The following is a 273,230-nucleotide window of genomic DNA, read 5'->3' on the forward strand; positions in this document are numbered from 1 at the left end:
CCACCACCGTCCAGGTCAGTACACCCTCTCCCAACACCAGGTCTGCCAGCCCAGGACCTACGAGAAGCGGCAGTCAGTAATAGTATTAGTATTGTGTTGTACATATTATTAGTATTAGTTTTTAGTCCGCCTAGCTTTTAAGACCTATTATTAAATAGAATAAGTTACAATTAATTAAATAGATATGAAAATGTATATATTCATCTAGCAAAATAAACGTGAGTTTCAAAGTAAGACTAACTAGATGGTGTTCTAGATTTTCAAATCTATTATCGGAAACATAAGATTTAGGACTTAATAATGGTAAACGAATTAGGGTGGATTCGTTCCCTAAAACTGCCTTTACACCGTTCTTGAGATGGAAAATGTCAAGAGCAGTCAAAAAAAAACAGGAACTTGCAAATTTTTAAAAGATTTAACGCATACATGTAGTCAGTATTCCAAATCATCAATTTTTTTCAAGCAATTTGCGCGGGCTTTAGCTCTGAGGAAGTGCATTTTAGAATACATGTTTATAGGAAAGAAAAGTCCTATTTTCACTCCAACAATTCGCTCTTAAAATATTTGCACCGAATTTTGTAACACCCTGTATATAACTAAAAACTAATATGCCCATCTTGAATATCAATGTTGTATAAAGCTGGCATCGTCGGCTTATCTGTCAACTTTGCCGTGTTTGACAACAAACCTAACCCAAGTTTTTTTATTTATTTTATTATATTTTTACTTTATTGTCAACATTCTCAATAATTAAAAAGACCTGTTGGCCAACAACTTGATAATATGCACTAATATTGGCTGCTACATCGCCACTTTTACCATTGCCATGATTGTCAATTGGCTGCTATTTAAAATAAAAGCTTTATTTTTAATAATACCTAACCTGTTTAGGAGAGCCCTATGTTGTATACGAAAAAGACGGCACAGTTACAGCGATATTGAGCCTTTAACGCACGTAACATCAGGTGTAGAGGGTCAAAGTGAGGCCCCAGCTTGGACCGAATGGTCTGAGGATAGTTTTAGAGATAACAAGCCTAGAACTGTGCAAGACTACATTGAGCTGTATCGCGAGCAAACTATGAAAGCTAGAATGACTGAAAATGTTGAGGAAAATCCTGAAGAACAGTTAAATTTCTTTGAGGATATGACACCCCAAATCACTACACAAACTAAAGTTTTGATTAAATCTAAAAATGATAGTTTTAATAAGAGGAATGTTAGTAGCCGACTGAATGTTGTTGAGGACACTGACAATATTATTATTGTAAGTATTTTTAATTTTTCATTAGCAATTTAAAGTATGAAGACTTTTGCAAAAAAGGAAATTATAATTTAAAGAAAAAAAAGTGAATATCTATGTGAATAAAAAGTTATAATTGTAATAACAATGACAATTGTGGATATTAAGGGAATATTTAAGCACTATATCCTCGAAATGTCTATTTTGATGACATGTATTTTTACTAAAAAATGGGAGAACTTTTATGAACAGAATATTTATGAGATATTCTTGGAATGTCTTTGTGTTATAGAGGTTTTTAATGTGACTTAGTAGGCTTTAATTAATTTTCTTAGTTTATGCCAAATTATGAGTATTGCATATTAAATATTGCTATCTTTACTAATATCAGATGTGTAGATGAAAGCATCAGATATTTAACTTTTAAACTTTTAATCTGGTGGAGAATAGTCTTTGGTAACCCTTAAAAAACTTGACTGAAAAATATTGTTAGCTTTTGATGGGATGCTACTAATGCAGTTATTTTGCATTATTCTCCGTAACAAATAGGAGGTATAGGCCAGGGTAACAATTCTTTATTTTCTGAAATGTAAACTACAACACTATAGTTCAGATTTGCTTAGATCTGCATATTCTTATATCTGCATTGTAAGCTAAATATTTTAAATATCTGAGCAGAGTGACCCCAATGAAAGAAACAGTAAAAATATGCAGCCCTCAGCATGCAAGCTGAAACTGAGGTTGATAAATTGCTTATAAGGTATATACATCTTTATATCCTGGATAAGAGTTCTTCAGTGTGAGACTTCCAGGACAATCCCAAATCCAGAGTGACACCTTATTGAGGTTACCTAGAACTTCATCCAGCGACTGTTGACCATGACTACAATCTCTAAAGGAAAATATTATCTTTTTGGTTCTGTTCTGATTTAAGCTTAATTGATTAGCTGTAATATCCAAGCTGGATAGGCTGCTGTGAGAAATCTAAGATGTTGTATCATCAGCATAAAGATGATATAGACCCAAAATGACAGCTGGGAAGATTATTGCCAAACATGAGAAAGAGAATGGGATCAAGAGTAGAGGCCTTCAGCATGTTATGTGGGACTACCACTCTCTAGGACCTATCACTTTCAAAATGAACATATTGACTCCTGTCTGTTAAGAGATATAACAGATGAGCTTTTAAAAAAGTATACTATGCTCAACAGAATCAAAAGAATTTGACAAATCATAAAATATTGCCTGAGAGTGGACACTGCACTCAAAAGCCTCCAGTATCTTGACACGTAGATTCCTGACTGCTGTGTCCGTTGAGTATTCCGTCCATGGCCGCCGAGAGAAAAATCGGGCCAGGTATAAAAATTTACGGGCTCCTACACAAACATCCATAATTTCTTCAAGTGAATAGAACTATAATCATGAAATATATGTGTTAATTATGTATGCAGGATGGCCCATATTTCGTCCACACAGAGCAATGGCATATTCTTCTCTCAAAAATATTACAATTTAATCAAATTCTAGTCTGAAAAACGATAATAACCAAGATACAGGGTGTTGAAGTTTTAATTTTATCTTCATTATTTTTTAATAAGTTTATTAATAAGTTTAATTATTTTTCAAAAGTACCTTATCACCACAAAATTTGGTAGTAAGGGTTTTTTGGGGGCGAGAAATTCAAATTCAATGGTAATTTTTGTGTACATCCCAGAGGGCACAAAATCTCAGCTTTTCAATTACTATTACTCTAAAAAGTTATATCTTTGTGGAGTTGCTCAAAGCGATTGAAACTGTGCCTTTGGATACACGTAAAGTTTTCAATATTTTTATAGCAGACTTTGATAGAAACAAATTAATGTAGAGACCGCGTTATGGCGATATCAAATATTATTTCTGTCAAACGTTTGGTGCCTAATAACAACCAGTTAAAAAATAGAAAATTTCTTAGCCAAAAATTTCTTTTGAAAGGCGATAATGCCTCGATACAATGTTTTTTCTAACATAGAAATGCGAGGCATCATATATGCGTATGTGCCCAAGAAAATTTAAGCGCACGAAGAGCACGCCGATATGTGGATATGTTTCCAAATAGAAAGCATCCTAATGTCAACACTTTCAAAAACAAAATAAATATTTGTCGTGCTACTATTGGTAATTAGTTTCCGAGACCGATAGAGTTACCACCGAATTTAAACGGCGAACTCTTTTTAGATCTTTTACGAAATAAGCTGATCGAGCTTTTGGAACATCTCCCCTTGCAATTACAGAGATACATGAAATCAGGTATTTATCAAGACACAATCAATACTCGGAGGAGACATGGGAAAAAAAGCAGAATGCAGCAGAATTACTTCAAAACAACATATTCTTTAATATCAAGGAGTCAGTCTTTCGATAAACGGATAGCTATATTATAGAAGTTAACGAAGACCAACTTCAGCGCTTATTGTAAGATAAAAACATTATAATTTCCATTGCTGTTGATATTAGCGTTTTGTTCTTGTTCCATATTCTTCTATGTAATCATATTATAATTAATTTATTTTATTTTTTTTATTTATTTATTTACGGGCATTACCCATTTTTACAGAAATAGCATAATTTACAATAACAATAATTTATAACCTCAAACAATTTATACTTAGTATTATTTTATATAATTATCATTTGATATTCACAACCCATCACTATCACAGTCATAGAATAAAACAGGATTAATAAATAATGGCAACAGGAGAACTTAAAAAATATACAACAAAAGAACACAATAAAATTAATTAAATTCAATTTTCACTCCCTTGAACCCAATTATCACCTCCAAAATTGGTTTAAACCAGCACACAATAGTATGAAGTATGAATAGTATGTACACACAATTAAACAGAATAGCAAAAACCCCACAACAATATACAAAGTCACACATGAAAATCCTCAACAAACTTAGCAAAGCGCCTTGGACTTATGTTGAAATCTATGTTCAGAGATGTACTATTATTTGCAAGCCTGGCTGATCTAGCAATAAAGCTATTGTACTTGATGTTTGTTCTACAGAAAGGTTGGTAGAAAAGGCTGTTTGACCTTGTATTTCTCGTAGGTATTGCTAGAACTATTGAATATAGCAGGTCTGGTGAATCTACAGAAGCAGTCAGAAGGTTATACAAATTTTTTAAATCCCGTTGTTCCCGACGAACAACAAGAGGAGGAAGACAAAACAGCTCATACAGAACCCTGTAATCATAATGGTAGTTGTCAACAGGATCAATTTTGGATTTAAATGCCAGGTATTTCAGCATTCTCCGTTGCACCTGTTCCACCTGTGAATATAGCAGGCATAATGAGGACTCCAGACTGAGGAGGCATACTCCAACAAAGGTCTGATCAATGTACAGTAGAGCATGCGGATAGCAGGGGTATTTGTAAATTGTAACTTTAATAATATTATTTATTTTGTAAAAAATTGTATGCAACACATACTTGACAATTAAAGAAAGTATCATGTCTTTACAAAATACATGACTATAGCTATAACACCTTATTTCCATACTATTCATTAATTGAATAAAATCAAAAATGGAAACATTCAAAATTATTATCTCAAAAAACGGTTGCTCTCGACTGGATTAGGGTATTCCTTCCTTGAGTAATATTGATTGAAATTTTAAGATGTCTATGAAAAATCCAAGGCACAAAAAAGTGGTAGGCGTTTTTATCTAATCGAGAGTGTCTCCGAGAGCGCCCTCTAGGACTTACACATAAATTAAAATTGAATTTGAATTTCTCGACACTAAAAACCCTCTATTACCAAATTTTGGGCTGATGTTTTTTTTTGCATGAATTACTAATAAATAATGATAATAAAAGTAAAACTTAAACATCCTGTATCTCGGTTATTATAATTTTCAGACTAGACAAATTTGGTTAAATCGTAATTTTTTCAACCACAGAATATGCTGTTAGGCTATGTCTACTAAGTTATGGGACACTTTGTATTTAATGATGTTGAATATTACATTTCAATAATTCTTATAAATAACTATTAATCCGCAAATAATGAACTTCAATGAATCGAAGCGAACATGTTTTTAAGTGTAGGTGGAAGCCAAGAAATTGTGGAAGTGAGAGCTAAAAATAAGAGACTGCACTGCAAATTAACAGTTTTAATGTATCTTAACTTACTGTATACTGTAGTAACTTATTGTATTTAAACTTACAAACAAAATTCTATATAAGTCATTCAAAGTCAATCTTACATTTGACTTTTCAGTAAAGTCTCAAAGATTTTACCAAAAATTTGGACAAAAAAAATTGGCAGATAATCGGAGTCCGTCTTAGATCCTTTTTATATGTATCGGTATGACTTTTACAACTTTAAGATAAACAGGAAAAATACCCTTTGTGATAGATAAGTTAATCAATTTTGATACGGAAGAAATATTCAAGTTTTTATGAAATCAAATGGGTCCCCTACACAAATTCTTGTTCACCTAAGTATAAGTCACTGCAGAAAAGGCAAAGCCAGAACTATAATTACAAGACAAATAGGCCAAAGATTTTCTGGAAGACGGAAGCAGTGTTTTCAAGATGGTCAGAGCCTTAACAAATAATGTACAAATAAAATGACAAGCATTTATTAAAAAAGGAAAAAAACGTAGGACCTTTATTTTGCAATTAAATTTTATTTTATGCAAATTAGAATTAATATATTAGCCTTAAGTTTGATTTTATTACTGAGCCTACTAAGTACCATTTGAGTTCAATAGTTTCTGACAAAAGGAGGATATGCCGTCAGAGGCTATATCTAGATCACACAGTAGTAGAGAATTGAGCCAAAGCTTATACTGTGACCCTACCTATGATACAAGATTTACTATTAATATAATTATTTTAATTATGACAATATTTGTATAACAAAACTTTAAAAGTACGCTATTAAAACTTCATTGTTTATTTAGCCTTCAAGTGAATTAGAAGAATGGTCGGAAAGCAGCGGCTGGGAGGGAGAAAATCTCTTAGACCAAGAAGCTCAAAAAGTACTTAGAGAGCAAAAGAGACTGGAACGAGAGAAAAAAGCCTGGGAGCAGCACCAGAAGCGTCTAGAAAAAATGTCGCGAACTCTGGGATCGAAGCTTAGTACATAACATTTGTGAAACTTGTGTAATTTATTAAGTTTTTACGATTGAGGTAAAGACTTTATTTTTTTTATGTATATGAACGATTTTATTCTTTTTACCAAATTAAATTATTAAATTTGTTTTTTTTTTGGTAAAAATATACATATGAAATTGTATAGCCAAAATATGATAATCTAGAGACTAAGTACTTATATGTTACTTAATATTATTGATTCATAACATTTTGAAATAAGGTAAAAGATGCAAAATGGTCTTTATTAAAGATAAGCTTATAATATAAAACATTTTTTTAATTCTATTGACGTACACACTTTGATCTTTTAGAAGCTCTGTCAAACTCACACTTTTCAAATGAACTACATTTTACGTTTCCACAGTAGGTACCCGTGGCAGTTTCTAAAAATGATATACATGGTTATTTTTTCATCATTAAAGGAACAAAAAATCTATAATATTTCTTTCTATAAAACTTACTAGAATTTTGCTTATATCCATCACCACCCGCAGTGGCATACTTTAAATGATCCGGGACACATGATCTAGCATTACAAATATTTGGACAACATTTCTTGCCGTGGCATTCGGAATCATCTTTGCATTTGGGTGAACAAGATGTCATTTTGTTGGATAATGGGCAATCAGCTAAAAAATAATTTTTTTTGGTAAAAATAATAAGAATATAAATATTATAATTCAAGCTCAGGCGATATTAAGTTCACCTGTTATATCTAGAAAATACAGTTACAAATACTAGACTGGCTCGTTCTGGTTATTCTTTAAATCAAAGTCGCGCCCCGAAATAAGCTTTATTAAATCAGATGCCTGGTTTTTAGCAACGGGAACTGGATTATTTAATAAAGTTATTAATTTTGATGATTTGTGAGTGCCACATTATTTAAAGAGAAAAGAGGTGACAACGTTTCTTATGGCTTTTATTTGTAACAAAGTTTTTAAGCTATAGATGCGAATAGGTAAAGGGAAATAAGTAGAAATACCTGGTGTATTTTAGCTTATGTTTTAGAATTTATTAGGGTAACAATTAACCCCTAATATGACATAGATAATACATTCTCTATTCTCTTACCATCAGCTGATATGACGCCAGAAATGCATATTAGTCCAATGAACAGTAGAGCGTAGAAATTCTCTATAAAAAAGAAGATTTTATTTATTAAATTACATTTAAATGCTTATAAGTTCTTTTAATAAGTAGTGAATTTATTTCTTATTTTAAATGTTTTTCATCATGTATTACCTAAAACTACATTATTTATATGTAAGAACTATATTCATAACAACAAACAACATCATCAGTTACATAATATTGTATTATTTTTGCGGTTATTGCAATTGATCTTACTTAAGCGTTCTTGGTAACAAACCAGCTTGCAGGTATTAAATGTGGGATTTACCAGTTATTAGTTAATAAGTTAAATAAAATATACCTTTCCATTATTTTTATTAATTACTTGATATAATTATACAACAGAACATTATAGGTCAAATAAAAAATAGGCGAAGCAGGTGGCAATAAAAATAAAATAATATTATGTTATATACAGTACAAACTGTTTATATTAGATTAGTGTTAAAAAATACTTTTAGAAAAGAAATATGGTCCTCAAGACATGAGAGATTTAACTTTTATTTAAATTTTATGAGAGATTGAGATAATTAACATAAAAAATTGCTTTTTCCATTCACCCTATATTATATAAAAAAGCAGCAAGCATAAATTAGGACATATAAATTATTATTTTGCTAATCGTAATGCTATAAATCTGATAAGATCACCCTTGCAAAATAACATAATAATTGTTTTTATACCTTGACCAATATGCAGTTTATTTATGCAGGGTCGGACACATCAATAGCGACAGAATTTCTAAGACAACTGGTGGGATTCAAAAAAATCCTTTTGCTAGACATAACAAGTTAGAAATTGTTGAATTTATACAGTGTGATAAAAAAGAGGCTTATACTTTTTTGTTTTTGGATGTCTAGTAAACTCTATAACCATATAGAAGTATTACTGGGACAAACCACCAATCTCTCAAGAAAAGTTTTGAATATTTGTTTTTTGTCCGTGTGACGGATATTTTCTTTTCAGACAAAATCACTTAACACTTATTTGTGTTTACAAATGACAATTTATAATTATTTTTCTAAATTTACATACAAAAATCCTACAACATAAAATATTTAAATATCGCTTCAACTTTGAAAATATCAGGACCTCTTTATTTAAAATTAAGTTGCTAGACGAGTTAAAAATCATATTAACTACTTCGATTCATAGACGTCATATCTTTCTAAGAAATAATGAGGCTTGATAAATGTTTTCTACGTAAAGTTTGCTGTCTAGCAATATTTCTTATAGTACCATCGACTTCTTCAAAGATTCTTCGAGAACTTTCTGTTTATTCGACCATAACATTTTCAACATTTTCTTTAAACAAATATTCACTTCTTTAGGGTATAAGAGCATACTTACCCATCCTCAGCTTTTACTTTCAAAAAAAAAACACGAAATAATTCGACCTTAAACGTAATAACCTTGATTCCGTGCAGCAGCTTGATTGGAACTAAAATGAATACCGTGAACAAATTGCGATTTTAAAACTTAATCAAGTTAAATGTGTTTTTCTGGGGGGCACATAATGTTTCGCCTCTTTCTATTTGTAAAATTACGTTTCCTCGTGTAAAAATTACCATTCTAGCGTTTTACGGATACGCATATTTTTATGTTTACACTATAAGTGCGCCTACATTATAGTGCGCTATAATGCCCATTAACCAAATTTTAATGAAACGCATATTTTAATCTTAAATTTTCTAAAATTATTGTAAAATTCTTAATTTAAATTAATTTCAAACAATTCAATAAAAATCTGATATAGTTTTTTTATTAAAAAATATTAATACCTAGAGATATTCGAGAACACTATATTTTTTAATTTATTTTAAATTCTAGAACAAAAACATAGTAAATATTTAAATATATTCTTCTGCAAAACCCAAATAAACAAATAATACTTCTATAACAAAACTTAAAACACACACAAAATAAAATAAATCCAAGAACAACCATAACTAAAAAAATTCAATTAGAAATTACTACCGCCTATTCAGAAAATGCACGACTTATTTTTTTTATATTTCCAAAAATTAAAAAAAGATCCGGTCAAATTAATTTTTCTTTTGCGAAATAGAATTTTTTGAAAAAAATGAGTTATTATAGTTATTTAGGTAATGATATGAAATGATGTATTTTATCATGCAGATTAAGAAATATGTAATTAATATAATAAAAGATAAGAAATATATATTATTATTTTATTTTTGTACGTGGGGTTAAATTTATCTCACAAAAACTTCTAAATATCATTTAGTATGGCTATGAGACAAAGCAGATGCAAAAAATAAAGTCACATTTCTGACATCATTTGTCTGAACGAACATTTAACTCTTTGGCAGGAACTAAAGTAATTTCTTGTAACTACCTAACTTTAGAAAGGACACGTGTGCTCAGACGTATTCACCATGAGGTTTTGGTGTATGGCACACCACATTTCTTCAGGTATACATGAACAATTAGTTGTTATTTTTCTTATACCTTGAGTTTCATATAGCAACATCTATCATCCAGGTAAAAAGTGACCAATACTATTTTCTTCCTCCAATTCCTACTCAATATGTAAACAATGACTTTATCTATGAGATTGCCCAGACGGCATCCAATATCCATGGAATATGTCACTTATATTTCATCTGACGAATTATATTGCAATATGTCTAATACCGATTACAAATATGCCAAATACTGAATACTTAAAAGCTTTATTCCTGACAGATGTTTAGCAAATTTTAAAATAAATAAAACTTCGCTGCAGAACTTTTGGTCCGCCACTGCCATTTTATCTTAGGAATGCACATAAATTCCTAAGTACCGATGCTGTAAAATCTTTATTGTTGTGACGAATTCATAATGAATTACTTATTTTATTGAGTATTACGTCACTTATAGCAAAAATCAAAATAGAAATTTTTATCTCACACGCTCAAAAATTGAAAAGAAGAAGGAAAAGACTTATTTACGTATTTAAAAGAAATATAAACTCAAATCTGTAAATATACCGTTCGATATACTTAATTTAATTTAAGTTCAATAAGTTTTAAATACAATAATTTACTTAAGGTATAATAGATTTTTTATATACCTAGGAGCTGAGGTTTAATCTATCAATCTCTGAGCTCGTTTCTTCTTTTCAATATTGTACCTAACTTTATTATGAATATTAAAATAGAAAAATGTTAAAAATAACTACCTATACTATGTTAAAAAGACTTACTTTTTAAAAAATACTTAATTTGAACCAATGTTTCTGTTAGTTTAAGTTATATCTACTACCGTTATCAAAGTAATTAAAGTAAAATTAAATTAAATTAAAAATAAGTAAATAAATATAACATAATAACCTAAGTAAATTATTGTATTTAAAAGTTATTGAACTTAAAAGAAATTAAGTATATCGAACGGTAGCATTACAGATTTCAGTTCATTTTATTTCTTTTAAATACATGAATAAGTCTATTTTCTTCTTCTTTTCAATTTTTGAGCGTGTGAGATAAAAATTTCTAAATTGATTTTTGCTATAAGTGACGTAATACCCAATAAAATAAGTAACTCATTACCGATGCTGTATTTTAATGATACCTCGATAAACCGATGTTTCCGATACTTGAATTTGTATTATTCAGTACTTTATTAATTTCATGTTGTATTCAATATATGGGAATGAGCCAAAAAGAAAAATGACACGATTATGTTCCAATACATCTAAATAAAAGAATAGACATTCCAAATATTACATCTGAGATACATTCTGCCAATACTATATACGTTATTCTTATTTATATACATATGCGTGTTTTTTACTTTTTCTTTAAAAGTTTTCTTTCGTTGTACTTTCAAGTTATAAAAATGCCCGTTACTTAAAAGCTTGTGAGTGAAATATTTAAACATCTATTTAAGGCTTCGTAATCTAAAAACATATTCGCAAGAGCTGTGACTACCTAATCTAATTTCTTTTTATCTTATATTGTTTATAAGAATGAAAATAATTTATCCAGGAAGTAAAAAAACATAGCAACATTAATTTTTGCTGTTGGAGTGATAATAGTTATTTTCTAGAGACCATTACATAATAAAGATATTCAAGCTTAGCAAACCTCCAAAAATTATCGAAGACTAGGTTCTAAAATAAAAGTCTACATTCATTTTAAAATGATAATACTCGTAATAGGTTTTTTTAGATTCTGCAAGCAAAACCAAAACTTAAGATAAGCATTGAAAATCAGTTGAAGATGTGGTGGCCATTTATTTAGCTAAAGTCTGCCTTCATTATGACTTTATCATACTTCAAGGATTAACTCTGCAAGAACTTATCTGGTTCACTGTTTTTACTATTTATTTGTAAATTGTATCTTCTGATTTAATTAGTTACCTATATTGATGTTTTTTATTTTTTAAATAATGATACTGTCAAAAGATATATTATAGAAGATAAAAAGGTGTTGCTGACACAGTTTATGATGACCTTGGATATCCTTTGAATATGCCAAATGAGATATGAGATATTCTTGGCAGATGTGAAAATGCCAATAAGATTTTCATCTGGACCTATGCATACAATGTGTTTGTGCCATCTGGGATAGGTTTCTCGTATATTTTTATATAAAAAAAAAGCAACTTGGAAGACAATCGATCATCCATTTATGTAACAAATAAAAGTCCATATGCCTCGTGTACCTTCAAATTTCCCAAAGTCATCTTCATTTAATACATCTAATGCGATAATGAAAAATCCCGATCTAAAAATGGTGTCAATAAAAATCCTTATATTTTTGACAAAAACATTTTTTAACCATATACGGTTTTCCCTTAACGGTATAAAACAAAAATATGCCCATTAAATTATTCTGAAGTCGTTAGAGATACAGATCACAAGCATTTATACCCATTGAATTATTATGCCCCACATCCATTACTTCATGAGCGTAAAAACAAAGTGCAAAACAAACTCAAATTATATGACGTGCCAGATGCTTAAAATAACTTTTGCAAGTTTAAGTATATCGAATAACTACTATATTAATAACTATAATATTAACTATAATAGAGTTAAGTACTAGTAAGTTGGAATATGCGTTCGTGATGGACGCGCATGTTGAATTTAAGCATTGCGAACTTTGAATGGGTAGAAACAGGTGGTAAAGTCCAGTTCAGAGATCTATTAGAATCTTTGATGTGTCGCAGATGCCGCACTAACTAGTCAGTGCGCCTATGTCGTATTTATTGTCGCATGATATACATGTTTAAATGGCAAAATTTTATATTGTTTATCTATGAAATCATTATACGTAAAACCCCATGTTTTATACTATTTTTAATTTTTCTTTCCAAAATGTCCATTTTTAGAAAAAAATAATATAAAAAAATTGACCGCGGACTAAAATCCAAGGATCTTACAAAATATCTTAAACACTTCCAGCACTCACAGACTTGTCAGTTCTTTTTAACCAGTCTATTAAACAAAGATAAAACACCTGCGTTCTGGCGATTCCTACTTTAGGCTGTGCAAGTGATTGTGTATCTCTCTCTATCCCACTGATTTTGAGAATTGCGGGGCCGTACCCAAATAAATTTTTGGGCTGCTTTTGTATTATTTTCGACGTGTTTTTAAAGAGATCTTTAAGGATACTTTAAGGATGGATCTATCACCTTTAAAATAGTTGTTGGATGGGTCTACCACCTTTAATAGTTGGGAGGGGGGCCATGTGAGGTTATTATTATTTGATGGGTTTTGCCGGTTTTGCTTTTTACACGTTTATGAAAGTAAAGAATTTAGAATTTGGCCTGTATTCGTCTAATTTTTTTGCAGTTTTTACTGTGAGGAAGTGTGTTATTTATTTGTGTTTGTGGATTTGTTTTAGCATTATACCTAAAGACCTTAAATGTTTCGAAACATTTAAGCCATTTTAACACATTTTAACAATTTAAGCCAGTTTATGGAGGCTTATGGAGACCGTGAGTGCACAAGAAAGACAATAACATTTGTGATGAAAACAATAAGAGTGATCTGGACAGTGATTTAGACTTACATAGTTCTGATAGTTCATTTTCTAGTGTTGAGAAAGCAAAAAGAAGCAAAGGAAGTAAAAGCTACAGGGGAAATCAAGCAGTTTTAAAACGTAATTGTTTAAGTACAGACGCCAAACAAATTTATCTAAATGTCTATAACAATCTAAGGAATGATCCTCAGTTCACAAACGATTGTATTGCGGATATTCACAACGGATATTGCCAAATTGCCAAGGCAAGGTGTGTATTCTAAATACAAAAACAATGAGGTCCTGACCATATAGATGGTTAAGGACACCTTATCGGCAAGGGACAAACATTTCTCTTTTTAAGCTTAAGAGCTGCTGTAATGGAATTATCAGGTTATATAACCATATTTTTATCAATTAAACAAGTTTAAAATTTTGTTTTTTACAGCTTACTGCCCCTGTTGTCCTTCAGCGATACAATAAAGACTGCTGCTTCATCCATACTCTGGAAAAAAGTCCCTTTTTTGCCATAGTAAGAAAACCATATTTTTATTAATTAAACAAGTTTAAAATTTTGTTTTTTACAGCTTACTGCCCCTGTTGTCCTTCAGCGATACAATAAAGACTGCTTCTTCATCCATTCTCTGGGAAAAACCCTTTTTTGCTATGGTAAGAAAAACATTGTTTTTATTAAGAAAACAAGTCTAAAATTTTGTTTTTTACAGCTTGCTGCCCCTGTTGTCCTTTAGCGATACAATAAAGACTGCTTCTTCATCCATACTCTGGAAAAAAGTCCATTTTTTGCCATAGTAAGAAAACCATATTTTTATTAATTAAACAAGTTTAAAATGTTGTTTTTTACAGCTTACTGCCTTTGTTGTCCTTCAGCGATACAATAAAGACTGCTTCTTCCTCCATTCTCTGGAAAAATGTCCCTTTTTTGCCATAGTAAGAAAACCCTATTTTTATTAATGAAACTAGTTTAAAGTTTGTTTTTTTCAGCTTACTGCTCCTGTTTGTCCTTCAGCCACACAATAAAGTATACATAATATAATGCTTTAGTATCCATATGCTGATGTGCGAAATGAAGTTGGAATCCATAGAGGCAATAGAGAAAACGTTTCCTTCCTTAATGGAAGAAACTGCTAAAGAACAAAGGCAAAAAAACAGAATTTAGAAAATTGTATTAACTCTTTGGGCTAGATTCGAAAGAGTGGTTAAATTTATAAAAGTATTTAGTATCCTCACTGTAGTTTTAGGATCCAGTATACTTAAAATGTAGTGTTATCATAAATGTAGTGGTATTATAAATCTTATGCATAAGATTTTTAGTTTTTAGTATAAGCATTTATTTTTGTTAATTTTCATCTAATCTCTCCTAATATGCACAATAACTAAATATGAGGCAAACAAATTAATAAATATTACATTCAGGATCTAAAGTGTGTATTTTAATAAGTAAAACTTGTGTCTTTTACATGCATAAAATATAGACAGCTAGATGATTTTTAAGGTAAAAGTTTATTTTAAAAAATATACTTTCACTTTTCTGACTACATAATTACTTCCTATCAAAAGAAGCTGGTACTAAATATAGAGATGGGGGTTTTCATGTAATATTAATAGGTAAAATAAAAATACTAAAATTTCACAATAATAAAGGACCTTGAATATGGTAACCAAAATCCCTATTACTAATCACAACCAAGTAAAAATAAATCTCAATACCCAAAAAAATGAAATATATAAAATTTGAAGACAAACCAAAACATTTTACCCTTTTGTGTCAAAAAGTAAATATTGTATGCCTTAATCCACAGAATAAATGGGCCTAAGTAATTCTTACCACCTATTCTCTCATCACTTATTATAAACTAATTTGATGGCGCTAAAAACTAAACTTATTAAATTAAAATTTTTGGTTAAACTCATCTTACGTACTTAAATCTTATAGTTAAATTAAATATTATCTTGCTATCAACTATCCTGAATTTCTAACTTAATAAAACTAAACCCAAAAATCCCTAATAATAAAGTTTTAAATCCAAATAAATTTTAAGGCCGGACCTGTGCAACTTTTCACGCTTGAGTGGCTGTGACTGAGGTCAGACGTCTAACAAAATAGTACGTGGGCGCATGTAGTCAAATTTTACGAATCAAATGTATAAATTCTTAAAAAATGCTTAAAACATTTATTTATTTAATGGAATGATTAAATATCGTTTAAAATATTACTTTATGAGTCTTTCCACATAAAATTTTGCGATTTAAACATGCATGTCATGTGACAATATTAACAACATCGGCACACGGACTATTCGCGGCACATCAAAGATTCTAATAGATCTCTGAACTGAACTATAATGGTAATCGTATCCGTGAGCTCTAATGGGTTCATTTTCCCGTGAAGATGTAAAGGTCAGTAACGAAATACGTGCGTTTACGCATTTTTTAAATATTAATGTCTTATTCGTATCTGCAATAGTTGCCGAAATCCCTGTACTAAATATAAAAAAACTTAACCCGTATAATACAACTTTATTTTATTTCAATAAAATGTACAAAATATATAAAACTATATACCTAATATAATTAAAAAAAAGTATTCGTGCATTAGATAGACATGGATTATTTAATAAATCAAAAATAAATAAAATAAGACATAGTCCATAATGCTTGCTAAATATGTCTTATATAAAACTCAAAACATCGATATATGCTCGATAAAATTTTTTAATTACCGTTTAGCAAATATTAATAATAAAAATTTATCAAATATGGTCAACAGCACAAATCCAATCATACGTTCAACAAACAATTCGTTTCATACATACTATGGTACTGAAACATAACAAATACTGGAACTATTAGGCTTTTTTTCGGTTTTAAACATTTTAACTACAAAAACTATTTACATTATGTGGGCGGCCTTATGTTCATGTAATCATGTTGACTTGTGTTCCTCGTGGGTGGATTAGGAATGTTCATGTATTCATTGTGCTGTGAGGAAGATGAATCTAATGTAGTTTTTGAGTCTGTGAACCCTAAAAACATAAAAAACCATTCAAAAAACATATATTCACAACAAACAACAAAGGAATGTTTATTATTTCTTACCTTCAACGGGTTGCCCATTAGGTGGGAATTGAATATACTGTTGGGCATTATACTGGTCCGTTCTGGATGGTTTGTTTTCCTCGATAGTTTCAAAATGAGCGGGGAACTTTACAGGTTTCGGTATGGGTACAGGAGTATAGTTCCAATCTGATATTGATTTGTTAAGTGTCTCATCTTTAAAGTCTTGATGAAAGTTGTGGTCAGGGTAACCAAAGTTAATCTGAAACATAATAAATTTTCTTTTACTTTTTGTTAAGGTTTTAACGAATTTTAATATTTCGTACAATTGCCGAGGATCTTTGTTAAATAAATAAATTATTTTCGTTCCAAAAAGGAACTCCAAATGTTACTAATTAAGTAATTAGTTAACCCTTTTAAAAGAAAAATATTTCTCAAAAACCTGCGTTATACAGATTTTGAAGAACTTTAAAATTTGTATATTTTTTTTAAATGATGTACTATTATTTAAACTTAAAAAAATTATCGCAAATTTAATTTAAAAAAAAGGGTTGATTTATGGGAATGAAAAGTTTTGAGTTTTTGGTAGGTTTTACAAAAATCTGCTTATCTACATATCTACAACCCTTAGGGAACTGACATAATTTGTGAATAATGTCAATTTGGATGATTTAGCTAACATTTTAAAGGATAATTTATATATATTCCTGAATTTTATATATTTTCCTTATGGTTTTTCTTAAGGGTACATGCTTCAATTTTATACAAAAGCGTTGAAACAACTTAATAACGCAAAATCATCCGTTCTATGTAAATATTTCGACTCTTAAATAAGTTTTTCAGTTATTTAATGTTGATCTGGCTATCCGCGTTCGTATTTCTCTTACTTGGTTGACCGATTGTTTTGACTACCCGATTGCTTCACCCCTATTCAGGTTCCTAGATATTTATGTCATGGTGTTTGCCACTACATTCATAATTTCTTTTTTTCAACAGTTGTATATCTTTAAGATCCCCTGTTAACAAGACGGTATTATGAGCATACCTCATATTTTATAACTATTCCCACTAGGGTTAGTAACTCATCCACTAGGGATTCCCTAAAAATAGCTTTGCTAGAGAGGTTAAATAGCAGCGGTGATAGGATGCAACCTTGTCATAACCTTATATTTCTTCTGTTAGTTAAGTTATATTACTGTATCAGCTTTTTCGCCCTAATGTAGATTAGTAAGTATTCTGACGTCGTCGAAATACAGGGTTGGAAAAATACGTTAATCCCAAAAAGCGCCTCTCGTGTTCCAGTCCTTTGATTTAAATTGTGTATTGCTTATTGCTAATTGTGTCTTCCTCAAGTCTTCTCTACTTTTTTTTGTACATCATCTTTAAGAAAAAATTCAAGGTGTGGCTCATAATTGCGATTGTTTGGTAATCTGAGTATTTTCTTAGATTCGGTTTTTTGGATATAAGCACAAAGTGGATGATCACCATTGTCATCATAAATCGTTTTAAAAAGGTTCAGAAGAATAGCAATTTTTTGATAGTCTCTATGGGTATCTGATCAGGTTTATCGTATTTCATAATCTCCAAGGCAAAAGCTTGCTTCTAGGATCCGTTTTGAAGGTTTTTCATTATCGAACAATTTCGACAGGTATGCTTTTCACCCTCTAAGCTTTTCTCTTTTGATAATATTACTAGTGCCTTGATCCTGTTACATCCAGCCATTTTCTTCATCTTCTTGTGCATGTGAAAGCTGTCAAATTTGTTTTCCTATAAGTACTCCCTGTAAGTATTCCTATTTCCTCAAATTCAACCTTTAGATATTCTTCCTTTGCTTTCTCAATTTTTCTTTGTTCCGTTGTATCTATGTTGCCATTATTCATGGTCATTCATTCTATCCTATATTCATCTTTGTTGCCATTATTCTTTCTGCTTTCTTCCATAAAATTAAGAATTTTTGATGATCTGAGGGCTTTTTCTTGTTTTTTTGCCTTCTAGATGCTTAGATGATTTTTTCACCAAAATCAATTTTTGATGGAATCATAAGGCACAAATTTGATTACACTTATATCAATAGGCGATTTAGGAATAGTATTACAAGCGCCAAAACCTATACAAGTGAAATTGACACCGACCACGAAATGTTCGCAACTAATGTAAAAGTGAGACTAAGGAAGCTACAAGAGTAACAAAACCAAAAATAAGAAAGGCCGATAAGCTCCAAGAACAGCAATGTCAAACACACTTTTATAACTCAATTGCAAATTATTTTTCCAAACCATCAGAAAAGCTGATGACCCAGAATAAAATTAAATACACGATTCTGAATACAGCAGAACAGGTTGTGGGCAGAAGGGAGCAAAATGCGAAGAAACCATGAGTGACATAGGAAATTATAAACTTTATAAAAGAGAAGCGTAACTGTAAGAACATTAACCTGTAAAAATACAAACATCTGAAACAGCAAGTAGAATACCACATAAAAAAGCCAAAAAAGCATGGCTTTTTTTACTCTTCTTAGAAACAGCTGCTCTTATTCACAAAATTCCCAAACTACCCTCTGACACTGGCCATTTGACTCGTCGTGTAAATGATGTTCCCCTACCTATTCCTACGTCTTCCCTTACCAAAAACTCATTAATTTACATAAGTAAAAAAATTTACAATCATGTTCCTCTATGTGTTAGACATATATCGGATGTTAAGAAATTTAAAAGAGAATTAAAGACGCTTTTATTGGCTAAGGCATATTATAACCTGGATGACTTTTTTAATGATAGGTTTTAACCTTGGACATGTTGGAAAGTTTTTTTCTCTAGTTTTGTCAACAAGTTTACCTTTATTTGGTAATTGATTGTTTTATTTAGTTATCTTTAGTTCAAGTATGTTCAAAAAGTTTTGTCCTCTGGTGTTTAATTTTCTTTATTGTTTTGTCAATTTTTGAAATTGTATTTTTGTTTTGTTTTCTTAGCTTGTAGGATGCTTGTACACAAGATTATTCTTACGTAATATAGCACATTTTCTTTCTTTCTTCTTTCTTTAAAGAAAATAACCAGTGAAGAAATATCCAGGGAGATATCCAGTTGACAAACAATGACAAAAAGCATACTTGAGAAAACTGTATCAAGCATCTGCTGCAAGCAGATGCTATAACGTAACTAGATGACGTAATAGAAGAAAACAGACATTCAGAACAGTTGAGCTTTCTGAAATCAGAAGTAGAGTATGCCAAAATGTTGATAAACGGAACAGTGGACAATCGTCCACATATAGTTTTTAAAGCTCCTTTGCAATTAAAGTCTGACTAGCCTTACAAAAGTATTCAACAAAATCTATGAAACAGGAGAAATTCCAAAGAATGGGCTAAATCAGTCTTTATTCCCTTACCAAAAAAGAACAACCTTAAGTCTTGTCATGAATATCGGGTAATCCGTTTTGATGAGTCACACACTAAAGGTACTTTTAAAAATAATCTAATAGAGAATACACCGGAAATCTAAATGTTAAGTGATTCAGTAATTTTAGTTCGTTTTTAGTTGACATGTATTATAAGCGCGACAAAGTCTGGTTGGATGGAACTGCGGTGTTTTTTTGAGGGCGCGTGCAAACCATTTTGTAAACTGCTACGATAGAGCAAATAAAGGGTTGAATTATTATTGCCTTTTTATTTTCTTCAAACCGTCGTTAGTACGTTAAGATGGGTAGTCTTATCAGAAGGCGAGACAACTGTGAAGAACAGCTAGATGAAAGCCCAGTTTGGCTTTAAAGCAGGATTGGGAACTAGAGAGGTATTATTTGCTATCACACTGCTGCTACAGAAATACGAGAGAATACTACAAAAGTGTATACGTCTATTTCATTCACTTCCAGAAAGGCTTCAATAAAGTCCAACACGATATGCTCACAGAGAACTTAAAGAGTATCAGCTTGGATTGAAGTGATATTTAATTTTAAAAAAAACTCTCCTTAACGGATATACTATAACCAAATGTCAGTAGCGCGTGTTGAGGATATCGAGACAGATGAAATCGAGATTCAAAAGGAAGTTCGCCAGGGTTGTGTTCTCCACATTTATTTAATCTATATTCGCATTTTGTATTTCGGAAAGCGCTAGAAGAGAGGCTTGAGGGAGTAAACATTGGAGGAACAATAATAGGCAAACTGAGATTTGCCAATGATACTGGTATATTAGCTGAGCATGCAGAAGATCCCCAAACTCTATTAGACAGAGTCAAACGAGAATGTGAAGAAGTAGGACTTACTATAAACACCAAAAAACTAAATTTCTGGTTATAAATAAAAACTCAAACACTAACTTTAACTCACATTAAACGGAAAACGAATAGAAAGGATGTAATAATACAAACATCTCGGTGCAGTCATAAATGCTCAAATGGATCCAGACGAAGAAATTAAGATCAAAATAGCCATGGCTCTGACGTTACTTGTCAATTACTCCTCAATGCTACCAAATCAGGAATCTACATATCAGAATAAGGTTTACGGAATGCTATGTGTGATCTGTGTTGTTGTATGGAGTGAAAACTTGGACCTTGAAAACTCGAATGGCCAAAAAACTTAAAGCGTTTGAGATGTGACTCTATAGACGCATCCTGAAAATACCATGGACCGACTTAATCGTCAACGACGAATTATTAAGACGCATCGGACACAAAAGAAAGCTGCTAACACTCATCAAGATAAGAAAAACATCTTATATAGGACTTGTGCAACGATAAAATACTTACTGTAAATAAATACAAAATATAATGCAGGATAGAGTAGAGGGCCAGAAAGGTACAGACAGGGAGAAAAAATCAAGGCTTCGAAACGTAAGGAAATTGACAAATCAAAGCGTCGAAGAACTGTTGCAAGAGACAGAAGAGACGCATTTAAGAACATGATCACTATTTATCTTCAATAAGAAGATGGCATAAAAAGAGGGGATTCTATGAAGGAGGCACAATCATTAGTGAAAAACAGAAAAATGTATTTTTCAATGAGAGATTTGGAAGGTTTAAATAATTCTGAATGTGTTCGTTTTCTTCTTAGAACATTGAAAGGCCTCTCAATGTTCTACAGATAGGAGGCTAACCTGGACCAATCGCATAGAAAAGCTAGCTGGCCTCATTTGTGTATCATAGTATCATAGGGGTATTCTCCACATATGAAATTGTTTTCATATACAATATATCAATATACAACAAGAAGCTGTAAGAGTGATGAGTCGATGGTATTACAGGGAAGATTGCATAAACGTGTACATAAAACTTAAAATTTTAAATGTACCTAGTATTTATTATTATTTATTGTATACTACATATTTTGGTACACATTAAACAATTACACATTAGTGACTACACACGAAAATGTACATGATTTTACCAGAAATAGAGAACATATTTACAGGGTGTTCCAACTCTATTACACATGATTTTTTTTCGCCTGTGTATATGATACAAAAAAAAATTGGAAATACTAATTTTGTTGACAGTATTGATAAATGTACAATTAGTACTGTACATTCCTCCTTCCATCGACTCCGTGCAATTAGAACCCTTTCTCGAAACCTTTTCCATGGTTAATGCAATCTATTCTGAACATATGATTATCCTGGGAGACTTTAATGTCCCTATTTATATTGAACACTCGGTATCTCCCAATAGTAAACATCAACTTCTAAGTAATTTTTTTGATTTCCTGAACTATAAGCAATTCAGTAACGTGGTAAATAACAATCTTCGCTGTTTGGATTTAATCTTTGCAAGCTTTGATATCTCTGTACTTAACAGCGGTGCAGCTCTGCATGTGATGTTTCTTATGATATACTGAACAACACTTTCTCTAGAGCGGTACCCCTCAAGGCAAAACGTAAAAGACGTTTCTCTCCCTGGTTTTCAGGGGACATTATTTGTAATATATATAAAAAGGAAAGAGCATCTCGTGATTTTAAGATTTCCAAGTCTAATCATCATCTAGAGATATTTAGATCTCTATGCAAGACAATTAAAGCTTTAACTGCGCAAGCCTATAAAATGTACATCCATAGTATTAGGAACAAAATAACCTCCGATCCTAGTGAATTTTGGTCTTTTATTTGAAGCAAACGTAATGAGCCTCAAATCCCTGGCTTAATGAAGCTTTCTACTGACATTATAACGGCGAGCGTCTCAAAACCGTGAAGTGTCTCAAAAACAAAATGACCTCTGGCCCAGATCTATTTCCTAGTTTTTTAGCTAAGGACTGCTCTGTTGCTCTTACAGACCCTCTGACCCACATTTTTAATCTGATTTCTAACACTGGTATTTTCCCAATATCTGGAAGCAAGCCAAAGTTTCCCTATCTTGAAAAAGGGCGATGCTGGAACAATAATGAATTGCCGCCCTGTTTCCATTCTGTGCAATTTCTCAAAGTTATTCGAGTTGGCTCTATATAAATTAATTTTTTCCCAACGTTAACTCCATGCTGGCCAACGATCAACGATCATCAACTTCGTTTCTGGTCGATCATGTACTACGAACCTAGCATCCTTTTCTCAGTTTGTATGTGAAAAACTTAACGATAGAGGTCAAATCGATCTATCTACACAGACTTTCAAAAGAAATTTGGCGAGATGGACCACTTTATCCTATTAAGTAAGCTTGAACGCTTGAATGTTTGGATTCTCCAGATGCTCTTTAACTCCTATTTAGCTGACCGCTCTTAGTTGTAATGGTCGAAGGCTTTAGATCTGCTTGTTTTTCACCTACCTCTGGAGTTCCTCAATGATCTAACTTGGGCTCCCTTCTCTTTAACGTTTTCGCTAATGACTTGATCTCTACCCTCAGTTGCTCCCGGTTAGCACATGCTGATGACCTAAAGCTTTTCCATAGGGTGGACTCTATAGCTGAATGTGGTCAACTGCAAGAGAATAGGCTTAACCTTAATGGTGCACTTTGAACAGGCTTAACCTTAATGTTTCCAAGTGTAATGTGGCCAGCTACTTTCGAATGAAAAGTCCAATTTTCTTTAATTACTCAGTCAGTGGAAAGCCTCCAGCAAGGTCTACCTGTTTTAAGGATCTTGGAGTCACCTTTGACCAAAAATTAAATCTCTTACATCGAAGATACTGTATCTAGAGCTACTCGGATGTTGGGCTTTATTATTAGAAATTGCAAACTTTTTTCGAACACTGCCACTGCCAAAACTCCCTACTATGCACTTGTTAGATCCAGGCTGGACTACAACTCCCTCATTTGGTCTCCCATTTGTAACCAGCACATTCATCTATTGGAGTCAGTCCAACAGCGATTCCTTAAATGTTTGGCATTTAAGGATGATGAAGTCTATCCTCCAAGGGGTTTTGACCATAACCTGCTGCTCTCTTGATACACTGAGTGGTCACTTGCGAAGAGGAGAGAAATGCATTCGGTGAAATTCTTGTTTCATTTACTTAACCTAAAATTGACTGATGCCCATCCCTTTTGCAAAGGTTTTGCTTTCATATACCACGCCCAGGATCTAGACAGTATCCAGCATTTAACTTGGACACAGCACAGCCAAAATTCTGTACCAGACTTTTATTCACTTTATGTGTAAAAACTTTAACACTATCGCTGATTCTTGTGATATTCACCATGACAATCTGGCACTTATTTTAAGTCACCTGCATATGGTCGGTGGGGGAGGCTAGGTTATTTAGTTCTTAGTTTGAATACATTTATTTACTCTTTTTTTCTGCTCTTTTGATTTTGGCTAATTCTTGATTCTTATCCTAAATTAGTGTTGATTTTTTATTATTTTCTCATACTCACTATTTTTTTAAATAGCAATTCTTTTATAGTTTAGTTGCATGGATCTAATACAGTTCATGCATTTGTACTTGTACATTTATATATTTAATTAATTTTCCTGTAACTGGGTATCTGTAACCCGTTGAAAATAAATAAATAAATAAATTATAAAAATTGTATAATATTGGTGACGTTAAAAATTGATAGTTTTAGATATAAGTTAGTGAATAAGTATCCATGTATGTAAATAAAATAACTAAAATAGCTTATCTACCTATTTAAGTAGTTATGGCACTTCTTACCTTAATTTTTTTTTTATTTTATTAAAATATCACTTGGACAGTGTCAAAATTACTTAGAATAATTAATAATTAGAATGCTTACGGTATTTTCGTATTAAAATGCGTTCACTTTTTACCGCTAATGATTATGTCGACCTTGCTGTTGATATACGGTGAATGTCAACAAAATTCTGAAGATGCAACGTTAAATCGGGTGACCTAGGAGGCCAAGAAGCTGCTCCCTGGTAATCCAACGATGCCCAAACCGCTGAGCCAAATACTCGCGTACTTGTACAGCAAAGTGAGCCGGCGCTCCATCATGTTGAAACCACATTTGCTGTCTAACGTTTAGTGAAACATTTTCAAGGAGTTCTGGGAGAACTTCAAGAACCTCCAAGACACGCAGATAAATAGGTCCTGTTAATCGTTCCGGTAGAAGGTATGGCCCAATTAAATAATCATCAACAATGCCTGCCCATACGTTGACAGACCAACGATTCTGATGTTTTCTTGAAAAAATTGCATAAGGATTTTCTTTGTCCCAAACATGGCTATTCCTACTATTAAAAATACGTTCTCTTGAGAAAGAGGCTTCATCGGTCCACAAAACATATCGTAAAAAATTTGGTTGTGCAATGATGTGATCCAGAAGCCATCCACAAAATTGAACTCTAGGATGATAATCGGCTGCAGTCATACCTTGAACTTTCTGGAAGTGGTAAGGAGTTGTTGCTCGTGTAGTACCCGCCAGACAGAAGCGTTACTCGTATTCATATTCTTAGAGACGTCACGTGTGCTATTTGATGGTTCATCGGCAACTCGCTGAAGCACCTCTTCTTCAAATTCGACCGTTCTTACGGTTCGAGCAACACCAGTATCATGCATCTTGGTCTTAAACATGCCTGTCTCAGCGAGCCGCCGATGAACCGCAATAAACTTTTTGTATCCAGGATGCTGTCGTTCGGGATAACGTTCATGATACAACCGCGATGCTGCTCGTGCATTGCAGTTTGTTGCTCCGTATGCCAAATGCATAACCGCCAATTCTTGATTGGTAAAGTTTTCCATTAGCAATAAATGTTTAAAAATTGTAAGCTATAAAATTTTTAAACATGACATTGAGAATTGATATTGATAAGCATTGATTTTAGACAATTGTTGTTATGGTATCATGTGCAAAAGGTAAAAATAAATGCAGCAGATCCTATTTCGGTAATTAATGTTTTTTATAAATTTTAACGCGTCTTAGGATCGTAGTGGCGTAGTGACGCATTTACGGACATGGGTTCCTATACTCAAATGGATTCTTCTGTTGCACTGAACAACCCCTAGAAGTTTGATCCCATAGTTCTGAAACACCCTGTATAAATAGTTCTGATCGCGACATCTAGTGTGAAGTCTGTTAATGATCTTAAAAATAAGACCTCCTAGATGGCGCTAGCTGTTACTCATTTAATAGCTCTACAGCCGACTTTACTCAAGCCGCGAAATGATAACATCGGCAACATTGCTTTCAGATCCATTTTCATTTCAGTTCTCATGGGACTTGACTCTCATGGGGATCGTTTGAATTCCTCTTTTAAATTTGAGTTTTTTAGTGAAATTTCGGAAAGGAAAGTAAATGTAGTTATTATTAAGAACTTACTAAGTCTTAGTAACATCTCCCAGCCAGTGTCGGTGTCTATATACTATAAAAATAGTGATAAATGGTAATAAACACCTTGTTTGTAAACAGAAAATATTTTCAAGTTTATTTTACATATCACTTTTAAGATTTTTGTGTTGTGTGATTTGGGATTTTTTGTGAATATCTTGTGTTCCACTAAAACTTGAAACTTATGCCTAAGAGCCAAAGTTAATGCTTTATCCACATTAAAAAATGTTGGTTTTGTTTTATTTATAAACATATTTGGAGGAAATCTGGTAAGGAATACCCATAGTATTAGTAACTATAGGTAAATCTATTAGCTTTATTTATATATAGGAATTCATTGAAGAATTTTTTTGCCTTTTGAAATATGCCAAGTCCCTGCTGTGTTCCCGGATGTAAATCTAATTACAAAAGTAGTTTAAGAGCAGAGGAGGCAAGTATTTCTGTTTTTGGCTTCGCCAAAGATGAACAACTTATTAAATGGCTAAAAGCTATACCTAGAGATAATTGGGATCCTACTCAATATTCTGTGGTTTGTGCCAAGCATTTTGACCCGAATGATATTATCCGTCAAGATGATTATCTTTTACCTGATGGCACACTCACTAAGATTAGAGTTAAAGCAAGATTAGTTTGCCCAGCAGTGCCTCAAATTTTTCCAAATTTACCTGCATATTTAACAAAAACAGTGCCTCCTCCTAGAAAAAGTCCAGACGAAAGAAATAGTGAACAACAAAAACATAAAGAACTTGCCATTGAAGCCTCTGAGCAACTTGATTTCATAACAAATTTTTAAGATCTTATGAGTAATTATTGCCAAAAAATTCTAATATCTAACCTGTGGAATGTAAAAATTCAATGAATGTGAATGTATCAATAGATAGCAACTTACATGTTAAAGTCTTTTTAAAAAACAATGAGTTATCCCAAAATGACCTAAAATGGATTTTACCTTTCGAATTAAGATTAAGTAGGTGATCTATTAACTAGGTATAGATGATCTATTAACTAGGTCTTCTGATTATTGTGAGCTTAATAAACCATACTTTTCATGTCTAGAGAAGTTTCATGACTTCATTAACCAAAATTCAGATTTCTTAAAGGCGTTAAATTTATTGGAAAATTCTGATTCACACAACTTAGAACATGAAAAAGATAGTGACATTTGTAATTGATTAATACTTTTAATAGACCAAATAGCTTTTACTTATTTTAAAGCAAAAACGTTATTGCCTATCAACTATAGTAATGTCTTTTATGGTATATATTATATCCCCTTGCGCATATGAATTGCTAAGGGATTATTTTAATCTAACCACCAAGAGGTACCTACAGTATCTTTCTTCTAGCTTTCATGTGTCACCAAATTCTGACTTAAATAAAACTAACGACACCACTAATTATTTAAACATTGTATCCACTTCTTTAGCACCGACTGAGAAAGTTGTTAATTTAATAATTGATGAAATTTATATAACTAAAAGACTAGACTATAGGGGAAAAAGTCTAATAATGCATTTATATAATTATTAATGGCGCCTATACATATTTGAAACAATATATCAATCACATACATAAAATATTCTCATTTGTAAATAAAGCAAAATCAAAATTGAACGTCCATCTCGGCAGAGCCGCGCTTTCAAAGCGTAAATGGATCCACCAAAACGGATCCGAATCTCTCATGTGGTGCGACGTTGCCAAATGTTATTTCGCGGCTTGAGTAAAGTCGGCTGTGATAGCTCCTTATTTATTAATTGTTGTCTAGTGTCTAAAGTTCTTTCTTGGCAATTTGCACTCTAACGAAAATTGTATATCTACTGAAATAATATTTTACTTAATCCCTTTTAATTTTACTATCCTGATTTTCATACAGTATTATATGTGAGCAACCACATTGAAAGGTATATTAATTTTATTTGATTTAGTTACATGTTGTACCATGTACTGTGCGGTAGGTTACTGACTTTGGCCAAAGCGCAGCTACATACTAGCGGGTTATTGATTTTTTTAATGTTTTATAACTTTGGTGCATAGAGTTTTGATTTCAGGTGTTGTACTTTTAATAAAAAACTATCTTATAATTTTAACAACAATGATTTGCTTAAGTGAAAGGTTAAAAAATTAACATTGACCAGTATTTGCTATAATATAGTGTTTATAATTGAAGCTTATTTTGTGTTTTACTATGTGTTATATTTCTTTACATCCTTTTGTTTATGTTAGAACCAATTTGCCAGTTAAAAGTTCTTACAACTGCACTTTATTTAAAAACACGCCAATCTAGATGGCGCCCACAATATAAAAGTTAATCTCTAGAATAATTCATGCCAACCCACCACCAATTAGTGTTCTCCAGACTGATAAGCTGCCGTTAGAAATCTAATAAAAAGTGGACACAATGTGTCGTCTCCACCTCATAACTCGCAGATTGTATAAATAAACTCGACAATAGGCTTGGAAGATACTAAATCGGAAACAGAAGTCCTGCAGCCTGGTCACCTGACTTAACACCGCTAAATTTTTTCTTGTGGGGATATTTAAAAGGACAAGCTTACACCGAAGAGCTAAAAAATTTGGAGGATTTAGAAAACAAAATTACACGTGCTTGTAGAGCAATTCCGGAAGAAGTATTAAGAAGTGCCCGTACCACTGAGCTAATTAAAACTTACGAAGTCTTTATGTAGAATTAAATGAACAGCAAAAATTTGGTAAAATATATAGGGCCTTGCATTTAAAAAAAAACTTACTTGACAATAAAAACTTTGTTTTTGAGACACTCTGTACATTTACCAATACTGTCAACAAAATTACTATTTCCAAACAAACACTTTCTATCTTAACTTTTTTCATATTATATAGAGTCAAAAAAAATCGGCTGTAAATAGAGTCGGGATACCCTGTATACAGATTTTTATAGGATACATAAAGTTGGGGTTTCTTTCTATCATTCCTAACTCTATAATGCTCTATCTGCTGTTATTAAACTGCTAACTACCAAGCAATATAAATTTAATATAAAATATATCTATTAAGAAAATGTTTTTACTCAATAGAAGAATTTTTAAATGATGTTTTATCAGATATGTAATGGTAATGTAACATTCTTAGACTTTAAATTCTTTGGCTAATAATAACATTAAGATGTGTAAAGATTTTCTCTGTGACGCGTATGAGCGCATTGTGTTTATGGCCTGAATAAATTATGTTTATGTTTAATATTCTTTTAAAGGTGTATTTTTCATCTATAATATAAAAAAAAATCTTTAAAAGTAAATGTGTTTTTTATTATTTTTTTACCTTTCTGTCCTCCATATCTGAATGAGTTCCACTATCCCCAATACTGCATCCACTAATCGTGCTCATTCTAGCACTGGATCCACTAGAAGATGTACTAAGACTACTAATAGGCCGAGCGCTTTGGTTCAACTGTAACGCGGGTATAAAAATAAATTGATCCATGGTAGACTCTTCATTGGACTTCTGTTGCGTTAAGTTCTTTTTACTGTTACTTCTGGAAAATACTTTCCAGAAGATATTCTCCACGATCGAGGGACGTCGTTTTTTGCACTTCTGGTTTTGCTCTAATAGTTTTTGCGCGTTTTCATATTCCCTACGTAGGACTTTCAGGTGTTCTTGTTTTTCTTTGAATGATTTCTGGACGTCATTTCGTTTGGACCACGCGTTTACTAATTTTTCAACCTGAAATAAAAGAAAAAATTATGTAAGATAGAAATCTATGTTTAAATATCAAAGGAGTTTATTAATATGGGTATTGTCAACGGTCACTGAAGGTTAGCAATACTAGAGATTAACAATGATTAGAGTGCTTATCAGTTATTAGAGTAAAAAACTAGCTTCAGGATCTCTTTAGTTATTAAGGCAGCTGTTATTCTATTAGCACTACGGACTGATGTTTTATAGCAGCAGACATTTTAATTTTTTTTTAAACTCTTGTTATTTAGAAATGTCTGTTCAATATAAAATACATTTAACAGAAAGGAACGAAAAATCTCTATTTTCAAGAAAAGTAAGTTTTTTATTACACTTATCTGGAAATTTCCACGCGGAAAATCTCATTAAACATTTTTTTTATTTCTAAAAAATACTGGATCGCAAGGATCATAAAGACCGGAACTTTCCAGATAATAATAGGCGGAAATTACTACAGATAAACCTACCTCTGATAGAGAATGCACTTTATTCTTAAAATCGTTAATAATTTCAGCCAGTTCTTGAGTCTTATCTTCAATCATATGTTTAGTTCTTGAATTCGGAGACGGAGATCGGGTATTTCTGTTTTGGGGATCCGCTTTGGCCACTAAATCGTCAAGGCGTAGATCCTCCCTTAAAAATGCTTGAGCTAAAAGTAAATCGGCTTTTTTACTAACATTTTCTTTATTATATAAACTTTGTTTAAATATTATAAGAGCTTTCTCAAACACTAGGCCATATGGATTCAAATGGAGTCGATTCGTGGCTAAATAATAATAAGCATTGTTGCCATATAATAAGAAAAATAGTGGCGAACTTTATTCTTAATTCTCTCTGTTAGGAAAATAAATGAATGAAACTTACTATTTTGACCAGTGGCCAGATTAGCGGACAAACTAGCTTTACTAGAAGGCAATACCGCAGCTGAAAGAGCCATGGGACAACTGCTGCTTATTTCTGGATTCACCGGCCGCGGAGCTGGACACATCTTGTAAACGTTCTCCACAATCTCATTGGGGGTCATATATCCACTGGAATCCATCTCATTCGAATGCTTCGATATCATTTCTTTTAACTTGATATACGTGGAAGTAACTTCATTCATGTTTAAGCTAATTTTTAACATGTTCGACAATTTATAATGTCCGTTATTGTCTGCGATGTCCGTTGGCGTCATGTCATAACAATTTCGAAGTTCAAAAGCGATATTGGCGCCCGGACAATCCATTAGGACTGTGGCGAGTTTCTCTAGTCCGAATTTCGCAGCGAAGTGGAGGAGGGTTGGGTATTCTTCGTAGCCTATATAAAAAACATGGTTTCATACGGGCGAATTGTAATTTTTTCCCATTTATAGTATTTATGACAATTTCTAGATAATAATCACGAGAAATGTAGTTAGAAGTCAAAAAACTTACTGTGTTTATGTGCTGATACACTGGCCGCAAACAGTGTACTACAATTACCAATCAAATTAAAATGTGGCGGCAAGTTTTTTTGAAATTCTTGTATTAACCAGTTGTCTAACTGTTCCCGGTCGGCTGGGCCAAATCCAATAGTCTAAAACATAAAAAAATAACAATTAATGGTTAATTACACCAGTGAACATCCTTTATACCTGACACATAAATTCAATCGGATTAATCATGCCTCTCAATATCTTACCCAACTCCATCATTTTACTCTCACATCTCATGGATCGACTTCCTAGCTTACTTCCGTTTTTCTCCACTAGTATATGCACTACTGCTGTCATATCTGTCATATTATCGGGTAAAGAAATTTTCACTATATAAGGGTTTCGTCGTTTGACAGATTCAATTTCTTGCAGATCATCATTGCATTCTACAGATATTTTTATTATATCTTCGTTTTGCAGGGGGTGGTTGAGTAGAATGAAAACAGTTGTTTGTCCCTAAAAAACATTTACAATCACAAAAAATTCCAATAACATCTCTAGAACATTACCGGTCTAACTTTCTTCGGCGTAACAGAAAAGAAAGATTTATCTTGCCCTATATCCGCATTCTGTTTCTTCCATATCTTGGACAGTATTGCTATTGAATCGCCCAAAAACTCCTTTGTGAAGGTCTGGTCTTGGTCCTGGCCAACTAAAAGCCTTTTCCACTGAAAATACGTAGGTAGAGCATTCTTATGTTTTTCAAAATCCGAATCGTTCACTCCCAGCAGCAGAACCAAAGTTCGATCAGGTAGTAAGAGTCTTGTAAGTTTTTGTGATTCTTCTGGATATTGAGAGATGAATTCCAAAAATGTTGGGCATAGTACAACGATTTGGAGTTTTACACCGGTGGCACTTTCTTGAAATGTTTTGTCTTTTACCTTTGGTGTGAGTGAGTCCTCCAAGTACACATTTTGCAACCTAAAAGATAAATTTGTAATGATTGTAGTTTTCATTTGGTTTTAAGGTTTTATGATCAAATGAAACTCTATGCTATAAATGAAAACTACATTTAAAAGTAAAACTTTGGATCATCTGAAAGAGTCATGTGAAAAATAAAGTGATTGCGATACTTTGGTTCAGGTGATTAACATCCTAAAGAAGTACCACAGATCAAAGAACATCATTTAGACACTGTCTTGCCTTAACAGAAGAGATAGCTGCTCTGACTACTGACTGTTGCGACTGTATAAGTACATCTAAAGTTAAGTTTTGAAAACCATCCTTCCATGCAGTTAATAAATGGGAGGAACCTTCTTTCACATTAAAACGAGACTAAAATTTTCCATATCGAATGTTCTTTAAAGACCGATGTACTAAAATACTACAATATGAGTCTAAGCTATACTGTGCTAGATTAGATCGGTCTCACAAATTTAGAGGAGATTATTTAGATTATGGTTTGATATAGTCTATCAATTATAGAAGATAGTTAAGATGGAGAACCAGTCATCTTTTCAGAATTAGTTGATGATTTTGCTTGATTTCGGTTTCATATTTATACTCAAAATATAATATCAAAGGTTATAATTGCTAATGTTTAATTATGGAAAATTTATTTGCTATAATACAAAATGTTGACTTTTATTAAGGTACTTATTTTATTGTTTAAGCATTTTGACATTAAAAAACATGTTACATTTATTTTAAAAGTATTCATGAAACACTTATTAGATGAATTTGAAATGTAATAGTTTCAGATTGGATCATTAACTATAAACCAATAATTCCATTTCTTTTTCTAATTTAAAGCTTGAATAAAGAGTTTAAAGACTTGTACAGATTCACTGTTAAACGAGAAGTTACTATGGCTTAAAATTTTCTTTTCTCCTTGATAACTCTGTAGAGATACACATCGTCTTGCCTTACAATTTTAACACATTTTACGTCAAAATGTCCAATATAATTAGGTTAATCAATACAATGTTAATCCTATGTGGTCGGGGAAGAATCAAGAAAAAGAAATAAAGGTGATTTACGTCAAGAACTGTTATCGAGTCGTTATCTGTTTGTTCTTATCTGGAGAAATTCATTAAGCGGTTTTATTAAATAGGTATTTTCTTTAAGGACAATTCCGTATTCACCACGCCTGAACGTCAGCATTCAACCACCAGCTTATCACGACTAAATGTTAAAAAACTGGGAATTTCCCACAACTGATTGTCAAGATTTAATTATCAAAATTCAATTATCAATTGACTTATCTATTTCCAAAATTCATTTAGTAAATTTTTTTGATTCTATTTTTCGTCTAGACTCAAAGAGTTGTAAATAAAGACTCAAAGTTGTAAACACTTCGCTTTGAAGTAGACTGGAAGGAAGATTACATGCTAAATATTACGTTAAGGCTATACAGGATAAAATAACTTAGGTGAACTGTTAGATGTGTGGAATTAACGCAAAACGAAGTAGATGAAGATGAAGCATCTACTGAAATACCTGAAGAGGAATAATTGCTACTATAATTGGACGTTTTCCTAAGTCAAACAAAATTTTTTTATTATTTTGTTAATAATTCTATCCTCTTTCGTAATATAGAACTATTTTACAAGCAAAATATGGTTAACTTTGTAATGACTTATTTGTAAAAACACAGTTCCAATATTTTTTTAATTGATTTGCTACATTTCCAAAACTTGTTTTATTCATACTACAGTTTCAAAACAAGTTTTTTGTTTTTCGAAATATAATTTTCTTGGAACTTTTTTAACTTTTGACCCATATAATACCCAAATTAAATAGTAGATTTATAAACATTTAGTAAATAATTCAAAAAATTAGGTAAACAACAAATAAAACTAACGATTTTCTTTTCGAACGGAAAACATCTTAAAATTAAGCAAGAGTGACATAACGACTTCTAGAAATAGCTATAACTCAATTCAACACAAGTGAGTGTTGAAAATTTAGGGGTAAACAGCTGTAAAATCTATGTGCCTAAAACATATTCAATATATTGGATATTATCTAATTGTATATGGTAAAATCTCAATTGATCACTTTGAATATCACGGTATGTTATGTAAGTCCTATATGCTAAAAGGCCAGGGTCCAACTATTAACTCACTAGCACATATACAGTGACCGCCTAAAGTTCCGCATAAATTCGATAAAAACTAGAGACATGATTTTTTGAGAAAACGCACGGACCCGTCGATTTTTATTTTAAGTTGCGCATTATTTCACATAAATTTTTGTATACAGGGTGGAACAAAAAAAAGATATGACGTCATCGGTATTTTTTTTAAACGGAATGCTATATTTTTTATTGCATTTATGAAATATAGGCGAAATCCCAAGCAAGTTTCGTATAACACACCTTATCTCAAAACTCAACTGTTTCCGAAATATTTACATTTAAATAACAAGAAAACAAATAAGTACGTCTATTTACAAATTAAGGTAAAGTCGAGGATAAAAATAATGTTATAAACACTGCCAATTGTTTCTATTTCCATGGTTGTACTTGTAAAGAATCTCCATTTTCGAATGTCACTGTCAGTTCGAAAATTAATAGTTTTTATCAGAATAAATTATGATGCTAGGGTCCCGTACCCTACAGTAGATGTGATCGGGTGCGCACGCAAAAAGAAGTAAGTGAACTGTTTAATGCCAAATACCCAAACCATCCTATTTCTCAGTCAACAGTTAGTAGAATAGAGCACAAATTCATAACTTCAGGTCATGTTAGGGATTTGCCAAGATCAGGTCGTCCAAAAATTTCTGAAGAAACAAAATTAAACGTTCTACTCTTCGTCAAAGAAAATCCAAACAATGCAACTTCACAAATTTCAGTTGATAATAATAGCCGGAACGTCAGTACGACACATCTTAAAAGCAAATGAATACCACCCTTATAAAATTAGACTAATACACGAATTAAATGAGGACGATCCTGATCAGAGAAACCAATTTTGCGAGCAAATGATGAACATTTGTAATAATAACCGTCAGTTTGTGTTACGAGTTTTGTTTTCAGATGAAGCAACTTTTTGTTTAAACGGTGTCGTAAATCGGCAAAATTGTCGGTACTGGTCAGTGTCAAATCCACACTGGGCAACCGAGGCTCATACACATAACCGTAAATCTATTAATGTTTGGGCTGGTATTGTGAAAAATAAAGTAATAGGGCTATATTTTTTTGAAGAAAACTTAACAGGACATCGCTATTTGATTTTTTTTCAAGAAGATCTTATCCCTGCTTTGGCTGCCCTATACCCAGACGAACAAGACCCTGCTGTCTCGACAAATAATTTGTGGTTTCAACAAGACGGCGCACCGCCACATTTCTTACGAGATGTCCGTAATTACTTGGATACAGTGTTCCCAGGAAGATGAATAGGACGAAGAGGCCCAATAGAGTGGCCGGCCAGGACACCAGACCTAAATCCCTGCGACTATTTTCTATCGGGGTAACTTAAAAGTAAAGTTTATATTGAGAAGCCAAACAACGTAGAATATTTGAAAATTAGAATTAGATATGAAATTAGACGTATATCATCCGAAATAATTGATAGTGTTTTACATGAGTTTGTAAACCGTCTTGCTTTCTGCCAAGAAGTAAATGGGGATCAGTTTGAACATTTGATACATTAATAAGAGTTTTCGCAGTTTATAACATTTTATCTTAATTTGTAAATAGACGTACTTACTTGCTGTCTTGTTGAGTAAATGTAAATATTTCTGAAACAGTTGAGTTTTGAGATAAGGTGTGTTATACGAAACTTGCTTGGAATTTCGCCTATATTTCATAAATGCAATAAACAAAATATCGCATTCCATTAAAAAAAAATGACCGATGACGTCATATCTTTTTTTTGTTCCACCCTGTATACAAAAATTTATGTGAAATAATGCACAACTTAAAATAAAAATCGACGGGTCCGAGCGTTTTCTCAAAAAATCATGTCTCTAATTTTTATCGAATTTATGCGAAACTTTAGGCGGTCACTGTATATTGGAAATATCTGGATTTACCATATTGAATGTCAGAATATGCACTGCTGTGAAAGCTATGTGTTATTATACCCTATGTTTTAGATATTACCTAACTGGATAATAATAATTTCTGAATTTATAACGTTGAATATCAGGATATATCATCTGGATATCTTATATCATAAAAGACTAGAGTTTAACTGTGAACTCAGTAGTATCTACATAGGTATTGCAAATTTCTAAAATGCTAATTGTGCTAAAGAGCTGAAGATATTAAGAGTAAACAAATATCAATTCATCGAGACCTAATTTAAACATCCTTTGGAATTTTAGTATTTGCTGAAGCACTGCTTTATTCTTTTATTTTTAAAAAATTTTTATAATTCATATTTTTTTCATTATAAGTTAATAAATATCCTAAGAAGTTGAATATCAGGACTGAACCGTCAATTTATATGAAGAAAATTATTAAGTGTAGAACATTTCTGGACATATCTCAATAAATATCAGGAGTCAACTTGTTTTAAATAGTTTACCAGCGACATGGAGGAAAGATAGATCTAAGCAGAAAATAAACCTGTGGATGTTTTTGAAAAATTTGACACTCTATTTAATATTGCCAACCAAAATTTGTGTGTAAAAGAATCCATTTGAGATCAACCGTTTTAATGAAGTAATGTAATAAGTTATTTTAAATTAAAAGAAATTAGATGAATATCATGATGAGATACTCGTAGCAGACGTGGCAACAGTTTTAAAACCTTATTAGCATTAAGCTAAATTACCATAATCGTGAAATCATGTTTTGCAACATGCAACAGCAAACAATCTGTAGTCAGCCAACCTGATCGTATCTGATTTCACTCCTTCAGATTCTTATTTAAATAGACATTTCCAACAAAAGTACCTAATGTTGTCAACAATGATTACCAGTTTAACTAATTACTTACTTAAAAGATTTTTTATTACTATTTAATGAAATGGACAATCCAATCTGTTCAAAATAACTATTAAAATATTGCACCCATAGCCCAGCAGGTTCACTACTCTTCCTAGATACAATTAAAATGTCATCCATGTTGGTAAGCTGTACCTGTAAAGTACCTGCAATAAAAAAAACATTTTAAACTTTTATGCAATTTTAAATACAATTAAGGACCATTTAAGCTCATGCACAATTGAAACAAAACTAAAAATATATATTATAGATATTAAATAACATTTTTTTGTAAAAATATATAAGTGTACTGACGTTTTGTTGTAAGGTGTCATGTAAGGAACATACTACTACCATTAAAGAGAACCACTTTTGCATTTTTGTCATTTAAAAAAATGTTAATTATATTTATGTACTAGGAATTCTTCAATTTTTTATAAAGTAGTAGCCTTTAATATTATCACACGGCCAATTTAAAATAATGGTTTGTTATAAAATCATTTACATCGGTGCAATGGATAATGGCATTACGGAATACGTCGTTAATAACTCATTGTTATTGTTTTCATTTTCCTTCACTTATGCCTTTATCTATATGGTTTTAATGATATTTTATTTCAAAATATTTATGTCTATTCTAGGAAAATGTCATCAGAAGTCTCTTTGATGTTTTTTCTTGTACTAGAAATTAAAATATTAAATAGCATTAAATTAATTTAGCTATAGAATTCTTTCTTTGCCTACCATTTTTAAAATGTTAAATTACTTATATTAAAACTGCCCGAAGAATAACTACGAAATAACCTTATTGCAGCAAGCTTAATTTCTTCCAGTAGTTGGTAATAAAACGATCTGAAATAAATAAAAACTTGCTTTAAAGGCCTGCATAGAGAAATTAGTTTAACTACCTGGAAAAGTTTCCCTATTTAGAAAAGGTTAAAAATTAAAATATAATATTACTTGAAAAATTAAAATACAGTTTCTTGGAAAAAAAAATATATTTTTGGTACGAGGTATTTGAAATTTTCTTAGAAAAAAAAAGAATTTTCTAGATTTTAAGATAAAAAAATTATTTGGAGAAGATGAGTAACAAATTTGAATTACAAGAAAAATGAAATTCTCTTTATCTGGATGAAATGGGAAATTACCCAAGAAGCCAAAAGAACAACTATGTAGATCAAAATCTTTTTTTTATATTTAAATTTTCTGAAATAGAATGTGCGAAAAAATTTAAATCATATGAATCGGCTGAATGTATAAGGAAATTACTTTTACTACCTAAAAAATAAAAACAAAACTATAATTTAACACCATCGATTTTTTTATAGATAAATTGGGAAACTGGTGTGAATGTAGAGAACCAAGAACCCATTTCAACTAGGCTCAAATAAATATTGTTTGCAAAAATTTGAAAAACAGACAATTTAAAAAAAAAACCTATATGTACAACCATAAAAAGGCAGTGAACCACAAAAAACAATGATTGTTATATATAATGATTCCTAAGCAGAAGTGGAACTAACTAATGATTTAATATAATGAATTAAAACTATAGTTGGTTTCACTTCCCTTTAAGAACCGTTGTGTATAATATGCTTTTTTTTGTGGTTCAAGCCTAATATATGACGAAACGTCGGCAATATTAAAATTTAAAATTTGAGTTTCATTTGACCCTACATCCAATTAACTTAGCAAGAAGCATAAAAGATTTTTCGGTTAAAACAATTTATTATTTTTAGCTATTTAAATAATCACAAAATTTCAAACCATTATCATATGCATTTGCTAAAACATTATCCATACTTCGAAAATGTTTAGTGTCTGGTCTTAATCTGCAACACAGGGGTTGGTCATCATCTACATCAAGAACATCGCTATAAGAACGTGATCTTTTATATTGATGTTTCCGGTACATGTCCGATTACACAAATCCAATTAATAACGGTTTATTTTATCCTTTAAAAAGGCAGCTTCTTTACCCGATATACTAAAAATAGAGTTTTCTTTGTCTTCGCATCACTTTTCAGCGTTAATGTCTCGTTAGTCAATCTTATCCTATTGAAATCACTAACTTGTACTTAGTAATTGATTACGAATCGGCCGCTACTGCAAGACATGAAAATATCATTTATTTTATCTGGGGAATAATATAAAGGGGGGTTTTCTTTTGAAACTTATCGCGGCTTTATGGTTATAACGGGCTACCAGTGCAGTGTGTAGATATGAATTATGTAAGAAAACATTGGTTAAATTTTATAAATTTAATCTAAATTGGTTTTGTTTTGCCTAATTTATTATTAATAATTTATGTAGGAAATGATAATATGGGAAAGGTGTCGACAGGCGAATTTTAATAAAATCTTTATTTGATATAAATTGATCAATTAACATTTAAGATTTTAACCTAATTTAACCTTTTACTTTATGGTACTCTTTCTTAAAACCCGAGAAAATTTTGCATATGATACATTTAACATTTGATATCTACATTTGATAATTTATATAGAAAATGATAATATTGGAAAGGTGTCGACAGGCGAATTTTAATAAAATCTGTATCTTTATATAAATTGATCAATTAACATTTAAGAATTTAACCTTTTACTTTATGGTTTTCTTTCTTAAAACCCGAGAAAATTTTGCTCTTAGAACTAGGAATTTGAAATGGGCAACTCAAAATCGTTTCCAAAAAAATATATATTTATTATTATTTTTATCAATGATTTAAATTTTTATGCGAAAACTGCAAAACTGAGACAAGAAGTGGGTTAAATTTAAATAACTAAAGTGTAAAGCATTCCGATTAATAAATAATTTTATGTATAACATTAATTACTTACTTCCTTCCATCTATACAAAAGCTTTTATACAGTATGTACAAATTGTCAATGATTCTCACTAAGAATTATATTGTAAGAATATTGGTAGCACCTCTTTTCCATTATTCCGGAATGACACGGAAGTGGGCACACCGCAGTACGTCTCTGGAACCGCGTGGAAGGTCAGCGAAATTTCCCAAATCATGGTCAGCCGAGGAGCTGCGACGCCGCTGGGAGGCATTTTAGCGTTCAGTTCCAACAAAGATCACCAAAAGAAAGACCCCGATATCCAGATAGTTCGAACCTGGGTAAAGGAGGGGAAGAAGCCAACTTAGCAAGAATTCGCCAAGTATTCTCCCAATGTCAAGTCATATTGGGCACAATCAAACTCCCTAATTTTGGGAGGCAGACTTTTACGGCGGACAATAGTTTACCAGGACGTCAAGGCGGAAAAAATGAAAATCATTTTTAAATATGTTAACCAAATAAATAAAAGTTAGGATTCTCCAGATCCCGTCTAAAGCGTAATTAATCCTGTAACAAAAAGATAGATTGTTGTACCTAAATATCGGATTTCGGAGTTCTAGAAAAAATCCATGTCGGTGTGTCAGGAGGACATCTTGGAGTAAGTAAGTGAGGAAAAAATGCCCCTGGGAAAAGTGAGGAAAAAATTTTACTGGGTTAATAGCAAGGCAGACGTAAGAAGTACAACCGTGAGTGCGGCAAATAATGGGCTGCAGAGAAAGCAGATGGTTTTGAAGCGTCATTACAACGTAGGAACTTCGATTGAAATGTGGTATTGACGTGGTCCATTTCCCAGAAATAGAGAAAACGTCAAAGAAACTGGACATAAGGAGACTGATCTCCATGCTTCTCAAATGAGGTGACGTGCAGAATTGAACGATAATTAGGTTCGCAAAGTACCCACCTCGGCGCTGTTAGTCAGAAATGTACCTCATTTTGATTGGCTGACGTGGCAGTATTCTGTCCTGGTAACTAATATTACTGTTTCGCAAGCAATAACACAATCAACTGTCAACAGGTGGGTCGAGCCAATCAGAGTGGGATACACTTGTGACTAATAGCGCCGATGTGGCAACTTTCTAAAACTATTTATTGTTAAGTTTTGGGTACGTATGTTTAGCATAGAGATCAGCCTCTTCCCTGTAGTCTCCTAGGAATAAGTACATCATGGTCGTGATGAACTACTATAGCAAATGGGGTGATGCGTATCGCCGACGCCTTAATAAAAAAACCGATCTGCCGATTGTACACCAACTTTGGAGCTACATTCAGATCAAGGACCAAATTTTGAATCCAACTTGTTCCAGAACATTTGTAAGATGCTTGGAATCAAGAAAGCCCGAGGACCACTGTGTAATACAGTACGAGGACTACCGCAGCTATATAGCATGGTGGATTAAATGCATAAAACTAATAATCGGTATTTGTCCATAGTAGTCTCTAGCCACCAGAGACTGGGATAGGTTTAGGCTTATTGATTGGCAATCCATGAAAGTAGAGGAGAGTCTCAGGCTAGATTTCAGAAAAATTCAAGAAGTGTGTCGGTCTAATCCACTGAAGATATTCAATGACGAGATTGGTAAAAAGACCTACCTGCTTGTCAAAGAGGCGTCACATCAAAAGCAAACCTATAAGGACGTTTGGGATACTTTGTATTTTTTAAAGAAGGAATTGCTTGCCGATATGTATATTTATCAAAAAACTGTTACAGACCATTTATAAAAATGTTTTCGAAGAGGTGATTCATTATGGTATATTAGTATGGGGTGAGTTGTATAACATTTACTTAAAAAAGCTTAACGTAATATTAAAAATTATTCTAAAAATATTGTATAATAAGCCTAGAAGATACCCATCCAGCTTACTTTTTTTTGAAAAAATTCAAAATGTATGTAGGCATATCCATACAGTTTCCACGTATATACACAAAAAGCAAACTAAATCAACATATCAGTCATATGTATAATACATTTGGTAGAGTTGGTGGCGGAATTTTCTAGCAACGTCACTTTCAGGTTGACGGAATTTTCCAAAAAAATGTTTTTTAACATTTGACCGATATCGCTTGCACTAACAAAAATCAAGTTTTCCGGGTCATCGCCTTCCTCAACTAATGAATACGAAGTCGCTCCTGCTAGTCAGCTTCATTTCTTATCCTATCCCAGTCCTTTTCCTTCAAATCCATTTTCAGCTCAGCAACTTTTAAATTCACCAGCTTTCGCATTTTTACATACCTTAGTCCGATTTATTTCATTTCACTATTATTTATTCTTCATCACCTACCAATGGACTAACGTTAAATTCACACCCCACACCTGACATCTATCTAGCGTTTTTAGCATTCGTTAGGTGTAAATTAAAACAGTCCACTGATTTATTTACCAAGCACGCACACACTAAATACGATCACTTAAGACTACGGCTCTTGATATACTAGCTCAACCATGATTCCGGAAGATTTGCTAACTTTTCACGTGTCTTCAGAGATGTCGTGCTGTGTGTCCGCTTGCGTCATTGCAATAATTCCGGAATGAGAGAGAACAGCTGTATATTTGCGGCGTTGTCGATATCGATCGAAAGCAGTTATACACGTTGAATGTCCATTATTTCCTGAGCACAAAAACAAATTTAAATTATATGACGTTCCAGATGCTCAAACTAAGTTTGCAAGCTATCAGTATAGTATAGTACATCGTATAACTAAGCTAAAATATCCATTCGTGATGGATGCGAATGCTGAATTAAAGCATTGCGAATTTTGGATGGGTAGAAAGCAACAGGTATAAAGTCCAGTTCAGAGATCTATTATAGTCGGATTACCGAACAGATGGAGTAAATGATGTGCGCGAAATATAGGCCCGCCCATCGATGCAACCTTGGCAGATTTAGACGAGGAGAATTATACCTACTTATTTAAAATTATTTTACCGTACAGCTTTGCTTTGTAAGCAGCTTTTTTTAAAATATAATACGGTCGCCTGTAAAATGGGTCCAAACTGATTTTGAGGTTGTGCCAGGTAATGATGTAATAATCCCTTTTAAGTATTTTGTTATGCAAAGTTATGTTAATATATTGGGGTTTACCGAAAAGGGATAGGTAATCCTTTTAAGTAATCGTGCCAGGTCAAACATTTAGGGTGTAATTGACCAGGTTCATCAGAACCGAGCGCTGGAAGTTTTGCCTATTATTGCTGGAAGTTTTGCCTACGGTCAAATTTTAACCACAATATTTTTTGTCATTTTCACGTATAAATTCGCTCATCCTGGAACACACTGTATATTAAAAATATTTATTACCTGCTGTTTCTGCTGTAAACTGGACTTTTTGCACTTTGTTGTATGCTGGATGCTCGTTATTACATGTTTTATATGTTCATAATCACTTCCTTTTCAGCAATGGTCAAATTTTTTCGTACTCTTTTCTTGGGGCTGACAATGGGGGTGTACGTGGCGCGTCAGCCATTATTTGTTAACAAACAAATTAACAAAAAAATAAACACAATCTCAAATTTTCAATATTGCGAAGATTGAAATATTTGAATAGCAGCTAAACTAATAATAAAATTAAATAAAACCCCAAGTCATGAACCCTATCGAGGCTCTAGGCCACATCTCCGGCGCAGAACGATCACGTGACCACTCCATCTCCACTCTGTTCAGTAACCTAAGTATAGAATCTCTGATGTGTCGCAGATACCGCACTAAATAGTCTGTGCGTCTATGTCGTATAATATACGTAATATATAATATATTTAAATATACGTAAAACCCCATGTTTTACACTATTTTTTATTTTTCTTTTGAAAATGTCCATTTTTAAAAAGAAAATAATATAAAAAAATTGACCGCGGACTAAAATCCAAGCATTTTCCAAATCATTTTAAATACTTAGCTAGTCTCGATCTATCAACGATAAAACACCTGCGATCTGGCGATTCCTACTTTAGGTTGTGCAAGTGATTGTGTATCTCTCTCTATCCCACTGACTACGGGGCCGTACCCAGATAAATTTTTGGCCGTTTTTGTATTACTTTCGTCCTGTTTTTAAAGAGATCTTTAAGGATGGGTCTATCGCCTTTAATAGTTGGGAGGGGAGTCATGTGAGGTTATTATTTGATGTTTTTTGTCGGTTTTGCTTTTTACATGTTTATGAAAGTGGAGAATTTAGAATTATTAACTAGCCTGTATTCGTCTAAATTTTTTGCAGTTTTTATTGTAAGGAAGTGTGTTTTTTTTATTTATGTTTGTGGATTTGTTTTGGTATTATACTTAAAGACCTTAAAATGTTTTGATCTTGGAAAATAGGCAGGAAAATTTGGCAAATAAAGAGGACATTGTTTGTGCCGGCTTATGGAGACCGTGGGTGCACACAAAAGACAATAATATTTATGGTGAAAATAATAAGAGTGATCAGTGATTTAGACTCATATAGTTCTGATGGTTCATTTTCTAGTGTTGAGGAAGCAGAGGAAGAAGCCAGGGAAGTAAAAGCTACAGAAGAAAATCAAAGGGTTTTAAAACGTAATTGTTTAAGTACAGACGCCAAACAAATTTGTTTAAATGTCTATAACAATCTGAGGAATGATCCTCAGATCACAAATGATTGTAGTGCTTTGCAAAAAAACAGCGTTTTTAACAGGGGTTCCATTTAGTACAATAAGCTATTTTGTAAAAAAAGGGATTAAAGACAGAAAAAAAAGGAAAGATGGGACAATTAAAGAGACTTGACATGGATATTGCCAAATTGCTAAGGGAAGTTGTGTATTCTAAATACAAAAACAACGAGGTTCTAACTATAGAGATGGTTAAGGACACCTTATCGGCAAGAAACAAACATTTCGCAGTCTCAACCTTGCGGACATACCTGATAAAACTTTTAAGTTTAAGATGGTTAACAAAAGGGCTGCTGTAATGGAAAGTACTCGAATTGTCAGGTGGCGCTTAGAATATTTGGAGAATATTAAAAAATTTTGGGAGGAAGAAGAAAGATCTATATATTATTTAGATGAAACCTGGTATGATACACATGACATGGCAGAAAAGGGTTGGACTGATAGTTCTAACAAATGTGTCCTAAAAGATGTTCCACCAAACAGGGGATCTCGGATGATAATTATTCATTGTGGTTCAAAAGAAGGTTGGGTGAAAGATAGGTTGGGTGAATGGACTGAAATTGTATGGCAAAAAAATAGAAGAGTGCAATGTGGACTATCATAGAAACATGCATGCAGATATATTTGAAACCTGGTTTGAGAAAACGTTAATTCCAAATTTAAAGGAAAACAGTGTGATTGTTATGGATAATGCATCATAGCATTCAAGGCTTTCTGAAAAAATCCCAAACACATCTTCACATAAATTGGAAATTGAGACATTTTTATTAAAACATGATCTCTATTTTCATGAATCTTATACAAAGAAACAATTATTGGAAGTTGTAAATACCAAATCATGGGAAAACCAGTATGTAGTAGATAACATAGCTAAAAAGTATGGTCATACTGTCCTCAGACTTCTTCCATATTATTGTGTATTTAATTCTATCGAGTTGATTTGGGGACAACTAAAAAGGAGAATTCGCAGGAAAGATAGGTATCCAAAATTTGTTAAAAAAGTTATAAATTTGATTAAGGAGGAAGTTATGAATTTAGGAGAGGAAGAGTGGAGAGAGTCTGTGGAAAAAATTATAAGATACGAAGAGGAATATCGTAATTTGCATCAGATTATTTTAAATGGAGGGGATCATTTCATTATAAATTGGGATAATGATGAATCTGATAAAGACTGCTTCTTCCTGCATTCTCTGGGAAAAAGTCCCTTTTTTGCCATAGTAAGAAAACCCTTTTTTTATTAATTAAACAAGTTTAAATTTTTTTTACAGTTTTTTGTCCATGATTTCTCTTACAGAGACACTATAAAACCAGTTTAATTATTTTTTTTTACAGTTACTGCCACACTTGTTCTATCCCAGAGAGGCAAGACTACTTCTCTCATAATTCACTGGAAGAAAAAAGGCTATTTTACATCTGAGTTATAATTATTTAAAAAAAAATGTAAATTTGTTATTAATTAAATTTAAAAATTATTTCTGCTACTCGTATACACTTTTTAAATCTGCTTTAGTATCCAAATGCTTCAGTGCGGCTGTGCGAGATGAAGTTGGAATCCATAGCGGCAACAAAGAAACTGGTTCCTTTCTTAATGGAAGAAACTGCTAAAGAAAAAAAGGAAAAACAGAGTTTAGAAAATTGTATTAACACTAGTAAGAGTGAGTAGTAGACAGAGTAATTTTAAGATTTTGTATAAGATTTTTAGTTTTTAGTATAAGCATTTATTTTTGTTAATTTTCATCTAATCTCTCCTATTATGCACCATAACTAATTATGAGGCAAACAAATTAATAAATATTACATTCAGGATGCAAATTATGTTTTTTTATAAGTAAAACTTGTGTCTTTTACACACATAAGATATAGACAGCTAGATGATTTTTAATGCAAAAGTTTATTTAAAAAATATACTTTAATTTTTCTGACTACATAATTACTTTTTATCCAAAGATATTGGTACTAAATATAGAGTTGGGGGTTTTCATGAGTATATTATTATAATAATATATCATAATATCTATTAATTAAAAAAAAAACAATAATAAAGGACATTGAATGTGGCAGCCTAAATCCCCGTTAATAATAACCACCAAATAAAAATAAATCTCAATACCCAAAAAAAGGAAATATATAAAATTTGAAGACAAACCAAAACATTTTACCCTTTTTTGTCAAAAAGTAAATCTTTAATGCCTTAATCCACAGAATAAATGGGCCTAAGTAATTCGTACCACCTATTCTCTCATCACTTGTTATAAACATCTCACTGATGGCTCTAAAAACTAAACTTATTAAATTAAAATTTTTGGTTAAACTGATTTTACACACTTAAATCTTATAGTTAAATAAAATATTATCTTGCTATCAACTATCCTGAATCTCTAACTTAATAAAACTAAACCCAAAAATCTCGAATAATAAAGTTTTAAATACAAATAAATTTTAAGGCCGGACCTGTGCAACTTTTTACACTTGAGTGGCTGTTGAGGTCAGACGTCTAACAAAATAGTACGTGGGCGCATGTAGTCAAATTTTACGAATCAAATGTATAAATTCTTTAAAAAATGCTTAAAACATTTATTTATTTAATGGAATGATTAAATATCGCTTAGAATATTACTTTATGACTCTTTCCACATAAAATTTTGCAATTTAAACATGCATGTCATATAACAATACAAGCAACACCGGCACACGTACTATTCGCGGCACATCAAAGATTCTAATAGATCTCTGAACTGAACAATACATGATAGCGTATGCGTGGCCTCTAATAGGTTCTTCGTCCTCTGAAGATGTAAAGATCGTTACCAAAACACGTGCTTTTACACAATGTTTTAATAACACACAGTTTCCGAGATCCCTGTACTCAACATAAAAAAACTCACTCTGTATAATACAACATTATTTTATTTTATTAAAATGTACAAAATATAAAACTATATAATATAATTAAAAAAAAAACATGTTCGTGCGTTAGACACATTATTTAATAAATCAAAAATTAATAAAATAGGGCATAAATGCTGTATAAATATGTCTTATATAAAACACAAAACATCGATATATAAATACAATATAACCCTTAAAAAATGCATAAAAAACATAAATGCTCGATAATATTTTTCTATTACCATTAAGCAAATATTAATAAGAGTTTATTAAATATGGCCCAAAACACAAAATCAATCACACGTCCAACAAACAATTTGTTTTATAAATAATTTGGTACTAAAACATAACAAATACTATGATTATCAGGCTTTTTTTTAGTTTTGAAATATTTTAACTACAAAAACTTATATAACTATACATTATGTGGGCGGCCTCATGTTCATATAATCATGTTGACTTGTGTTCATCTTGGGTGGAAGGGGAATATTCATGTATTCATTGTGTGGTGATGAAGGTGAATCTAATGCAGTTTTTGAGTCTGTGAATCCTAGAAAATCGATAAATTCATTAAAAAAATAATTTTATAAAAGAATTATTTGTTATTTCTCACCTTCAACGGGTTGCCCATTAGGTGGGAATTGAATATACTGTTGGGAACTAAACTGATCGGCTCTGGTTGCTTTGTTTTCCTCGATAGTTTCAAAATGAGCGGGAAACTTTACTGGTTTCGGTATGGGTACAGGGGTGTAGTTCCAATCTAATATTGACTTGTTAAGTGTCTCGTCTTTACAGTCCGGAAGACAGTTTTGATCTGAGTGACTGTTCCCAAAATTAATCTGAAACATAATGAATTTTCTTTTATTTTTTGTTAAGGTTTTAACGGATTTTAATATTTCGTTTTAAAAATGAACTGAGAATGTTTGTAATTAATTAGTTAATCCATTTATAAGAACTTAATAATAATGTAATGTGATGCATATTTTTTTAAGAATATATAATTTTCATGAGAACCTGCGGTTAAGAAATTTTGAAAAATGTTTACAAAATTTTTATATATATTTTTATTTAAATATAATAATATTTAAAGCAAAAAAGTCAAAATAGGTTTGATTTATTATGGAATGAAAAGTTTTAAATTTTTGTCTGGCTGAAGAAAAATCACTGAGCAATAGTTATTAACATTGTTTAAAATTCTGCTGATTAGACAATTTATTAACAAGGAAACTAATTTGCTATACATGATCGGCTTTTGATAAAGTTATTTCAAATTTTAAATTTTTTTGGGATATTTAGGCAGGGTCTTTTAGAATTGTCTATTTCAATTATATATGATTTTTCTGAGATATCCTAGAATTTTAAAGAATAATCCTGGAATGTTTAATGAAATATATATTTATCGAACATCGCTATACGTTTTTGCGTTAATACAGGCATTTTAGATTTTGCAGGACCAAAAATAAAATAGTGATAAAATACTATTTTTTTAGGAGCTATGTAGTACCTAAAATAATTCATGGCTTGCCTAAAAAAATAAAATAATATTGCTTTTGGAAAATATTTTTAACCATACATTTTACTTCTTTTTTTAAATTAAACTTTTTATTTTTTTCAGAACTTTTAAAAAACTAGAAAAAACGACGTTTTTTAAAATAAAAGTTGCATAAATTAGTGAGAGCTATATTTGGAAACAGAGGTTTTAATTTAAAGAGGTTTAAAGTCACTTAGGAATATTTTGTAAATGTTATGAGCTTAAAATATTCCATTAATAGCAAAATTCGATTAAAAGAGGAAAAAAATGAGTCCAAAAAAAATAAAATTCTAGAAAACTGCTTCTTGGTTTTTAAAGCAAGAATGTGCTTATATGAATCCAACATTATATAAGAATTTAGAGAAACTAGAGAAACTTAGAGAAGCGTGATATTAACTTTTAATATTTTTTTAAAAATGTTGATTTTTTATCTGTTATATAAAAAAAATCTGCTACTAATTCTGTTTTTTATTGTATTTACCTTCCTATCCTCAATATCCGAATGGGTTCCGCTATCTCCAACACTACATCCACTTATTGTGCTCATTCTAGCACTGGATCCACTAGAAGATGTACTAAGACTACTAATAGGCCTGGCGCTTTGGTTCAACTGTAACGGTGGTCCAGAAATAAATTGAACCATCGTAGACTCTTCATTGGATTTCTGTTGCGTTAAGTTTCTTTTACTGTTACTTCTGGAAAATACTTTCCAGAGGATGTTTTCCACGATTGAAGGACGTCGTTTTTTGCACTTTTGATTTTGCTCTAATAATTTTTGCGCATTCTCATACTCCCTACGTAGAACTTTCAGATGTTCTTGTTTTTCTTTGAATGATTTTTGGACGTCGTTTCGTTTGGTCCATGCTTCTACTAATTTTTCAACCTGAAATAGTAACAGTGATTAAGGTGGTTATTCGTTATTAGGATAAAAAAATAATATCAATAATTGTTTAGTTATTGAGATAGTTGTTCTATTAGCACTGCGGACTGTTTTAGAACAGAGGATAGTTAAAAATACCTCTTTTTGTCTAGAAATCTCTGTTTATTATGACGAAAACTTTTACAAAAAATAATAAAAAACCATGTTTCAAATAAAAAAAGTTTATTTATACATTAAAAGATCCCAATTAATTTTTTTTTTAATATTGGGAGTTTCTAAAAAAAATAATAGTTCTTCGTATGTCATGTAGGAAATGAGATATTAAGAATCATGAAGGCTTGAGCTTTTCAGATAATAAGTGAAAATTGTTACAGATTAACTTACCTCGGATAAAGAATGGACTTTATTCTTAAAATCGTTAATAATTTCGGCTAATTCTTGTTGAGCCTTATCTTCAATCACATGTTTAGTTCTTGCATTCGGAGACGGAGATCGTGCATTTCTCTTTTGGGGATCTGCTTTGGCTACTAAATCATCTAGACGAAGATCCTCCCTTGAAAATGCTTGAGCTAGAAGAAAAATAAGTTTTTACCAACATCTTTTTAATATATAAACTTTGTATAAGCATTATGAGAATATTCTCAAACAGGCAATTTATGGCAACACTGCTTTGGTACATGCAGGTTATGACTAGAGTAGAGTCATGTTTCGTAGCTAATCTCACTAGCAGTGTCAATCTTAAAACTTTATTTTTAATCGATTCTTTTAGTTTATTTACAAAATAAATGAATGAGACTTACGATTTCGACCCGTGGCCATATAAAAGGGCGAACTAGCTTCACTAGAGGGCGTTACTGCAGGTGAACGATTAGTGGGATAACTGCTAGTCATTTCTGGATTGACTGGCCGCGGAGCTGGACACATCTTGTAAACGTTTTCCACAATCTCATTAGGGGTCATATATCCATTGGGATCCATTTCATTTGAATGCTTCGATATGATTTCCTTTAACTTAATATACGTAGAAGTAACTTCGTTCATGTTCAAGTTCATTTTTAACATGTTCGACAGTGTGTAATGTCCATTATTGTCTGCTATGTCCGTCGGCGTCATGTCATGACAATTTCGAATTTCAAAAGCGATATTGGCACCTGGACAATCCATTAGGACTGTGGCGAGTTTTTCTAATCCGAATTTCGCAGCGAAGTGTAGGAGGGTTGGGTATTCTTCATTGCCTATAAAAACATGGTTTTCTAAAGACAAATTTTTTTTTTCCCACTTACAGTAGTCACGGGAATTTCCCAATAATAATCGAAAGAAATCCAGTCATAAATCAAAATACTTACTGTGTTTATGTACTGATACACTGGCAGCAAACGGTGTACTATGACTACCAATCAAATTCAAATGTGGCGGCAAGTTTTTCTGAAACTCTTGCACTAACCAGTTGTCCAACTGTTCTCGGTCGGCTGGACTAAACCCAACAGTCTAAAGCCAAAAAAAATTAATAACATATTGATTGCACCAGTGAACATCTCTATACCTGACACATAAACTCAATTGGATTAATCATGCCTCTCAATATCTGACCCAACTCCATCATTTTACTTTCACATTTAATAGGTCGACTTCCCAACATACTTCCATTTTTCTCCACTAATATATGCACTATTGCTGTCATATCTGTCATATTATCGGGTAAAGAAATCTTCACAATATAAGGATTTCGACGTTTGATAGATTCGATTTCTTGCAGATCACCATTGCGTTCTACAGATATTTTTACTATATCTTCTTTTTGAAGAGGGTGAGTGAGCAAAACAAAAACACTTGTTTGACCCTAAAAAATATCCATATCTACAAAAACATTCCAATAACATTTCTAGAATATTACCTGTCTAACTTTCTTCGGTGTAACAGAAAAACAAGACTTGTCTTGGCCTATAACCGAATTCTGTTTCTTCCATATCCTGGAGAGTATCGCTATAGCATGGCCCAAGAACTCCTTTGTGAAGGTCTGGTCTTGGTCCTGGCCAACTGAATGCCTTTGCCACTGAAAATAGGTGGGGAGAGCACTCTTATGCTTTTCAAAATCTGAATCGTTCACTCCCAGCAGCAGAGCCAAAGTTCGATCAGGTAATAAGAGCTTTGTAAGTTTTTGTGATTCTTCTGGATGCTGAGAGATGAATTCCAAAAATGTTGGGCATAATACTACGATTTGCAGTTTTACACCGGTGGCACCTTCTTGAAATGCTTTGTCTTCCACCTTTGGTGTGAGTGAGTCCTCCAAATATACATTTTGCAACCTGCAAAATAAAATTGTTAGGGGTGTAATTTTCATTTGCTTTAAGGTATTAATAGATTGTCTAATGAAGGCATATGAAAAATGAAGTGATAAACATTGATTCAGGTGAATAACATCCTCAAAAGGTACCACAGATAAAAGCACACGTGTGCATGATTTAGACATTGTTTTGCTTAAAGAGATTAAATAGCTGCTCTGACTACTGGGTGTTGTGACTATCAGTAAATTCCCAGTTAATTTTTATCAACGATTTATCCACCCAGATAATGAACGGACAATTACGGACATCTTATTTTTTATAATTTATTAACTATCACTTCAGCAAGATTGGATGCTATTAATTTCTGGATTTATTTATCATATGTATGTCAGATTATGCCGCTGCTATAAAAGCTATATGATAACATTTTTAATCTGCTGGATTTTACCTAATAATAACGTTGGTAATTATTACATTGAATGTCAGAATAAAATGATCTGGATACTATGTGTCCACTTTTAAATAGTCAAAAATGCTAGAGTATATACAGGAGCTATAAAAAACTAGTTTGAGATAGGACATTGCTGGTCGGAAGTGCGTCGTTTCCAAAATACAGGGTGTTGAAATTGAAAAAAAAATCGATTTTTTCCTCTATATTAAAAACGCTTATAGTGATTTGAATTAAATATTTAGGTTTTAAATGATAGGTGCTGAGGCACTTTTTGAGAAATTGCAGGTGATTTGACCAGTCCAGGGACGGATTTGCAGCATATGTATATTAATTTTTTTATAAAAAAAAAGATACGCCACTGTTTTTTTCTTAAAAAAAAAATTCGAGTTATTTTGTTCATTTTCAATAAAATATATCCCTTACATTTTTGCGAACATGTGCTGTAAGTCCGTCCCTGGACAAGTTAAATTACCTGCAATTCCTCAAAAAGTTGTCTCACCACCTATCATTTAAAACCTAAAAAATACCTAAATTTAAAACGCTTAAAGCGTTTTTAATACAGAGGGAAAGAAACGACTTTTTTGAAAAATTTCAACACCCTCTATTTTGGAAACGAGACACTTCCGACCAACAATGTCCTATCTTAAACTACTTTTTTATGGCTCCTGTATATACTGTACCACTTTTGACCATTTGAAAGGGAACACCCTGTATAGGTTAAAGGCCACGGTTCAACTTTCAACTCAGTAGCACCTAAGTATTGGATGAATGAATGTCAACGTTGTAATAGCCATATGCTCAAAGGTCAAAGATATTAATAGTAAACAAATATCAATTCACTGGGACTAAAAATCTCAGAAGAGGTTTTCTAAAAATCAGAGAAAATGCAATAGAAAACAACCTATAGTCAGCCAGCTTGATCATCTGATTTGACTTTTTCCGATTATTTAAAAAAACATTTAATAGTGCATTTAATGTTGTCGACAATAAATACTAGTTTAACTAATTACTTACTTGAAAGATTTTCTGTTACTATTTGTTGAAACGGACAGTCCCATCTGTTCAAAATAGTTATTAAAATATTCCACCCAGAGTCCAGCAGGTTCACTACTCTTTCTAGATACAATTAAAATGTCATCCATGTTGGTGGGCTGTTTTTGTAAAGTACCTGTAATAAAAAAATATTTGATTTAAAATTGGTATGGAATTTGAAATACAATTGAACACCATTTAAGCTCATGTACAACTAAAAGGAAACTAAGAATTTTGTGAAAAAAACACAACTATTTTCAGATAATTAAGGATATTAAATAACAATTTTTTGAAAAAAACTATTAGTGTGCTAATTGATTTTGTTGTAAGGTGTCATTTAAGTAAGATACGACGTTACTACTATCGTTAGAAAGAGTTACTTTGGAATTTTTTGTTGCATTTTTATAATTTTTTTAAAGAGAAACATATTAATTATGTTACTGTACTAGGAAATCTTAAGATCTTCAATTATTTATAGACTAGCAGCCTACAGTATTATCACGACTGTCATTTTAAAATAATGGTTTGTTATAAAATCATTATCATCAGTGCAGTGAATAATGCCATTACGGATTACGTCGTTAATAACTTATTGTGATAAGAAGACATTGTTGTTGTTTTTATTTTCTTTTACTCATGCGTTTATCTATATGCTTTTAAAGAGATTTTGTTTTAATATACATATTTATGCCTATTCTAAGAAAATTTCATCAGAACATATTTTTTTAAAATAGAATTTTTACTTATTATTACAAATAATAATTATTTGTTATTGTTTAATATTTATGTGTGTGTTAAGTCACTCTCTAGTCTGATCATTGCAAGAACACTTGCCAAAATGCAACACTACTGAAATTAGGATTAGCATTTCATTTGTGGAGAATAGACCCCTAATAACTTTTTAATGAAAGTGATTACTTAAAAAAAAAGAACTATAACAACTAGGTGTTAGAAATGTATTTAAAGGAAAATAAAAAAACTAAAAATAAAGAAATAATACATATAAAAGTTTAAATTATCCCGGTTACCCGAATTTAATAGATTTAACTGTAAGTACCTTAAAAGTCAAAAGAAAATCTGTGTTAAAAAGAATCTTTGGTAAGAATATTAGTAAGATTCATTTCAATTTATTTAACATGGTTAGACAAACACGTGTAAAGATTTAAGTAAAGTGTTTTAATGAAATGGAAAAACTACCTTATTTTTTTTATTTAAGCACTATTAACATAATAGTTCTAAATAAAAATATTTAAAAAACCGGACTCAATAAGAATTTCAAAGTGGAGTCTAACTTCGTTTAGTCCACGGATAAGTCAAAAAGGTCGCAGGGACCAGTACCGATAATTAAACTGGACAATTCTACTGCCTAATTATCTATTCTACTTAAATATTAGAAAATCGTTATTCTTAGTTTGTTTAATTTAACTACTATAACCAAAAAACTTCACACTTTCATAAATAACTCCTTATATGACCTTACTATAATACTTTATTAACTTACAGTTTCTTAAAAAAAAACAGATAAAACGAGACAAAAAATAATTGATTTTTGGCATTAGTCTCCACATAAAAATGCGAGTTGTCTTTTAATTAATTTGAGATTAGAGAGGATGTCTGTCAGACATAATGAGAAAGTAATAAACAAGCAATAAAAGTGCTGCAAAAAGACGATTTATCAAGAATAATCAAGAAATTGCAAACCATCAAATATTTGGTAACTCACAATCCATACTTCGAAAATGTTTATTGTCTGGCCTTAATATGCAACACAGGGGTTGGTCATCATCTATATCAAGAATATTGCTATAAGAACGTGATCTTTTATATTGATATTTCCTGTACATGTCCAATTACACAAAGCCACTTAACTATAGTTTATTTTATCCTTTAAAAAGCCACTTTTTATACTCGATACACTAAAAACACTGTTTTCTTTGTCTTCGCGTCATTTTTACGGCTTTAAAGTCTCGTCAGTCGATCTTAACGTGTTGAAATCACTAACTTGTACTTAGTAGTTGTTTACGAAACGGCCGCTACTGAAAGACATGATAATATCATTTATTTTATCTGTGGAATAATATAAAGGAGGGTTTTCTTTTGAAACTTATCGTAGCTTTATGGTAATAACCGGCTATTAGTCCAGTGGCGTGTAGATATGAATTATGTAATGCTTAAATTGGTTTCATTTTTTTGAAATTTAATCTAAATTAGTTTTGTTTTGCTTAATTTATTATTAATAATTTATATCGGAAATGATAATAGTACAAAGGTGCCGGCAAGCAAATGTTTTCAAAATAAAATTATTATTTCATATTAACCGATCACTTTAGTTTTAGGATTTTAATACAATTTGACCTTTTACTTGAAGGTTTTTAAAATATATTTGTATTTATTTTACTACAGGAAATAAGACAAATACTCAGAAAGCAAATAAATATTACTCTTTCAAATATCTCGATACTCATCTTTAAAATGCAAGAAAATTTTTATTCTTAGGATTAGGATTTTGAAAAGCAGGCAATCCATATTTGGTTCCAAAGAAAATATATATTTAATTTTTCTATCAATCATAATTTCTTTATAGAAAACAGCAGAAGCCGGGAACAAATATCATTATCAAGCATTTCACTGGATGCAATTATATTGTATAATGCTTGAACTTACCTTAGTCTAAACTGACAGTTACCTATACAGTTGTCATCGCAAATAAATGAAATGAAAAAAACTCATAGTACCGACCAAAAATACATATTGTTATTCACTGTAATGAAAGTATCAAACCAATTAAAATTATAAAGATATCAAAAGAGCAAGCGCCTGAGTGCTTAAATGACATTTGAGTTCAAGTATAGTCCAGTTTATTTTTCCATCAGTAAAACTTTTAAATTAAAAGAATTCGTTCATTTTGCTTAAAGAAACCTTGAAATACATTTTGAGACCGAGATCGAATGTCTCAATTTTTTCAAAATAATTTGTTAGTGCATCTTTTATCATCATCATTGAGCATTAAAGAATATAATTTAAGTCAAGACCTCACAAGCAAACACATTTAATTATCTGTCTCCATACAATCTTGATATCAGATTATTTTTAATTAGAAAATATACATACAATAATAGACTATCGGAGACTACCTAATTATATAAATAGGTAAACTTTTTATTTCAAGTTTGCAAATCATATTTAATTATTTGCATATTATCGTCTGATTTGAGCACTAGTAAAAGATTAATCCAACAATTAACATAACTTAGATTTGAACAACCGCCAACTGTCTGTTTTTATCCATTCTGTAGTATTATAACTGATCTAGACTAAAGAGAGATATTTTATAGATACTAATCTCCTCCAATATCAAATCATATATAGTTCATATATGTAGTTCAAGAATAGTCTATTGTCTTAGTCGCGCTTCCGACCATGGGTAAAATTACTGAATTTGAACTCCCAAATGTGCATCTTGATTCTTTTCTCCTTTCCTCTTAAGCATCTATTTAAAAAAAAACAAAAGAAATCTTGTTTCTTGCTAAAAAATTGGCGTCACTTAAACGATACCAAAATAGATAAACAAAAATATATCCATAAATAGGCTCGAAAAGTCCATTATACTTGAACTAAATTTATTTTCAATGCATTAATGAACGTTTTTATTACCTTAAGGTTTTCTTGTTTCTGTTTTCCTCTCGTACCTCCGAAAATAACTTTAGTAGGTAATTGTTATGTGCCTAATGGCAACGACTTTAAATATACACCAGCCGTTTCATAAAATAAACCAAGAAAACAGGAAAATAATGGCCATAATTTTATGGCACCTATTTTAAATTAAAAGGAGTCGCAGGTGCTCATACAAGCTCGTAACCTTCAAAGAGCTTTCATTCGGTTAAATTATTTCTGCCTTGTTGGAAACTAAAAGAGACTAAGAGAAAAACTTTATAATAACCATATCATAGAATCACGCGTCTTTTAATCCCACTGTCACTCGAACTAATTCACGAATTTGTTCATGATACACGAAATTCATATCATCTGTTGCTATATTTAGCAAAGCTCGTGGCCCACGTATCATCATCCGCTTAAGAATTATGACTTATAATAAAAATATATAGCCGAAAAGTCCCTAGCTTAATGTGAAATGCTAATATGATATATGGGGTGTTTTGGATTCCTCAAGGCGCACAAGAAAGCCGATCTCGTAGCTGAAAATGGCGTTTTCTCTTGTGTGATGGGATTAAGTTTAAAGCTGGATTTTAATGGATGTTATTTGGTTATAGGGATAATATTTCGAAGTAAATGCAGGCAAGATTAAACATCATTTAAATTATTAAGTTATTGTTTTGGTTGTTATTCTCATAAACCCAGTTTTATATTAAGATAAAAGTATTACTGCAGCTAAAATTATCCATAAAAACAAAAAATAAACCAAGCCATTAAAAGTTTATTGTAGAACGTTCCGTTATCTCAAGAACAACATTAAATGTTAATCGTTATCCTAGTGAAGTGTTTCTAGTGCACCGTTTAAAGTTAACCAAATGCCGATTGAGCACCTGAATGGCTAAAGTGGCATCAATATGCATCCGCGGCACTTCCTGCCATCCTTTCCAGGAAGCAAGATGGCACGTGACCGCGGTGAAAGAGGACTTACGCCTTTATCGGCTCTATACCTGACCGGGTTTTAATTTTTTATGTAAAAACCAGTAAATATAATAATTATTAATCTGATACACCTAAACGAAAAACTATTTCTTTAATGATTTAACTGTTTAAGTCAATATAGCTGAAATAATCAAATTGCAAATATAAAACTAAGCTTTGGGTGAAGGCAGCAACGATGCATGCTTAAAAATTGCAATTTCAACATGAAATATTCATTCACCTGTTTTAACAAGAGAATCCTTTATATCACTACCATAAAGGATATGCAAGCACAGAACAATGTTCTGACGTGTTTGATTGTAGTTTTGTTCTGTTAAGTATCCAAAAAAATCCAAAAAAATCCAAAATTAAGACTTGGAAAAATAAGGATCTTATTTTCAGTAAAAAAAAAGTCATAAATTAAATATGAGGATGAGTGTTACCAAGTTGGAATTGTCAGATAAGCCTTTAAGATATGGTTAGTTCTGATGGCTCTACTTGGAAATAAACTTTTATAGATTTTGAGATGTATACATGTAAACGTAACATTAAAAAAAATAAGTGTCTTTATTTTAAGGTAAAAACGTAGATAACTTAATCAAACATAATAAGTTATCATACTTAATGATATCCTTAACATAGATGTAATAAACTTCTAATTATCTAATATTCAGACATTTCTGGTTATCTGCCTCTATAACTTGGCATTTATTTGACTTTAAATTAAAATCATTCTGTAATAAATAGTAAGTTCTGTAATGAATAGTCATATTTGGAACTTGTAAGTCTAAAGACTTTTAAGCGATCTGCATATTATAGTATATATTGTTGGTGTCATATTAATTGTTGATGCTGAAAACAAATTTATTACTACATTTGACCTTTATTTCTAAAGTAGCTTTCCACCAATGTCAATAATTATTTACCATAAAGACCTTTTTAGAATATTAAAAACTTATGATTTAACCTGTCAACTGCCTTGGATAAATCAACATAGGTTATGTAGATCCGACAGAAATGCATGCTTAAGCGAAGTGCCAAATAAATATAGGCAATATAATTATAAATAATAATAAAGTATACGTAAAAAATATAAATAATAAAGCAGCTTGCTATCTTGGATCGTATAATCATTCAAAAGCTTTTGCAAAAAAAGATATTTCACATATTTTTCATTTTATGATAGTTTTAATTTCTTTCTTTGCACTTTAATTAATACAGTAGAGAAATGAAGTATTTTTTCAAAAGGTTAGAAAAATATCTGCTTACAATGAACTCAGTCAAAATATAGATATGTAATTAAAAATTTGCTCAATAAATTTGCGATATGTTGTTTATAAAAAATGTAATAAAGTTAATAAAGATCCTGAAATGCTGAGTTATCAAAGATTTGTTTTTTTAATTATTACTGTTGTGGTCCAATATGTTATCTTAGTCACAACCAAACTTGCACTACGATTTTTTTTCTAAAAAAACCTCGTTAATATCTTAATTATGAAAAACACCTGGGCCGGGCGTGTGTCGTTTTCATCTGCTATAAGAGATGAGGGTCGCTTTCACCCTTCGTCAGTCTTTTTTTAGGATTTAAGGCCTGACTGCCGGGTGATTCGCGCTTTGTGCATTAAAATATGCTATTTTTGGGCTAATGTTTACGTTGCCTCTATGCTTAAAGTATTATAGGGTGTTAAAAAGTTACACGAAACGTATAAGGCCTTTTATAATTATGATTTTGGAGCTTACATATATTGTGTTTTAAAGCCCGATATGTTTTGAAAACAATAGTTTTTTCTTTAAGCAGTAGGAAGAGTACTTAGAATAAGCGCTAGCTGTAAAGATAAAAGAGGGTCTGGATACGCATGTTTCCAGCTACTCTATTGCTTCTTTAGTAATCACGTAAACAGAACAGATGGGAAAAAGTGGAAATAAAGTTTAAATACTCAAAAGAGAAGATGAAAAGATGAATTGTAAGGCACTAACAGCCAAACAGTCTCTGATGCACCTAAATCTCTTAATGGACCCGTCCTGCTCCACCGAGGGTTACCAGAAGTCAAAAGTCTTGGAAAAACCAATGAGAATATTCAAAGACCTAATATCGATGTGTAAACTGTAAGTGTTACTCAGATATTTGAATCTAAGTGCTGGGCACTCCTCGATAACGTGGTCTGCAGTTTCATCCCCCTCCGAACATCACTGGAATTCTACGTTATTCGCAATACCTATGGTGTGGAGATGGCGGCTTAAATGCCAGAGTCTGCTTAAAAGACCTGTCCCTAGCCGGGTTTTGCGTTTTTTTAAGCGAAGTAGTTGTCTGGTGAGATAGGTAGAGGGCCTATCTATGTGTGCTTTAACCTGTCTTATGCCAGTGGTTCCATACATCTTCGGAGTATCCATTTGTCCAGCAAACCTAATTGAGGCAACAGCTACATATTTACAGTCTACAGCCCACCTTCACCAGTTTTTTCAGAAGCTTTATGCACTCCAGTACGCATTTGCTAACTTTTTTGGCCATAATGGCCTTAAGGGCAGCGCTGCTGTCCAAACAGATTGATACAACAGCATTGCGATGTTTTGTTATTTTCTGTCCCTATTTTAATACAGCAAATACTTTAGCCTGGAAAATAGTAGCGTACTTCTCCAGAGAGTATGCCCTGCTGGTATATGGGGTCCCAGCATAGAACCTTGCACCTGCTCTGTTCTTCACTCTGGAGCAGTCTGTATACCAGATGATCCCCCCGTAGGCCCATTGGAGTCCTGACACTCCTCTCTGCCTGCAATATGGGTTACAATCCACTGTCTCACGTAGCGAATAATTTTATAAGCCATATACTATAAATACTCATAATAAGGAAGTCATAAGCCAAGGCACATAGGATAAAGGCAATTCTATTATTCCCTAAAGACAAATAAAAACAGAATACTAAATAGTTAAAAAATCAATAAGATATAAGGAAAATTGAATAGAAATATTAAACTATCACAAAAAATCACAATTTTGAGAAATTTATAAAAGAACTGATGATATAGAAAAGAATAAATAAGTTCAAGTTTCATTCTTATATTACTATCTAAGTCTAAAGTATCACAAAGAATTATGATAAATCTATATATTTGGTATGTAGTTGTAAAAAATATGAATAATGCAAAAGTAAAAAATATAAAAATATGACAATATGAAAAACAATATTTTCGGAAAATTTAGGTAGAAATTCTTTATTATATCTGAATTCGCCATCTAAAGTGAAATAAGGAATAAAAAGAAAAGTCTGCAAATCTAAAGTTAGCTTTATAATAGCGTAAGCTGCTCAAAGCATATCTCCAAAAATAGAACATACTGGCCGAATGGAAGAGAACTACCTAATTGAATAAAACGAAAAATTATTTCAGTTCATTCAATAGTTTATGGGCTATTAAATTAACCAAACTTAAAAATGGTGATCAGTCGAGCCATTTAATGGACTTCTTCTACTCATATATATTTAATTTTGGAACTTCATCTTCATCGTAAAATAACGATATTTTTATGAACAATTTTGTTACCATATTTACCCACGTAATTACTTTACTAAATCTGTAATTACATTGTTTAAACTGTTATAACTTAAACAAAGTCTTAATAGTGTCGTTTTTAATAAAAGAGTAAACCTTAAGGTAATTAAATTATTCCTTATTTGGTAATAATAATATGAAGATATTTAAGAATTCATTTACTTGTGAATAAATTTTAAACTTGTGATATGTTTTATATATACAGGATGTCCGAGAAAACAGTCCACCCTAAAAATCTGGAAAAATCAATTGTTTAGCCAAAAGCGGCTGAACATCTGTAAAGCCATCCTCTCAACCCCAGAGCCAATGTCAATTTTTTTAAATGGGAATAGGGATCGAGTGAAACCTTGACATAAAGGTTATTTTATTTCATACATTGCCCTATTTTTATTTTGTCAATTTGTTCTCAAAAAATATGAATAAATGTGGATAAAAAATCAAACTTTTTTTTTTAAATGAACAAAATAAAAAGTATCTATATTAGCGAACATTTCGGTTCATTCAGGCTTTGTGCCAAAGACTCTGGTTTTTAGATGACTCCTTAAAAAAAATCCAAAGGGGTAAGATCGGGAGATCTATGAGGCCATTCTACGCTACTTCTCCGGCCAATCCATCATCCAGGAAGTTCGTCGTTCAAAAAATGACGAACAGTAGCAGAAATTCCCAGTAATTTTCAGCATTAAGATTTGCATTGATAAAAAAGGTATGATCGAGGATAAAAAATGGTAACAATATGATCTCCTAGGATACCAACCTATATATTAAGTTTTTGAGGTCGCTGCGTACGTGTTACTCGTTTACTTAAATAAATGAGAATTAATATCGCTCCAGTATTGACAGTTGTGTCTATTAAATTCACCATGTAAATAAAAGAAGCATTCGACCGAGAAATAGATATTGTACAGCAAATTTCTCTCACGATTTAAACTATCACTAAAGTACTCATAATATTATACACGACGAGCAAAATCATTTTCATTTAGCTCATGTAGTAGTTTGAGTTTGTAGGCATGATATTTGTGTAATTTTAAAAACGGTACTTTTAGACACGCTAGAGGCGGTAGCAATTTTTCGAGCAGATTTATTAGGTTCCATCACACGAACACTGCAACATGACCGCAATTTTACCACTTCATTTGTCACTGGTTGCTGAACGTATTCTTTTCTGTTTTGTTTTGACCAGTTTCTTTTTCATCAAATCGATTACATAAGGATGATTTACTCTTTTATCTGGATGTGGTAATCATAAATTATGTAAAAATTATTAAAATCACGTGCTGCTGCTCTAGCAGACCTATTTTGTTAATAATAAAGACCCATCAACCCAATTCTTTCTTGCAGCGTATAAGCCATTGTTATCATTACTGTCAATATCACCAGGACTAGATTAAACAAATACTTCATGCTGCTGTTCTTATTGCTGATGCTTACCTCAACTTGAATTTTCGAAATATATTTTTTTCTTGATTAGATAATTATACCACTGGATAATTAAAAAAAAGAAAATTTGTTCAGGCAACAAGATGGGAAAATTTAAACTTTTGAAGAAAGTCAGCCACGCTTATTCATATTGAAAACAAACTGATAAAATAAAAAAATAGGGCTATATAGAGAATACAACTACCAAGATTCAAGTTATCACTCGATCCTATTCCCATTAAACAAAAATTAACATGCGGGATCTCGGGAACAGGGGGGGAGGGCGACGAGATGACGTCAGAGAAATGCAATTTTCGTTAATAAATGTCCTCCCCCAATATTACATTTGACATATTTAGTCATTTTTGGCTAAGCAATTTGTATTTCAACATTTTCAAAATGGACTGTTTTGTCTCGGATACCCTGTGTATTCAATAACCTATATAGTCATAACCATCTTGCCACTGCTTCTGTCAATATAATTTAAATACCACTTGCAATATACGTACATTCTATTCCAATAATAGGCAGCAATTCAAAAGCCTCGGAGCATCTGTATGTTTGCCGTACAGATCGATACAGAATTGTACAGGCCTAATAATATGGCTCGACTGGATAGCATACTTCATTAAAGCAAACTCGGTCCAGTCGGCAAATACAAAGCATATTATGGATCATGTGAATCGCTTATATACTCCTGATGCTCGCTAAATATGGATTTTTTCAACCCTAAATCATTTGCTTTTTTATTTGGAGTGTAATGGGTTTGGCATTGGAAATTAAGGACATGGAATAAGTTAATATTAAAGAAAAATAATTTTCTGGATAAAATTACTTGTGCTTCCAAAAATACTATGTTACATGTTTGTATTTTAATGAACAAATTTCTTTTAAAACTAGACTGTTTTATATAGCTTCCGGTACGAGACGTTTTTAGGGAAACAATATGTCATTAGGTCCATTAAGGCCTTATTATTCGACATAATGGGCCTGCTTTATGCTTTCATCTCCTCCTATTTACTTCAAATGAAGAGGACGATTAAAATCAAGCTGGGGAACGAGAAATTGGGAGCATCCGATTTTTATTTTCGTCTTTCAATTTCGAAAGTTTTAAATATTGTCCGTATATCAATTTACATTGTCTTAAAAATCCCATGTGATAAAAGAAATGTCTTTTTAATCCATTTTTTAACACCGACTGTCTTAAGATGCTTTAAACTAACAAAATTTACGAGACAGTGTGGCCTCTAAAAGAGAGACTTCTGTGGAAATCATTAAAAGTGAAATTCAATCCTTACAGGCGCCTGGTCTTCGTTATTGACACACGTTTTTTTCTGTACCTAACCAGAGGGTTTTGTTAAATTTGACCATAGTTTTGTAACCTACAGGTTTCTTGAGAACGTAAGACAAATCATGAGATTGTACAGAGTGTGCACTTCTGAAAGATATTTCGGTAACGTTATTGTAGAAAAATATCTCAACATATTGTGTGCACTGTATTTCTAAAATAAGGCTTCCTTAGTATTAATGATAGAATTTTGCGATTTTTATGAATCTATGCCACTTTTTCATTAAACTTTTGAAGACCTATAGAAATGTGCGATATTTTCTTTGAAAATAAAAATATTTACTTTTAAGGGTGATATAATATTTTATACCCTACATACATAGGTTAAAAAGAATTAAAAACTAATTATTATTATAAGATAGATTTACGCAGTATTCAATGGTGTTGTAAAAAAATAAAATATAGATATGTCATTATCCAGAAGATATGACCTAATTTCTTTTAATGGACACCCTAAAGAATTAGTTATTTCTTCTGATAAAAATTATATATAAAAATAGGGAATTAAATTAGAATAATTAAAATAATATTTACCGTGAGAAATACCATCAAAGCAAACCATATTATTTCATAGTAAAAATATCATCAAGTAGGTTTATGACCAAAAGCCCTAGTGCGTTCAAATACTTTATTAATTTCTTAAAGATGCGAGGCCTTTATCCACATATATTATGTGTGTCCTTTAGTACAATTTCAAGAAGAAGTCTTTGAAGCACAAAATAACTTTGTATGATTTGATAACTCTTCATATCCTTACAAAATTCTTTGTATTTTTTCAATTTGATCATTTGAATTAATACACACTAAAGCATTCCTAAAGAGTAGAAAAATTCTGAAAGAATCAATATTGTTGCTACTTGTAGAAATATTCTACTTTTAAATTAGACAATTTAAGATAAGACCTTTTTCTGAGACATTGCTGCTTAAAAATGGCAATATTTTCGATATATTTTTCAGCTAACTTTGAACCAAATGAAGATAATAATAAAGAGAATATTCTACTTTTTGATTTATAAAAACTCTTTTGGCGTGGGCTTTTCTACGACCAGTTTTTTGGGTTGTTTTTTGCTCTCCTCAATAAAACACTGTTTTTAATGCAGTTAAATATTTTAATGATAATGATGTGAAAGTAATTATTTATATAAAAAGGAAGGGTACAACGTGCACACACGACTTGAGTAAAAACTAAAGTGTCTTCTGACAAGAATAACAGACAAACCTAGTGGCGGGGTTATTAAAATTATAGTATACGTAAATACATTGGCGGACTAATTTGCTCTTCGCAGAGTCTTGCGAAAATGAAATCATAATTTAAATAAAAAGAATAAGTAAGGTCTAAACAAAAACATTCCTTATAGTTTATATGATTTCGTACAAACTGTTAACTAGAATCCTGCACCAATAAGAGAGAGTAGAATTAAGAGCCGTGTACTCTTAAAAATAACGCTGCTAATGCATTAAAAACTCACTCCACACCACAGCAAGCCCCATATTTCTATGACCTTCCTAAACCTTTGACCTATCACCAGCTTCATAGATTTGCTAACATCGGAACATGCCAAATGAAGCATTATCCAGCGAGAACACGGAATCTCTTGTACGAAACTCAGTTTATTTCGTCAAACGCCTTCAGGTCACTAACGTTAGACTCACCGATAGGCTAGTAAGCTTGATGATGTTAAGAGCCTTTATACAAATGTGCCCAGCGGAGAATCCCTAAGCATCATTAAGGAAAGAGACTTGTAGAATGCATTGGGCTTGAGTGATTAGTGGCAAGCTTTAAGAGGTTTGGTCTTCATAATTCCTACTTTCAATACGAAAAAATTTCAATAAAAAGGATGAGTTTTACACCGGGCACAAGGGACTTTAAATAGGTTCATCGTTATCTTCATTGGTAGCCAATATGTCCATAGAGCTGTTCGGGAAACACGCTATAAGGACTGCTGAATCTAAACCCACAGTGTGACTTTGTTATGCTGATGACATAGTTATTATTTGGGACTTAAGTGATACAGAGCTAGCAAACTTTCTAAAGCACAATAATAACATTATATGATAGAGTTGGAAGCTGAGTTAGTACTACCCTTATTAGACGCTCTTGTAAAGAACTACAATGAACAGCTAAGGATATCAAACTATCACAAATCAACACATGCAGGACAATACCTACATTAGAGCTCTAATGATTCTGGTTTAACAGAGGTGGCAACCATTAAAACTCTGTATAGATCGGCAGCCACAATATGCAACAACAATGTTGACCTCAGTAGGGAAATAGAAAACGGTTATTTAGGCAAACTAAAAAAGAAAACGAAATAAAGAAAAGAGCCACAGCAACTGAAGGATCAAACAGGATATTTAACGATTTTGTACATCAATAATTTTTTTTTTGTCCGGAAAGAATTAGGAGAATTTCTTCGAAAATAACTATACGAGGAGACCAAGCCAGAATGATTACTAGATATCAAAAGCTGCGTATCCCTGTGAATGTGGAGAGTCAGCGAATAGGAGAGGTTTTCAGATCAAGAATCACATAATATGCTTGGTCCAATGGTCACAATATATATTAAACAAGAACCAATATTTTATGCAAGCAGCAACATTGAAAAAAAAGACGATTCCTAGAAGCAGCTCACATCACATAAAACCAAGCGATTTTCAACTAGGCTGATAATGGTCGGAGATACTTTCCAATCGAACCGTCGTGCTAAATTTAAATTAAAGACAATTGAAGTTCAAAAAATTATATTTTGCTAATATCTAATTTAATAGAAAGGAAACATTTTCCTTGCATCTCAAAAACAAAAGGAGTTAACTTAGTTTTAAAAGTAAGTGATACCTTTCTATCAAATAACATCAACATTACGCCATTAACAATGATGACAAATCATAATCAAAATCAAAAATTTGAATGAAATTCTATTTTGGTAATTTATAGGTAAAAAAATACTCAAAGATCGCTAAGAAAATTGTCCCTTTAAACAGAAAAATATATTTAAACTGACATAAAAACAAATAGTTTGGTTCCTTTAACAATATTCTCATCAGTGGCATTTTTAGCACCTAACTATTATTGTAAATTTTCTGTATATATCTGTGCCTTTCAATGACAAATTACATTTTTATATTCTTTAGATATATGAAGCAAATGGCAAATATTCCTAAGATGTAACTTAAACATTAGAAATTTCAAACTTACGTAACTCCTACTTAACGATAAAATTATATTAACTGTGATACTAATGTATTTTAAACTACAGAGGCAGTTTCATGATTAGTAATAAAACTAAAGTATTCATAATTTAACCAATTTATTGCCTTTTGATAGTCAATAAAACTATAACATGGCTTACATATTTTTAAGAAAAATTGCGATATCTTAGTTTAAGAAAATGTTTCAATATTTTATAAAATTTTATTTCTTCTTAAATTACATTGGGTTACAAATAATGGGTTCTTAATTGTTCTTGGAAAGCTGGAGGTCATTTACAAAGTAATTTTTTGTTTAAAATTTATATTCGGGGTCCAAATTAGCCCAGAATTACAGATATATTAAAAAAAACGGCGTTTTTAATCATCTTGGAAAGTTATGTAAAAAAGTAATGATTAAATATTACTAACAAAAAAGACACCATTTGAATAAAGCATCAGCAATTTTTATGGCAAAAAACCCATAATTAGACCACTATTTGTTTTTAAATTTAAAAAGAAAAACCCAATGTAAATGCAACTAATCGTAAACGACAGCTCAAAGGCAAAGTTGGTGATTTTTCAGATTTTGGAGAGCACGGAGTCTATTTTCAAACAATTTAGAATACCGTGGAGATAAATTATCCTGACGCCCAGTTTTTTAGCATGAGCTATTTTAGGTATGCCATCAATTAAAGCGCTATTTATCTTCGCCTTTGTAAGTTATGACTTAAAAAAAAGTTCCTCCAGAGATTCCACTTTTTATATATATGATACTCTTGGGACTAATAATCTTTTTTTGGTTTACATAGGGAGTAATACTAAATCTAAGACTAATAAATCATAAGAGTTTCATTTAAAAAATTTAAAAGGATAAGCTGGTATAAAGTAAAAAACATCCGCCCTTCAAAAGGACCCTTAAGCATCAGTCTTTTTGGAACAGTGCAGTAGCGTCGAAAGCTTTTTTTAAATAATTTTTAAAGATTGAAATATAAAAATTACCATTTTTTGAAACTGTTATATTCTTTGGGTACCAATCTGTTATAATCTTTAAGTAAAAATATACAAAACAGTTAGCGCAAGTAACCCTTACCCTAGGTCCTTTTCCCGTTTTTGTTCTTTCTCTTGCCTAAAAACCCAAAAAACAATGAACCTGCCTCTCTAAATCTCGAGTATCCCAAATAAATCAAAGATGTTCCCCAGATGTGACTTAAGCATACCAAAGATTGTTTTTAGATGACCTGGCCGCACGGTCGGTGTCCCTACGGACTTTAAAACGGTTATTAAAATATTATTGCACTCCAAGACAGATGTCTTCACTTTAAAAGGATATGCAAAAATGTGGGATTTTCGTTGAGGTATAGTCCTTCGATGATGTGTTCGTTTTGGTTAAATTTAACTCTTTCATTATAGCAGTTTATCTGACTCTTTTAAGCCGCCTAAGCTAATTAAGGGCATCTGGCGGGTGTCTTCCAATTCCAAAAGAATATCGTGATTACAGTTTTTAAGGCGGGATTTAACAAAAAACAGTAGCCAGATATTTTAAAAGGGGGATGCTTTGAAATACTTTTGATTCTTGCCGACTAGATATGTTTTATCGTTAATTTTCGTTATATTCACTTGAAAACTTTAATTATCTATAATTGTCTCTTACCGCTGTGTCCGTATTTTTTTAAAATATGACGGCTTTTTTAAGTAACGCTTTTAAAACCATTGAATAACCATTAATTGGAACTTTAGGAATTATTTGTATGATAATTACAGTAATTCTTAGTTTCACACAGCAACTAAAGATAAAAAATTTAGTTGACAAGTTAAATGACAGTAATGATAAATCAAAATTATAGTTTTTAGTTAGAAATTATAATAGATTGTGTAACAAAAATCTTCCAACAACCCTTCATGACACCCTTCTTCGCTTTAAAATAAACTAACCCACTAGACAAGTAAAATGAATCCTAGAAAATCCTAAGAACATCCTTGAAGTATATCAGTAAATCAACTTTTATAAACTTAACTAACTAATTTACTTTATAGGAAATGTGCACTTAAAAAAAGAATTGCCAAAAAAACTTTTATACATAAATATATGAAAAATACCACTAAGGCATAATTCTTAATATAAATATTAAGATCTGAACAAATTCCTCGATTTGAACCATGTCAAGTTTCATTTGAGAGTATTAATTATTGACCCAGAGAAGCTCATGATTAAAAATATATCTATTTCTCTCTTCTTGGGTTTTGAGACAAAAGAGAAAACGAAATCTTTATTCCTTAAAAGAAATAATTTATTATTATTGCAACCGCTATCAAATTATGCTTATTTAAAAATTATATTAAAAATTATTACTACCCTGAATATTTCGTCACCATCTGGTATGGGTGGAATTAAGACTTTAGTAATTGGATAAATCAGGTTAAACTTTAAATAAAGTATTAAAGACAGTTCTCTAACCTTCCAAAAAAAATATTTAAACACATCTGTTAATTTAAAGTACTCTTAGGAACCATATCTGAATATCGTGGTGGTCATTCATTCAACCTTGTCCAACGAATTGAGTAAGAAGTTTCGTTGCAGAAAAAATGAATATCGGTTTGCAAAATTATACTATGATTTATTTAATCATCTAATAATTTTTTTAAACTAAATATAAGTTCTTATATAAAAGTTAAAGTAAAAGTATATAAGTTATATAAGTAAAACTTTAATTTCCTCTTATATAAAGATTTCTCTTCCTGATTTTTAAATTGTATCCTCATAAAATTAGGTCTAAAAATACTTAAACTTTTAATATGTTTCACCTTAAAACCATAAACAACTCCTCGGCCAAAGATAAAAAAAAAGAAAAAAGTATTTTTGACCCGGAAAAACCTGACATATTATAGTCCCATCTCATTTGTTACATTTGACGTAAACACAGGAAATCGGCATCTCGATCCTCCCGAGTGCCCCCGCCTTTTCGATTTTTTAACGGATATCACGGGGACTTTTCCAAAAATATTTTGGAGATATGTCAATTTACACTCGGGAATTAGTCGTTGTTTAATTGAAGGTTATGTCAGATCAGGTTCGACTGGCGGAAAAATAAGATAAATTAAAGAGTTCAAAATAGGGTCTAGTAGTAATGAGCAAATTTTTGGAAAGAAAGGTTTTCTACGTAAGCCATGCCGAGCCTTCTATCTAAGTTGTGTGACTTTGTTCTATTTTTTAAGACTCTTAATAAGTTCATAAATCTAAATACCAGATCCAGAATTGCTATGTCTATGGTTTTATTGGCTTAGGTACATAGGTACTAAACTTTTCTTTTCAAAAACTAGCCCAGTTACGACTATTTAATTTAATTTTGTACTTTATTTTTTTGAGTTGAGCCATTGAGTCACAACTTGATATCTGAGTTTAACTATTTAAATGAATATTTTGTCTTATATACATTTGTTTATAATTTGATTATAAACAAATTGATATATCTTAATAGCTATAAATAGGATTTTTTTTTGAAGGAAAGTTTGCTAAATTTAATTCTTGGACCAGTAAGTCCATAGATCTGAAAATTCTCAATACACTGCCATTTGGCTATGTTTCATATGTCTTTAAAACGCCGTTATTTTCATTGAAGATTATGAAATTGATTTTCCTTATAAGATTGTTCTCTATATAATTTATGGAAGATTTCATAAAATAAAATCCCAAGGTAACTTGGCAAATTTCAGGAATTCCTGCAAATAAATCTTGATTTAAATCTCAATTAGAAAGTTTTCCTTAAATTCCGTTAAAGTAATGAATGAATCACTCTCTTTTTCTAAGATATCGTCCACTGCATTACTAAAAAATCAATTTTGGTTCATCAGGGTCTTTTAACTTGCACAACAGATTTTTAGATGTACCACATAAGAGGAAGAGTCTTAGGTTAGTAGGACAGATCAATGATGTATTTCTGGAGAGGTACTGGCTGATTTATCTTAGATTACTTGAGTTCATCTATTTAAAGGAATATTTTGTCTCCTATACTACCATTCTAGCATTAAGTTGAAATATACGCAACAAGAGTATAAATCAGCCTATGTGCCTAAATTAACTAAACAAACCACAAAATCCCAATCTAGACTTTTCAAACATTTACAACTATTTCGCTCAGTATTTTATTCAAAGCATGTTTATATATCAGACGCTTTACGAGGGCGTGATGGAATGAAAATAACACTAAGTTGAATCGCGATGGTCTTTTAGATTTGAGTTAGTGACCCTATTTCTGGTTTATTGCAGGAAAAGAACGTAAAAACAGTTTTACGTATCCTGGGAATTATAAAAGCGTATTGACTCTTAACAGAAATTAAAACATCAAGTGATTAATACTTCGATGGGAATGATTTACTGTGAAACACTTAATACGTTTCTCTTGAGCCATATTGTTCTCGAGATGAAGTAGCGTTTTGCTTGTCGTTTTTAGACTATTTTTTGCTTACTTGAGCTATTGAGACTAGACAGAGCCTATTTAGAAGAATTTTTTTGCTAATGTAAGTAAGTGGAAGAGGAAAATATTTGAGTTCTTTTCTTGTTATTTTAAAGATCAATTTATTTTTAAAACATTTAAACAAAACATTAGGATTGTTAAGATTTACACTTTAAAAGGACTTTTTGTATTAATAAGGGATGAAATTGCTTTAAAATTGTTCTATAAAATCTACCTTCTATAAAGAATTATAGTTTAAAACTATTTTTTTAAGCCTTTGAAAATTAAAGAGCACAGCAATGTTGCTTCCTCATTTGGATTAATTTTAATTTTTAAAACTGAAATACTACAGACTTTTTCCTTTTATTCAACAAAAAACTTACGAAAGTACAAAAGGGTTAAGTACGAAAATTAATCGCTTATTTTCAAATTAGAAATTCCGTAATTAATAAAGTTGGTTTTGAAAAATATCTAAGAGTTATAACGTATCCAATTCAGTTATGCATTAAAAAATATTTAGGATTCCACCCAATTGTGAAAAAAATAACATTAGTTTCTTAAATCCTTATTTTAAGATAAATAATTAGAAATATATAATTTATTTGGTACTTGCTGATAAAATAAAGAATAAAGGACGATAGACCTTTAGTATCCAAGTTCATATATTATATATTTTTAAACTAATAAATATATATATATATATATATATATATATATATATATATATATTTTTTTTTTTTTTAACAATTTTCTTGAGGTATCGGTCCTGATGAGGGCTTTTTCATTGTTGAAATAAAATGTTTTATTATTTAACTACTCGGCCAAGACTACCCTCCCTATATATATAATAAAAGATTCATTAAATTTAAAAATTCATTATCATTAAAAAAGTCTTGCAAAAGCTAAAGTAGATTATTTGTCTCAGAAACAAAAGACAATTAATCAGCGGTTTTAAAAAATATATAATGAAAATTATATTATTTTTTATCTTTTATTAAAAGTATTAATTAGTTCTTCAATTTAAAACATTTAAAAAAAATATATGTTAAGGTTTTTCTTATAAAACTTTAAATATCCAATTAATTTATGCATTAAAAAAATATAAAAAGTTCTCTCAATATTGTAAAAGCTAAAGTAGATTTTTTTTAGTCTGAGAAACAAAAAAGAGAGAAAATAAAAATTATTTAATTTGTATTGTGGGATTTTTTATTAAAAATTATAATAATGATTACTTCTTCTATTTAAAATGCTTAAAAACATCTCTTTCAAAATTGACCCATTTTAAAATAAAAAAATCCTCTTATAATGGTGTAAACTCTATAATAAACTAGATGAGTTTTTCAAAAACAAATAAACTTAAAATTAACTTTTAAAGAATGCAAAAACCCTTAAAACATTAACCCAGATTTAACGTTAACAATAATAATCCATACACGCGACCAAGAAGGAAGCAAAAGTCAAAATGAACTTTTTAGAAAAAAAATCTAAATATACACAATGGCATACACATGGCTCGGGGCAATATACCGGACGGGTTAGAAAATTAAATAAACTCACATTACGCTATAGGAAGTCGTGTGACACAAGGCGGAAACTATGTTTACTTTCGAATTTTCCGCGGTATAGTAGACCGGGATTTAGTTTATACATTCTAAACTAAACTAATGACACATCTGGTGGATTTTTTGATGGATGTACGAGTAATAAAATTATAAAGGCTGACACTACACTGCTCATTTTTTTCTTTAATCTTTATGAAGGTAGATGTCAAATTTTTAATTCATGGATTTCAGGCTGGAGCATGTGGAAAAATTCTTTGAAGTCATTTGTGATGTAATTAATGCAATTTTAGCTTATTTAGGTGTTATGCAAGAAATTGATTATATTATTAAATTTTTTTAGAAAGGACATGAAATTCTTATACAGTGCTTTCATTTCAAAACGATCCACCCTTAATAACTTTCTTAAAAAAAAAAATTAGATATACAGGGGGACGTTTAATTATGCATTTACTGAAGTTCTGTCAATCACCTCCTCACCTCCAGCTAACCTCACTTTAATATGTCAAATGGGAACCCCCATCGTATGATACATCATAGTAAGGAGCGTAAAATTCTCTATTCAACGGTACCAAAAAAAATGAAATCGGTAAATGTGTAAGCAAATAGTTAGCGAAAATGTAAATATACATAACATAAATAATACACCACCTAGTGCTTAAGTGGTTTAATCTTTTAATTAAGGTCCCCACTCTATTCCGATAAAATTGTTAAAAAATGTAGCTAGAGCGTTAACGAGAACTTTTGATGGGCTATGTACAAAAAAGCCTCAAAAGCTCCATCGCTGTTTGTTTATTGTCTAAAGCTCGCGCGTTTTAAAAACAGAATTAGAGACGCGCAGCCAACAAAATCGATGAAATAACAGACAACAACGAAACATTAATATACATTACATTTTGGGTGGTCTTTGTCAGAATATAAATTGAGTTTTTTTTTAAATTGTCTATTGCTTATATTAAGATCAAGTTGCTTTTGCATTGATTTAATAACTTTTTTTAAGTGTCTAGTTTATGTGAATAATTTTAGTTAATGGCCAAATTATATGCTAATAATAGTTTAATATTGGCGAGACTATGGCACTATAAACGTATCATTATAATGAAATTCTTTGCCATCCTTCATAGGTGAATACGTTGTGAATTATAACTGACCAAATTGACTTTTTTAGTTGCCATCTAGGATTTTTCGATGTGGTCTCATTAAATTTAAAAGCTACTTTACATTTAAACGGTTATTTTTTATTTGCTTATCTTTTTCATTCTAAAATAGAATTAAAAAATATGCCAGAAATACTTAAAATAAACTATTATATAATTATAGAGTGCAGACCAGACAGTATAAAATTTCAACCACAACCCCAAGTCAAAAGCACGTGTGAAATCCAAAAACACGCGAACGGATGTTTTCGCATTAACATTTCTTTAATTTAATAGAACAAATAAATTGCATGAATATGGTGTACATATTACATTTATTCGAACTATTTTCGTTCGTTTTGCATGTTTTCGTTGTGTATGTATATACATTATATCGTAAGATGATATGCTGTTGTATTTTTGGCACTTTGACGTGGATGCCGTACACATGCTGCCGAAGCAAGGTTGATTGGATGAAGTTCTGAGAATTTCGTGTGTTAGTATCTAAATGATTCATATGTTACCAAGAGTAAAGCAATTAGAATGATTTCTTGAGGGGCAAGTGATTCATATTTCGCCACTTTTAAATAAAATCTGGCTTAAATCTGTTGTAACTGACTCACCTGACCGTTAAAGCAGCAGCACATATAAATCACAATAACAACCACCAGATTAAACCAAAAAAACTCAGCTAGGCAGATTTAGGTTCTATTGACACAACGTCGAAACTCGAATAAGAAATACTAATAAAAGAACACGCAGGGTCCCATAATGCAAAAAATAATAATAAAGAAAAACAATTGACGGGCACCATGATCGTCTACCAATAGAAGTGGGGATCTGGCGTCAGCATATGGGCTTTTCGACGTGACTCGGGTGTATATTAATTTGAATGCGACTTTTTAGCATAGGATATCCTAAATAAGATAAATATTATAATAAATTATGTATTGAGTGGACGTGGAAATGGGTATAATATCAAAAAGTTATGTTCGAATCATGTCGAATATTTATACATACAGATAAGAAAAAAGAACAATTACTTAGAACATTAAATCATTTAATTTTTCTATATTACTTTTAGTATGGTGCCGCATCAGTTGAGCTTTTGTAATTCTCTATTGCTTCCTTTATATTTTTTCTTGGTAAAATATCCTAAATATTTATACTAAATTGTATATGTTATCTGGGGTATTCTTACTACATGAGAAATTATGACAATTTCAGTTTATATTTTCATTAAGTTTTGCTATTTAATGGTTCTCGATAAAACAGATGTAATCAAAACATATCATTTTCATTACCTTCATTAATTAATATCTTGTAATAATCGTTTTTTAGTACCAAATAATTTCGATTTTTCTTTTTATTATTGATTCTACCTATTTTTAATATTTCATTTATCAATATTTTTTTAATTCGTCTTGATCTAAATATTCCTAATATTTTCTTATTTTCGCATTTACTTTTTCAGATTTCCAATATTTTAAAGAACTTTTAAGATTTATATTTACTTATATTTATGTTATTAATTTTTTTAAATATATTGTCTCGTTTTTTTTTAATAAATTCTTAATTTTCTAACTCTTCTAAATTTCTGCCATCCGTCTTAAAAATCTCTGTTTACTTTTTCGTCATTTCTCGATTTTTGATTCATTATCTGTGGTGTTTGCAACTTGTTGTTTTAGGTCTTTAATTTTATAATTTATCTTTTTCTTAATATTTTCTTCACTATATATCAATTTCTTTTTTATTATTAAATGATTTTCCTTTTCTTTTCTGCTTTTAGTTTTACTTTTTTTAATTAATTTTCTTGATGTTTTATGACCCTCGACTTAAATTTTTCCAATTTTCATTACATTTTCTTCTTCGACTTTTCAAATCTCCAGAAGAAATGTTTATCTCGTCAACTAGTTTTTAATCTTTTTAATTAATTTAACATTTTCTTTATTCTTCCTCTGACATCCTTTTTTCTAGCTCTTTTTCACTTTAATTTATAGTTTTTTCCTGTTTCATCATATGCAACATTTGTAATTGGCGCTTGGTCTTTGAATTTTTAATCCAGTTTTCTTTTATGCGTATTTTATTTATTAGTAACTTGCTTTTTTATGAATTAGGTAAAAAGAATATGAATTACAGAATTTTTTTGAAATATTGAAAAGCTGAAGAAGAAAAATATGACAATTGAAAAATGAAGGTGAAACCAAATAAAAGGAAAATAATAATAAGAGAAAAAATCAAAAGAGACACCAAATGTCCCAAAAAATTAGAAACGCTTAAGAAGTAAAAACAAAAGCCAAAAAACTGCAGAAAGACTATATATTAAAAAAATACAAAGTAAAGACAGTGAGAAAAATGGCAATTTACTAAAATACCACAAGAATGATAAATAAATGAAAATACTAAATAAAATAAATAACGAGTATAATAAAAATAAAGTAGAAAATTTTTTCAAAAAATTAAAATGTTGGAAAAATTATAAATAAAAGGACATATTGGGAAACATATTTAAATTAATAAATAAAGTCATAAAACAAAAGGAAATGTATAAAACGAAAAAAGAATCAAAAGGAAATAACAATAAATCATGAAAGCCTAAGTTGATTAAACGAAAACGTAATAAAATAAAGTTCTAGTCCTATTTGTTATTCAAATCTGAATTCATTATATTTTATTTATAGCTTGTTAGTATATGTCTTATTTATAATTTAATTGCAATATAAGATTTTAGTATCTTGTAAAGATTTTCATATAAAAATTAAACATATGACCCGTTCATGTTATGGTTACTAAACAAATTAAAGCTTAACCGCAAAATTAATGTTTAAACAGCTGACGTATTTTACGGATATGCACCTTATTATATTTATCATTGGCGTCCAAGAATAAATAATTAACCTACGTCAAAATCCTTTGTTATTAGTCAACATTGTTTACTGATACAAATAGCTATTGGTTTTTAATTTTGTATGGGTATCTTTTTGGAGATATAAGGCAATTGGAAGCAATTTGTATGGTATTTATTTTGAGAATGGCAGTTGATTTCTATTTGTGTACATAATAATCGGAACTTCGTACCCAATTATGTTATGCATACCTTATTAACATTTTTTCTTGACTTTGTGTATTTAATTCTTAGTTTTAAACTTGCGTTTTGTGTTATTTTACTTTCCCAAAAATAGTTAAAAATATTATACCTTCAAGGACAAACCATGTATATCTATTTCTTCAAAATATTTTAAGAATCTTTATCTAAATGTGAAAAACAAATATTGATAAGTAAATAACGGTCCTTAATGTTAAATAAAAAAAACATTAAGTCGTATCGCCACTTCCTGAAATACACCCTTACGTACGATCACGTACGAAAAATTAATAAGCACATGTCCGAGGCGCTTAAGGAGGTGAATATACTTTCCATAAAAAGTCAATAACTGTTGTACAAATGCGAACAGCCAATGGTCCCGTACGAACCAATCAGAAGTCAAGAAGTTATTTCCGAAAGAAATTACAAACTCTAAGCGGGTCTCAGAAGTAATCAAATAAGACTTCCGGTCGCGGTTATGGTTTATTAATTTTTTAATGCGAGAAAGACGAATTTTAATTGTAATATTAAATAACTAGTCTCAGCTCAAGACACGTTTTATAAACTTTATTGCACTTATCAAATGTTGTAAATGGATCAGGTCAAAATCTCAAGAAAATATTACGGATCCAATTTGTCTCAATGAAGCCATTAGTCGGATTACCGCTTGTTGTTTCAATTACTAAATCAAAGTTCAGCATCTTTGCCCCCTTTACTTGTTACTACCATGCACAAATATAAAGTAATTGAAGGATAAATTTGTTTGATGGTTACCGATGATCTTTAAGAAGTTACATTAGTTTAAATATATTTTTTTAAGAAAATATATTTTTCATAGTTTTATAAAAAATATTCTCTTGGGGGCTAACTTCTTACTTTTTTGACAGTTTTTTTCAAATTGAATTGCCATTCTAATTTGTTAACTTTTATAAAAGTACTTTTTGAAACAAATTATTTATGTGTGCGTTAAACATGCTAAAAATTTAAAATTATATGTATATTATCTGTCACAAAGAAATATCGATAAACTAACAGATTTTGCTTACAAATAATTTTGATTTTTCACTTAATATTTAACATAAAGTGTTCAAATATATTATTTGCATACTTGCATATACATACTATTCAATAATAAAAAAAATATTTAAAAACAATTTTTTTTCCGACTTTCCTACAGAACTGAACATATTATGTTTTATGAATTTTAAAGACTTTCTTCCACGGTATTGCTTTTATACTCTTAAGATTATGCTCTCCACAATTTACTTGAGAATTCTCGTATTTTTTGAATAAAATTGTATAATATATATTTTTTTTTCTTAATTTGGGCTTGAAAAGAGCATTGATTTTACAACTTAAATCAAATCTCATACATTATCTTTATTAACTTTTTAATTTTTTCCAAAAAAATCTTTAATTTGGCTTGTTCTTCGTTATAATAAATTTTCCAAATTTCCCATAATGTAATTTCCTCTATAACTTTTTTCAAAAATATGAATTTTTAATTGTATTAATGATAAAATATATTAATTTAGTAAACTTGGACATTGTTGATAAATTCATAGAAATATAAAAAATTTTATCCTGCTTTCATATGAGAAACTATAGTTTTTTTATTATCTATTTGGTAAAAAAAACAGAATATACTTTATTTTTTAAATTTCTGTATTCTAAAAAGATTTAAAATGCTATTTTTATTTTTTATTATTTTTCTATTTTAAATTAAACTTTTTTCATTATAAAAATAACAAAAAATGTCAATTTGTTAAGTTTATAAATTTCAGAGAAAACTTGTATAAGAATTAAATATTTCTTTTAACCAAAATTTCGACAAAAATTTTAAAAAGCTAAGAATTTCTTATCTAAAGAGACTTTTTATTGCACATCTAAAGAGATTGTGAAAAATATTTCTCATACTTTCCTATAAAATTGATTTTACAGTTTTTCACGATTTCCTCTCACAATATGTCAAATAAAGTCAAAATATATTTTTCGGGCATTGCTCTAACTATTAATATAATTAAATAAATTTTATAAAAAAATTAATCTTTTCTTGTGTCCAAAAAAACAAATCACAGTTCAAAACAATTTCAAAACACAATTGTTCAAAATTAGCGTATTAAACCAGTCGTAATAGTGGTCATAATACAAGCCTCTAAGTGCCCGCATGAATTCTTAATGTTTCTTTTTTCAGATTTTAAAAACGTAATACAGATAGACAGTATCCGAAACTTCTTAATTTTTATATATATTTTTTTTCGTAATATTCCAAGACAAAATTAATGCATCAAGTAGATTATGCTGATAGTTGGCTATAGATAAAATTACATAAAATTATAACAGTATCTATCTAATATTGTTGATTATAAGCAGACGTGAGTTTTGTGAAATAATATCGCAAATAATTGCAATGTTGCAATTGACTAAACTCAAAAAACGTACAGTGTATGAGACAATTAAGAGGATAAAAACTGGTACAGAAATAAAACATGGACCAGTTTTGGGAACATCGTGTAAGATTTGCGGAAACAATTTAAATGCATTAGTGAATTTAGAATGACAAAATCTGAGCCTAGGATGAAGCAGGCCAGAAGATTTAGAAATCAACGTAAAAATTAGGTGTCCAGAAACTCTTTACAAAAGCAACGATGAATGGAGTTTAATCAACGTGTTCAAGGGGATAATTTCAGAAATATTTTTATATCTGACGAGAGCTGTTTCCAGTTTGGTGCCACCCATCTCAAAATTCTATTAAGAAAAAATGCTACCATTCAAATTTTTAAATTTCCCACTAAAATACTGCAATAAGTTTGGAGAGCAATATCTCAATGTAGTGCTACACTTCTCTGTATAGATGATGGTATTATTACAGGTGTTAAAGATTGTGATATTTTAAATGGTTTCATTCTTGAAATGGCTCATGTTTTATATCCAAAGGGGTGGCGTTAAGCAGGACAATGCAAGATAATACACTATATTTCTATCTATACTCAAGCTCGGATGCAAGAACAACTGACAATAATTCCATGGCCAGAAGCTTCACCAGATCTTAATCAAATTGAGAACATAGGGGGATTATTAAAGATTGAAGTCCATGAAATAAAGAAGGTTTCATTCGTTCGGTTTTCTAGGCCAGGTCCACCATCACCAAGCAGTATCGCAGTTCCTTAGTTTTTGGTCTACCTAGACGTTTAGTGAAGTATTTATAATTAAATGCAGACTGTATAAGTAAATGAATTGAATTGTTTGTCATTATTTTATAACTCAAATATTAAAAATAAATACTGCAAAATTATAATGGGTACTTTCTAGACAGAGATATATCTATGCTTCTATTGGTAATTTTTTCCTTATTCAACATGCTCGTAATATAATTATTTGTACTAAAGGATTTATAAATTATATGTAATTAGTTGAAACTAGGACGAGAATTATTAAGAAAAAAACTTACCTTTAGTACACTTCAAACAACGCTTTCTAGGATACGACATGTGCCTCAAAGAATGTTCATCGATAGCAGAAGTAGAGGCTACATTTTCTTGCATCATGGGGGTAAAATCATCTTTAAAGCTTCGCGCGGAAGAAGCCACACTATCCCTTGAAGTACTGAAGGTACCCACTGAATGCCTTCTAGGGCTTTCACAGTCTTAAAAATAAAATAAAGACATTTTAGGTTTTTGCATGGGATTTTTTTTCTCATTTGCGACTCAATAATTAAATTGTTTTTTACCTTTAGGGCTAGAATTTCCATTGGAGACCCTCGCTTTAACAGTAAAGTTAGTATATCTAGCGCTATCTTCAGCTAAAAAGACTTCGTCTTCCTCAAGGAGATCATCTTCTTGATGTACTTCCACCTCAGTAGAAAGTAGTAAATACTGTCCGTTTTCTTGAGATCGTTTTAAGGAATTTGAACGACTTGGATGCTTAAATGCTAAATCCGGTGCCATGTCACTTAGGCGTGGTTCACCCAATATTAAGAGTTCTTGATTGGAATCTGCGGAATTGGTACTAACGGACCTAAAAAGATTACGAGAATAGTAAAATATGATAAAATAACGAATATGTTTTACCTCAATAGATTTCTGAGTTCCCGTCTGTTATTGTACCTAGGAGGGGTTAGTTGTCGTGTCAACGACACCTCAGAGGAAGAGCTTTCTGAGTTTCCTATTCGGTTTTTTCTGCGTATTTGGGAAATATTGCAGTCGGGTTCGTCGGTAGGTACTGAGAAGTAGCTAGGGTTATCTGAAATTCATGAAATAATTGAAAACTTTTTTTTCGTGCCTAAGTAAATCGGTATTGGTATGAACGAATTAGTGAAAGTAATAATCATAATTTTCATCAAAATCATATAGTAAATTATACTACAGCAAAGAAATGCAGAATGTTTTTGTTGGGTGTTCAATTAAAAATCTTTAAACTTTACCAATTTTAGTGTCTTAAAGAATTCATTTCATTAAAAGTCATGGTTTTGTAAGTTTTTATAAGACGTATACTTTAATCAATTCAGAGCAATATCAGATCTTAAAATTACCTACATACTTTATTAACAAAAAATTGTTTGTTTCCTAATTTATTGAAGATTACGTCATTATTTCAATTAATATCAATTTAGAAAATTGGATCTTATACGATCAATTATTGAAAAAGAAAAAAGAAAACAGACTTATTTACATATTTAGAAGAAATGTAAACTTAAATCTTTAATGATATCTTTTGTTATATTTAATTCAATCTAAGTCCAGTATTTTTCGAATACAATAATTCTTTATTGATTTAAGGTCTATATTTCCTTAAGTGTATTTTTGTTTTAGTCAAAAATTTAACAAAAAGTTCGTTTGATTTTTTCTAAAGAAAAAAATGAATAAAATCTTATTGAATTTATTACTTTATTTATAATCTTTGTTTCTTATTTAACTTGACAAAACCAAAACTGAATGAGACGTTATACCTAACAAAACCTAGGTGGTAATTTTGGTGCCCAACAATGTGGAATTAAGTTTTTTCTTCCTTTAGGTATTTTTTAGTCAAATATTATTAAATATAAATTATTTCAAGATTATTCCAATATTTTTTTTAGAAAAAGATATGGTTCATAAAATGTATAGAAGAAAATTAAAATTTGAAACAATTTTAGCCTTTAGCATACTTTTTTAAGCAATGCATTATTCTGTTTATTTGGTATATTTTTTACGATTTTTCTATTAACTTTTGGTAAAAAAAGTCCGATTCTTGTATTTTCAAAGGAAAAATCAACCATTTCTGTGTTTTTGGAGTAATACAAAAGCTTTACGTGGGAGCCTAACAAGAAAATACATTATTTGTTTAAAGTAAATGATAAAAAAAACGTTTCCACAACCCTATTGTGTCGATTCGAGATTTTTTACGTTTATTTAATTTTCTTTTTATTTAATAACAATGATTCTTAAAATGAACAAAAAACATTATGAAAAACATCTTAAATTAAAATAAATAACTTATTTTTTTAGGTTTTAATTTAAAAACAAACCTTTCATAGATTATAAATCATTTTTAAATTGTGAGAAAGGACAAGTTTTAAAAGATGCACTATTGCAGATATGAAAAGGTAATATACATGAAAAGTAAAAAAATTAGATTAATATTTTTTCTAAGAAACTATCTATATCACTATCTCATTCAAAATGACAATGAAATAGGTTTTTGTTTGTATGTACATATTAAAAAAATATTTTACAATCTAGAAATTTTTATTTTTGTTTTTTTTTTGTTTAGCAAATATTTATGATCAACATAAGCTGTGAAATAAATAGAACCAATAAATAGTTTTGAATGTGTGAAAGTCTTTAAAAATCGAAATATATTTTAAATTAAAAGGGTATATACATAAAAAAATAATAATAATGGATTCATCTGTGAAATTCCGTTGAATAAAATAAAAAAAAAACAATTAAAAAAAATAAATATGTGAATTAATTGCTTGAAGAGGTTTTCTGTGTATCCTGAACATTCAATAGATTTTTTTTTGTAAAAGTCTTTAGACTTATAAATATAATATAAAGATATAATAAATTTGCAAAATTTAGTTCTATAAAAGCCAGCTTTCATATTATTTAAGGATTCTTTGAACCCTTATTATTTGAAATATTTTTTGTGTATACTAAAAAAAAACACAGGTTTTATTTCTTTTGCTCTCTTTTAACATTTTTATGTAATTGATAAAGTAGATAATAAAGGTTAGTAATAATAATAAATAATAATTTTAAAATATATTTATTTAAGATTGAGAACCAATAAAGAGTTTTTAATGCTTAAAAAAATTAGCTTTGTACAATTTAAACAGTATAGTAAATTAAAGAGAAAGGTTTATTTCAAAAAAGGGTTCATTACATTTATCTACATATATGGAAATAAGAATATTTTTTGAAATTTAAACTAAATTTAAGTTTTTTTTTACCTATAATATTCCTTCCAAAAAACATTTTTAAAATTTCGTTGTAGAAATTAAAAACACAAAATAAACAAAAAAATCCATCACAATCACACACCACACCATCCAAATAGATACCGTAGACTTAAGCACGAACGCTACCGGTATAAACACTCTTTTTTAGGCAACTACTATTTTCTCAACACGGTAAGTGTATACGAATATCCAAAAAGTGACACTCTGAATACTAATTTTCACGGGCTGAGTTGACTTAATCAGGGGCAGGCCTATGAAGTATACGGGTGGGGGAAAAAGCGAACTGAAGAAGTTTACTCAATGATGCAGATGGTGGTACTATGGAAAGACTCGAGATCTGATGGCGACAAAGGTCCGATAAAGGAATCCGACAGGATGAGTGGAAAATGGTTTACGCATTTTAAGTGCGAATCGGTGAGATTGAGAAGAGTTATGAAGGGTGATGGAAACAAGGGGCAAGGAGATAAGATGGCGTGTAAAAATTGGCTGGGAATTCCATTCTTGTTCAATATGTTTTATATTGGTTAGGAGTATGAATATTAACCAATATGAAAGATGGATGTAAATCAAGCAAGAAGGTATATATGAATGGCCTTCATAGGGTCAAAAGGTTTGACTGTTTTACAGTTAAGAGTGATTTTATGGCCTAAGGGTGTTACATAAATAGTGATAGTAGTTGTTTTGTCAAACATAAATAATATTTGTTTTATTTACTTTCAATTGAAAAAATATTATTTTACGTTTTCTATTTATTTTTTCACTATTTCTTGTTAACTTATTTTATGTAATTGTAGAAACTTTATATTTTTTTATATTTCAGATAAATATAGATCATAAAATTAGATTTTAGTGTCTGGATTTCAAAATATTTGCACTTGGAGCGTATATTATATACTGATACAGGCAAATATTAAATTTTTAAATAAAAATCATAGGAATTGTGGTTTTCTGTATTACCTAAATTTTAAATATTTTGTATATCATAAATTCTATCATAATATACAAAATAAATACAGAGTGGCCCACGATAAAGTAAATACTATAATTTCTTTGCTTTTTAAGCAAAACAAATGAAATTTGGTATGTAGATATATTACGTAGATGTTCTTTTTTGACTTATTTTATTGTTTTCCTAATGTCTGGTATATTTTTACATATTTCAATAGAAAATGATATAAAAACAATGATTTCCCACTTTTTTGACCCATGTCTTAAATAAAAAATGTTAAATAAAGTAAGTTGAAAATTTTAAATTTGCGTCAACTAAGCATGGCAAAATAATTTTAAACATGAGCATGTATTTTTGCATTCAATCATTTTTTAAATGTAAATTTTCTTTGCAATCTTTTGATGAAACCTTTACCTGAATTTAATAAGATGAAAATTCGCCAAAAAATCAGCATAGAAAAAAAATAAATCAGAGGGAGCCTAGGATTATAGAATATAGGTAAATAACATATTTAGATTTTTTGCGTGCTGCTGTACAGATTTTTACGAAAACTACATATTGCCATTATACAAAATTACTTGTTAAATAAATATGTTAAAACATTAATGCTGAAAAAATAAGTTTTTAAATAAAAATAAAAATAAAAATAATAGAAGTAATAAAAAAACAAAGCAAAAATTCTACTGGTAATTTACTGCATTCAAAAACCAAAAAGAAATGAAAATTCAAATATTAACTTACAACCTATCAATATATTAATTTTTGTATCAACCAATCAACCTTTTATAGGGTCATTACCGAGAATAATATATTATCGCATTTAGGTAAAAAGAAAATTATATTCAAACCAACAAAAAATAAGGTAAATAACCTTATGGCCTTATTGCTAAATATTTAAATTAATTCAATAAATACAGAGAAAAATATTAAAAATTACTGTCAGACAAATACGTTATCACATCCAAGCCAGTAGCTGGGAAAATATGTACTGATGATGGATTAAACGATCTTTAAAAAGACTACTGAGACAAATATTTAAATATTTGTAAGCCCACGATAAAATATAATAATTTATTTACTGATTGCAAGTTGACAAACACAACACTTGATTAAATCTTTGAAATCAATAAAATAAGCTTTTTTACTTGGGAACATTAACGTTTAAAATCACATAAAAAAAAGTTTCAGAGTTATAGCAAAATAACAACTCTTCCTATTGTCTTGGATAAAAAAATCTTACTACCGAGATTAAATAATTTATGCCATCCAAAACTCTAAAAAGACTCATCAGATATGAACCTTAAGATACTTATTATTCAATACTTTAGGTAAGAATTCAATACTCTAGTCACGATCATATATTCTTGAAAGTGCCGAAAAGTCTAAAACTAACAATTTCAAATAAAGAATGAAGAATTTTTAAAGAAGATAAATGTTACCGATTCTTGTGTGTTAAAAGGATATGCAAGGACGAGTAATACTCAAAATGCTAAAAACTTACGACTGAATGATAAAACTTCGAAAAAATTAAACTCGTATCAGTTAAAACCTTAACATATTAAAATCAGTCGATTATAAATTCATGACTCATATTAGGTCACTTGAAAAAACTGCTGAATCCAGATATTTAAGTCAATCCAAATTTTACCAAATGGCGTCAACATTCTTCCATCGAAAATCGGAAGAACTTTTTAGCCTCCAGAAATAGCTGCAAGCGAATTATTGATGAATGCAAAGAGAGTCACAACAACAGGATCAAAAATAAACTGCTAAACTGCCCAAATGGAATAAGATCTTTCTGGTCGGTATCGAAAGCCGTTAGTCAAGGATTTGCTAAGCTACAGCAGATGATGGTTCTATCGCGGTAACAGCAAGGGAAAAAGCCAACGTACTGGGTAAACTCGTCGCTTCCAATTCTACTCTGCACTCGCAAGGCAAAACACCGCCATATTTGCCAAGGGTGAATTCATCGATGGGAAAAATTTCATTTCACCAACGAATTATAAATAAAATTCTTAAAAGCGTAGACACCAACAAAGCTTCTGGACCCGATGGAATTCCAGACCTAATACTAAAATGTGCAGACAAATTGACTCCTCCCTTATGTAGACTGTTCACGGCATCGTATAAGCAGGGACAATTTCCAACAAGCTGGAAAACTGCTCGAGTGCAAGCTATACCCAAAAAGGGTAAGAAGACGATCCCCTCCAATTACCGCCCGATTGCACTAGTTCCAGTAATATCGAAGATTATGGAGAAAGCAGTCAACCAACAACTGTTAAGATATCTGGAATCATCTGGACTAATCAGCGATTTTCAATACGGCTTCCGAAAGCTTAGATCCACCGGCGATCTTCTGGCTTACGTCACACACTTGTGGACGGAGGCCATGGAGAAGCACGGCGATTCCCGCTCAGTCACTCTTGACATTTCCAAGGCATTTGACAGAGTGTGGCATGAGGGACTACTAACCAAGCTCTCCTCAATCGGCATACAAAACTCATTATTGAATTGAATCAAAAGTTTTCTTGAACAACGAACAATCCAAGTAGCCGTCGATGGATACCTCTCCGACAAATTTAACATTAACGCTGGAGTCCCTCAAGGATGCTTTCTATCTCCCACCCTTTTCTTGATATATATCAACGATTTGCTAGGAACCACTGTCAATCCAATCTACAGCTTTGCGGACGATAGCACACTTATTTCCACATTTAAGTCCGCCAAACCAATGACAGCCGCAAGTTCTCAGAATCTTAGGCAGCAACAAGTAGCTTCAACCAACAACGATATTAGAGCAATCTTGGAGTGGGGCGGTAACAATCTGGTCAATTTTAACGCTAAAAAAACGCAGGCTGCAGTATTTACGATGAAGACTAACCTTGGTGGCCCGGAGCTGGTTATGGCAGGGAAAACATTGCCAATGAAATCATCTTTAAATCTTCTAGGAGTCGAGGTCACCAACAGTGTGTCCTGGCATGACCACGTTGCCGAGGTCGCCAGGGCGGCCTCCAAAAAACTCGGAGTGCTTTTCAAAACGAAAAAACTGTATACACCAGAACAGCTGCTGACTCTTTATAAGGCTCAAATACGCCCTTCCCTCGAGTATTGCTCGCATGTCTGGAGCTCTGCACCCAAGCATAGTTTAAACCTGCTGGATTCTATACAGAAGAGAGCTATTCGTCTTATCGACAAACCAGAACTGACAAAGAGTCTGGATAGTCTGGAGCAAAGGAGAAAGGTGGCTGATCTCTGTTTATTCTACCGTTATTATCACGGTAAGTGCTCCTCTGAGCTGGCAGGCTTGATTCCACCCAGGGCTGTTCCGGCAACAAGGACGCGTTTAGCAGTTGCGGCTCATCAACGTCGAGTCCACCTGCCTACCCCAAGAACGTCCCTGTATCGGGACTCATTCATCTGGAGAACATCTTCTTTGTGGAACGGGCTTCCACCTCACATATTTTCCAACGCATACAACCTACAGCGATTCAAGATAAATGCCCACAAATATCTTCGCGCAAGCACCACTCCAAAAGTGACATAGGACTTTCCTCTTGTGCTTGTGTTTACAATTAAAAAAAACCACCTCATTAAAAGGAGAGCTGATTTACATGAATCCTATAGAGGTTTTGATATACACATCAAAATGCTCTAGGGGACAAAGATATTAAAAGACATAAAATATGGATATATAGACATTTTGGAAATACTGCTAAGCATTAATTTATCAAAATATAAAAATTTATCAGTAGTTTAGTAGAACGGGATTGATAATGTATGATAATTTAATTTTTTGACAAGAAGTAACATATCAAAATAACCTAATTTTACAAAAACTTAATTTGAAGCCATTGCTCTTGCATATAGTTTAGCAACGCTTCTCTTGTCTGGAACACTATTTCTTAATTTAAAACACACCATATCAACATATTCCAAACGTGCTCGATAGGATAAAGTGAGGGGATTATTCCAATAAATATCTAGCAGTTCTTGCAACATTCGGACGTGTATTGTTGTGCAAGTATAAAATATTCATATTCAAGTTGCACCTTGAAACCTGTGAACTTCTTGAATGCTTTGCAAGCTAGACTAGGTATTCGACACACTCTAAGTATTTTTGATTCACAACGAGATTTTTATCATGTAACCAATTCCTTACTATTTGAGCACTGCATTCCATAAGCATTTTAAAGCTCACTTTTTATCTCGTTGGTAGAAATAGTGAGGTTTTGTAATGCCTGAAGCAAATAAGCCTATCATGCATAGGTTCTGTTGCTTTTATTGGACCAGTATGTCTTTTTCTCTATCGTTCTTTCCAAATCTCTGCCACGCTCTTTCTATAGTGTTCATGGTAGAATAAATAAAAATAAATAAATAAATAAATTAGGCCTTTATTTTATACTCGGCGAAGGGCAGCGAATGCTGTTAACTTAACCGAGAACACATAAATTACAATATTATTATAACTACTTTTAAAAAAGCAAATAAAATATACAGAAAATATTTAACTAACTTAATATACAAAAAAACAAACAAAAATATAGACTTAAAAAAAGAAAAAAAACCTACCTAGCGCTTGACCGACTTGACTTAACAATACAAATAGTAAAAAAAAAAAATTAATTGATGAAATAAAATTAAAATTGTTCCTAAGTTGACACAGTCATTAGTTACTCTATTTTATTATTGACTTTCAACCAATACTCTTTTTAATCTATTTTTGAAGCTTTGAAAAGACTTGTTAACATAGTCACTAATATTATATGTATTTATTAGCTTTGATGCACAGAAAGAAAATGACCTTTGAAAAATTGCAGTGCTATGACGGGGTATATCAAATTTTAAAACCGTGCGTGTTGTTCGGCTATGTCTAGACATTCCTGATTTAAGTTTATTACGTAAGTAGGCTATATAATTGTTTTTTAAAAGTTTAAATAAGAAACAACAATAATGAAGTTTTTCTCTATTGTGCACATTGAGCCAGTTTAATTCTTTCAGCTTACAAGTTACGTGATCCCGTCTTTTTAACCCATAAGGCATTTTGGCAGTTTGTATCTACTGGAAACATCAAGACATGGTCCATATACAAAATTAGAATAATAACAATGCGATAAGACGAAAGCTGCACAAAGTTGCTTCTTTAGAGTAACACTTAAGAGAGCCTTACCTTTGTACAAGTTTCTCAGAGACATATATGCTCTTTGAACTACTTTAGATACCTGCGTTTTAAATCTTAAATTTGTGTCAAACAATAACCTAAGTTTTTATGTTCTTTTAAATTCGAAATGTTTTCACCATCTATCATGAGATCACAGTCCATACGATGCCATGATGCCAAGGGGCCAATATAGATCACAGCCGATTTTTTAGGATTTAATTTTAAACCATTTTGTTTTAAATAATTATGCACTGCATCCAAGCACCGACTCAATGATTCCATGGATTCAAAAACATTATCCTTGGTAAACTGTATATAAATTTGTGTATCGTCACAGTATTGAACCATATGACAGTTTCGAATTTTATTTTTTAGGTCATTTATATAATGTATAAAAAGTAAAGGGCCTAGAATGGATCCTTGGGGAACACCTCTTGTTAAATCAGCTGGCGCAGAGAATGAGTTACCCACCCTTGTTATCTGTGATCTATTTGTCAGGTAATTACTGAAAAAATGCACAGCTTTCGGTAAGAAACCATAAGAAAAGAGCTTTGCCAAAAGCAAATTATGGTGAAGAGTGTTGAAGGCCTTGCTGCAATCTAACAAAACTAAAGCTGTTGTCTCGCCCTTATCGTAAGCATCAATAATATCGTCCAAGACTCCAAGAAGAACCGAGGCAGTACTAAAACCACGACGAAATCCTGCGATTCCGAGAGCAAATTATTTTTATCAATGTATTCAATCAACTGCTTGTATATAATCTTTTCAAAAATCTTGGACAATACAGACAGTAGGCTGATGGTCGTAAATCAGAACAATCATTTGGGTTAGAGATCTTAGGCAGTGGCAACATTATTGCCTTTTTCCATAAAGAGGGAAATTCATCTTTCTCGATGCAAGTATTAAAAATGTGAGTTAACACCGGTATAACACTGGGACAGCACATCGTGACTTTGCCACCCAGATATTCCCAAATGGTCTCCGCTGTAACTGGTGTAGACACCTGATGTACCGACTCGACAAAAAACCAGTTAATTGCTTCCGGATGTTTTAAGCTGTCCGGTAGGTTTGAAGTAGAATTGCTCTTTGCTTTACTATAAATATTAAGATTGTCCAAACCATTCCAGAGCGCTTTTTTATTCCTATGTCTGTGCACAAAATTAATATAGGCCTACTTTTCATTTCTCACTGCAGATGTAAACATGTTACGAATATTTTTATAAGCTTCCCAATCACCAGACTGTTTAGTTTTTTTATATTTTGAAAGCAGTGAATTTCTGTATTTTTTCATTTCTTGTAAAGCGTCTGTAAACCAAGGTGCTTTCGGCTTTGCTACCCTAACCGTGGTGAAAGGTGCATGTCTATCAAAAAGTTGCGTAAGAGTATGCGTAAAACACTGTACCTTATCATCTAGTTCCGTCAAACTAAACACCTCACCCAATCTACAGCTATCGTAGAATCTACAGCTTCTACGATATCGGGGATGTTCATACCAGCCTGCATTGCCGAACGGGAAGAACATAGTGAGGAGGAACGCCGTCTTGCTGGAAATATATTGCAGACGACGAGTTTCCAGATAAATGGATAGGGCGAAGGGGGCCTATAGAATGGCCTGCTAGATCTCCTGATATAACGCCGTTAGACTTTTTTCTATCGGGTCATTTGAAATATATTGTGTTTACTCCCCAACCTGAAATTTTGCATGAACTTCGTCAACGCATCATCGACAGCTGCCATGGTATCCCACAACATGCTTTTGAAAATGTCTGTCAGGAATTTGAACATCGCCTATATCATTGTTTGGCCAAAAACGGACAATACTTATTGAAATAAAAACTGATATTTTCATGTTTTTGTTTTCTATCTGAACAAATTAAGATAAACAAAAGATTTTTCTCATTTTCTCGAAAACGAATCGACCGATTTAAAGAAAATCAAACGTCAAAATAAAAGACCTTTTAAACAAGCTATTACTCGATACCCCTTGCCATTTAAAATTTTAAAGAGGATGACCCTGGGAGGCAGAGGGTAAAAGGGGGTGAAGTAATTTTAGGTTAGAAAGTTGTCAAACTTTCAAACCCTTGACAAACCTTTTGACGTATTTCGGCGTTTTTTTTTAAACAGTGGTTTTCGATAAATTCGTGGTGCGGAGTTTTCAAATGAACACCCTGTATGTGAAAGATACGTTTAGAGGAACACTTAAAAAGTAATAAACATAATTTATCTTGCAAGCACACTAACCCACTAGAAACTCTAAAAATTGTGATTTAATTTACACTTAAAATAGAAACAAATAAAGTATACTCATTGAGCATCCAACCATTGACCTATGAAATTTTTACTTTATTGTCCGAATTTTGATCTGCATTTTGCATCCTAAAAACCCAGTTCCCATAAGGTAGTCGTTAAAAATAAACAACGCTACGTACTATACAACAAAACAAAACGAAAAACTTTATGTTGAACGCAAGGATTTTATTAATTAGCATTGATTTTTGTATTGTTGGTATTGAATTTTCTTTCGTTTAGTTGGCCAGTGCAAGGCCAGATGCAAATTTGTTTTATAAAAATTTATAGAGCTATAAAGAATTCGACTCTATATTGAAATTCCCCAAAAGTTTTTTTTTAATTTGCTCTAGACCGCTTAAAATATGACTAATATCAATTTTCAAGTGGTTTCTAAAATATCGGAAATACCAGTCAGCCATTTATTTTTAACAACTCAAGGCTGCCTCTGGAACAAAAAGGCCTTGAAGAAGTCATACTTTCAAGAACAATTTCGGTATCAAATTCCGATCGCACGACATTAGCATTTAATCGGACAATGTCGATTTTTTCCCAGTATTGTTTTAACCCGAATGAAAATTCGCATGCACGTCCAATAACCGATCATAAATATTAATTTGTCATCATCAGAAGCTCATATATCGGTGATGGATGTGCATTTTGTGCATCAGATTCATTTGGCTAAATCGGTTTGTGGTTTTAGGATTCGTTTGTTTTGTCTCGGCTAAGTCATTAGCGATTCGCGGAAATGTCTTCTCTAATAATGGCCTAAGTGTCATAGATTTATTACTGTCTTAAAACGTTAGGTAAGGGAAATTCTAGAAACAGCTAAAATAACTTATAATTTCGATAAGAATTTATGTTCATGTAATTTTATTACAAACATAAAATAAACATTTGCGTGTATAAATCATTAATATATTGAGCATAAAACCACCACAACTAGACATGATCAAACAATTAAAATCACATTTTCGGTTCATTTTTATAAGGGACTTTAGATCATATTAGGTAGTGAGATTTCAATATTTTTTAAAAAATTAAAACGAGAAGAAACAATGATAGATGCCACTTAATAACAACAAAGTTCAAAAAATGAAAAACTTTTTTAATAGTGATGTTACTCGTTCAAAAGCACCACTAATTATCGTATCGTATGTTAACAAGGTTACTCATGAGTTGCAATGGATTCGCCGGATTTTCAATCCGATACCGTCATCAAAACAAGTACTTTGATAATAATCTTAAAAAAGTTTTTATAGCTCATCAAAACATACTGCAACGTCAAGGTGATGAAAAGGTGAATAGTACTAGTCTTAATAAGGGTCTCATTTGGATTCTCAATGGAAACTGTAAACAATACAGTCTTACAATCTGTGGTCTTGTAGACAAGAAGCAATGAATCTTTTCTCCATTCGGGTATATATGTCTTATTACACTAATAGTAAAAATATCTAGCAAGGTAATAGGTAAATAGATTGTGGTGAGTCAGTCATTTGATAAATTGTCGAGCTTCTAAAGAAATAAGTTCCAATTTACTAGAGCTAGTTGGGAAAGTAGCAGTTATGTATAATTTATAAAGTTAGACTGACATTAACTTTAAAGTCAGGATAGGGTAGAAAATGACTCAGGTCACATATCAGCTTTATTATATTAATTAGAGTGACAACCCATAAAAAAGCTGTATTTAGCCTAAAATTTTGTGACGTTATTGGTAACAGTTTAGATCAAAGATACATATTATATTCATTAGAATCAAATATTGGAGCTAAGCCACACCAAAAGGTTGCAAAGTGTATTTATAATCAATAAATCAAGGAACATCGTGAAGCTGTCTTTAATCAAAAAATGCTGAGCAGGTATTAGGGATTGAGTCTACTATAGTCTATCTTAATTCGAATTTGTATCACACCACACCTATATTTCTTTTGTAATAAGAACTGAGATTTATGTGTCATATAGTCTCCAGAGATGTGTCATGACTGTTATAGCCGTGCAGACGCCGATGTGCAATTATACTCTACATCAGTAGGGGATATATAAATGGATACCGATAAATCATCTAACAAGTTGCCGACTTTATACATTATTTACCTATAATAAAATTGATGAACTCCTAGGTAGGCTAGAGTGCCCTGCATTCATTTCCTGGAGTATCTCATAACCTGGATCAATCAATAGTGAAAAGCTGTTAGGAATTTGGCTGTTAGAAAGATTTGCATCACACCAATGATCGCCACCTTGATTCCTCATGTAAAAAAAACAAAATAGAATAGTTTCTGACAAAATAGGCTGAGGAGGGTTAAAACTCCTGGTTACTTAATTTTGTAACTATTTCAGCTAGGATAGAGAAATTATGATGACAACGTTGCATTAAGAGTTACGAATAGAAAGAAAAATAGGGAGGACGAGAAAAAATTAGGTGTATCTCCTATTAGTAACAAAACTTTCAAAAAGATATCTGCTGAAAATGAGGATAGTCGAAACAAAATTGATGTGGTTCTTTATGGGACATTTGACACGTTGAATTAGGATCTTTATATAGGAACAATTTAACGTAGATAAAGAAAAGTTATATTTATATTTGCTGAAACTGACGATAGAGCAGAATTTGTTTTTTAATAGTATTAGTTATTCTTGATCGTGACGTGGCATATCTCAAATAAAAATTCGTTTCATTATATGTATCTGTGCTTGGCACGTTGGTAAAGTTAAATTAGTATTTTGCAATAGAAACTAAACCTGAAGGATGTGGCAAAATTAAGTTTATTTCTGAGCAACAAACTCTTGATGTAGTGAAATATCTAGAAAATTAAAGTAATCTAGATATAATGGAAAGCTGGCAAGCAGTGATTGCTTGAAGGAGATTGCCTTTTGCTTCTGAAGGTATCTTAGTAAATAGGCAACGTCACATCTGAGATGTTCCAACGAAATAAGTAGGGTGAATTAATAAGTATAGAATTTTTAACCTATGAGAGATATTTTCTAAGAGTTACTGTTATGCCAATAACATTATACTTTACGTCTGCTCACTTGAATTATTAAATTTTAACAAAAATTTAAAAAAAAAATCTGAGAGCATTTTTATTAAATTTTGATTTTATCAGCAAATAGGTGTTATAAGACCCAGATCTTAGTATGGAAGTGAGAAGTGTCCAAGAAATTGGATTATTTGAAGTTTTTCATTGATAAGTTTAGGGAAATATAGCATTGCGATAAAATGAAAACAAATATATTTTTCTCTATATTTGTTTCATACTAAATTATTACCTGAACTTTTTTTACTGAAAAAAAAACACACTTTGAAAAATTAAAATTTAATAATCCAAGTAACTTAAGGATTAGGAAGAAATAAGGATTTCATTTATTATAATACAAACCGTCATTTAGTTTATTCCTATATAATATTCACAAACCCTTCTTCAACTTGCCATTATAATATTTTTTATTATTTAAATTTATTAACATCTCGAGTAAGTCGTTAGAAGCGGGCGTTGAATATAAATCCGCCCGGCTCGTCTTCGCGTTGTTTTCTATATTAAGTCTACTTAAATCAGATTTTTTTTTAATATGTATATATGATTTTTCGTGATCTTATGTTTAATGCATGGGTAGTAAGTGATGAAGTCTTCCGATAGACGCCGATAAAGCTTTCAGTTTTTGTTTTTTAATAAGGAAGGTTTAAATTTTTAGTCTTGTAGGTACGTGCGCAGGTTTTACTTAAGTTCGTACTTGAGATTTTGTCATATTTGATATGGGTGTCTCGATAATGAATTTCATTGAAACAAAGAGCATCTTTATAAGGGACGTTTGACTTGTAGCTGTACCAACAATCTTTCATTCTAATACTATTTATAAGTTAATCAAATACCATTTTATTCTATCGAATACTATTTTATTTCTACCTTTTCTGGTGACTTCAAATCTTAGACTGCCATGTAATATTTCTGTTTATGTTACTGGATCTGCACATGCTTTTACCGGCATATAAATGATATTAAAAACTCTATGAAGATTTATATATTTAAATATAGTAAATTTAAATTTTCAATTATACGCAAAAATATTAACCCAATTTGGGAGTGTTTGTTTGGTATGATTCTTCAATTAAAAAAATCAAATATAAATATCGTAATCTATTAATCTTATTTTTATTTTACATTTTTAAGAGAATGAATAAATCCATAAAATATAGTATTTGTCTGTATACTATATTTTATTTAAAATTATTATTTTTTGAAATACAAATTTTAACAAAGAAACCTTTCTTTTAATTTTTGCTTTTTTGACATTTTTTTAATATTGTCATATAAAAACATCAACCATTTTAGGCTATTATGCAAATATTTGGTTTTTAGTCATGCTTTATTTATTATTGTATCAAAATTATGTGAAATAAAAATATACCTTTCTCAAAAAATTAAAATATAAGATAAAATCTTATTCATAATTTAATTTTATTGTATCTTTAATTTAAAAATTGTTATTTTTTTAAAAATATGATAATAGTTTTATTTTTTGCATTAAATAGGTGACTTTTTAACATGATTTTTTAACAGTAGAAATAAATGATAATACAAAATAAATAAAATAAAAATTAATAACTTAGATAAATTAGTAACAAAATAAAATATCAGTTATCATCAATTAAATGCAGTGAGATGATTTCTCCAATCATCAAAATTTCGATTTATTAATTTCCAGAATAAAATAATGTAAACAATAAATAATTTTAAAACGAGATGCAGGACAAATAATAAAAAGAAATTCGGTGTTTAAAAACGTATATGGAAACGTTTTGTATGATGTTAATGAAAATTTGTCATTTAAGTAAAATATGTAGATGTTTTGTCAATGACTATTTGTTAGAACGTCGATGGATTCCACTCTAATTTCCAACAAGTGTATAAAATCAATAATCAAATTTTATTTTAATAAACTAACTCTTCTTAAACATACTGAACAAAAATAATTTTTGCTAAATTCTTAAATTATATGTAGAATTTTTCTATACTAGAAGTTTTTATTATTTTGCACGAAAATAACTTTTATTATCGACGAATTGACGTTTACTTTTAGTCATCTGATTGAAAAAAAAACTTTCTATTGGTCTGAACATCGGCTGTATTTCAATTAACAGGAATTATTCTACTATTAACTTAGTAATATCAAGATTTTTTTCACCTAATATGAAGAATTTAATAAAGGTCTTAATTAATGATTAGAATTCCGCTTATTCTACAGTAAATTTTTAAAGTTGAATCCGGTAGTAAAGGACGACTCTTACTCTTACTTACTTTTACGACTCTTTCACCCTATAAAGGAAAATAGTAATTTTTGATAACATATTTCAGATAATTGTAAGGTATACCTGTAGTATGTATACAAGTGAGCCAAACTAGAAAAATTAATATATAATATAAGATATTTAAAAAAAAATCATGCAATTTAATAACTGGGATGTAGACATTTATTAAAAATAAATAAAAAAAATTTATAGCAAAATTTTAAATGTTAAGTATGATCGATAAAGAAAGCATCAAAAATTCGATATTTTTTTATCTCTTTGAGGTTCGAAAGGCTTTAAAATATATTTTTTTTTATAAACATCCTCAAAAATTAAAATACCATTTCCAAATATGAAAATGTATTGCAAGCTCATGTATGAGGGAGCATCTTAACGCAATATTTATTTTCATATTGCATTAAGATCCTAATATTATATCTTTGAGCTAAGATTATATCATTGAGCTACGTATAAAAAGACAATTTTAAGATAATTTAGACAAAAATGGTGGGAATTAAGAAAAATTGACCTAAAATTGATAGAGACTTTATGTAATTTTTGTGGCACAGAGGATCAATCGGCACAAAATTGACATTTTATAAATTTTTTGATTTTCTTAAAAAAAGTAAAAATTTGTCCTTTCAGTCTCCCTTGCAGATTAAAAAATCGCTTATCACTTGATTAGTATCACAGATATAGACTCGGTTTAATACAAAGAAATTAAATAGTGCCTTAATCAGATTAAAATTCATTTTTTTTACAGAAATTGTTAATTTAAAAAAAAAAAACTACTCTGTAGCTTTGACTTGCTTTGCAGAACACTCCTACTACTATTACAGGTAGAGACTTGATTAATATTTTTTTAAAAATGCTGCTTTTTAAAAAAAATTAATAGAAAAATTACTTTTTAGCTCTGACTTGCTTTGCAAAAAAGACTTCCACTACAAAATAACCTATGACTTGATAACTATCACAAAAAGAGACTTGATTTAATTTTTTTGATTTAGAACGTCGATCAATCTATAGTCCAAAGTTTTCCCATATTTTTTCTTAGGATCACCTAGTAGATACTTGCCAAGATATACAGGGTGTCCCGGTTCATGTGGGAAATCTCTCGGATCCAGGTAGAACATCGAAAAATAATACCGAACGTTCCTATAAAAAAATTCCTACAGGCCTTCTTTACGAAGATACAGCCTGCTAAAGGACGCTGCTAGAAATTGGTTTTTCATAAATTACTTTTAAACTACCCGTTAGAATTCAATAAAAATTTTAGGTGATGAACACTATTAGGGAGGGACCTCTTAAAATGACATCCTTAAAATACATTTACCTTGTTTACTTTATCACGGACGTACTAGGTTGTACACTTTAATGCATATATTTTTAACACCCTGTATGTTAAAGTCTAAAAAAAAATAAATTTGGATACCTTGAACCCTAGGCTAAAAAAAGGTACTCTTTGGAGCAGTTTCTTCCCGAGTATCGACTGGGGTGGAATACCCCAAGGTTTTGAGGTGACCCCATAGATAAAAATCTAATGGCGTTAGATCGGGAGACCGAGGTGGCCAAGCAACAGGTCCTCCTCTACCTATCCAACGGTTTTCAAAAGTATTATTTAAGTGGTGTCTTACAGCAAGGCTAAAATGGGGTGGGTCTCCATCATGCATAAAATACATATCTCGGCGGGTTGCAAGGGGCAAATCTTCTAATAAATCTGGAAGATTGTTCTGGAGGAACTCCAAATATAGTTCTCCGTTTAAACGCGGTGGCAGTTCAAATGGCCCAATCAAAAAATTGCCAATAATTCCTGCCCAGATATTTATTGATTGGAATTGATGTTGATGATGAGAAATATATGTATCACGGGGATTTTCATCAGCCCATACATGCGAGTTATGTAAGTTTTCAATTCCATTTTTGGTAAACCCTGCTTCATCCGTAAAAAGAATCGTGCTGATAAAGCTAGGATTATTTCGCTGCTGATCTAACAGCCAGTTTGCGAAGTGTATTCTAGGAGCAAAATCTCTGGGCAGTAGTTCATGCACTTTTTGTAAGTGATATGGGTACAACAATTGTTCTTGAAGTACCATATGTACAATTGTTTTGGATGAATGAAGCTGACCGGCTAATTTTCGAGTATATTTTCAAATATTTTCTTCCAATTGCACTGTACGTGCTGTTCTCCTCCGACCAAAATTATTCTTTTTTTTTCAAAACATCCTAAAATTGCATTAAGGAAATTTAATAGTATTACCTCATTAAGTGGAAAACAGAAACCTACCAGTTTCCCTTAGACGTTGATCAACACGTTGAAATGTTTTCTGATCCGGAATAATGCGATTGGGAAATCTTTCTTCGTACAATTTTTTTGCTTCCAATGCATTGCAAGACGCCAGACCATACATAAGATGCATATCTGCATACTCAATAAAAGTAAACTGCATATTTTGACGTAATTTAAATTAAAAGTTACAAAAAAATACAAAAATTAAAAAAATATTATCAAATAAAGGACGAATATGTTGACAAAGATTAGGTTTAAATGATAGGTATTTGCTAAATTTGGAGTATAGCAACGTTTGTAACAATAATGCATTCAAAAATGCAAAAATTCCGATAAATAAGTCAGGTAAAATACAATTGGTTTATATTATTTCTTTAGTTTTTTTTATGTTTAGTTTTTATCTTAAGAATAACAAAAAAGAAACAAACGTATAATAAATAAGAAATATTTTGTAAAAGTATTTTTTAGGACACCACTGTATTTTTAGGAACATGTATTTTTTTAAAATTAAATGACTTACATCGAAATTTTCTGATCTTTGAATAACTGGCGTACTTATCTCATTTAAAAAAAAAATAAAAAAAAAACATTGGCTCGTTTATTATTTTTTTTCTCCAAAACGGTTCATTTTATCAATAATGAACAAGAGTACCTTTTTTTTAGCCTAGGGTTCAAGGTATCCAAATTTTTTTTTTTAGACTACTATTATTTTTTTAACATACAGGGTGTTAAAAATATACGCATTAAAGTGTACAACCTAGTCCGCCCCTGGTAAAGTAAACAAGGTAAATATATTTTAAGGATGTCATTTTAAGAAGTCCCTAGTAGTGTTTATCACCTAAAATTTTTATTAAATTCTACCGGGTAGTTTAAAAGTAATTTATGAAAAACCAATTTCCAGCAGCGTCCTTTAGGAGGCTGTATCTTCGTAAAGAAGGCCTGTATTAATTTTTTTTATAGGAACGTTCGGTATTATTTTTCGATGTTCTACCTGGATCCGAGAGATTTCCCACATGAACCGGGACACCCTGTATAAATCTACTCGAGTTCTTCTATTTTTTATATATAACTACCCGAGTATCATGGAGTTTTCTACTGAATTGATATCTGGGATACCATTATCTATTTATCAATATTAATTATAATAACGAAATTACAATTATTCCAAAAAAATTTAAAAAAAAATCAATTTGTCTTTGATGCAGAATCAATATTTTTGTCCATCAAAAGTCACAGATTTTGTATAGTAGTCAAACTAGGTTACTTAATAGCAATTTAAAAATCAGAGATGTTGGTTTTTAGAAAAATATTGAAGTATTTTGGGATTATCTGTTGCAAAAAATAACATTACATTTTTATGAGCTATCATCTTAAATCTTTAGAAAAGCAAATAAAATCTATAAATCCGTCAACAAATTTCACAATAACAATAAATAACTAATTCTGTATTAGGTCAAAATAAAAATAAAAATTGGTGGGAACTATCTTTAAAAAACATCCGGTGTAAGTTTCCCTGTACTCATATATGCACCACCAATACCTTCATTCGACCTTCCATTTATCAATATGACCAAATCCTCACAAATAAAATGGTCACTAACACCACACACCAGGGTTCTTACTCTCAAAATCGTATACAACTCACCAAGGTCCATTGTTATCTTCGTTGAGCGGTCTACGGTCAATGAATTTCGAAATTTTAGTAACGCGTGACTTGAAATGCCATTCGAACTTCCTTTCCGTAAGTTGTGCCTCGTACACACGTCCTACATTTGTATGTGCGGATGCATCCTGTAAAAAGTCATAAAAACATTAATATTATCTTTTTTTAATATTATATTTGTTTAAAGGCAGGTAAGTTATTATGGGAAGACGGTATTGTTGGGAATGAATTTATTGGTGATCAGTGTGAAAAATATTGGTTTTACCTTCAATAATATATTCGAATATAGACGTTGATTTAGAGAGTGGATTTCCGTAATAGTTTTGCGGAAGTTGAACAAAATAATTAAGAATTAGAATTCAGAAAAAAAGGTTCAATGAAATTAATAATGAGTTCCGTTTACAATAAAAATGTAAATTTAAAAAACCTGTCCTAAAATACCTTAAGATACTTAAAAAAAATTAATTTGATTAATGAACGCACCATTTTATCAACCATTTTATTATTTTTTATAAATTTTTTATTGTGTATTAGAAAAAGATGTATGTTAAGGTACAATATTTCAAACTGAAGAGTGACGTAAAATTGTTAATAATATTGATGATAACAATGATGCCCTTATTAAGTAAAATTTTAATTAAGAAAATGTATAATCCAGAAAACCTTTTAAGAGCAATGAATAGTGAATTTTCTTATTTAATGAACTTGAACAGTTTTTATTTGGGTTCCTCTTGTACTAAATATTTAAATAATATTTTTAAAATGATGAATATTTAAATGAATTTAGCATAATTTAATACAAAACAGAAATTATTTGAATAACACGAGTTTTCATTTACGAAATCATGTTTAGTTTAAATAGGTATGGTAAAAGTGGCATATGAATTAAAAAAAATCTATTTTTCTTTGGTCGTTGTTTAGGCTGTTTTTAGTCTATCCTCAAGGCTCTAGAACCAAAAATATTTCATAGCAAATATCAAAACTACTCAAACATGTAACAAGAAACCAGAAAATGATAAACCCTGAATAATAAAAATACTAATTAAAGTGAAGCAAAGAAACTTTTATAAAGATGTTAATTCTATCGGAATTTTATCTTTATCTAGACATCAAATCTTGATAAGTATGTAGTTGAGAATTTAGAGAAAACTTTTTTCTTTTAGCTAACGTTCCGGCCTGTCCATCTTATCATTATCATATTAATAGGAAACTTTCTTCAAGTTGTCGTAATTCTTTGGAAAATATCAATCGTCATAGGATTATTGGCAAAAATAAGGACATGCATAAACATCTCCAAGATTGAAGAAGTAGTTCATTCTTGCAGTGGTCAATGGGTAATTAAAGATACTTTTCGGTTATCCTCCACTAAATTTATTTAAAAAATATTAATCCGACGTGTTTCGGACATATAACATGTCCATCAGGGATAACAAATTAAGGGGTTCCGTCAATACATCTTACAGATCTAGTGCCTCAGATAAGGTTAAAAGGTTAAAACGAATTAAGATACTTGAGAATGGGACCAAACATGGATTTACAAAAACTTTAAAATTACATCATTACGACAATACGATAATTGTTTTGTAAACAAGAACTGTACATTAAATAAATCTAATAACTGCTAAATCTGTACATTATCAAATCTGCTTCTAATCAAAAAGTTTTGTGGTCTTAATGACATTCCTTATTCATTATTATCAAAGAGTACTGCTGGTATTCTTTCTGTTTTGACCAATTTTATTAACTTATCATTTCAATATGGGCATTTTGCAGATGAACTAAGGTATTTATAGTAATGCTTCTTCATAGGAAGGGAGAGGCCTCTTTTATTAACAATTATAGGCCTATTACTTTATTTGTATTTTTTAAAACTTTTGTAAAGTCCTTTAAAAAACGCCTTGTAACCTTTCTAGATGCTTTTAATAATTTGTTTTGTCGCCATTATAGGTTCAAAGACGTTCTCTCTACTTCAGATGCCAGATGCAGTTATTATCCCTGTACACCACAATTTTAAACAACTTTGAATCTAAACTGTTGAAATCTTTTTTGACTTTACCAGGCTTTCGACACAATAAACCACACAGTGCTATTAAATAAAGTGTCTCATTATGGCGTCAGACGCACTGCTCTGGAATGGCTGAAAACATATTTGTCTAGTAGGCTTTAGAAGGTTAGGCTGAATCCTACCATCTTGATATAAAGGTCAGTACTCTCTAATTTGGCAGAGGTCGGACTTCTTTTTGCTATTTATAAATGATTTGCATCTTTTTGTTGAAGCTAAGTAACCCTTTTTGCCGATAACACTTCAGCCATAGTGGCTAGTTAAGATTAGCCAGCGTTACTGGCCAGCAAATGCATGGCTCACATTGCATCCTGATGTCAGAAAAATAGTCTTTGCTTGACCAGTTTAAAGACAAATTTTATGGTCTTCACTCCAATCCGAGTCACTCAGGATAGAATCTTACTTCTAAAAGATAGTTCTTATAACTTAATCCAGCACAACTCTGCAAAATTTTTAGGTATATTTATTGATAGCTATTTGTCTTGGTATGATCAGGTAGGGTCATTGTGCAGTAGGTTGCCTCGAAGCAATTTTGTCATTTTGCAGGTGAGAGATTGTATTGATTCCGGCATCTTAAAAACATGTTACTATGGGGTAGTCCATTCAATACTTTCCTATGGTTTGACTGCTTGGGGAAATTCTTGCCATGTCGAGAGAGTATTAATATCCCAAAAATGCCATTTTCAGGGAATTAGGTTTTCAAACATCAAGAACAGTTTATTATGCCCTTTTTGAGTCGCATCTACGTTACGCCCCTCCATTCTGGCGCACATGCGGTGTAACTCAATTTGAGCGCATCTTTAAACTCCAAAAGTGAGCAGTTCGGTATCTGCTTGGACTTAATAGCAGAGCTCACTGTCAAGAAATCTTATTCTTCCCTTCTTATTCATATTTGAATCTATTTGCTTAGTACGCAAACATAAGTCAGAAATGCCAAGTAGGCCGTCTCACAATTATTCACTTCGCAACGCAGTGCATCTTTATCTGCAAACCCCTCGGTCCGAGTTAGTAAAAAGCTCTATTCTATACAGAGCCAAAAAGATGCATAATCATTTGCCTTTGGAAATTATATCAATTACTTCTTTTCCTCGATTTCATAATGCTTTGAAGGCGTACATTCTGGAAAAAGCCTTTTACGCAGTGGCGGATTTTTTTCTAGGATAACTTTTTGGGTATCACACACACATTGGCTCTTTTTATATCTTAAAATAGAGAATATATTAGTTTTTTTCTTTTTTTAGTAAGTAAATTGCACTTTCATTCTGTATTTAATTAATTTACTGTTATTGACTATTGTGTTTATTTTTATTGACATTTTATACATCATGATGTATATTGACCAAGTACATTGTTTTTGTACAGTTTTGCATGTATTTATTTTGTTTGTATATTTATTTTTGTTTTTTTGTGTGTTTTGTTTTGTTTTGTTTCATTTATATATGTTTTTTTTATTAGCTTTTTCTACAAAATTTTGTAATTTTTTGACAATAAAGCATAATGATTGATTGCGTTGTTCGATTAAAGTCTTGTTTTCATACTACTCTTTGTCCGAACTTTTTAATTGTAGTTTAAATTAATTTGTATGTCTAGTTATCATGTTATTATTAGTGATAATTCCGGTGCATATATACACTACGTCTATGAATAAATGAATACATGATAGAACAGATACGTCTACGTCTAGAAAACAATGAATTAGTTGCTGAGAGCAAAGGTTATTATGGTGCTGCAAAACTATTCGAATATGAATGGCCAGCTCATCTTAAACTTCATAGAGGACAACTGGCAGATAGTTTCAGAAAAAACTTTACCATTGATTGAGAGAAGAAAGAAATAACATTACGAAATTGTTTTTTGATTTGTAAAAACTATAGGTTATTTGAGTGAAAAAAATGGACTGATCTTTATTTGTCCTTAAAAATACCCGCAAAATTTTAATATTCCCACATTATTATGCTTTTACTCTTATGTCAAAGTCATTTTTTAATATTCACAGATGCATTATGACTTTGAACATCAATTGGCTGATCAGTGATAGGATGGGAAACATCTTTATAAAATATTTCTGGGTTGTCTCAATTGTTTTGTCACTATCACTATCGTATCAACTGATAAATTATATTTAGACAATTCATTGGAAATATATTTAAAACTATAGTCTACTGATTTTTATTTGTCCTTAGAAATTTCCACATCCTTTCAATGTTCTCACAGTAGGGTAATTCTGCTTTTATATCAACAACGTCAGCTGTGATATAAAATTGACAGATGAAATATAACGTTCCAAATTAATCAGCTAACGGGGTACATTAGGATTAAGAAATAATAAATACTTTTTTTGGGCTATTTAAATTATTATGTCAATAATATTAAAATCAAGACAAGATATTTAATGATTATTTGATATGTTTTATTTATCCTGGGAAATGTCTACTAATTTTAATACTTTCACCCTAGTATGATTTTGCTTATATACCAACTTCAGTTGTTAAAATTGCCTGGTTAATTATGACGTTCAACATCAATCAGCTAACAGGGTATATTAGGATCAAGAACATATTAATGAAAACTTTTTTTGGACTCTACTAATTCTTATGTTAAAAACACTCAAATTAGGATAAGATGTTTTTAATTTTACTGATTATTTATGTATGATTCTGCTTTCATATTAACGTCAATTATCAAAATTGACAAATCCATTATAAACCTCACTCAATAAGCTTCAAAAATGTTAACAGGATTAAGATAATTAATTAATTAATACACCTACGGTTTTAATACAAAAATGATTCATTTAGGAAATATTTCCCCCTGTAGATGGTATACTGGCGATAATTAAGTTACATCTGTCGTACAAGAAATAGAATAAAAGAGCCAACTAATCAAAATAACGACTAGCATCTTGGCTCTGGACTCTGATTCCTAAAATTAAATCTAAAAAGAGAGTAGTACATACGTCTGTCGCTGGGAAGGTTCATTCATTCAAGATTTCCACATTTTATGAATCAAATTAATTTGGACTATATCCACGTGGCCGGCATTCATCAAAATGATGAATTATCTAGGAAATTATGCCGTTCATCATTTAATTTTGGAATTGCGGACCGTAGATCCGCCATTTTCACTTAATAAACATTATATGCGAAGCGTTTAAAATCCAGACTTTTATACGATCTTCTTAAAGTTCTATTTACTAAGTTAATTTAGTTAATATAACTTTATGCATATGACGAATTATTAAAACACAGACATAAGCCTTGGTACTAACAAGATAATTGGATACTGAGAATAATTCAGTGGGAAGCACTTAAAATATTGTTGTTTTAAATCGTATACTATTGTGTACTACGACGGACATCTTAAGGCATGTTTTTAGGGGATATTATAATTGAATAAACTAAAGATATGTTAACTAAGATTTTCCTAATTCAGAAAAATAGGAAATATTTTTTTTTATTAAAATTAAAAAACAGATCTGTTCTAAGTTACTCTAAAAAAGTTTTACTTTACTCTAAAAAAACGTATAAATTCGTATATACATATGTATTAAATTACGAAATAGCTTTTTAGGGTGTATGACACTTTTAGAGATACCAGGTCTTCAAATAGGGATAAATTTGCAAAATTTGATGCTTATTAGGATTCAGCCTACAAATTGAAAAAAAAATCTATAGATATCCAAAACAATAAAAAACAACGAATTTTTCTGATGTTATTTCAAGCCGTAGAGCGAAATAATCTTTCATGATTTTTCGCCCTGCAAAACGGTAATGTAAGATTAATGATACGAAGTTTCGTTTTTTGGAAATAATTACTTTATTTTTACATTTTTTATCACATTTTTGTTTTCAGAAATCTCCGCAAATAATCGGGCATCACGATATACTAAATAAATTAAAACCGATATGATTGAGACAAAATTAATATTATTAGACTTATTTACGTATTTTAAATACGCGAATAAGCTTAATAACCTTCCAAATAATACTTTTTAAATTTAACATCTGTTTATTTAAATAAAGACGTAATGCCCAATAAACTAATAATTGAATTTGTATATGTATTTCAAAAGTTGAAATTTGCTTAATGACTTTTTGATTTAAAAAAATACTTTGCCTAAAACGGTGCCTATATACTTAAAATTTTATTTTCTAATACTCTTATAAACATAATTTTTACACATATGAATAATTTGTGTTAATATTATTAATATGTAAAATATTCAATATTATTCTTTTTTACTTTTTTATCGCTAACATTTTTATTTCTTTTTAGTAAAAATTGCCAACATAGTAGGCAAACAAAATCGATAATCAATGGGATCTAAAAATAAGCTTCTCTTCTGCACCGGCATTTACGGCATTCTGAGCTTTGCATACCATGAATCCCGTACAGTAAATAGCAATTTTGAAAAACAATTTTACCGAAATAGAAATTCATTCAAATCTGACAGGGAATTATTTTGATTCGGTTTTCATACTTTCAGTGTTTTCTTTTAATTTTCGGAACCCACGCGCGAGTTAACGCAACAATCTTATGAAAACCAATATAACGTTTATAGGGGGTGAATTGTTTTTGAAAAAATTCTTGCAAAAAAAATTGCCAAAGCGTTCCTAAAATTTGGTTTATTCTTATGAAGAAATTTTCATTATTTCAACGCACGTTGGATTTAAACGAAAAATTAAAAAAAAATTAAACTAATCAGGCGTGCGTCTATTTATTCCTAAAAATATAAATAAATAAACCTAAATATTTAATAGCCAAAGGTAAAAAAACTGACGAAATTTTAACAGCTGACAAACATAAAACATCTGCTTTAGCACATTTTTAATAATAATTAACCTAATTACTCCGCGTACCGAGGTTTTAGTAATTCTCAAACGGAAACGTTTAATCGTCAGCTAATTTCCGTACGCCTTCGAAGTTCCCAGTCTAGGCGAATATTAAACATTATTTATAAATAAAGCTGCCATTTTAAAAATAGCGTCGGTGTAAGTCATGAACCTACGGATTTCCAAACATTTTTGTGAAAAATGGATTACGGCGCGCGTGGATAGGTTTGCCAGTACTGGACTTGGAGCTAATATTAATTATTAATATTAATTTCTACGTTTTTTTAATTTTTTTTAATTATTTACTTTGATTCAAACCCGGGCACATTATTATTTGTTATTAAAGTATCAAACTTAAATGACTATACCCTCTAAGATTAATAAAAAAATTAATCAATTAATACCGTTGGTTCAATTAAAACTACAAACTAAAATGATAAGTGTTAATTTAAGTATTATTTTTCTACAAGCAAGTATTGAGTTAATTTTTTTGACATCTCCGCATTTAATACGCCGTTATGATCACCCATCATTCATAGGTCTAAAATATGTTTCCATTTTAGAAAATCCCCTTCTGTAAGAAATTCTAAGATTTTTTGAAAAATTGTGATGATTAACTTTATAATTACATCTTGCGTTTATTAATTATTTTTTTATAAGATATTAATCAAATATACGAGAAACCCAACTTTACTACTTTTTTTATTTATCAGCAAATGATAATTCAATCGGCAGCAAGAAAAAAAAAACAAAATACTCAAGAAACAAGGAGATATTTGAATTTAATTAAATTTTTTTTCACAAAATAGTAAATGTCATTATATAAATTTAAAATTTAATTGATTTATGCACTAAACAATTAATATACATGCATAACTTAAATGGCTACGGTATTCAACTTTATTTAATTAAATTGTGTACTGAATTCTATATAGAAATTATATAATAAGGTATATCATAGTAATTATATAATAAATTATGTTGACTAACTATATTAACTGAATGTAAAATATGTTTTTTATCAGCCATAGAATTCTTAAAAATATTTTTTTAACTCGATTTTAAACTTTAACTTTAAGGAAATACATAATTACATAAAATATGTATCAATTTCAAACCAATACCAAATAAAAAATATCTTGTTTGTAAAAATAAATAGTTTTGTAATAGGGTCGAGTGGGGTAAATGTAAACAGGGGTGATTATTGTAAACGCCATAGGCAATCTTTTTAAATTTTCCGCTAAAACCTTATAACTTCCGGGCACAGTCTATTACCCCCTCCTTTCATACTATACAAAGATGCACGTGTCTGCAGGCTCGATTTTAGTTTGTTTTGTGCTTTCATTCCAACCATAACAATAATTCTGTTTTTCCATTGGTGGCCACTTTGTGAATATTTATGTGAAAATTTAATTTTAAAGGTAAGTACTATAAAATAAGCTTTGTATTGTTAAAAATACCCTAATTGTTGTGCCTAAATATATTTTTAAAGTGAAATATTACCTTAATATCTTAAAAAAAGTGTTTACATTTACCCCGAAAAAAAGTGAATGGGGGTAAATGTGAACATACATTTTAGTAAATACATTTGTTTCAGATGCCCAGAGAGTATATTAGAAAAACTAATGAGCCAGCTTATACCAAGGAAGACCTAGAAAATGCCGTTCGAGATGTGCAGAATAGAAATGTGTCTTACAGGCAGGCACAAGAACACTACTCTGTACCAATTTCCGTTATTTCCCAGCGCCTTAATGGAAGAAGAACCGCCATTGATTCTACAGGGCGAGATCGTAAATTAACGTTTGCTCATGATACATAAAAGAAAATGGTCGATTGGAAAGTCGCGTTTCTGGTGGATCAGGTCGCGAATCTACTACAGTCCTAGCATGTGTGGGAGCAGATGGTTCTGTGCTTCCTCCTCTTATTGTATTTAAGGGCGCTGGTGTACAAGCACGCTGGGTGGCCGAGAAAGCGTATCCTGGAACTCTGTATGCAGTGTCAAAAAACGGTTGGATGGAGGAACCATAATTTTTTACTTGGTTTACCAAGGGTTTTATCCCTCATATAAAAAATATAAGACAATTAAAGAATCTTCCAAACCAAACTGCGGAAATAGTATATAATGGACATGCTAGCCATATTAGTGTTTGCATAGTTGAAGAAGCTATCTCTAACAATGTTACCCTGATTAAGTTACGAAGCCATTTCACGGATATGTTACACCCCCTTGACAAATGCGTGTTTGGTCCTGTCAAGACTTTTTGGGAGAAAAAACTTATCGCGTATGGAAAGAAACAAATGGGTAAGGGAACTGGAAGATTATCTAAATCGGAATTTGTGGAACTACTAGCCGAAGTTTGGACTCATGCAATAAAACTAAAAAATATTGTATCTGGTTTTAGTAGTTGCGGGATTTTTCCTGTCGATAAAACAAAATTTCCGATAGCCTCCTTTAAACAGCGTAAATTAGAGCAGTATCTGCAAAATCAGAATACTTCATCAAAAGAACCTAATAATAGTTTGCAAAAAACGGACAGCCCAAGAAATAATTATGAATTTGAAGTTCCAGAAATCGAAGAATATCCGCAGAATGAAAACAGTTTCTCTAAGGAACCTAATGATGGTTTACAAGAAACAGATATAGTTCTAAAGATGTTCCAGAATTCGAAGAATATCTACAGGATCAAAACGATTAATCTAAAGAACCTAATAATGGTTTACAAGAAACAAAAAGCCCTAAAGATACTCCTGAAAATATCCCAATTGGTATTTCCGATAATCTCCACGACGATTCAATTACGTCGCTAGAGGTGAGGGTAGCAACTCCAACACTTGACCAAAAAAAAAATAATCTTGTAAACTCCTTACCACTGAAACTTGTACATTTAGTTGTAATATACTAGATACACCACACACACTTACCAAATTGTTCTTTAAGTCGCCAGAAAAAAAGGAAAACGTCACTACAATAGTAAAGTACTAATCCCAAGATTAAGACAGCAGACATATGGCGAAATTTTAACAAATCAAGACGTCCTTGATAGGCTTTAACAAGCACGCAAAAAGAAGATGAAGAAACCCAAACAAGAAAAGCAAAAAAGGAAAACACTAGAAACCGAAGAACTAACCGAAACTAACAAAAAAACCTAAAAAAACAAAACAGTCAATCAAAAAGAAAAGCAAACAAGATAGTTCAAGTGAAGATGATAACATTGATATAGAAGCCATCATAAGTGACAGCGAAAGCCCTTGGGATTGGGAAGATGAGAAGAATTGAAGACCCAATTGATATAAACAAGACAGCTCTTCCGGATTTAAAAAAGTTTCGTTCTTGTCCAATTTAAAGGCGGGAAAAGAAACACAACAATCTATAAATATGTTTGTTCAGTCGAGAATATCATAGATAATGATGTTGAAGTCGTAGGATTAAGAGCTATTGATGACACCAAACAAAATTTTGCCGTCAATTCTAGCGATTTGAGTTATGTTAAGCATGATCAAATACTAGGTGTTTTGCCTTTCCCCATAATTAAAATGAAAAGAGAAAGGATATATTACTATTTTGAGAAAAGTGTTCCAGTAGTAGAAGATTAATGTTCTAGTATTACATTATTGTAGGAGTACCAACCTTTTTTTATGACTTATAATAAAAAATTACCAAGTTACCAAATGCTACCAAATTTTCCCTAGGTTTTTACATGTTAAACAAATCTATATGGTTTTCTTTTGTTATTATTTGTTATAAGGCAAAAAAATAAGTTATTTTGTATTCTATTTTTAGTATTTTTTAATACTTAGCTAAATAAAAATCAATAATAAAATAATGCCTTTTACTTTTTAGGGGTAAATGTAACCAGCCACTCAAACTAAATAGGAATGTTTTTTTGTACTTAGTAATTCAAATGTTTACTATTGCCTCACAAATCTTCTTATTTACTTAAGTGGTTTTTGTAGTAGCTGTTTTACAATTACCCCACTTGACCCTAATTATTTTTATATTAGTTTTTAATTGATTAAAGGTATTGGTCAAATAATAAAAAAAAACAGTATTTGTCAGCAAAGTCTAAAATAATATTTACATTATCTGCGAAGCTACAAAAAAAATAATTGTAATAAACAATATTTTTTCTTTTTGATATATTTTTGGTAAAAATACTAAAACAATTGTCCAATATTTCTAGTTAAAACTTATCCTTAATTTGTTTACCAGTTTTCAAATCTCATAACTTTTTTTATTTAAAAATTTTGATTTTTCTTTATTTCTTTATTTATTATGAGAATTTTATAAAAAAAAAAAAATACAAGTGTATTTGAAGGAAATCTGGAAAATATAAAATATGACTTTTAATACATGAAAAAATACAGATTTGAATCTCTTTTAAGAACAGAAGGAATACTAGAAAGAAATTCAAAATGACTTCAACTGCCTGGATATGAAAAATAAGAAAACTTAAAAATGAAAATAGAAAAACTTCTACAAAAGTCTGCTAAATATAGATATAAAACAACAAAAAAAAATTTTTTTCACAAAAATTAAGAGAAAAAAAACAATAAAACGCGATAAACGAGTTCCAAAATGCATAATTTAAATGGCTAGGATTTCTCAGATTATTTAAATTAATTATTCACTGATTACCATAGAGACTCGTATAGTTGTTTACTGTATGGCCCTTGAAGTCTTATTCAAATTGACAGTATAAATATTTGAATAAACCATAAAGCCTTCTAAAATTTCTACTTAATCTTTTCAATTTTGGAAAAGAAAAATTATTATTCCTCTGAAAAATGAGAACTTGTCCCTGGTTTAATAGTTTTAATTTTAGGAAAAAAATATTTATATTTAAAACCATTTTCTCCATATACGACTTTAGTATTACCAGAATGCTAAAAAATATTTTATCTGTCCTTGGCATAAGGCTCAATATTTTTCTTTTATCATAAGACAATTTTTCATTTCAAAGTAATATTCTTAGTGGATTTTCCGTACTGCTTTTATCAGATTGGTTTATGGAAAAAATGAGGACTTTTATTTCTTTTTTCTTCTAATGCGCTTAAGCAACATCTTGTATTTTGTATTCCCTTTAACGAATATTAATAGTACTAACATCTATTGTACTGTTTGATGAAATATCTTAAAATTTTTTTACTTGTAGTTATATATACAGGGTTGATCCCTAATTAAAATAATTTTTGTTTAATAGTTTAATAAAGATAAACGTATTAACAATAATGTATGTCTCAAAATTCGTTTGTTAAAGTAGTTCCGAAGCTATAAAACGAAAACTATAGCTTTTTAAGGTTATCTTTAAAGAAATCTAGAATTTTGATAAAATATTATCTGATTTATTTCATAAGTTTATTTTAATATTATCTTTATCATAAATGTCGTGTACCTTTTTAAATTTAAAGCGCTATAAAAGAGAACGAGAAATGCCAGACACGCAATCAGTCTTTCCTGGCATATGCGAGCGCAAAGACTTAACAAAGTTCGGAAATGAAACAAATTTAGTGCTGAAATATGGATGGTGATTCTTGTTTGATGTTCCCCATAAAAGTAAACTTTAGTCTTATAAGCTTTTCGCAAAAGAAATACTTTTGAGCTTGTTTTAAGGATTCATTTTGTTGTCAGCACTATGAAATATAAATGTTAGAGTTTATAACTTTTTTATTTTAGGAATCAGTGAGTATATCAAAAAATAGGCAAACATACTTAAATCTGTAAAATCCGTTATTGTTTTTCTATCTCGATTCTATCATCTATATATTTAATTTTACTATCTCTACTTGTAAAGTTACCAACATCTGTAGATGTCGTCCAAGCATACCAATTATTATTTACAGTGTGCACATTCTATTGTTATTGATGTTAATAAAATGCACCACACCAAACTCAGATAAAAATATGTGATATCTTTATGGCAGTAGTGCGTCAACTAAAACTAGAAATAGAATTAGACTTGCCATAGAAGAAATAACGTTATAACTTGTACGCGGATAAATTTTTAATTAAAATTTATAATTTAATTTATTATATTTTAACAATTCTTAGAGTTGTAGCTCACTTTTACCATTTTATTACATTATATAGATAAAGTCGTTGCATATTAAATTAATTAAACATATTTTAAAATAACTAATTTAATTTAAAACTGAAAACCTCTTAAAACTTAATTAATATCATTAGAAATAGATTTCATTTAATATTGACGTGATGTAACTTATAGCTGCGTCACGGGTTTCGGCGAATGTTTGTTAAGTTTAATAGCTACACAGAGCCGGATTAGGTATCAAATACCAATATTGTAATTATTTTAAAAAAATTTAAAAAAAAGTAGCGACTCGTCTTTTTTATTGATTCTCGGTAATGAAAAAAACTTCTGCTATTGCTTTATACAAAATAAATTGCGTGACCATATATTTCATCTGATTTTGATTGTGATTTCCAGTACACAGGTAATATTTATACAAATGTTGTTGTGTTTAGAGATCAATAAAATAAACGTCCAATCATATTTAAACTTGCCGATGTTCGAAAATTTTGGACTTCAGTCAAACAATAGATTTAAAATAAACATTTATAAAGAAAACTTTGTAGAAGTCTAAGCTTAGACTTTTAGGATCTTTTAACTCCTACTTTTTTATCTGCAAAATAAGAATTATTGTTTATAAACTATAAGTATATAAACTAGTGACGATTTATTAATTAAAAATATTGAAATTCACATTTATTTTTATAATTTTTAGTTCTTATTAATTGTACGGACTTATCTACTGAAGAGCTTTACACGCATAACTTAATTGGTTAATATATCCCAGATACTTATTGGAGTTCACTGTTTACTAGTTTTTGAGTTAATTATTTACTAATTTTTATAAGATGACACATTCTCACTGTAAGGACTCAAACCTATTTGATGTGATGCTCTCTAGTTTACACACCTTAATAGAATTCTAGTCAAAGCTTTTTTTTATCAAATACTACGATTGCTTAAATGAAATATGAGATTTAATTTAAAAATATTAAATAAAATAATAGAAAACAATAGAAAAAAATAGTTCAAGAGGGTATACTCCCTCTCGGGAATTATTTTCACTAACCTTATTACCGTGTGTTTTAAGAGCACCATTTGCTCAGACTGGTTTAAGGGCATCTTAATAAAAATCCATTCATTTATGTCAGGCAAGTGTAATATTATTATTTTGTGATAAATTAAATGATTGGAAGAGGCATATAACAAAATTTATATTAAAAGAAAGTCTAAACTCAACTAAAAAATTATAATATGGGTTTAAAATTTATTTTAACATTGTGTGGAAAGCATTATTAGTTTCTTGAATTAATATAGCCTTTTCTCGATGTTAATTCCAACTTAGCAAATGTAAATATGCTACACTTTCATATTTATTAAAATTCATATATAATATTTCTTCTATTCTTCTTTTTAAATAGAGCTTATTAATAGTTTACTGAAACATTTTATTAATCCTTGTTTAGACAATTCTCAATTCAAGTAAGGCCTAAAATCTCATGATAAATATAGCTACTGGAATTGGAAGAATTGCCTGAAACTTAAGTATAGTGCCTGGAGTGGATTTACTGTATCTGAAATTGGAAAGTCAATTAGTAGTTTTACCAAGAAGTCATCTGGATCAGGTTTAATGTTTTAAGGTTATTGATGTAGTACGGAAATAATATGAACCTAGTTTTATATTCATGATATTTTTTATTATATCAGTGCCTGAATTATAATTACTGTATCTTAAACTAGAAAGTCAATAGTAGTTCTAAAAAGAAGTTATCTGGCTCAGGTTTGATGTTTAAAGGTTGTAGAGTTGTTTGAGCTTTATTTCATATTGTGAATTTAATTAATGCTAAGTCATATGAACTTCTATAATAAAAAACTTATAAAAATATAATGAATCTCAATTAAATGCATACAAATTTAAGGTAGTTTTTAAGAATTTTCAACAAGAATTTGACATCATATTCGACGATATATGACATTATAGCTTTCGCGGCTAACTAAATACTAGAAAGTGACAAAATTTGTGATTATATTGATATTGATTATTGATATTTGTTATTATGATGATACTAATTACATGAATCGATTAAACGTTAAACAAAAGAAATCTTTCTTTAAGTTTTATCTCAAAATAATCCACTATTCAATATTATTCTAGCAAACCCCTGTAATGCTACTCGAAATTAAGCTCAAAGAGGGAGCCAAGCAAAAACACAGAAAAAAAAAGAAAAGAAAAACACTTTTTATTTTATGTTGTTACTAATTAGCAGTTGAGATTTGTAAAATAAAATCCACATGCGGGCCCGAGTTTCGGTGCCATATGAGATGAAATTCGAGCTTTTGAATGACATTGTATGTTTATTTGTACGATTGCAAGACATGTAGGTTTATTTGTAGCATTAGGGTTTAGAAATTATCAAAAAAAAATATCTTTATTCAGTTTATGCATGATTTTCTTAATAAATCAAACAGTACGTTTAGCATTGATTTAGTTAAGTTTTAGAGAGTAAATGCTATTAAAATCGCATATTGCAGTTTTTTTCCTCTTTATCCACGGATGCGAAAAATACATTTTCCGGAAACTTTTTAATTGGAACATTCACAATCTCGGTTTTAGTTTAGCTAGTTAACTCAATTACAAAATGTCAAGTTAGCTAGTTAACTCAATTAAAAACTTTTTTATAAACATATAAAATTCATAGAAGAGAAATATGAAAAAGTTAAATTTATGTATTAATATTGCAACTTAAACTCAAATACAAATACTCTAATCGGAAAGAAATATTTGAAAACAAAAGATGATGTGGAAAATTACGCTTTAAATTGTTGGCCTTACTTAAAAGTTACTAATGACGCTAAGAAGTGCTTTTCTTGGTCCATCCATTAAACAATCCTGCAGCTCTAAATGGTTTCTTCGAAATATCGAGGAAGGAAAGATTTGATACCTAGTTTAGATCTAACTTCAATGAGTTATCTTTAAGACCCTTTTATCTCAAAAGTTTCACACGACTTCATGCCTTATACATCCTCTTTTAATTAACGGAAGATACAATTATCATAATTACATTATTAATGACAACGTGCATACTCTTTAGCTATCAACTAAGTCATATTTAGGAAGCTTGGGATTTACAAGCATTTTTTACTCTACCTAAACAAGAAAATAGGATTCTACCTCTACATTTGGGATACCTTACAGTCCAAGCACGCAGACTGTTCCAATTTGTATAGGATATTGTCTCTACTATTATAAATATCTTAGTTACCGCAAATCCGTTTTTCTACCTCGTAAAGCTCTGTTTTTGTAAATTATTTTCCATCACAGGAAACGATCCGAGTTTTATTTATAGTTTACAGGTAAAGTGCGTACGCTTTGACCTAAACTGGATGAATCACTAAGGAGTAATAATTGCTGCAAGCACATATATTCGTGTTCCTCTGCTTATCTAAGGTGCAAAATAGAGCTTTATTAAGAAATGCCTTCCAGCCCTCCATAATCGAAACATAGTTTATAAAATATGTAAAAATTGGGGAAAGTCCTAGGGCCAACCCTAAAACAAGTAAGGTAAAGACGGGTGATGGACCTAATTATTAATGAAACTCTCCGCCTCTTCTATTTCCCATAGTTCTAAAATCCCTAGCTTTAGAAAACCAGTAGACTGCTTCAGTTTCCATTTATAAAATATTATAATCTTAGTGATGGACCAGGTGTATTTGCCTGCCTTTTTAAACCTTTAGGGATATAAACAATCTTCCAACACAGAAAACCGCCATACCACTATGCGTACACCCGAATAAGAAGAGAGGATTCTATTTCTTTATCTAGGAATACCTTGCAGCCTTCCAAGAGCTCACAAAGTCTGAACAGGATTAGGAAGAAACTGACCCCGGCCCATTTTTTCATTTCAACAACACAAATTGGGGAGTTGGAAACCCTCCCTACTGATCGACAAGGCCCTCTACCACTTTTACCGTTCTGGAAGCTCTGGCTTTATAAGCGTTTTTCCAAACTAAAAAATCAGTAAACTGTTCTAATTCGCAGAGGATATTAGAGGTCTCTTGTTCTTAATCATTATGCTTACTGCGATTTTATATATACGCCTTGTTTGCGTTTATTAGAACAACAAAGAATTCAGAAAATGCAAAACTCTTAATGTAGGTTAATATATGGCATTAAAAAGGGAGATCACATATCGCATAAAATATCAGAAACAAATTGGCTGAATATGTCAAACAGATGGAATTTTCATCGTGCCAATTTTGTTCATAAAATTATCACCGGCACTTCTAAAACCTCTTCTATAAAAAACTCAAGAGTAAATTTATTCCAAGAAACAAAGTTCATAACAAATGTAAGAAGTAAAGAATCACTTACTATGCCTAAATTTAAAACTGCTCTATTTAAAACGTCATTTACATTTAATGCTATTAAACTCTACAATCATATTCCTAACCACTTTAAAATTCTAAATATTAATAAATTCAAATTTAAATTTCGTTATTTCCTCCTTCAAGCGCAAATATAACAACATATGTTCAATCTCATTAAAGTCTTCAAGTTGAAAAATCATATTTTATTGCACCAATGATCAATGTATTTTTATTTATTCGAATTGGCTGCACGCCCCCTTCCCTTTACCTGTGCAAGGAACTTGAGCATTTATTTCCGGAAATATACCCCTTTATTCATATTATTATTATTACTACTATTACCTTATATCAAAATAGTATATTCTATAGCGTGCAATAAACAAAAAACTATACGACTAAAGACGTTGGAAGCTTAAGTCATTAAGCGAAGAAAAAGGCTCTACGGATATTGAATTTTAAATTCTACACATATTATAGATTTTATATAGTTTTTGTTTATACAGTTTCTTTTTGTTTTGACTATCAATTAGTTAAACATTTTATTTTCATAAACTTAGCTTTCAGACCTTAATTTATGCCTGACTATTAGATGGTCCCACGGTATAAGAATGAGAATGGACACCTTGGACAGTATAAATGGTTTATCTTTTCAGATTCTTTAACCCTAATTTATATTTGGAAGCATGAATTTTAGATGGCAGTACTCATTCGAGAAAAAGTAGCAGACTGAATGAAATATCTCGCACTGTTTACGGAATAATGCTATTTCTTTATTACTTAAAACTGGATCAGAATATCTATATTTCGTAATAGTCGACTGAAAAATATATAAAAAATAAATACATAGGTTACGTATTGAAAAAAAAAATAAAAAAGTAGGAAGCGGTTGCTGATTTTTTCCGGAAAAAAACCATTACTCTCGTTAAATATTTTACATTTATATCTATAAAAGTTTAAAAATTTACAATTTACATATACATTTTAAAGAAAAACATACATGGTTGCAACACGAAAATGCACAAATTACCCGATTTCCAGAAATCGCGACTCTAATGCAATATTACCGACAGTAAATTTTCCGTTTCCAGAAATAACCGTCGTGCCAGTATTTTTATTTCGAGTGCGATGACATATTTACTTTCAAGCAAACCGGTGTTTTTTGTATTTTTATTGTTTTCTCCTGAGACCATTATTGTTGTTTCACTTCTGGAGGGCTGCAATTTATTTTTTACTGAGACGAAAATCACGGAAAATGTTTTCAAATTTCCCTTGAGGTCAGTGTATAGAGATTTGCTTTTAATGAAAAATAATTAATGCATTATTGACTCAGAAAATAAAAATGATTTACAATTGTGCATCCATTTGCCAATTTATGATGTGTAAATAATATATAAGTTTTGGGAAAATTAGCTATCGTTGAACCAAAGCATGATTTTTTCAAAAACACATTCTAAAAATACTACATTACTATAGTTCGGATATTGAGAATCAGTTTATAATAAGAGCAGTTAATTTATTATGCTTTTTGAGTCGTATAATTTTGTATTTACTTATGTAGGCTACAATTAATATATACAGAGTGTTCATTTGAAAACTTCCCACCACGGATTTGTCGAAAACCACTGTTTAAAAAAAAAAAAACGTTGAAATACGTCAAAAGCTTTGTCAAGGGGTACAACTTTCTAACCTAAAATTACTTCACCCCCTTTTGCCTTCTGCCTTTCAGGGTCATCCCCTTAAAAATTTTAAATGGCAAGGGGTACCGAGTAATAGCTTGTTTAAAAGGTCTTTCGAAGTCTTTTATTTTGACGTTTAATTTTTTAAATCGTTCGATTCGTTTTCGAGAAAATTAGAAAAATCTTTCTTTATCTTAATCTGTTCAGATAGAAAACAACAACATGAAAATATCAGTTTTTATTTCAATAAGTGTTCAAAATGTTGCCCGTTTTTGGCCAAACAATGATAACGGCGATGCCCTGACGGACATTTTCAAAAACATGTTGTGGGATATCATGGCAGCTGTCGATGATGCGTTGACGAAGTTCATCCAAAATTTCAGGTTAGGGAGTAAACACAATAGATTTCAAATGATCCTATAGAAAAAAGTCTAAGCGTTATATCAGGAGATCTAGCAGGCCATTCTATAGGCCTCCTTCGCCCTATCCATTTATCTGGAAACTCGTCGTCTGAAATATATTTCCAGCAAGGCGGCGCTCCTCCTTACTATGTTCTTCCCGTTCGGCAATGGCTAGACTAATGGCTGAAAGGGGGTGAAGTCATTTTAGGTTAGAAAGTTGTCCCCCTTGACAAACCTTTTGACGTATTTCGGCGTTTTTTTTTTAAACAGTGGTTTTCGATAAATCCGTGGTGGGAAGTTTTCAAATGAACACTCTGTATACAGGCTTAGCAAATTTCTTTCTTGGGTACCGAAATACCCTTGAACAACAAAAAGTCTATGTGTGTATAATGTGACCGTAAATCATGTACTGTTTGCAGTCGATTTTTAAGGTCTGATGATCCTCTTAATATGAGCGAAACGCGTGTAACCTACTGTTAGAATTAATAAATACTTTTGAGACCGAGACTTTGGAAAGTTTGGGAATTCCCTTTAGATTATTAAAAAGTCTATAGTTCAATAATGCCTTACTGATTTTCCGATTGATTTCCGCACCCAAGACTTTGGTTGGCCGTATACATACAGTAAGTATTAAAAACTATATAAAAAATGATCTAGGCTTAAGCTAAAAAGATATAAACGTTACCCCAGTTAACCGTTAGGTAGGCTATGATCCAAAATGCGGCTAAGGTGTCGGGTAATATATAAGATATATGACGAGAATAAGCAATTTTAACATTAATTTGACAGTTTGTAATTTGTCGCGGTAGATTTTGACCAGGAGCCAACACAATAAGAAATAATTTTTTAAAAACTAAAGTATGCTAATATCAAAACAGATTGCTTAATGCCACCTTGGCCCAAATAAACGAAAGTAACAGTGTATAAAATTAGAGTTTCAACAAATAAATAGATCAGTCTTAATCGATGTTTTGCAGAGGAATGTTAAACGGAGAAAAAAATGTTTACATGGACTTCGTGTGGACTAAGATGAGTAATAATAATTTATTAATTTTAAAGTTGTCTAATTTTCAAACTTTTAGGTTATTAATGATTAATATAAGATATGATATACATATAATAATGATTTTATTTATCATTTAATTAAGTTAATCTAATGAGATAATCAATAAAATCGATTTGTTGGCATGGATTCTAGTAAAAATATAAAAATTGTAAATAATAAATCCGCGTTATCTTAAAAATATATTGTAATAGAAACTGACTCACACAGTACATGAAGTACATGAAGTATAATTATTAAAGGATACTTCCAATATCTAAAATATATTAATCTAAAACAACATAGCAAAATATTCTGTATAGATACAGGAAGAATATTCCATTCATATTTAAATTAATATTTTTTTTACTTTTAATGATTCATTTTCTCTATACCAGAAAATTACAAAACAAATATTTTTGAAATATGTTTTTTAATACACAAAGTCAGTCTCCACGAAATCCTTCTTGTTATCTTTTGTCTGCCCGGTTAATTAATGTTCTAAGAAATGTCACCAAATATAAAAGTCAATACTCTACTAAGAATTCTGTAAAGTTAACAAATTTTAAACACAATTACTATTTATCCAAGTGCCAAATTCATATCCCTTGATGTCAAGCACCTTTTTCTAGTATACCTACTTCCCATTGTGTTATTCTGATTAGGAATATTTTACCGAAGACCTCGCTAAGTAGACTGTTGAAGACCTTTTGAGCTGTCTCAAACTGATGCAGAATTTTTTGTTCTTCAATAAAAAATGTCATGGACAAGTTGCTGGTTTAGTTATAGGCTCTTGTCTTTCTCTCCTTATCAGTGTTTTTTTAATAAGTAATTTAAAATAGAAAATAGTCAATGGTAGATTTGGAGGGCTCTTGGCAGTGCGAAGGAGATATGTTGCTGATATACCCATTTTATGGAGTAAAAATTACCAATGGATGGCAGTTTTCTTATTTTTAATAATTCTCTTCAACCCAATATATTATAACGTAATCCAGGAACACACTTACTCCAGGTTTTTTTCAACAAATTTTCCACCCGACTCTCATTGACTATCGTTAATATGTTTCCAAAGTAAGCAACAAAAGTGATAAGAATATCGAGGTTCGTTTTAAAGACCCATGGAAGAATTTGAAAATGCTTAGAATTTTCTACATTGTTGCCGATGAAAATCAATAATTTCAAGAAAGTAATGTCAGTCAAATCAAAAAAGTATACAAATTCTAAAAAATGTTAACTGCAAAGATTTACAATAAAGCAATTTAAATAACCTCAATTGGGTTTCGTCAAACAAAATGAACTACTAAAAGAAGCCGCTATAAATAAAATAACGAACTAAACGTAAATAGAGTCCTAAATAAACTGTTAACTTAAACTACAAAATAAGTGCAAAACAGTAACAAAAACGATGAGAATAATTAACATATTTACATTTTCATAACGCTGCTCCCGTTTCAAGTTTGATCGTCCCAATCAATCACGTCGGGATGCTAGCTGAGTATGATAAGACGCTAACCGGACGATGTTCGCAATTTTCATCTTCGCAGTATTAAAACCGGTAGAATTCGCCATTATAATATCATAACATGATTTCATTCTGTTACTTTCTAGGTGATGTTTATGCCGTGTCTCTTCATGGACCATTTGTAAACGATCTTATAAATGGTCGACGTTCTTCTTCAGGGTTTCAGCCTTGTCGTGTTTTCCAGTAATAATGTCCAAATGTTACTGGAAAACACAAGAAGTTTATCACCGAAGACAATTTTTGATGGGTTTTTTTACAGTAGGCTCATGGATAGAAGAACAATATGCCAATAAGAATGGTTATATACAGGTCTCCCAGTAAGTTTACTTAGAGTTTATCATAAATCTCTAATAGGTTTCAGAAGTGCGATCAAACCTTTCAACCATTCGATCAGACTGAGCGTGCAGAAAGGTTCTGAGGGTCTTATTGATTCCCAGTGATTGGCATACTTGTTGGACTACTTGTGACTCCAAATTCCTTCCTTGGTCTAAATATATCTCTCTGGGGACACCAAATCGGCATATCTAGTTCTAGAATACCACTTTAGCTAATGTGATTGCTTTTTGGTTTGGGTCATTATATACCTCGAGTCACTTACTAAATTAGTTCAAGTAATTCTATAGTCAATTCGTTCAAACGGTGCACCAACTAGATACTGCATCATTTTTCCTCTAGTCCGGGTTGTTGAGCCCTTGCTTGATAAAGATTGTTCACACTGTCGGCACCAGCGTTCAACATCTTTATGACTGTTTAACTAGTAACACATTTTCCTTGTTATCAAGGTCTTACTAACTCCAAAATGTCCTCTGCCACTAGAAACCGAATGCTGAATCCTTAAAATTTAAAGGTATTTAATTATTTCCCTTTTAAGGGTGTTGAAAAAAGTATAAGGTTGTTCGAAATCATCCGAACTAACTTGATTACACCTTTAAACTGCACATACCAAAAATTTGTGAGCATCTAGTGATTCAGTGAAATAATATTTGCATTAGTGATCCCTTATATATTTCTGTTGGTTGGTTGGCTTGCCCTAAAGAGGTAGATAAGCAAAAACTCGTGTCGGCAAATACCATACTCACTTTTTTGTTTTGCGCAGTATGTAGGCGAGACGAATTTGGGTAAAATAGATTAAAACTACTTCAATATAACGGTACTACCAAGTTTGGTATCTGGTACACGGTTGAATATTGTTAATCCAAAAAGATTCCATTCCATTCCTTTTTTTATGGAATACACTGATACTAAAGAACAAACTCAGTGGTACTCGAGTATCACGAGTAGCACTAGTACTACGAAACTGTCTCTTAAAATGCAATGTTTAGGCAAGACGAGCTTTGGAACTTGATTCCACAGACTTACACATTTCCATAAAAAGGAGTCCCGATATTGCGATGTTCTAGGGGTCTGCAGATACACTTTATATTTTATGAGTCGCATCTGTCTATCGAGTAGATATTCTGCCATGTGATATACGTGAAATTATATGGGCTAGTTTGGAAGAGCATTTAGTGTGATGGTATTAATAAAACAGAGTCAGGTTCGACACCTTACTTCTATACACCAAACTGTTCATGCTTCTAGTTACTTCTGGATCTCCTATAAGGCGTATGATCCTCTTCTGAATAAAACCAAGCAGCTTCAAAATAAAGTAGTGCAGAGCGCCATATATGAGATTTAGCTTTTCTGGCTACATGATCATGCCATATTGCTTTTAACTTCCACATCTAACAATCAAACTGAAGAAAGCAGCGGCAAGTAAGCTGGAACATAATAAGACTGAGCGGCAGAGGCAGGTTTATTTGTAAATACAGCAGCCGGAGTCTTAGCTACGTTAAATCTTATCAGATTGCACTCGCCCTCAAAAATTACAAACTGGTGTAAAGGTCGCCAATAATAGTTGTTATTCTTGTTTTGATTATAACCTCTTTTGTATCGTTTCAGTATATTCTTAAAATATTACAATATTGCGATTCAAAGCCAGTAACATAACATCGTGATAGTAAAATAATCTACTAATGAAGTTTTAAGATCTTATTCCAGTATTTCATTTGTGGAATCTCTGGAATAGTTTTATTCTATTATTTTAATTACAGCATAATCAAATGCGTATTCTTAAAATCTTAAACCAAGTAAACTAGCAGTTTACTTGTAGTTGGTATTTATTGGGATAGCACATATAGCATATTGTTTACTCTTATCCTTAGGAATGAACTGGAGCCTTAAATTAAATAGTTCTTGTTGTAAATCTTTAAATAAAAACTTTCAATCTACAACTTCTTCATTGGTTATACACATAAATTTAATTACGTTAAGTCATTATTTTAGATCAATTCTATTTTACGAATACAGTACACTCACGATGAAAGGAATAAATTCATTTAAAAATCAGATTTTTTTCTTTTGTTATGTTTTGGAAAAGTCAATTAGCATTATCAGTTCCACAATTTTTGCAATGAAAAATTTTCTATATAGGGTACCTCAAGTAGAAACTATGGCGTCAACATAATTTTTTTTTAAATAGAACGTCATGTTTATCATGACATTTTGTAACTCTACGATATATTCTGAATACTTTTTGTATAGCACACCATATGCCTAAATTCAGCGGTTTGTCAAATTTTATGTAATAGACTAATGAAACATACGACATTAAAAAATAAAAATTTATACAATTTTATTGCAACTAACGTTCAATTTGTTGTCTATTTACTTCAATGCATTTGTGAGGGGAATATATCCGTAAATAACTAACGGTAAGTAAATAATTTCAAATGCACATTTTCAATGACTTGCGGATCGATTAGCCTTTGCTTTAAATCATCAAAATTGTTTGGTCTATTCACGTAAACTTTGGACTAACAAATAGCCTCGTAAGAAAAAATCTGATGGGGTTATATCCGGCGACCTTGGTGGCCACTCAATCTGTCCTCTTCATCCAATTTATCTATTAGGAAAATTTGCATCAAAAAATTGTCGAACGATGATGAGGTGCCTCTTTTTGTTGAAACTATACCTCGTTACTAGGTGTGTCAGCCTCTTGTGCATCAGGGAATAAAACAACTAAAGCAGGGATAAGTTGAAACTGGAAAGGTCCAAGGAGCGCTCTCCGTTTAATGTTTCTTAAAAAAAAATGATCAAAGGATTCGATTGTCCATAATAACTGCTCACACGTTAATTTTTTTAGGGCACTGTGTAATGTATTCTTGAGCCCAATAGGGATTTTTGATTGCCCAATATCTGCAATTTTCCCTGTTAACGTATCCATTTAACATAAAGGCCTCATCGGAAAAAATAATATTTCGATTGAAATTTCCATTGTCATTGTTAGCCTCAAGAATCTGCTCACAAAACTGCCCTCGGCGATGAAAAACATCTTCTATTCATGTATTAGTTGTACTTTATAAGGACGATATTCATTTACACCAAGTATTTTTGCCCCTGACCCTACTGATGATTTCAATCCTTGGAAATTGTACCAACTGCAATATAGGGATTATGCTCCATTTCTAATAGAACATTCATCGTAGCATCTTTAGATATTTTTGGGTTTCGGAAGGTTTTCCTTTAGATACATTTCTTACCTGGCCATGTTCCCTAAATTTTGATTCAATGTGACTATCTGTGGATCTAGTAATTGCAGAACCATCCCGGTCTCCAAGACCAATCATGATGAGTATTTCAATTCGTTCTTTTTGAAATAAATTCATTTTGTTAAAAAATGATGCGTGAAATGAGAATTATACTCACCACTGCATGACCAACCAACATTATATGAAGTCTATACACTTTCTCAAAAATCACATAAAAATTAATGTTGGCATCACAATTTCTACTTGAGACACCCTGTAACCAAAATTTTTATTGCAAAGCACGCATTGAATTAAAAAAACGTGCAAGTAACAATAATATTCGATGTATCCAAAAAATAAAAGAAGAAAAAATACCTGATTTTTAAACGAATTTGTTCCTTTCATCGTGAATGCACTGTATATTAGTAAGGTTTAGGTAGTTCTAAAGTTTTAATGCGTTTTTAGATTCAATACTATTTTTAACTTAGTAACTACTAAAATATACTTTTATAAACTGATAAAATACACTTAGTTGATCAAATAAATAAATTACAAAAATCTCTAGCTGTAGTAATAAGCTTCTATAGTAATTTTTGTAAAAAAATTAATTTTTTCTGTCTAAGCTGGATTGCTTCTTTTTCAAAGTAAATTAAAAATAATCCAGAAATATCCAAAAAATTTTCAAATGTTAACAAAACTTTGGGGTTGCTACTTATTATTTTAAAAGAGCGCCCGAGGGATTAAAAATATAACCCTTTGTAATTAAAATTAACGAGTTTCTTTAACTTTCGAGACACAAAATTCATTAAGAGGTATTAAAAGAGGACCCTGTTATACTAAGCACCCTGCTTTTAATAAACTTAATTTACTTAACTTCTTTACGGTCTTTATTACTAAACCTATTCAGATTAAGACAATAGTTAAATTTAGCAAAACTGTCGAAGTCACGTAATAAAATACAAGTATCAAAGAAGTCAGTAAATTTTAAGTTCTATTATGGAACATAATCATAAAAGCTAAATTTAGGTTGTACTTATTAAGATTAAAATTAGCATAGAATTATAATAAATAACTCACCTCTACAAGATGCTTCGTATTAGCAAAGCCGCGGGAGCAACCAAAGTCTTCAACTACTAACGCGAAAATAACTTTAACCACTACAAAAACAAAACTAACCTACACACAACAAAATATAAACAAATCTATGTTCGTCAAATCAAAAGCAGAAATTCGAAATAAGTCAGAGCCAAGAATAAACTAAAGAGAGGCGAGCATGACGTTCTGAAGCTATCGAGGCGCGTCGACTTAACTTCGTTCCCGCTATTTGACCAGGAAACGGGCGACGGTGGGGGAAGGATATCCTCGGATTTCCAGGCGGACCGAAGGTACTGAAACGAAACTGAAAGAAGAGGCTGATGCCTGAAACGGAGGTTTTACCTTGATGCCAGATGCGCGGCCGCCGTAGTTCGCATGAATGAATGTGAAGTACGCGTGCGGTACTTGCTCTGTTTGCGGTTGGTTTTCTCCTATGCCGGTGTGATCAAAGCGGTTTGGATATTTGAATTGAATGAACACGTAACATCTGGTGGTCAAGAGGCTTCTCCTACCTTGATACGCAAATAATATTTATTACCATAATTATTTCTTTAAGCAATTTATATGTCTTCAGCCAGTAAATAATAATATGCCTTAACTATCGGAAAGATGTATTGAACTTGGTTAAATAGAATTTTTTAGAAGGTAATATTAATAAAAATATCGATAAGAAACAAAGAGAAAAATGGAATATGAATGCAGAAGAGCTAGAATAAGACAAGAAAAAATGAGACGAAATAAGTGTCAAGCACCTAGGAAGTTCTGGGAACTGGTACTAATAGATGAATTCTGACTCAGAGTGCTCCTATACATCTTATAAATTAGACACACAATATAAATAAAGATGGCAGTGTTAGAACTTTATTTGCAATTAATAGTGATTTACATGAGTCTCGCTGTTTTGCCTTACTCATGTATCTAATAGCTCTTTTTTGCATGATAAATACTGTATAGGTATGCATAAGCTATAGCGCCAGAGCCCCGAAAACATATACCATAACGTAAGGGGGATTATATTATTGCAAAATATTCCTATCTTGATATATTTTTAACTAAGAATTTGTTTAGTGTAGACTCTTTTAACATTTGATTTTCCAGAAAAAATGGCCTAAGTTACAGTTAAATAAAAAAACTCATTCATTATTCTCAAAGAGACCAATATACAAAATAGGTGAAAACAAAGAAAATACAAAGTCACGGTCTCACAACATATAATCACAGGCTACGCGTATTTCGCTCTAGTTATACCATCATCAGGCCTAAAATCAAAAATATTAGTTACTAACTATTAATAAAGTTTAACGTCCTTAATGCGAAATGGAAAAAAAGTATCGCAGAATTAAGACTTTAAATAAAACTGATTTTATTTTACCATATAAATTCATATAAATTCCTTTAGTTCATTGTATTTTATCACTTAATCTTAATTTTAATAAACACCCTATTTAAATCGATTCAATGTATTTTAATTCTGAGTGAGTGAGTATAACTGAGACAACTAACCATAAAGAGAACCCACGAAGCCGTCCTGATAGGTTTTCCATTTTTTTATCAATTACTTTAACAGGGATTCTGTAACTTACCAGATCTAGGGAGTTGTACTTGTTGTTTAAAACCTTAAAATTAAGACTATCTAACAAACTCAACTCCCTAGAAAGATCCCCCGTAAACCGGTTAGTCTTGCCAGACAATTTATGACAAGATGGAACGTCGACAATTCAGAAATAAAATCAGTTTGATTTGAAGACCTAAGCCTGCGATACTTTCTTTCTATTTCATACTAAGGGCGTTAAACTTTATTAATGGCTACTAAATGGGGGTTTAATCAACATGTGCACAGCATTTATAGAGCTAACTGGTTGCATCTACTCAAATCCTGGATGAAGCTTGAGAACATTGGCTTCTTTACGCAATCGTAGAAATTTTTTGTTACAATCCAGAAGGCAGTACGTATATTCTAATTATATTAACAACAATATTGGATGTCTTCTCATACTTAAATCGGAAAACCACCCCTTTTTAAAATATTTAGATGTTGCTGTAGATAGATTTAAGAAATCAATTTTAAACAAAGAAATAAAAATTACGATTCGAAAAATTCACAGCATAGAGACAAAATTTAAAAAAATAAAAAACACAGCGTAAAATACTTTGCCAATTGACCTAATTATTAATTTTAGTAATTTTTCAAATATAAAATCTAATAAGACATTTTTATTTATTCAAAAGGCTTAAATCAAAGAATTAATCGGAACTAACAAAAAAACAGGTAGTTTTTGATTTATACACATACTAGACAAGTTTCTTTACAATTATACTCACATAGAGGTTAAAAAAATCTTATGCGCGAGTTAAAAGTTTGCCCTTTCATTATACTCTAATGAAATACCAATACCCTTATTAATTAAACATATTGAGCTTGATATTCAATCTTCGGGTATAAGTGATGAAGGTCGAAATTATATTAGGGGCTCTGCAGTAAATAATATTGATAATTTTCACAAAAAGACTAATAATTGCAACTATGGTAAAACTAATAGCAATATTCTTAAATATTTTAAAAAAATGTTAATCTTTTTTGCAATCAAATCCAAATGTCATGTCAATGTCAAATGTCAAGTGATGAGATCAGATAAGGGCAACTCTACGGTTGTCATGTATAGAGATGAATACATTGCTGAAATGGAAAACATGTTAAAAGGCCCTACAATTTACTAACGTATAAAGTCTGACCAACTTCTAAATTCCAACCAAAAATCAACAATATTATTAAAAGATTAGTAGCATATAAGTATATAGATAAAAATACTTATAAGAATTTTACGATACTTAATGGTGTGTCTCCTAAGTTTGGTGGCCTAAGAAACACCTATAAAACGAATTTAAGCTTACGCCCTGTTGTAAGTTGCATTAATGTCCCTAGCTAGATTTACCTTCTTCCTAGCTACCCCCTAGCTAGATTGGTCCATTCTATTCTGTGACAAGTAATCTCAACTTTTCAATTAAATATCATAAACCCTTTCGATTTCTTTCTTCCAGAGGGTTATATTCTTGTTTCTTTAGACGTAGTATCTTTGTTTACTAATATATCAAGAAAATTATAAATTGATATTATTAAATCTAGATGACGTTATACCTCTGCCTATAGTACCATGCTACGTGAATTATTCTGTGAAATAGTCGAAACTTTATTTAAAACTAGTTATTTCCAATTTAATGGTAAGTTTTACCTTCAACTTGAAGGCTTAGCGATGGGAAATCGAGCTAGCCCAGTACTGGCTAACATTGTAATGCATGAACTTATAACCAAAGTCTTAAAATCTCTGCCATTTAGATTGGAACTTTAAAAGTTATATGTAGATGATACAATTTTGGCCTGTCCCGAAGAAAATGTTTACGATCTTTTAACGTTCTTTAATAATTACCACCCACGTCTTTAATTCACTATGGAGAACAAAATAATAAAATGTTATTTTTAGATATAATATTCATTCAGAACAGCACTGGAATAATTTCTACCAAGTGGTATAACAAATCCCCTGCTTCGATGAGGGTGATAAACTATATGTCTTCTCATGCCATAGTTCACAAGTCTGCAATAGTCAAGGGTTTACAGATCATGTTATATTAGTAATCCGGAATTTCACGAAGACAATAAAATAATAATTAAGAATTTACTAAAGGAAAACAATTATCCTACTTCTTTTGCAAATAGAATTTTTACCAATTTTTTTATAAATAAACAGGTCCCTTCTTCCACAGAACGTAAACCCGTAAAATATTTTAAGTTTCTGTACATCAAAGGAATTTCTGAAAATGTAGTAGTAGTAGTAGTAGTAAGGATGGGGAAGCTAGAGCTCGGCAAGTAGGCCTGAGGAGTTCCTTTTCGCCAACCCCAGAATCACCCACCTCAACGCCTCCACTCTCACTGAGTCGGCCCTTCCTTTTAATAAAGGCTTGCACGATGTCCCAGTCCAGATCTTTAAGATCTTCCCGCTAGAGTGTCGTTGCTCCGAAAATTTTCCTTCTTAGGCGACTCCATCTATCACAGATACCTAGTATATGGTATGAAGTTTCCTCTCCTGTACCGCAATTCGGACAGAGTGGGCTTTCTCTTATACCAAGAAGGTGTAGATGCCTGTTTAGACAGTTGTGCCCGGTCAGGATTCCCACCAAGTCTTTGATACTTTGTCGGGTCTTTGTTAGCAGTCGCCTTGCTTTAGAGCCGTCATGGTCTGGTATCATTTCCTTGGCCTGACTACATCCTTCTGTCCTTCTCCAATTCTTCCTTGTTTTTTCCCAGGCCCAATTATTAAGTGCCTGGGAGATTTGTTTTTTGCTAAGACCGAGACAAGGTTCGGGGCCTACGAAGGGGTTAACGGAACCTTGTCTTGACAGTTCGTCGGCCCGCTCATTGCCCTCAACACCTTGATGTCCTGGGACCCACCTCAGTCTCACTTCCTTGTGTGCTGCAAGCCTTTCCAATGCGTCTCTGCATTCCTGGACTAGCGCTGAGCTCGGCCTGGGTTTCTGAATCGCCTTGAGGCAGCTTGACTATTGGAGTAGATGTAAATCCCCCCGTCACCTTCCAATGCCTCTCGTTTCCCCTAAAGGAAGGATTCCCCTGTGTTTGTTTCCATCCTGTACACTCCGGCTCCGGCTGAATTGGTGCTTTTCATCCATGATCCATCCGTGTACTAGGCCTGAAAACCACTTGGCTCTTTAGCTTGGTTCGCCGACCATTCTTCCCTTGTCAGGATTTCGACTTGAAACCCCTTCTTTAACCTTAGTTTGCCACTTTCTTTAGTGCATCTGGATGTCAGAATTGGTATGTTCTTACACATCCTGAGAGCAATCGTCATTCTGAAAGTGTAAGAAATACTGTCATGAAAAAAGCACAGAATATTAAACTTGCATTTTATAATACAACATTTATAGGCTCTATTTTCAAAATTAAATTATTATTTAATTTTGAAAATAGAGCCTTATTAATTAAAAAAAATTGTCTAAATTAAAAGACCGTATTCTTAACTATTTTCTAATTTAATTTACAAGGTTCCCTGTTGTAACTGTGATAAGAATTATATTGGACAAACTAGATAATACATTAAAAGCAGAATGAGTCCAATACAAGTATGATTGCAATATCACCAATAAAGACAAAAAGGAGCATACGGCTTTGGCAGAACATAATTTTTCATTGGGTCATAATTTCGATTTTTCGAAAGTTAAGGTCTTGGATAGGGAAGTAAATTTTTTGAAGCGAAATGTCTCAGAAATGTTATTTATTCATATTAAGGACACAGTAAATTATAGAACAGACACCCAAAACCTTAGTGCCCAATATAATCAGTTACTGTATATCTATAAACATGACAGTAAACCACCAATGTAGGAACATAATTCTTATTAAACAATAAAACAAAAACTAATATCATGAAGAATATCGCTTATAGCATTCTGGCAGTTATTGGTATCACTGATGCATAGCTTGATGGATTTTAATTTTTAATTTTAGCAGTTGCTGATGAGTATGTTTACGAGCTGTTTTGTTTTGTCCGTTAAATTGTATTTAAAAAAATCAATTTTATAATGTAGGTGTACAGCGCAACACTTCATGATGTTTGCTTATTTCATTACTGGACATGACTGATTTTTTAAACAGAAATAGGTATGTACATCTTAACACCATCCTTTACTGTACATATTCGGCATTAAAATACATGCTTTCTCCTCTTTTTTTTTGTATATTATAATCTTTTAATTTATTTATTTATTTAATTGTAAAGTATAAAATGTCATTTCTAGCCCTAAAGATGGCCTAAAAAAAGACCAAAACGTTGGCAATTCTTCTGGAATAAAGTCAGTTTTATTTGAAATCTTAAACCTGCGATACTTTCTTTCCATTAGTGAAATCAAAACTAAAAACTTAAATAAAAAACAGTAAAAAACTTTTAAAAGCCATACACAAACTTCGCACTGCATAAATAAACAATAATTTCTAGGTATAATTATTACACCAAACAAAAATTTAAAAAATTAAAAATGTTTGTTTTAAGTGTAAAATACTGTTGCATCATCAGAAAATAAGGTAAACTGCCCAAATATATTGAGTCTTATCATTTATATATCATGAATCTAAAGTAGAAACAAAATAGATCCCAGAACTGAACCCTGAGGCACCTCATAATCTAAATTTCTTTGATTTAATATCATTCCAATAAATGTAAGTGACTGAACCATATTGGTCAAATAAGATTCAAATCAGCATAGTGCCCTACCCCGAATACCATAAACTCTCAGCCTATGCAGCAATATTGTGTGATTCACATAGTCGGAGGCTTTTGTTAGGCTATAGAATACCGCCACTGCAGCCTGCCAATCGTTAGCTGCTATATAGAGTTACTCTAAAAAACCAAATATAGCATCGTTAGTAGACTTTTTTCTTCAACGCCAAATTGTGCAGGGCTTAAAAGATGTTTTTTCTTGCAAAAACCAGTAAATCGATCTTTTACCAATTTTTCAACCACCTTGGCTACAGTTGGGAGCAACGCAACAGGTCTGTAATTTGAAGGACCATCCTTATCTTCATCCTTATATAGGGGGTAATATTTTCAATCTTCAAACAGCTAGGAATTTCACCTGAAGCAAAAAAGATTGAAAAGAGCATCTTCAAGAACTTTAATTGATACCATCCAATACCATCCCATCTTGGAGCTTTTTTATTGTCTAACTCTAAAAGAACTTTTTTGATTTCATATTAATCAGTGGGAAAAAGGAAAAAAGTATCCGGTACATTAATGCCATCCAAAAATTTTTCAAAATTAGTATTACTTTTAATTTAACTTGATAAATGGAAAGCTATGTTTCAATAGAAATCATTTAAATCCTTAGCATTCAATTTATTCCATAAAACTTTCTCAGATAATGAAATGTTCTTAAATTTTTGGCTGCAACTTTTAGCCCTTTAGCTATCCAACATTTTTTAAATTTTTGTTTAGGGGTTTTTAAAGGAAAGCATTTATAAAAAAACTTTAGTTAATGCAGCCAAAGGATTCCCCGAATTTAGCAGAGTACTTAAGTAAGCAAGTTGCGAAAACCTATCATAATTTCTCCTACTAAATAATGTACCTATCGTCTCATCCTTTCCTTCTTTTTTCTCTGAAATCAAAATCTGCTAAGATACCGCCTCGTAATCAGAAATTGCACTATTTATTTACTACACATTTAACGTTTTACACATTGTATATAGTTAGAAATAACTATATAATCTATTAATGTAGAAAAATGACAGGTAATTCTTGTGCTATTAACATGCTATCGCTATTGATTAAATTTTGTGACATAATAGTATTAGGATGCAAAACATATAAAGAATAGATATTAAAGTCTCCGCAAAGAATAGGTTTAATTTCAGTGGTACGATAGAAAGCGCAGATTGGGGTTTCCTTAAAAAGCCAGACGTAATACTGGATGGTGCACGATAAACACACAATATATACAGATTTAAATAATGACAATAAATAGCATAGATATCGAAACGTTTTTTCTTTATGGTATTTTCTAAAATTATTGATTGATTTAAATAAATGTTGTAAGTCAAAAATCCTTTTGAAATAAGTCACCATACGGCCGAACACAGCTGAATGACAAAACATATCTAATTCTACATAATTTGCTACAATAAAATTCTCATGTGGGGTTAAACAGTGCTCACATATACATAAAATTGTTGAAAACTTAAAACTGTCTAATAAGATATTTAACTTTTAAGTTATTCCTATATCACTACAAGTTTATCAGCACTAAAGAGAAATGGTCACTGCTAAGATTAATTGCAAAAAATTCGAATTGGGGTTCTTTGAGGATAGACACTCATTTAATTTATTATTAGTATTTTAGTGCTTTTATTTCTCTTAATTATGGGAACAAAAATCAGATTTTTTATTATTTTCTTCACTGAATTTAAATTTGTGATTACTAGTAAGATATTCAAAATGTAAAACTACCCCATTTAATACATGGTTTACATTATTTGGAAACGATTACAATTTTTGAGTAAAATGTTGAATTTCTTTGAAAGCAACAAATTGCCCAATAGCAGGATGACCTAAGAATATAATATTTGTATGTGTGCAGAATTTTACCTTATCCTAAATAGAAATGATATTGGCTATTGTACCTTGAGCAAATTTTATATAAATATATATATATATATATATATATATATATATATATATATATATATATATATATATATATATATATATATATCAATGTATATATACTTATAATTCAATCTATATATATATAACTTAACAACTTATATATATATATGTATATATATATATATATATATATATATATATATATATATATATATATATATATATATACTTTTGGTCCCTGGACCAATTAAGAATATTGTGGATAAAATATGGCCCACAATAAAAAAGAAATTATATAGGGTATTCAAAACGGTTTAAATAGTCGTTCCTGACACGAAAATTGAAACAGCTGGTACCGTCTTGTAGGGAAAAAATTGAGAACTGTATTGTACAAACTAGTGGCCGCTTTGAACATTGGTAAAGTTTGTTGTCATTTATTCTTGTTCTTTTGTTATAACCCGTTGGTCTTTAAAAATGCTTTAAACTGTTTAGGTTTATAAAGTTTAAATGAAATTATCTTTTTATTAAAATATCTTCAGAATTTTCAGAAATTTTATTATTTTTACCCAATTTGGATAAGTCCGATGCCTAGATAAGCCGCAAGGAGAGATGTTGAATAAACAAAAGGAATCCAATATTTATTAATGTTAAGTGTCATACCTGTATTAAGCATTAAAAATTCTTATTTTGGTAATAACTCAAAATGTAAAGTGTTTATTTTTGACTTTTTGTGAAGTCAAACACAAACAACCATACTCATGCCAGGATTCAACCTAAGATACAATTTATATTTATTTCTATTAACTTCAATTCTAAGATCACATGATTACATCGTAAATATTTTATATTAAAAAGATGTCCCTATCTATTTAATAGGTTTATACAACTAAAAATATTTCTGTGGGTAGATGATTTATAATAACCTTTTATATTCTTTAAAAAATCACTTTCTTGATCTGTGTCTATTGGTAGAAATTCAAAATCATAAAAAAATTATGATAAGTACGTCTACTCTGTAATAAAAATAGAAAATATCATGTAAATTTGTTGTCTAATGATACTTATTGCAGTAAGTTGATCCTAAATATTACACTAAAATTAATCTTTAATTAAAAATATTACGTGAAACGTAATTATTTAAAATAATTTTTTATCATAGTAGTGCTCTTTAAGTCAAGCATAATAATAATAATAATTTGCAGCTATTTACTCAGTAATTTTTTTAGCGATCATAAGCTTTATGCTAATACTAAAAGTCAGACATAATCCTTAACTACTTCATACAATCGAGAACAATATTGCAAGATAATAAATATTATGAAGGGAAATGTTGTTTAGCCAGAAAGAATACACTGAATCTCACTTTTGGAGGCAAAAGTCATCTAGATTCAATTGAATATTACAGTCATCATTACCTTTGCACTTATCTTCTCGCTAAGCATACTATCCAGGTCGTCAGCTTAAACTTGTACCCAAGATTCATGCATTGCGTAGGAGGAAGAGGAAGATCCAGGAGCAAGATGGATAAATTTGTAAAAGCGCTTTTTAATAATAATTAATATACAACGTAATTCAAGAGGAAATGTCATTACTAATAGGTAGGTATTCAGAATCGTATCATTTAAGAAAAATTAGATCTAAGTACATTATTATACCTGAGAAATTTTCACATCGAGAATATGCACATGACCAATGTCAGATTGGCCTTAATTAATGTCAGATTGGCTTTAACCAATGTCAGCAAGTTTAGTTTAGTTAAAGCAGGACTGAAAATTATTGAATCTTAACCATAGAAAGTGCCAGTATGTTTGTTTTACGCGTGTTTCCTGGTTCAAGCTCAAGTTTTTTGTGAATTTAGTGTCAGTTTTTATCCAAAGGACGAATACAGTGCTGCCATTATTATTATTTGTATTTCCTAAGCATTGATGGTTAGGATCTTATAATCAACAAAAAATTTTCTAAAAATTAATTAAGATGGAAAATCTTTTTAAACTCTGTAAAAATAAAGAGCTTACAAATTTTGGTTGTATTCAATGCTCTAGTATATTTTACTTTGGCTGCATGGAAAGATTCTGCCAAGTCATCAAGTCAGGTAAATATTAAATTTTATATCCTAATAAACCAGCTCTAATGAACATGATCAAAAACAAGCAGCTCTTCGGGCAGAATTAGAGATAATTTAGAAGGAAATGGAATAAATAGAAGGAAAAAAATTACACATTGAAATAGCCTTGTTTTTGAAGATGAAGTCGCTGATGCAGAAGAATCATTTACTTCTCAATTACCAAAGTCAAACCAACAAAATTTATCATTGGAGAAGGAAATTATTAATTCTTTTCCTTTACACTTTATCGTTATTGGTAACGGATTGGAAACTGTGATTAGCCAGAGATTTAGATCAATTTCTTTGACGTTATATCCTTGTGCCAAAAGTAGAGAAACTTGACAGGTTTTTGGGAGGTGACTTGGTCCTTTGAGCAGCTGCGCTTCACAAATGGCTTCGCTATCTATTGGATAAGGCAGAACATCGGAACAGATTTTTTGATGAATTGCTAGTGGTTTGCAGTTTTTCATATTTGACAACGAGATGTAGAGTATCGAATCATCGTTCTGCGCGATATATTTTTGGTGTGTTGGTATTACGTGGTGAAATTCTGTTCGATTATCAAAAATGGGGGTGGTATAAAGATGATATAAAGTGTAAGATGATATAAAGTATAAGTGATGATATAAATATAAGTGTGTAAACTTTCTGGTTCAACCAGAGGTATCTTTAGGATAAAAACTATTCGTGTGTCAGTTTGATAGGCTTCAAGACCTATTATGTCGATATACTGAGCAACAGATAATGAGTAAGTAGGTAAAGGAAGATTATTTTTTCTTAATGTTTGTGAAATTTCTTGCAATGCATTTATTAAGTCTTTGGGTGTGATAATAGAACTGTGCAGCATTTTTAATCTCGCGAAAGCTATGGCGTTTAAGAGGTCATTAAGTGAATTTTCTAAAAAGGAATAACTTTCCATTAGTGACTCACAAATATCTAAAACTTTAACCTGAGCTTCGTAAAATTAAAAAGTATTGCTAATATTAAATATTGACTTATGGATTTCCTCGAGATCTCTATTAAATGTTTGTTCGTCTATTTGCAGTTTTTGTATCGTCGTATTAAAATATTTTATGACCGATGTAGTGACAGAGATTTGGTTTTTTAGTAAATTTTCTAGTTGATGTTCATCTTCAGTAACTTTATTTATGCAATTATTAAAATATTCGCCATCGGAGGCGTCCAGATTTCCCGTTATGGATTTCCAAATGGTGCCAATGCCATTGGCAAGTCCTCTTTTTTCCCTAAAAGCGTATTTTGTACCCGCAAAGATTTCTCTCTGCTTAATATCTTCTGAATCAGAAATTTGTCTAAGAAGACTAACGTGTGTTTGTATTTCCGCTCGAAATGCGATTAATCTGGGTTCTTGGACATAAATGAATAAATCTTGCAATTCATTCAAAATCTTATCGTTATTTATAATGGCTTGCTTAATTTCACTTAAGTCTTTGTACACTAGAAGTGTCCATTTTCGTTAGATATTTTGATGAAACCTTCTTCGTGGAAAAATATCCCAAGCGTATTATTTACAGGCGTTATGGTAAATTGGGCCAAGATAATCGACAGGAAGGTGGACAGTCTGGAAAGAAGAAAGCCTTATTCAAAATAGGGTTTAAGTCTATCGAAGTTAACTTTAGAAATTTGTTTAGTACGGGGATTTAATAACATAGCGGAATTTTGGAAAACTTCGGTTATTTCAAACGGGCCATTAAATTTGTTTTCAGATTTACCTTTGATCTGAGATTCCCTAACATATACTCTTTCACCGACATTATACTCTTTGCTTCTTGTAGGGGCGGTTTGATCAAATCTAACTTTAGCTTTTTCTTTTTGATGATTAGTTTTGGCACGCGCGATTTTATAATAATATTCCATTCGACTATTGAGATCTCTGACGTATTTTGAAATTAATTTTTCTTGGTTATATAGAGCTTCAGAGGGTCTACTTGAGGTATGACCAAAGATAAGTTCGTAAGGTGTAAAACCGTGCGTCTTATTTTTTGTGTTATTATAGCATATTACCGCGTAGGGTAGTACATTAAACGGATGTTCTGTAGGATTTTCAGCTGCATTTGCTCGAATAATTTCTGCTAATGTAGCATGAAATCGTTCCAAAGAACCATTAGATTGTGGATGGTTTACGCTGGAAAAAGTTAATTTTATATCGTACAGTTCACACAGGTCTTTTACCAAGTTGTTGTCAAATTCACGTCCATAGTCACAATGTATGCGAAGTGGAGTTCCGTAGTGTTGGAAAAATACAAGTAGGGTATTCACGATGGTGGAGGCCTTTTTGTCGCTTATAGGGTAAGCTTGCGTAAACTTGCGTAAGTCAGTTCATCTCGAATTGTGAGTGCATGATGTCGCGTGGGGTATTCGAAAATATCGATGTTGATCCGCTCGAAAGGAGTTTTTGGGGTTTCTGTAATTACTAAGGGGCTACTAAGATTTTTCCTACAAATTTTGACTTTTTGACAGATTTCACAACATTTGATTAGTTTTTCGACATCTTTAATTAGGTTGGGCCGGTTATACTTTTCTTTAATACGTCGTACCCTTTCCTTTATTCCTCGATGTAGATTGCTTTTCCCTATATGGTACTGGTCTAGAATTATTGGAATTTCATCTTCGGTTGGCGTTTTCACAATATTTTGGCAGATTTTAAGATTTATTTCCTTGTCTGCAAAAATAAATGAAAACATCTCGAGAATTGGAAGATCGATGTTATTTTCTACACAATATTTTTTCGAGGTGTCGAATTCGTCCTGTCCTTTAAAGAGGGTATAGAAAAGGTGAGGTGCTACTCTTCCAGGTAACAGTATGATTAGATAATTGCGATCTTTTACTGATTTACTGGGGACAATATTTATTTTGGTGTCGCTAAATTCGATGTCTTCTCCTAGTATGTCGTCTATGATTTGGTGGTGTATTTCTTCAAGTTCATTGTACCTAAAGAATGTCACAATTTGTTTATGAGATTTATCCAAAAGTTGGGAGTTAGATATCTCAATTTTTGAATAGTCTATTAGTGATTTTATTCCATACATAGTTGCAAATTTATTGTATTCGGTTGTCAAGACGTCATCATCTATATCTAAGTTTTCAGGAGAAGGTGGGCTTTCGGGTTCGTCTTCGATTTCTGTCCACTCATTTGAAGCATAAATCGGAATTTTAGATTGAAAGTTAGCGCATTGTTGAAAATGATTAATTTTTATTCTTGATAGCGCATCAGCGTTTTTGTTAATTTTCCCGGGTTTGTGTTCAATCTTATAATTGTACTCTTCCAGTTTGAGTCGCCATCTGGCTAACCTGCTACCGGGATCTTTTATGGAGAATAACCATGTTAGGGGCCGATGATCGGTAATTAATACAAACTTTCTTCCAAACAAGTAGGGACGAAAATGTTTGACGGCCCATACAATCGCGAGTAATTCTCTCTCGATTGTCGAGTATTTGGTCTCTGCAGCACATAGAGTTCTCGATGCGAAACCAATGGGTAGATCTTTACCAACCGGTCCTTGTGTCAAACCAAATCTTTCAAGTCAGGTAAATATTAAATTTTATATCCTAATAAACCAGCTCTAATGAACATGATCAAAAACAAGCAGCTCTTCGGGCAGAATTAGAGATAATTTAGAAGGAAATGGAATAAATAGAAGGAAAAAAATTACACATTGAAATAGCCTTGTTTTTGAAGATGAAGTCCCTGATGCAGAAGAATCATTTACTTCTCAATTACCAAAGTCAAACCAACAAAATTTATCATTGGAGAAGGAAATTATTAATTCTTTTCCTTTACACTTTATCGTTATTGGTAACGGATTGGAAACTGTGATTAGCCAGAGATTTAGATCAATTTCTTTGACGTTATATCCTTGTGCCAAAAGTAGAGAAACTTGACAGGTTTTTGGGAGGTGACTTGGTCCTTTGAGCAGCTGCGCTTCACAAATGGCTTCGCTATCTATTGGATAAGGCAGAACATCGGAACAGATTTTTTGATGAATTGCTAGTGGTTTGCAGTTTTTCATATTTGACAACGAAATGTAGAGTATCGAATCATCGTTCTGCGCGATATATTTTTGGTGTGTTGGTATTACGTGGTGAAATTCTGTTCGATTATCAAAAATGGGGGTGGTATAAAGATGATATAAAGTGTAAGATGATATAAAGTATAAGTGATGATATAAATATAAGTGTGTAAACTTTCTGGTTCAACCAGAGGTATCTTTAGGATAAAAACTATTCGTGTGTCAGTTTGATAGGCTTCAAGACCTATTATGTCGATATACTGAGCAACAGATGATGAGTAAGTAGGTAAAGGAAGATTATTTTTTTTTAATGTTTGTGAAATTTCTTGCAATGCATTTATTAAGTCTTTGGGTGTGATAATAGAACTGTGCAGCATTTTTAATCTCGCGAAAGCTATGGCGTTTAAGAGGTCATTAAGTGAATTTTCTAAAAAGGAATAACTTTCCATTAGTGACTCACAAATATCTAAAACTTTAACCTGAGCTTCGTAAAATTAAAAAGTATTGCTAATATTAAATATTGACTTATGGATTTCCTCGAGATCTCTATTAAATGTTTGTTCGTCTATTTGCAGTTTTTGTATCGTCGTATTAAAATATTTTATGACCGATGTAGTGACAGAGATTTGGTTTTTTAGTAAATTTTCTAGTTGATGTTCATCTTCAGTAACTTTATTTATGCAATTATTAAAATATTCGCCATCGGAGGCGTCCAGATTTCCCGTTATGGATTTCCAAATGGTGCCAATGCCATTGGCAAGTCCTCTTTTTTCCCTAAAAGCGTATTTTGTACCCGCAAAGATTTCTCTCTGCTTAATATCTTCTGAATCAGAAATTTGTCTAAGAAGACTAACGTGTGTTTGTATTTCCGCTCGAAATGCGATTAATCTGGGTTCTTGGACATAAATGAATAAATCTTGCAATTCATTCAAAATCTTATCGTTATTTATAATGGCTTGCTTAATTTCACTTAAGTCTTTGTACACTAGAAGTGTCCATTTTCGTTAGATATTTTGATGAAACCTTCTTCGTGGAAAAATATCCCAAGCGTATTATTTACAGGCGTTATGGTAAATTGGGCCAAGATAATCGACAGGAAGGTGGACAGTCTGGAAAGAAGAAAGCCTTATTCAAAATAGGGTTTAAGTCTATCGAAGTTAACTTTAGAAATTTGTTTAGTACGGGGATTTAATAACATAGCGGAATTTAATACTCTTCCAGGTAACAGTATGATTAGATAATTGCGATCTTTTACTGATTTACTGGGGACAATATTTATTTTGGTGTCGCTAAATTCGATGTCTTCTCCTAGTATGTCGTCTATGATTTGGTGGTGTATTTCTTCAAGTTCATTGTACCTAAAGAATGTCACAATTTGTTTATGAGATTTATCCAAAAGTTGGGAGTTAGATATCTCAATTTTTGAATAGTCTATTAGTGATTTTATTCCATACATAGTTGCAAATATATTGTATTCGGTTGTCAAGACGTCATCATCTATATCTAAGTTTTCAGGAGAAGGTGGGCTTTCGGGTTCGTCTTCGATTTCTGTCCACTCATTTGAAGCATAAATCGGAATTTTAGATTGAAAGTTAGCGCATTGTTGAAAATGATTAATTTTTATTCTTGATAGCGCATCAGCGTTTTTGTTAATTTTCCCGGGTTTGTGTTCAATCTTATAATTGTACTCTTCCAGTTTGAGTCGCCATCTGGCTAACCTGCTACCGGGATCTTTTATGGAGAATAACCATGTTAGGGGCCGATGATCGGTAATTAATACAAACTTTCTTCCAAACAAGTAGGGACGAAAATGTTTGACGGCCCATACAATCGCGAGTAATTCTCTCTCGATTGTCGAGTATTTGGTCTCTGCAGCACATAGAGTTCTCGATGCGAAACCAATGGGTAGATCTTTACCAACCGGTCCTTGTGAGAGGACAGCGCCTATGGCGAACGCGCTTGCGTCTGTGGTCAATAGGAAGGGTTCCTCGAAGTTAGGGCAAATTAGAATAGGGTCAGGTATGAGTGTTTGTTTAAGTTCTTCAAAAGCATTTTTACAATCGGAATCAAAAATAAAGGCAGTGTCTTTCTTTAAAAGCTTAGTGAGAGGCTTCGAGATTTTTGCGAAATTCGAGATAAATCGCCTGTAATAACCTGCCAGGCCTAAAAAGGACTTTATATCCTTAGCACTTTTTGGCTCGGGGAAATTTTGGATGCACTCTACTTTGATGGGATTTGGTTTGACACCATCTTTGGTGACAAGATGACCAAGATAAGCAACCTCTTTTCTTAGGAATTCGCACTTATCTGGCTGAATTTTTAGATTCGCTTTCCTAAGGCGTTTGAAAACTTCTTTAAGACGCTCTAAATGCTCATGGATAGTAGGCGAATAGATGATAATATCGTCCATGTATACCAGGCACCTTTCGTTTTGAATGCCCTAGAGGATATTGTCCATGACACGCTGGAAGGTGGACGGAGCATTCTTTAGTCCAAACGGCATACGTACAAACTCGTAATGACCGTTCTCAACTGAAAACGCGGTTTTCGGGGTGTCTTCAGGATTGATCTCAATTTGATGAAACCCGGACGCGAGATCTAGCGTCGAAAAATATTGGCATTTGCCAAGCTGGTCCAACAAATCAGAGATATTTGGTAAAGGATACTTATCATCAATACTGAGTTCATTTAGTTTTCGATAGTCTATGACTACGCCCAATTTTTGTTTTCCTGAGGCGTCTAGCTTTTTGGATACAACCCACACAGGTGAAGACCAGGGGGATATTGACGGTTTGATGATCCCTTGGTCCAACATCTTATTTACTTGAGTCTTTACTTCCTCCTTGTGAATTTGGGGATACCTATAGGCTTTGGTGAACACGGGCTTTGCGTTGTTGGTGTCAATATTGTGTTTAATCTTATTGGTAAAAGTTAGCTGATCTCCCTCTATATAGAATATGTCTCCGTATTCGAGGCAGATATTAGTGATTAACTCTTTTTCTTCACTATTGAGGTGATCTGTCCTTAATTCATTTCTTATTATGATATTTCTGTCAATAGGGTGATTCATGGGGTCATCAAGGTTAAGATTAAAAATGGTTTCATTTGATGGGACATAAAGTTCAATAGACAGGTCAGAAAAATCGACAGATTTTGAAATAACGTTAGCATTAATTATTGTTGTATAAAATTCGCCGTTTTCATTTACATGTACGAGTGCGTTAGGTAACCTAACTTTTTCCTTTTCTTGTGAATTGAGAATGGCATTGATATTCGAAAGATTGCATTTTAATTTAAATATTTTTTCGGTACGCCCTTCTATCGAGATTTTATTAAAGGAATTATCGTAACTTTTTTCTACTTGATTTTCTGTTTCTTTCACTTTGTGTAAGGGAATAGTTTTAAAGTTTGTAACTAAAGTTTTTGATTTAAAATCTATGACTGATTCATAAAGTTCTAAGAAATCGAGGCCTAAAATTCCGTCGAATTCTATGTCAAGATTGTAAACATATACTTTATGAGGGTTTCCGATAGCAAATGGTTCAAGAGTAGATTCTTTTATAAGAAGTTTTTCATTTGTTATTCCTTGAATGGATACGTTTTCTGGAAATCGGGTAGGAAGATTTTTTACCGTATTTTCTTTAAATATAGAAATTCCTGCTCCTGTGTCGATTAGGAGTTTAAAGGTATTTGTTAAGTCGTTAATATAGTAGAGATTTTTGGGATTAACGGTTAATAATGGGCTTATAGAAATGTTTGCTCTGGAAAATTGAGGTTCGAATTGAAATAGTCGAGATTCATGGTATTCATTTGGGATTGAATCTGGGCGACAGGATCTTGACTGTCCGGGGGTTGGTTCTCTTGAGGCAGTGACAGAAAATTTTGGTAGTCGTTAGTGTCAATCTTTTGATCATTTTTGTCTAAATAAAATTGGTCATTTTCAGAGGAATATTCATCGTATTGATGTGGATAATCGAAGTCGTCAATATTTACGCTATCAGTAAAGGAATTATTTTCGAAATTAACATGATGGGTCCGCTGTTGATTTTGCAGAAAATTAGGATTTCTTGTATATTCTAAGGGTCGGAAATTGTTGCTTTGGGGTGCATTAGGGTTTCTTTGAAAATTGGGAAAGGTTCTTGGTTGTTGAGTTTGTGGAGAAGAAAGTTGTCTTTGAAAGTTTGGAATGCTGTTTTGTGAAAAATTTGGCCTTTGGTTTTGTTGATAATTGGGTCTTTGGTTTTGCTGGGATCGACATTCAGAGGTCATATGACCTAAACGGCCGCAATGCAGACACTTAGGAATTTGAGATCGGGTCCTCATTGGCTGCACTGGTTTTGAAGGTATTTGTGTTCTCTGAGATTTCTGGGTTTCAAAGTAAGATAACTGAAGCTCTCTTCTAATACGAGTATGTGCTTCTACGAGGTTATGGGGATTTCCTGCTCTTATTATTTGTCCTAATCTAGGTTCAAGTCCCGTAAGGAGAGTATTCAATGCCATTGTTTCAACAAGGTTATTTTGCGCAACTTTTTGATCACTAGTAAGATTAGCAGCTTTTTGAATACTTGATAACATTTTCGCATTAAGTACTTGAATACGATTATAAAAGGTTAAAGCGGATTCGCCGGGTGTTTGACGTAATCTTTGTAAATCCTGAATAAGGGATGTGAGATCTCTAGAATCTCCAAAGTGCAAATTTAGTAATTGCTTAATTTCATTATAAGTAGCTGGATTTCGGGAGTTTATTAGCTGTGCTGCTCTTCCCTTGAGTTTATTTTTGACATGTATAGTTAAAAGAAGTTTCTGATCATTATTGGCCATTTTAAATGCACAATCACACGCATTTAAAAAGGAGCACAAAGAAATTTGGTCACCTTCAAATTCTGGGACAATAGAAAATATTTCTGAAAGTTTATATGGTTCTACTTCCTCTTCACGTGTTACTTGAGAGCGAGTTTCAGGCATTTTTATTTAATTATGTTATTAAAGCTCTTATAATAAAATTGAAATTTAATTAAAATTAATTATTGCAAAATTCTCTAGTAATTCTTATAATTTATTTATTTGTTAATTTTTTTTATTTGCTTATTGTAAAGGAAATTGATTTAGACTCAATTTTCTCTAAAGTTAATTAAAATTGAAAATTATTAATATGAAGGTTAAAATTAGCAAATTGTTAAATGACGTATGGTTGAAATCGTACAGTATTTCACCAAAATAATACAACCATAATAATAATAAAATAACGGGATGATTCGATTACTTACAGAATCAGCAACATTGATCGTCTTGTTCTCTAGATCGGGCTGACAGGGGTTTCACTCGGTGTTCCTTCCACAGCTCTCTGAGTGAGGACGTCTTTTCTTTCTGGTTCGTTTTCTTTAAAGGATTGGAATCCACCGTCACTAGTTAGGCCTTTTCCTTGTTCTAATGACGTTGAAGAATCCTATGCGACTGCGCCAGTTGTTAAAACTTGAAAAACTCTTTTATATTTTTAAAAACAATATTTTTACTTTAAATTATATTTATTCAAAAATTAAATGGACAGAGTAACGTGCTTAAATTTATTATAATACTACTGTGCTTTTTATTGGAAAACATCCTATTTATATTTAAAATTGATTGCTTAATTAGCATATCTCACGGTAAATTCCATATTTCCAAATATACTGAGTAAGTTCCGGCGGTCCGGTATATATAGACTTGTAAATTGTTGTTTTCGCTTTTCAAAAACTTAAAGTGCCAAGATTTTTTTTTTTGAGAAATTTGAGAAGTTTGTTTAAATTACAGATAGAGTACAATTTACATGTATGTAAAAATAAGTTAAAGATAATTTGATATACATTTAACTTATTTTAAGATTTCTCTTGCTAAATGTTAAAATATATTTCTAACTTAACCACTTTATTGTCTTATTTTTATTTATTTTTTATTAGTTTATCCAAACTCTATCTTAATTAAATAAAAATATATATTAAATGATGTGACTTGTTTTAAACGTTTATAAAGTTTACTTATTTAATTTCTAAGCGAAAAACTTTAAGCAATTTCATTTTATAAAAGCACCGTGGTAAATTTAGTCTGAAATCGTTTCAGCTTAAAACCGACAAGCTGATTTAATTACATAGTAAGAGCTTCCATCGTAGCTGAACTATGACATTTATTTAGATCTTAACGCTTAGTGATTTTACCGTTGGACGATATTAAGATTCCATGAACGGCCTTAACTTTTTTTGTTATTTCGTTGAAAATATTGTTCCTGAATTATCTATTCCAGTTCAATAAAAAATCTTGCATGCTCATAAACACTTTGATTCAGTAGTAGTTAAAAGATTTTTAAATCAGATCAATTTTTTGGAATTATTCTCTAAATCTAAGCTGGTTTCAATTTTTAAGTTTAAGTCAATCCATCACTACACGTCTGCAAAGGTTTATTTTTAATTACATTTTTACAGATTGGTTCAATGGCTTCCAAAATATCTTGCGGAAGTGGATTTTAATACGCTCTAAGCAGTTCTACTTCTGTCATTGTTAAAGCTTTTTCATAAGATCGTCCTACTCAGATACTTTTTATGTTTTTGTTTCATGTTTTCTCAGAAAAATTTTGACTGGGAGTGAAAGTAAGTGGCTCATATTAGATTTCTGATCGCTAGTCCGTAATGTAATCATTTTTCTTCTCCTTTTCTTTCCAACAATTTTCTTTAATTTCAGCATATCCTCAATGTTGTTTTTCACTACATCGTAATGTTTAGATTTACTTGTTATTTAAGTGAACTTCTAAATTGTTTTACTACGAAGAAGACTCAAAAAAAATTTTTTTTTACATGTTAGTCTCGTATTGTAATACCAGCATAACTTAACTGGATTCGTTTTCACATTTAATATAACTATTTATTTTACATTTCATTTTAACTGATACCTGATTCTATTTAGCGGATTAGTTTTAATTTTTAAAAAGCGTATCAGCATATCTATTATTTTACCTTTTGACTTTAACAATATTTTTTATATCGCAGCTAAAATAAACCCAAGCCTAACCCTACCTATGTTCGCTGAAGGTAATTAAATATATTACTTGTATTATCATATGTATAATGGACTAAATAATTTTTTAAAGGATTGATACTTTGTTCAGTAGCACATCTATTCTTTTTCCTATATATTCATTAAAAATAAAATATACAAAATAAAAGACTTGATATCACTATGATTGGTTTTGCAACAGAATTATCCAAAGAGAAAAAATAATAAAATTTATACTTAATTTATGTAATGTAAAATCTAAATTTTTTCAATGATTTTTGTAAAAAAAGGGAAGCTTTAGAGATTTTTTAGAGCCAAAATAATCAGTTGCTTTCTGCGACTTTTGAGTATTCGTTAAGCATTTTGAATCAAAAAGCTATGGAATTAGCAAACTTTAAAAAATGTTGTTTTTTTTAACCCACAGTTTAACGTAGGCTCTGCACTGGAGTGGAATAGGCAGCAGTGGATCCGAAAATTATTACCGAGCTTAAAGATATACAACCATTTGAGTATTTTAGTAGAAAAAGTTTTAACTGGAAACAAATAAACCTACATTAGTAAACCTATAGCTCAAAATTCGTTGGTCCAGGTTAAATTTTAATAATTTTAATAGTTGATGGACAAAAAATTTAAATTTTTATAAGAATTATTTTTTGTGGAGAAGACTTGTATCAAAATTTCAGAAAAAATTACGATTATTTTTAAATATATTAAATCATTGCTTAGACATTTCTTTTATTGATTGGTGTAAGATATTTGCTGAAAATAAAAGTAGTATAACATTTATGACGAGATAATTAGATTTTTTAAAACTTTTTTATAGACTTTAATATCGTTAATAAATCGTTATTTTAAAAAAAAACTTTTTTTTATCAATTTTTATGATAATTTATTGCTTGTTAAAATTATTGATTAACCTGAATCATTTTGTATACATATTATTTTAATGAAACGTGACAGGATATAATAAAACTTTTATCGTCTAAGGGTACATTATTTTTAAAAATTTTTAGCTTATATAAATCATTGTTTAATATTACACAAATAAGGAAAATATTTACATTTATATATTAAAATTCTTAAATTTGGGCACCTATAATACTGTAATTATCTATGTTGACAGCTTGGCATATAATTTTATTCTTCAAGCCATTTTTGCACCAACAATTTAAGCCAAGCAAGCACTAATTTCATTTTAGTGTTCTGCAGATACAGAAGAGGGCATAATATCAACAAAAAATACAGATTGCACATTTAATAATATTTTGTTTTATTGATTTGATATTATTTCATAAAATTAATGAAGACACTCAATAAAGCCAAAATACGATTAATTAAAACAAATATTTAAAAAAAAATTAAATGTCTTACTTTTTTTGTTTTGAAAAGTCAGGTGGTCTTAACAAAACCATTTATAGATAATAATATCATGCACGAATTACCTGATTAATTATTATTCCACTACACATCCGTCAATACATATGTCTACCGAAGATGAAGTAACCACTAATTAAGTCCCCGAATTTAATCAATATTTCTAATTAATTTTAATTGTGTGCGAGCAGCCAGACCAAAACGGCTAATTCAATATTCCCAATGCACTTTGCGGACGGCACAATCCTATTTAGAATATTAATTTTACTTCCGGAAACAATAGACTAACGTTATTATATTGTTGATTTGCGCTTTTGCATAAAAGCTGATTAGTATTAGTCTTTGGTTGCTAGCTTAGACTAGGCGCCGAACCCGCCGAAGAGGTAATGGGTTAAAAACCTTTGTGGTTTATTTGATAGTTATATAATATGATGCGATTATGTAGTATTTAAACGTTTTGATGTTAATAAACTGCAAATGGATGAATAATGCTAATTTAAAGCTATTAGAGAGCAAAAAAGTTTTTAATATTATTGAGGGAAAATTTAAATAAACATATTAATAAGTAGAATTATCTATTTCCATAAAATTATTTATTTTAAATATTTATTAGAAAATAATTGGGGATAACATTTTTATATTTTGGTTATCTATATAGTCCTTGGTTGGAACCTTTAATGTGACACTCACAAAACATCACAAAACAGTTTTACCACGAAAGAAAACTCTCTATTTTAGTGTCGACACGTATTTCGAGACTAGAATAGAGAGTCGAGAATAGAATAAAATATTCTAGTAAGTGGTAAAATTTATATAAGTTTTATGATTTTGGGATATCTGTTGAATTGCTTTTATGGACTCTTAAAAAAAATGCAAATATTGAAAGCCCTTTTCAATAAACCGACACAAAAAGTAAATATTTTGTAACGAAGTTAGAAGGTTTTGTTTTTATTTTGTAAGAATAGGGGTTAGTCAGAACATCATACTAGAAAACTTATATAGTCTTGCCCTGATAACATTTAATTCCGCAATTTATAATTTGCCAAACTATGATGTGTATTTTAAGCTTTACCTGAGGGCTATGAGTAACTTAATACACATACATAAATGGAATGATTTAAAAAGGGTTTCTAGACCAGATAGTACCCAAGATAGGATAGATTTCTAAAAGGTTGTATCAAGCTCTTTGTAGACTATGTTGTAATCACTAGTCTTCGTTCTTTTTATTCCTAATTGTTCTTGTAACAGTGAAAGACAACGAATGTCTAAAACCGACAGGTTTTTCAACACAATATTTTGTTTTCAGTTAATTATATGAATTATCTTATGCTGTTTACTTCTCGTTTTACACTAGTTCTAAAGTTTACATACCTAACAAAAAGCTGCTAAAAGAAAGGACATGGATAAATTGTGATCCAGTTTTCTCAAAAAGTGCGGTTTCTTTGTGCAAGTATAGTCCTCTTGTTTTCACCTGAACTATCTGTTTTTGAAAGTTGAAATTAAGTTTGTTTATCGTATAATATCTTATTATTTTTATCCAGAAACAGCATCCCGAAGGAGAATTTGATTTTATTTGAGTTTCCCTAATTGCATTTTTTTGACTCGCTAATCTCGAATATTGCTTGTAAACGTTCGCTAAATTCCTAGCGTGTACATTTGTTGCAGTTAAGTACCTTTTAGGCAAAGTACAAATTATTTTTCGATTTTACAGGGATTTTATGAGTTATTTACGTACGAAACCTGCTATAGTTTTTATTAAAATGTATAAAATAATAAAATGAGAATAACTTTAAAATAGGCAAAATTAAGTAATCAAGTGCATTTATAATTGAATTTAAAGAAACCAATTCATATTACGTTTTTGCAAATAATTTATAATAATGGTATATTTAGATATTTTTTTAAAAACCTTAAATAAAATTGTTTTTATATTTTATTTACGATTCACGATATCTACAGGGGTTTTTAAAATATTGAACTAAATTTGAAAATTAGGTTTTTAGAAAACCTGCAATATCGTCGCCATCTTAAATCCGATTTTAATTAGATTTAGTAGTTTTGTGTTATCTACTATAACCAATCAACTAATGTTAACGATATTTTTCTTAGCATTTTATATTTTTTTGCAACCATAGTTGACTTTGTTATTTCTTATAGACGCCATATTGGATTTAATCGTCATTAAATAGCACGTAAAAAACCTTTTCAATCATTTATAACAACTTTATCTTGATATAACGAAAAATTAAATTTTAAATAATCAAAAAAATATTTTTTCACTTAGTTGGCTGTAAAAACAAAGGCTGCTAATCAATTATTTTACTTTTTTTATTCAAATAAGAAAGGCATTTCATTAATATAAAATTATTTCTAACTTATAACCATAAGTGAATTAAACTAACCAAAATAAAATTAGTTAATAAAGTGTTCAAAAATATCTCCATTTTTAACATGCTTTTATTAGCTCGGGTTGTATCTACGTATGTATAAATGTAACGGAAACTTTGAGCTTAATTTTCACTGGTTTATAAAAGTCTGATCAACTTGGTGCATCAAGGACCGACCACAATGCAATAATTTGATACCAGTTCCCCATTATCCTTATTAGGACTGCCAGGATTATTAAATTATTTTTTAGATCCTCTGTAGAAGAGTAAGAGATAGCTCGCGAGCTACGCTTTTTCGAAATTATTTCACGGAACAAAATTTGGCAAGTAAATAAGGACTTACAGATTTCACATAGAGTTTTTATTTCAGTAGTAGGAGGTCGGACAATCAATCATAATTAATTACCTCAAATAAAAATCATAATAAAATTTAAGTTATTAACAGAATAATTCAAATCAAAGTAAAACGCGTAGGGTGCATTTTACTTCATTTTCATAACTCTTCTCTCATACATAGTTGCCAATAGAATAATTGCCTTATTTAATATATCGAGCACCCCACGTTTTTAACTCTGATTTGAATTATTCTGTTAACTTAAATTTTAGTATGCTTTTAATTTGAGGTAATTAATTATGACTGATTATCCAATCTTCTACTACTTCATAAAAACTCTTTGTAATTAAAAAATATTTTTTACTTTTTAGTTCGATTAGCAATAAAGTAGTAGTCAATCGGTAACTTTTAAAAAAAATATCCGATTCTTTGATTTTTGGAGGACCAATAGTGGTTCATGAGAGAACCTTAAATTCCAGAAGCTGAGAACCCCCTCCTACCCGTTTTTTAGGTAACTCAAAAAAATTTGGATTTGTTTTTCTGGCTAAACCGTAAGTCGGACAGAAAAATTAATCAAACATAAAATGAAGAGAATCTTATTCTCTATCATTCATCTCATAGGCTCAAAGCTGTAGAACAAAAATTGGAAATGCTAGAGGGCGCCAAAGTGACCAAAAATTTATTTTTCCCATTTTTCACTGTGAAATAATTTTTTAACCATCGCAAGAATTGCAAAAATGTGGAGGGCAAAAGAGAGGCTGCTCTTTGGAAGTAACCAACAAAGAAAATCAAAAAAGAGGCAGACCAAAAAAAAATAGACCATATTTTTGTATCGTTTTTATATTTTCGCATGGTTCCCATGTGGCTGAATAAAGTAATACCACTGATATTGATCAACATCACTTGCTATCACTTACTATTCCATCAATTTAAATGCTTCATTTAAATATAATCAGTTACATACAGCAGCGTCCTCATGCAGATTTATTACTCACATACTTTTCTTTTCTCTTCAACTGAATTGTTCACTTTGTGCAAGTAAGAAAACGTTTCAATTACCAAAAAGTCAATTTTCCGAACGTATAGCGCCATCTTTATATGTTTTTTTTTTAATTTACGGAGTACTGTTTTACATTAATGTTAACAAATTCAGTTCCATATTGTTTCACATAGGCGATTCCGATAACAACCCACAGTCTGCAGAAAATGCAACCCAAAATATTTTTGAGTTGTCCAAAAATATTGTCAAAGAAGGGGAGTAGAAATACCTTTTTAGAATTACTTCAGACGATGCGCCAACTTTAGGCGACGTAAAACAGCTTCTGCAACACATATTATGCAATGTACATACACAAACGGGAACATATTAGTACTAAATGCTTTATACTTCAAAAACGGCTAATCTTACAGAAAAAATGCATACATGAATTATAGAGGTTTTTTTGCCCTTCACATTTTTGCAATTCTTGCGATAGTAAAAAAAAAATACTTCACAGTAAAAAATGGAAAAAAGAAATTTTTGGTGACTTTGGCGCCCTCTAGCTTTTCGTTTAACTAGCCTTTTTCCATGACAAATTGACTGTAGTCAAAGCGTGTTCTTTTAGTTTTTTATAACTATTATTTATTTTTGTTATATTACACCTCTCAATCATAGCCAAACAAGCTTTTGTAATAATTTGTCGTGGCATTTCTTGATTGTAGTAGATTGATGTACGCTGTAGTATGATTAGTGTAATACACTTTATCTTTTAGGTATCCTCATACACAGAAATCAAGGGGCGCAAATGAGGTGATCTCCTATCTAATTATTTCCATATTATTCATTTACGTAATTAGAAATAATTGCAGAATTGTGTGCAGGGGCGCCATCTTGTTGGAACCACTTGTTGGCTATGTCATGAAGAGTAAACTCTTCTAAAATGGGATCTACGTAAATTTTAAGAATTTCTAAGTATCTTGGTCTTGTTAGATTGTCATTAAAAATGTTAAACATGTCCATTTAAAATACCAGGCCAAACTTTAAATCCTCATCTTGTTTGATGGTGAACTTCGCGGTTTCTAAATAGATTTTCATCGGCCCAATAAATATGGTTATGTCTATAATATTAGAGACGCCATAATTTGTAAACTTCTTCCGTCAGACCACAACACTTTTAAAGGAAATCTGGAAGATTCCTGGCATTTTCTGAAGAACCAGTTGCAAAATACTGACCGCCTCTCTATGTGTTCTTTTTGAAGTACCTGGTTATAATGCTCATGATATGGGTAGTACTTAAACTTTTTGAGAAAACTCGTTGGGCGGTAGTTTTATATACTTCCACATTAGCTTTGATTTGCCAAAGCGATCTGCGCGGATTTTCTAGGACGCTTTGTACTACTAATTTTTCTAAATTTTAGTCGCTACTTCTGGTTCTGAAGGGGTTTCTTAAAAGAACCATACTTCAATAAATTATCTCAGAATCTATTAGCACTAGCACTCATTATGCATTTCCCCCGCTCGTTCAGCATTTCTGCGGTATAATATGAAGCAATCATATAAATCTACTTTTTCATTATTTGTAAATCTCTCCATCCTAAACTTATTGTTGAGTAAAAAAAGTTTATTACAAAAACAAAGTTGTTTAATAGTGAAGAAATAGTCCATACTTGCAGTGAAGTCGTAGGTTAAGGTAAAATGAAAATCCTGCAGTTTCCCTCCACTTATTTATTAAACATTTAGTTATTTGTAACATGTCAGGAATTTTAAATAACTAAATGTTTAATAAATAGGTGCAAGATTTTCGTTTTACCTTAAAACTGTTTAAGTATTTTAAAACAATTGATTAACATAAATCTTAATAAAATAAACCACAAAATAATTATTCAAAATGTCAAACCTATTATATAAAAAATATCACAATTATTTATATAAAAGTTTAAAAGTGTTGATAGAGCGATGGCAACACCATGACAACAATCCCGACATTAGTTTTCACAGCCAACTAAATGAAAAAATATTATTTTGAATAAATTTATGTTTTCCGCCATATTATTATTATATTATTATTTTTTTGTGCTATTTAATGACGTATAAATTCAATATGGCGTCCATAAGAAATAACAAATGTTGACTCTGATTGCAAAAAATCTAAAATGCCTAGAAAAATATCGTTAACCTGAATCGATTAGTCATAGTAGAACTACTACTACTATCTAATTTTTAGATTTAGTCCGATATTTTAAAAACCTTTATAAATATAGTGGATCTTAATATCCCATCTGATTGGGCTTGGAACAGCACCACTTTTTTCCCATTTAACCGAAACTATATTTCATACATTTAGGTTCACAAGTCCCCATGTACATCACTATATCTAGGACACTCTGTATAGTTTGTTTTATGTAAAGGTAGTAAATTTCGGTTAGGATTTAGCTTATTTCGTCGAACTGCTTTAGGTTATTAATATTTGACGCACCGATAAGCTAGTAAGCTTTGATATTGAGAGGGAGTGATACATTTTTGGAGGTTTGTTCTTATAACTCTTACTCCAAGCCTAAGGTAAGGTTTGATATGACACATTTATTCATTAACACGAACGCGATACAGAGCTAGCCAACTTTTTGAAGCACACAGAACAAAGCAAACAGCAGAGGTTTTTAGACCAGGAATAGCAGAACACGCCATGATGATAGAGCCATAACGTACATTGGATAAAATTTGATTATACATTGACAAATTTAATTTGATGCAGGAAGCAACATTGAAAGAAAAGAAGGTTCTTATAATTTGTTTTTGTTGTTAGCTTACACTTGATAACGGTTAGAGATTCCTCCCAATCCAAACGTCATAATAAATTTAAAACAAAGAAAATAGCAATTTGAAAACTAGAATCTAGTGCTACATAGGATTACAAACAACTTATCCATACAATATAAATGATAATGAAAGCAATTCATTAATAAATAAATACATTAGATTACATACAAGAAGGGATAAATAGGACAACATTAAATATATTTGATACGTAAAAAAAATACAGTAAAAATGTATTAATCACATGATACCTGCTAAAATATATCCATTTCCCCGCCTTCAACATTTTCAAACTCCACAATTTTAAATATTTTTGACATTGAAATTTACATTAGATTCAGTATTGAATCACATTCACTGTTATTACAAGCCTGGGACATAATATATTGGTAATGCTCTGCAAAAAATATACAGGATGTCTCGTTTGCTATATGAAATAAAGCCTTGCGGTTTTCGCATTACTATGCTACTCTTTTACAAAATGAAATATAAACATTGTCAAAAATTTGACAGCTATCATAGTTTTTAATCTACAGAGTGATTTGTAAAATTTTAGATTTTTGGATCCCCAAAATCCAAAATTATCAAAATTTTTTGTTTTTTCCTTTTTTAAAATGTATATGTATATACACTATGCACTTATATTCAAAAATGACCAAATAAGAAACTATTTTCATAAAATAATTATATAATATTTTAATTTCAATAGTAGGTCATGATCATGCATCTCTATGGAAACAATGCCCTATTGTTTTCAAAAAAGCCGTGACAGAGACAAATTCTTATAGAACTGTCAGGTTTAAAAAAAGCTATAATTATTTTTTATATTTTTTTATTTATTTTATAATTTCTTATATTATCTATTATTTATTTTTTTCTTTTTAAAAATTGTATCCAAATAGTTTATAAAAAATTGTTCAAAATTATTTTCATTTTCTCTCTTTTCACATAATCTCGTAATGCGTTTTATTAAATTTAGAAGTATAATGGGACATGCATATAAATTCTGTATAGCTATTATTATTGATTCCTGTAACTGTTCAGAATCTGTATGCCGCACCACATAAACTCTATTTTTTAGATAGCTACACAAAAAAGTCTAAAATGGAAATATCGGGAGATCTTGCTGGTCATCTTATAGGACTATTGGTTCCTATCCACTTTTTCGGAAACGAATCCTCTAGGAATGGCCCAACAATCTTAGCATTATGTCCTGGTGCACCATCTTGTTGAAAATATATATTGTTTAAATTTGCCATAGGAATATTTTCTATAAGCTCGGAAATGACTTGTCTTATATCTAAATACCGATCTGCTGTTAGCACCCCTTCAAACAGTTTGAAAACTAGCTACCCACCCAAAAATTAAACATAAAACGCTAAACTCGAATCTTCTCTGCCGTTAACGTTCAAGAGTAATATGACGATTTTCATGCTGCTAATATCTGCTATTATGCCTATAAAAGATTCTATCTGAAAAATAGGCTTTAATACTCCATTTTACAAATCGTACATGTACATGTACAATTGTGTCTGGGCAATGTACCAATTACAAAAAACTAAGCGAGGGTTAGCGTTTCCAGGTTAAAACTGTTGAACAGTTTCTTCCTTGCATGGATAAATTTTTTGTTTTTAGAATCAAATGGGCATTACTTTTCTTAAACCCGACTTTACATTCAATTACTCTAGCCCACCTACACCTTGTAGCTGGATTTGCAGTTACGCAAGGCAAAACATTAATTTTATCCAATCGATTCTCTTTTTGATAATTTTTTAGTCTTGGTTTCATAAAGGGGCTATTATTAACTAAATTTTCTTTTAGTTTTAAAAACCTGTTGGGAAAAAGTTTTCTTCTCTCGGAATAACTACAAGAAGTATTGCAACCCTTAATAAGTAGGTATACAATGGATAAAAAAATTGTAGCTGCATTGCAGGTTCATTGATAATTATATTCTAGCTGTTCCTGCTGAAAATTTTTCAACATTTTTGCAATCTCTCTTTGCTGCCATTTTTAATCTGAATTCCTGCAAATGGCACTTCACAACTGGAAAGACTTTTTTTACAACAAAAAAACAGATTGCTTTTTTAATTATCTGTCATTCTATCTTAGATCCACGAGCATGACCTACTATTAAAATTAACATAATAAGTAATTATTTTACGAAAATTGCCTCTTATTTAGTAATTTTTATAAATAGGTGATAAAAGAGATTTTTCTATATTAATTAACAACGGAGATACAAAAGGTGTCCCAAAATCCATTTTCAAAATTATTCTGCAGATTAAAGACTGACACCTGATTAGTGACTGTCACATTTTCGACAATGGCATATTTGGTTTCATAAAAGTAGCACAGTAATGCGAAAACCGCAAGGGTCTATCTGATTAAAGCAACCTAAATAACCTACAAAAGTGTCCAAATTTGGACATCTTGTACATTAAAATATTTTCTAGTAGAGTTTTGTTTTAAGATTTGAATACAATAACAAAAAATGTTAAGGATTAAAAAAGGATTTCAAGAAAAACAAATACAGTTTTAAAAATCATAGCAATAATGATTATATTAATACTAAAAAAACCTTTTAGACTATTTAAATTTATTGAAACCATGTTGATTCTGTTATGAATGTATTTGAATCTTTTTTTAAAATTCAAAACATTGCCACATATGTTTATAAAAAAATTTGAAACTGACAGATTATGTTCTTATCACATTATTACGAAAATAGATTAAAAAAATATTGAAATAATGTTGACAAGGTTTACATCATTTATTAGAAATGTTAATGAAGACTTATATTGAGAGAAACATTTCATAAAAATTTATAAACTAGCTTTTACATGTATAAAATACCTTAAAAATAGACACTTCATACATCAAATTCATTACATATTTTTCATAGTTTTCTTACTTATGGCTGTTCATAATTATTTAAATATTACTTTTTACTATATGCATTATAAATTCTAATCTTATCTAGCATTTATGTTACAAAACTTATTAGTAATATTTTTTACTTCTACGCGACTTTTTATTAATTTTCGTATGTGACTTTTGTTACATTGTTTGTATTCATTTAAGTAATATACATTTCAAGTTTATAGGCACTTAATTAGCTTAAATTAACTTTTGCAGCAGGATTGGTCGTGCTAATTAAATACTATACTTGACTTAGCTGTACCGCGATATCCCGCAGTTTCAAAGAGAAAAAATACCCTGCTTGGTTTTCAACTTCTATCATAAAAAGCTACCGAAATTATATCTCAAAAATCGACACTAATATTAAAAGTGACCCTAAATTATACTATTTAAAGTTATGCCTTAAATCTGAATAACTACCTAGATTGTGGAAAAGATCCAAAGTGTGTCCCATATTTAAAAAAGGAGATAAATCAGAAATTAAAAACTATAGACCAATCTCCATTATTTGCAATTTTGCTAAGATTTTCGAAATCCTTCTTCAAGACATAATATTTTATAAAGTTCAAAATGAATTGGTGGCGAATCAGCATGAGTTTTTTAGGAGCTTACATCCAACTTGATCGTAAAAACTCTGATCAGAACTACCAAGCTGACGTCAAATATCTCCATTTCTTGTTTGATCATAGAATTCTTTTGGTTAAATTGTCAGATTTTAGTTTTTCTGAACCGCTTTTAAATCTTCTTAAATACTACCTTTCAGACCGTTGTCAGTATGTTGGAAGGATTGGCTTTTATTCTATAGAATATTTAGCAACTTTAGGTGTTGGTAACCGTAAGGTACGGCGGTAGTGCTTTTGCTTTTCAATATTTTATAAATGATATTGGAGTCTCGCTTTTCTTAAATTATTCTGTGCTGACGATGTAAAATTGTATGCTGAAATAAAATCTATTGACGATTGTCTTGTTATTCAGACAAACGTATGTCGAATTAATAACTGGTGTATTCTCAATAATCTTCATTTAAGCATAAAAAAGTGCATTGTTGCGTCTTATATGAGGAGAAAGCAACAAATTTTATATGAGTATGTAAAACCGATCCGACCATTTTAAGGATTTAACTGTCTTGTTTGATATTATCATTTGAACCGCACTTTGAGATTATTATGTCAAAGTCTTTGAGGATATTTGGATTTACAGTACGTTTAACCAAGGAGTTTCAGCAGACTCGTTCTAAACTTCAGTATACCTCTATTATGTGGTTCTCTGGTTATACTGTGCATTCTTCTAGTTGAGAGAATATACAACGAAACTTTTTAAAATATCTAAGTTGTAAAGGCGATGGCATGTATCCTGTACAAGCCTGTTGCAATGATGAACTTCTGGCAAGATTTAATTATGATTCACTTACGAAACGTAGTGAAAAAAATACAAGTTTGGCACAACTTGTATTTTTGTTTAAATTAGTCAATTGCAAGGTAGATGCTCAGATTTACTAGAAAAACATAATTTTGCGTTACCACGTTTGAATTCTCGCCTCAAAAATTTCTTTTACTTACAGGCACCTCGTACAAATATTCTAAAATTTTCAGCAGTTTATTCAATATAGAACCTATATAATTCTAAGTTAAAGTATGCCGATTTTTTTGCAGATACTGCAGTAAAGTAATTTATTTTGTAACCGTTAATTTTTATTTTGTACTTCATTACTTTGTAATCATCTAAATTGTAACGTTGTTATCTTCTGTACATTTTTGAGTATTTATTTACCCTATAATTGGGTTTATTACCTGCTTGGTTTAATGTAAATAAATAAATAAATACAAAGAAACATATAGCAAAATAGGTTTTTATTGATTAAATAATATTTCTTACGGTTTTTTTATTTTTATTTCTTACCTTTTCCATTGGTACTACAAAAATGTGTAGTATGTATTTATTTGTATTTAAATTTATTTCTTTGTTTTTATTATTTTGCTAGCTTTGTTTACAAAATGTCATTGGTTTTCTAAATAAAGCAGATTATTTAATTATGTTTATTAAATTTGTTTGTTGTCTATAAGTTTTTCATTTATTTAAAATCTAAAACTAAAAGACACAGAAATTTTAATTTATTTTATTAAGGGTAAACTATTTGTACAAATTAAATTTTAAAAATAAGCTAATGCATCAAAAAATTCTTATATAGTTTAAACGTTTTTACGTATCTTAAGGAATAAGCAATTTCAAAAAGAATTTCATAAAAAAACTTCAGAGACAGTACATTTCTATTTGTGTTTTATTGGCGAGCCACCCATATCGGGTTACTTTTTTAAGGGGTTTTCCTACTATTTTGTATAGTGTTTACACTTACTCAAAGTACTTGGTAGTATTTTTTATTTATCAAAAAAAGGGTACATATGTTAAGTTAAAAATGATTACTGGAAAATTGATATCTCTATTAAAAATAAGGAAAATAAAAATAATAATAATTATTTAAACAAAACAAGGTTCACAATTTGAATAAGTGCAGTTTAAAAATTGCTAATGTGCTGCTTTATAAAAACTTCTGTTTTCAGTACTACTACGATTCTTTTTTTATTTTTTGTAACATTTAAATTTAAAAACTATTACCATTCAGGTAATTTGTTGGGCACCATAAAGTAACTTTCATCATGATAAAAGAAAGGAAAAACAAATAAAAAGAATGAAAAACAATATACTACAAATACTAAAAAACCCATAAGGTATAAATGTCATAAAATACCGAGAAATTTAGTCATACGCAACTACTGGTAACTCTACTAAGCATGACGTTTTGATTTCTAGGTACATTATGAATAAAACAAAAAAAAATTGATCTACATTTGATAGCTTTTTAAAATATAAACCCTATATAAGTAATTGCATTAAACTGGCATAACTTGGCATATCTTTGGGTCATATATTAGGCTAGGCAAGATTTAGATTTCAAAAAAAAAAAATGCTTCTTGACTGCTTTAGTGCTTGGATTTGATTGATAAAGAAAAAATAATAAAATATTGTCCAAAATTCTCCGATTATTAAGTGGCTAAACATGATAAGACGAAGACAGTTACATTTTGCCTGCCTTTTTCACAAAATTGTTGAAAATCAAAAGCCTGGTTATTGACATAAAAAGATTATACGACCAAATGTTAATTATTTACGACATAATCAGTGCTTTAGAATCCTCAAACATAAAACAACTATTTTAAACGTTCCCTTGCACACCTGATCTTCAGCATTTTTTTAGCTCTTCTTTGTTTAATAATAATTATATATTTTGTTTATTATGATTTATTACATGATTTATTTAATTTTTTTCCTTTTGTTTTTCTTTGCACTATTACTGAAAAATAAAGACCTATCTATCTATCTATTTATGTTTAATGATGATTATATAAAAAATACAATTTTAAGTAAAGTAATATAATAATTATAGTAATTTTCTTTAAAAAGTTCGTAGATATTTTGGTACTACCTGAAAAAACACTAAAAAGAGTGGTATTTAAAAACATATTTAACAACATCTTTTTTTTTAAACTTCCTTCATTTTGTTTGGCCCAAAAAGCAACTTTATTTCTTTTAAGGTAAGATTTTAAATTTTAAATGACCTTATGATAAACCCATAAATATAACGTGTAAATCCAGCTTTTCAAGAATAAAATAATTTGTTCAAAGGCCACAGTTCAAGCGACGAAACCCCTTGATTTCCATTAATTGATTCTCAGCGATCGCGCAGGCGCCCTCTATGTTCGAAAAAAAAATAAAAATATTATGAACATTTACAGAACTAAAATAATGGGAATTCCGAGTGGTCAAGTCTGATATAATTACATCATCATTTGACTTTCACTTATCGTGAGACTGGTTTTATTAGCAGTGTTGTAAAATGTAAGAACAACGCAAAATAAATGCTGGTATTTTTATTATCCTGTGAAACGGCGCGTTGAATTTAACCGATTTTCTATCCCGCTCTTCGGTCTAAAATCCCGGCATCCCGGTTTTACTCTGGGAGCATTACGGGAGAGGTTTCTGTGCGATACAGGTGGAGCGACGTATTAAGTGCTGCTTTATCTATTCTCTTTTTTATCAGGAATTTTGTGGTTGAAAATGACGAGCGTCGCGGATATTTTGAATTATAAGAAGAACGACAGGGAAGATTATTATGGTATCTTGGGGTGTGATGAGAGTTCTTCGGTAAGTTTATGTCTTTTTTTTTATTTATAAATAAATATTATAACATAAACGATTTGTCATTTTTTAGTGTTATTTTATTATTTCTTACTCTTAATTTTTTTGTTAATATTTGTTTTGTTAATATTCGCATTTAATTATCACAGAATTTATTTTAAAAGTAATTTGTTCTAGTATTATTTTAAAAACAAATAACTTTTAGTTTAGTCTAAAAGTATGCTTACACCGGTCGGTTTTCGCCGTGCGGCTAGTCACTTAACAAATCGCCTCACCCTGCCGCATCGCTAGTCCATTTACATAAGTGACTAAAATTGCATGCAACTTGGTCATTTCCTTCGAAAATGTTGAGCAGAATAGGTGGTTGTGTGGGAATTGAAATAGTTAGTTATTTAATTATTCATGAATTTCTTGAAGAACAAAGAGAGAGGAAGACACAAATTGAAAGAAGAAAACGTAAATTTTGGGTACGTGGATAGATTTCTCGACGTAAGGTCTTGGGTGCTTCGGATACTTTACTAGTGGAATGGAGATTAGAAGATCCTGATTATTTTAGAAAACGATTAAGAATTACTACAGATCAGTTTAATACTTTACTGCATATGGTTACTCCACTTATACAAAAATGTCATACCAATATGCGTAAAGCGCTTTCTCCGAAAATTAAATTAGAAATAACATTAATGTTCTTGACTACTGGTAAGCTACTTAAGTTTTGCAAAGTCATTTGGAGTTCCAGAATGCACGATTTCCTTATATTTGAAAGAAGTTTTAGATGCCATATATGTTTTGCAGCATTACAATATGTTAAGTGAAACTCGTAATTAATTTTTAAACGGTATATTTATAAATTTTTCAAAATATTTTCATCTAAGCATGATGTAACAGCTTGAGATAGAATATTGTCGCTTACTTCGGATTGTTGCACAGTATTTTCTTGTGTTCGGAAACAGCTGGCAAAATAGTCTTCTTCGTATTCGAGATAATTTTCAGAGGTGGAAGCTTCGGGAGTCGAGGTATTGTGTTGGCTTCGAAAAGTGGAAGCTTGGTTTCGGGTTCAGAACTATATTGTGCATATTCTGAGAGTGAGCTCGTAGATCTAAAAATTGAAAGATGTGCATTTAAGATTTTCATTCGTTCTTGTGACAGATAGTTATTGATAAAATTTTGACAAATAATAGCATTTGCTAATGCAAACTACGTAATTGGCTTGCCACATGTAGTCCGAATGTATCAAATTAATCTTGACGGATATTTTTAGCCAATGCTTCTGATTTACTGACTGCTTCTAAAATAGGTGGGTCCATTCTTTGGGCCCATTTTGATTTTTTCTTTGGATACAATTTTGTTTTCTTTTGTACATGCTCAGAGTTAGATTCTTCTACCAGTTCATAAAAATATGAAGACGTGTCGCTGTTTCTGTTCACCGCTGAATCTTCGCTTTCTTTTACCTGTAATCAAAAACTAATAAGAGTATAAATATAGAAAGATTTGTTAGATCGTTGGCAATTTCCTATTTTGCTGTGGGGCTATTGACGTCTTATTACAAAATCCACCACAGTAATTACAGACTATCAGGAGCACGCCGAATCGTAGAGAATGCCTTTGGCATAATAGCTTTCCGATTCAGAGTATACATAAAACCGATATCTGTTTCATTGGATAAAACCGATTCTATTATTAAAGCGACCTGCGCGCTGCATAACTGGCTTCGGACTAACCACATAAACATGAATAATTCTGGATTAATTGATAAAGAGGACTTTAGTTTAGGAACAATGTGGGCGGGAAGTTGGAGAAGCATTCCTGCAAAAGGAGCAGTCGAAATAACGACACCGTTGTCTTCTAACAACTATTCACTAAATGCGAAAGATCTGCGCGATAGATTTGCTGACTATTTTGTCAGGCCTGGAAAAGTTCCATGACAAGATAGAATGATTGTGTAAATGCTGTACGCGAGGCTGTACGTTTAATCATAAAAATGACCCTGTTTACATGATGTTATAAAACATTAACGGAAATACTTGTTTAATAAATAATAATAATAGTTACCATGTTATCTTTACTGTTTCTTTCTTTTATCACTGGCTTCAAAAAGCGATCAAATTGGTTGAGATCTGTATAGATCATCCGAATCCGCACCACTCTTCTTTGACTTAGCTACCTTACTAGCCTCTCTATTATATGTGGTTCGTATATTTTATATCTTCACTTTAAGCTCTTCAACTGTTAACGTCAAACACATTTCTTAAATATTAGATTTGAGAGCCGCTAAACGTACATTATTGTTTCTGTAATCTTGTTCTCTTGGATTCCAAAAACTGTATAGTATTATTTTTATTCATGGTTGTTTCAAACGATCTGTACGTAAAATTACAGTAGTTAAACAACGTGCGAGGAACACTTCTTCATGCAGTGGATGGCGCATTCAACTAATCATTTACACCACAGAACAAAAATATATAGAGAAGTGGTGGTTGCATACAAACTGATAGAAATTCTTCTGACAAGTCAGCTAGCGTCCTTTCGCTTGGCAACGGAAACTGTTGTAACTAACTTGACAGTTTGACGTGCCTAATTGAACCAATCAAAATGGTAGAAAGGCGCGGCCAAATTAAGGCGGGAAATTACATTTTATTTAATCTGACAATCATTTAATCGTAATATCTAAAGCAAACGCCTAATCAAAAAGGTTACTCATAGAGAAAAGAGCCTTTTTGAGCTTTGAAAGATTGAAAATAAGCTGGATGAATCCAAACAAGTAATAGGTGTATAATATGAGGGTTTCGTAAAGTGAATTGAAATCACCAGCCATATTATTTATATCCTTAAACTCACTAATTTAAATTAAGTAGTCCGAAAAATATTCCACAAAGATGATATAGTACCCGACACGGATATTTTAATACGACAGATATTGATTGTTCAATAGATTTTGATATTTTGACCTTATGCCATTTATTATCAATATAATTCCCCTCTTTTCTGTTCTTTGATTTCATGTGGTGCACTATTCCTAATGATATCTTTCCACTTCTATTTCATATATTCCTTCCCCAGATGACATATTTACTGAGATTACATTTTTCTTATTATCTCTGACAATTTAAATAAACTATATCGATCGGACTTATAATAAGCTCTATGATCAAATTGCATTATCATCTATTTCCCCTTTTAAAATTTTTCAAGTCATTATAATGTTGCATATTTTTGCACATTCTATGATTTTAAACATATATTTTTCATATTTATATTTTTGATTTTTTCTAATGAAATTATACATTTAGGCTTATATGCTATCAGTCCTTTGCATTATGTTCGCCACTAAATTTAGGAAAATATAAATTTCCAATACAATCTTATAATGTATAAATCCATAATCATTATAAACCCAATAACAATATTAATAAAACTTCAAAAATAATATTAAATTTGACATGTATAGTCCGAGATCTACGAATTTATTTTGATTTAAGATCATTTTAAATAATACTGCCATAATACTACAGATTTATTTTACCACAATGTTTTAATCCCTTTTATTATCCACTTCTATTCCTTTAATCTGGTTTTCCTTCAATGACGGAGTTACAACAGTAAAATGTGTCCCAATTTTGCTTATATGGTTGACTAAGCTTTAGTTAGTTAGGCGTTATTACTTCTAGTTCTACTCACATTTTTCTCTTAATCTTTTGATTTACTTGACATCTTTGGTTTCATCCTTTTATTGTACCTTCAATATATTACTATTATTTTTTGTTACAGATACGTAACTTTTAGAATATATTGTTAAAGTTACAGATTACATTACTTGTTTCAATAAGAAGTTTACTTTTTTAATTATTAATTTATTTTTATTTATTAGTAAGTAACTAGTGCATATTTGAGTTCATAAACAGTTAGTTGGTCTACAAACTCTTTCTTATGCTGAAATTCTTTTTGGATCCTTTAAGTTCATTATTTCTCAGTTCGTCTGTATTATCACAATTTTTGCATTTTCAATATGTAATCCTCTAAGGTCGATATTTTCACGTTTCATACAAAAGAAGTATTTACAGTTTTACACTGAAGATAAATTGACTGTAAAACAATCAAATTATTTAGATATAAAGAAAATAATGGTGAGTTTAATAATAATGTGGTTTTTGAGGTATCTGTTTGCGTTTTTTAGTATATTTATAAATAAAATATTTTTTTTTTAAATATATGCAACCTATCTTTAAACTGTTTAAAAATAAGGTAGATTTTGATCAATTTATTTATGGCAGCTTAAATATTTTTTTAGAAAATTAAACTTTAATTGCTATATAATTACAATCGAATATATATATTTTATTAAAAAGTTTTACGATTTTAAATAACCATCGTTGCGGATTTTTAAAATTATCTTTTTTTTTTAACCTTCAAGTATTATTAATTTTATTTTCAAGTTTGGAATAATATAAAAGAATTGTGGTTATATGAAATAAAACTCTTATAAACTTCTTTTCGATTTTAATAGTTATAGTTTATTACTTACAGTTAAAAAATATGAAAAAAATTATAATAATAAATAATAAATTATCAATATTGTCTCAGAAAACAATCTTTTGATAAAAAAAAAATGCTTTTAAAAACCAAGCTTATATTCGGTAAGACATAACAATATTTCGAAAATACTTAATTTTTTTAATAATTAACAGTGTTTTCGGAAGGTAGGTGCAATAATAGCTGAGCTAATTTCGAATATTTAAGCCAAACATATGCAAGTTTTTTTATTTGGCAAAGAAATGTTTTTTGAATTTGAATCTGTATCAACTGAGAATAAAAATAAAAACATTAAAACGTAAAAAATAATTGAATTAAACAAAATTATTATACAGGGTGTTTGGCGGAGGGTTAGCCAAACTTGGTGGGCATATAGATAGGCTCAGATAGAAGATATGTTCTTAATAAACTTGTGTTCTAAAAGTCTCGGGTTTTTTTATATCATTGATTTTGTGTTATTTTCAGGATTTTCAAAAAATATGCCTTTTGACATCTTTAAATTTTTTCAGCATATTTTCCACGTTTTTTTTACATTTGTGTTTAGTCTGTAATGTATCCTGAATCTAAAAAAATCAATATCAAGTACAAATAATACCGAAATAATTCGTTTTGAGCTCAAAAAGTTAATACAAGTAACGCAAAAAAAAAACTAAAATCTATCAAGATGTTCAGGTAGTTTTAAAAACATCTCCAGTTAATACTCTTTTCAATGATATACGATGTGTAACACAAAGCCGACTAACTTGCCACAATTCATGACTTTAAAGGAAAATAAAGTAAAAAAAAATATTTTTTAAATTTTATGTATTTATTTCAAAATTACAAATTTTGTTGAAACTGCGATCCCCTGGCTCTTATACATGCCCTACATCGCCGTCGCATTTCTACTGTCGTAAGGCGAAGTCGCATCTCTTCTCTGACGGTTAGAAAAGCGGCATTGATTCTTTGAATTAAGTGGTCTAGATTGTCAATTTCCACCTCGTACACGAGTTCTTTCGCACGTCCCCATACGTAAAAATGGAGAGGAGTTAAATCAGGAGACCGTGGAGGCCATGCGATGGGACCTGCTCTTCCGATCCACGAATTGGGAAAAGTATTGTCCAGAAATTCTCTAATGGCGACCCGATAGTGTGCAGGACACCCGTCATTCTGGAAGACGATTGGCCTGTCTTCATTAAATATGGGTAAATCAGCCAATAATTGTGGGAGATCATTTTGTAAAACATGTAAGTAATTATCCCCGTTGAGGTTTCTCGGCAAGTAGTGTGGACAGATGAGGTGTCCCCCAATCACACCTGCCCAAACATTAACACTGAATCTTGTTTGGAAAGACTTGGCTCTGGTCAAATGCGGATTTACATTTTTGTTTTCCCAATAATGTAAATTATCTTGGTTAAATATCCCCGCACGTGTAAATGTTGATTCATCTGTCCTTAAGATGCTTTTTAAAAAGTGTCCATTTTCAACATCTGCGTGAAGCAAAAAGCGGCAAAATTGTACCCGTCGCTCATAGTCGGCTTGTAGAAGACCTAGAATAGAATATTACGATGCCAGTAAAAATTGCGGAATTAAGTTGTTGATGTAGTATGAAATTACCTTGCACTGGGGTGTAATGGAAAGGATGCCTTCCTTCTGCCTTCACAACTGACCATGCTTTACATGTAGAAATGTTCAGATCTGTAGCTACTTTCCTTGTACTAGTGGTGGGATCCTCATCGAATGCGCGAATTACGTTTTCATCTACAGCAACATAATACTGCCTCCGATTGATCCCCGGTTCTTGAAAATTTAGATTGCCTGTTTCCCTTAATCGACGAAAAGTGTTAGCAAAAGTGTTGTGGTGGGATACACGCCTATTGGGGTATTGCTCCTCATAAATTCTTTGTGCTTCTCGCGTATTACCATTGGCTCTTCAGATAGATTTTAGTTTTTTTTTTGCGAAGTTAAAGTTACCTTTCAGAACTTTTTTTGCTACTTGTATTAACTTCTTGAGCTCAAAACGAATTATTTCGGTATTATTTGTACTTGATATTGATTTTTTTAGATTCAGGATACATTACAGACTAAATACAAATGTAAAAAAACGTGAAAAATATGCTGAAAAAATTTAAAGATGTCAAAAGGCATAATTTTTTGAAAATCCTGAAAATAACACAAAATCAATGATATAAAAAAACCCGAGACTTTCAGAACACAAGTTTATTAAGAAAACGTCTTCTATCTGAGCCTATCTATATGTCCACCAAGTTTGGCTAACCCTCCGCCAAACACCCTGTATATTGTATTATTAATTCTAGAGTTGATAAAAATACTTTTTTTTGATGGATTTACCAATTCCAACATTGTCTTCACGTGTGGACGAGCTGTCGGCTAATGGAGCTTCGGTGCGGCGCTTGTACCAGGAGCGTTATACAGATAGGAGAATAGTAAACTTTCGGATGTTTCAAAACACCTTTCGTCACCTTACTAAAAATGTTTTTTCTAAACCTAATTTGGCATTGGTAATAACCAAGTACGAGGTATCCACTTTGGTTATGATGTAGAGAATGTCGAGCAAACTGGAAACTTTAATCGCGAATCCTCCGCCAAGCGTCACCACCTTTCTAGATAGAAGAATTAGGCGACTATGTACAAGTATAAAAAGTATCACTTTTATGGTACGGGAGTGCAGAACTTACAAGAAGAAGATCCTACAAAAAGAATTCAGTTTTGCCGCTTTTCTTTTAATATGGACATAGACCTGTTGTTTTCAAAAATTATTTTGTACACAGATTTGCAAGGGAGGCTATTACTAACTTCCATGAAAGAGATTATATGGGCACAAATCTACATTGGAAAAAACAAAATTAATTTCAAAGCAAATTTTTTATCGTGTGAAGAACTCTTATTGGGTCACATTATCTACCAGAATATTTAGATAGAGCTTACTATTTACCTGTAAAATCCTATTCTCAGCATTCTAGAGAAAGCTGGACTCTTGGAACGAGCAAACCTATTAATCTTTAACATTATGGTTGTCCAGTACATTGGATCTTGGCTGTCAGGAATTACTTGGACGATTGGTTTTCAGAGGTTTGGATCGGTAGAACCTTCATCTTTTGGGTGCAGATAAAGGAACTTGGATACACAACAGAGGTAAGAACGAGGAAATATAAAATACTTAAGAAGAGTTGGTTGGCAGAATCAATTAGACATTAGACCGAATGAAAGAAAAGAGGACCACCACCGAAGTAAGAAATAGATCCCGTGCGTGTATTGAAAATAGCGGGTCACATTTTGAGCCTGAAAAATAAATTGTGTTTTATTAAACATTAAAATATATAAAGACCCCACAATAAGATGCTCTACAATAGAGGCCTAACTCGGAGAATTGGCCAGACATGTCAGGAATAATTGAACGATTCACTGAATGAACTTAAAATTATGGGCAGAAACTAGGCGTATTTTTAAAAAGTATCAAGGCATTTTATTTTATTTCCACAATTATATAATCTCGATACAGTTCTGAGAAATTTCTTTCATGAAAAGGCTAGATCGTCCGCTCTGCACCGTGCTATGTGCGAGGTCGATGACTCTACACCTCTGAAGCTGAAGAATCCCGAAATCGAAAGTCACCACGTCACTGATGAAGAAAAACTGCGATCATGGGCACAAAAACCACTGCACGGGAGACACGTCAACGAGGTTAGCCAGGGACATGTCGACACCAACGCGTCGAACTACTGGTTAGCTTCAGGACAACTGTTTCCCGAAACGGAAGGTTTCCTCTTGGCCATACAAGACCAAGTTATTCCAACTAGAAACTACTTGAAGTGTATTATTTCGAATCCTTCAGTACAGAGTGACAAATGTCGATATGGATGCCCAGTGACAGAATCCATCCAACACATAACGGGAGGATGTCAAACGTTTGCCCAAACTGAGTATAAGGCACGTCATGACTGCGTGGGAAAAATACTGCACCAAGAACTTGCAGTTAAACTGAACCTCTTGAGGACGGACAAAGTTCCATATTACAATTATACTCCAGAGCCAGTTCTTGAGAATGGCGAGTATAAATTGTACTGGGACCGAACTGTTCTCACCGACCAAAGAACTGTTAACAATAGACCAGATCTTATCCTGGTGGATAAGCGACTAAGGAGAACCACGCTGATTGACGTTGCTATACCTAATAACAACAACCTCCAAGGAAAATACAACGAAAAGATCATCAAATATCGAGATTAATATAATTAAAACCGCTGTGTTGCCGATTAATAATTAAGCCTAAAATTTGTGTACCTATTGGAAAAAATTAAAAAGTTGCAAGAACAAATTTACAAACAGGTTTTAACGTATACATATTTGGTTTAAAATGTTCGAAATTAGGTCAGCTATTATCGTCTAAGTATTGCACCTACCTTCCGGACACCTTGCATAATTCAATAAGTGTAAACTTATTACTAATACTATTTCCAGAGTATAGAAAAATAATTCCATATAAAATATTTTAAAAAAATTGGTTTCCAATAATCTAAAAAAATAACGGAAAATTAATATTGGCTTAAATTTCAAAATAAATAAAGAGGTCTACAGTTGAAATGCAAAGGAAGAACACATTATAAGAATAGTAAAATGCATAGAAAACATAATACACATTTTAATTTGAAAAAGTCGTTAAAAACTATATTTTTGCTTGTAAATTATTTAAAAGTTATTGTCGTTGGATTTAACGCGTTTTTAACGCACAAATTTCGTTAAATTTGAATAATCAAATGATAGGTTAAACTTCATTTTAAATATTTTTATACCTTTTTTATAGATAAATTTAAAAGAAATTAAAGTACATACATTATACAACATTTCTGTAAAGAGTAATGATCCTATAACTATAGTTCTTTCTTTGATTTATGAATGAAGTAGAGAGATTTGCTATAAAATAAATGTTTTATTTATATATCTTATTACTATGCCATTCATTAAAAAAAGTTAATAAGAGTTGAAAAAAAATTGTAAATTAAGCACAAAATTGTCTTGAAAATTCTCTTGACCTGAAAAGTTGCCTTAAAAAACTTGTAAGCATATGCTAAATTCTATTTTGTTACTCACTGTCCGCTATATACAAAATATCTAATAAAAATAATAGTTAATTATATTTCCTTAATGTAAAATATCAGTTTGTTTATTATAAATTAATATTATATTTCCCCTATGTATTAAATAATTTACGTTAACAAAATATGATTGAAGACGAATAGACTTATGCTTGAAATAGTATATGAGGAACGAAAAAAAATTAAAAATTTGTAAAAAAAATATTCACTAAAATATTTAGTACATCTTTAGCAATTTATATAAATTAGATATAATACAAATTAATTACGTCACAGCTTGTCCATAAATTCAATAACATGATACACGCAAATAAACACGAAACACAATATGGTTTCCTATAATAACACACACAATATGTAAACACGTCAACTAGATACTTCATATATATTTCATCCAATAAAGGAAAATGATATGTTATCTTGTAGGGCTACTTTCCATCATAGCTACATAATAACATAATTTTATTGAAAGATGTAAAAACATAATTTCAATTCATTTATATGTACGGAATTAAATTTCGTTGAAATATATACTTAATACTCGCACAAACAATCTAGATTATCAAGAGGCTATTTATAATGAGTTTAGTGGTAATTTCTAGCTCCAATCAAAGTTTAATGGCTTCGCAACTTCGATAATTATAATCAGATTTGTCTGCAAAGGTAGTTTCAACCCTTAATTTGTCTGTAATATGGTGCCCTAATGCCGGCAAAGTTTATCGATTTATCACTTGAAATTATTAGTATTATAGAGACAAAGAGTAAATAGACTGTAGCCCTTGTCTATGTTTAATTGGATTAATTTTCACTGTTATCAATCAATCAGGCGTGTAGAATATAGGGTTGTATTTAGAACGATTACACGAAAGTTATAAAATAAAATTGGTTATGGGTTATAAAAGCCGTGGAATTCTTAATTTAGGATTAATAAATAATATTCACTGAATAGCATATCTATCAGCACTAATACAATAACTAGAAGTCTACACACTTACTGCTTCTTTATTTTATGTGCGAAATAAGGCTGTTGGCGTTGATTGAAAAGGGAATCGCCTCTTTAATCAACGCTGTTGGTGTACCATATAGCCATGCTCAATATTTTATTACCTCAATACTTAGGTTATAAATATGTAGGAATATTTCCTTTCCTATATTTCCAGCTTTTCAAAGAATTGCTTTAAATATACGAGTCGATCAATTTAAACTTTGTTTGCAGTTTTCGGGTAGATAATTGTCATTGAAATGTTCTTTATTTATGGCGAAATCTTGTTAAGTTTTTCTTTTCTGATGATGATATTTTTCTAAATAATGGTTAAAGAAACTTTTCACTTATTAATCCCTAAAACTTTATTTCAAGATTTTAAGGGCCGCTGAAACTGGCATCGTTTCCGTCAAGTTACTACTCAGACAATTTCTTCCACTTGCTCATCAATTGCTAGAAATTGTAGAAGTTTGGTTATCCTTCGTAGGGATGCTTTTATGTAATAAAAAAACTATCAAGTAGTAAAACTTATCAGTCAAAGGTATTAATAATAATATTCGATGATTAAAAAAACATTTTCTGTTATTGATTTTATTATTTCTTTTTCTTGTTAGTGTTATCATTCTATTTGTATTTATAGGATAATTAAAGTTTTTTTTGGTTTTAGCATTTTTCCTTCTTCTTTATTGTTTCTCTTTCAGCAAAACCGAAATCTCTATCTATTAGTTTCTTAAAATTACCGCTACAGAATTTTGTCAAAAATCATTCTACTTAATTTTTATTTATTTACCTCGTTCCGTTCTCTTAATCAAACTGCACAATAAAATTGTTGCCTGGATTTATTGTGGTTCTAAAATCGAATATTCATATAAATTAATTATTGTTAACTTGTGATGTTATTAAATGGTATTTTAGTCACTCACTAACTGATTATTGACCGTGAATATTTATTGTCATTCATTTATATACAAGGTGGCCAATCGGAAACAGTCCAGCTAGGTTAGCCTTTTTTTAGAATTTTAAAAAAACCTCGGACTTGTTGATATATATAAGAGGACAATTTTTTTTAATACTTTCAACCACTTAACATCAATTCCTTGGCGACGGTTGCAACCACCCTCAAAACCTTAAATAGTAGTGGGGGTCAAGTGGTTGTTTCAAAGATCTTTTTATTCTAATAACAACATTTTTGATTTAACAAAAACGATTTTTTGTTTAAATTTTTTACCCAACAACTTCAACCCCTTAGCGAGGGCGATATTCACCCTTATTTTTTCAATGGAAAGGGGTGTGTTGTGATACATTTTTTAAAAAGACATTCAATTTTCTTTATAATAGCGCTTTATTTTATAAATTTAAGCTGCGGGTTCCAGAGTAATCTAATGTAATCTAATGTGATTTTATTGATTAGTACTTAGGCATTATCTTATTAAATGTTGAAAATGCCCGCCGTTTACCTCCATACAATAAATAGTACAGTACTGTTCAGTAAAGTGTTCTCGGATATTGTGAAGAATATCGGGTGTTATTTGCTGGCATTCATGAATGATGCAGTTCCGTAAATCTTTTAACTGATTTTAGATGTCCCAACAGAAAGAAATCAAGAGGAGATAAATCGAGTGATCTCGTGGGCCATTCGATAGCACCCCTTTTCCCAATCCATCTACCAGAAAACGTTTCATCCAGAAACTGCCATACTGGTAATGCATAATGATCCGTCTTGCTGAAATATCAAATTTTCTTCATGGAAGCGTGATCGTTTTCCATAATTTCAATCAATACTGGGTTAACGTTTCGCATTCTCCAAAAGGTCTAAGTACGTATCTCCATTTAAATTTCCCGGTAAGAAAAATGGTCCAATTATGTGATTACCAAAAATACCAACCTAAACGTTTAATTTATGAGGGTGTTGAGTATGAACTTCATGGTAGATACTTGGATTCATGTCGGACCAGTACCGACAATTATGACGATTGAAAGTGCTATTGAGAAGAAATGAACATTCGTCTGAGAAGCAAACATTTAAAAGCTAGTTGGGCACTTCCGTGTCATCCTTCACCCAGTCAACATGTGGTAGTTCTTTGTCCTTTACAACTCCTCGTATCCTTTTCCAAGACCTTTTCCTACTAGCCAGGCCGGATGATGACAACGTGCAATGAAAAATTTACTTTTATGAAAGTTATCGTTTTATTTTTTGTGTTGAATTTGGGGAACAGGATACATACCCCTACGATTTTCCCGAATCACCCGAATGAGCTGGCAAATTGCCTGAAAGGAGCAGAAGCCATTGCAAGAAGACAAGATAACACAAAAGATAGTTGGAATTATTTGAAATTAGTTCGCACATTATTTCACAAAACTGGAAAGAGCGGTCATTATCATCTTCATTTAATTCGTGAAGAAGTTGAATTTTATATGGGTGCCATTTATTATGTTTTAGAATTTTCTGTGCAATGGCTCGCGAGACTCCCGTTACATGAAAAAGTTTTCTGATACTTAATGTAGAGTTCATACTAACTTTACTGAGAACACCGTAGAAGTCGATTCTGCCTCATTTCTCATTTTATTTTCAATATTCCATTTTTTATTTGCCATCGAACCAGTTTCCCGAAATTTTGCCACTAACTCTAGGATGTAACCATGATGTACGTGTTTATCTGCATGTTTCTTAATAAACAAAGTTGCTGTTAGTCTGGCAAATTGATTGTTTATAAAGTATAATTCAATAATTTCCACTCGCTCCACAATAGAATAAATCATTTGTATCGAATCGAAAGAAAAGCACAGAAATAACTAATTCACATCAACTTGTTTACTAAAAAAAAGTCGGAGTGTTAACTGATTTTTGATAGTTTAAAAACAATTTTTTACTCACATACCTAAAATAAAGTATCCAGTAAAATGTTTAGAATTCCATTGCTTGGCTATTGTAAAGAAAATTGAATTCCTTTTTAAAAGATGTATCACAACACACCCCTTCCCATTTAAAAGATCAGGGTGAATGTCGCCCTCGCTTAGGGGTTGAGTACAGTACAAACTAGGGGAGAGTTCTCCCCCTTGTGGATCCGCCCCTGAGTTGATTCTTATAGTTTCAGTGTAGAATAATTATTTTAATTTTTTTTATTAGAATTACAGCTCTCTGATTCTCTTTTCATTTTAAGTTCTCCTGTTAGTCAACTTTTTTGCCAACTACTTACTAGTTTCTAATAAATACCCTTAAATTCCTTCTTATTTTTTTATTTTTTCAGTTTCATACCAGTTTGTTTTTAGTTTCTCTATAAATTTATTATTATTATCTACTATCGTTCTAAAATTTGTATTTATTTATTGTATCACTAAAAAAATAAATTACAATGTCTATATAAGGAATAATAGGCCGCACAGACTTTTAATATATCATCATACTCTTGTCTGCAACTCCTTGAACAGGGTGAGATACACCCCTAAAATCTTAAACAGAAAGAAGGTTCGAGTGATACATCGTCTTTAAGCTCTTGATAAATGCTTTCCAATGATACCATAGAAAGCCACCTCTCAGAAAATTCTTCCCTGTTTATCGAGGAAATGAAATAAATAAAAACATTACTTTAAAATTTTTTATTATTATTTAATTAAATGTTAAAAATGATTTTGGTTATTTGGAAGACAATAGGAAAGCCTACTTTCAAATTTTTCATGTACCAGGTGGCCACTTAAGCGAGGTAAGCGGCTGTATCTCAGAAACTAATAATCGTAGAAACTTCAAACAAAACATTTTGTTATAAAAACGGGCAAAAAAAATGCTGGAAAATATTTTAAGTTCATTGGTGAATTCAATTTTTTCCAAAAACCTTGCGAGTTCTTAGCTTGGATGAGAAAAACAGCTGAAAGTCGGCTCTGAGTGGGCTGATTCTTTTGGAATAAGTTTTGGTTATAAGTCTCTTTAGTGCTTTATTTTTATATCAAAAAATACTACTGATAGATTCTGCTAAAATCCGATAGAAGGCGGCATTGACTTGGGATTTACTCTATTCGACAAGTTATTTCAAAAACCTCAAATGTAACGATATAAAGTAATGTTCGGATAATGTCGGACCCTGAAAAATCATTCAAATCCGTTCATTTTATCCGAAATTGGGTATACCCAGTAAAACGTAAATTATATGCACATATATATATTTTATATATACAGGGTGATTTTTATAAGAAGGTCATGCTTTTGGGGGATGATAGGGGACGTTCAAATATAACTTTTGATATAAGACACGATGGGTCGGAAATGCCTCAGAAGCAAAATACAGGGGGTTAAAGTTTTTAAAAAAATTAAGAAATTAATTTTTAGTTTTTTGACTGTTTAAGATATCGGTGTCAAATTTTCTCAATAAGGCTACCTAATAAAGATGCTTTAAATGTAAAAAGTAAATGTTTTAGTTTCAACCAGTGGTGTAGATCAGATAGGCATTAGAGTAATTTTTTAATAAAAAAAATAGTACGCCACTGATAATCAAAAATTTTAAGAATCCTTGGTTTATTTAACAGAATAAAAGGTACCCTGCATCTTTTTCCCAAAAGGCACCATTTTATCAGATTTTAAAAATAAATAACTTTAATAAAAACTAAGGAAAAAAAATTATTGGATAACGTTAAAAAATACTAAATAATAATAATTAATAATTAATTTAAAAGGTGCTCAAAGTGGCCGCCATTTTGTTGGATACAGAGCCTGCAGCATAATGTTAAATTGTCGTGAATTTTCTGAATAACTTCACCCCTATCTTTAATTTCGCCTGCAGCTACTGACAATGCGAGCCGCATGATTTTTTAACTGGTGTCAAGTAAATAAGTAGATGAAACTGACCCAACAAATAAGATTACAAAGATTTCAATTAGGGGATCTCGCTGGCTAAGAAACCATGCAGGCCACCACAACCAAAAGCTTGGCAAATGTCTGGGTGTTTAGCCCCTTGTTGAAGATGGGTCAACAGATGCAGAACCTTTTGTTTTTTAATTGGATAAAGTTGGTGTCCAGCAATTTTTCGGGTACTTGTATTTGGTCTCGCACGAACTCATCGGATTCGCCGAGTGTGCATATCCGCTAACTCAATGCCACGCAAATTGCAAAGAGGGACATGATAACAAAATAACTAATAGCTTTGACGGTTGCTAGGATATTTTTGACATACGAATCAAAACTTTGTTATAACGTCATCTTCCTGATTAATTTAAACAAGGTAGTTGTTCTGCCGTTGCTTTATTTTGAATGTTATGGAGCGATTTACGTAGAATGAATTGGCAGATATGCATTTAACCCTTGGTGAATCCAGAGGAAATGCTGCATTGGCTCGCGCGATTTATGCTGGACGTTTTCCCAATCGAATGGTCCCAGAGAGAAGATTTTTTCTTAAGGTCGACAGGAGTCTACGTGAGAGAGGACAATTACAAGTAAGTACCTACTTAAAAAAAATAAAAACAAAAAATTAACATGTACTTTTTGTTTTAGGTAAACCCAGGCATAAGAGTTCGTGCAAGACCTATTCGTGATAATGTTGAGGAGGAAATACTTCACAATATTGAAGAGGATCCAAATACAAGTACCCGAAAAATTGCTGATCACCTGAGGATAAGCCAAACGTTGGTTTGGAAAGTTTTGCATGATAACCACCTTTATCCATTTAAAAAACAAAAGGTTCCGCATCTGTTGCCCCAAGACTATGCTAATAGGTTCGCGTTTGCCACTTGGTATCTTCAACAAGGCGCTGAACACCCAGACATTCGCCAAGCTATTTTGTTTAGTGACGAATCAACGTTTTGCCGAGAGGGACATTTCAACCCAAGAAACAATCATGTCTGGGCTGATGAAAACCCTCATGCTAAATTTATCCGTGGCTACCAACAAAAATTCTCTGTGAATGTTTGGGCAGGCATTGTAGGGGAGAACTTGATTGGTCTGTACATTTTGCCAAGACGTCTCATTGCAGGGAATTATTTGATTTTTCTTTGAGATGTACTGCCTAAACTTTTAGAAGATGTGCCATTGGATGTTCGGCAAATAATGTGGCTTCAACATGATGGTTGTCCGGCACACTATGGTCGCGTTGTCAGGGAATATTTGAACCAAAGATATCCTAGACGTCGGATTGAGAGGGGAGGCCCAGTGGCTTGGCCAGCGCGCTCCCCCGATTTAAATCCCTGTGATTTTTATTTGTGGGGTCATTTGGACCAACTTATTTATTCTACCCCTGTGCCAGATGAATATGATCTTTTGGCTCGCATTGCAGTAGCTGCAGGCGAAATTAAAGATAGGGGTGAAGTTATTCAGAAAATTCACGACAATTTAACATTACGCTGCAGGCTCTGTATCCAACAAAATGGCGGCCACCTTGAGCACCTTTTAAATTAATTATTAATATTTATTATTCAGTATTTTTTTAACGTTATCCAATAATTTTTTTTTCCTTAGTTTTTATTAAAGTTATTTATTTTTAAATTCTGCTAAAATGGTGCCTTTAGGGAAAAAGATGCAGGATACCTTTTTTTCTGTTAAATAAACCAAGGATTCTTAAAATTTTTGATTATCAGTGGCGTACTATTTTTTTTATTAAAAAATTACTCTAATGCCTATCTGATCTATGCCACTGATTGAAACTAAAACATTTACTTTTTACGTTTAAAGCATCTTTATTAGGTAGCTTTATTGAGAAAATTTAACACCGATATCTTAAACAGTCAAAAAACTGAAAATTAATTTCTTAATATTTTTAAAAACTTTAACCCTCTGTATTTTGCTTCTGAGGCATTTCCGACCCATAGTGTCTTATATCAAAAGTTATATTTAAATGTCCCCTATCATCCCCCAAAAGCATGACCTTCTTATAAAAATCACCCTGTATACAGTATATAGAAATACATATTACCAAAAACTAATGTCTAAATTCTTATATTATAAATATGTATTTAATGAGAAATTGAACGGTAATATATTGTTAATCGAAAACACAAATAAAAAATCACAACTCCTAAATTATCTTATGTGATCAGTAATTTTTGATTGAGTAATATACCTGTTACAAAAATAAATGATATTCATGTAGTTTTCAAGATTACAAAAAGAAGATCATATATGCTAAGGTACTTGCCGTGGCTACAAAAACTTACGAATTTTTAAAATTTTTATTATTATTTCAGAAACAAATGGAACGGCTACAATAGTATTTTTAATAGAATCATCTTCATCAAGTCCTTCCTCCTCTTCATTGCTTAGAACCATATTTGAATTATTGACTCCATAATTTCATCATCCATTAAAATTTCTCTTGTAACCATATCATTATCGATTTCCGCCTATTTGCTAAAATTGTAATTAGGAAATTTCTCCTTTTCTTGTTCCTTTTTGTGTCCACATCTGAATCAGGTTCCGATTCTTCTAACTGATGCTTTTTCAACCATTGATTCAATATGTCATCATCTGACTCATATTCAAACTCCCTTCTTGAAAATCCCCCATGCTTAAAAAACTTTTTGCCAAAATTATATAAACAACAATTATGGCATCTAAAAGGTCTATAGACATTTTTTTGTTTGTGTCCATTGCATTTAACATTTTCATAAGAACATTTTTTTTGTAATTACAATTTAAAGAATGTGTTACTCCCTGGTCCATGGGCTGGAGTTTCGAACTTGTGTTGTGAAAACCGCATTCAGATATCATAACTCAAACTAAAGTTATTAAAAAAAATTTAACCAATACAAAATTAAAATTACAAAAATCGCCGAAATTCCCATTGCCTTAAGCGAGTTGAGAAAACTTGTGTTTAAATGAATCTTTGTTTAAAAAAATAAACTAAAAATATTAGTGCCGGCTCCGGCAGCGCGGTAGGTATATACCTGCCTCGTAGTCGTATGGCCCTCGGTTCGAGTCCCAGACTTGGCATGGTCGTTTGTAATGTCCGATTTAGTTTAAATACTAAAAAATTATATAGAGGCTTTTCGTGACTAAATGAATTATAAAAAAAAAATATATATTAGTTCTTCGAAAATCTGCGAGGCGGCACTCTTTTATACATTTATTTAGACACGATTTTTTTCCTTTTAATCATCAGATCGATCTAATATGGGAAAAAGTATGCACAAGAAAATGTATATATGTAAATATTTGGCTTAAACGTATATGCGTGAAGTCCATATTACATTCATTGTATGAATTCTTACAACTTGTTACTTCTTGCAAAAAAAAAACTTAGTTATCGTTAGCAAAAACTAAAAGAGATGATTTATTGGGATTAGGTTTAAGCACATTATTAACAGATGTAATAACCAAAATTAATATATGCAATTTTAAAAGAATAACTTTCAATTTTTAATACATAAATAAAAACTTAGAGTTTAAGTTTTATGAAGTAAAGGGCTAATTATTCTACATTGGCGGCACAATATTAGTAATAAGACTAAATTCAAAATATTGTTTATTATACACTATATTCTGTGTTCTGTTCGTTGAAAACGATTTTATGAAACAATAAAAATTTCGTTAAGTTGGCACTATTGCTAACTTCGTTATTATTGGAGCTACAAAGTCGGGGTAAATATGCATACTAGTAGTATTCCTCCGCTGATTACGATAGCAAAAATTAAATAAAAATCGCGCATTGCATTGGCGACTTGTAAGTTTTTAATAGGACACCCAGTATGCAATATTTTCAATCAATAATAAATTGAATTGTAAGAATAAGTAAATATGAGCTTTCATCCTAAAATCAAAAATAACTATGAAATTGACAGTTTTTTAAAATATCAAAGATGGTTCTGATTTCATATAAAATGGTTGTTTGTTTCATAAATGTCATCAATATTAAAGCGATAATTTGAATTGCTTCAGTAAATAACTTAAAGTTTGGGTTTTTAAAGAAACGATATATCGAGCTCGTGAACATTATACTGCTTTCTTTTCCATATAACTTACTAGACCGAAGGTATTTTTTGCTTCTATTACCTAAGTTTAGATAAAATGTTAATGTATTTAAGAAACTAGAACCAAGAAACAATTCAAAATAAACTGACTAAAATTGATGTCTTTGCTTACCATAAAGCTCATCCGACTAATTCACTTGATAATTTAGTGCAAGAAAGTGGATTACTCTTGGGAACCATTCACAGCATTTTAAAAAAGTATAAGTTTGTTCCCTATAGGTACATATCTACACAGACGCTTGTGCAGGAGATCAAGAAAGGTGTATTCTTCTAGTTTAATTCTTTGGAGCAATGAAGCAAGTTTTTCTAACAGGGATATGTTTAATAAAGATTACAAAATGGGGAAGTCTTTATCTCCAAGAAAAATGCATGTAGGTCAACAACTATTGTTTTTATTCCCGATAACGGGTAGTTTTTTTTTTTTTAATTTTATTTGTTGAACGTATACCGGGTGGTGCGTCGCCGAGCGGAACATAGGAAAACCCATGTAAATTTTAAGGGGGTCAATTATTGGCTTCCCTGTACATTTTATAGAAAAAATGTAAGATAACTTTTTAAAGAGACCAATCTGGCAAACCCTTGTGCAAAGTTTCAAAATATTTTAATACGCGAATCTTGAATTATTCAATTAAATGTAATTTCAAAATTAGCAAATTTTCGGTTCAGGTAAAACCAAACGGGCACCAGTAAAATGAATATTGTCACTGACGTGAGGAAAAGTGTCAATAAATCAGTGACAGTCGATATTTGAAAACAAGTATGAATTATTCATCTTAGCAATAATTAAGTGGCATTATGCAGAAACAGTTTTAAAGCAGTATCTGAATTCTGAAATGTTTTCAGTTTATTTCCCCACCAAGCCCATTTCGTCCATTTCAACTATTAAACGTATTGTCAATAAGTTCGAGTCCAAAGGTACCGAAATAAATAATTGTAAGTGTTCAACTCAGGATATCGAAAATAGAGCCGAAGAAAGAAAGAACAGAGATATAATAGAATATTCTACTGAGTGTGGAGGAAAACAAGACGGTTAGTATGAGGGTTCTTGGGCAAGAGGTAAATAAACATCATACAACAGTATTGCGTACTTTAAAAAAAACACAAATATTATTCGTATAAATTCGAAAAACATCAAGATCTGCAGGAAGCAGATGAAGAGCGAAGAATGGCATTTTGTTTTGAAATGATGAAAAGAGCAAATAATGATGGGAATTTTTTAAGAAATATTTGTTTTACCGATGAATATACATTTACCCTCAACAATGAACCAAATGTTCAGAATTGCCGGTATTGGAGCCAAGAAAATGAACATCGCTTTGTTCATACTCGGACACAATATCCCCAAAAAACAAATGTATTCGTGGGAATTATCGGACACTATATCATTGGACCCTTCTTTATGGACTATAACCTAACAGCTGAAACCTATTTGGACTTATTTCAAAATCAAATTGGACCCGCCTTGTGAATGAATTCTATGATCGGTTAGAATATTGTTTAACTGTTAATGGAGGGTTGTTTGAACATTTGATTAATTGATGTTTTTATGTAATTCTCTATTATTTTAAAGAAAGTTATTGTATTTTATTTTATTTTAGTTTTACACACTTAGTAAAATATTAAAAGTTCTGTTCTCTCTTTTTTCGGATCTATTTTCGATCTTCTGAATTCACAATTATTTATTGCAATGTCTTTGGACTCGAATTTACTAACAATAGGTTTAATGGTTGAAATGGACCAGATAGGCTTGATGGGAAAATAAATTGAAAGTATTTCAGATACTGCTATTGGTTTAATTAAATTCTAAGTATGATAAAATTATTTTTTTAATAATCGATAATAATAATTGTTATTGGTTTAACTTCATCGTTATATTAAATGTAATGTTAACATGTCTTACTTTGAATGTATGGTTGTGAGATTGATAAAATGAAAAAAAAAACATTTCTTGTATTCGGCGTATTTCTTGTATTGACAAAGCTTTATAACAAATTGTTTGCTGGTGGCTGGTGTCTGGTTTTACCTGAACCGAAAATTTGCTAATTTTGCAATTACATTTAATTGAATAATTCAAGATTCTCTTATTAAAATTTTTTGAAACTTTGCACGAGGGTTTGCCAGATTGGTCTCTTTAAAAAGTTATCTTACATTGTTTCTGTAAAATACCCACTTTTTGAGTCAAGAAAATCCGATGAACTTCCAGCCCTCTAATCCGCAGAGATGCTTTAATGTGTAGAGTTGGTGTCACTTAATCGGCCCAAAAATTGTAGATGTTATATTTTATTCAGGCGCATTGACTGGAAATTTTAATGATAATTTTTTATCAACTAGCTATTCGTATGCCTCCTCGATCGTCTGACCTAACGCCTACGGATTTTTTCTTTTGGGGCTATTTAAAAGATGTTGTGTATAAGAAGCGTTGTAATACTTTTGAAAATCTTCGGCTAAGCATCTTCTTTTTTAATAATAAGAAAATATAAATTGCTTATTAATTTTTAATTTTAAGGTAAAAGGTCATACGACAACTTTTGTATAAAATTCAATTTACTATCGATTGAAAATTTTGCATACTTAGTCCAGCATTAAAAAAATTAAAGAATGGAACGCTATAACTGGCCGACGCATTGTTCGATTTTTATTCCATTTTTACTATGTTAATCAGCGAAAAGAATACTACTAATTTATCTATTTAACCCACTTTAGCTACAATATTAAAGAAGTAATAGTGCCAAATTAACTTTGAAAATCCTGTATATTGTAGAATTAAGATTAAAAGTACATGATTAAGTATATCAAACGCCTTACAGAAATCGAAAAAACTAGAGCAGTTATTTCACTTTTATATATTACTTTAAGAATATCATTGGTTAAGTGCGCTTTTTACAGCTATCAAGCCGAATGGATGCTCTGGCAAAATATTATACTGCTGTAAAAATTATTTGATTTGTTTTTCCATAATATTTTTAAGTACCTTTGAAAGTGTAGGTGATATACAAAGCGCAGATGAAAGTGTTTTTAGCTCCGGATAGAGGGATAGCATGTTCCTCTTTCCACGCAACTGAAAAATAGAAGTTTAGTATTAGACTCTATTACTGACTGAAAGGAAATACTGTACTTATTAATTTATGGCAAACTGTAGAAAATAAATTATTTTTACTACACCTAATGGTGTAAACATTTTATGGAAAACCTTTTCGCAATTCTCAAAATCGTAATTCAAGGCTGTTGCGAAAGTACCTGTGAAATATCCAGAATTCACGGTTATTGGCATAAAGCAAGCATATTAGTCATAAATCATTGAACTAATGGATTTCTACCTTATAAATAGGTTTTGTTTATTTTTAGAGATCTTTTATGAACCTAAATAGTAAACGGATTAAAAGTTAATCACCTAATTTTATATACATATTTCGAAGGTTATACTCTTTTAATTTTGAATTCTGGTTTATCGTAATAATTATATTAATTTATTTCAGACGGAGCAGATCAATCAGGAATACAAGATTCGGGCCTTGCAGTGCCATCCAGACAAACATTCCGGTGACAAAGATATGGAAGAAAAGTTTCAACTGTTGAATGTAAGTGAAAAGTTGATAAATCGTAAATTTAATAACAATGAAAAATCTAGAAAAATAATATATGGAATTCTGCTATATCCTAGTATTAATTACAATCCCTATCGCTTTGATTATCATCCTACCGAATTTTCCAAAGTTTAATCTAAAACTGAAGATCTGTAATACTTACCCAAATACTCTTATACATGACGGGCCTATTTGTTTTTTAGGTGCATACTCTTGCTGTAACATCTTCATCACCTTCACATTCTCATTAGCTTTTAAAGTTAAAAAGATGAAAAATCGAAAAGCCACGTCAATTTATTTGCAAGTGTGCCCCACTTTAAATGTTCGGCAGTTCTTCTTGTTTCGACCCCTTGGCAGCGAATAGGGGTTAAGTGGCACATCGTTGGAAAGAGCGTTTAATTCAAGTAGTATCCTACTTTGTTGGTTTTTATTTAGAGGTTACAGAAACAATTACAAAACATCATAAACATTAAACTTTCTTTCTCAAATTCGAATAGCTGGCAAACCAACATCGAAAAGCGTTCATCAAAAAGTAATCTAGTAAAACTTTGATGTTACTTATTTTAGTATATAGTTAATATATGAATACTATTATTTATTCGCTTTTGTTTGTTGGGCTATTTAGTGACACTTTTATAATGGGAGAATGGTTAATTTTCATCAGGAAAAAACTTAAATTATTTTCATTTATGAGGAGGTTTAAAAGTGCGCACTTAGGACGGCATTGATTTTCAATGAAAGAAATCGAAAGCGTAAAGTTGGTTATCGACATGTGCTAGATTTGTTGGCAAAGTGCTCCGAAATTGATTCGGTGAGTAATGGAAAAAATAACTCAATAGTGATGAATGAAGCTACTCAAATTGAGGTTTTAAGATTATTTGGTGCAGAGCCCACCAGCTTTTTCAGATATCAGATATTTCAAGAATAGTACGACGATACGACGATAATTTTGATAAAAGAATAGCTTTGTAAAATTATGATTTATCAAGACAACACTATTCCTAATATTCTGCTAAATATCTGTTTCAGCGATGAATATAAATTTTTTTGACGAAAATCCGCATATGGTTCGAGAAGAACATATACAATATCTAACATATACATCATCTTAAAAGAAAAAAACTCAACTCGATACAGACGGTAATTTAGTTTTACACGAGAATTTTTTAACCTGTAACGATCCGGTCCAACAGCTTTCCTTGGACGAAGAGTCCTCGAACGCGTGGATTGGCAGAAGATTACCAAATAAATAGCTTCCAAGATCACCGAATTTTACATTAGACTTCTTTTTTTGGAGTCAATTTAAATCCTCGCCTATAAAACACAAGCTGCTGATATTGGTAATTTTAAAACACAAATTACAGTAGAATGCCGGTCAATTCCTGGTATTCTCAAGTTTTCCAAAATGTGGAGGAATTCGAAAGAAAACTTTATTATCGGTTACGGGAAAATGGACAACACTTTCATTAACTATTTTTTTGAATCCCAAAACCGAGTCAAAATTGACTCTTTTTTGTAAAATTTTTATTTGAAAAAATATGGGAATCATAATAAAAGATGTTTCTATATTTTGCTTTACGTTTATTACAAAAATAAACAACTAAAACTTTTTATTCTAAATACATATACCAAAAAAACTTAAAAGACGAAAAAGAATAACAAACTAAATATTTACTTTTATTTGTCTAAAAAATTACATTAGTTCTTATTCTCCATACTCGTCTTTTAAACAATAGGAGCATACTACTGTTTTATACATTTTAATTTCTGAGTGTGTGGGACAAACAAATTTTTAACACTTGTCACATTTTGTGGAATATTTGTTATCATTTCCCCGGCACTAAAAACATCTACATCTTTTTGCGCCCGCGTAGGGATTGGACTGCTTATTTTTTACTGGAACACCCGTAGTTTCAATAGCTTGACATGTAGCTGCGGAAAACCCTCTACCATCCATCCTCATGATTTTTTTCTGCTCGCTGAACAATATTATCATGGGTCAACATGTTACCTAGTTCTTCTAAAAAAACTTTCCTTCTTATTTTCAAGTTACCATTGGAACTTTTCCAGTCTGGGTTTTTTGTAATCTAGATGACAAAGGCATTATATGAAGCGACATCAAGCCAATTAAAAAATAAACGTAGTAATAATCTTCTTGTGCATCTCTTGGAAGAGTACTCACGTACAATTTTATCCAAGCAATCGACGCCACTTTTTGTCTCATTATAGGAGGTTATTATATCAGGTTTAAATTTCAAATCCTGCCCCGCAATATCATGTGGGTGATGTATTGAAGATAGCAGTACCACAAATTTTTTGGGTTTCGTAAGGTAGGACATTAAAGTAAGATTTCGTGTGAAAAGACTGTGAGGAATACGTTACTCTTTTGCAAATATCCAGTAAGCACTTTGGCAGGTCTTTGGAGTTTTGCGGACCGTCCCCACAATTGTTAGATTCTAGGACATAAGATCTGCTAAAGTGATGTCGGTGAAAAAATTATCAGTGGTAATATTCCGTTCACTACGATACCAGTGGCTTGCTAAAGTTTTAACAACTCGAGGTCCTTGATTCTTTTCTACTATTCCATTTATTTTTCCTAAATACACTTCAAAATTACAGCAATAAAAATTTTCAGCATCACAAAGGGCCTATACTTTTATACCATATTTTCCAGGTTTACTTGGTATGTAAACTTTGAATGAGCAACGACCCCGGAAAGTTACCAATTGCTCACCAATAGCTCCAAAAGCTGAAGGATTGTAAGATTTCCTGCAATTCTTAGCAAATATCTCAGTGATCTCACGAATCGGAGCAAGTTTATCCTACTTTTTTCTCTCAGCCCTTGTAGATAGATCATCGAAACGAAGGTGACGTAAAATGTCAGTGAACCTATTTCTGGACATAGTAGCCTGATAAATAGGCCTGGTGAATGCATTGTTTGTAGTCGACCATAAACTACGTAGACTTTCTCTTGATTCTCAAAATCTACCAGTAAGAATAAGGATTCCAAGGAAAGCGAGAAATTCTGTAGTGTCTACCTCAATCAATTGACTTCATAACTTTCATTCTAGGTGTTTATGAAGTCTTTAGCTTTTTTGTTTGAGTATTTTATAACAATATCTAATAAATCATTAGAAAAGAAAAGCTTAAAACAGTGAATTTATATCTCTGCTTTTATCTGTGAGACCCTTATTTTCTTGCATGATATTACATGTTCTGGATTTTCCTGTTTTATGTGCAACAGTATACCAAGTGCGATTATCAACATTGTACGACTGTTTATTGCTCACTGTTTCGTCTTCTAATGGATCAGGTAAATGTATTTGTTCTTCCTCTAACTCTTAAAATGAAAGATTGCCGTCATGTATCTCAGGCTCTTCATCCGAGGTGTCCTCATCATCTGACAAATCACCAAATGCCTGTTCCAAAGGTATTTCGGTTTCGCACTCGTCATCTGAAGAATGCATCAATATTTCGTAGAGTTCCTTGTCGGATAAACCCTTATTTTTAGACCACATTGCACTTTACTACTTATTATTGAAAAATAAAATAACCCTCTTACAGTAACGTTCGACAGTAAACTGAACAACAAAGCAATAAATTGGAAATATACGCAACTTATCTTGTTTAGATCAAAACAAGATAAAATCGAATATACTAAAGTGTGTTTTTTACTTTAGTATATTCATTTAAAGTGTCCCTTTGACAAATAAAATTGACGTGTTTTTTCCATTTTTCACTGCAAAAAAGATCAAGTATTAAATAAATACTTATTAGAAATGATAAAATCACCAATTTTTATAAATCTTTCTATATTTTTTTCATTATAGGAAGCTAAGGATACGTTAATAAATCCTGAGAAAAAAGCTTTGTACGATAAATGGAGAAACAGTGGCATTTCTATGGGTTATAAACAATGGCTGGGAATGAAAGACCATGTACAACAGGTAAGTCCCTATCTATATTTCATTAAATAAATTTAAAACGAATTCAATTTTCGTTGAGCTCAATTAAAGTTCAGCCCTTCAGGAGCAAATTGAAGGCATAGCAGCGTCAATTAGGTTTCTCGGGAAATATTATTGAAAGGGTCGACTCTTCTATTAACAAATTTTATCTAGTTTCCTTTTGAACTTTAAAAATGCGTTCACGGAAAAGTGGAGTTTTTTATTAAAGAGCTCTTAAGTTTCTCCGCTCTTTTGCTGCTTAAAATGGTCTATTGAAAAAATGTTCAAAAATAATTGGGTTCTATTTATTGATATTTTTTCTCTTTTATTAGGTGTGGATTAAAACGATCTATTCATAAAGTTTTAATGCACACCTAACGGATGGGAAAAACGCTATAACATTTAAAAAAAGCTCTTTTATAAAAAATTGCGCTTTTCAATAATCGACCTGTATTCAACAAGCATGATTAAAATTAAATACCGCCCAGGTCTCCTTGCTGAAGCACCATAGCAACAGTGATTTCGTCGGAACATGTGTGGGTGGAATTCTCCGCACTGTGCTTCTGTATACAGGTGCGACAAAGACAATGATAAGACCCGACATAGTTCCAAGTAAGTTTGGCTAATTAAAATGTCGTCTTTGAACACCGACGAGGGATCAACCAAATGTCCATGGTGAAATAAACGTCACGTTCACCATAGGAAAAGCCACATTCAAACATCCTGTGATAGTGGATGAGATGGGAATGAGGTGATCATCGGAACAAACATAATGTTCACTAAGAGCTTCGAGTTAAACTAACAGGGAGTCCTGAAGATAAACGTTGCGGAAATTATTTTGCATCGTAAGAAAGCTTACAGCGTTCGAGTCATACTTCCGGAATAAGTTTTGATACTAGAACGGAGAGCGATTGTTCTGAAGGGGTAAGTTGATAGCAAGACCACGGAATATGAAGCAGTCATATCTGAATCTGCAATATATGACGAGACTGGTGGTCGAGGGATAGTAGTCGGAAAGACCCCAAAGAATTACGAAACTCTGAAAGAATTACGTCCGTAAGAGTCATGAGTGTCAATCATTATCCTGCGCTGTTAAAGAAGGACGCGGAGTTAAGACACTGCTCTGCAGTTTCAGCAATACTTCGACAAGCTGCGGCTAAGGACATCAACCGGGAAGCTATTCCAAAAAAATTAGAAGAGTCGTCAAAGACCAGTCTAAGCCCAGACCAAAGAAAGAACTAGCCAAGAGAGAGAAAGCTATTAAAATTATTGAAAGTATGGTCAAGTAAGGATCATAGAAGTATCTAGCAGTCCATGGTATTCACTGATAGTAAAGAAAAAAGACACCTTGACTAGATTGTGCGTTGCGATTATTTTACGAAGTTTAGAAGCTTAATAATGTGACCAGAAAGTTAGAAAGTGTAGAAATCCTCTTCCTCGCATTGATGACACTTTGGACATCCTGGCTGGATCGGAAATCTTTTTCAAGTTGGATTTGAATAGTGGACACTGGCAAGTAAAGGTAGTCCCTGAAAATCGGGAAAAGACAGCTTTCACGCTAGGTGCTTTTTTAGGCAAATTTTTAGGGCAATTTAACGTGATGCCAAATAGACTGTGCAATGCCCCTGCACTTTTGAACGGCTGATGGGAACGATTTTAAGAGAACTGTCCCGGAATTAAACTACGACACAGTTTTACCACTAACCAAAACTCTTTATTTGTACTCTCGACACGTGTTTCATCGATGTATCTTTGGGGGAAAATTGAAACTAAACTAAGACTACTTACAAATGGTCTTATATACTATAAGAAAATGCAATGAAGTATGGGCGAAGAAATCTTAAACACTAACTAAACTATATATTTGACTATAAAAGATTGGACTTGATGTCTAAAAAAAATTGTTATATTATTGTCAAAAATACATTCCAATATTTTCCATGAGTTTAGTTAAGATATGTTGATGATGAGTTTGCCGTGTTCGATAAAAGCAAATGCAATATTGATAATTTTGTAGAACAACTCAATAATTGTTCTATCTATTAAATTTACCTTCGAACAAGTAACCAACTTACATTCTTAGATAATATTGTTATCAAAAATATTAATAGGTTAAAATTTGATATTCATAGAATAAAAACAAATACTTTTAGATACATAATTAGTGACTCTAAGCGTTGTTTTCAACCTAAAATGGCTTGCATGTATGTTTTGGTACATCGTCTCATGTTTACTAAGTAATAATAAATTTAATAAAGAAAAGGCAACAATTAAAACAATTGCTAGGGTCAATGGTTATGACGATAAGATTATTGATAAGCTGACTAGAAGACATAGGTTTAAAGTTAATCTTAAAAACTCTGCCACATTTCAAAAAGATGAAAATAAGTCATAAAATCTTTTAGGAAACCCAACATAAAATGAAGACCAATAAAAAGTTCGGGATCTATGAGATTAATTGCAACGATTGTGATAAAAAGTACATAGGACAAACCAGAAGATCAATTAACATCAGATTCAAAGAACAAGCAGCTTATGTGAAATATGGAAGAGTTGAAAGTCAAGTTTGGCTGAACATGTTTTAAATACTAGTTACTTTGTAGGGATAGACAACTTAAAATTACTTAAACCATTTAATAACAATAGAAAATTAGAATATTCAAAAATCAAGAAAAACATTCTTAACAGGGATAAAGATCCACATCCTTATAATTGACTATAAGGGATAACAATCCCTTATAGTCAATTATATAGTTTAGTTAGTGTTTAAGATTTGTTCGGACATGCTTTATTACATTTTCCGCTCTATTAGTTACATCATATAAGGCCATTTTAGTTTAGTTTTTATCTTCTCCCAAAGATGCTAACATCGTTAGCGAAACAAAAAAGTTTTGGTTAATAGTAAAACTGTCTCGTAATTTGAGTGTCACATCAAAGGTCCCAACCATAGGAATCTCCTGGAAGTCCTGCCCGGTTTATCTTACAGATAATATTGTGGTAGGAAAATCGTTTAAGAACCGCATGAAAAATCTAAAAGAAGTTCGTGACACTACGAAGTTCTCGATTAAAGTTGAGTCCAAAGAAATGTAATCGGTTTCAAAAAGCTATGCAGTAACTGGGTCATGTCGTTTCCAGACAAGAAGTTGCTGTTGACAAGGCAAAGGTCCAAACTGTCAAAGATTGTCCAGTTCCCAAAGATAAGCATGAGCTACGCAGATTCTGGGGATTATGTACCTACTACCGATGCTATGTGGAAGGATTTTTATAACATCGCGTAACCATTGACGAGGCTGACAAAAGGAGAACAATAATACCAATGGTACAAGACTGTCAGGAAACCTTCGATCACCTAAAAGAGGCTCTGACAAGCGTACCTATCCTAAGCTATCCCCTACCTGATGGAAATGTGTACTGGATTCTGACGTTAGGGATGGGGGCATAGGAGCTGCGTTGTTCCGAATCCAGGATGGCCAAGAAAAAAAAGTCATTAGCTATTTTAGTAAGACGCTGTCCAAGCCAGAGCGCAACTATTGCCTCACTCGCCGAGAGTTACTAGCTGTTGTCAAGGCGATGGAGCACTTCTACAAGTACCTCTATAAAGGTTCCTGCTGCGAACTAACCATGTAGCTCTAAAATGGCTCCTTCAGTTTAAAAATCCGGAGGATCAAGTGGCAATATAGATAGAGAGGCTAAAGGTGTTTGACTTTAATACTGAACACCGAACAGGTGTTCCATGAAAATGCAGATGATTCCAGCAAATCCAGGGAAATGCAGATGCCTTATCAATCCTTAAAATCTCTGTCCAGAGGACTTCAAACATTGTCAGTGGGCAGAGGGGAAAGAGGCTCAGTTGTTAAGAACCATCATCGTCGATGATACCTGGCAAAATAGGGATCATATAAGAGACCAACAGGAAGATCCCGATATCCAGATATAAAATAAGGGAAAAAGTCAACTTAGGAAGAATTTGCAAAGTATTATGTTAATGTGAAGTTATATTGGGCACAATGGTACTCTCTAATTTTGGAAGATAGACTCTTAAGGTGTAAAATCGTTGTTCACGATGGTAAGGAGGAAAGAAGGCAAATCGTTATGCCTGATTGTCAGATTTCGGTGTTGCTAGAGTAAATATATGCCCGTGTGTCAGGAGTACACGTAGAAAAAACAAAGACCCAGGGAAAAGTGGGAGAACGGTTTTTTTTGGATCAACAGTAAGGCAGACGTAAGAGACTGGTGCAGGAAATGCGTTGACTATTGTTCGATATATAGCCGAAGTAGTCTCTAGCCACAACAGAGACTACGATAGGTTTCCTATTTGTTTTTGCCGGCTTAATGATCAACCATTGATGAAAGCATAGGCGAGTTTCCAGCTCGAATAAGTCACTCACTACGTCAGTGAGCTGCATGGATCTCATTCATCAAGTGTGCATTTCCTTTCAAAATGCCAGCGATCGGATGAAAGATACGTAAGACGTCAATGACAAAGACCAGAGGTACACTAGTGACTTGGTTTGGCTCTATGACTCTAAGAGACGAAAGGTTCTATCACCGAAGCATAAATATTCTGGGATCGACCATACAAAGTACTGGAAGCCAATAACGATGTTCTTTACAGAACATACAAGCCGCTGAAGGTTAAAGCTTGAGTCATTCACTTTAATCGACGACTGACTCCTTATTCTAGAAACCACAAAGACGCTAAGCTGTGGCAAATCCCACCAGAGTTGAACATGACATTTCATCAACTCATGGCTGATCATTCTAATAGCTAATAGAAATCATGTAATTGTATTATACTCCCCAACGGCGTTCTCTGGAAAAAATCGTTGATTCCTATTTCTACAAGAAGATCAGTTGGATCACATCTCGAAGGTTGGCGAGAAGATTCCGAATATCCAGCGTTCTGCGGAGTATATAAGGAGTCGCATCGCCCTGGAGTAAATTTCTGAATATTGCCGCGAAATTTAAATAGTTGTTTACCGAACTGACAACTAACTAATATCGGCGATGTCAATGATGCCGGTCCCTTATATACTTGTCAGAACGACTATGAATACTATTGCCGATAGTAGTCAGTTGTCAGTTCAGTAAAGTAAATTTCGGTTTTTTCAACTAGTTTCTCGGTGTTTACAAAAACGTATTAAGACAAATCATTCGTCTAAAGGAAATATTTAAATTTTCATATTTTTTAGTCTATGCACTGGACAACCCCGAAAACCAAAGACCGCATGCTAGAGTCTGGAGGCAATTCAGGACCATCTAGTTTGGGCTCCACTACGGCCGCCCATCGTAGGGCATCCGAGGGCGGTGCAAACCTCCACTGGGGCGGCAAGACCGGAGCTGCCTGGGGCGCAGGCTCAGACGCTCACAGCGAAGTTGTCAGTAAATTCAGAAATTACGAGATTTAAATATTTATATAGCTACATATATATATTGCATTTAATCATTTGATGTTCCCCCTATGTTCCTCTTATACGTATTTGTATTATTTATTGATTTTATTTCAAAATGCTTTGGGTACATTGTGACTCTTTTAAAAGTGTGATAAGAGAAAGATTTTGAAAGTTAATTATGATGATAATAGATCAAATGGAGGAAAATAATTTAAGGATTTGCTAATTTAAGGCATATTTTTAATGGCTTTAATTGACACATTTAAATAGAGTATTTTAACAGGTAACGCATAATATACCTAAAATATTTCCTAATGATCTAGTGATCAAGATAATTTTTTATATCTTGAATATATTTTCAAACTTGATTCACATATTCTTACCTATTTTCCTAATGTATTTATTACAATTTAGAAAACTTTTTTTTCTAAACTAAAGCTTAACTTCTTAATATTATTATTAAGTGGAGCATCTTCTATTCATATCAAAATAATAACTAAGTATTTATATTTCACATTTGATGTATTTTTTATATAATTTAAGTATCATATAACAAAAAAAAGACTATTTTTGTTTATTTATATTTTTTGTATATAATATTGATTGTCTCCCACAGGGTATGTAAACACTCTTTGCACAAACTTGTCCATTATTATGTCGAACCCTAAACATATAAAAACACTACCTACACAATTTTCCCTATTTTGAGAAATATTTAAACTTGTTATATATTTTATGACTATTGTAATCTATATATTAAAGTATTATATTATATTTAAAAGTAGAAATGTTATTAAATGTTTCAAACATATTACAAGCGAATTAGCATGTACTGGTGTCAAAATAAAATTTGATTTTTAAAAATATAGCGAAAAAGGAAGATTTTATTTGAAAAATGCATTTAAAAAAAATAGAGAAAATACTATTTTTTATTGGTAAGTTAAACGACAAAATAGCTGATATTAAATTTTAAAAAATTGCTTTTAGTTTTTGGTAGTATAGGTATAAAGTTGTATAAACATATTGCTAACTGACAAATAGATGTTGGAAGCGATTATTAAAAATCATTAAATTTTATTTAAAGGAATACATATTTTTGTAAATAATTTATACAAATATATAATTTACCTCTCCAAATTTCTTTTTATAATTTAGCCAATAATTTTTATTGTGTTTTTGTATTCCAAATAATCAATATCAATCTTTATACCATTACTACTTTTAAAATTGGAATAATTTTACTTTTTTCTAACATAAATTTAAATTAAAATTTAGAAAAAAAATTTTTTTCAATAATTTTGTAACTAACTTTTCCTAGACTGTCACAATGCATGTCTGCATGTTAGTAGCTAGTTTGATAGAACAGCAAATGTTACAAAATTCAAAAAAGTAATTAAGGTTTTTCTGAAATCGGATTATTGTAAAATATATTTTTCTATTACCGGTCAAATATAAACTTAAAAAGTCAAAAATGTTTTGCGAGATTAAGTTTCTCAGTAAAATTTGTATTGTTGTGACAAATTCATAGTGTGTTACAATAATAATAATAACAACATAAACAGGTAGTTCATGAAGGCCATCCAAAATAGAGAAACACTGTCTTTAACTTGAAGTCGAAGAAAATGTAATACAGTGGGTTAATCAATAGAACTCATCATTGCAGGTTATCTACACTTCGCAGACATAATCTGTCTAGATCGCCACCAAAAACTGGCTTTCAAAAATGGTCTTCTTGAAACCAGTTCGCCCTAAATAAATACGATTACGGGTTATACCATTATGGATTATGGGTACGGATTATGATTATATAAGTACGAGTCACAGGCAGTTTTAGAAATACCCACAATGGTGCTGAGATCGACCCATATTGACAGATTGAGGAAAGTTGACTATAATACACCTGACATCGTCATTATCGATAAAAACAGGAAAACTGGTCTTAATGTCGACGTGCCATTAATTCACAACCTCAGCAAAATTGAAACACGACAAAATATGAAAACCTAGCTTTAGAGTTGAAGCAAATCTGGCAGTAGAATAAGGTCTATAATTCCACTGGTAGTTTCGGCAGAGGGAAGAACATCGACAAAGCTCTCCAAAAATATTCAGAGCATCGGATTATCGCCGATAGTCGCTATAACACATATCAAGAAGTAATACTCTAAACTTGTCCTGCATTAAATCTCCTAGCGAACAGACTTAAATCGACGGGATATGGTTTTAACAATAAAACCAACAACCTAAAAATGATCAGCCATCTCCTTTACATGGATGGCTGCTAAAAATATAGACAACTACAAATAAACAATTACAGGTCTAATGAAACATCAGCAAAGACATGAGAAGCTAATAAATGTCAAACGATTCATGTACATACATGAGGGACAACCACTCTTGCTAAAGGCGAGAGACTGCTGCTAGATTCAAAGTCTACCGTAGGAATCATGGCAACAGACCCATGTGAATACCTTGGCTACCTACTAGAGTTAAGCAAAAAGCAATTCACATAACAGCTATGCAATCGTCAATTCTTTATACTTTTTTATAGAATTATTAAATTATCTCACACAGATGTGGAAAACATTAATAGACACCTAAGAACAAAAATGACAGCTCACGAAGGACTTATGATAAATAATGCAACAAATTTAGTAAGAGCAATAACAACTCTGAGACAATAGAACACATTATCTTTGCTTGTCAACAATAAGTACCTGGAAAGACACAATGAAGTTGCAATCGTACACTCCGTAGTATAGAAACAACTGCTAAAAACACACAATATTGCATACGAAAATGAGACTTCATACTCCATTGATTACACATTGCTTACAAACTAACTACTTAATACATATAATGTATAAAATAAATATAATGACTATAATGTGTGAATATAATGACTAGTATAATAATGAGTTAATAGATATAGACATAAAAGCTACACAAACGTAAATAAATGCCTACCAGTATATCGCAAAATCAAAGGGTTGTGGAATCTGTTGAACCTTCAGGTTGTGCCACTTCTTACCTTGTTAGCTTAAAGAAAAATCTAATAAAAATCATTTCACAACTTACCACACAATACAGAACTCTACATTCGTAGATACAACTCATATAATCAGATCGTTCTTAAACACGTAAACGTTGCACTTGCTTCTTGCCTTCAGGGCAAAAAACGTTTAAAAAAACTTATTTATTATTACATTTATGATTACATGTGTAAGGAACTACTTACTTACCGGACCTGACATGTTGTTCCTATTTTTTCATTTCATTTCATTATTTGTTTCCATTTTTTTTTCACAATTATTTTGGTGAGAAGATGGAAGTAAAACCTATTTAAAAGTTATTTGATATAATGAAAAAACTCATTCCGTATCACTATTAAGAAAGAGAAGAAAGTAAGCAGTAAATTATCAAATGTACGATAAAATTAAGAAAGCAGCAGAAGAAAATCTAAAAAATAAAAGATAATAAAAAAATATCTTTTAAATATTTGAATGATGGAAGCATATCTGTCAGTAAAATTCAGTTTAAAAATAAATGGTAAAAAAAGTCTAATACGAGTATGTCAATGTGTTATTTTAATAATAAAAATGTTAAAAAGAGATAAGAAATTAAAAATTCATAAGACAGAACTTGTGAATAAATAAACCATAAAAAAAAGAAATATTAAACAACAACACAAATACAAATTATAAACCATTACAGTTTGCTACTTCTTAAAAAGATTAGAAGCCTTCATAGAATGTTGGTTGGAATTTGAGTTGTATTCTCAACGGACCTACCAGCCCTTACTTTGAAAATGAAATGCCTAAAAAATTTAAATTATGGAAGACCATATATAGCAATAATAGAAACAACAAAAATTTAAAAAAAAAAGCAGAAAGTACGTATTTATTTAAAAAGAAAGAATATGTACATAGAAGATTCTCACCAATAAAAGAAAACTTAGAAGATTGAAAAATGCATAGAAATATAAAATAATAAGAAAAATATATAAATTTACAATTAATATAATAAATAATTTCTGGATCTATAGTTTTTACTTCAAAGAAAAATAAAAGCTCATCTTTTTCAACCTTCAATTAAAATTAGCTAAAGAATTTTCTCAACACTTTTATCAATTCTATTTACTGTAATTAAGCTATTAAGATGTAAAATAAAATGTATTTTGTTACTCGTAAATATTATAAAATGTCCAAAATATTCGTGACTTAAAGCTTATACTTGACTTTATCTATTAAGAAATTAATTTGTTAATTAATTTCAACAATCCTCAAAAATTTTTAAATTGAAAAAAAATGTTGTTCTAACTTGTTTGTAAATATGTAATAAGTATGTTTTATTAGTTACAATATTAGTATTTCAAACTAACATGGTGTTTTTTCGTAATTGTTAAAGATACAAAGATTAAAATACTTAAAATGATCTTTAACGATTGTTAAAACATTATAATTCCATTTAAATGCAGTGGCGTGACCTATAAACAGACCAAACGTTGATTTTTAAAATTTATTAATAAATATCTAATAAGTTTTTGTTTTTTTTTGTGAAGTCTTTACATAGATCCGCCGCAAGATGTATACCAAAAAACTATTATTAACCATTAATTTTGATCTTAAGGCAGCCTTATGGTCTCCATCAAAATCGAAGAAAATTGATGTCAAATCGGGAGGTTCCGGTCCTTCAAGCCTCACCGTGGGAGGTTCTCCGGGCTCCTATCGGCGAGCCTCAGAGGGAGGCACCAACCTCATCTTAAAAGGTCGAAAAAATATTAAAGGGTTTGATGAAAAAAATTAATCAAATTTAATTATAAGCTAGTATTGCTCTAAATGAAAAATAAATAGATTCTATTTTTCGGCTAAATGTTTCTTCCTAAGTAAAGCTTACTCTTCTTATTGCATTCATTGTGTATGTATCTAAATAAATAATAATAATATAGTATGTAAAAAACCTTTGTCCAAGAAAAATTAAATATAATGAGTTGTAAATCTACGATTTACGTTTAAATGTTAAAAATATATATACCTAAATTAACATATTTACAATAATCGTTTTCTAGCAGTAATACTAGAAAAAAAAAACAAAATTTGCTCTATTCAAGTTGTTTTATTTACATTAAAAAATGTATTAAAAAACCGAGATTCTCCATTCCAATAATAAATATAAAAAGTAATTTTAAATATAAGTTAGTTATATATATGTATACTAATAGTTAAAATACATGTTTAATTCATTACTAGAACGTAACATCACAAGCATAATTTTCACTGTGACGTTTCTACCATATATATTATTATTTGAAAATGTATTTTAGGAACCAGTCTCAATTAATAAATTAGTTATTTTCTAAAATTTGGTGTATCAGATCTATGCGGTCAGTTCTTCTGGTGGACGTTCTTTGGTGCAAGGCCTTATGAATTCTTGTCCTTCTTCATGAAGCCATTTATTCGATACTGGAAAAATAATTAAAAAATCTGTTAAAAAATCTAAAATAACAAAATCTAGTAAACTAAATCTCTTAACCTAACCGATCCAAATAAAAACTATAAACTTAATAGTGATAACATCGCATAAGCAATGTAATAAAACTTTAAAGAAAGCGAGAATTTGGCTTAAGTTTCTTACAGTGGAAAACTCGTCAATGCGCATGTGTGATATTATGATATCCTATTGGCTAGCCGAAAAGTCAATGATCATTATACTATGATATGATGATAAGTCATTATAACGTATAGCGTATAATGACTTATAAGTATAAGTCGCATCTTACAGTGGAGTTGGACTGATCAATGAAGTTCTTATCATTGATTGGCCAACACTTAAACGATCATTGACTGACATTGTACCTATTTCTCTAGGTTCGTTTCACTTTGCCAGCTGCTAGTATTGAGCATATATGTACATGTGCAGCCCAACAAAACCAAATTTAACCAAACACAATCCAAAGTGAAGATCAATATTTGATGATTTGCAAGCTAATAAGAAAAAAAATCAAGCGGTATATCACTATTATTAGTAGGTCACTGAACTATTACAGTCATAGCTAAGAAAAATATTCTTTTTCACGGCCGTTTGATAATACGTTTATTATTAACAGAACTGTAGCGATATTGGAAACTTCGCGAATATCATATTTAATGTAATGTAAAAATGTAACATAATTAAATAAAGTTAAAGAATGTTTCACATACCAATAGCCAATTAACTTATATAACATAAAATTTAAGCCCAATTTAGATCACAGATCTGTGCGTGAATGTTAATAATAAAAAAGAAACAAAACCAAAAAAAAATAACATAAAAAACATCACAAAAAAAATATGTAAAAAACAATCAAAGGATTGAATTATAAAAGATAAGATTTTTTTCATTAGAAGTGAGAGACAAATAATAAAAGTTTTTAGTTGAGTAAGCCTAATGGCGGCTTTTGCTTGTTTTATTAAATTCAAAACAATTATAGAAATCTGCCAGTTTTTAATAATTTTTCAAAGTTTTCCAAGTTTAGGTTTAAAACAAACTTTTTGATTTCTGTCTTTTTTTTGGATTTTGAAAGGCTTATAAAATTTCTAGCGAGCATGTTAATTACTTTAGGTGTCAGATTGGAAAAAATGTTGGTACCCGTTGCTTTTTGTACCGTAGGAATTGCCAGTGCAATGCAATTTCTAGTATTAAAGAAATGCGGGTTTGTTTTAAAGGCTTGAGTTTGTTGATATTTAACTAATGAGTCAGTATATAATTGATGTACAGGGTGGTGCGATTTCGACTGTTGTAACAGAAAACTCGTATTTTTGGAACAGATAGAAAAAAATTGACTTAGATGTCATGAGCTCAAATTTTGTAAAAATAAAATTAAAGTTATCAAAATTTTACTATGTCAAACTGTTTGGCCGCTAGGGGGCGTTTCTTGAATTTGGTCAATTTCGGTAATTAGCCATAACTTTTTTGCTATTAAAGATAATTGACTTCTGAAAACACTTTCTCGAAGTACTTTTTAATGATAAATATCTTTATGTTATATATTTTTATACAGGGTGTCTCATAAAGTTGATATTCCAAAATTTTTTTTTTCTTATGGAACACATATTATTTTTTATAAATTCTTAAAGCCCTTGAAATCCTCTTTTCAAAAATATATAACACCATATATCTCATTTTAGCTGTTTCCGATATTTCCGATATTACATTGTCATTTTTCCATTTTCCAAGTCTTTTAATTTTTATAGAAGTAGGCTATGGAAAAATTTACTTCACTTAGATTATAAACTTAATATTTTTCGACATATTTAAAAAAATAAAGCAATTAACAATAATTTCTAGGCATATTTACAGAGTTTAATAATAATTATAAACTAATATTACAAACTAGAACCATTTTTTTCAAAGTAGGTGTTTAAACTGAACACCTGCTTCTCGAATACATAATAAACACCTTTTTCTAACTGATTTACAAGCGTTTATAAGCTCAAGAGGTCTAATAGCACGAAAAGCTTGCCTAGTCGCTACTTGCAACTCTTCCCGTGTTTCGATAGTTCTTCCTTTAAAAACTAAATCCTTCAATCTCCCCCATAAAAAAAATTTAAGGCGTTAGCAGGCCACAATATAGGTCCCCTAGTACCAATTCAATGATCCCGAAATTCTTGATTTAAAAAATCAGTCGTAATTCGTGCGTTGTGCGAAGGACAACCGTCTTGCTGATAATACGTGTTTCGAACTCTCGCTAATGGTAAATTTTCCAAAAACGGTGCAACATATGTTTGTAAAATATTTACATAATCTTGGGCAGTCAAAATTTCATTAAAAAAATGAGGACCCAAAAATCTACCTCGAAAAATTCCAACCCAAATATTGAAGCCCAGCCGTCCCTGTCTGTTCGCGCGTACTTCAACATGTTGGTTTTCTGTAGTCCAGTAATAGGAATTATACCTATTATATATTCCTGAAGTGTCTATTCGGCTTTCGTCTGTCCAAATAATGTTATTATCGAACTCCTCGTCCAATCTGCATTTATTGACATACAATTCACAAAATGCAATTCTTTTCTGAAAGTCGCCATCCTGAAGGTGATGAACTTTCCTAACCCTGTAGGGTTTAAATTTGTGCTTTTTAAGCGTTTTTAAAACTCTGGTTTTCTCAACACCTATTTCCTCTGCTACTGCTCGATGAAACTTGTTAGGATGATCTAAAACCTCACCTATTATATTAAGTTCCTGAATTTCAGCTTCAACGTCAACAGCATAAGTTTTGGGCCTTGGCTTTTTAAAACTTCCGTGCTTCACAAGATTTAATTTTAACACTGGAAATATTCTTTTATCTGGTTGACGACGTTCGGGAAAGGTATTTAAATATAATTCACTGGCTGCCTCGGAATTTTCATTAGACAGAAAATAGCACTTTAACATGTCAACTTTTTCGTAATTTTCATACATTTTTTTTTAATTCTCTAAATATTTGAGCACTATATAGCTCTAAATACAGCAAATTGAAATATGTTACTAACAGGAGAAATAAACAATTTTTCTGGCTGTCACATAATATGACATGTGCTGTTTTTTACCAAAGCCTACTTCACTCGAAAAATTCATCCATTATCCCAAAGATGCTGGTCATACACTTTTATAAAATGTAGAAAACACGAAATCTACAGCATCACAAATACATTTAATAAAATTACGAAGGTTACATGTTTCGCTCGACTAGAGCATCATCAGACCTAAACAATAACTAAAATTATGTAACCCGAAAAAAGGAGAATTCAACAAAAACTTACCATAACATACACAAAACACCTAACATATAAGTAAACAAAGATTACAATAAAGTGGCACTATCTATGTATACTCAACTAAACAATCAAATCACTTAATACGTTTTAGAAATCTAACCATCATTTAAGAGTCTAGAACTACTTAAGGTTATTAAAAACTAGGTGGCCATCAAAATCAAACCTTTCATTAACACAGGACAGATCTGGGCTTTTAAAAGCTTTACTAATCTCCATTGTCTCCAACAAGTCTAGTTTTTTACTTTTGTTGCATTGATGCAGTATTTTTATATTTTGGCTGTCAGGAAAATTATGTTTGGAGTCGAGGAGGTGATTAGCAAAAGCTGATCTGGTCACTGTGATTTCGGTATTTTTAAATTTATTATATTGGGCCTTGTGTTCACTAATCCTAGTAGAAATCTTCCTACCAGACTGGCCGAGGTACACTGCAGGGCACTTTTTACACCTAATCTCATAAACTCCTGGAGAAGATAGCGGGGGTAGTTTATCTTTAGTTTTATTTAGATGTCTTTTTAATGTATTATTGGTTTTAAAAGCTGGGGTTATGCCAAAGGGAGAAAAAAAAAAGAAAACCAGGATAGTTGTGACGAAATTGGTCCAAAATAAGTAAACGACCTAAAAGTTTTGATATAGTTTGTTCGTTGTCTGATAAAATAAATGATAATTTATACTTGTTCACATACTGAAAATACATTTTATATATAGGTTTAAGAGGGAAAAAGTTACTGACTGCTAGTTGTTTAATGGTAAAGAATTCTTTTTTAAAAGCTTCACGAGAAAGTGGGATGTTAAAAAGTCTGTAAAATAAAGAACGGAAAGCAGCAAATTTATGTGAGGACGGTGATGTTGAATTATGTTGTATAATATTGCCTGTTGTTGCTTGTTTACTAAATATTTCAAAGGATATCTTATTTCTTTCCCTTTCCTTGTGATGCTGTAGATTTCGTATTTTCTACCTTTTATAAAAGCCTACTTCTATAAAAATTAAAAGACTTGGAAAATGGAAAAATGACAATGTAATATCGGAAATATCGGAAACAACTAAAATGAGATATATAGTGTTATATATTTTTGAAAAGAGGATTTCAAGGGCTTTTAGAATTTATAAAAAAATAATATTTGTTCCATAAGAAAATTTTTTTTTGGAATATCAACTTTATGAAACACCCTGTATAAAAATATATAACATAAAAATATTTATCATTAAAGAGTACTTTATGAAAGTGTTTTCAGAAGTCAATTATCTTTAATAGCAAAAAAGTTATGGCTAATTACCGAAATCGACCAAATTCAAGAAACGCCCCCTAGCGGCCAAACAGTTTGACATAGTAAAATTTTGACAACTTTAATTTTTTTTTTTACAAAATTTGAGCTCATGACATCTAAGTCAATTTTTTTCTATCTGTTCGAAAAATACGAGTTTTCTGTTAAAACAGTCGAAATCGCACCACCTTGTATGTTAAAAATGTTTTGAAAAAAGTTCTTTGCTGGGACGTTGAATATTTTTTTGAGCATTACTTTTATTAATTTTTTGTGTAATATAGCTTATTTGTCTGAGGTAAGTTTTGGCTCACCCCATGCCAATATGTCATATGTTGATATTTTGACAACCTGTTGTTTCTAAGTTTTCGTTTTCTAACTTTAATGATGTAAAATTAGGTTAAGAGCTTCTGTAAGAGGAGAATGGAATAAAATTGGTTTGGTCACATATATAGACTCATTCTGCAACCAGGCTTTGAATATTTGGAGGGCTTTTTCTGCTTTATTTTTCACTTTCTTGCCAAGACTCTTCTCGGACAAAAATACTATTAAGGCAGAAGTCCATTCTGAAGTGGAGTCAATATAATAGTGAAAAGTTAAGGGGAAGTCTTTTCTCCATAAATAAAATGCTAATCCTCTGATTTCAGGAGTGATGTATTTCGGCAAACAGACTTGCAAGACAGAGATGATTCTTGCCATCATCAGACTTAATCATTAAGACAATAATCATGTAATGGTTATTGTTTAGAATTTGTGTATGTGTTAAGTAACCCAAGTCTGATGATGGCAAGAACACTTGCCGAAATACATCACTCCTGAAATCAGAGGATTAGCATTTTATTTGTGGAGAAAAGACTTCCCTTTAACTTTTCAATAAAAAATACTATTATTCGGCAGAATAGTCGGCAAATGCAATTATATCACCATTTAGGGGAAGTAGAAACAGGTCATTTATATAAATTTCACAAATACTCAAAGAATTGTACCTTGTGGTACTGCAAAAGGCGTTGATCTTTTGACCTTTAATTCGTAAGCGAGACAACGAAAGCCGATGCTATAGATCTTTTGGAGCAAGTGTTCGTGGCTTACAGTATCAAAAGCCTTCGCTAGATCTATAGATATTCCTAAGGAGGGCAATACTGTCATACATTTGTGAGGTTGATGACGTTACTGCATTTTCTGTTATTGTTTTTAAAGCAAAATTGTTTTTTTGATAAATAGTTATATTTTTCTAGGTAGTTTATAATTCGGTTGGTAAGTACTTGTTTAAAGATTTTACTCAAGGATGATGTAAGAGTGATTGGTCGTTAATTTTGGGGTTCTAAGTAGTCTATAGGCTTTACTTGACCGTGGTTAAAATGTTGAGGGCATATTCCTGTTTTGAATATTTAGTTTATTACGTAAGTTAAAATTGGAGAAATTATATCGACACAGTTTTTTAGTATTTCAGCCCTAACGCCGTCATGTCTTGGAGCTTTGCCTGATTTAGGATTTGCTATATATATTTTTAATTTCTTCATTTGTGACATAAGATATTCTTCGTTATTCGAGAATGACTCAAGCGGGTATACCGCAGAACATCTCATAGCAAATCTTCTAGAACCAGAGTTTGTCATGTATATAACGAGCCCGCACCGCCTAGAGACCAGTTCAAGTTCATGTCGAAATATGTTATACGTGTAAAATAAAGCAGTTGACTATTTTTGTCCATCGATTGTTTTAATTCACACCTAAACTAACAGTAAAAACGCTACATTGGTGTCAAATGTGGGGTACCCGCTTACGTCACTCTAGAATAAAAGAACATCTAATAGTCACAGCATTGCCAAAGTAGTTAAACTAGCTAAGCTTATTTCGTTTTAAAGTGATTCCAGAGATCGTGGACGTCGGCAATTCCCTTCTTGCAATCAAAATGGCATTTTCTTAAATAACTTTAATACTACTAACTAAAGGTTAAATTATATAATAAATATAGAAAGCCAAATAAATTTGTTTTTAGTTTAAGGCAACTTTCTGTCGGGTTTAGAATCGTCGAGATTCTTAGGCATAATGATTGACAAACACTTGCACTGGTCGGAACATATTAATATTGTATGTAAAAAATTAAGTAAAACTGTCTATCTTATAAATCAACTTAAAAATTCACTTGATATCAAAGAATTGATGAATGTGTACTATAGCTCTGTTTACAGTGTATTGGATTACTGCATAGTATTATAGGGTAGGGCCATGGATATAGGGAGAGTGTTTGTGATTTAAAAACGTATAATTAATATTTTATTAAACATACCATTCAGTCTTGTTGAAGAATCTTTGGGGAGAAAAAGATTTTAACAGTAGCGGGTATTTATATTTTAAAGGTTGTTCAAATTATATTTAAAAATAAAGTAAATTGATTACATTGGGTGATCAACATCAGCACAATACTCACAAAGTAAAGACTTAAAAACTTACTTCTCACTAAGCATACAATTTTATAAAAAATCTCCTTTGTATTCTGGAAGCCATCTTTTTAATTTGTTACCTACAGAAGTAAAATTGGTAAAATTACTAGTAAATTTTAAAACTAAAGTTAAAACACTGCTCTTCAGCGATATTTTTTATACGGTGGAGAGTTTAAAACCTTCTTAAAATGTTATAAATGTAAGAGTGTATACTGCATACCAAATATGTGTTAACTTGTGTAATTTTATTAGTGTTAGAACTCTTTAATGTTTATTGATTTATATATTATTTTATTTTTATTATATGTATGTTCATATATTTTGACAAACCTTAATAAGGAAGACCCATACATTTACCATATGTATTGCTTTGTATAGCAATCATGGTTATGCTATGTTTCTAGTATCTAAGACAATAAATGATTTTTGACTTTTGACTTTTTCGAACCTGCAATGAATGACGAGGCTGTTGGTCGAGGAACAGCAATCGGAAAGACTTAGTAAGTGCTGGAAGGAGTATTTCTGTAAGGGTAGGGAACATCAATAATTATCCAGTGTTATAAAAGAAGGACACGGAATGAAGACACTGCTCTACAGATTCAGCAATACTTCAATAGGTTGTGGATGTGAAAACCCACTGGAAGAACATTCCAAAGAGCTGGTATCCTAGTCAGGGACTGGTGTCAGGCCAGGCAAAAGAAAGAGACTGAGACATCTGGTCTATTATAGATATCGAAATGTTTTTGATACAGCGAAGAAAGGGAGGACCAAGGTAGTCTAGCACAAAATCAATACGGAAAATGCTCGTTCTATCTGGCAGACAGTTTGAAGACTCCGACTGGCCAAGAGAGAGAAGGCTGATAATGATAGGAGGGACTCTTTCTCTCTCTCTTCAGTCGTTACCTATTTTAGGACGTCGTGACTCAATCATGAAAGTTGCGCAGTGATTCTTCGCCATGATGTCTATATTTTACCTGTCGCATTACTTGTGAAATCGACATTTGTGTAAAGTCTCTTATTTGATCTACGTATTTCACTAGTGACCTCTACTTTATCTCTTACCATCAACTTTCCTCTAGATTGTAAGTTTTTCCATGCCGTCCCTTCGTATCATATGACCAAAAAATATTAGCATGTGTCGTGGGATTATTGGTAATAATCTTTAATTGTGCTGAGTTGTAAGTTCTCCTAAAATTTATATCTGTACAATACACTCTCCATGGTATTTTAAGCATTTTACAGTAGCATGTCATTTCAAACACCTCATTTCTTCTTCATCATGCGGCATTTATCGTCCGGGATTTTGATCCATACTCTGCAGTAGAAAACAATAGAAATTTCTTTCATAAGTCTCATTTTAGTTTTGTTACGGCTACGATGGTCTTTCCAGATTTTCACCAGTCTACCTAAAGCCTCTTTTACCATCCCAATTTTTTCTTTTAAGCTCCTGCTCTGAGCCACCTTTATTTATTAATTTCGTGCCTAGATAAATAATTTCTTCCTTTATTTCTCTGATGGCTTTGACACCAAGCTATAAGGGTAGAGGAATCATTTCTGCGCGATCTATAATCATCAGATGACATTTGGATCTATTAAGCCACAGTCCGCATTCCGTGCTTACTTGTTCTATTTGGTGTAAGAGATCATCATTTCTTGTTCATTATTAGTCATGGCGATTGTATCGCCCGCGTACCGAAGGTTAGAGATCTTTTTTTCCCCCAATAGATACTCCACCATCCCAGTCATCCAGAGCCCTTCTAATAAACCACCCTCCGTAAATATTTAAAAGTATAAGGGAGAGTATGTATCTTTGCCGTACGCTTTTGCCCATTTTAAAGTTCTCTGAGAGTTCGTTTCCTATTCTTATTTAGGCTATGTGGTGATCATATAGCTGTTTAATGAGGTTGGGCAGATAATCGAGAATTCCAATCAATTAACACTGCATAAAATGTCACGAAGCGCGTTTTAAAGCCCGATGGAACAATTTCGAAATACCTATTTAGAATTTTCTTCATTGCTTTTGCCAACAAAAACCAATAATTTTAGGAGAAAACTATCAGTCAAAGCAAGCAAATACGAGTATACAAATTGTAGAAAATTTAAAATACAGGGAGTTACAATAATAAAACCTACATAACTTAAATTAGGGCTCTCAAACAAGGTGAACTACTTAAAAACTAGACAATATAGATGAAAATGTGAAACCAAACGTAAGTAGAACCCTAAATAAACCCTACGAATCAACTTTAACTACAATATACGACTAAAATAGTAGAACTAGGAGAATAATTAACGTATTTATATTTTCATAATAATATCATAGCCGGGACTTTGTATTCAAATAGCCTTCCAATGATCTGTCTCACAATCCTTGACCAGGCACCAAACCTGCTTGTTCTGAGGCTATATTAGCTTTTTTGTACGATGTGCAGTAATATTTTACTGGCCCGATTTATTAGGTTGATAGTTCCGTAGTTACTACATTCATATATTGGGCCCTTTTTCTGTAGTGGGCTGTATTTTGCCTATTCTTCTGACCATTTTCCCGTTTTCCATACTTTTTCACTTCACAGTACATTTTAACATTTCTGCAAAGATATTCTCCGAGCCGTGCGATTTTTTGTCTCTTAGTTTTTTGAGATGATGGTGGTTCGTGCATCTGAAACTGGCGCGGACATGAGATTAAGGCGATAATATATGCATCTTTATTAATTCTAAGTTTTCTGTTGATCGTTTTGCTTAGCTCTCTATATGATTATTATTCATTAATATCCTATATTCTTTATTAAATTCTATAATTGTTTCCCATGTGTTTTGAGTTATCCATGGTTTCCTAGGTAGGTTTTGGTCAGGATTTACAGTTTACGAGCTCCATTTGAATAACTGGTTCCACCTAAGATATCTCTCATTACATTTTGGAAAATCTTATTATTTCTTTTGTTACGTGGCTTGGTTTTTGGAGGGCGGCGTTTGTTGTTCTGTAGTGTTGTTTTTGTTGTAATGTTTTTGCGACCCATTATGTTTACTTCCAAAATCTAGACTGGGATAGGTTATTTTGTTTCTAATAGAGCTCTTCCATCTTCTTTTATTTGATACTGCGAAGAAAAGAGAACGTAGACAATTTGGTTAAAATGTGCATGGCCATCGAGGTATCTCCAGCTGTACATTCTTCGGATATGATGTTGGAAGTGGGAATTAGATAATATGTATAGCTGGTTCTCTCTGCAGAAGTTAATAAGCATTTGTCCACGTTCATTTCTTTGCCTTATGCCATGATTGCCAATTACGAAGCGCAAGTCAGCATATTTGTTTCCCCAATCTTGGGCATTAAAATCACTTAACAAATTAACATCTACCTGTTAGGCATTTTAGTTCATGTGTTTGAAAGTACGCCACAATCCTAATATCGATTTTCTAAAGTGTTTATTACACCATTATTACTGTGGTTTTCATTTCCAGAGTATATGAAAATATTTCCATTTTCAGTTGTGTAGTATTAATTTTTTTTCCAGTGAGTTTATAATATTCCAGTAAATGTCATATTGTTAATTACTTTCTTCACGATGGTGGTCTTAGTGGTTTTATTTAAGCCTTGCACTATCCAAGTGCATATTTTGTGCATTTTCGGTTTCGGTTTTTTTTCAGTTGTTTTTTTTTCTATGGGTCACTTACTTTCCCATAGCCACCAGCCAATTTTACACTTGTCGTGCTGGGATACGTATACCAAAAAGTCATTTGTTATTTTAATAAGACGCCGTCCAAGCCAGAACGTAATTATTGCGTCACCCGCCAAGAGTTTCTACAAGTACCTCTACAGGAGGAAATTGCTGCTGTGATTTGACCATGTAGCTTTAAAATCGGGCATTTTTTTTTAAATACGGTTTCCAAAAATACAGGGTTAATTTCTCTTTACTTTTATTTGTTATAGCCTGACGTTTCGTTTAGGATTTGAGACTACTTCAGATGACTGCTAAGAAAATATAAATGATAAAACTAAAACTTTTTTAAAATTACAACAAAATACGAACCTAGAATACAAATACGCAAACAAAGCAATAGTTACACAATTACAGAACATAAAACATTTCCAACAAACAAAAAGTTGATCAGAAGTAAAAAACGTTCAGTATAGGTCATTTAAAAAATACACAAAAAAATTAAATTAAACTATACTAGTATTAGTAACGACATTTATCAGTCACGTATTTTGTACGTATATACAGAAGAAAAAAAAAGACATTCAAGACAGAAATTTTTTTCAAATAGTTTTCTACATCTTTCTAACTAAACTACTTGTGTAACTGTTGCATAACAAATAAAAGTAAAGAGAAATTGACGCTGTATTTTTAGAAACCTTTTATTTATACAAAACTATACCCTCGGCTGGACTCTTCACTCTACTACAGGTTTGATTTTAATACTGAATAACGGGCAGGGAGGATCCATAAAAATGCAGATGCCATATCAAGAAGATTCTATCCAGAGGACTGCAAACATTGTCAGCGGGCAGAGGAGAAAGATGCTCAGTTGTTAAGAACCATCATCGTTGATAACACTTGGCAAAATGGTGATCTTATAAGAGACCAATATCCAGATAGTCCTAGTCTAGATAAAGGTTAAGGAGGACTACTGCATTACATCAGTAGTTAGATGGCATTGTGGCACAAATAAATAAAAGCTTTAGTCGGTATTGGGCCAAAGTAGTCTCTAGCCACCACAGAGACTAGGATAGGTTTCTTTACTTACTGCTGGCCTATCCATTGATCATACATAAAATCGGTTAGTGACAGGAAGATAACTCTGCCTCCCATGCGATCGGAAATTTGGTTGCTCGCCACAAACCTATGTTGTCCGGAAGGTACTTTAGTGAGCTGCGTAGAAGAAAGCATGTTATTCATAGTCAAGGGTGCATTTCCATTTAGGATCCCAGCGATTGGATGAACGACGCATATAACGTCAACGCCAAACACCAGACATACAAAAATGGTGACTTGGTTTGGCTCTATGACCCTAAGAGACAGACTGTGCCACCGAAACTTCAAACACTAAAAGCCATTCTTATATGCTTACAGCTATTCTTATATGCTCTCGATATTCTTTACAGAATTAAGAAGCCGCCGAGGGGTAAAGTTCGAGTCATTTATTTTAACCGACAGGCTCCTTATAATGAAAACCACGAAGACAGTGAGCTGCGGCAAATCCAACCAAAGTAGGATTTAATATTGAATGAATTTATGGTTTATCATTCTAATGGCCGAAAGACTCGCAACGGCGTGACCTGTGAAGTGCAGCAATACTTGTTTCCTGCTCCAGCTTAGTATGCTTTGGCATATTGTGTGTCTAAAGATTTGCAAATCTTTAGGCGCATATTTGTGACTAAAGGAGGAATTGTTTGCCGAGGATCTGAGAAACGTAGCAATTCCCAAACTCGATTGCGATTCTACAAAAGATCCAGTTGCAAGAGGAGAAGCTTCTGTCGTTATCGACATACACCATCTTTCGAATAATTTGGGATGAAATGAGCTTAGGGAAAGAGCAGTGTAACGATACTGGCAAGGCCGACAATAACAAATGATATCAATCTTACTCATTCCGGAATGACGCAAGCAGGCGTGTCCGACATATCTGGAAACGTGTGGAAGCAAATCTTCTGAAACCACCTGTCAAGTACATAAAGCGCCCGCGCAGCCGGGACACTAATTTAAGTTAGAATATTGGCGCGACTTAATTTACGAACAGTATTAAATAAATTCTATTTAAATAAATGTTGCTATACATATAAAAAATAAATCGGTAGACTATTTTTGTGCATCGATCGTTTTAATTCACATCTTAACGGACGGTAAAAACGTTATAATACGCATTTCTTACCCCGTGAGTAATGAATTATTACTACAAAAATGTGTGTTCTGGGGTACGTTAAGTAAGTGATTTTAGTTTCTGTATGAAGGTCGTTCAAAAAGTATCTATAGTATTCATATCGCATCTAATAGGCTCTCTATTAGCTATTACTTCCAAAATATTTAAAAATTGTCTTTTTCTGATATATTTTTATAAGAACATTAAAAATTAACACTTTGGTATTACTCAGCGTGACATAATAATATATGCCCGAAGAAAATATTTAATGTTCAATTTTTTTTTGTTGTATCACTTCATTCATTTATGATTTTTAAAATATAAAAAAACAGGTTACAGATTTTCCAAATAAATATGAAAATCATCATTTAAGTATAAACTTAGTTATACTAAAGACTTTGATTGTGATTGAGATTGTGATATAGTTCTGAAAGTGGTAAAAAAAAAATTGAATTTGTTTTACAGTTCCATTTCATTTCTCTTTAATGACTCAAATCACTTATTGAAACTTGTATTTTTCTTTTAAGTCTTTCTCAATTACATATAAAACAAATATTAGTTTATTTTTTTTACTGGGTACATTGTCATTTCATTTATCTACTACTTCTAATATCGTTTACTAAGAATCTTCAAATTAGTGCTTAAGGGAAGTAGGAATCAGGAATTTATTCTTGATTGAACGTATTTATATGTATTTCCTTAAATGAAGTTTACTCTAAGGTCTGTTTTAATATCTGTCCAGAAGTTAATAATATACTGACCCCATTTGGATCCAGCTAATACAGGACAAGCAGCGTGTCTAGTTCTGGCATCTCCATCTCCACTTGGAAACAGATTGTACCAAAAAGCTGCTGTACCTTTCTTCGGCCACACGGTTGCTCTAATTTCTGGAAATACTGTGGCTCCACCTTGAGGTACATCCGACATCTAAAAAATAATAATAAATTGACATGTCATTAAAGAATTCTGGTTAATACTTACGTAATATAATACAGTAGCTATCCGGTTGCCAGTACCGAGGTTCTTAAAAGCATTGGTCTCTTCTTTCTAAAAATAATTTCTTGAAAACTATAATTTATTCACAGATAAAAATTTGATGAACTGAAAATGCATAATGTAAATTGCCGAAAAACAAATCTTAATAAAAGCAACGCTAGGCGCACTTTTAACTTTGTGAAGTTAAGAAATGAGCTTCTTTACGGCTTTGTTACTTATGAGAATGACGCATAGTAAAACCACAAGAAATTCGAACACGTTTTTGCAACTTGTTTTGTCTAAATCATATGGAACTTCAAAAAGTTTATTTAGAACATACTTCGCTTGGATCTTAGAATCTTAAGTTACCTATAAATTTTAAACATCTTATATATTAATACTAAAAATATATTGTATAATTTTTTATTATCCTAAGCGGTAATTTTATTGCACTAAATATAAATCATAGCAATTTATCTGTAATAATTACTTGTTCACCTATTAAACTATTAAACATTTTATACTCACCCTTGCAAAATCAAAATGGGGCTCATAATGTCCACCAATACCATAGTTAACAACTTGTAGTTCTTCGGACGACTTCATGTTTAAACCAGTAATATCACCAGTGCGTCGAGATACATCCGCGATATGTTTGTGTTCTTCCTCTTTAAGCCAAGCTGATTTACTGATTCTGTATCCAGCTACTTCTAGAGCGCCAGTTTGAGAGTTTTGTACCGTAGCCCTTTGAAACTATAAAAAAATATATATTAAATTAAAACTTCACAAACTACTATAACCCAGATGCGAAAGTGTTGAGTCGATATGTATTTCGATTCTCCGAAGCGTCCACACTTAGGCATCCCATATTTTAGTCACGATTTACTATTAAATTAACAATTATCATTATATTTTAGTCTACGTTGCATAGACCGCGAGTCATTAAAGCGATTTATCTCAGACCACTTTCTCAAAGTCCAAAAAACCAACGTTTTTGTTGGTTATTTCCATTGTTTTTCGCATCTGGGTTGGAGTCATTTGATGTCATTATAGAAGTTTTCTTTTCATAATTACCCTTGGAGTTGCCATTGCTTTAATTGTTTGAATTTCATTATCAGATATGACATCATGAAAAATGAAAATGTCAGGATCCAGATGAGCTTCTTCCACTTTAAAGGGAGCCATGAGTAAAAATGGGTTGCCCCTCGTAATATATCTACATTTCAGTTTAGCTTGGACTTCCACTGGAAGAGTTTCATCTCCTCTGCAAAGGGCTTCATATAGGTCTCTGCGATAGTTAACCTAAACATTACGCATATAAAAGTTTTTAAGAAATTTAGCCATTTTTTGTTATTTATAAAACACATGCAAAATTATCTATAGACTACCTGACACCAAATCTACTACCGCATTCAATTTTTAGCTCCACACCAATGCATTAGTTGGATTTGGATAATTTAAAATATTTATATTACTTTGTAAAATTTTACCCCAGCAGTTTCGACAGTTTGAGACTCATCGTCTCCCTTCTTCCGATCGGTTTTAGTGTCTTCAGAAGTTTTCAGTTGATCTTCGTAGTAGACTCTATTTCCTAAAGCGCGGCCGTGATCAGGAATGATATCTAAGAGTTTGTTCGTCAGGTCTAGCGCTAAGGCTACATCTCCTATAAAACATGATCTTTAAAGGTCACATGACTTGTAATGATATTCCTGTTAGGATTATATTAAGAAAAATTCCTACCTTGCTTATAGATGGAAAAAGCCAAATACTCAAGAACTTCGCTATGATCAACTGTTTCGTTGGCTTCTCTTTTCAATCTAGCTTCAGCTTCCTGCATCCATAGTCGAGTATGATAAAAATCACCGACATTATAAGATTGTCTCCCTAATTCGAAACAATCTGCTGCTGTTAGTTCTGAGCTATACTTAACTCCATTTAGTTCTCCTAAAAGTAGTTATTATTATAAAGTAAATAAATTATTGTTTTAATTTAAGTTACCTCTAGCTAAAGAGGACGTATCCAGTTGATAAGTGTCTTGAAGCCTCGTTAAAGCTACAGCCGCTCCATTGAGATCTTCGTCAGTGGGGAATTTCATATTTTCCTTGTAGTATGATATGTTTAATAAGGCCTCTAAAGGGATTAAAAAAAGTTAAATCAATTCGGAATTTCGCGTTTCAGATGGGAATGAACTTGTAAGTCCTAAATCATGAACATAATCAAATCAAAGAAATTCAATTTTTTATATATCTTAAGAGTAATGAATATCATGTCATTAAGGAATATGAAAAGCTTGGTGCAACAAGGCATATAAGCTACATTTTACCAAAAATCGAGATATCTTTATCATTTGATTGTACATAAAAGCCACCTGCGAGGAAGTTTAAAGATTTATCAATAGATGGCAGCACTATACCTAAATGCTCTTGTTGCTTGTGCAGAATATTTAAGTTATTTTTAGTCAAACAACGACATAAGCCACAACATGGCGGCCAGACTACGTGTGCCGGTAAAGAGAAATTTGTGTGAAAGTGATATACGGGGTGGCCAATTGAAAACGTACCGCAAGGCATTACAGGGTGGGAAAAAACTTTTCGACAAAATCCAAAAATACGTCAAGTATGTCTGTTACGGGGACAACTTTTGACATAAAAACCATTTCAAAAAACTCAACCCTGTAAGCGGGGGTGACATCCCCTAATTTTTTTTAATCAAATGGGATGGAGGGTCAAGTGATATCTCTTTAAAAGAGTCTTGTGATTCCCTATACAAAGCTGCTTAGTTTTTAAAAATCGAGTCACTCGTTCAAGAAATATGGGCTCTTGAAAGTTAAACAATAATGTGTTACGAAAAATGCAAAAAGCGATTTAATGATTACCATTTTAATCAAGTAAATGCTCGAAGTTCTGTCTGCCAACGTTCATACAGTGATTCAAATTATCTTCAAACCGTTGCCGAACGTTTAGAAGCAATTGCGGTGTCACTTCGCTACATACGTAATTAATTCTGCTTCGCAACTATTCTAATGTAGCAGGTAGAGTTTTGGAAACTACAGATTTTATGTGTCCCCACAAGAAAAAATCTAAAGGACTGAGGTAGCCACTTAATTGCGCCCCTTCATCCTATCCAGCGTCCTGGAAATCTGTCATTAAATAGTTGCGTATATTTGATGAGAAATGTGGAGGAGCTCCGTCTTGTTAGAAAATCAATTCCTGATCATTGTGCGCGCGGTCCTCTACTATGATATCTGTTAGAGCTGGGTCGATGGAATTTATAACAAATCTAAGTACATATCGCCTGTTAAATTTTCAGGAAGGAAAAAAGGGCCCACAATGAAATTTTTAAAAATACCAGCCCATACAACTTCTGGGGGGGGGGGGGGGGGGAGGTTGTGTGTGTGTTTCGTGGAAAATCCTTGTTTTGTTGTCAGCCCAATAACGGAAATTGGGGGATTGCAACTTCCCCCAATACTGCAATCTCCATAGCTTCATGAAACCCTGCATTTTAAATATTCCTCTTTTGGCTATGAACTGAACATGTTTCGCGAAACTTTGCAACCAATTCCCAACAAACTTTGCAAACAATTTTCTCAGAGAGATGTTTCTCAGCATTCAGTTCATTAAATAAATCCGCGACCCGGTTTACACACTCATTTTTTTAAAAGAAAAGCTCAATAATCTCTACTCTTTCTGCAATTGGTTACACCATAATTAATGATAAATTTAAAGGTTCAACAATTTTTAAACACTTTAACCACAAAACAGGTATTTAGCAAAACTACTTGACCTATAATTTAAAGGGGAAGAAAGAAACCGAATATTTTTATTCACTAAATGTGAAAGAAAGAGTTTGCCGCAAAAACGACAAGTTCATTTAAAAGACAAAAAATTGTTTCTCGCATCCTTATCGTTCGTTTACTTGAAATGAATAAATTAGTGTTTTGACGTAAAGATGTGTTGTATGTTCACTCTGGGTTAAGTCTCACTCTCTCAATAAATTTTAATGATATTGTCACACATTACTGTTCAACTTTCAAGAGCCCATATTTCTTGAACGAGTGACTCGATTTTTAAAAACTACGCGGCGTTGTATAGGAAATGGCAAGAATTTTTTAAGAAGGTATCACTTGACCTCCCTTCTTATTTAAAAAAAAATAGGGGATGTCACTCCCGCTTAGGGAGTTGAGTTTTTTGAAATGGTTTTTATGTCAAAAGTTGTCCCCCTGACAAACATACTTGACGTGTTTTTGGATTTTGTCGAAAAGTTTTTTCCCACCCTGTAATGCATTGCGGTACGTGTTCGATGGGCCACCCTGTATAAACAGAGTAAAATATAAAAAGTGTAGAGATTCACTCTGTCAGGGGAAAATGATATTTTTAATTCGTTTTGGAACTCGCGTACTTATCAGACCCAAAAAACTTACCTATTCGGATCCATAAAAGCTGCTTCAAAGAAGCGTTCCTACCGAAAGAAGCCTAAAAGACAAGAATCGGCTAGAAAAGTTACTTATCAATATTTTGCCAAGCTTTTTTGTCTGCACAAATCTTCTAAGCGCGTAAGGCTTATTTGCAAATATATATTTTTACATTGGAACAGATATCAGAAGGACGAAGTGTTCCAAAAAATGATGAAAAAGGAAAACACTGCTATCGACCCAATAAAAGACCTGTTGAACAAGTACAGTCTGTTCATGGTTATATTTGCGCATTTCCAAAATATGTTATCCATTATAGCAGACAAAAAAATCCAAACAGGCTTTACCTCGACCATGATATCTTAGCAGCTTAGAGCTTAGACCGTAAGTACAATGAGCCTTTAAAACTAAATGGCAAAAAGTTGAAGACAGAAAAAAACTCATGCCATACATACCACCTATCAAACAAAACCTTTATCTGGCTATTTTACAGTAGTCTGGTGGGGATTCCATTAATTAAACTGAAGAAGATAATAATATAGAAAATATATATGGAGAAGAAAACTGTTCTAAGAAAACATTAATATGAAACAACATATTTTTATAGGGTTTTTTCTTTTAAATAAAAATAAAGAAAAATATTAGGTAAACTTAACAGTAACTTAGGTGTGCTAAATAATATTTTGTTTTTGAAAGTGGAAATAATATTTTCCTTTAGTATTTTTTTATAACCAAAGAGTTTCTAAGACTTTTTCTGTACCAGGAGTTACCAACTAATATTTTTGAATGTACCTTATTAATTATATAAAATATAGTTTTATTTTGACCCAAGAAAGACATAAACCACATTTTTTCAACAAAAAATTAAATACATTCGAAAAAAATACTTTTGTAATTTTTTTATTCCATAAAGGCTCTACACAAAGAAAAAAACACATTTTCAAATATAAACCTGATTTGCAAAAGTTTTTCTCAAAAAATACTACTTGTGGCTTATTGCCCTGAGCGTTTCATATATACTGCGCAGGGCCTTTTTTGTAAGCTAAGAAGTACTAACTAGAGTTTTTCATCATTCATTTCAGTTAAAAATTATTCAGCAATGGTTTTATAGTTTTCAGAAAAGTCTGTACATAGACTTCTACAGCTTCTAACTGTTATGGCACAATATGTGTAGAAATAGCACTCGTAACATTTTTGACAGCTCAGTCCCAGAAAATTCGATATTTCAGAGATTAAATGTCAGATTTTTAAATTTTAAGATAAGTCAATATCTTCTTTGTTCTTACTTCATTTTCACTTTCGTCTATCTTCATTCTCCATAATTGTGACTTATTAATGTTTGAATATGGAATTATTCATACACCCGTAAGGCCATAAAGTATTGACATCCAACAATGTTAGTCTTATGATGCTACCTATTTATTTATCCTGGAAAAATCTTTGAATATCTTTATTCAAAAATATTTCTAACAAATCTCGAATATCATGATGTTAATCTAGATTATTTGAAATCCTAGTTGGATAATCTATCTAATCTATAGAAAATTGAGTTCATACATATTAAAAGTAAAATCAGGGATTCCTCAACTACTTAGCGCCATTCCATTATTTAATAATGGGGGTTTTACTCTGTTTGCTGATGATACAGCAGTAAGGACATTACGTCTCAAAACTTAACTCGTGTATCTTTGACAATAATAACTCAATACATTAAGAGAGACAATACAAAGAACACATTGAAAATTAGTGTGATTAATGGCCAATATACAACCAAAATTACAAGACAAATTAAGGGTTCCTGGCTGGTAATACCAAGAAATCCATACATCTGAAGATCTATAATAATTATATAGTGTGTCCCACTTAAGATGGATATAAGCCAAAATCTTGGTTGTTTGTTGAGCGATCTTTTTAATTTGATATGGTCAGGCGTTCCATCTTCTTGGCTGATCTATTTATGTAATTCGAGGTATATCTATTAATTTTGGTTTCTCTTATATACTTGGAAAATTGTATTAGAAAAAGGAGTAGTGTCGTATGATATCATTTTAAATATCTTTTGTCTCTTATATATTATAAGAAAGATATATCAGTCTTGTATATTAAAATTCACAGGTTCCATTAAAAAAATTTTTATACCAATGTTTTTAAAAAATCTTTGGGTATAGAGTGGCAATCTGGATATTTTATGATGATTTAAAATGAGTCACCAACCATTTTTTTTTTAATAAAAATATTTCTATTCTTATAAATATCATATAAGAGTACGCAGGATATTTTACAAGAAGCTACTTGCTTAAAATCTGTGAAAAATTTATTTTTAACGTAGAATAGGAGTTAATATTGTTATTCAGTCATGGTTTTTTAAGGCTATTTTTATATACAATCAAATTTTTATAATGTTGTAATATTATAGATATTATACATTTTTTATACCTTGATATAAATAAATGTAGAGGTTTTTTTTTTAAATTTATATATTTTCAATAAATCTGCCTTATTTTATAGTGATGAACATGATACTATTCGAAGTATGTCACCTGATATAATTGTGGAGCATGTCAAATTTGGTAACGAAATTCTCAATACAAGGTATAATTTTTGAAAACTTTGGTATGAGTATGTTTCTTCATAAAAGCAAACCGTTTTAGCAATTATAGTCAGATAAAAAATACCATAGTAGGAAAAAGAATATTTGATGTTCAACACTTATTCTGTTAAATATTAGAAAATAAATATCTTTCTTTTTTTCTCGCTCTTTCTTTTTGTTCTCGATTGCGGATAAGTTAATATACAAATGATGATTTGTAAAAGTCCATGAAACTCAATGGTGGTTGTAGCGAATAAAGAAGCCAAAATTTATAAGGAAGGGGAATATTGATGAAAATGGAATACATACCTTGCATCAAAGATAATTATACTAACGAATAGATAACCCACGTAAATGGCAAGCTGTGAACCGACAATGAGACATCAATGCTTCCTTAAATAAGAATATTTTGTGCGCTAACCGTGTAAGAATCGAAGCGACGTTGCCATTACTGATAACATTTTAAATTTTATCTAATAATTCTCTCGCGCCGCGCCGCGCTGTATAAAGGCAGAACGAGGAAATTTTGGGAAAATGGATGTTTTAATTAATTTTTAGTTTATTCTTAACATATTGATTTAACTTATTATTAGAAACTTGTGACTATGTTTTTTGCCTTATTTATTTAGATACACTGAGATAAAATTGCTTGGGCCTTAATATAATAATATAGTGAGGTTTTGTCGCCTGCATTATTTGCCTCTGTAAAACTACATAAAATACACCTACCATATTATTGCATTGAAAAAATTTGTAAAAAGCGCGAAAAATTGTTGAGTCATCATTTTGGTTTTGTTCGCATTAAAATTAAAATTTCTCCATTATTATTTCAAACGCTAAAATTAAAAAAAAAATGCACGTTCCTAGAAAAATAAAACGATTCCAAATCTATAAAGACTTAATTTTTGGCATTTTTTGCATTGATTTGTCTTTGTACCGCATCGCAAAATTATTATTGATAAGGCCTTAATCTTAAAAGTTGACATTTGAAGTTAATTAGGAACAAAGTGGAGGAATATGTTTTAATAGAAAATAATTCTCCCAAACATTTTAAATAACAAAATCAAAGAAACATTACTAGTACCTATATTATTATTATGAAAAAACTTAAAGTTATGGTTTAAAGCTAATTAAACAGGACAAAATGCCGGGTTGAATTTTGGTGCATAATTGCCTATATTTTATAACAAAAATTTAAAAACTTCTAATTTTAATAATATAGGTATGTACTTACATAATATATGTATATGTACTAAGTATATGTATATTATACTTCCTACTTAAGTTATTCTAAAATTGGATTTTTATATACATGTAGGTAGTACATATTCACATTTTTATAACATTTATTACTAAAATCTTGGATCCGCAAATAATTAACACTTTTGGACGAAAAAAAAAGAAAATTATTTTAATACTTATACTTATATGTACATCACATACATATAATCTATATAATCTAATACACCTGTACACCCTGTATATATAATCTAATACAATAGAAATACGAATTATTTTAATTTACAGCTATATAATTGATACAGTTAAGTGTTTAAACTCAAATTGTAGGATTTTTCATAAATATGAGAATACAGGGTGTCTCAGATTAAAAAAACATAATTTTTGATGCAATTAATGGGTATTGTTTTCTTAATTTTCTCATTAACTTATATTAAATTATGTCTATACAGTGTGTCCCACTTAAAGGTTAGCTACCCCTCTAAAATTTTTGTTTCTTGACCAATTTTCAAAAACTTTTTTTGTTGGATAGATGGTCAAAAATGGCACTTATAAGTCAAGTTCGACATTTAGAGAAAGCAGGTCATGGCCTACTGTATTCAAGTTTGAAGTGCGAAAAATCGAGAAGTAGTATTAGCGATATTTATTTTTGAAAAATGCTACTGGATTATTCTTTTTTTAATTGGTCTGGTTAGATGTCCAAAAATCTTGATGAGTTTTCTGTCACGCTGTACTTACAGGTACTGCTCAAAGTAAAAAGCCAAATGACTACTGTATTTACTACCAATACAGTAGTCATGTATAAAATGACAAACTTATTTGACGGTCCACTAGTCAAGATAACAAAAAAGTTGGTTGTTACCTGTAAATACATTGCAATAAAAAAGATAATTTTTTATATAGATTTTTGGCTATAAAGCTTAATAAAGCTCACAGAATCGGCGTGAATTGATATATATGTCAAAGGTATTTTCACTATCAAAGTAACAAGTGATAGAGATTTAAGCTATTTTAATAAGTAAAAAAATGTCTGTGCGTGACGTGCTATTTTATTGCTGCGCTATTTTATAGGCTGTAGATTTTAGTGCTCTTTAATAAATTTTAATACTTTTTTCTCTAAGTTAAAGAGGAAAGCCAATTCCTATAAAAAATAACATGGGATTTCCTGTGTCCCACTGAGTAATGGCATACAAAATTGCATGAGCACAAAAAAACGATGGCGCGCAAAAGAGAAATTATACTCGGCCTCATCTCATAAATAAACAACACGTAGTATCTCCGCCTCTGGCTTAACACACAGATTTTAAAGCATATTCGATAAAAAAAAACCCTAGCGCGCTCCCCTCTCTACGACTCGTCCCCGTTCAACCTAGTTTTCATTTCTGTGCGAAGCACGCAGGTTGTGTTCGTGATTCTTTTCATTTTTCTTAGCGAAATCGGGGTTTTGTGTATGAAGGTTGTATTCTATCATGTCGTCTAAAAGAAAACGAGAAGAAGGTGATGAGGTGTTAGGATTACTGAAAAAGCTGGGAGAAAGGATGGATAAAGTGGAAAAGAATCAACGCCAACAGCGTAAATCAAAACGCAGTCGCCGCCATTTTTCCCCGTCGTCCGCTTCATCATCCTCGAGATCGATCGATCGTTCTCGGTCACGCAGTCGTCGCACTCATCGCCGACTAAGGGTATGTACCGTTATCAACTGTCAGTACTGAATTTACTGGACGTCGTTCCGATATTTCTTTCAGTTTACTGATTCAGTACTGAATGACGTCATAAATGCGTCAGTGACGTCATTAATCTTTACTGGATTGACTGGGGATAAAAGCTACTGTAGGTACAGTAAAATAGTGGGGGAATGTCAAAACCGTCAGAAGTGTTGTTGATGTTGATTTCTTGAATCTTCTTGTTTACGTTGTGGGAATTAGTTTCAAGCAGTTTGGTTGCAAAGATCATGTCTGAAATAATAATTGTGGTTTTAAAATGTTTAACAATAATAAAATTTACCACTTAAAAAGCTCTTATACAACGCACTAACCTGTTTGCGCTCTTTCGTATTCTTCCGGTGTAACTTCAATGTGGTATTCAAAAATTATTTTCTGCGTCTATTATTCTTACCATCTTGCTTTTTCAGTCATATTTATTTTATTAACAAATGTGGTCTGGTTTTAATAAAGCAAAATACCGTACCGAAAAACAAAACAGAAACAGGTAATTTGGTTTTATAGGTTATGTTGTGGTTGTGAAAACAGTGCTGAAAACTGTTCCTTTTTTGGAGCAAAACAGCACGCTGTATAAAATCGGAACGACAAATTACAGTAAAATCAGCACAGTACAATCCTGTACTGACAGTTGAAAACGGTACATACCCTATGTCGGAAAAGCCAGCGGCGGCACCGGTCGCCGTCCTCCACCGACAATAATTCGGATTCGGATAAAAATTCGGTCGACCTGATTGACATTGCCTCATCAGATTCAGATAGAGGCGATTCTAGAGAAAGGGGCGTCAAAAACCAGAAAAATCGACTGCAAAAGCAGCAACCTTTGCCTGATGGCGTTAGAAATAATGTTTTATTGGAAATAAATCAAAACGTCGTCCAAGGTAAATAAAAGATTTACGTGTATATTTATTTATATACATTTTATTAATCAATTTTTCTATTGGAAGTATTGAATTGTCTCTTATTGAGCTGTGTTCCTGTATTGAAGCCTTTAATGTTTTAAATATTTAATTTATTGGATACTTATTTGGTTTTCCAAAATAACTATTTATTTTTTGCTATGAGCAATAAATATGACAACTGATAAGCTACTTAAATGGGATTTTCCAGTTAGGTATCAGGTTTACCTCATAGTAGGTTATACCTTTTAAAACCTAGTTTAATATTAATTCCTCATAGTAGGAAAAATTAATATTAATTGAATACCTCATAGTAGGTGAACTGACAAATATCTCATAGTAGATTCTAGATAAATGGGTATATACATACCTGTTTATTAAAATCAATATAGGGCTATACTCTTGCTCTTATTTGAGCGCAGTGAAAAGAAGAAATGATGTTAGGCTGTGGCTAGCTAGTATCAGGATGCTTATTATGCTTCATAGTAAGCTTAATAGTATGCTTGTTATTTGATACTGTTACTGATACTTGGGCTAATTTTAAAATGTTGTAAATTTAGTAAAATTAATGGGCTACTTTGAAAAATATTTATTAAATATTTTATTTTTCTAAAAAAAAAAAAAAAAAAAATTTGCCTATATAGGTTATCATCAGGAACGGGGCCACTTTAATAAGTTATTATTGTTTTAAGATACATCATGATTTATAGGGAAAACTGTGTTGTTTTTCTTTAGATCAGGCAAGAGGAGATCAAGAGGATATGCCAGTGTTGAGGGAGGAGGTTAGAACGATACTGGTCAAAGATGGTGCAAGGAAAAAAGAGTTTTCTGCTCCAATCCATAATGACATATCAAGTCATTGGTCTAATATTCTGACTAATGGATGGGACACAAGCAATAAACTGGATATAATGGAAAAATATCTGCCCCCCGAAAATTGTAAAGATTTGGAGCCACCTAAGATAAACCCGGAGGTGAAGGCCGCTATATCTGAGCCGGTTCTTAAGAGAGCTGAAAGGCTTGTTCAGTTCCAACAGCAAGCTGGAGCTGCTTTGGTTTTGGTTGGTTCAGTATTATCCAACATGGTGAAAGAAGAGGGGGGGGGGGGGCAATAAAGAATACATGGCAAGTTTAAGTGATGTAGGCCGAATTTTAGCGGACCTACATTATACTTATTCCATTTCAAGGAGGGACCGTATTAAATTGACTTTAAATAAGGATTTAAATGAAGTTCTTACAGCAAGTCTTATCCAAGAAGGGCTGTTATTTGGTTCTGACTTAGAGGGAAGAATTAGAGCAGCCAAAGAATTAAAGAAGTCGGGACAGCAACTGAGGCCTCTTAAGAAGTTAATTCAAAAAGCTAGAACAAGGCCTGTGGGTTCTAAGGCTTCAACCTCAGCCTCAACCCAGCAGGAAAACTTTTACCGTCCAGCCCCGAGTTACAGAGCCAGGAGGGCGACTGGACAAAGAGTTCAATTGAAGGCTCAGACATCAACATCAATGAACAGTCGATATTACAGAGTTTCCAGCCAAGGCAAGAGACTGCAAGGATCTCGTCCACTGGACAAGAGGAGGTAACTCATCAGGTGTGTACGCTTCCTTGTGGTAGATTAAAGTTTTTTGTAGAACAATGGCTCCAACTTTCAGTTCATAGGAAAATCATTTCCTATATTCAAGGTCTGGAAATTCCTCTTATTGGAAATCCAATTCAAACCTTAATTCCTAAGGAGACCAAATGGTCAAATAACGAGGAAAAAATTTTAGATTCCTTAATAAAGGAATTAACGGTTAGTGGAGCTATTTCCAGGGCCTTGAAGTGTGATAATCAATTTGTTTCAAAGATTTTTATTGTACCAAAACCAGATGGTTCAAACCGATTAATTTTAAATCTAAAATCCTTTAACAAATTTGTTAAAAATTCCCATTTTAAATTAGAAGATAGGAAAGTGGTTGCCCGCCTAATGACTAGAGGTTGTTATTTTTGCAAGATAGACCTTAAGGATGCCTATCATTTAGTACCTATAAAAGAAGACCATAAAAAATTTTTGAGGTTCTTTTTTCAGGGTTTATTATATCAATATAATTGTGTACCCTTCGGCTTAAGCTGTGCACCCTTGGTTTTTACAAAAATTATAAAGCCAATACTGGCATATTTACGAGAGAGGGGTGTGTTAATTATAGGGTATTTAGATGATTTTCTCATAATAGGAAAATCATTTGAACAATGTAAAGATAATTTAAATTTAACCCTTGAAATTCTCATTAGACTAGGTTTTTTAATAAATCATAAAAAGTGTGTATTGGAACCTACTACCTCTTGTACATTTTTGGGTTTTCAGTTTGACTCCAACAAGATGATAATATCTTTGCCTTCAAAGAAAATAGTCCATATTTTAAAATTAATAAAAATTTTTATGAAGCTGCCTGTATGTACAATTAGAGTTTTTGCAAGATTTATTGGCACTATTATTTCCGCTTGTCCAGCCTTAAAGTTTGGTTTTAGACACACTAAACTTCTAGAGTGTCATAAATATTTAGCGCTTAAAAAGGCAAAAGGAAATTATGATCAAAAAATAAGAGTTTCATCTAAACTACTTAACGATTTAGCTTAATTTAAAGAAAATATTCCTATTGCATGTAATGAAGTTTGTGTTAAAAATTATGAGGTTGAAATATTTACTGATGCATCCAAGACAGGATGGGGGGTTTTTTGTGGAAATAATAGTGCTTCTGGGTTCTGGAATGAATCTGAAAAACTTTTACATATCAATTGTTTAGAGCTTTTGGCCTTGTTGTATGGGCTTCAGAGTTTTTTATCAAGCTATAGAGACTGTCATATTCTATGTAGAATTGACAACACCACAGCATTATCATGTGTTAATAGAATGGGCAGTGTTCGTTTCAAAAAACTTAATAAGATAACTCAACAAATATGGTCTTGGTGTGAGAATAGAAATGTCTTTTTATTTGCTAGCTATATTAATTCAAAAGATAATATTGAAGCGGACAAGGCCTCTCGCCAAGTTCATAAGGAAACTGAGTGGAGTTTAAATTTAGACTCGTTTAAATTAATAACTAAGAAATTTGGTGTTCCAAAAATCGATTTATTTGCCAGTCGATTGAATAAAAAGTGTTTCAGATTTACTTCATGGATGCGAGATCCAGAAGCTTTTATGGTGGATGCATTCACACTGGATTGGAGTGGTTTGGATTTTTACGCGTTTCCACCATTTTCAATGATTTCAAAAGTCCTCCAAAAGATAATTGAGGATGAAGCAGAGGGTATTGTGGTTGCACCCTTCTGGGTCTCGCAACCTTGGTACCCGCTTTTTTGTTCCTTATTGACAACGGATCCAGTAATATTAAAACCCAACTATAACTTGCTTTCTTTTGGCAGAATTCCGCACCCCATGTGGAGAAACCTTTCCCTGGTGGCCGGGAGGTTATCAGGGAAGCTCTATCAAGGCAAGATATTCCAGAGAGTTAAATAAACATTTGTTTGTCATCTATTTCCCTCTCCACATTGAAGCAATACACTTCAGGGCTCAAGTTATGGTGGGAATTCTGCAGCAATCGAAATGTTAACCCATATGAGGTATCTGTAGAAAGGGTTTTGGAATTTTTAACCTTGTTTTTTGAGAAGGGTTCATCCTATGGAACCTTGAATACATATCGAGCAGCCTTAGGGCAAATAGCAGGTCCTGTTTTGGGTAATGATTTCCGACTTAAAAGATTTTTTAAAGGAGTCTTTGGAGTGAGGCAACCTTTACCAAAATATGAAAACATATGGGATCCGGGAATTGTCTTAAATTTCATTTGTTCACTTGATAAGAATGAAATATTATCTTTAGAAGTCATTACTAAAAAATTGGCAACCTTGCTGGCCTTGGCTACTGGGCACAGACTACAGACACTAAGTTTAATTGAAATAGCAAACATTTGTATTAAAGATGACAAAATAGAAATTCCTATTCCAGGGAAGATTAAAACATCGAGATTTAATAAAAGTCAGCCCTTTTTAGTTTTGCCATTTTTTAACTCTGAGCCTATAGTCTGTGTGGCCAGGTGTCTTAGAACTTATTTGGTAATAACTGATACTCTAAGGAGTGGTTGTAAATATTTATTTATTTCCATTAAAAAGCCGCACCACAGAGCAACTACGCAAACCATTGGTAAATGGATTAAGTGCTTTTTGAAAAAGAGTGGTGTGGACGTAAACCGTTTTAAGCCACAGAGTACACGGCATGCGGCTACATCTGCGGCAGCACGACAGGGTGTTAATTTCGATACGATTAGACGGGCTGCAGGGTGGTCTGAAAATTCCAAAACCTTTGCAAATTTTTACAACAGACCTTTGGTCAACAATAATAAAGATTTTGCGAATGCTATTTTGTCTTTGAACTAATTGATAAGATATATTCACTTTATAATAAGTTTCTAAGTTTATAATATTTAAATGTTCTGTGTTTATTACATATTATTTGTATTACTTCTGCCTGTTTAATTTAGAAGGTTGGTGTGCAGTAATGTAGATATATATTATACGAATTATTACTAACGATAATGAAGTTTGAATTTTACGTTTGAAATGTTGATGACTGTTAAAATTTATATTATTAGTTAAATCTAATTAATAAAAGTTTTCTTAGATGAAATAAACTGTTGCAACTGTACTTTAAACATCTACGTGTTGTTTATTTATGAGATGAGGCCGAGTATAATCATAAGATCAAACGAACTTACCTGTAAGTGAAGTTCGATCTTGATTATATGAAGGCCTCATCGAAATAAATAAGTCCCACCTCTTCCCAAACTTTTTCTAGAAACAAAGTCCCTTAGTTGCAACAGTAACTTTGAAATAACTAGGTTGAACGGGGACGAGTCGTAGAGAGGGGAGCGCGCTAGGGTTTTTTTTATCGAATATGCTTTAAAATCTGTGTGTTAAGCCAGAGGCGGAGATACTACGTGTTGTTTATTTATTTCGATGAGGCCTTCATATAATCAAGATCGAACTTCACTTACAGGTAAGTTCGTTTGATCTTATGATTCTATCAAAAATATTTATATCAACGATACTCAAACTTCCCCAAAATCGGTTTCATATAATACCTACCTATTTAAAAAGAAAAGCGTAACTTATATTTTTTGTCAACCTGATGATCTAAATTCGACGATTCGCTAATTTTTGAGTTTGTATACTTTAAAGTTGGTCAAGATTAGAAGATTCAGTATAATAAAATAAAATAATATATTTTTCGCCTTCACTCAAAAAGTATACTTTATTGACTTTTACAGATGAGGCAGTAAAATAATTAATAGGGAGTAAAATGATGAAGTTTACTATACGAGCTTTAGCGAAGGCAGTAATTTTAAAACGCCTATTTTACTCTAATAAATAACTATTATTATTTGTTATGGTACTATTTTTAAGGTTTTATCTCAAAGTAATTATTGTTTTGGAATTTGACTATTTAAACCAGTATTATATATTTTTATTCTTTAAATGTAATTTTCAGTATTCAAAAAATAACTTTGTACATCACCTCATAGTTTTACCACCTTACACATTTTTCATTTACCTAAAAGTCAGAAAATTATAGTTTTTGGTTAACTGTAATTTTCATTGCCGAATAGTTCCCAATTAAAACTTGAGATAGATATAGATTGTAGGTAATGTTCATTTTACAGGTATTCAGCTGTAACTTTGCGTAAAAATACACGTATTTATACCTGGCTCTTCTAGGAGCCACAGTTAAAGACCCATGAAACGTTAGGTACAAGGTGTTCCATTTAAGAGGAAAAACGGCATATTTTTTACTTTTTCCGTATATTTACAAAATTGAAGATAGCCAATCGACGTATTTTAACTCGGAGAATTTGAAAATCGTAATAAGAAAACAATGTCGTCATTTTTTGTTTTCTTATTACGATTTTCAAATTCTCCGAGCTATCTTTAATTTTTTCTAAATATACCGGGAAAGTAAAAAAATATGCCGTTTTTCTCTTAAATGGAACACCCTGTACTTACTTACTAAGGCACTGTTAAGGTTGAGTATTTTTATAGAACTCTAGGACTTACCGCAATTTAAAATCCAACGTTCGCAAATACTTGGATTTTTATAAGGAAATTTAAACATCTTTAATGTAGGATTCTCTCTTCTAGTTCGCCTACAGTCATTATATTGGCATACATTGCCCGACATTATGTATTATAGAACCAGTGACAAAATTTTAAAAAATAACAGAATTATTTGTAAATAAGTTTTGTCAAAAATCGACGGAGAGCTTTGCCGGTGTTGATAACCTGTATCGATACGTCCGTCACAAGAGCGAATAACAAAAATAATATTGTGTTGCTCAGCCGAGTCGCAGCCGCCAAATTAAATTTTGCAACACAGCCAAGCGATCAGCCAGATTTCAACGCGTAATTTCACCAATGGATCCTCGCTCGAAAAGCGGGGATCCTTTTAGGTGGTCAAAAAATTTACACAGGATAGATTTTCTATAGTTTACTATTATTTTCTTTGCTTGCATTACCGTTGTAGCTAATGATGTTTGGTCGAATACTTATACAATGTGAATTATGACAAAGAGAGGGCAAAAACACCTTTTTAGGAAAATTATAGTTGTAATTTGTTAAAAAACATACCACCTCCAATTAAACTTTCAGTGGTATTTTCTTAGTCATTCTAATTTTCTGAATTTAGGAAGAAAACGAAGCCATTCTAAAAATGTACCAGTTTCACTAATGTTGAGGAAGTTATTGGCTGCTAATGTACACAGAATGCGTATGACGCGTAACGATAAACAAAATAGTCATACACAAAAAAAATGAAGCTGACGGTTCCTTAGAGGATCTGGTGGCATCTCATATATTTGGAAAACATGAGATGTGCACATTATTGGGAACTTCACTTGTATGATAAAAGACATTGAAAAAAATTGTATTCCTGAAATGAAGGAATGCGGCTTATTATTCCTGATAAAGATAAAACAACCTAACGAAATAAACCTAATGGACGGAAACGAATATAAAAATAGAGTTTTTTTTTTTTTAATTTGCAAAAATTATCCAAGGAAATAGATGCTATTGAAAAAAAAACAGAGAATAAACCAGTTATTTTGAATGCATCTGGGAGAGATTTATAGGAATTACTGCATCAATTGGAAAATTATGCAAGCTAAGAAAAAATACTTCCTGCTTCAACACAGTTAAAATCTTATTATACTTCAATTTTTTTGGAAATAATTCCATCAAGGGATTCTGAGTCTGTTGACTCTTGATTCCGTTTCCGGCCACACCGGTAGTGGTATTCAATTATTTGATATATCAAAATATAACCATAAATCGTCACCAAATTTTTAAATTAAAATATATTTCTTGTCTAACAGGAATCTAATCCTAATCACTAAGACAAATATGAAAATATAACTAATAACAATGGATACGTAATGAAAAATAATAATTATCATATATAAAAACATAAATAATAGGTAATCATAAAATATGTACGAAAAAAAGTACAAGAGATACTTAACCAAATACTGACAATATTATTTGACAATAATATCTATAAATGACGAGGAGATATGTGAAAGAGATTGACATCCAGATGCAGAAATGTTTTATCTTTTTGTAATAATGTAATGCACAACAAAGTATAGACCTTGTGGCAATTCTGGGCAGTTGATAAAAAGAAAAATAAACCAACATAAAAATGATGGTTTCCTGATAAAAGAGAGCATTTTTAATTTGCTGAGTAACAAGTTCTGATCGTATCCTTCCAGCTTATTCGGGAAAATATTTCAGAAATTTACGTTGAACATATTTCTGACAATGTGAACAATATAGTTTCGATACCAGAGTGGAGCTGCATGAAGTAATCGCGATTTTATTAGGGCATTAAACAAGATGATTCTACTTGATATTATTACGCGGTTTAAATATAAGGACAATAATCTTTTTGTTATATAGGTTCGAAATAAGTGTCAGTTATTTATGGGAAAAGTAATGATGTGCGGCACTTAAGAAGTACGTAGCGATAGCCGAGAAATATTAGTTTGTAACTTGATACTTTGTTTAGGTTAAAAAGGTTTAGAGGATAAGGCGTATTTTTGGTAAGAAACAAGAAAGAGTTCCATATGAAGTCGTGGCGGATAAAGATTAAATAAAAGTTGATTGAATTTAGACAAAAGAGTTTGTTTTTCGTTATAAATTTTAACAATATATTAGTGAAGTATGATTGCAAAAATTAAGTTTCTTGTCAATAGTGACACTCAAATCAGGAACATAATCACAGTTAAAAAGAATTGTACCATTTATTATAGCTAATTTAATTTTTCAATAAAGAAATTGAGATCTTTTTATAGAATATTTTTAATATTAAAAGGAAGCCTAATAATCTTACACCAGTTGAAGATTAAATTAAGATCATTTTGGAGAATCAAACAATTCTCAAATAGTTACAATGCGAAATAGTTTAAGGTTTTCAGCAGCAAAGATAATTGCTTAAAATGTTAGTCATGCTGATAAAAATAGAAAACAAAAGACTAGCAAGATTGCTATCCTGAGCAGGACCGCTATATGCTTTATATACATATGATCTAAACCCAATTCCTATTCTACAAACTGGTGTCTATCGCCCATATAGGAAGCAAAAAATTCTACAAGAATAGAATGAAAACCAAACCTGTTAAATTTGTGATCAAGAAGTCCATGGTCCATCTTATGGAAGGCTTTAGCAAAATTCGTGTAAATTACGTCTAGTTGAAATTTGTTATTTACAGCCTCATATACAGTCTGAATAAATAATGTTAAGTTAGTTACTGTTGCCTGGAGTGAAAGAAACCATTTTAAAATTATCCATCTTTTTTTGACCGAGATATCGCTTGGCTAGTAATATCGTTGACACTCCGTGGTATAATTTCTAATTTCGGTTGTTAGCAGAAGGTCAAAAATGTGTGAAGCTCATTTTATAACATTTAATGCTAAACTTAGTTTTAGTAGTTTTAATAAAGTTTTTTATGAATTTACTCCCTTTTGTGCTACGTAATGACGCATAGTTATACCTTTCCTATATCTATATCATATATATTTTTCTAATAATTTAGTTGAAAAAAATATTTTAAAAATTGGCTTATAGAGGGAAGTAAATAAAAAACCATACTCGACTGTCAAAAAATAGGAAAGGTTGAATATAAACAGCTACTCTATAAAAAAAGTTATTAAAAAATATTGTACAACATCAAAGTTTAAATATATTCTATAAAACTTATTATTTAAACGTTTTTAAAGTTATTTCATAATTAATAAAGATAAAATTATTATTTTTTACTTTTTTCACGGGATTCAGCCTGTAAAGCGGCAAATGCCTGCGCAACCAAGTAAATTTTTACACAAAATTATCGACGTAAGAAAAATACATGATTATTATTAACGTTACCTATGTGTTTTTAAAATTTTTATTTAATTATTATTAATTAGTTGATAGATATATAATAGTATTCATATCACGTCTCATTAGTCACGTTTACGTAGTACGTCAGGCTCATTAGTATTCATATCACGTCCTAGCTTAGGGTTGCTATTAGCAGCACCATGTGGTCTTATTTTGGGCCCGGTACTTCTCCGTAGATAACAATTTTGTTCAAAACTTGTGAAAACAAAATTGTCACTTCAAAATTGTTACTGTCCAAAAACAGTAACCCCAAAAAAGCCTATTTCTATTAGCTAATAGGCTACGCCACTGTCTTTCGCTAGCACGATCCGCTTGAGAAAGTCTTTACGTCGGCCGGCCCTAGAACGGTCGAAAGGAGAATATCACGAAGTCTGTAAACGCGGGTCGCTTCGGACGCCTCTTAAGTATCTTAGCTAAAGAAGATTCAATATAATTTAACAAATTTTAAACAAATAGTGTCCTAAAGATAGTTTAATCTTAAATCTAAAAATATTAAATCCCATTAAAACGTACGTCTATAAGGTATCGCACTTATTAGCTTGGGCAAAATATACCCTAAAAGTACCCAAAAAGCACCTTAGCCATACAGCCTCCTGCCAAAAATAAAAAAAAGATCGCCCAACAAACAACCAAGATATTGGCTTGTATCCATCTTAAGTGGGACACCCGGTATAATAGAAAACAATGAATTATCTCCTTAAGAATGGTGATTAGGGTTAAATATTGTTGCGATGATGTTCATTTTTATCTTGAACCTTACAATTTGTTAGTAGTTCCTAAAAAAAATGTTATACCTTGATTAATATTGGTACCAATAAGTGCTTCGACTTGAGTCCAATCAGCTGTCAATCTTTTCACTAATGTATAAGCATTAATGGGGTTGGAAAGATAAAGTTGTGTGTCTCGCCTCGCTATGTTTTGTTGTTTTTTATAGATTTCCATGTACCTGGAACACAAAGAATAAAAATATATTAAATATAGTTTACTATCATTATATATATACATCGATCGGTTGAATGCGGTGAATTTCAGAAAAGTGAGAAAATTGCATTATTTTTAATGATTATAATAAGGGTAGTAAAAAGGTTAATAAACGAGCACCATACTAGTTTTTATTAAAATATACATTAAAAAAATGTGATTTCGGAATTATAGGTTATATTAAAAACTTCATTATTTGGTTCTTTAAGGCAACAATCTTAAGAATTTTTAAGAAACAAAGCCAGACATCTTCAGTCAGCAGAGGTCTTATGATTTTTACCTTTTCAATAAATCCATTTTCTGTTCTTCAGCTTTAATATAATTTTCAATAGTGTTAATTAAAACGTGTTCAGTATCAAGTAAATCCTCGAGATCCACCATCGCAGTGTACACCTCGCACTGGCATTGTTGAACTAGGAACAAGATTTTGATCACGATGAATATATGGCACTTATTCATTGTTTGAGTCTGAAAAAAAATATTCATGTAAATAAATTTATGACTGGATTTATGTATGACAATGTAATAAAATAGTTGACAAATTAAGCGGTGTGTTATTTTTTTATTATGTTAAAGTCTATTCAGAAATTATGTGATAAGTACAGTGGCGAAAAAATGTAAAGAATATAAGACGTAAGTTACTAATATCATGTCTTCCCTAAAACCCAATACATTATTTGAGTTTAAGGCACAAAAGCCTTAAAAACAGATGTGTATCTAAAGCATTTACTTTAGGTACTTGACATTGTTATTTTATAGACATTTGTAACATCTGGCGTAGGCATGGAATTTTGGGTTATAATGACAATGATGGTTTTTTTTTTAAAAGGTTGAGGGAAAGTACGAAACACCTGAAACCATCTAAGTGTCTGGGATAATAAAATAGCTTCAAGAGGGAATGGTTTTGGGGGCTTTAAAGTCACAGACTGGGTTACTCATTTATCAGTTTGATAGTGAAGTTTATGTGAGTTAGTTTTTCTGTGACTTGTGCCGTTATTTATGCTTTCTTAAATTTCCATGCTTATTCAAGGTGAGGATTCTGACTGAGCATTATTTTACCTAATTCCATTTAATCAGTATTTCAATGTAATTTTGCGCACACTTCCTTGCTAAGTGTACGTGACTGATGCCGTGGCACGTTAAATAAGACTAACGGAGTATCGGAGTAAGCGGTTGTTTTGCGTTATTGCCTGCCGATAGCGCGGATTTGTTTATTTGAGTAGCTGGATCTCTGATCCACATCCAGGAGTTATTGGTTTGTGGTGTGCCCGCATCAACATGTTTTTGTTTGCTATTTAAATGAGAGCTCAGTTGTTTCATAACATTCTTTTAAGTGATTGTAAAACAAAGCTATGAGACCGACTAATATCATAAATCGAAGGATGTTAGTCTTTATAAAAAAAAAATGGTTTTATACCTACTATTGTTCTTGTCAATAATATGGCGTTATAACGCACCTCTTATAAAATACCTAATAAGGTAACATATTTGCTCACAGGTACTTCACTCTTTTTAAGTGTAAAATAAAAAAAATAAATAAAATAAAATAAATAATAATATAAATTTTTATACATAAATGTCGTGTCATCTCCTCGCACCTCACCCCTAACTTAGAATACTCACATTTCATTTCATGTAAGTAAATTATTTATGATTTGTTTTTGTTATTTAATATTGTTTCCTACTATTGTATTAACGAATTAAACATGTCAAAATTTAATAACACGACCAATCGGATTTACCGTCTTACAACTATTTGAAGCATAATTTTTTTTATAATATTTTAAATATCATATTAATTAATTAATTATTGTAAAGACATCGTTTTTCTTTCTGATTTTGAATAAAAAATTGTGAATTTATTTAGAATAAGAGGAAACCTATAAAAGTATTTCCAAAAGAGCGGTATCGGAGAAAAAAATAAATTATAGAAAAAAAGAGGATGAAATTAAGTTTTTATTCTCGTATTTGCATATAACAATCATAATTAAATGACTTTCTTGTCAATAATTTTAAAAATTTATACAATAAACGTAAAAGATCTAAATGGTAATTGGTAAAAATGATATGAAAATACAGAGAAAATTTATTGTTCAGGTCAGTCTGACCTATCACAAAAAATGATAATTATGTGATTGTAAGACCCTGTTTATTTTCTAAAGAATTGAAATATGGAAAGAGGGCCAGGATATCTACAAAACTAAAGCTAGCTCAGCGGTACCGTAAGTAACCAAATACGGTTTACGCTTAGCGTTTCCCCTCGGGAATTATTTTTATGGGTTTCGATAAAAGAGTCTGAGGTAAATATTTGGTTTATAAAATTCATTTGAGTTTTGGTCAATAAAGAGTGAAGTTATTTAATAAAAACAATAAAGGGTGTTGCGACGTGAAATAAACTGTGTTGGTTTGGTGTAGTGTTTTACTACAATAAAGAGTGAGTGTTCTCACAGAGTATGCTTATTTCTATCTTATTGATTACACCGATATTTTCCCTTTTTAATTAAAATGAAATATTTTAATGACCAATTGTTGCTTGTCTTGCTTGTGACGATTGTTTATTGTTTCTTGTTAAGATACTGAGCTGGTCTGGGACCATTGCACAGCTCGTTGTATTTAACAAGGCTTTGTATTTGGAGGGGACCCTCGCGTTTTGGTGTCCATTGTACCCCTCAGTACAAAGTGTGTTATCGTCAAGTGGCCTAGCTCGGAGATTGTTGTCTCAATCTCATGTTTTATGATGATGTTTTTGGTAGCATTTTGGCTACGGTTTGTGAGTAATAAATTGCTCACGTTTTGGCATATTGAACGATTATATTCAATATCAGTACATTGTCGTTACTGGGACATCAACCAATTAGATAAAAGTAATAAATTGGTGAATAATGAATTGTGGGATATTTAAGTAAAGTGGTTAAATGTTGGTGAACATGAATTAAATGGTTATCGTAAAAGTAAAATCACTGAGCAAGTTTAAAACATATTAATTAATATTTTTCATATTAATGAGTTTTGCTTAATTTTTTTTATTTATTCATTTTACGGGAATAAGTGTACTCAGGTTACTTTTATTATTTCAGGTCTACACGTTGTTGGCCCGGTTGTTTTACAAGGTGTTTATTCTATTTTTATGTTTTATTTTGATTATTTTTGGACTATTTTCAATTTATTTGATGTATTAAGAATTATAAAACTATTTAAATGACGCTCACAGGTTTTAATTATTATATGATGTTTCTCCTCTAGATTCCTCCGTGATTAATATACTAATCAGTTATTGTCATATACAATTGCGGGTAGCCTATGTAAGAAAAACACAAATTAATATATGCAAGGCTACGAAAAAATTGTACAACGGCAATTCTCCGAAACCACATAATAAGTTTAGCCTGGGTGTAGTAAGTACTTTTAAAAACATTAAGCGTCAGCTTTATTAAATAATTATTTTTCAAATTACGAACATCAAGCTCGTTTGATTGAAAATTGAAGAAAAATAATCGTGTAAACGTGTCGAGATTGCTTATAAGGATTATGGCGTATAATAAGGTCGAGAGAAATTGACATCTCGCCTGGTTTTTCGTGAGAAGCCTCGAGAAGTCTTGCTTCCTAGTACAACAAAACAATGATGTGCTAAATATAGTAAATACCACTTGTCGATCTACGTTAGAATACTATTTAGTATACTATAAGAACTTCTATAATATATTTTTGTTAGTTTTAATTTGTAGGAAAAGTATCCATATTAAAAAAAGTGAAAAAACCCCCTTTCACCCTCTGTCCAGTAGGGTCATCCCCTTAAAAATTTTAAATGGCAAGGGGTATCGAGTAATAGCTTGTTTAAAAGGTCTTTCGAAGTCATATCGAAGTTATATTAGGAGATCTAGCAGACCATTCTATAGGCCCCCTTCGCCCTATCCATTTATCTGGAAACTCGTCGTCTAGCCATTGCCGAACGGGAAGAACATAGTGAGGAGCGCCGTCTTGCTGGAAATATATTTCAGCCTCATCAAATATAGGGTTTCCATCATCATCGATTTGGTTTTCAATGGATTCAGTGATAAGCGGATTAATGGTATTTTCCGACATATCCAAATAAATGTCTCCATTTAAATTTCCGTTAATAAATAATGGCCCAATCACTTATTTCCTAAAATGCCTGCCCATACATTAATTTTTTGAGGGTACTGGGTATGCCCTTCTACAAAGGCATGAGGATTTTCATTGCTCAAATATGTATAGTTATGCTTATTAACAAATCCATTTAGATAAAATGTGCATTCATCGCTGAAGCAGATATTCTTTACATGAATAGTATTATCATTAATCGCTTCAGTCATTTTTTCACAAAACTCAACTCGCCTATTAAAATCGTCTTCGGTTAACTCAATATTTTCATTTTGAATGGATAAAATTTATGAAGCTTGGTAACTGTGTGAACAGAGCCTAATGAAATACCAGTGGCAGCAACAATTTTGCGTAATGAAGTATTAGGATTTATTCCAAAATGACCCAAAACTTCAACTTGAGCGGATTCATCCAAAATTCGCCGATGATCATGTTTTTTATTTGCAACAGATCCAGTTTCAGTAAACTTAGTAACAAAGTCCAAAACATACCTATGCGAAGTTATCTTCTCCGGATGCCTGGCGTTAAACGTAACGGCAGTTTGCCGAGCACATTGATTTTAGGCACCATAATTTAGAATAATTTCCACTCTTTCGGCTAGTGTTTACTAAACATGCGTCAAAAATTTAAGGGATTATTCCTTGAACTATTCTAAAAATATTATGTTATTTTCTGATTTTTGATAGGACGCTTTGTTTCGAAAATACGGGGCAAAAAAGAATTTTGACAATAACAATTCGCGGGTGCATGGGAAAAAAGTTGTATGTCAAAAATAGCGAATTTGAGTAATTCGCACTTGAAGTGTTATTTTGGGCTGTGACTAAAATTTTAAACATATATTTTTTTTTTGCTTAGAATCAAGTAGAATAAAAGGAGCATTTTTATTGTAAAGTAAATAAAGTTTTCTAGTGTTTGGTATAAAATAGTATTCAAATTTTCTTTGACTTACAACATTTAGATTTCTTAAAATTTTGACATAACTCTTTTTACAAAATAAAAAAAAACAAAGTATCGAATATAACATCTACGAATGTAAAATGTATATAACGAATGTACCAACAAAAGCATTTAAGGTAAGTAAAATTATTTAAGTCGTCCTCCAATATTTAATAAATTTAGAAAAATTTATATATATTCTCTACATGTTTCGAGAGTGTAAACTCTCATCTTCAGTTTCTATTTTTGGAACCAATAAAACTGGAGAATTTCATTCACTTTGGGCCCTTTTAACTATACCATCTTGCAAGATCTTGGCACACATTTTAGTTACTTTTTTATGTATTTCATCTTTTTGTGAAAAAGGTAATCTATATGGTTTAACATAAGAAGGTGTGGCATTATTGCGAAAATGTCAGTGCAAGGGTAAGTTTCCATCATTTTGCGTTTGTACTTAGTATAAGACCATTACCTTTGTAGTTATTCTGCTGAAGATGAGAGTTTACACTCTCGAAACATGTAGAGAATATATATAAATTTTTCTAAATTTATTAAATATTGGAAGATGACTTAAAGAGTTTTACTTACCTTAACTTTAAACTCCAATTCAAGCAATGGACTATTTCTTCAACTTAAAAGCATTTAATTTTAAAACAAAGAACATATTCAAATTATTTTAAGAGGAATAAAATATTACTCATCACTTGATTCATCTGAACTTGCATCAGGATATGTATCAGCATTTTTGTCTTTGGTGGTGGTCAAATTTTTATAAAAATCCGCAAAAGTATCGCTAATGTATGGCAGCAGATATGTTTGACTTAAATCCCTTTTCACGTGTGATTGCAAAAAAACTAAAATGCATTTGTAGCTTAGAACATTGAAAGGCCTTTCAATGTTCTAAGATTTGTAGTATGTCTGACATAGAGCATTTTACACGATAAAAGTGTAACTTATCTCGTTAGACACATTGAAAATAATGGACTTACGCGTGTATAATGACTTAGTTCGTTATTCCCATACGTAAAGGAGGGTTTTTAAATTCGGCTTCTGACATAAACCAGTTTTGACAAAAAAATGACATAACACCTTTTTCACATGCACCCGCGAATTATTACCAAAAATTACATGTAATATTTCTTAGTCTACAAGAACGGTTCAAAATGACTACCCCTCGCTCGGATTTAAGAGTCCAATCTTCTCATCCACTCCTGAACTCTTTCAAAACCATTAGGATCGTTTCTGATTGCATTACATTCAGCAATTAAGTACCTGATTTCTCAAATCTTCCACATCTTCTACTAGAGTAATATAACCTCTTGATTTTAGGTGTTCCCATACGAAATATTCCAGGATGTTTAAGTCCGGCGATCGAGCAGGCCATACGTGAGCTCCACCTTCCAAGCAATCCAGCAATTTCCGTATGTTACTGTTAAAAACTGTCGAGCCAAAATGCTATGATATGCTAATGCACCATCGTGCATAAGCGACATTGCATGTCTTGTAATCAATGGTACATCCTCTAGAAAGCGTTTTAGAGGTTAGGTAGCGTTTATTCCAAAAGTTGCGGTATACCTTGCTGGTAAATCTTCCTGGCAGAAATACCGGTCCAATTAGGAAGTCATCTGTAATTCCCATCCAAACACCTCATGTGGATTTTCCTCTGTCCAAACATGGTTATGGTGAAAATTGGCTTTATCAGTAAAAATAATAAGCTAGTAGTTGAGGGATTTGAACCAATGTGTGCAAATTCCATTGACAGAATGCAATGAAAGAAGTGAACGGGTTGTATGTGGTATGGGTAGATACCACAAATATTTTCTAAGACTTCCAAATTGTTCCCCTACTTACATTTAAATTATATAGTATAATAATATTTTTATACTATATTATAATAGTATTTGCAATTTTTCGAGTAGAGGTACCTGGATCTTCTTTTACCATTGCCATCACATTCTCTTCTTTCTACCTAGTTCTACCGTTCTTACTGTCATGGGTCTTTCTGGTCCTATAGTTCGCTTCAATGCTCCTGTTTCACGAAGTCGTATACTTTGGAAGATTTTTTTATTAGGCACATTACGATTAGGAAATCGTTCACAATACAACCGACTACCTTTAATGAATCAGCGAGTCCATAAACGTAATACATGTCAGCCAGCTCGGGATTCGTATAGCCATACATAATAGACCTCACTAAGAATTTAAAAATTAAAGACAAAAAATACACATCTAAATTTTTGACACTGATTGATAAACTTAAGTTTTCGGCTACGTTAATCGTAATGTTTTTAAAGATACCAACGGAATTGTTAGATTTTAACGGATTGTTAGACTTTGTATGGCCAGTGTAGTACGCTATACGTTTATTTCGGCTACGTCAATAATTTTAAAATTACCGAAATTGCACGATTAAAATTCTTTTTCAAGAAGAAAAGAGAAGAGAAACAAAGAGTCCTATCAAAAATCATAATCCTTTTGATTTACCTTGGGCAGGATTATAAGCATTCCTGCCCAAGGAATCGACATTTGAGCATGGAATGATTGATCTAGCAATTTAGAGAGTCCTAAAAGACATTATTTTTTTTTATATCCTAACAATACGTGATTACAGTAGAAATAAAAGATGATTTTTTGTATTTAGAGCAATTGATATATTGTTTAGTAAAAATAAAGGGAAAATTTATACAATTGTTTTTTTAAATTTTAATGAAAAAGTTAAAGATTAATGTGCAATAAATTTTAAAATTCTAAAATAAAGTTTACTCTCTAACTTACATAAGATCAGGGCAATTTTTACTTAATGTTTTATTAAGTTTGAGTTAATTGGAGGCAAGATATCTATTTATTATGAGGTTCAGCGAAATTCATTCCGATTCTTAATCAAACCGAAGGAATTTAAAAATCAACATAATTTTTTAAGCGTCTTTTGCTTTTATCGCAGAAAACCTCAAGCGCACTCCTAAAGCTTAAAATAGGTATACTAGACATATAGCGATTACAATTTTTAGGAACCCAATTATCTTTCTTCGCAGATTACTTCTCATGGATAATAGCAGATTAACCAAAATTTGTTTCCTACGATTGCTCCGGCTCTCTCATCAACGGATCCTAGATATAATTGGGTTGCGCAACTAAATCATGTTTTAACGAGATCCATTCTTGAGACACTCAATATCTTGAGTCCATATATATTTAACAACTATAAGCTTGTCTGTTTGGATAAATATAAAAATAAACTATTCGAACCACTTTATTCGCCAACAAGGTTTCGTATTCGTTATTCTACTGTTCTTTATTTTGTTTTTTATATTCTATTTAATTTTACTGAACGCTATATCTACTACAAGGGTTATTGCACAAATCCGCATATGTTTGTAAGTTTCTATGCAAGGGCTAATCTTATGACTTAAACAATGATGAACTCAAATTACGAGACAGTTTTACAACTAACCAAAACTCTTTATTTTTAATCTCGACACGTATTTCGCTAACAATGTTAGCATCTTCGGGAGAAGTTGATGCTGAAATTGATGCTGCTCAAAAGATCAGGACAGTGTAACTCACATGAAATCAATTTAAATAATGTGCATAAATTAGAAAACTTTTGATCATCTTCCAAACTCCTTACATTGCATATTGCCCTCATACCCCACTATGTCCACTGTTCTCTAGCAATATGAAGCCTAAATCCACAATATCTCAGAAACTTATTCTGTATAGCTTCTATTCTGTCAATATGCACCTGGCAAAACAGAGATCACACAGGAGATGCATAACGGAGCAACGACTTTAATAAGGAAATAAAAAGAATTTGTACTGAAGGCACATGTAGTTCAGCAGACTTGCGTAAAATAAACCCCAACCGGCTCAATTCTCTAGAAACAAATGAATTAATATGTGATTGAAATGAAAGCATACCATCCAAAACCACCCCCAGGTCGGCAATGCTATTGAACGAGTTCAGGTCTGTAGACTCTATATACTCGTAATAAATAGATATTATTGGCGACTTCTTCCGTGAAAATGTGCTATACAATTGCATTTCCTAGTCTTCAGAGACATTCGAACCATACGAAAGTATGTCATCCTGAAGTTTGTCACAGTCCTCGATACTCAATTTTCAAACTAATTTTCAGGTCATCAGCAAAGAAACAGTGCTTTACAGTATTTAAAACACTTAATAAGATCTAAAAGATATAAAAGAAAGAAGTATGGTCTAATATGGGATCCCTGAGGAATTCCGGACAGAACTGAACTCTCTTCTGAACAGTTTTTTTTTTAACTTTAACACATTAGGTTCTACGAACCAAATAAGTACCTAGCCATTTGACCAGCCAACAAGGAAACCCCAAGGCTTTAAGTTTTGACAGTAACATAGAATGGTGAACACAATTAAAAGCTTTGGAGTAGTCTATATAAATTGAATCAATTTGAGAATGTTCCTCAAATGTCTGGAAGATATCTTGTGGATAGAAAAGTAAATTGTTAACTATTGATCTTTGAGAAACAAACCCATGCTGTCTAGTATCAAAAATTCCCTTACAATGTCAAATAAAGGATGGTATTAAAAAATTCTCAAATAGTTAATTTAAGTTAATTAAGGTTTAGTTAATTGATGATAAAAAACTTATTGGTCGGTAGTCTCCAATATTATTTCGATTCCCAATTTTAAATATAGGAACTATGTAGCAATTGGAAAGTCACATTTCATGGACTTGTTAAACAGTATGTGGAGAGGCTAGTAAATACACGCACCATTTTAAAATGAAAGGACTGACATTATCTGGATTAGACCTAATATTATTTGGAAGAGACAACATGTCTTCTAACACTTCAGCAAGGCTAAATATAACTAGATTAAATCTAGATATCTTAGGAAATTTTGAGCCATCAAAGTTGGTATTGCGGGATCTGTCGCTACAGCAGGTAGAGAAGTGTCTAGCAAAGAGGTTTGAAACATCATCACCCTCTGAGGCAGAAGAGATCAGAGCTTAACCGATTCTCCCGACCGGCAATATAGTTTTGACGACACTCACTGGTAAGCTATTTATATTAACTATTCTCACAATACCATTCTGGTAAAGGCAGGTTATAGTCACCACATAAGTAAAGATAACTACTTGGATAGGTATGCAATTGTTTCAACCTTAGTGCAGTGACTGGCACACAACTCCTCTGGTGAATCCGGATGGTGTAAACTGCTCCAATGACCACATTTTTAGATCCAATATTTATGGGTGTAAAGACCTGTTCAACCAATGTAGAGGCTACAATGATCGGTAAAGATTTACCTGTTGTCTTTACGCCAATGAAAAACCTGTCTATTTCGGTTTAGGACTCATACCTCTAACGAATCGATAGGTATTATAATTGAGGATGATTATAATCCTTTGTTAGGCAAGGCTCTACAATGATTATGATTCCAAGAAATAGTCCATCTTTTCTCAAAGAGACCGCTTACATTAAATAGTAATGACACAAACTCCAAGTCACAGGTCTCAAATTATTATTAAATTAGTAGAATTCTACTATTTAAAGTTCCAATTTTGGCAACAACCTACTCACCTGGGGTAGTTTCGGTTTCGTTTTGAAATCTGACATTTCGTGGCCAAACGCAATAAGCGCGAGCCGCTGCATGTTGGCAAAGCTTTATTTCAGCCGCTCAAACTGATAACAGACGGTGCGTGGGAATCATCAAAACATTACAAATATCAAAAAAAAAATTCAATTTAATTTATACGACATAATATAAATCAAGAAATCAATAACACATTTTTCCAATATTTAGACGATATTAAAATGTCTTCCTTTAATTAAAAAAAAAAAATTGGGATGTCTACTGTTGAATAACAAAAATAAGAGTGAGTCTCTAAGTCTAAGAGCGGAATTTATAGATTATCTTGTAGTTCTTGTGATGGCATCTATATTGGCCACATGTAGATTCGTATTGAGGAATATCTCTATGCGAATCTACATGTTGCATATATCTCAATAGAATGTGAATTGCCTTCGTTTCCCAACATTAAAGAAATAATGTCTGACTGCCTAAAATGTAAAACTAAAGTTAGGGATGATAAGAAATTTATTTTTTGTGATATCTGCGAATTAGAATTCCATTACTAAATCAAAGTTAAAGGATTACACGTGTTTCGCCCCTTCATTCTAGGCATCATCAGATCATCTTGTGTATTTACTAATAAAAAGAACAAAAAAGAAGCAGAGAACAACACTACATGATACAAGTCGGTTGAAATTAAGTTAAAATTAGTAAAATCGGACAAAGACTAGTTACTACATATTAAAATTATATAAACAAAAAAGTTTTGTTTTTTGTTTAGTTTTGTTTGTTTATATAATTTTAATATGTAGTAACTAGTCTCTGTCCGATTTTACCAATTTTAACTTAATTTCTACCCTTGACTTGTATCATGTAGTGTTGTTCTCCGCTTCATTTTTCGTTATTTTTATCAGTAAATACACAAGTGGATCTGATGATGCCTAGCATAAAAGAAACACGTATAATCCCCTGACTTTAATAAATTTGAGGCCTGTGACTTAGAATTTATTTCATTACTATTTAATGTAAGCCGGTCTCTTTGCGAAAAGATGGACTATTTCTTGAAATGTTTTTATTTGTTTTTGAATTAAGCAGCTAAAAATACAACTTTGTTATCTCCTGAGTTTCTTACATATCTCTCTCTCTTTGTTTGCGAGATAAAAACTTGAAGGCACTTTATTGCAAGTCCCCCAGGGAAAATAACATAAAATATTAGAATAGCCAAACTAATTAGGCAATGAAAATTAGACAAAAGTCGTCGCTTTTCGATAAGACAAATTAACATAAAATAATCGTATAACATAAAAATGTATAAGAGTAATGTTTTAAAAGTAACAAAAACTAAGAGTGCCACGGAACTCATGGAAGGAAAACAATTACTATTCAAACCAATTTTACTTTGACATAACTTACTTAAAACAGCGCGTACTTAACGATTGCAATTATTTGAAGTGTTTCAAAAAGTATTAAGCTAAAAAAATTACTAATATCGGAAAATGGTTCAATTTAAAAATACAGAAATGCATTTTGTTTATAGAATTGCTAAAGGCAATTCTAGAGCGGCTAGGCGCATTTATCAAGAAAGATACCCCTCATCGCATTATATCAAATAGAAAAAAACATTTGTGAGAATACATCAAAAGCTGTGCGAATCAGATAAATTTCAAAGGTCGGATACTGTAATTGGAAGACCTGCCACAGTAAGAACAGTGGAGATCGAGGAAGCGGTTTTACATAAGTTGAGCGCAGCCCCGATACAAGTACACGCAAAGAACAATTAAATATTTCTCACTTTACTGTATGGCAGATTTTAAGAGGATATCATGTGTTTAGGCATTATTATTACCTGCCGATTTTCCCCAGCGAGTTGCACTTGGCTTTTGCAACAACAGGTTTCCAAGATTTCTATCCCGTATTTTATTTACCGATGAAGCGTCCGAAGTTCAATTATGAACTTTCACAATAATCATATATGGGCTAAAGAAAATCCCCATGCGGTTACACAAGTTAATTCAGCAAGAGTTTTCCGTGAATGTTTGGGTTGGTATTGTAGATGATCTCATTCGACCTCATTTTTTATCTTTCAGAGTAAATAGTCAAGAATATCGTAATTTTTGGGAATTTATTTTACCTGGACTATTAAAAAATGTCTCGCTGAAAGTAAGAGGAGCAATGTGGCTCATGCATGATGGAGCTCCACCTCACGTCAGCATAGTATCTCGCCAAATTTTGGATGCAACTTTTGGAGAAAACTGGATCGAGCGCGCAGGCCAACAGTCATGGCCACCCAGGTCACCGGATTTAAATCCGTTAAATTTTTTCTTTCATTTAAAGTCCCTCATTTACAAAACAAAACTCAAAATCGACTGAAAGCTTATTAAGATATTTAGAAAAAAACAATTTTTAAAAAAAGTTTGACACCCTGTATCTTAAAAATGAAGCATTTCTGGACCTAGGTTTATGTGAACTTTTCATCTTGAAATTACTCATAAAATCACGTCCTGGAGTTTGGCCACGTACTTAAATAACATCCTGTAGAGGACATTCTTAAAGAAAATATCTTAAAGTGCTTGAAACGAAAAGTATTTAACCAGTGCGTATTACCGGTTCTGGCCTATGGCTAAAAACCCTATTTTTAACGAAGAAAACCGAAAAAAAAACTAAGAGTAGCACAAAGGCGATTGGAGAGGTCACCTTGCTTGCCATGATCCTCAGGGATCAAGTGAGAAATTAAAAGATACGACGAGTAGATAATAAATAACTATAGCCGTTTGGAGGAGACAAGTATGTCCAAGAATTGACGTGAAAGGAGCTGCATGATGGTAATGATAACAAGTCTTTTCATGAGGGTAAACCTTATTTTGAAGTTTTTTTGGTTTAAGTTCTAAAAATTAATTTTTCAATTAAACTGGGATCATAATCATTATTAAATATAATTTGTTTGACTATATTGACTTCTTTGTCATAGTTGTCTGAACAAGGCTAAATTTAAAAGAGGTTATGTCTAACAATGGTTTCAATATCTTATCAAGACATGATCTGCTTCGGTAGGTCTTTCTGTAAATGTCAAAGCATGTCTGCAAATGTCAAAATGTATATTCTTAGCGTCTTTTGTTAATTGAGGACGTTAATGCGATTGGTGGCTTCCAATTCAAGAATAAAAGAAATATTTGGATGTATTTGATTTAGTTTATTGAGAAAATTTGCTATTAAGACGAAACATTTGATTACACCATCGGACTGTTTGTATAGCTTAGGAAAGGTATTTTAAGAAAGGCTAAATTTAAGAATTTCAGTAGATCAATTATAGGTGATACAGTACTGGGATGGAGTGGTCTTATTGCTTACCTCAAAAAAAAGGTTATTAAATACAAAAATTTCATACATTATTCTCCAAGAGACCAACATACAAAATTGACGAAAACAAAAAAAACATAAAGTCACGGTCTAACAACGTATAATTACAGGCTACACGTGTTCCGCTCTAGCTAGAGCATCATCAGGCCTAAAAATTAAAAATATTACGTAAAACAAAACTCTGAACTTACATAAAAAAAAACATTAAAAAACCTTTAAAAGTCATACACACATTTCACACTACATAAATAAACAATAATTCTTAGGCTATAATTGTACAAAACAAAAAATAAAAATTAGAACGCAACAACATACTCATCGAGAATCAAACGCCGTACCACAAGGTTAGAAGTATGGGTGTAAAACCTGTCGACTATAAAGACCTAATGCTCTATTATTTAACACGTTAACCAATGTAAGCTGAAGAATATGACTAAAAGAAAAATGTTAAAAAAATACTTAGCTAAATTAAATTATTGAAAATTAAATAAGGTTCAAAAGTAAAACCGTCGTTCACACACACGAGAACAGGACTCTTTTTAGCTTTCGTAATTTCCATTTTCTTCAGAAGGTCAAGCTTCCTACCTTTAGGGCATTTATAAAGCATTTCAGCTCCCACCCCTGGAGAAAAATTACGTGTAGAGGCTAGCAAATAGTTAGCAAACGCTGATTTGGTATCATTAGTATTTTTAGAGTTTTCGAAAAACGCTACGTGTTCTTTAATGCGTTTAGAGATTTTCCTACCAGATTGTCCAATGTATATTTGTAATGTATTTAAGGAGTAAACTCCCGATTTAAAAAGAATGCTAGCCTTATCCACTACTCTAACCAATTGGTTCTTTAAATTATTGACTGTCTTAAAAAAACAATTTTAACATTTAGAGATTTAAAGAATCTAGCTAAATTTAAGGAGATTGAACCAAAACAGGGATCTAAAGGAACTTTCTGTGTCGTTATTATGAACTGTATTGTAGGTTAATTTATATTTATTTAAAAATGTGTAATAAATTTTATCTATTAAATGAAGGGGAAATTCGTTGTTGAGAGTAACATGTTTTATAATATTCAGTTTTTTGCCGAAAGCTTCTTTTGACAAGGGGATATTAAACAATCTATAGAAAAATGAATTAAACGAGGCAAATTTGTAAGAGTAGGGAGAATTTGAAGAGTACTGAATTACATTATCGGTAGTGGTGGGCTTACGTTATATTCCAAAAATAAGTTTATTGTTGCATTTATTAATTAGAAGGTCAAGAAAAGGCAAAGTACCATCTCTTCCTTCTTCGATAGTGAATGAAATGTTAAGGTGTAAGGAATTTACAAAACTAAGGAAATTTAGCAAGTCTTCTCCCCTGCCATTCCAGACTATAAAAATATCATCCTCATACCTCTTATATACCATAAGACAATCACTAAACTATTTTTCATTCTAGATAACTCATGAAAATCTCGCTTAGGAGAGGGTAAAGACATGAAGTCATAGCCAAACCTGAGACCTGTCTGAAATTTTTATTGTCAAACTGGAAAACATTTTTGCTTGATCATTGTGATATCGAGTAAGTCTAAAAGACCATCAAAGACTCAATGAATCAATTCGATGAAGAAATGTTTTTAATAGGAGAGTTCTTGCTAACTTTAAACAGCCATTGGAAGGGATGCTGGGAAAAAGATTTTTTACATCATAGGAAATAAGTTTAAATCAATGAGGGATAATAAGATTTTTTTAAACTGTTGGTTAGATCAACAGAATTCTTAGTCAAATAAACACTTTTAAAGTTAGTCACCTCCCTGAGAACGTTATTCAACTAAGAGGAGAGATTATAGCATGGGGAGTTAACAAAGGAAACCACTGGTCTTATGCGAAAATTGGTCTTTGGACTCTTCACATTCTGGAAATGGAAATTACAAATGCTAAAAAGAGTCCCGTTCTCGTGTGTGTTAATAACGTTTTTACTTTTAAACCTAATTTAATTTTCAATAATTTAATTTAGCTAAGTATTTTTTTTTACATTTTCCTTTTAGTCATATTCCTCAGCTTACATTGGTTAACATATTAAATAATTTAGCATTAGGTCTATATAGTCGATAGGTTTTAAACAAATACTTCTAACCTTGTGGTACCGGGTTCGATTCTCGATGAGCCTATGTTGTTGCATTCTACTTTTTAATATTTATTTTTTGCTTTGTACAATTACAATCTAAAAATTATTGTTTATTTATGTAGTGTGAAATGTGTGTATGGCTTTTACAGGTTTTTTTTTAATGTTTTTTTTATTTAAGTTTGTAGTTTTGTTTTAAGTTAACATTTTTGATTTTAGGCCTGATGATGCTCTAGCTAGAGCGAAACACGTGTAGCCCGTGATTGTATGTTGTGAGACCGTGACTTTGTGTTTTCTTTGTTTTCGTCTTATTAATATTATTAATATAATAACTTATCTAGCTAAATTCAGTACATAAAAATTAAATTCCAATTCAGTACAAAAAATACCAAGTTGTAACGTCTCTAAAAAATTTAATACTGACATTTTTTATGCGTTGTTCGGGACTACAATTTTCATTTAATTTTAAACTATTTGATATTAAAATATAAATTATTGTTGTTGCAGCAAAAATCGCAAAAATAGCACATTATCAAGGGAAAGCCGATTATTATTTTTTTAAAAATCGTAATTTTACTCGCATACAAATTACGGGCAGTTTTATGTTATATAACACGAATTGCAGGATGTGCAATATCGTAAGTATAAGGGAAACAATAGCAGCAAAATATGTTTTTTGATTTAAATCTGGAGTCACTATTTTATTTATGTTAATAACCCATTCTTATTTAAGTGCAAAATGCTGATTTAATGTTTATTTAGTAATTGGTCATATAGCAAAATTGCAATAAATTAAATTTGGCGACACATTGTACTCATTGTAGCAAAACTTTTAAACAATGAGCTAATAAATTTGACCTTAATTTCAGTGAAGTAATAATATTTATTGAAATAAAATTTGTTGAAAAATACACGACATATAATGTGATTCGTTGACACTATTTTAGTCAAAAGTTAAGAAAATTAAACAATTAATAAAATATTATCTGTTTTTAATGCGGTTTCCACCTTAAGTCTTACATAATCTAAAATAACAATCAAAATAATTTTTTTCTTCTATTGGCAGTCACGATTAACTTGTTGGCATGGTGCATCATCACCATTACGAATTAAATGCATCTACATAACCTTTAGTAGAGAAAAAAAATGTCTTTTCTCATCAGTCAAACAAGTTGTGTAATAAAATGAATACTATATTGTTAGCTGTAGACAATGCCATGAGTTAGAAGTCGAATGGAGATTAATTGTTTGCAACTGAAATTGTATGAATTTGATATTAGCACAATTTATTGCATTACTATGTGTTGCCATCGGATTAAGATTTAATTATTCTTTATAGTAAACGCTTTAGAATTATACCCTCTAAATAATTACTTAAAATCCTATACCTATATTTTATTAAATATAAACCAAAATTTTATATTTGAATTGTACCGTAAGTAATAACGTCAATCCTACAATTTATGAATCCCCCATTAATTTTTTTAAGAACGTCAAGATAATTAGACGGACTTTGATTATTAAGGTTAGCAATTCAAAAATCTCTAATTTTTGTTTAAATAAAAAATCTAAATATTGCATAAGAATGACTACAAAAGAGATAGTTATGAATTATATGAAGAAAAGACGCAAGCCATTTAATTCAATTATAGATCATGGGGATAAAGATGATAACTTTGAGGATCTTGATTTAGAAAGACCCGAAAGTTTAACACCAATGGAAATGGAACTTAGGATTCAGGCCAACAGAGTGATATTTTCATTAAATAAAGCAATTTCTATGCTTTGTGTAATGTCCAATATACCATATATATTAGAAAACGACTTTGAAATAATACGTAAAAACTTCCGTCCCAAGGAGATAGCATTTTTGATTTACATTTTACAAATTTATGATAGTACAGACGCAAAAAAGACTGATGAAGAATGCATCACGCTATTTGGAGAAGTTTACGATGCAATCCAGAGGGTCAAAGTACTAAAAGCACAACGCTCCAAACAAATGGAAAGTGATGTTCATGCCGTCGATCACAATCTATTACAAATAATTAATATGCTTTTTACAAACAAATGCATCCGGCAAGAATTAAAGGAGGAAAAAGCAAAAAATCACGTAAAAGTCCCATATATTTTAAACTTTATAACATACCTAGAAGAACTAAAGCAAATCGCCAGAAAAAAACTTTTCATCAGCGCTACTGAAGAAGAGGCTCGAGACAGGCGACTAAGACAAGCCTTTAAGTCAAATATGATGCTAACAGCAGCCATAAAAGATTTGGAGCAGCAACTAGAAACTCAACGCACTCAACTAGGAAATGAACTACATAAAAAAGTTGACATTTTTGACAAAAACAATGCTAGAATTGTTAGCATTAAAGAAGAGTGCCAAATAAGCATAGAAAAGACAATACATGAATCAGAGAAAAAAATGATGCAGCAATGCTTGGAGAGTGAACAAAAGCAAGCTGCTCTGGCCATAGAAGCTGAGACTATTACAAAACAATATGAAACCTTATTGGAAGATAACTTTGCTGAGGAAAAAAAACTAAGAGCGAAGACCTTGAGAACAGAAACGCAGTTACAGAACTGGTTGACTAAGTATGATCAGGATGTAGGGGATAAACAAACTGAGTACGAAGAAGTTAAAGCTCAATACGATACAGAAAGAGAAGCCATGGATGATCTGGAAGATAAGATGGACGCACAAGAAAAAATGTACATAGAACTAATGGCCGAAAAGGAGGAGGAAGAAGAGAGAATATTCCAAGAAATTGCTTATAAGCTTTTAATTAACAGATCAGCAAGGATTATACAGAGAGCATGGAGAGCGCATATACAGAGAAAGAGGTCGAGAAAGCGAGGAAAGAAGGGAAAACTCGAAAAAGCGAAATTGCGTATTACTAAAAAAGACGATCCTAATGCTGTGTTAGAGACTAAATTCAAAGGTGACGTTTTCACAGAACTTAAAAATCCAGATGCATTTTAGTCGTATTTAGTTATAATATTGCGACGAAATATGTTAAAAATTGTAATAAAAAAACGTACATTTTTTACGACTTTATTTATTTGATCATTAATTACTGCAGCAATATTAACATAACATTAGCGACAATAAAATAGTTTAAGCTTTTATTATTACAGAAATATATCATAATAGTCACGTTTAAGTACCTTAAAAAGAAAAAAGTATGCTGATTTAATTATAAAAAAAGAAAAAAATTGAATGTGAAAAATTTTAGTGAGAGATATATTTTGGCACATAGTACAAGGAAAATGTGTATGGGAAACAGGGAGATCCAGAACTTAATCAAGAAATTTTTATTTTTTAGGTTCGTTGGGTGTGGAGTATATGGGGTTGATTGGAGTTGGATTGGGTTGTTTTTGAACATCTACCAACCATAACACTCTTAAATTTCACATACCTAATGAGGAATCTTTATCATTTTCAATTTTAAATAAACTAAGTGCCTGTTAAAACAGAATAATTATTTCAATATTTTTATATCAGTAATAAAAACACTAAACAATAGGAAATTCACTTCCAAGACATTCCGAGTGAAAACCAGACTTTATAATTGACCTAAACTTTCCACTACAGACACCAAGTTTTAGCCATATGTATAAATGATGTGTTCTTTATGTAAATGTAAAAGAATTTATTGATTTATAATTAAATTGCTGTAAGGTAATAAATAATAAATAACTCTACTTAACTCTTATGTATATTGGTCTTTCTAAAAAAAATACAATAATTTCATTTGAATAAATTAACAATATTAACGTTACTCTAAATGTTACCTTTAATAATTTAAACCTAGATACATACATATTTTATTTAGACATTGGAAGAAGATTTTATTCAAAATCAATATTTTCATCCTTACAATTATTGCAAACCACCTTAACTGCAGAATGGCTCTTGCATGTATTCATCGACTTTATCTGTGTCTTGCAACGGAATTTATGGGGCATGACTTATCTATTAAAAGTTTTAAAGCAAAGTTGTCATATTGATCCCCTAAAAATAGCATATTTTTTTAAATTTAATACAACTATCATTATATATGCACGATCGACAAACACCGCTTTTTAAAGGCCTCCTTTCTTCTTCCGTTGATGGTTCAATTGCTCGACTATAATTTACTTTGAGGAAAGCACTTATATATTGCGCCAATTATTTGATATTTAATCTGGAGGCAAGATGCTCTTTCATTATGGTCGATTCCAAATTTTTTAGGAAAATTCTGCGATGGAGTCTTTCCTTGACAAGCAAAGGCAAACTGTCTGTAGCAAATGCTACAGACAGAGTAAGCAACAGACATTTTATCGACTGTATCTACCCCTCTTTTGGTTTCGTTGTATTCCAGTATAACCTAAAGCTTTCTTTCATCAGCATCCATTTTGTTGTCGTCATGTAATGTTAAGATCAATATCACAGATTTATTTTTCCGAGGTACATAGGAAAGCATTATCTTTTCCTTTTGAAAACCAAAAAGTGTGGATCCAACAACTATGTTTTTGTTCGGCAATAATGGTTCTGCGATTTCTGTTTTGTTCTTTTTTATTGTGCCCAAAACTGTTATTTTCTTCGAAAGCAAAGAATCAAAGAGTGGTACACTTGTGTAATAATTATCGATGGTTAAATTCCGGTTTTCTATTAAAGTGACTAGAACCTTTACGATTTCTGTTATCTTAGACACCGCAAATGATCCATCGGGTTGTTTAGACAGGATGTGTAAAAGCTCTTGGCATTATATAACACAAACATCTTCAGCTCGTACTTTACGAGATTGCTAGGAACATATTGTATAAAGCTACAGCGACCTCTAAATGGATGCAGCATCTCATCGATTGCTATATATTCGCTCAAATTAAATGATGGCTTGCAGTTGTTGATGAAGGCTTAAAAAAGTCACGAATTGTAGCCAGTTTGTTAACTTTCCTTCTTTCAGCATAGGTAATCTTATCATAAAATCCCAGACAACGGGTGATAAAGAGAAATATTTTGTAACTTATAACACCTCTTGCTATTTTACTCCCGGTACCACCACTAGCAAAAATCTCTTTCACATATGCGTCGTGAGATTTTTCGATACCGATAAAAAAATAGCAAACCAAGTATGCCATAAATTCTTGCTTGTCGATTATTTTACAATCCCGTCTCTAGAATATTCATGAGCAACCCTTAGCTTATCGTTATACATATTCGTCTACCTCGTCAATTTGTGTACCTCGTCAAAAAACATCGTTAATCATAGACATATCGCTTAGTTGAAAGAACGCATTAAGTTTTTTGGTTCAAGCCAGTGGGTACAGTGACTATGGTTTTTATTTTTATTCCCTTGGTTTTTCCAGAAACACAGTATGTTATATTTCGTCCTTGCGTATATTTATTTTTTTCAATGAAAAATTTTTTCTTTATTTCCTTCAGATTCTTCGGAAGCATTTTCTTGTTTAGTAGTACTTTCTTCAGCTTGATGTGCGAAAACTTGCTATCACTCGAAAGAAAGTAATACTTATCATCTTGCTCAGGCTCCTCCAAGTTTTAAGCAATTCTTCTATAACTCTTTTTTTATCACTATTTTTGTGTAAGTGCATTATGAGCCATCCTGTAACATGTCTAAACTAAAAAAAATACATTTAGTTATAAAATACACAGGATAAATAATGAGAAAAATCATGTAAAAAAACTACTTTTTTCATATATGTACTTACACTTCAAGTCGCGTGTCATAAAATCTACGCTCAACAGAAATTCCCAAATGTCAACAAATAACAAAATTTTCTAAGCATAATCAGTACGTCTGCACGTCCATCGAAGGCATGGAACAGCTTGTAGAGTGATGCTAGAGACAAAAGGCTAAGTGGTAAAAATGGAGGAAGCGATAAAACGCGTTTGTCGTAAATTTTGCGACAGCACGCCCGCTGGAAGGTTAATAACTGACATAGTTTTGTCAAGTATGGCAGCATTGCCGAAACCTAGTGAAGAATTGACGTATTGGAGAACGCGTTTTAGAATGTTTTATAGACCGTACCCTCTCTAGTTAATGAATTTTTTTTCGGAAAATCGTTGGATCTTTAAATGATTGAGCACCGGAAACCAACAACAAGCAGTCGAACAGCGCAAGTCGCAAATTTTGTTCTTGTAAGTCAACCATTGTTCGAGTTTTAAAAAAGCATCATCGACATGCCGGCCATTTGCAATCTATCCAGGTTTTAAGAGAACGTGATGAACAGCGAATGTAATTTTTTTGACAATAGGTTCTTCGTTCAATGGAGCAGAATGGAGAGTTTTCAATACCATATTATGGGTTGATGAATCATGTTTTACTCGTCCAGATGTGGTAAACCTCTATAACCAGCATGTATGGACCCACGAAAATCCATATAATGTTTGGCTTGGAATTTATAATAAATACTTAATGATTGCATGTGGAGTTAATAGAAAAAAAGGTTAACAATTTCTGTAAAATATCAAATATTTGGTTTCAACTTAGGTTGTCCGGCCCACTTTCATAAAAATCTTGGGAACTGATTAACTAAAAATTTTTCAGACAGATGGATCAGACGTAATAGGCCAGTTAGTTGGCCTCAACGGAGCCCCGATATTACTCCTTTAGATTTCTTCATACGGGGGTTGTTCAAAGAAATCATTATTCATACTTCAAACATCCTTAAAATTTGTATTCGAGGGTGCCTGATAATCCTTTTTTTGTAAGTACTGATTTCGTTTACAAAGATAGTCTTATTGCTATGTATGTACCACATCTTAGGGACACACGCCACTTGTAGGAATAAAAAAAGATATATGCAAAAAGTGCTCCTTAATGCTTAAAACTTATGTCCCAAATTTCATACAAATATATCAGGTTATAAATATAAAACTTTTTGTTATTATAATTATAACACCTTATATTTCGAAGAGGAAGCATTTCTTGACATGTTTATATGACAAACTACAGCTTATTTTTGACGTAGAATACGTGGTTAAAATTTGTTGGCTAAGATTTAGACAATTCTTTATAGATGTAACAAGTGTTTAAAATGAAGTATAAGTACAATAAAACAAGTGTGAATTATACACAAAGAACAACATACAAAATTTTTTACTATACACAATACTGCGTAAAAAAATTACTGTAAGCTCTAGTGCGTAAAAAAATGTCAAAGTTAAATGTCAAAAATGTTTTACGCCAATGCTGTTTATTATGCAGTATGCAGTTAATTAGATTCCACACACTTTTAAGTACTTTCCGATGGATTTGTAAATCTAAAAGATGGTTCCTATTGAAAAGATATTAGTGTGACAAAATCAAAAAACGACTTCCAACCTGAGAAACTCGATTGGTTTCGACGGGAGTTGGCTTGTGTGAAGCCACCGTTGTCAGAAAACTTTTTCATAAAGCTTTTTTACTACATACAACTCATCTTAATATACAAATAGGTCGCTAGCAACCGACATATGCTACATTCTTGATTTGTACTGGCAAACGATTGGACGCTAGCTTCGCATATATTATTAAAAAGGAATATGTAAGCATCACGGTAAACGGATGTATATTAAACGATTTTTTTTTACCTTGAACCTTGAAGCAACTGCGCTATTTTATTATATTGCTGTAATTTTTCTTCAATTTGACGATTCAATATATACATATAACTACGTAATTTATTAATTAAATGATTAATATTACCGCTACCATGTGTAATTTTTTCGTCCAAAATAAAATGAAACAAAATTTTATGTCACTGATAATTTTGAAAAATTAGAAGTTTTTAAGATAGATTTTTCCTTTTTTTTTTTAGATTTATGAATCAAAAATATAATAATAAAATTCCAACATCTAGTATTAATAAGATGTGTGATCATTTCTATTTATCATAAAAAAGTGATATACAAAATGCAATTTTTTCCAAAATTCTATAAAAATAAATCAGACACAAAAATAACAATAATAATTGATATACACATAACACACTTTCATCAGTACACTGGTTTGGCATATTTAATGCAAATGAAAATTTCTTACCTACTTATAGTATTTACCCATGATTGTAATAAAATCATTAATATTAAATAAAAATCTACAAATCAAAATATATCACCATATATTATGTTCAAACCAAATACATTAAAAACGCCATTAACAATTTTAAATAGGTACCAACCTGTATAGCTGAACACCTGTAAATTACCGTCACAAATCGGAATATTAGTCCACTAAGGACTTTTACAAGTGGATCATTCATTATATCAATAAATTTACTGAATTATTGCGAAAACTCCTATGTTTTTGAGTGCAAGATAATTTTTTTTTCCTCAAAATGAATTAATTGGTTATGTTCTAGAAATAATATTGGTATTTCTATCAATAGATGTATATAGCATAAAATTCAGAACAGTTCGGACTATTTTATTCAAATAAAAGAAAAACGTTGACGGAAACTATAAAGGATATAGTGATCGCCAGTAACTATAAGTAATTGACAGTACTTTTCTTCCTTATATAGAGCTGTGGAGTTTAAACTGGAAATAAAAACAACAAAATCTTATAAAAAATCCACAGACAAATCAAGAACCTATACAGAATTACCAAATATGATGTTAGGAAATGAATAATTTTTAAATATGGAAGAACTGGAAAACATCTTTGACAAAATACAATAAGCAGCTTAGAAGAACAATGACGGCTTCATGCAGGAAACCTATAATGTATAAATAACATTAACTATTTAATCATATCATGTTTTACTTTACAGACTTATTCTAGTAAGAGAAAATAAATGATGACAATAATATAAATGATAAGAAATCGAAGATCAGTTGGTGAATCTAGTGCAAAACTGATAAATTTATCAACAACAAACAACCAATTTAAAAATTACTAATTACAACTACAAAATGCCTTTGATCTAATCGAATGGGACCAATTGGCACCTATTTGCTTATGACATTTACGAGGTACCTGTGATGAAATGTGTTTCAACTTCTAATTATCTAAAATGTACTTGTCTAGTAATTTAATGGTCCTGACATTTAGGAATAAAGATGCTAAAATCAAATGTTATTAGTATTATTAATGATTTCGTAAATTTTCATCTGAGAGGTATAATCTTAATGTTATTTACTCATGATAAACATTATTTGCTTTTTTTGCATTAAAAAACTCGAGTAAGTAACTTTCTTTAATTGTATATCACGTGTCTTATTTTATTTAATACAGAAGTTCTCAGGGATTGCTGCATAATATCTAAAAAAGTATTGGTGATTGTTTTTTAATTGCAGTATAGCATGTTGAAATCTCACTTTTATATTTGTTATTTTAGGACGCTCCCCATCATTACTATAAAGATCATAGTATAGCGAAAATTAAAAGTTAAAAATAAGAATAGGGAAATTTTTGTGTGAAAACTAATTTAGTTATATTATCTTGTTTAGATGTATGTATGAACGTAGGTTTAAATCAGTGGTAAATCATATACAAAATTATTATCTAATAAAAATATGTTCGTAGCATATCTTCTATATAAGAAGCTTAATTTAATATTGAAATAATTAATTTTTTTATAAAATTATATAAATCTTTTACTAGTACAATTATTTACCTTTAAATCATTTGTGTGCAGCAACATTTTAGTTTATGTGATATTTGCCATTAAATCTTTTTTTAGGAAAAAAATCACTTTACTCATATTAAAAAAGCAATAGTACAGGGTGTCCCGGTTCACGTGGGAAATCTCTCGGATCCAGGTAGAACATCGAAAAATAATACCGAACGTTCCTATAAAAAAAAATCCTACGGGCCTTCTTTACGAAGATACAGCCTCCTAAAGGACGCTGCTGAAAATTGGTTTTTCATAAATTATTTTTAAACTACCCGGTAGAATTTAATAAAAATTTTAGGTGATGAATACTATTAGGGATCTCTTAAAATGACATCCTTAAAATACATTTACCTTGTTTACTTTACCAGGGGCGGACTAGGTTGTACACTTTGATGCGTATATTTTTAACACCCTGTATGTTAAAGTCTAAAAAAAATAAATTTGGATACCTTGAACCCTAGGCTAAAAAAAGGTACTCTTGTTCATTATCGATAAAATGAACCGTTTTGGAGAAAAAACATAATAAACGAGCCAATGTTTTTTTTTATTTTTTTTTTTTAAATGATATAAGTACGCCAGTTATTCAAAGACCAGAAAATTTCGATGTAAGTCATTTAATTTAAAAAAAATACATGTTCTAAAATACAGTGTGTCCTAAAAAATACTTTTACAAAATATTTCTTATTTATTATACGTTTGTTTCTTTTTTGTTATTCTTAAGATAAAAACTAAACATAAAAAAAACTAAAAAAAATAATGTAAACCAATTGTATTGTACCTGACTTATTTTGTCGGAATTTTAGCATTTTTGAACGCATTATTGTTACAAACGTTGCTATACTCCAAATTTAGCAAATATCTATCATTTAAACCTAATCTTTGTCAACATATTCATCCTTTATTTGATATTTTTTTAATTTTTGTATTTTTTGGTAACTTTTAATTTAAATTACGTCAAAATATGGAGTACTTTTATTGAGTACGCAGATATGCATCTTATGTATGGTCTGGCGTCTTGCAATGCATTGGAAGCAAAAAGATTGTACGAAGGAAGATTTCCCAATCGCATTATTCCGGATCAGAAAACATTTCAACGTGTTGATCAACGTCTAAGGGAAACTGGTAGGTTTCTGTTTTCCACTTAATGAGTTAATACTTTTAAATTTCCTTAATGCAATTTTAGGATGTTTTGAAAAAAAAAGAATAATGGTGGTCGGAGGAGAACAGCACGTACAGTGCAATTGGAAGAAAATATTTTAGACGCTGTAGCTGACACTGCTACAACGAGTACTCGAAAATTAGCCGCTCAGCTTCATTCGTCTAAAACAATTGTACATATGGTACTTCAAGAACAACTGTTGTACCCATATCACTTACAAAAAGTGCATGAACTACTGCCCAGAGATTTCGCTCCTAGAATACACTTCGCAAACTGGCTGTTAGATCAGCAGCGAAATAACCCTAACTTTATCAGCACTATTCTTTTTACGGATGAAGCAGGGTTTACCAAAAATGGAATTGAAAACTTATATAACTCGCATGTATGGGCTGACGAAAATAATGTTGCTTGGTCTCCTCGGTCTCCCGATCTAACGCCATTAGATTTTTATCTATGGGGTCACCTGAAAACTGAACTGCTCCAAAGAATTACATTTCATTGTGATAATATAAAAAACAATCTTGGGTTATTGTGGCGAGTGCAGCAGTCCTCGATTCGTCGTGCCCGCGAATGTGTTAGAGTTCACGGAGCCCACGTCGAACCTACTTATGAAGTTTTAAATAATTGATTGTTTATTGCTCGTATTGAAGAATTTAACTTTCGTTTACATATTTGGTTTTTGGCATTTTTTTGTAAGTTGTTTTTTCTAATTTAAAAACATACACTCATCATAAGTTTTTTTTAATTATTTTGTAAAAGTATTTTTTAGGACACCATTGTATTTTTAGGAACATGTATTATTTTAAATTAAATGACTTACATCGAAATTTCTCTGTACTAGCGTACTTATCTCATTAAAAAAAAAAAATTGGCTCTTTTATTATTTTTTTTCTCCAAAACGGTTCATTTTATCGATAATGAACAAGAGTACCTTTTTTTTAGCCTAGGGTTCAAGGTATCCAAATTTATTTTTTTTAGACTTTAACATACAGGGTGTTAAAAATATACGCATTAAAGTGTACAACCTAGGCCGTCCCTGGTAAAGTAAACAAGGTAAATGTATTTTAAGGATGTCATTTTAAGAGGTCCCTAATAGTGTTCATCACCTAAAATTTTTATTAAATTCTACCGGGTAGTTTAAAAGTAATTTATGAAAAACCAATTTCCAGCAGCGTCCTTTAGGAGGCTGTATCTTCGTAAAGAAGGCATGTAGGAATTTTTTTTATAGGAACGTTCGGTATTATTTTTCGATTTTCTACCTGGATCTGAGAGATTTCCCACATGAACCGGGACACCCTGTATATGTGATCATCAAAATTATGAAATTGCGAATATGACACAATACTCAATTTATTTTACTTTCAGTAATTACGAGGAATATAAACACAAAAAATAAAAGTGCCACAGTTAAAAGAAAATTGAACTAAATGTAGAAAAATCTGCAAACAATTACTATGCCGAATATCTTGTTAGGCAGGTCAATAAAAAATGTGAAAAGCGCAAATTAGATTTTCTGACCAATGCACATTTTACAAATAATTTTCAAATGTTTTTCTTACACAAAAATTTTATTCTTTTCTACTGTCTAAATGTCATAATTATATTATGAATATTTTCTCTCTCTCACATCTTTTTAAATATGTCATAAATATACTATAATTATGACATATTTTAAAAATAAGCCTCAAGAGTGTATGACAACGAAAACTAAAAACTTCAAAAGTTCTAAAAAAAATAGAAGTAAATCTCGATATCGAAATATAATCTAAAAACCATTATTATGAACAAAAGCTGTATTTCTGTATTTATTAAACAAGCATATTCAAATAACTTTATTAAAAGTCTGTAAATAGCTAAGCAAAGTGTAAAAAAAATAAAAAATTGTAAAACTTTAAGACCCAAAGAATCCAAAGTCTTTTTTAACTCGCACTATATAATTTTCCCTGATCAAATTTTTACTTTATATTATACACATTTTTTTTTTGAGATGAATATTTAAATAGACAAATTCCAATAGACCATTTAGGTAACATAATACTAGTCAAATTCGTTTTTTAAATGGTCAAATTAATTAATGGTGTTCATTGAAATTCCTTTTTTATGACGTTTTTATCATCAAAAAAAATAACTCGAAAGCTTGTTAAAAATAGTACACAGAAATAGTTAAAATAACATTCATAAGAGTTAATAGTTTTCATCGGTGGGCTTAAGTGTTATTTATTTTATTTTTTTTTTGACTATTGACCTAAATTAAAAACATGTTTAAAAGGACTTTTATAGGATTCGTAAATCTGGCAAACATAAATATTTGTAAAAATAAGTTAGTTTAATTGCCAGATTTCTTATAGAGTTAGAGTTTTATTATCTTAAATCATTAAAGGAATTTAAAGCCTTGTTACGACAAATGATCTAAATGCAAAAAATACTTAAATAAATATTTTAAATTAGTTAGAACCATGAAGCGCCAAACGGTTTTTATAAATACCTAGCGTTTATATTATTGGCTTATGTAAACTAATGCAATCAACCATAATTGATCAAGTTTGTGAAATAGATAAATTGTCTTGCTGTGCCAAAGTTACAATTCACCAGTTTCTTTGACGGGTTCCCTTGGCAATAGGCGTTTTTACTGTTTATTATAAAAATTTACTTTATTACTTGTTCAATAATATACTCTATATACTCTAAGTCACAAGAGTGGTTTTTGTCTAGCTAAATCTGTGGTTTAATATATTAGATATTGGTGAGAACATGTTTAAAAAAATTAAAAAAGCCTGTATTTTTAGATATTAATTTATATTGTATTTAAATATATGTAGGGATTTTTTTTAGCTTAATGAATTAATGGCACATTAAAATTTATAATATTTAAAATTTCAAAAAATATATATTTTTTAATTTAAAGTGATATTTACTAAAGTTTTAGTTAGAAATAAGATATTTAAATAAAAGTAAACCTAGTTCAATATTTTACAAAAATTCAAAAACTTTTTCTTTTTCTAATCTGGATGTATCTGTCCAATTTTTCAGATTATTTTTCCTATGATTTAAGTTTATTTAAATCCGTGATAAGTAAATATCTATTAATTTTTTTATTCCAAGTCTTATTTTTGACAACACCCCTTTTTCATTAATCTGCCAAGCACTCGAGAGCCGCGGCTCAGAACCCTGTTTGGTTAGCGGGATAGAGGCCATGCTCTCGAAACCTCATGTATCTGCCCAGCTCAACAACGAGATTGTCGAAACGTTGGCGGCTAGGGGCTGCCCGCAGGGAGGAGTATTGTCCCCTACCTTGTGGTGCCTTGTGGTCGACAGCCTGATAAATCTTTTAAACAATGCTGGCCTATACACAGGCCTACGCTGATGATCTGGTAATCCTTTGCCCAGGGAAAGACGCCGTCTCAATGCGGGGCCCTATGATGAGAGCCCTGTCTATGGTGGACATATGGTGCCTCTCAGGGGGTCTCAGGATTAACCACAAAAAAGCAGAGCTCCTACTATTCACGAGGAGACGTAACTTTGGCACGCCCCCTATTATATCTCTAGGTGGCGTGCAGCTGCATTACTCCAGGACAGTTCAATTTCTGGGAATCAAGTTGGATCCCAAACTCTCCTGGCACGATCATGCAGACACCAGAATGAAGAAGGCCACCTGCGCGCTATGGGCCTGCAGGCGGGCTTTCGGCAATACCTGGGGTCTGTCTCCTGAGATCCTCCACTGGATCTACTCGCGCATTGTGAGACCTCTTCTCACATACGGGGCTATCGTTTGGTGGCCATGTACGGAGAAAGCGAAAATTGGTGCTCAACTGGACAGAGTTCAACGTCTTGCATGTCTCAGCATAACGGGTTCCATGCGGACGGCGCCAACTACGAGCGCTTGAGACTCTGCTGAGCCTTCCGCCTCTGGATCTCGTTGTGCAATTCGAGGCAATGAGGACTGCGTACAGGTTATACGTCCTCGGCGAACTACGTGCTGGCGAGACCGGTCACGCAAAAATTTGCTCACGGGCCATACAGGAATGTCCTCTCCTTCTGATGGGCAGTGACTGCATGGCTCCAGTGACTGTGGACTGCGAGGGATTCGTGACGCACATTGCAGGCAGAGAGGAGTGGCAGCATTCCAACAGACCTGCATTGCTAAACAGGGGGACCATCTGGTACACAGATGGCTCCAGAATGAATAACAGAGCTGGATCAGGGCTTATTGGTGGGATCCCACATACCAGTAGGGCATACTCGCTGGGGGAGCACGCCACTGTCTTCCAGGCCGAAGTATTCGCTGTATTAAAATGCGGACAGAAAATCCTAAGCTGCGGACACCGCAATACAGTCGTATCAATATGCTCGGACAGCAGAGCTGCCATTAAGGCTATCACGGCTGCAAAGGTAAGCTCCAAGCTTGTACTAGAGTGCATAAAAGTCCTGAAAAAACGGGTACAGGTTGGATGCAGAGTCCAGCTCGTCTGGATACCTGGCCATGCAGGTAATGAGGAAGCGGACTCTCTTGCCAGACTGGGATCCGCGAATGTGCCGATGGGGCCGAAACCCAACCACCCATTTCTTATGAATGAAATCAAAAGATTACAATTAGATTAGATGATAATCTAAACTGGATGACATTTAATAAAAATCAGTGTAAGAAAGAACCAAAAATAATAATGAATTTTGTAAATAAAAATCATTATTTAAGTTTTCTTCTAAAATTAGAAAAAAAATATTTTTTGGTTTATTTTGATAAAAACTTTTGTAAAATCGAGTACCTCATTCATATAGGAATGCAAATTATAATAATTTTAGAATTTTTCTATATTTAAATATTTTAAAATTAAAATCTTTAATTTAATTAACATTTCTTTATAAAAGTTTTTTACATGTACTGTATTAAGAATGGTTTGTTCTACTACAGAGAGAGTTGAGACAATAAAGAATTTTTCTTTTTGACAAATTAATTGTGGCAATAGAATGATACAAGTATTTAAAGACCTTTATCAGGCACAGACGAATTCAATTTTGTGAAACTTTTAGTGATTTGATCATTGTTAATCTCCGTCTTATTTATAACATTTGCTTCATTAATATATATTTTAACTTAATGGAAAAGAAAATCGTCATAACTACAGCTACTGGTTGGATGCCAACTGTGGAGATGGAAATGGTGAAATGTATCAAGATCTCTTGTAAAATGCGACCAACACAATATAATAGAAAAAATTGAAGGCGAAAACGATTATGATGAAGATCGGGTCGTTTTCCCACAAGATGGACAGACATGGATTTTCCTCTCTATGCTGCCAATGTGAGGCAATATCTTATGAGATATTTTCTGATCATTGGATTGGAAAGGAGAGGACTCTTTACGGAATGGCTAGCTAGGTCGCCTGATTTGACGCCACTTGATTTTTTTTACTGGTTCATTTAAGAACTTGACGCTAAAGTTTACACCAAAAGATCATAAATGAGTGTCAGATGATAACACCTGACATTCTAGAAAATGTCAGACTTTGTTTTAAGCAAAACCTTTATTTTTGTATATTGGAGCACTTAATAAATTAACCTAATTTAATAAACTTGTTTTATTTAAACGACATAAGGATAGGTATTTTTTATTTATTTTATTATTATATTAATTTTATTTTATTTATTACTTTGCACTGGCGATAGGCAGTTAAACCTTTTTTTAATTTATTATGAATCAAGATCAAATATTCTCAGAATTTTAGTAATATTAAGAAAAAAAATTAACGTTAAGTAACGCATGGCTATTTTTAGTGATTATAGTAACTATAATAGCAGCCACTTCAAACTTTGCAGTTGTATTCAGAATTAAAATACCTTTAAAATGAGGTATCACATGATCAGTTTTTCTACTTAAGATTTTAGGGATGATCCCACCACTTTTCTAGAGGGTTACTAGTTTTAGGGTGTCTTGATCGTTAAACATTGAAAATAAAATCGATGGGTCCGAGGTTTTAGAAATAAAAATGTTTTTCACACTAAAAATGCCTCTGCTCGCTGGGACACCCTGTACAAAAGATAACCTTAAGTTATAGTAAAAGCAGATTAGTAAATTAGTTAAGACAAAATAAATAAAATAATAAAACTTCTAAATTTACTGAAAATATAGCATTGAAATGCAAATAAAAAAATTAAGGAAGTTAAAAATAACACCAACAAAACAGTTCCAAACTTAGGTTTGAGTTGGAAAAGGTTGGTTTCTTTTGGCATTAAAAAAAAATCTTTTAAATTTCAATTTTATTATTATTTCAATTGGATTTTTTTTATAACAATTATTATATTTCAGAAATAATCATAAACTATAAAATTAAAAAAATAAACACCTCTGATGTTCTGTTCATATCTGCACAGTGTGAGCAAAATCGTTGGCATAGGATACGAAAATAAATTCGAATTTTATTTTACAATCCCTATAAACCAACTACTAAAAAGTCACGTACACATTTTCAAATGCGATAATATAAAATCTGTTTCTGGCTATAAAATCTCACAAATATTCTGGAAATAGGGCCTCTATTATAATTACACTATGTGCGTTATCGCAAGCACATATGAATCACTGCTAAATAAGAGTCAGTACTTTAATTAGAAGTCATCAATGTTAAATTAGAAATAGAAATTGGGAACGCAAGCTGCTTATCTCATTAGCACTCGGCGTAACATAGGAGCGTATAATAATTAATTTTTAATAGAGATAACACTTTTTTAGTTTCATCTTAAAATATATTATCCATATCATTTTTTAAACGTTAATTAGGTTTTTGGGTTTAAATAAGAAATATGTTGTTACAGAAATTGGCTATTCCGAAATTTTATAACATATGATACCATGAAGCTAAAAATAAATGTTATACCATGAAAATTAAATAAAGAAATTTGTTTTTTTTTTTAATTTAAATATAAAGAGGAAGAACGCTCTGTCTCTTTTAGGTCTATCCTACACTTACTTAACGCCCTAATAAAGTAATGCCAGTGAAATAAATATGATTTTTTCCTACGCCTATTTTGTAATATTAACTCACCCTTTTTTAACAGCTTATTCACGGTATATAAGAATCACTTTCTGCACTGATCTATAGAAAGCTCGAATTAAATAAAAGCTGACACTCGGATGCAATTGTGGGATCTGATATACACATGTTTAGGTCGTCCATGTGTTTATGTTGAAGTCGTATATTTTTTCAACAGTTGCCAGATTTATAAATCCGTTTTCCTAACATAGAACAATTACGTTTAAAAATTTAATAATAATTATGAGTTATTGGTAAATTAAGTATTTGGAAATAGACATAAATAATATTAAATTGCTCATAAGTTATTATAATTATTATTTCATATTCTGTTTAAAGTTTTGGAACCCAAAGTTCTTATGACCGAAAGGAATTGTTGCTTTTTGGATCCAAATAAAGCAAAAACCTGTTTATTAATTCTTTATGAATAAGATCATCTTTAGGATAATATAAAATATTGCAAAACATTACTTGAAAAGACATAATAGAACATACATTATTACATACATTACCCATTTTGGAAAGTTTGACTAAAATATGAAATAATTATGTTCAATTATTATTTATTTAATTTTAAACTTTATTTATCTTACATTACCAAAATGTCTTAGACGAAATTAAGTTAATAATGTTCTGAAGTTGCCACTATTTTTAATTTATATAGTTATTGTATACGTAAATTAAATATGAACAGCAGGAAAAATATTTTAAGATTTTGAGAGCATGATATGTTTCGGATAATATTATGTTTTATATCCTATATATATTTCTATTAAGGTACTTTTAATGAATTTGGGTGTACCTCGGCAACATCGCCCACATAACATAAACAAACCACTGATTCTTAAAAGCTTGGATCGAAAGCTTCGTGTGCCACCTATGGAGCTTCTCATGCATTTCTACTCGAGCTTTCTTTCGCTTATTTTGAAACAGCTGGGCGTAAATTCTTTATTGGGTTATTTTCTCAGTTTGTTACAAGATGTCTCTGTAGGACTTGTTAATTATTGGTATATTATCGGTGTATATCCAGATTCTTTTTACTTTTTATGATGTACATACATACAGTATAATATACA

The 273,230-nt window shown here is 31.4% G+C and overlaps 7 protein-coding genes and 2 long non-coding RNA genes across 16 annotated transcripts; 5 read left to right on the plus strand and 4 right to left on the minus strand.

Annotated features, from left to right (window-relative positions):
• The first annotated feature begins 681 nt into the window (after positions 1-681).
• Positions 682-6,657, plus strand: LOC126734335 (receptor-binding cancer antigen expressed on SiSo cells). Its single transcript, XM_050437908.1, has 2 exons — positions 682-1,264; positions 6,196-6,657. The coding sequence occupies exons 1-2, from the start codon at positions 827-829 to the stop codon at positions 6,379-6,381; spliced, it is 624 nt and encodes a 207-aa protein (XP_050293865.1). The 5' UTR covers positions 682-826; the 3' UTR covers positions 6,382-6,657.
• On the plus strand, positions 3,022-3,790 carry LOC126734337 (uncharacterized). Its single transcript, XR_007660027.1, has 2 exons — positions 3,022-3,394; positions 3,455-3,790. It is a non-coding gene; the product is annotated as an uncharacterized LOC126734337 (long non-coding RNA).
• On the minus strand, positions 6,605-9,027 carry LOC126734336 (uncharacterized). Its single transcript, XM_050437910.1, has 4 exons — positions 8,870-9,027; positions 7,460-7,522; positions 6,850-7,017; positions 6,605-6,771 (listed from the first exon to the last, which is right to left on the minus strand). The coding sequence occupies exons 1-4, from the start codon at positions 8,871-8,873 to the stop codon at positions 6,671-6,673; spliced, it is 336 nt and encodes a 111-aa protein (XP_050293867.1). The 5' UTR covers positions 8,874-9,027; the 3' UTR covers positions 6,605-6,670.
• A 3,627-nt stretch (positions 9,028-12,654) lies between these two features.
• On the plus strand, positions 12,655-14,771 carry LOC126734325 (uncharacterized). The gene is made up of 6 exons (XR_007660022.1): positions 12,655-13,881; positions 13,937-14,020; positions 14,076-14,157; positions 14,214-14,297; positions 14,353-14,436; positions 14,491-14,771. It is a non-coding gene; the product is annotated as an uncharacterized LOC126734325 (long non-coding RNA).
• A 1,245-nt stretch (positions 14,772-16,016) lies between these two features.
• On the minus strand, positions 16,017-42,801 carry LOC126733955 (phosphoinositide 3-kinase adapter protein 1-like). Of its 3 annotated transcripts, none has more exons than XM_050437454.1 (10): positions 42,018-42,801; positions 37,323-37,476; positions 31,944-32,355; positions 31,594-31,890; positions 31,394-31,535; positions 30,843-31,277; positions 30,446-30,627; positions 29,565-29,966; positions 16,606-16,825; positions 16,017-16,532 (listed from the first exon to the last, which is right to left on the minus strand). In XM_050437454.1, exons 2-10 carry the CDS (start codon positions 37,448-37,450, stop codon positions 16,405-16,407), a joined length of 2,346 nt encoding a protein of 781 aa, XP_050293411.1. In that variant the 5' UTR covers positions 37,451-37,476; positions 42,018-42,801; the 3' UTR covers positions 16,017-16,404. The 3 variants fall into 3 exon arrangements, with proteins under 3 accessions (XP_050293411.1, XP_050293410.1, XP_050293409.1); XM_050437453.1 differs by lacking the exon at positions 42,018-42,801 and adding an exon at positions 39,113-39,406; XM_050437452.1 differs by lacking the exon at positions 42,018-42,801 and adding an exon at positions 39,077-39,406.
• A 4,849-nt stretch (positions 42,802-47,650) lies between these two features.
• On the minus strand, positions 47,651-129,161 carry LOC126734365 (uncharacterized). 4 transcript variants are annotated; one of them, XM_050437953.1, is made up of 14 exons: positions 128,852-129,161; positions 102,256-102,401; positions 82,272-82,443; positions 81,932-82,218; positions 81,653-81,847; positions 53,816-53,969; positions 51,960-52,371; positions 51,609-51,905; positions 51,412-51,553; positions 50,866-51,300; positions 50,450-50,634; positions 49,667-50,068; positions 48,268-48,493; positions 47,651-48,204 (listed from the first exon to the last, which is right to left on the minus strand). In XM_050437953.1, exons 2-14 carry the CDS (start codon positions 102,263-102,265, stop codon positions 48,077-48,079), a joined length of 3,045 nt encoding a protein of 1,014 aa, XP_050293910.1. In that variant the 5' UTR covers positions 102,266-102,401; positions 128,852-129,161; the 3' UTR covers positions 47,651-48,076. The 4 variants fall into 4 exon arrangements, with proteins under 4 accessions (XP_050293910.1, XP_050293909.1, XP_050293913.1 ...); XM_050437952.1 differs by lacking the exons at positions 102,256-102,401; positions 128,852-129,161 and adding an exon at positions 84,635-84,780; XM_050437956.1 differs by lacking the exons at positions 81,653-81,847; positions 81,932-82,218; positions 82,272-82,443; positions 102,256-102,401; positions 128,852-129,161 and adding an exon at positions 55,566-55,845.
• Positions 129,162-164,824: 35,663 nt separating this feature from the next.
• Positions 164,825-202,655, plus strand: LOC126734711 (J domain-containing protein). Of its 2 annotated transcripts, XM_050438429.1 has the most exons (5): positions 164,825-165,199; positions 188,224-188,325; positions 192,162-192,278; positions 197,468-197,653; positions 202,295-202,655. In XM_050438429.1, the coding sequence occupies exons 1-5, from the start codon at positions 165,113-165,115 to the stop codon at positions 202,469-202,471; spliced, it is 669 nt and encodes a 222-aa protein (XP_050294386.1). In that variant the 5' UTR covers positions 164,825-165,112; the 3' UTR covers positions 202,472-202,655. The 2 variants fall into 2 exon arrangements, with proteins under 2 accessions (XP_050294386.1, XP_050294387.1); XM_050438430.1 differs by lacking the exon at positions 202,295-202,655 and having other exon boundaries at positions 164,838-165,199; positions 197,468-198,534.
• Positions 202,656-202,760: 105 nt separating this feature from the next.
• On the minus strand, positions 202,761-272,320 carry LOC126734709 (prolyl 4-hydroxylase subunit alpha-1). 2 transcript variants are annotated; one of them, XM_050438427.1, is made up of 11 exons: positions 272,167-272,320; positions 238,571-238,758; positions 238,104-238,255; positions 218,993-219,124; positions 218,735-218,938; positions 218,485-218,657; positions 218,069-218,296; positions 217,523-217,747; positions 217,001-217,066; positions 216,781-216,946; positions 202,761-203,127 (listed from the first exon to the last, which is right to left on the minus strand). In XM_050438427.1, the coding sequence occupies exons 2-11, from the start codon at positions 238,747-238,749 to the stop codon at positions 203,042-203,044; spliced, it is 1,611 nt and encodes a 536-aa protein (XP_050294384.1). In that variant the 5' UTR covers positions 238,750-238,758; positions 272,167-272,320; the 3' UTR covers positions 202,761-203,041. The 2 variants fall into 2 exon arrangements, with proteins under 2 accessions (XP_050294384.1, XP_050294383.1); XM_050438426.1 differs by having other exon boundaries at positions 218,470-218,657.
• On the plus strand, positions 255,875-257,414 carry LOC126734710 (dynein regulatory complex protein 10-like). Its single transcript, XM_050438428.1, has one exon. It carries the CDS (start codon positions 255,947-255,949, stop codon positions 257,345-257,347), a length of 1,401 nt encoding a protein of 466 aa, XP_050294385.1. The 5' UTR covers positions 255,875-255,946; the 3' UTR covers positions 257,348-257,414.
• Positions 272,321-273,230: the final 910 nt, after the last annotated feature.

This window comes from Anthonomus grandis, chromosome 3 (assembly GCF_022605725.1).
Source record: "Anthonomus grandis grandis chromosome 3, icAntGran1.3, whole genome shotgun sequence".
NCBI lineage: Eukaryota > Metazoa > Arthropoda > Insecta > Coleoptera > Curculionidae > Anthonomus > Anthonomus grandis.

Coding starts and splice junctions, on each gene's coding strand:
- LOC126734335 (XM_050437908.1), top strand. CDS start 827: ATGATTGTCAATTGGCTGCTATTTAAAATAAAAGCTTTATTTTTAATA. Junction 1,265..6,195: donor ACACTGACAATATTATTATT/GTAAGTATTTTT, acceptor TTGTTTATTTAG/CCTTCAAGTGAATTAGAAGA.
- LOC126734336 (XM_050437910.1), bottom strand. Junction 7,018..7,459: donor TGGCGTCATATCAGCTGATG/GTAAGAGAATAG, acceptor ATTATTTTTTAG/CTGATTGCCCATTATCCAAC. Junction 6,772..6,849: donor TGGATATAAGCAAAATTCTA/GTAAGTTTTATA, acceptor TATCATTTTTAG/AAACTGCCACGGGTACCTAC.
- LOC126733955 (XM_050437452.1), bottom strand. CDS start 39,224: ATGTACCGGAAACATCAATATAAAAGATCACGTTCTTATAGCGATGTT. Junction 31,278..31,393: donor TGTATCAGCACATAAACACA/GTAAGTTTTTTG, acceptor TTTTTTATATAG/GCTACGAAGAATACCCAACC. Junction 30,628..30,842: donor TCTGGCCACTGGTCAAAATA/GTAAGTTTCATT, acceptor ATTTACTTTTAG/CTCAAGCATTTTTAAGGGAG.
- LOC126734365 (XM_050437952.1), bottom strand. CDS start 84,659: ATGTTTTTTGGAAGGAATATTATAG. Junction 53,970..81,652: donor TTGTTTGAAGTGTACTAAAG/GTAAGTTTTTTT, acceptor TTTTTATTACAG/GTACTTTACAAAAACAGCCC. Junction 51,906..51,959: donor CACCGAAGAAAGTTAGACAG/GTAATATTCTAG, acceptor GATATTTTTTAG/GGTCAAACAAGTGTTTTTGT.
- LOC126734711 (XM_050438429.1), top strand. CDS start 165,113: ATGACGAGCGTCGCGGATATTTTGAATTATAAGAAGAACGACAGGGAA. Junction 192,279..197,467: donor TGAAAGACCATGTACAACAG/GTAAGTCCCTAT, acceptor CATATTTTTTAG/TCTATGCACTGGACAACCCC. Junction 197,654..202,294: donor CAGACGCTCACAGCGAAGTT/GTCAGTAAATTC, acceptor TTTGATCTTAAG/GCAGCCTTATGGTCTCCATC.
- LOC126734709 (XM_050438426.1), bottom strand. CDS start 238,749: ATGAATAAGTGCCATATATTCATCGTGATCAAAATCTTGTTCCTAGTT. Junction 218,658..218,734: donor TTTTTCCATCTATAAGCAAG/GTAGGAATTTTT, acceptor CATGTTTTATAG/GAGATGTAGCCTTAGCGCTA. Junction 218,297..218,469: donor CTGGGGTAAAATTTTACAAA/GTAATATAAATA, acceptor CGTAATGTTTAG/GTTAACTATCGCAGAGACCT.
- LOC126734710 (XM_050438428.1), top strand. CDS start 255,947: ATGACTACAAAAGAGATAGTTATGAATTATATGAAGAAAAGACGCAAG.